This window comes from Pristiophorus japonicus, chromosome 10 (assembly GCF_044704955.1).
Source record: "Pristiophorus japonicus isolate sPriJap1 chromosome 10, sPriJap1.hap1, whole genome shotgun sequence".
NCBI classification, from domain to species: domain Eukaryota; kingdom Metazoa; phylum Chordata; class Chondrichthyes; family Pristiophoridae; genus Pristiophorus; species Pristiophorus japonicus.
This window is the reverse complement of record NC_091986.1, coordinates 59,070,613-59,358,970: the sequence shown is the minus strand read 5'-3', so window position 1 is coordinate 59,358,970 and position 288,358 is coordinate 59,070,613.

Here is a 288,358-nt window from a genome sequence, read left to right as displayed (position 1 = left end):
GCTGGAGAAAATCATGACAGCGGTGGGGGAAGAGGAAAAGGTCTACATACATAAGGTGAAGGCCCATTCAAAAACCGAACCCCGTGCAGAGGGAAACCAACAGGCTGACAAACTGGCCAAAGAAGGTGCCCGCACGGGAAAGTTCTGGGACCCCTATGACACCGGCCACATAGCAGAGGTCAAGAATAAGAACAGGGCAGCAGAGAGTGCAGGGATAGCTTTGGCCCCGGACTTAAAAACAGTTCAGGCACAGGACCCGGTCCTGAAAGCTGTCCTGAATGCACTAGCTAGAGGAGAGAGAGTAGAAGGTCCGTACGGCACAGCAGCCATTACCGTTAAGGAAGGCATGCTGTTTAAAGAGGGACAATGGTTCGTGCCACAGCAGCACCAGAGGGAATTCCTAAAACTGGCCCATGAGGGTCCAGGAGCGGGACACCCCGGGCCTGAGACCACCTGGCAACGGGTGGAACAGGCAGGATGGTGGCCGGGACTCAGGGAGGACGTCCACGAGTTCTGTGTGAACTGCCTGGTGTGTGCTGCGAACAACCCTGACCCCCAGAAAAGGAAGGAGGACACGTCAGGAGTGCAGAGGGACCATGGCAGTCAATCCAAATTGACTACATCGGGCCCCTACCCACCCAGGGAGGCTACAAATATTGCCTAGTCCTGGTGGATGTGTTCTCAAAATGGGTTGAAACCTTCCCCTGCCGATCAGCCATCGCACTAGGGACAGCTAAGATTCTAGTGAGGGAAGTGTTCTCCCGGTGGGGACTCCCACAGTATGTGGAGTCGGACCAGGGGAGCCATTTCACCAGGCAGGTAATGCCGGCAACCCATAAGGTGCTTGGTATTGAAGGGAAATGGCACGTTTCCCACAACCCAAGTCATCAGGTATTGTGGAGCGTTTAAACCGCACCATTAAAGAAAGGCTGCGGAAGGAAACAGGAGACTAACCCCAAAGTGGGTGGAGGTCTTACCGTTGGTCCTAATGGGGATCCGAGCCAGCCAGTCAAAGAGCACGGGGTATTCCCCATATGAGTTCATGATTAGCCGGATCATGCAGACCCCTACCCATGTCCTAGCCCCGGTGCTCACAGAAGGTCAGCTCAGAGAGGTGAACCGGGACCGGTTTGTCAGGTACCTGTTTGAACACCTCAGACAGATTCACTGGCAGGCTGCTAGTAACATGGGCAGACAGCATCAGAGTAACCGATTGCTGCTAGAACCCAGCAAACACCACGAATGGGAGATAGGGGACCAGGTCATGGTGAGGAACTATGCTCGGGTAGGGGTTTTTGAAGCATTATATATGGGGCCATACAACATTGTCGACAAGGCAAGCCCGATAGTCTATGCCATAAAGCTGCCCCACCGTACTAAGTGGTTCCACATCAACCAGTGCAAGCTGTACAACCCAGGGTCAGCCAAGCACAGAGGGCAGCCGGGAGGGGTGAACTGTCCTCAGGACGGGGACCTTCCATTGGCCACCCCGGACGGTGGAGGACCCACAGGGAATGTGGCAGGCTCATAAACCGTGCCTATAGGGGCAGTGAATTGCAATACTGGAGGGGCTATCCCACCCATCGTTTGGGATTTGGACACATCCCCAGTAACCCAAGCCCTGAGAAGGACCCTCCGTACACCACGGCCAAAGATACCGTGGTCACCGGCATCTGAGCCTCAGCGACTCTACCCTAGGAGAAGGGCAGCCCGACAGGGAAGGCCAAAGGTCAGAAGTACAGAGGCCGCTCAGAGTAGGGACCACCAGCAAGCCTCCTTCTGCCTCCACTCCTTCCTGAGGTGGACCGGCAGCCACATCTGGCAATTGTTGTCCTCTCCTTATAGTTAAATTATGTAACATGCAACACACCACAATAACCTCAGCGACATGGTCAGGGTGGTACTGTAGGCTGCCTCCAGAGTAGTCCAGGCATCTGGAGCGCTGCTTGAAACATAGAAACATGGGAAATAGATGCAGGAGTAGGCCATTCGGCCCTTCAAGCCTACACCGCCATTCAATGAGTTCATGGCTGAACATGCAACTTTCGTACCCCATTCCTGCTTTCTCGCCATACCCCTTGATCTACCTAGTAGTAAGGACTACATCTCACTCCTTTTTGAATATATTTAGTGTCATGTATTCAACCAGCATTGTAACCCATGTACAAACTGACCTAAGTTGTACACCGTGAGAACACTGACCACTAGGTGGGAGACACTCCTAACCTGGACATTCAGGTATAAAAGGGGAAGCTCCATCCACCTTCATCACTTGAGTGCTAAGGAATAAAGGACAGGTCACAGACTGACCTTCTCTCAAGCATGGGCCTCATGTGCATTTATACTGTGTAGTAAGGACGTATCAATGGCGACAAGAAACTGGGATTTAAACCACGCGAGCATGGCCACTAGCAGAACAGACGAGAGGTACTGTGTTAAGGAATGGTTGGGACAGAGATTCAACATTGTTAAAGCAGCACACAGTTCTCCAGGCAGACAAGGGCAGTCAGGCATGCCCCAACATGTAGTCGAACCCAGAGGGGGAGTTCGACAGAGACAATGGCAAGCTGAACAGCGATTCACGCCATTGCAAGGGACAATGCGGCCAGTAATGGGGCCATCAACACCTGTTAATGGTGCACTCAAGGACAATAACAGGGACAGTCAGGGACGATCGACTGGCAAGGGACCTTTTGTTTCAAACCGCAACTCATGCTGGAGGCATGGAGGCATACATTCAGCTGGAGTTTGCAGAGATGAGCAAAATACCTGCAGAAATGGACACTGGGGGAAATCGCTGGAAGCTGAAGTTCAGCGAGTTCATGTGGAGCACGTATACAGTTCATACACCAGGACGCCACCGATAATGATGAAAGTGCTCCTCAATGGTATCCCAGTATCAATGGAGTTAGACACGGGTGCCAGCCAGTCCCTGATGGGTATCAAGCAGTTCGAAAAGTTGTGGGCATCCAAGGCCAGGAGGCCAAAATTATCACTGATTGACGCACAGCTACGGACTTACACAAAGCAGATCATTCCGGTGCTAGGCAGCGCCACGGTAGTCGTGACCCACAAAGATTCAGAGAACAGGTTGCCACTCTGGATTGTCCCAGGGGACGGTCCCGCACTACTGGGGAGGAGTTGGCTTGCTGTCATGAACTGGAAATGGGGCGATGTCAATGCAATTTCCTCTGAGGAGCGAGTATCATGCTCACAGATCCTGGACAAATTTGACTCATTATTTCAACCCGGCATTGGCACTTTCACGGGGGCCAAGGTAGTGATTCACATAAACCCGGATGCCAGACCAGTACACCACAAGGCCAGAGCGGTGCCGTACGTGATGCGGGAAAAGATAGAAGGCGAATTGGACCGCCTGTTGAGGGAAGGCATCATCTCGCCAGTCGGGCGAGCCCGATTGTGCTGATGCTCAAGGCGGATGGGTCGGTCAGGATATGTGGCGATTACAAGGCCACCATCAATCGGGTGTCACTCCAAGACCAGTACCCGCTACCGAGAGCGGAGGACCTCTTTGCGACGCTATCCGGTGGCAAACTTTTTTCAAAATAGGACCTGACCTCAGCTTACATGACCCAGGAGCTGGCGAGTGAGTCGAAGAAGCTGACCACCATCATGACACACAAGGGGTTGTTTGAGTACAACAGATGTCCGTTCGGGATTCACTCGGCCGCCGCGATCTTCCAATGAAATATGGAAAGCCTCCTCAAGTCGATTCCAGGGACGGTGGTTTTTCAGGACGACATCCTCATTACAGGTTACGATACTGAAGAACACCTCCACAATCTGGAGGAGGTGCTACGCAGACTGGACCGGGTAGGACTGCGACTGAAAAAGGCGAAGTGCGTCTTCCTAGCTCCAGAGGTAGAATTCCTGGGGATGAGGGTAGCAGCAGATGGGATCAGCCCTACTGCATCCAAGACGGAAGCGATTCAGAGAGCACCCAGACCCCGTAACACGACGGAGCTGCGTTCGTTCCTGGGGCTCCTGAACTATTTTGGTAACTTTCTTCCCAAATTGAGCACGCTGCTAGAGCCGCTACACGTGCTCCTACGCAAAGGTCGTGAATGGGTCTGGGGGGACAGCCAGGAAAGGGCTTTTAATAGAGCACGCAATTTGTTATGTTCCAACAATCTGTTAACGCTATATGACCCATGTAAGAAACTTGTGTTAACGTGCGATGCGTCGTCCTATGGTGTCGGGTGTGTGTTGCAGCATGTCAATGCCAAGGGTCAGTTACAGCCGGTAGCTTATGCCTCCAGGAGTCTGTCCCAGGCAGAAAGGGGCTACGGGATGGTAGAAAAGGAGGCGCTCGAATGTGTATATGCGGTAAAGAAAATGCACCAGTACCTGTTTGGCAGGAAATTTGAGCTGGAGACAGATCACAAACCCCTAACGTCCCTTTTGGCCGACAACAAGGCCATAAATGCAAACGCATCGGCCCGCATACAGAGGTGGGCACTCACGTTAGCTGCCTATGACTACACAATTCGGCACAGACCGGGCACCGAAAACTGCGCCGATGCACTCAGCAGGCTCCCACTAGCCACCACTGAGGGGGTTACCGAGCATGGTGCTGAGATGGTCATGGCTGTTGAAGCTTTCGGAAGCGAAGGCTCACCCGTGACAGCCCGTCAGATTAAAGTCTGGACAAATAGAGACCCGCTATTGTCTTTAGTCAAGAAATGTGTCCTGAATGGGGACTGGGCAGCCATGTACAGGGCATGCCCTGAGAAATTTAAACCATTTCACAGGCGCAAGGATGAACTCTTGATGCAGGCCGATTGCCTACTGTGGGGAAACCGCGTAGTCATGCCCCAGATGGGCAGAGAGGTGTTCATCAGAGAACTCCACAATGGGCACCCGGGCATTGTCACGATGAAGGCAATTGCCAGGTCACACGTTTGGTGGCCAGGGATAGACGCAGATCTGGAACTTTGTGTTCGCAGGTGCAACACGTGTGCCCCGCTGGGCCATGCGCCCAAGGAAGCCCCCCTTAGCCCCTGGCCATGGCCCGCCAAGCCTTGGTCACGCATCCATGTGGACTACGCAGGTCCTTTTATGGGGAAAATGTTTTTGGTTGTAGTAGACGCCTACTCCAAATAGATCGAGTGTGACATTTTAAATTCAAGCACATCCTCTGCCACGGTAGAAAGTCTATGGGCAATATTCGCCACCCATGGTCTACCGGACATCTTGGTCAGCGACAATGGCCCGTGCTTCACAAGCACTGAATTACAGGACTTCATGGCAGGCAATGGAATGAACCAGGTTAGAACGGCACCATTCAAGCCGGCCTCAAACGGCCAGGCAGAACGAGCAGTGCAGATAATCAAACAGGCGATGCTCAGATTCCAAGGGGGTTCCCTACAAACCCGCTTATCACGCCTCCTGTTGGCCTATAGATCCCGACCACACTCGCTCGCAGTGGTTCCACCCGCAGAACTACTAATGAAAAGGATGCTCAAAACCCGATTATCCCTTATACACCCCACCATGAAAGAAATTGTCGAGAGCAGGCGCCAATCACAATATCACTACCATGACAGGAATGCGAGGGCGCGATGTATTGATGTAAATGATCCTGTTTTTGTCCTCAACTACGCTGCAGGGCCCAAATGGCTCGCAGGCACTGTGGTTGCCAAAGAGGGAAATAGGATTCTGGTAGTTAAACTTACCATTGAACAAATCTGCCGCAAACATGTGGATCAAACAAAAAGGAGGTTCAGCAACCCCATAGAAGAAGCAGAGGAAGAAGACGATATAGAGTTCACTCCACCACAGGTGACCGAACACCGGAACCAAAGGGAGGAGAGTCCAGTCACTGTGGGCAGTCCGGACAGGCCTGAGGCACTGCAAACAGCAGACACTCAGGTCAGCGCCCAACAACCGGAGCCCCAACTCAGGCGCTCTACAAGGGAGCGTAAACCACCAGAGAGACTCAACTTGTGATCCCAATAAGACTTTGGCGGGGGAGGTGATGTCATGTATTCAACCAGCATTGTAACCCATGTATAAATTGACCTAAGTTGTACACCGTGAGAACACTGACCACTAGGTGGGAGACACTCCTAACCTGGACATTCAGGTATAAAAGGGGAAGCTCCACCCACCTTCATCACTTGAGTGCTGAGGAATAAAGGACAGGTCACAGACTGACCTTTTCTCAAGCATGGGTCTCGTGTGCATTTATACTGTGTAGTAAGGACGTATCATTTAGGAATTGGCTTCAACAACTTTCTGTGGTAGAGAATTCCACAGGTTCACCACTCTCTGGGTGAAGAAGTTTCTCCTCATCTCGGTCCTAAATGGCTTACCCCTTATCCTTAGACTGTGACCCCTGGTTCTGGACTTCGCCAACATTGGGAACATTCTTCCTGCATCTAACCTGTCTAAACCCGTCAGAATTTTAAACGTTTCTATGAGACCCCCTATCATTCTTCTGAACTCCAGTCAATACAAGCCCAGTTGATCCAGTCTTTCTTGATATGTCAGTCCTGCCATCCCGGGAATCAGTCTGGTGAACCTTCGCTGCATTCCCTCAATAGCAAGAATGTCATTCCTCAAGTTAGGAGACCAAAACTGTACACAATACTCCAGGTGTGGCCTCACCAAGGCCCTGTACAACTGTAGTAACACCTCCCTGCCCCTGTACTCAAATCCCCTCGCTATGAAGGCCAACATGCCATTTGCTTTCTTAACCGCCTGCTGTACCTCAATGACTGATGTACCATGACACCAAGGTCTCGTTGCACCTCCCCTTTTCCTAATCTGTCACCATTCAGATAATAGTCTGTCTCTCTGTTTTTACCACCAAAGTGGATAACCTCACATTTATCCACATTGTACTTCATCTGCTATGCATTTGCCCACTCACCTAGCCTATCCAAGTCACTCTGCAGCCTCATAGCATTCTCCTCGCAGCTCACACTGCCACCCAACTTTGTGTCATCTGCAAATTTGGAGATACTACATTTAATCCCCTCGTCTAAATCATTAATGTACAATGTAAACAGCTGGGGCCCCAGCACAGAACCTTGCGGTACCCCACTAGTCACCGCCTGCCATTCTGAAAAGTACCCATTTACTCCGACTCTTTGCTTCATGTCTGCCAACCAGTTCTCAATCCACGTCAGCACACTACCCCCAAACCCATGTGCTTTAACTTTGCACATTAATCTCTTGTGTGGGACCTTGTCGAAAGCCTTCTGAAAGTCCAAATACACCACATCAACTGGTTCTCCCTTGTCCACTCTACTGCAAACATCCTCAAAAAATTCCAGAAGATTTGTCAAGCATGATTCCCCTTCCACAAATCTATGCTGACTTGGACCTATCATGTCACCTCTTTCCAAATGCGCTACTATGACATCCTTAATAATTGATTCCATCATTTTACGCACTACCGATGTCAGGCTGACCGGTCTATAATTCCCTGTTTTCTCTCTCCCTCCTTTTTAAAAAAGTGGGGTTACATTGGCTACCCTCCACTCCATAGGAACTGATCCAGAGTCTATGGAATGTTGGAAAATGACTGTCAATGCATCCGCTATTTCCAAGGCTACCTCCTTAAGTACTCTGGGATGTAGACCATCAGGCCCTGGAGATTTATCGGCCTTCAATCCCATCAATTTCCCCAACACAATTTCCCGACTAATAAGGATTTCCCTCAGTTCCTCCTTCTTACTAGACCCTCTGACCCATAAGAACATAAGAACATAAGAATTAGGAACAGGAGTAGGCCATCTAGCCCCTCAAGCCTGCTCCGCCATTCAATAAGATCATGGCTGATCTGGCCGTGGACTCATCTCCACTTACCTGCCCGCTCCCCATAACCCTCAATTCCCTTATTGGTTAAAAATCTATCTATCTGTGACTTGAATACATTCAATGAGCTAGCCTCAACTGCTTCCTTGGGCTGAGAATTCCACAGATTCACAACCCTCTGGGAGCAGAAATTCCTTCTCAACTCGGTTTTAAATTGGCTCCCCCGTATTTTGAGGCTGTGCCCTCTACTTCTAGTCTCCCCTACCAGTGGAAACAACCTCTCTGCCTCTATCTTGTCTATCCCTTTCATGATTTTAAATGTTTCTATAAGGTCACCCCTCATCCTTCTGAACTCCAACGAGTAAAGACCCAGTCTGCTCAATCTATCATCATAAGGTAACCCCCTCATCTCCAGAATCAGCCTAGTGAATCGTCTCTGTACCCCCTCCAAAGCCAGTATATCCTTCCTTAAGTAAGGAAGGTTGTTTGTGTCCTCCTTAGTGAATACCAAACCAAGTACTTGTTCAATTGGTCTGACATTTCTTTGTTCCCCGTTATGATTTCTCCTGATTCTGACTGCAGGGGACCTACGTTTGTCTTTACTAACCTTTTTCTCTTTACATATCTATAGAAGCTTTTGCAGTCCGACTTAATGTTCCCTGCAAGCTTCCTCTCGTACTCTATTTTCCCTGCCCTAATCAAACCCTTTGTCCTCCTCTGCTGAGTTCTAAATTTCTCCCAGTCCCCGGGTTTGCTGCTATTTCTGGCCAATTTGTATGCCACTTCCTTGGCTTTAATACTACCCCTGATTTCCCTTGATAGCCACCTTCCCTTTTTTATTTTTACACCAGACAGGGATGTACAACTGTTGTAGTTCATCCATGCGGTCTCTAATTGTCTGCCATTGCCCATCCACTGTCAACTCCTTACATATCATTCGCCAATCTATCCTAGACAATTCACACCTCATACCTTCAAAGTTACCTTTCTTTAAGTTCTGGACCATGGTCTCTGAATTAACTGTTTCATTCTCCATCCTAATGTAGAATTCCACCATATTATGGTCACTCTTCCCCAAGGAGCCTCGCACAACGAGATTGCTAATTAATCCTCTCTCATTACACAACACCCAGTCTAAGATGGCCTTTCCCACTAGTTGGTTCCTTGACATATTGGTCTAGAAAACCATCCCTTATGCACTCCAGGAAATCATCCTCCACCGTATTGCTTCCAGTTTGGTTAGCCCAATCTATATGCATATTAAAGTCACCCATGATAACTGCTGCACCGTTATTGCATGCACCCCTAATTTCCTGCTTGATGCCCTCCCCAACATCACTACTACTGTTTGGAGGTCTGTACACATCTCCAATTATCTTTTCGACGATGTTGCGTGTAGCTATGTGGCTCTCGTTGTAACGCTTCTCAGCTTCAGTAAGAGCATTACGCAGGGGAGTCATGAGCCAGTTGGCAAGGCTATATCCTTTATCCCCCCGCATCCAACCATGACCTTGTGGCTGACTGTCAAACATGTCAAGAGATAGCACTCTCACGCATGGATGCTGCCTGGAAAATTAGCATTAAATGCCATGATTATTTGGTTGTAGTCGACAACGAGCTGCACATTCAGGGAATGGAATCCCTTTCAGTTACGAAACTCCTCCGGTTTCTGTAGAGGTGCTTTCAGGGCAATGTGCATACAGTCTGTTGCTCCCTGCACCATGGGGAAGTTTGCTATTCTCGAGAAACCCAAAGCCCTCCCGGTCTGTGCCTCTCTGGTCATAGAGAAGCTTATAAAGTCCATCCTGCGAGCGTAAAGGGCTTGAGTCTCCTGTCGAATGGAGCAGTGTGTGGCGTGCTGAGAGATACCACAGATGTCACCAGCTGAAGCCTGAAAGGAGCCCGATGCGTAGAAGGATAGTACCATAGTAACCTTGACCTCAACGGGCCGTGCGGCCCTGATGTTGCTGGTAGGTTGCAGATCCCCCTTGATGAGCTGGCATATCTCATCGATGACCTCTTTTCGGAAGCGCAGCCTCTGAAGGCATGCGTTTTCAGACAAGTTGAGGTAAGATTGCTTTTCCCTGTAAGCTCGTCAGCTGTACGGTCTCCCCCTACGTCCACGCATTAGTCTGCAACCTCTTCGATTGGCGCCTTCACTAAACCCTTCACTTAACTCAAGCTCAGATGTCAGCAGTTGTGCACTTACAAGTAATGACAGAGAAGCTGCAGCCCCCATCGCTATAATTACTATTACTATTACTTTCACTGTTGATATAAATGCCCTTTCTACTATTAAAATGTCCTTTCTACTAAAATAAATGCAAATATAATTATGTTTAAATTTGAGTGGATCTATGTGTTACAAGGCTGCGCTTTGAGAAGGAGGTCATCGATGAGATTTTCCAGCTGATCAGGGGGATCTTCAACCTTCCAGCACCCAGAACCGCACTTCCCGTTGAGGTAAAGGTTACTGCGGCACTATTCTTCTACGTATTTGGATCCTTTCAGGCTTCAGCTGGCGACATCTGTGGTATCTCCCAGCACGCCACACACTGCCGCATTTGGCAGTTGACCGAAGTCCTTTACGCTCGCAGGATGGACTTTACAAACTTCCCTATGACCAGGGAGACAGAAATCGCAAGAGCTTTGGGTTTCTCGAGAATAGCAAACTTCCCCAAGATGCAGGGAGCAATAGACTGCACGCACATCGCCCTGAAAGCCCCTTTACAGAACGCAGAGGTGTTTCGTAACAGAAAGGGATTCTACTCCCTGAATGTGCAACTTGTTGTCGACCGCAACCAAATAAGTATGACAGTAAATGCTACATTTCCTGGCAGCAACCGCGTGAGAGTGCTATCCCTAACCTGTTTGTCAATTAGCCAGAAGGTCACGGTTGGATGCTGGGGCATAAAGGATATAACCTTGCCAGCTGGCTGATGACCCCACTGTGTAATCCCGTCACTGAAGCCGAGAAACATTACAAGGAAAGCCAATTGGAGTCCTAAAGCAGTGCTTCAGATGCCTGGACCACTCTGGTGGCAGCCTACAGGACCACCCTGACCAGGTCGCAGAGTTTATTGTGGTGTGTTGCATGTTGCATAACCTGGCTATAAGGCGGGGACAACAAATGCCAGATGGGGCTGCAGGTCTACCTCCAGAAGGAGGGGAGACGGAAGAGCCAGACGGTGAGGAGCAAGAGGAGGAGAGGCTGGTGAGGATGTCGGGGAGGACAATCAGCCTGGTGATGTAGCCATAGTCCCACCACCCACCCACCCCCAGAAGACAGTACCCCGTGGGAGTTACGCGGCTGCAAAACTGTTGCGTCAGCAGCTCATAAATGAATGCTTTGCATGAACTTACATTGGGGACAGTCACATTTACAGTTACAGTTACGGTTAAACAAAAGTTGCATTTGCGTTGAGTTACATTGAGTTACGTTTTAGTCTTGCCTGCACTGGCCTGGCCTGTCCATTGTTGTACAACATTTGCATTATTGCTTAACTTAACTAAACTTATGTTATTATAAGAGAATGCACAACAATTGTTAAATTCAGTAAAACATTTTATTGCAAACAAATCAATTTTTTAAAATTGACAACACCACCCCCTCCTCCCCCCCAACATCTATGAACGCACATTAGCAGTAACAATTTAACAATTTAACAATTTAACATTAACATTAAAAAATTTAACACGAACATAAACAGAATAAGGTAACATTGCAAAAACATTCCCCCTCCCTACCTACAGCCACGTTTCCCTCCAGGTCCTGTACCCGCCGTATCTTAGCACCACCCGTCTGTTTTGATCCCTGCAGACCGAGATGACACTGGTGTGCAGCGGGCAATGGAAAGACTTCCTGCTGTGGTGGGGGTGTTGGAGTGGAAGATGAAGCTGGTGGTTCGTCTTCCGAGTCAAGAGGAAGTGTATCTTCCGTACTCACTTGAGTGTTCGGGGTTATGCTCGGACCCAACACCACACTTTGGGGTGCAGTGCCATGTTCAGCCAGCAGCACATGCCGAAGGGCATTTGTTGCGGCGGTCTGTTGACGCCCCCCTTCCAGGTCTGCCGTGCTAACTCTGGTTGTGAAAAGCCGCGCGCAAACTGAGTGAACCCCTGGAGATGCTCGCGACCTATCGCGACCATCTCCGAACACAGGGAGATCAAGCCCTCCAACTGACCGTCCGACGGAGGCGATTGCTGACTTCGCTGACCCAGCCTCTGTGGTGTCGGCGTGCGCAATATAATGCACCTTGGCATTGCCGGCTGCACCCCGCTTGGTCCCGGTGCCTCTTCAGTCTCAAATGAGCTGACTGCAGGTTCATTCCCCTCAACATTTGTCTGCTGCTGCTGCTGCTCCTCGGGTTCAGTGGTGGTGATGATGGCGTCAGTGGTGTCATGCTCCTTCTCCCCCTCCTCCTCCTCCTGTTCACCAGATGCAGGTGCAGGTGCTGGTTGCACCTCGACCAGCGTCTCAGGATGACCTTAAAAGCACATTTGAGCTCATTACAAAGCTTATTAGAACATAACGGTGCACATTAATGAGAGACGTTACATATCAATACATTTCACTCCCCCAGAAAGCTGTAGCGGCTGCATCCCCTGCTTCTTATGCACCAGGGCTGCATGCATGACATGACATCATTCATATATTGCATATTGCATTACAATTACAGACATTACATTACTTTTTAATACTGTTTGACACGTACTCACGAGACGCATAGCTGGGCTCCGCCAGACCGTGGGTGTGGCCGAACGGCTTTCATGGCCCACCAGCATGGCTGCACGCTCCTCGAGGTCCGTCAAAGCTGAGCAGAGACCCCCCCACCGTGCGCCTCTGCTCAGCATGGTTGTTAGATATTTTCTTCTGCACGAGAAAAAAGCATAGCATAAGCTAATTGACTAGGTAGTATCATGGAGTCACAACAATTTAAAACGTTACATGCTACAGCTTGACACATATACATCTTTCTATACTGCAGCAGCCAGAGAGACTTCCATCCCATCAAACACTCCCAGGGCAGTACAACACAGATTCAAGACAGATTACCGCTCCCTCGACACTGTCCCATCAAACACTCTGAGGAAAACGACAGCATGAGGTTATTTATAAAGTAAAGTTCCTCTACATAGTCGCAGGTTCAGAGCTCTGTCCAGATCTTAACATGGAGTTTATGTAATACATGTATGAATAACAAACTTGAATTCAATCCAGGAGATTCATTATTATAATTAAAATTTGCATCAGTACAATATAAAATGTAACTTACGCTTGCTGCAGCTATCAAACTATTCCGGCATTTCCGGCACTGGTCCGACCCCCTCGCCTCCTGGGATGCCGAGGCCACCACGTCAGTGATCTCCGCCCAGATTTTCCGATACACACGGGGTGGGGGTTTCCCATGCACACCCCGAATCAGTTCGTCCCACCAGGAATGCACTTCGTCAACGAGGGCGTCATTCCTCTCCCCCTCAGCATCCTGATGCATATGCATTACAGACATAAGTTTAAACTGTATATTATAACATTTTATAAAGTGTAAAATATCTTTTAAGCCCAATGTGTTCTTTTCTCTCCTCCACTGCCTTCTCAGTCTCTCCTCTCTCTCTCTGTCCTTCCCTGCGCATATGTGGATGACCCCTGACCTCCCGAAATGCGGGAAAGCCAGTCACCAAGAATAAAAAATCGCATGCGCAGAAGGCGGTTGCAAGGGAAGCTTTTGACTTCCAGCTTTTGCTGGGCGCACGTCACATCACTGACCTTTCGCATCACCCATTTCCCATCGCTGGCCTTTCACTGAGTGGAAAATCGTGATGCAAAAAATGGGCGATGTTCGAGCGACCGGTAAGGCTGAGACATCGTACATCGCTGGAATATCGCCCATTTTTTGGGCGATAGCCAGCAATGTGGAATGTCTAGCCCATAGATTCATAGGGCTAGACTTTCCACTTTGTTCGCTAGGGCCCAAAAAATGGGCAATGTTCCAGCCTTAGCAATGTTGCAGCCTTCATGATCGCTGAACCATCGCCCATTTTTTGGATCGCAACTTTCGGCTCGGCGATAGCCCAGTGATGTGAAATGGGCGAAGCGAGAGCCCAGTGATGTGACATTGCCCAGCGATAGCCCAGCGATGATGAAGGCAAAAGCTTCCCTAGCAATGGCCTTATGAACATGCACAAATTTTTTTTTTTTTGGTGGCCATGTTTTCCCGTGTTTCGGGAGGTCAGGAGTCATCCACACATGCGCAGAAGGGGGAGTGAGATCAAGAGAGGAGAGAGAGAGAGATCTAGAGAGAAAGGAGGAAGGCAGAGACAGAGAAGTGAGAGAAAAGAGAGAGAAAGAAAGAGTGAGAAATATGTCTGACAGTGATGAAAGTGGGAGTGATGTGGAGAGAGGAAGGAAGAGGGCCAGTCCCTTCTCTGAGGAGATCAACGAGGCCCTCATGCCAGAGCTGCACTCCCATTGGGCCCAATTGACCGGGGGGGTGGGGGGGGATGGAGGGGGGGGAGCGTGGTGGGAAACCAGCACCACGGGCATACGGCAGGTTATCGGGAAGATAGCTGATGTCGTCTCGTCTGTGTCCCACAAGCCCGGGGGCTCCGACCAGTGCCGCAAATGCTGGAACATCCTTGTTGCTTCAGCAAGAGTAAGTATGACTTTATATTTTAATGATGCACATTCTAAGTATAATAATCATTATAATGGGAATTCTCCTGGATTGAATTTAAGCTTGTTATTCTAACTTAGATAACGTATATCATCCCCGCTAAGAACTGGACAGTGCCATGAACCTGTGCCCATTTTAAGTCTCTCTGGTTGCTGTCACTTACACAGGACCCAGCATGGACTGTGAGGGAGCTGCCTTTGCTCACTGTCTGGCCTGGGACACTTTTGGACATTAGCAACTGTCATTGCTGACTTCAATGTAGATTGTATTCAAAAGAGATGTATGTGTCAAGCGTTAGCCTCTAAACACACCGATCTTTGTTATAATCGTGCATCAATGGTGGACACAACCCCTATTAGTCTATAACGTTTGAAACTGTTGTGCATAAATGATATAACCTAGTCAAGTAGCTTATGCCATGCTCTATTCACGTTTGCAGAGGAAGATATCTCAGAATCGGGCACAGCAGAGGTGCACCGGGGGAGGCCCTGCTGTAATACAGCCACTGACCGACCTGGAGGAACATGCTGCAGCACTAGTGGGGGCCCACAGTCGAGCAGTCACCACCTGTGGTGTTGCCGGACCATTCCAAGAGTCATGTGAGTAATGTGTCAAGCAGTGTAAGAGCTATGTGACTTCATTTCATTATCATATCATAGACGAATGATGTCATGTTATGATGCAGCCTCTGTGTGACTCTCTGCCACGCTCAGGTTGACAACATAAGAACATAAGAACATAAGAACATAAGAGCAGCCCATCTGGCCATCTGTCCCCTTCTCTATCCGCACCCCATAAACCCTCGCTCCCTTATCATTCGGTCTATCTGTAACTGATCCAGCCTCCACAGCTCTCTGGCGCAGTGAATTCCACATAGATGTACTGCCATAGATACCACCATATGATGCATTAATATGTAATGTTTCTCGGTCACATTTATGGGATTAGTGCTGTTCCTCCGACATATGCCAGCGCGGCACAACAATGCTTTCCGCTTGAATAATCTCAATTGTGTTTTGCAACTTTACCAGCTCCAGAGCCATGGACCTGACCCACTGCATGTGTCCTTCACCACGGGTGGTGAAGAGGAGGATACCACCGAGCCCAAGGAGGTGGAGGAATACCTGGAGACAGAGGAGGATGCCCCTTGCATCCATCTGTCTGGGGAACCTGCGGCCACCATGGGGATCCCAACTGAGGAGGTACCGGAACCAAGTGGCATGTAGTTGGCGACGCCAAGGTGCACATTGGAGCTATCGCAGACCCCACAGAGGCCGGGTCAGCGGCTTGAGCAAAGGCCTATCCTGGACCACCGCGTGGAGAGGCTGGCACAACTGTGCGAGGAGTCTGTTGCGATCCAGCGTGAGCAGCTCCAGGTGTTTGTGGGGTTGACACAGGAATTCTCCCGGGTGTCTGCTTGCCAAGCAGAGGCAACAGATGATCCTGGAGTTGCGTGAAATTTCTGCCTCCAACCATGCCATGTGGCATGCGTTCTTGGCGGTACACGGCGCTGCACCCCGAGCTCCCGTGACCACAAGCACCGGCACACAGGCGGGTCAAGAGGATGCACCACCTCCTGACTCGGAAGGCGATCCCCCTGTTTTGTCTTCCCTTCCAACAGCTGACCAACAGGTGATCATCCCAGCATGTCCCCCACCACGGCAGGAAGTCTTGCCATCGCCCACTGTACGCCGGCTTCACAGCAGTACCCGGGGACCAAAACGGGTGTGTGAGGTAACGACATGGGGGGGTGCAGGATCTGGAGGGAAACATGGCCACAGGTAGGGAGGGGGGGGTGCACTCTTTTTAATATTGTTCCTATTGTTCACATTTATTGTTGGTGTTGTCGTTTCACTGGGGTGGGGGGTGGGTGGGGGAATGGGAGGTTGGTTGGGGCGGGGAGTAGGGGGTGGGAGGGTATTTTGGTGTTTGTAATTAAAAAATAACTGTCATGTATGCAACACCTATTAACCAGCATTCTACTGCCACCAGAGGTCGCATCTGTTGGTGTCCCAAGGGATCCCAGCATCCCTTGGGAGCACTGCATATAAGCAGACCTCCCATGCTGTGCCAGCACTCTGGAGTCAGAATAGAGAGACTAAGGTCACACTTACTCAAGTCTACAGTATCCAGTCATGTTGCTTTATTTGAGACATAACAACTGGCGAAGAGTAATAGATAATGAACCATCACGTGAAAATGCAGAGAACTGTTGGTATCCTGGAGAAATTCTCAGAAGGTGACGATTTGGAAGCCTTCTTGGAGTGACTCGACCAATACTTCGTGGTCAACGAACTGGAAGGGAATGAGAATGCTACTAAACAAAGGGTGATCCTCCTCACTGTCTGAGGGGGCAACAACCTATGGCCTCATGAAGAGTCTTCTTCCTCGGGTGAAACCAACAACCAAATAATATGAAGAACTATATATGCTGGTCTGGGAGCACCTAAATCCGAAGGAGAGCGTTCTGATGGCAAGGTATCGATTTTATACATGTCAACGGAAGGCCAGGAAGTGGCGAGCTACGTCGCCGAACTAAGGCGCTTTGCAGGACATTGCAAATTTGGTGGATTCCTGGAGCAAATGCTAAGAGACTGTTTGCTTGGCATTGGCCATGAGGTTATCTTTCGCAAACTATTAACTGTTGAAACACCGAACCTGAGCAAAGCCATAACGATAGCCCAGGCATTTATGTCCACCAGCGATAACACCAAACAAATTGCACAGCTTAAAGATGCATCGGCAAGTACTGTACACAAAGTAACATCGTTTTCAGGCAGGAATACATAAGGCAGAACGTATAAAGCTGCAGCTGCACGAGCTCAGATGACTCAGAGTCCGCCATCAAGTGTGCATGCGAGGCAATTAACATTTTGTTGGCGGCTGCGGAGGTGATCATCGAGCCTATCAATGCTACTTCAAACACTATGCGTGCAAAGACTGTGCAACAATGGGACACCTCCAGACAAGCTGCAAACCCTGCAAACCATCACGCTGCAGAGGAAGACCGATCCATGGCGGATCAAACTGAACTAGAGTCTCGAACCGAGGAGGCAGAAGTGTACGGGGTACACACCTTGACCACGAAATGTCCACCAATCATGTTAAAAGTTGAACTGAACAGAATTCCAGTATCCATGGAATTGAACACGGGTGCAAGTCAGTCTATCATGAGCAAAAAGGCCTTCGAGAGGCTGTGGTGCAACAAGGCACAAAGGCCCAAGCTGAGCCCTATTCATACCAAGCTGAGAACTTACACTAAAGAGCTGATCCCTGTAATTGGCAGTGCAGCAGTAAAAGTCTCCTATGATGGAGCGGTGCATGAACTACCACTATGGATTGAACGAGGAGGTGGCCCCATTGGCAGAAGCTGGCTGGAAAAATCCATTGGAACTGGGACGACATCCGAGCACTTTCGTCCACCGACGGTGCCTCATGTGCCCAGGTTTTGAACAAGTTCCCGTCGTTGTTTGAGCCAGGCATCGTAAATTTCTCTGTGGCGAAGGTGCAGATCCACTTGGTTCCCGGTACACAACCCATCCACCACAAGGCACGTGCGGTGCCATACATGATGCAAGAGAAAGTGGAGATCGAGCCGGACAGACTGCAACGAGAGGGCATCATCATGCCAGTTAAGTTCAACGAGTGGGCCAGTCCGATTGTTCCGGTTCTCAAGGGCGATGGCACAGTCAGATTTTGTGGAGACGATAAAGTAACAATTAACCATTTTTCGCTGCAAAACCAGTACCCGCTACCCAAGGCAGATGACCTATTTTAACACTGGCAGGAGGGAAGACGTTCATCAAGTTGGACCTGACCTCGGCCTACATGACGGAGGAGCTGGCGGAATCTTCGAAAGGCCTCACCTGCATCAACACAAGACAAAGGTCTGTTCATCTACAATAGATGCCCATTTGGGATTCGATCGGCCTTGGCTATTTTTCAAAGGAACATGGAGCATCTGCTACTGTCGGTTCCGCGCACCGCGGTTTTCCAGGACGACATATTGATCACAGGTCGGGATACCATCGAACACTTGCAGAACCTGGAAGAAGTTCTAAGTTGGTTAGATCGTGTGGGACTCAGGTTGAAATGCTCGAAGTGTGTTTTCCTGGCAGCAGAGGTCAAATTCTTAGGGAGAAGAATCGCGGCAGACCCACCGGCGCTAAGACGGAGGCCATCAAGAATGCACTGAGAACACAGAACGTGATGGAGCTGCGGTTGTTCCTGGGACTCCTAAACTATTTTGGTAATTTCCTACCCATCTTGCTAGAACCCCTATATGTGTTGCTATGCAAGGGAGATGACTGGGTATGGGGGAAATTACAAGAGACTGCTTTTGAGAAAGCCAGAAATCTGTTATGTTCCAACAAACTGCTTGTTCTGTATGACCCATGTAAACGTTTAGTGCTAGCTTGCGATGTGTCTTCGTACGGGGTCGGGTGTGTGTTACAACAAGCAAACGAATTGGGAGCATTGCAACCGGTCGCTTATGCGTTCAGGAGTTTGTCCAAGACCGAAAGCGCCTATAGCATGATTGAAAAAGAAGCTCTGGCATGCATTTACGGGGTGAATAAAATGCACCAGTATCTGTTTGGGCTTAAGTTCGAGTTAGAAACTGACCCCTAAGCTGCTCATATAACTATTCTCAGAGAGCAAAGATATTAATACCAATGCCTCTGCTCACATCCAAAGATGGGTGCTCACTCTGTCTGCATATAACTATGTAATTCGCCACAGGCCAGGCACGGAGAACAGGGTGGACATGGCACAGCCTGCAGACTTGCTCTTGGTGATGGATGCATTTGAAAACGAGCCAGGATCCTTTACTGTCCCTTGTAAAAAACTGTCCTCCATGGGAGCTGGTCCGGTGTCCCAGCGGAGATGCATGAAGAGATCAAGCCGTTCCAGCGGCGCAAAGACGAAATGTCCATACAGGCTGGGTAATCGCGTGGTTTTGCCTAAGAAAGGCAGGGAAACGTTCATACGCAATCTACACAGTACCCACCCAAGCATAGTAATGATGAAAGCTATAGCCAGATCCCATGTGTGGTGGCCCGGCATCAACTCAGATTTGGAGTCTTGCGTGCGCCAATGCAACACTTGCTCTCAACTGAGCAATGTACCAGGGAGGCACCTCTAAGTTTGTGGTCATGGCCCTCCAAACCGAGGTCTAGGATCCACGTTGACTTCGCTGGCCCATTTCTAGGCAAAATGTTTTTGGTTGTTGTGGATGCTTATTCAAAATGGATTGAATGTGTAATAATGTCTGTAAGCACGTCCACTGCCACCATCGAAAACCTACGAGCCATGTTTGTCATGCACGGCCTGCCTAATGTCCTTGTCAGCGACAATGGGCCGTGCTTCACCAGCGCTGAATTCAAGGAATTCATGTCCCGCAATGGGTCAAGTTTGTCACATCTGCCCCGTTCAAGCCCGCATCTAACGGCCAGGCAGAACGGGCAGTCCAAACCATCAAGCAAAGCTTGAAACGTGTGTCGGAAGGCTCATTGCAGACCCGCCTGTCCCGAGTCCTGCTCAGCTACCGCACAAGACCCCACTTGCTCACCAGGGTTCCCACCTGCTGAATTGCTCATGAAAAGGGCACTCAAAACAAGGCTCTGTCTAGTCCACCCTGATCTCCATGATCATGTCAAGGGCAGGCAGCATCAACAAAGCATGTACCATAATCGCGCAAATTTGTCATGCGATATTGAAGTCAATGATCCTTTATTTGTACTCAACTATGGACATGGTCCCAAATGGCTTGCTGGCACTGTCGTAGCCAAAGAAGGGAGTAGGGTGTTTGAGGTCAAACTTGCAAATGAACTAACTTGCAGAAAGCATTTGGACATAGACATAGACATAGACATAGAAAATAGGTGCAGGAGTAGGCCATTCGGCCCTTCGAGCCTGCACTGCCATTGGCTGAACATGCAACTTCAGTACCCCATTCCTGCTTTCTCACCATACCCCTTGATCCCCCTAGTAGTAAGGACTACATCTAACTCCTTTTTGAATATATTTAGTGAATTGGCCTCAACAACTTTCTGTGGTAGAGAAAACCAAACTGCGATTCACAGACAGCCACGAGCAACCTGAAGAGGACACCACCAACTTTGACCCTCCGATACTCACACAAGTGGCAACCGACATCACGGTTGACCACGAAGCAGAACTCATCATCTTCAGCAGCCCAGCAAGCCAAGCTGCGCAGCAGCCCAGCGAAGGCCCAACCAACTCACCTGCACCTGTGTTTGTATCAAGACGAGCGACTAGGGAGCGGAAAGCCCCAGATCGTCTCACCCTGTAAATTAGTGTACTGTTGACTTTGAGGGGGGAGTGATGTTATGTATGCAACACCTTGTAACCAGCATTTTACCGCCACCAGAGGGCACTTCTGTTGGAGTCCCAAGGGATCCCAGCATCCCTTGGAAGCACTGCATATATGCAGGCCTCCCATGCTGTGCCAGCACTCTGGAGTCAGAATAAAGAGACGAAGGTCACACTTACTCAAGTCGACAGTACTCAGTCACATTACTTAATTTCAGACATAACAATAACGTTCAAAAATTGTCATTTTATTAAAACCACTTTATTTCACTTTACAATTGTTGTGCAATGTCTTCTAATAACGTAAGTTAAAATAAAACATTAGTGCAACTGTTGTTAAACAATGTCCAGGCCAGACCAAGTAAGTATGAAACGTCACTTATATATATATATAAATATAATAAAACATCTAATTGTGAGTGTATCTGTCTTTAAAAGGCCCTTACATAATTCACAAACTATCTAAGCCTCTGTTTAAGAGGCCTCCTCTCTTCCTCCGATGTTCAAAATGGCCTCCGTAGTGCCGAGGTCTGTGAGGAAGGCCAGGCAGTAGCAACTATTCTCCAGCGATGTTCTCGGTGAGCGATCAGCCCAGCAATGTGTCGGCGATATGCCGAAAGTTGGGCTGGGCGATGTGTCGGCGATCACCTCAGCGATCACCTCGGTGATGTGAACGGAAAGTTGGGCCGAGTGATAAGCTCAGCAATAAGCTCAGCAATGTGTCCAACTTTCCATCTTTGGGTGATATCAGCCCTTTTTGGGCGATATATGGGCACTAGACCAGCGATGTGAAGTAGAAATTCTAGCCTACAGCTCGGTAGGAGGCCATTTCGGCCAACCGTGTTCACACCGGCCGACCAAGAGCTATCCAGCCTAATCCCACTTTCCAGCACTTGGTCCGTAGCCCTGTAGGTTACGGCACTTAAAGTACACATCCAAGAATATTTTAAATGTGGTGAAGCTTTCTGTCTCCACCAACCTTTCAGGCAGTGAGTTCCAGACACCCACCATCCTCTGGGTGAAGAAGTTTCCCCTCATATCTCCTCTAAACCTCCCCACATTTACTTTAAATTTATGCCCCCTAGTTGTTGATCCCTCTGCCAAGGGAAACGGGTCCTTCCTATCCACTCTATCCAGGCCCCTCATAATGTTATACACCTCAAATCAGGTCTCCCCTCAGCCTCCTCTGTTCCAAAGAAAACAGACCCAGCCTCTTCAATTTTTCCTCATAGCCAAAATTCTCCAGTCCAGGCAACATTCTTATAAATCCCATCTGCACCCTTTCCTGTGCAATCACATCTTTCCTGTAATGTGGTGACCAGAACTGCACACACTACTCCAGCTGTGGCCTAAGCAGTGTTTTATCAAGATCAAGCATAACGTCCTTGCTCTTGTATTCCATGCCTCGACTAATAAAGGCAAGTATTCCGTATGCCTTCTTAAGCACGTTATCTACCTGGCCTGTTACCTTCAGGGATCTGTGGACCTGCAATCCAAGGTCCCTTTGTTCCTCTACACATTTCAGTGTCATACCATTTAATGTCTATTCCCTTGCCTTGTTAGAGCTCCCCAAATGCATTATCTCACACTTATCCGGATTGAATTCCATTTGGCACTGTTCTGTCCACCTGACCAGTACATTGATATCTTCCTGCAGTCCGCAGCTTTCTTTTTCATTATCAACCAAACAGCCTATTTTAGGATTATCTGCAAACTTCTTAATCATACCCACAACATTTAAGTCCAAGTCATTGATATATACCACAAAAAGGAAGGGACCCAGCACTGAGCCCTGTGGAACCTTATAGGATACAGCCTTCCAGTCACAAAAACACCCATCAACCATTATCCTTTGCTTCCTGCCTCTGAGCCAATTTTGGATACAACTTGCCACTTTGCCTTGGATCCCATGGGTTTTTACTTTCATGACCAGTTTACAATAGGGAGGCCTCATCAAAAGCTCTGTTAAAATCCATATACACTAAATCATATGCACTCCTGGTTATCTCCTCGAAAAATTCAATCAAGTTGGTCAGACACAACCTTCCCTTGACAAATCCATGCTGAATATCCTTGATTAATCCATATCTTTCCAAATTAAGATTTATCTTGTCCCTAAGGATTTTTTCCAGTAATTTTCCCACAATTGTGGGTAGGCTGACTGGCCTGTAATTACTCGGTCTATTTGTTTCTATCTTTTTAAACAAAGGTACAACATTAGCATTCCTCCAGTCCTCTCGCACCACACCTGTAGCCAGAGAGGACTAGAAAATAATGGTCAAAGCCTCCGCTACTTCCTCCTTTGTTTCTCTTAACAGCCTGGGATACATTTCATCCGGGCCTGGGGCTTTAACCACTTTCAAAGCTGCTAAGACCCTTAACACTTCCTCTCTCACTATGTTTATCTCGTCTAATTTTTCACACACCTCCTCCCTCATTGCAAAGTCTGCATCATTCCTTTCTTTTGTGAAAACAGATGAAAAGTTTTTCTAAAGAATCATACCCACATCTTCTGCCTTCAAACACAGATTTCCTTTACGGTCTCTAATAGGCCCCACTCTTTCTCTAGTTATCCTCTTGCTCTTAATGTATTTATAGTGTATGAAATGATACAATGAACTCCGTACTGTGAGCCAGTGACTAGGTGTAACCTGGTCAGTCTTTAATGGCTTCCAGAAGTGAAGATACAAAGATGAAGTTCAGGTTAGATACCGGGCCCAGCACGAGTGTACCTATGACACTAGGACCTCTGACGGTAGTGCGCCCTGGTGGTGGCCAGACCTTATGTACATCATTACATCATCCCCCCGCCCCCCCCAGTTCTTAACACGTCCATATTACAAGTTCAGACGGTCTGGAGCCCTTCACTCTCTGGTTGACCGTCTCAGTACAATCCCAGTGCTTTCTGAGTCTCTCACAGCTTGGGGCTGGGCGTTGACCACAGTGGGTTCTTCTGTGGTTGATGTGAGTTGATTGGTCATCTAAGCTCATGTGTCTTCTTCCAACTGTTCCGATTCGTCAGTGTGTCTTAGCTTGATTTGCTCAATGTGTTTCCTGCACATCTGCCCATTCTTGAGCTTAACCATAAACAACTGGTTATCCTCCTTATCCGTAACATTGCCCGGGAGCCACTTGGGCCCTGGACCATGGTTAAATACATACACTGTGTCATTTACAGATATGTCGCGTGTCACTGCAGCATGGTCGTGATACCACTGCTTGCATTGACGTCGGGTTTCGACATGATCGTTAAGGTCAGGATGGACTAGAGAGAGCCTGGTTTTGAGGTCTCTCTTCATCAATGGTTCCGCAGGCGGGACCCTGGTGAGCATGTGTGGCCTTGTCCTGTAACTGAGCAGTATGTGTGACAGGCGTGTCTGCAAGGAACCGTGAGTTACGCGTTTCAGGCTCTGCTTGATGGTTTGAACAGCCCGCTCCGCTTGACCATTGGATGTGGGTTTGAACGGGGCTGACCTCACGTGTTTTATGCCATTGCATTTCATGAACTCTTGAAACTCCAGGCTCGTGAAACATGATCCGTTGTAAATGACAACGATGTCTGGCAGACCATGTGTGGCAGTGGAAGTGCTGGATGACATGATCACACATTCTATCCACTTGGAGTATGCACCCACCACCACAAAAAACATTTTACTGAGGAAGGAGCCCGCAAGGTCGATGTGGATTCGAGACCACAGTTTGGCTGGCCATGACCACAGACTGAGCGGAGCTTACTTTGGGGCATTGCTTAACTGCATGCAAGTGCTGCACTGATGCATGCATGACTCTAAGTCCAAGTCAATGCCAGGCCACCAAACATGGGATCTGGCGATGGCCTTCATCGTGGCAATACAGGGATGCGTACTATGTAACACCCGTACAAATCTTGCCCTGCCTGTCTTGGGCATTACAACACGATTACCTCACAATAAACAATCGGACTGGATGGAAAGCTCAGCTTTGCGGTTGGTTTCACCACCCATTTCCTTGGGGATGGTCGACCAGTCCCCATTAAGAACATAATGTTTTACAACCGATATAGTCGTATCCTGGCTGGTCCAGGTCTTAATTTGTTGAGCAGTGACAGGTGACCCTTCACTCTCAAAGGCATCCATGACCATGAGTAGCTCTGCGGGCATTGGTATTTCCACCTCCGGTGTGGGCAATGGTAACCGGCTCAATGCATCAGTGCAGTTGTCGGTGCCCGGTCTATGGCTAATGACATAATCATAATGTCAGTGCCCAGCTCTGGATGCAGGACGACACATTGATATTGTTACCTTTATGTTCCGAGAACAACAATATAAGCGGTTTGTGATCGGTTTCCAGCTCGAAGTGAAGCTCAACAGGTACTGGTGCATTTTTTTAACCCCATAAATACATACTAAAGCCTCTTTCTCTACCATACCATAGGCTCTTTCCACCTTGGACAGGCTTCGAGACGCGTATGCAACTGGTTGTAGTTTGCCTGACTCATTGGCTTGCTGGAGTACGCAGCCGACCCCATAGGACGACGCATCACAGGTCAAAACTAGATGCTTGTGTGAGTCATACAGTACCAGTAGTTTGTGGGAACACAACAGATTTCTAGCCTTCTCAAAGGCTCTATCTTGAAGTTCACCCCACAACCAGTTGTCTCCTTTCCTGAGCAGCTTGTGCAAAGGCTCTAATACTATGCTCAATTTAGGTAAGAAGTTAACGAAATAGTTGAGAAGACCCAGGAACGAACGCAGCTCCGTCACATTCTGGGGCCTGGGCGCACTTTTGATGGTCTCTGTTTTCGCGTCTGTAGGCCTGATTCTGTCTGCAGAAATCTTTTGTCCAAGGAATTTGACCTCTGGTGCCATGAAAATGCACTTCGAACATTTCAACCTGAGTGCCACTTTGTCCAGACAACGCAGAGCCTCTTCCAGATTGTGCAGGTACTCGGCGGTGTCATGACCTGTGAATAGGATGTCGTCTTGGAATACCATGGTCCTGGGGATGGATTTCAATAGGCTCTCCATGTTTCTCTGAAATATGGCTGCAGCCGAACGATTTGCAAATGGGCATCTGTTGTAAATAAACAGTCTTTTGTGCATGTTGATGCACGTAAGTTTCTTTGATGATTCAACGAGTTCCTGTGTCACGTCGGCCGATGTGAGATCCAATTTGGTGAACGATTTTCCCCCGGCTAGCATTGCAAACAGGTCATCAGCTTTCGGTAGCGAGTACTGAACTTGTTTCGAAACTCGGTTGATCATGACCTTGTTGTCTCCACAAATCCTGACCGTGCCATTGGGCTGGCCCATTCATTAAATTCGACTGGTGAGATAACTCCCTCATGTTATAGTCTGTCCAATTTGAGCTCGAACTTTTCTCACATCATGTGCGGGACTGCCCTGGCGTTGTGATGGATGGGCCTTGCGTCTGGGCCTAGGTGAATCTGCACCTTGGCTCTCCTGAAGCTGCCAATTCCCAGTTCAAACAGTGATTGAAATTTGCCCAGCACTTGAGCTCACAAATCATCTTCCGCTGATGACAAAGCTTTGATATCGTACCATTTCCATTTTATTTTCTCAAGCCAACTCCTGCTGAATAACGCTGGGCCATTGCCCAGGATAATCTACAATAGTAGATCATGAACCGTTCCCTCGTACGACACTCTTACTGCTGCACTACCGATCACTGGTATGAGCTCTTTGGTGTAGATACGCAACTTTGCATTTATCGGACTCAGCTTGGGTCTTTCTGCCTTGGTCTCCCACAGCTTTTCAAAAATCCTCGGGCTCATTATCGATTGACTCACACCCATGTCGAATGCCATGGATACCGACACGCCGTTTAATTTTACCTCCAGCAATATTGGTTGGCTCTTTATTAGGAACGCATGTACAGTATACACTTCTTCCTCGGAGCTCTCAAATGCCTCGGGCTGCATCGCCAGATCCACGCTGAATTGATCATCATCCACGTGGTGTATCGCAGCTCGCTTGCTCCACTGCGGACACGTCCACTGAAGATACCCCGTCTTCGCGCACCCTCTGCATACATACTGCCTGAAGCGGCACTGATGGGGTCGGTGATTGCCCCCGCAATGCCAACAAGTTGAGCTCGGATTTGCGTCCGATGGCCGGCTTTGAGCGGCTCTCGTTCTCACAATCGCAGTGGAGTAGGCCCTCGATGGTGAACTTTGAGCGGCTCCCGTTCTAACATACGCAGCGGAGTAGGCCCTCGATGGCGAACTTTGAGCGGCTCCCGTTCTAACATACGCGGCGGAGTAGGCCCTCGATGGCGAACTTTGAGCGGCTCCCGTTCTAACATACGCGGCGGAGTAGGCCCTCGATGGCGAACTTTGAGCGGCTCCCGTTCTAACATACGCGGCGGAGTAGGCCCTCGATGGCGAACTTTGAGCGGCTCCCGTTCTAACAATCGCAGTGGAGTAGGCCCTCGATGGTGAACTTTGAGCGGCTCCCGTTCTAACATACGCAGCGGAGTAGGCCCTCGATGGTGAACTTTGAGCGGCTCCCGTTCTAACATACGCGGCGGAGTAGGCCCTCGATGGGGAACTTTGAGTGGCTCCCGGTCTTGCAGACGTAGTCGAGTAGGCCCTGGCATGTGCAGCTCTGCCGGCCATCGATACAATTTTGTACACAGTACTTGCTGTGGAGTTCCTGTTTTGTCGTGATATCTGCTTCACGCATTTAGAATATTATCTGAATTGCGGCAGATTAGGAAAAAGGGAGGTGAAAGGGGAGGAGACCTGGGTGTCATTGTACATCAGTCATTGAAAGTTGGCATGCAGGTACAGCAGGCGGCGAAGAAGGCAAATGGTATGTTGGCCTTCATAGCTAGGGGTTTTGAATATAGGAGCAGGGAGGTCTTACTGCAATTGTACAGGGCCTTGGTGAGGCCTCACCTGGAATATTGTGTTCAATTTTGGTCTCCTAATCTGAGGAAGGACATTCTTGCTATTGAGGGAGTGCAGCGAAGGTTCACCAGACTGATTCCTGGGATGGCAGGACTGACATATGAGGAGTGACTGGATCAACTGGACCTTTATTCGCTGGAGTTTAGAAGGATGAGAGGGGATTTCATAGAAACATATTAAATTCTGATGGGACTGGGCAGGTTAGATGCAGGAAGAATGTTCCCGATGTTGGGGAAGTCCAGAACCAGGGGACACAGTCTAAGGATAAGGGGTAAGCCATTTAGGACTGAGATGAGGAGAAACTTCTTCACTCAGAGAGTTGTTAACCTGTGAAATTCCCTAACGCAGAGAGTTGTTGAGGCCAGTTCATTGGATATATTCAAAAGGGAGTTAAGATGGCCCTTATGGCTAAAGGGATCAAGGGGTATGGAGAGATAGCAGGAAAGGGGTACTGAGGTGAATGATCAGCCATGATCATATTGAATGGTGGTGCAGGCTCGAAGGGCCGAATGGCCTACTCCTGCACCTATTTTCTATGTTTCTATGTTTCTATGTTTCTGCATGGACATGCAAACCTGGGCGATGGTGATGACCTTGCTGAGGTCTGGCATCTCTGCAGCTTACTGACCCCGATCACGAAAAAGTCATGCAGCATGTCTTCCAATGCAGGCCCAAATTTGCAAGGCCCTGCAAGACGTCTCAGGTTGGCAACAAATGCCGCTACATCCTGGCCTTCTGGACGAACGTGCGTATAGAAGCGATATCTGGATATGAGGATTCCTTCTGTGGTTTAAGGTGTTCCCGAGCTAGAGCACAAGGTTCTTTGTAATCCTTTTCTGTAGGAAGAGTGGGTGAGAGCACATTCTTGATGAGTGCATAGATTGTGGGGCCACAGACGCTGAGAAGAACTGCCTGCGCTTCTCTGCATCCTCATCTTTGTTTATCTTACCCTGTATGTCCCTTGACACTTATCAGGAGCTAGAAAGTGATAAAGCCTTCTGGTGTGGGTAGGAAGTGGTATGAGAGAAGGATAAGGGATTGGAAAGTGGTAAAGCCTTCTCTTATGGGGGTGAAGTGGTATGAGGAAAGGGGATAAAGATACCATTGTTACTCCAAGCGGGGTCGTCCTCTCCGCTGGCCATGGCACCCACCACTTGCGGGCCAATGAGCTCCAGCACTCACTCCTCCAGGTCAGACAGCAGCCGCAGTTCAGGTTCACCTCCTCCAGTCCTCTGCTGCTCCCGTCTGTAATGTGCCATCTTGGCCTGCAAAGGAAAGGAACTCGTGTGAGAAAGCTTGCAGCTATGTTTGTGGAAGATATGTCTGCGGTGGTTAAATAGCTGCGAATGTAGGCAATATGTGAGATGTTGATGTGAGTGTGAGTATCTGCAGATGCTTGGTGGTTGAGTGATGTGGAAGTGCTGGTTTGCACAGTGTGCACAGACAGAGCTTGAGAGGCTGGTACGGAAGAGGTGTGGAAGCTTGTACTTACCTTCACCACCCAACAGAGGTCGTTGAATTTTTTCCTGCATTGGGTGAGGATTCTCTGCACCATTGTGCTGGCCGACACCTCCTGGACACCTCGTCACATGGCCTGGAAAACCTGCGGAGATGGCCTCCTTCCCAATGCAGGGAATAGCGACTCCCTCCTTGGCCCTAATGCCCCCACCAATGCTTCCAGAGCCACAGTGTTAAATTGTGTTGGCCTCTCCCTTGAAGGGGGATTACCAGCAGCCATTTCACTAGCTTCCTCAGCTCCAGAGATTAGTGACTGAAGTTCAACAATGCTGAAAATGAGCAGCAGCATGTTCAAATGACCGCCCTTTTAAGAGCCAGATGGAGCTGGAGTCAAGCATTGAAGGCTGATTGCTGAATGGTACTCAGCTGAAATTGAGCAAATGGCTGAGAATAGCATCCCTGCAGTGCCCAGCTGAGGCCGGTAGTGTCTCATTAACCGCCCCCCCTTCACTCCTGGCGCGAAAATGCCGAATTTCACACAAATAGGGAAGGCTTCTCAGCGGGAGCAGCAGGGAAGATGAAAATCAGCGCCCGAGACCAGTGCCAGGAGCAGTAACAGCGGGAGATTAAAAACAACCAACTCAGAGCAGTGCGAACCGACCTATGAGGTGAGAGAAAAAGAAATCAATGTGCGACATCACAGGAAAACAGATAAATGTGTATTTCTCTATTTCTCTCATTTTTCTAAACTTGGGCATTGGTTTAAATTAAGAGCTGTGATTACAAATTTAAAACTAAACATAGAAAATTTGATATTTCAAAATTTGAAAACCTAATTAGTTAAATAGAATACAATAGAGATGGCAGCGCAGGCAATGTGTTGCAATTGTAGCATGTGGGAGCTGGTGAACACCAGTGTGATCCATGGTGACCACAGCCACGGCTTGAGGAACTTCAGCTCAGAGTTGATGAGCTGGAGTCTGAGCTTCAGACACTGCGATACATCAGGGAGGAGGAGATTTACTTGGATGCTGTGTTCCGGGAGACAGTCATACCCTTCGGTTAAATACCTCAAATTTGTTCTGTGGTCAGGCATTGGAGGGTGTGACTATGAGTGTGGCAGGTATGGGAATCCAGAAGGTAGCATTGGAGGAGCCTGAGCCTTTAAATTGTCCAACAGGTACAAGGTTTTTGCCTGTTCTTCCCTGTGTGGCTAAGAGCAGGGACTGCAGGGAGGATGAGCAAACTGATCACAGCACCGTGGTACAGGAAGCCATTCAAGTTGGGGGAGATAAAATTAATGTAGTAGTGGGAGGGGACAGTATAGATACTGTTCTCTGCAGCTGAGAGCATGAGTCCCGAAGGCCATGTTGCCTGCCCGGTGCCAGGATGAAGCACATCTCCTTTGGGCTGGAGAGGAACTTGGAGTAGGAGGCAAAAGATCCAGTTGTCATGGTCCATGTAGATACCAACAACATAAGTAGGACAAAGAAAGAGGCTCGGCTGAGGGAGTATGAGCAGCTTCGAATTAAATTAAAAAGCAGAACCACAAAAGGTAATAATCTTTGGATTACTACCTGAGCCACGAGCAAATTGGCATCGGATAAATAAGATCAGAGGCGTGGTTCAAAGATTGCTGTGGGAGAAATGGGTTTCGATTCATAGGGCACTGGCATCAGTACTGGGAAAAGAGGGAACTGTTCTTTTGGGACAGGCTTCACTTGAACCATGCAGGGAAGAGTGTCCTGGCTAAACGTTAGGGCTTTAAACTAAATAGTGGGGGTTGGGGGGGGGAGTGCGGGGGGCGGAGGGGTGAGGGGAAATTTAAAAAGAGAAAGAGAAAGGAGAAGGCAAGAGGGCAGGGTAGCAATAGGGGTAATGATAACCGGAGCGTGACAGGAAGGGACAGAGCATATAAACATAAGAGTGCATCAGAAAGTAGAGTCAGAGTAGGGAAAAATTATAAAAATACAAAATTAAAGGCTCTTTATCTGAATGCACGCAGCATTCACAACAAGATAGCTGAGTTGACGGCACAAATAGGAATAAATGGGTATGATCTGATAACCATTATAGAGACATGGTTGCAAGGTGACCAAGGCTGGGAATTGAATATGCATGGGTATTCGCCATTTCGGAAGGATAGGCATAAAGGAAAAGGAGGTGGGGTAGCTCTGTTAATAAAGGATGAGATCAGTGCAGTAATGAGAAATTATATTGACTCAGATGATCCAGATGTAGCACCAGTTTGGGTGGAGATAAGAAATAATAAAGGGAAGAAGTCGCTGATGGGAGTAGTCTATAGGCCCCCTAAAAGTAGCTACAATGTAGGACAGAGAATCAAGAAGTAATGGAGGTTTGTACGAAAGGTACAGCAATAATCATGGGTGATTTTAATCTTTAATTTAGATTGGACAAATGAAATTGGCAAAGGTAGACTTGAGGATGAGTTCATAGAGTGTATTTGGGATGGTTTCTTAGAACAATACGTTGTGGAGCCAACCAGGGAGTAGGCTATTTTAGATCTGGTAATGTGTAATGAGTCTGGATTAATTAATGATCTCATGGTATAGAATCTTTTAGGGATCATAGAATGTTAGAATTTCAAATTCAGTTTGAGGGTGAGAAACTTGGGTCTCAAACTAGTGTCTTGAATAAAGGCAAAGGTATGAAGACAGAGTTGGCTAAAGTAGACTGGGAAAATCGATTAAAGGGTAAGATGATAGAAAAGTAGTGGCAGACTCTAAGATGAAGGACTCTAAGAAGGATGAAACATCCATGGCTAACGAAGGAAGTTAAGGATGGTATCAAATTGAAAACAAAGACATGCAATGTTGCGAAGATCAGTGGTAGGCCAGAGAATTGGGAATTGTTTGGAAACCAGCAAAGGAGGTCTAAAAAATTTATAAAGAGAGAGAAGATAGATTATGAGAGTAATCTAGCAAGAAATATAAAAACAGACAATAAGAGCTTCTACAGGAATATAAAAAGGAAGCGAGTAGCTAAAGTAAACATCAGACCCTTAGAGAATGAGACTGAGGAATTAATAATGGGAAACAGGGAAACGGCAGAGACATTGAACAAATATATTATATCGGTCTTCACAGTAGAAGACACTAAAAGCATCCCAATAATAACAGATAATCAAGGGGCTATAGGGAGGGGGGACATTAAACAATCACAATCACTAGAGAAAAAGTACTAGGCAACTATTGGGACTAAAGGTGGACAAGTCCCCATGTCCTGATGGCCTGTACCCTAGGGTCTTTAAAGAAGTGGCTGCAGAGAGAGTGGATGCATTGGTTGTAATCTACCAAAATTCCTGCCCTCTCCCTATAACCCTTGACTCCCCATTTAATCTATCGATCTCGAACGTAATTGTATTCAATGACCCAGCTTCAACAGCTCTCTGGGCTAGAGAATTCCAAAGGTTCAGGAACTTCTGAGAGCAGAAATTCTTCCTCATCTCAGTTTTAAATATTCTGAAACTATGCCCTCTAGTTCTATACTTTGGTTCTGTCTTCACGAAGGAAGACACAAATAACCTCCCGGAAGTACTAGGGGACCGAGAGTCTAGTGAGAAGGAGGAACTGAAGGATATCCTTATAAGGCAGGAAACTGTGTTTGGAAAATTGATGGGATTGAAGGCCGATTCACAAATCATTAGGAGTAAAAGGTTAACAAAGCCATAATTATACAAAGTACTAAGGTTAATTTCTAAAGGAATAGAATTGAGAAGATATGTTAATTTTATATAGAGCCTTCGTTAGAAACATAGAAACATAGAAACATAGAAAATAGGTGCAGGAGTAGGCCATTCGGCCCTTCAAGCCTGCACCGCCATTCAATAAGATCATGGCTGATCATTCCCTCAGTACCTCTTTCCTGCTTTTTCTCCATACTCCTTGATCCCCTTAGCCGTAAGGGCCATATCTAACTCCCTCTTGAATATATCCAATGAACTGGCATCAACAACTCTCTGCGGCAGGGATTTCCACAAGTTAACAACTCTCTGAGTGAAGAAGTTTCTCCTCATCTCAGTCCTAAATAGTCTACCCCTTATCCTAAGACTATGTCCCCTGGTTCTGGACTTCTCCAACATCGGGAACATTCTTCTTGCATCTAACCTGTTCAGTCCCATCAGAATCTTAATCGTTTCTATGGGATCCCCTCTCATCCTTCTAAACTCCAGTGAATAAAGGCCCAGTTGATCCAGTCTCTCTTCATATGTAAGTCCTGCCATCCTAGGGATCAGTCTGGTGAACCTTCGCTGCACTCCCTCAATAGCAAGAACGTTCTTCCTCAGATTAGTAGACCAAAACTGAACACAATATTCCAGGTGAGACCTCACTAAGGCACTGTACAACTGCAGTAAGACCTCCCTGCTCCTATACTCAAATCCCCTAGCTATGAAGGCCAACATACCATTTGCCTTATTCACCGCCTGCTGTACCTGCATGCCAACTTTCAATGACTGATGTACCATGACACCTAGGTCTCGTTACACCTCCCCTTTTCCTAATCTGCCGCCATTCAGACAATATTCTGCCTTCGTGTTTTTGCCCCCAAAGTGAATAACCTCACATTTAACCACATTCTACTGCATCTGCCATGCATTTGCCCACTCACCTAACCTGTCCAAGTTACCCTGCAGCCTCTTAGCGTCCTCCTCACAGCTCACACCGCCACCCAGTTTAGTGTCATCTGCAAACTTGGAGATATTACACTCAATTCCTTCATCTAAATCGTTAATGTATATTGTAAAGAGCTAGGGTGTCAGCACTGAGCCCTGCGGCACTCCACTAGTCACTGCCTGCCATTCTGAAAAGGACACGTTTATCCAGACTCTCTGCTTCCTGTCTGCCAACCAGTTCTCTATCCACATCAGTACATTACCCCCAATACAATGCGCTTTGATTTTGCACACCAATCTCTTGTGTGGGACCTCACTTGCAGTGTTGATCCCCTGCACAAAACTGGAGTGCTTCGAGCGAGACCCTGGGTGCCCCTTCCCTAGCTTGCTGAGCCATTTTTGTTAGTGCTGAAGCACTTTTACTATTTTTTTAGGTGTGAAAATCAATTCAGCTTTAAGAGCTGAAGACTGGCATTTAGGAATTATTTTTAATGTGTATGTTTTTCTTGAAAGGCAGTAAGGGCTGAAAGTTGAATTTTTTCACTTGATTTTAATTTTTATTAGTTTTGAATGCATTGCCCCTTTAATTCATAGCCCTTTAATTGCCCAGAATACCATGTGAACTCCAGCAATGCCGATTGTGGACAGAAACTTTGGGCCAGCTGCCTCCATTAACGCCACAAGGGGGGCGTTGCATGGTAAGTTAGCGCTGCGCTCCACATCGCCAACCTCCAGAGTCAATTTTTCAATGGTAGCACTGTGCCCATTTTCGGCTAACTCGAGCTGCCAGCGATACCGGGAATTCTGTTGGCGTGCACACATCTTTTTCAATTAACTTCAATTTATAAATTAACTTTAATTTAGAAATACACCCCAAGGTACTTCATAGCATCTGACAGAAATTGACACTGAGCCAAAGAAGGAAATATTAGGAGGGGCTGAAGGAATTGCTACCACTGATGGTACAAATGGAGCGGTGGATATGTAATAGGCTGGAGTTGGGGGAACGTAGAGGTAGAAATTGATTAGTGCCTGACTACAGGCACGACTGCATCACATGCCCAAAGAAGTCAACTTAAGTTTTTTTCCTGAATTTGGGACTCAGTCCTCAACTTAATCAAGCCTGTTTAGCTTTTGGGGTCTGTTATGGTTCCAGAGGCACTTCACTACTCCCGCTGTAAGCAATTTGGGCCACCTGTCTCACTAGCAGCATGAGGTAAGTCCTGGGAGAGAAGGGAGGAGAACGAGAAGGGGGCAATCACAGAAGAGCAGTGGCCTTTTAAGGATTGCTGTAGGACTGGAAAAACTAATTGGAGCTAGTTTCCAGAAGGCCATCAAGGAGCCCAACAAACAGCATGGACCAATATAGCAGAGGTGAAGTCGGCAACTCAGATTGAATGCAGGACTTCACGTCCGAAAATTTATATACCTTTCATCCATTTTACACCAGAAAACAGAGTACAATGCATAAAAATGTCTCCCTGCAAAGTTCTCAGATGGATGTCGGGCAGAAGGATATTACAGAGATAGGGAAGAATGAGGCAATGGAGAGATTTGAAGATGGGGATAAGAATTTTAAATATGAGGCACTGGTGGATCGGTAGCCAATGTAAGTCAGCAAGCAAGGGTGATCTGTGCATGAAATTTGTTACAGGTTAGTATACTCTTCTATATCGTCACCTGGTGTACTTAAGAAAAGAGGAAATATTGTTTCATATATAAATCAAACTTTAAAAAAATTCATTCTGGGATGTGGGCATCGCTGGAAAGGCAGCATTTATTGCCCATCCCTAATTGCCCTTGAGAAGGTGGTGGTGAGCCGCCTTCTTGAGCCACTGCAGTCCTTATGGTGAAGCTACTCCCACAGTGTTGCTAAGGGGGGAGTTCCAGGATTTTGACCCAGTAACGATGAAGGAATGGCGATATATTTCCAAGGCAGGATGGAGCATTACTTGGAGGGGAACTTGGAGGTGGTGCTGTTCCCATGCACCTGCTGCCCTTGTCTTTCTAGGTGATAGAGGCCGCAGGTTTGGGAGGTGCTGCCTGAGAAGTCATGGCGAGTTGCTGCAGTGACTAACTGCAAGATACTTGAAGAGGACTAATTTGTAAGGTTAAGGGGAAAAAGCTGTGGTGGGAATAAATTGACAGTTCTTTCAAAGAAACATAGGCATGACAAGCCAAATGGCCTCCTTATATGCTGTAAGATTCTAGGGGCTCGACTTTTCACTACAGAGTGCTGGGCTAGTGCTCATATATCGCCCAAAAAGGCAGGATATTGCCCATTTTGCTTCAAAAATGGAAAGTTGGGCCGGAACATCGCCGGAAAATTGCCGGCCCAACTTGCGTGTCACATCGCCGAGGTGATTGCCAAGGTGGTCGCCAACACATCGCCCAGCGCAACTTTCAACACATTGCCCATACATCGCCAGGCTGATCACTCGCCGAGAAAATTGCTGGACATCGCTGGAGAAAAGCTGCTTTTACCTGGCCTTCCTCACAGAACTCGGCACTACGGATGCCATTTTGAACGTCGGAGGAAGTGAGGAGGCTGCTTAAACAAGGGGCTTATAATTTGTGAGTTATTTAAGGGCCTTTTACTGGTAGATCCACTCACATTTATACTCATATTTATATTTATATTAATTTTAGTTCAAAGGGCATTTATAACAACAGTGATAGTGATAATAGTGATAGTGATGGGGTCTATAGCTTCTCTACCATTACTTGTAAATGCTCACATGCTGGAGTCCAAAGTTGAGTTAAGTGAAGGGTTTAGTGAAGGAGCCAATTGAAGAGGTGGCAGACTAATGCGGAGGCAGAGGAGAAGAACATACAGCCGACGAACTTACAGGGAAAAGCAATCTTACCTCAACTTGTCTGATAAGGACTAAGGAGGTGGCGCTTCCGAAAGGAGGTCATCGATGATACATGCCAGCTCATCAAGAAGGATCTGTAGCCTACCAGCACCATCAGGACCACACTACCCATTGAGGTCAAGGTTACTGCAGCACTAGCCTTCTACATATCTGGCTCCTTTCAGGCATCAGCTGACAACATTTGTGGTATCTCTCAGCACGCCACGCACTGCTCCATTCGACAGGTGACTGAAGCCCTTTATGCTCGCAGGATGGACTTCATAAACTTCCCAATGACCAGGAAAGGCACAAACCAGGAAGGCTTTGTGTTTCTCGAGAATAGCAAACTTCCCAAGGTGCAGGGAACAACAGACTGCATGAGCATCGCCCTGAAAGCACCTGTACAGAACGCGAAGATGTTTCGTAACTGAAAGGGATTCCAGTCCCTGAATGTGCAGCTCGTTGTCGACCACAACCAAATAATCATGGCAGTTAATGCTAAATTTCCAGGCAGCATCCATGATGCGCACATCCTGCGTGAGAGCGCTGTCTCTGACCTGTTTAACAGTCAGCCACTAGGTCATGGTTGGATGCTGGGGGGATAAAGGATATGGCCTTACCAGCTGGCTCATGACCCCCACTGCGTAATCTCCTGATGGAATCCGAGAAGCGTTACAAAGAAAGCCATATAGTTACATGCAATATCGTCGAAAAGACAATTGGAGTGCTCAAGCAGCACTTCAGATGCCTGGACCACCCTGGAGGCAACCTATAGCCTATCACCCTGACCAGGTCACTGAGTTTATTGTGGTGTGCTGCATGTTGCATAACCTAGCTATAAGGAGCGGACAACAATTGCCAGATGGGGATGACGGTCCACCTCAGGAAGGAGTGGAGGCAGAAGAGGCAGATGAGGAGGAGGAGAAGGCTGGTGAGGACCTCAGGGAGGACAATCAGCCTGGCGATGAATCCATAGTCCCACCCGTCCCCCCACAAGATTGCAAAAACCTTGTGGGAGTTACGTGGCTGCAAAGCCATTGCGCCAGCAGCTCATAAATGAACACTTCACATGAACTTACATTGGGGACAGTCACAGTTACGGTTACGGAAAGACAACAGTTGCATTTGCATTGAGTTACGTTTCATCCTTGCCTGGTTTGGCCTGGCCAATAGTTTACAACAGCTGATAGTTTTACCTTAACTTACATTATTAGAAGACACTGCACAAAAATTGTAAAGTGAAATAAAAATGTTTTATTCAATTAACACATTCTTTTTACTGCAACACCCACCCCACAACACACCCCAACAGTGAAACAATAAAAACAACAACAATAAACAACGAACAATATCAACAATATAAAAAACATTGCACCCCCTTCCCTACCTGCGGCCATGTTTCCTCCGGATCCTGGACACCCACCCCCCCGCCCCCCGCCGTGTCCTAGCCCCACCGACTGGTTTTTGTCCCCGGGTACTGAGACAAAACTGCCGTGAAGTGGGCAACGGCAAGACTTCCTGCCATGGTGGGGGTGATGGTGGCGTGATCGACTTTTGGGGGGGTGTTGGAGGGGAAGATGAAGCTGGGGAATCGCCTTCCGAGTCAGAAGGAAGTCCTTCCTCCTGACTCCCTTGTGTGCTGGTGCTGGTGGTATGTCGGATGATGGCACCTTGGAGTGCAGTGCGGTGTCCCGCCACTATCGCATGCCGCAAGGCATCGATGGAGACGGTCATTGCACGCATCTCCCGGATCATCTGCTGTATTGCCTCCGAATTGCGAGCACATGCCGGGGAGATGTCCCTCGTGAATACCATGAACACCTGGAGATGCTCGTGACTAATTGCGACACTCTCCGCACATAGTCTGGTCAAGGCCCTCGATCCGATCGGCCAGAGGAGGCATGTGCTGACCTCACTGACCCGACCTCTGTGGGGTCGGCGTGAGCACTGTTAAATGCCTTGGTTTCGCTGGCTGCACGCCGCTTGGTCCTGCTACCTCTTCAGTCGAAAACGCCGTTATGGCCGCAGGTCCCACAGGTGAAAGATGAGTCAGAGGGATGCTAGGGGCATCCTCCTCCATTTCAACATTATCCTCCTCCTCAGGCTCGGTTGTCTGTTCATCATCGGCTTCCTCCTCCCCACCCGTGGTGAGGACCACCTGCAACAGTGTAGGTTCAGGTCTTGCCTCGCTGCACATTGGTGTTGTTGGACCTGCAAAACGCAATTGAGCACATTAGAACGGAAGGGTACACATTCTTGCGCTGCACTGGCACACGAAGAGGAGCAGCACAACTACAATAAATGAGACCACGAGACGTTACATAATAATGCATCACACAGTAGTACATATGGTAGTACATCTATGTGGAATTCAGTGACCCAGAGAGCTGTGGACGTGGATCAGTCAGAGATAGACAGAATGATAAGGGAGCGAGGGTTTATGGGGAGCAGACAGAGAAGGGGACAGATAGCCAGATGGCCTGCTCCTGCTCTTATTTTTTATGTTCTTATATTGTCAACCTGAGAGTAGCTGCATGCATAACATGACATCATTCGTATATTATAATTAAATGCTGTTATATTACTTTAACACTGCTTGACACATTACTCACGTGACGCATGAAAGGGTCCTGTAACACCACAGGTGGAGACTGAGCGACTGTGGCTCCCGACAAGTGCAGCTGCTTGCTCCTCGAAGTCAGTCAGTGGTTGGAACTGAGCAGGGCCCCCTCTGGTGCGCCTCTGCTCGGACCGGTTGTTAGATATCTTCCGCTGCAAACGTGAAAAGGGCATGGCATAAGCTCATTAACTAGGTACTATCATGGAAAGACAGTGTTAGCGTGAATGTTTTCTCAGAAGAATCACTCAACACTCAGAGTCAGTTCCAACGCCAATGCGGCCTTTATTAACGTTCAGCGGGGAGGAAGTCTCAGGACTGGATCCAGGCTTCTCTCCACAGAACAAAGGGTTTCATGGATTTTTATATGTTTCACAACAGTTTACTACAGTTATTCAGCCCATTATGGCTGGACACAATCCAATCATAACGATTATAGATTACATATAGGTTCTTTTAACCCAATAGAATTCCCCTGATACCTCAGGAACTGCATGTTCGGTTTTTGTCAGCTCGGGCTGATTAATGACCTTGTTATGTGAGATAGGTTCTCTCCTTATCTCTCTCTTCCTGGGGAAATCACTGGTTCATTATGCTTATCTGGTATCCCAGGCATTCCTGGTAGTGGGCCTCACAGGGTCATTGCTCGGTCATTGCTCGGTCAGTCCCAGTTGATTACTTGACTAACGGAGTTCCCATCATGTTTGGGCAGCCATTATATATGTGGCCACTTTAAACTTATATGAGTTTAGATATATTCAACAGGTGCCTAATGCCTAGTGTTTTATATATTCAGCAGGTGCCTAATTCCTACAACAATTCCCTGCTTTCGGTAAAGGGACTAGTCCTAGTCCCCTTTTAACCGACTGCCCTACCTTTATTAGATTTTGTGCACGGCCCGGTACTCCCTGCCTCAACGTGCTGGCCAGTCACGTGGTTTCAGGAGTCCCGGTTGCTTAAATCAAATTGACAAAGGCCAAATCCTCCTGCCCCCTTATTAGACAGGCTTGTTTAGTATCCGGGGAACGGTCATTGGTCCCTCTTCGTTGTGCGTGGTGCCTGCATGCCTGGCAGGCCATTATGTCCCATGTTATTGCTAAGATCAATTGTATCCCGACCAATATGTGTGAAATAATTCGAATCCAAGGATGGATGTTCACAGTTATTCCCCAGTCCCAGACCTTTCTCCACCAACTCTGACTTTGTAAGTCTACATCGATATCTTCTTCCAGTACTTTGATTTTAGTTTGCAGTTGGTGATAGACCCACTCTGAGCCTCAATTCTCATAATACTTCGGTTAGATGTGGGATAGGGACCTGCTCTGGCTCGTCATAATCCTGTAAATGATCATGGAGCTGATCGGTTACCTCAATAACTTCGGACTTCCGGCGCCTAACCTGGGTGATATGCGCTTGCCCGATCGTGACAGGTCGTAGTGGCGTAAAGCAAAAGTTTGGCCGTGGTATAGGGCACTGCAGGTCATTATACTGGTCTGAACACTCTGTGGTAGAGACGCAGTATCTTCCCTTCCCTCCGTAGCCTGCCCTCGCGAAGTGCCTGTGTGCGGGCACTATTTCTAGTACACACCCGTCGGTTCGGTTAAACCCGCACTCGTCTAGCTCACCTCGGCCTACCGGGTGAGGGCATACTGTGATTTCCCCCCTTTGCTTGCAATCTGTTAGGGAAATCCCGGTAAGTATGTTGTTTCGACGAACGGCGGAGGTGGTGGTCAGGTAGTAACGTATGGAGACATTTTCCAGTATTACTCCGATATTCTCTAGTTGGTATAGGGGGAACGGCCCTGAGTCTGGCGTGGCTATGGGGATCATCAGGACTATCCCTATCCCAGTAGTCCTACCCATCTGGCAATCTGGAATTGCTGGGTATACTCGGGTCAGTCCCTTCAGGGTACAATTATCCAGTGTCCCCCTCTGGTTAGCTAACTGAGCCAAATGTGAACTGTCTATCCAATCGGGTACTTCCCCGCGTTGGATCTGGTCGAGATTGTAGCGGATCTGTCCCACCATCCACAGACCATAAGCGTGACAGAGTTGCCCCTGTCTTTGCTTTCCCATATCTTCTTTTTCTCTATCAATGAGGTGGTTGATAGTTTTGGCGTGAGCCTCCAAGACTGAGATGCCATCCAACTGGATTTCGGCACCCTCCTTTCCTAGGTTGGCTTGGTCTTCCTGATTTTGCTCCACCCTCTCTAATAACCCCTTCATCACCCCTCTAAGCTGTTCCACCCTCTCATTTAATCCTTGTATGTCTATTTCCCTCTCTATCCTGGGGGCTGACCCCTGTCCTCGGAATCTACTGGCACCCATTGCATCGGCAGCCTGCTGCATTACAACTTTACTTAATACATTGTACATTTTCCTTGACTGTTCTGTACAGTATTCCGGCATCTGGATGCCTGAAATATTGATCAGGACAGGCACAATTTCATGTTTAACATTATCATACAATAATTCCCCTTCGTTGTATATTATAATCCCATTTTCTGGTCCCTTAGTAGTTATGGGACTAGGCAGTTCCTCGGGCAATGTAGTGGTTCTTATGGGGCGCGGTGTCGGAGGGGGTGAGAGGCATACATACAATGATATTGCAGCTGCCCCCACCTCCTCGTAGTACCCACACAGCCCCACTCCCTTTTTGCGGATGACTGATTGCTGGGATTATCCCGGAGGCGTGAAAATTATGCCGAAAGTACATTCATCAGGCCCTTTGACATCCCTCCGTTTAATGCAGCTGCTCCTTATACTCGTGGAGCACTGTACACATACTCTTATTCTTATTAGGATTCTTATTAGGATTCACTTGTAACCATGCATTAAAATAAGTCCTGTCCTTGCTCCAGTCCTTGGCTGCTGGGATGCACATTCCATCCGTTAAATTAAACAAGACTCCATAGTTCATGTAGTTGTTTATTTCCTGAGTGCGCTGCAATCCGTCGGTGTCATCCAGGGTACGTGCCTGTCGCAGGGCTATCCATATTACGAGGAGTGCCTTTCGTATTCCCATTCTGGTAGGTATTATCTGTAATTTTAAACAGACGGCCTGGTCGTCACCAGGGGTTAGGTTTTGCTCTACGAGTATACCTGTCACCCTGCGAAATCAGAAGCACAAGGTTATAATCGAACCATTTCGAGTTGAATCTGTGGGGCGTGCGCCCGTGCCTTTACCCACTTAAATATTACCCAAACTCCTATTATGACCAAGGCCAAAGCTATTCCTCCGAATCATCGTTGTCTGCTTTACCGTTAGGTTGGGTTTGTGGACTACACCTACCCACCGTGGGGTACATTGGCTCTATTGCCATAGGTGATAGTGCTATGGCTGCGCACTGCACTATCCGTCTAGTCCCGTTATCTCTTCCAGCCTGTTTATCTTAGCTTTTAACTCTTCAATTTGTTTTGTTTGAGTATCTATTTCTTTATTGTATCAGGCAAGTATTATTACATAAGCTCGTTCGGTTTTTATTTTTGTTTCCTCTGTTAGGTGAGTCTTTTTTTTCTATTAAGAAATCCAAATTAATAATGTTCAGTATAAAATGGCTGTCAATAGAAAGGGTTAACTCCTTTCCAGGTTTGTAAGAAGACCTGACGTCATTACGTGACTTCACATAATCATCTGAAAAAAAAAGTCTTTGTGCCTTCAAAACTGGCTTAGAAATTAGGAATCCGTTAAACAGCATAAATCATTAGAGTAAACTCCAATGTTTTCTTAACTTCTAATTCAAGTACATGCCAAAGAATTTTTTTTTTAATTGATTTAAAACAAGACCACACATACAATAGCAATTTTGTTTACTGAAATAAATTTTTTTTTAAAATTTCTCTCTTTCTCCTCGTTATCTTAAAAACCCTCCTGCTTGTTTAGACTGTTCGGGACTTTTCTTGATAAACACTGTCCATTTTGGAAATCTTTTCAAACTGCATTGAAACTTTCTCATAATTTAAAATCATTATCAATGTTGTGTTTTTTTACCTCTTCCAAATTTTTTTCTCTTTTTCTAATTAAACCAATATCTTTTTTTTTCACAGCAAACATCAACTAGTATTTAGTAAGTTATGTCTTTTTTCCATCACAAACATTTTTTTTTTCAGCACTTATTTAGTCCGTTACATCTTTTTTTTTTCTTTCTTCAAATTAGGTTTTGTATTTTACACGGAGGGCCCGTAACTCCATAAAGTTGCTAATTTAAAATCATTTGTTTACTTTCAAAGTGGCGTCTTTATCTTTTTCTTTTCGCCATAACTGGAATGGAGTCCAACATTGAGGGTTTAAGGGCTGCTTTTCATTATTTTTAAAAAGTCCCTTTTACACCTTCGCAGATAGCTCGCCACTCGCCCAGGAGTTTGACCTGATCAGATTTAATCTAATAATTATTTTTTTTTTGGAATCCACCTCAGTATTTTCTGTGCCTTCTCTGAATATCTCAAAATCCCAATTCAAACTTTGTAATTTCAATCTTTATTTAAAACCTTTCTTTGTTTTGAGCTAGAAGCTTTCTTAAAAGGCATTCTTTATCTCATTCCGAGACTAAATTTATGTCTTTCAATCCAATGTAATCAATCATTGCACGTTTTCTTTCGACAAGTACATTTTTTTTTTTAACCACCGGGACCATGTATTTATTATGTTTTACTCAACAAACCTATCCTTTGTACATTTCCTAGCTCCGTAACTTATCATCCGAATAAATCCATACCTGCTTTTCTAACTTAAAATGTCTTAAAACTTCCCACATACAGGACAACACTACAAAGGGTTAGCTAAAATAAACAGACACTTGCATTCCTCTTCCAACCAGGCTTTCAGAAAAATTCATTCCGCAGTCACAAAATCACACAGGGACTCTCACTCAACGACCAGACATTTACAACAGTCTCTCTTCTTTCCTATTAATTTTTGGATCCATTGAAACTTTCAGGGAATTCATAGTTTTATCTAAATAATTCCTCACATAACTTTTGTAGTGGACTACCGGTATTGGTTTTTCCGTTCCTTCACCCACCATTCCCATTGGGCTGCTGGCAGGTCCTGAGGATCCCACCCTGCTCTAATCATTTTCTTGATTAGTTTATTTTGCTTTTCCGCCAGATGGCGGGTAAGGGACCCTTCTGATTCCCACTCGAGTTTACTACTTTCATGGCCATTCCTGGGTAGGACTAGAACCGTTAGGAATCTACTCTCAGAGGTTTGCCTTTTACCTCGCACAACTTGTAGTAGACCATCTCTGGGCTGCTGTCAGGTCACAAGTCTGCTGTTACACAAACTTATACAATTCTTAAAACGCGTTTAAACAATTCCCGCAGCACTCTACGTATCCTTAACGACTACCTACCACCGCCCTGCCCGTTGGTCCGACCCTATTCACAGGTTTGGATTCCGTTAGCCACTGTACACCGCTTGGTTCTCCCCGGGGTATATTTCAAATCACACTACTGGGTCCGGAAGATGTCTCTAGGTATCACGATCCCACGGTCTAAGTGTGTTCTCCTATGCCTACTTGGTTCCTGGCCATCACGTGGGACAAAAGTCCTCTTAATTCAGGCTCAGGCTAGGCATTTGAGATATTAGACCGTCTCCTCGTGTCGATCAACCGGCTTCCACCTTCCGCACCCTTTATAATTAAAAATCGTTTTGTATACTCACCCGGGTTTTTCCAAGGGCGCCCAGCGACCCTGAAATCCTGTTCGTGATGCCACTGTTAGCGTGAATGTTTTCTCAGAAGAATCACTCAACACTCAGAGTTGGTTCCAATGCCAATGCGGCCTTTATTAACGCTCAGTGGGGTTTTTTCTCTCTATTCCACTTGTTTTATCTCTACTCCACTTGTTTTCTCTTTACTGCACACTCTCCTTCCTCTCCTTCCTCTCTCTCTCTCTCTCCCTCCACCTCCCTTTGCCTTCTGCGCATGTGCGGATGACCCCTGACCTCCCAAAATGCAGGAAAACACGTTTACCAAAAAAAAAAACGCAGGCGCAGAAGGCCGTTGCTAGGGAAGCTTTGCCTTCCACATTGTTGAGGCCCGTTTTACATCGCTGGGCTATCGCTGAGCCGAAAGTCGCGATCCTAAAAATGGGCAATGTTCCAGCGATCATCAAGACTGACACATCGCCAAGACTGCAACATCGGCCTTTTTGGGTCCTAGCGATCTGAGTGGAAAGTCTAGCCTAGGCTTCTAGGATTCTATATTCTTCCAGTCGCATATTGGGACCATTTTCCTATTGGCAATATTATACAAAGGATTTTTGCTCAGTGCAGACCCATATTTACTGGGATTCATACAGTCATAGAATTTGAAGCACAGAAGCAGGCCATTCAGCCCATTTCCCTGTATTAGTAGTGGCTCTGCAATTAGAGCTATCTATCCTAATGTCATTTTCTTGCTTTTTCCCATATCCATCCTTTTCAAATAATTAGTAAATTATCTTTTAAATGATGCTACATGCTGGAACTTCCTTAGTGCTTCTCCTGCTCTACTGCCGAACCTGTGTGAAAAATGTTTTCTAATTTCTCCCTTTGATTATCCAATGATAATCCAAAACTTTTTGTCATTGATCTGCCAACCAGTGGAAACAACCTTTTCATTATTTACCCTCTCAAAACAATTCATAATTTAATAAATAGGAACAAATGTGGATTTATAAGGGGAAGGCCCGGCCTGACCAAGCTCCTTGGGCCAGATTTTCCATAAAGGCACTCAACGCCCGATTGCCCGCTGAGAAGGATCGCTAACGCTCGGCGAAAAAAGCGGGCGAGAATTTCCATTTTGAGGGTAAAGGTAGGTAGAACTGATCACCCGGCGAAAAAATAGGCATTGCACACTCATTCTCGCCGGTTTTCTCGGCGGGTAAGTGCAAAGTTAACCAAATGGGCGGTCGTTACCGGAATGAATGGTAAGTAAAAAAATTTAGGCCAAGGCTGCGGTTTGGCTTACGAAGGGGGGAAAACTCAAAGAGAAAATGATCATTTAAAAAAATCACATGCAAAGCGTTCCGAAGATAGTTTTAACCCTAATCGCCATGGTAAAATTTTTTAAAAAATAATTAAATAAACTTTAACTTACCTTTCTTTGTAGGGTCCCTACCCTTACCGCCCTGTAAAAGCAGCTTTTACAGGGCGGGTCCCTCAGCAATCTGGACGTCAACGGTTGAGCCCAAACTTATGCCTTGGCGGTTGTTCTCAGTGTTGCACGTGGGCGGTCTGCTCCCGGCGAGCGACTTCAGATGTGGGCGATAACGTTCAAAACCTTACCCGGAAACTCTCGCCGGGCGAAAATCCAGCTGTAATGCCGAGAAAATCGCCGACAATGAAGCTGAAAGTCTGGGCCCTTGACTTTTAGGAAGTGATGAAAGATAAGTAGACTGTGGGAAGCCCACCAACCTGGTGTACCAAGATTTCCAGAAGGCATGGAACATAAAAACATAAGAAATAGGGGCAGAAGCAGGCCATTTGGCCCTTTGAGCCTGCTCCGCCGTTCAATAAGATCATGGCTAATCTTCTATCTTCCACCTTCCACCTTCCCACACTATCCCCATATCTCTTGATTCCCTTAGTATCTAATACGTTCCTCATCAAATTCTACTAGCTAAGCTCAAAGTAATCGGGATTGAGATGAAAACTTGGGTATGAATAGGAAATTGTTTGGAGGTTGTGAAGTAATGGGACCCTGTTGGAGGAGTTATGTCAGGGTGTGATGAGAACCTAAATGGGTGCCTCAGGGATTATCATTGGAATCTTTTCCTAATTAACATCAACAACTTGGATTCAGAAGCTCAGCGCAAATTGGTCAAATTTGCATATGATACCAAACTAGAAGGGGCAGTTGATTCTGAGGACACAGTTCAGGGAATACCAAAGGCACTGGTCAAAATATGTAAGTGGGCAGAACAATAACAAATGAAAATTAAAATACAAGTGTAAAGTACCATACATAGAAAGAAAAAAGGAGTGAAACATGCTCTCCATGATTGGTTTAGAAACAGCTATGGGTGAAGTTGAAAGAGATTCAGGATTCTCAGTAGATTTGACTCTCAACAGGTGCAACAATGAACAAAGTCAATGGAAAGCTGAAAAACATCTGAAACCACAAGAATACAGGTGGGAGAAGCCAAACTGTATAGAGCTGTGGTCAGACCAAATTTTAACTACCATGCCCAGATCTAAACACTGAGACACAAGAGAAACTATTGAGATCTGGATGTAATTCTGGGAAAAACCACAAAGCTGATTCCCTGCCATCAGTGGACTGAATTATCGGGAAGCCCGAGAAACTTGTGGGGGCCGAAATTGCCCCTTTTAGTGACGGCTGTTAGCCCCTCCGGGAGCTGCTAACAGGCTACGAAATAGATTATGCCCGGGAGGGGTGAGAAAATTGTCCACTGCGGAATTGGCCAATGGTTTTGCGGAGATGCTGCAAGGTAGCTCCCCGCTCCTGATGCAAAGTGATGATGATGTCATCGCCGTACGCATTGCTCTCTTACTGCCCCAGAAGTGAAATTGCCCCGCGCAACGATCTTAGCACCTGCCGAAGACTAAGACAGCTTGAGCTGTCGAGTTGCAGTCAGGAACCAGATGCGCCAGCATTATTTAAAGGCCCTATCCTGCAACGTTTTTTTGTCAGCCATTACTTATTTCTGGTTTGCAACAGATAGTCAGTGTGGCTGCATGACCAACCTCAGCAATTTTTTGCTCAACCATTGCTCTGCCTCCTACCTTTACCCCTGTATCACTCACGGCACTTTTGACATTGTATCATTTCTGTTGCATCATGAGGTCTGTGCTGACAATTGACCACCTGCTCTGACTTCACCGTCAGAGGATGCTTTGCCAAAGGCAACAGCGGCACCAATTGCAGAGGGAAAGGCATCAGGAGAGGGAGGGAGAAACGCTACCACTAAGCATCACAGGGAGAGGCCCATGGAGAGGCCCATAAAGCAAGCCACAGGGAGCGGCACGGGGAAAGGGAAAGGGAGAGGGAAAGGAAGAGGGAAGGGAGAGGCACAGAGAAGTTCATCCAGTACCATAGGGAGAAGCAAATCCAGATGCTGCCAGAGGAAGAAGACGTCACAGGTGTGGCAACAGGAGGCCTTACATTAATACCAGGGTATTGTAGCAGTTCTCCTACATCAATTTCAGTGAGGAGCAGTGTCTGCGAAGGTTGCATTTCAGCAAGGACGTAGTCACAGATCTCTGCCATCTGCTGCAACCAGACCTCGAGCCTCAGACGAGGAGGAGGACGGCTTTCTCAATGGCAGTCAAGGTCACCATCACTCTCAATTTCTATTCCAATGGATCTTTCCAGGGAGCAACAGGAGACATCTCCAACATCTCCCAGTTTGGCATCCATTGCTCCTTCCGCAAGGTCACTGATGCTCTGTACAAATGGAGGAGGGACTTCCCCATGAGCAGAGAGAAGCAGCACTAGCGTGCATGTGGCTTTTCCAGGATAGCGGGCTTCCCCATGGTGCAGGGTACCATTGACTGCACCCATGTCGCTTTGAGGGTACCACAGCACAATCCAGAGATTTTCTGTAATCACAAAGCCTACCACTCACTGAATGTGCAGTTGGTGAGTGACCACACATGTAGAATAATGACCGTCAATGCCCGTTATCCTGGCAACCGATGCCTTCATCCTGCGCCAGACTGGCATGCCAGCTCTGTTCGAGCCCCCAAATGAAGCTTGCGGCTGGCTGCTCAGAGACAAAGGCTATCCGCTATGAACCTGGCTCATGACTCCCCCTCTGCAACCCAAACATTCCTGGCCAGCACTCGTACAATGTGAACCATGTCGCCACTAGCAACATCATTGAGCAGATCATCGGAGTGCCGAAGCAATGGTTCCACTGCCTTGACAGATCGGGAGGAGTCCTGCAGTACTCGCCTGAGTGGGTGTCCCTGTTCGTCATCGTCTGCTGCATGCTGCACAACCAGACCATCATGAAGGCAAGGGAATTGCCACCAGGCATAACCGTATCACCTCAGGAGGAGGACCAGGAGAAGCAGGAGGAGGAGCAACAGCAGGAGGACCAGGATGAGCAGGAGCAGCAGCAGCTGTGACGTAGGAGTCAGCAACTCCATCGTGATGCTGCAAGGGAGTTCCGCGACTGTCCCATCAGAGCTCATTTCCACTGATATCCATCCCACTTCCCGGTTCCTGTGGACGCCCTCGTCACCACATCAATTTGCCCTTCCATACCAAATCCCCAACACTGAAATGAGAGACAACAGAAAATGGACAATATTTCCAGCCTTAGTGTTTTTTTTATTTTTCAGGATCGCTGGAATATCACCCATTTTAAAAACCGCTAGTTTTGCCTTTTTAATTTGGCTGATAGCCTTAGCGATGTGCAATGGGCTTTAGTGATGTAGTCAGTTATGCAATGCTGGCATCCATAGCAATGGCCGTTCTGAGCATTTTTTTTTCAGGCAAAGAACTTTTCCCGCGATTCGGGAGGTCAGGGTTCATCTGCGCATGCTCAGAAGGCAAAGGGAGGGAGAGAGAGAAGCAAGGTTTTGTTGAAGTGATTTCTGGAAGTGCTTGAGAGGAATTACAATGGTTATGGATCATGATGAGTTTGGAGAGAGTGTGGACGAGATATCAGGGAGAAGGAGCGCGAAAGCCTTTTTAGATGAGGCTAATGAGGCCTTAGTCACCGAGGTGGAGACACGGTGGGGCCAACTAACCCGGGGTGGGCGTGGGAAACCTCCACCCTGGATTTAACAAAAAATATGGGCAGATATTGCCTCCCTCGTTTCATTAGTGGCCCACGATAGGCGTCTGGCAGACCAGTGCCGCAAGCGCAGGAACAGTCTTGTCGCATCGTAATGATGCAGTGACTCATTAATTAGAATGTAAATCTGCCGGATTGTAATTAAGCTGGGTAATCTTGGGTAACTTCCCTGTTAAGATTTAGACTTATAAAACTCAAAGTTTCTCAAAATTCAAAGATTCCCGCTCTGTGTGAAGAAACCCTAAGGAAGGATCATTTTGGACTCGCTTAAAACGAACTTTGGGATTTTAAAAGATGCATGGGTCTGCAAGGGAAAAGGGCTGCAAAAACCAGGGGAATACTAACCTCTGAAAAAGCCAGTCTTTGGGTATTAGAGCTGTCTGGGATATTGGAGCTAAACAAATTGTCTGAGGAATTGTGTAAACTCCAAAACTCTGCTCCCTTGGAACCATTAACATAGCAACAATTGACCCAGAGATAGCCAGTTATAGCTCTAAGCATGAAACCTATCCAACACATGCATAATGTTAATCACCTTTCCGGCCTGCATGGAAAACACAGGCCTAGGTAGACAATGTAAACACCAAAAATGATTTTACAATCGCAACTCGATTGACACATCCTAAACAAGTTACCGTTAACGAGCCCGTCAAAATCCAACCAAGAATTACCAAGCCCGCCAAAACTAAGACAAAGAATCGGGTTTGATTTGGCGCGCAGATTAGAAAGGCTCTCAAAGTATAACTGAGGTCCTGTTTTTCAGCCAAAAAATGCACTTTTGCTTCTACACCAGCTTCGTATGCTTCAGACCTGGCAGACTTCGAGATCAGCACACCAGCTTGCGTTAACCTGGTTCTTCAGAACATCAACCAAGACAACATCACAAACGACCAGGACACCAAGCACGCCGTGGCAGCAAGAGGCTCATGAAACAGCCACCAAGATATTACTAGCAACCAAACTGGTAAAATTGAACCACCGCGACCAACGATTTCCAAACCGAAGTCAATTCGAAAACCCAAAGATTCGCAAGCTATTTCCACTCTACAAGCTATCCCTGAGCTACCAACGGGTAAAACATTACCTAAAAGAATTTTTAAACCTACTGCTGAAGGAAGAAAGTGGGTACTCACCCCATAAATCCAATACGTGCCTTACCGCATCAGTGGACACCACCCCCAACTGAAGACTACGCAGTAAGAAGTCTTCCACGACGTTCGGGATAAGGCAAGCCGAACCTACAGAGTCCAGCCGAAACCGCGAATCACCGCTAACTGTCAATAAGAGGATTGGTGAGCATTATCCCTGTTGCCCTAGAGTTTAACCTAGTCAGATTTAGACATTGAGAGGTGGGTGGTGTATTATTTTCTGTAATCACTTCTGTATGTGTAATAAAGTGTTCCTTATTTTAGTGATTGTAAGTTTTGACATTGTACTTACTTTCCTGAATAAAATCAAAGTTTCTTGCACCAAAACCAGTTGTCTGCTGCACTTTGTCACATCCCCAAATAAATCCAAAGTCGAGAACCCAGGGAGTGGGAGCGATTCGAACTGCTCAGAAGGTCAGAAGTGAACCTGACCCCCACACCATCCCCTGCAGATTGGGGTCAGAAGCTGCACCCTTCAACTCTAATTTTGCTAAGATGCCTTAAATTTAATCGACAGTATTAATTATTATTTAAAGGCTTTGATGGAAAATTGTGGCTAAAGGAATGACTGGAAACAAACAGACTGCAAACATTCGGCATTTCTACCACTTTAGTTTAGAAGGAGAATTATTAAATTATATCGCTGCTTGTGTGCTGTGAGCAACTCTTTAACTTGGGCACCGTCTCCTTTGTGGTTATGTTAGTGGATGGAACACGACTGAGCACTGAGCGGTCCGGTTACCTTTACCCAGACAGTGTGAGTCTCTCCGGCTGCTGTCAATCACACAGTGCCCCAGCCTGGACTGGGGGAGAGCTGCCCTGGCTCACTGTCTGTCCTGGGACACTTTGAGACATTAGCTCAGGCCACACGGAGGTCTCCGAGCACAGCCTAGGGATATGGTGCCCCTTCCCATTATAGTCCTGTCATTGCCCAGTTCACCAGCGGTCCTGATTCCCCCGCCCCCCTCGAGGACCTCCATCGATTCCAATAAACTGCCACCCTCTCATCAGGCGCCGAATGGCATGGCCCATGGATGGGGCCTTTCCTGGAGATTGTACGCGAGAGGCTTGGTGTCAAGCATTAGGTCCGAAACACGATTTTATTAAATATTTTCTCTGAATGTAGATGTTATAACCATGCATCCATTGGATACAAACCGTTTTAGCATATAAAGTTAACATTAACGATGAATAGCATGTGGGATGACTAATTGTGGATTCTAATATCTGTTTAGTTTCCGTAATAGTACCTGGTCAATTAGAACATAAGATCATAAGAAATAGGAGCAGGAGTAGGCCATACGGCCCCTCGAGCCTGCTCTGCCATTTAATACGATCATGGCTGATCCGATCATGGACTCAGGTCCACTTTCCTGCCCGTTCCCCATAACCCCTTAATCCCTTAGCTTATGACATGCTCATGTCACGTTTGCAGAGGAAGATATCTAAGAATCAGGCGGAGCGGAAGTGGACTGGAGGAGGGCCTGCTGACCTGCACCTTCTAACTGACTTGGGGGAGCTTGCCGCAGCTTTAGTGGGCATGCATAATCGTTCTGCGACCTGTGGTGGTGCAGATCCCGTTGTTGCGCCACACGAATAATGTGTGAACCAATGGTAAACTAGTGGTAATTTAAAGTAATTTAATGCTATTTGATTCTAACATATGAATGATGTAATGTTCAGGCGCCAGGCCGGAACGCCGCACCTGTTGCCCGGGAGCTTAGACTCTTTGACATCGACATCGCTGCCCTAAGCAAGACCTGGAGGGACAAATACAAGGCATCGTGGCAATACCCTCGCTCCAAACACTGGCACCTGCTGGACGATGTCATCATTTGAGCCAAGGATCACAAGGATGTGTACATCACCCGCGCCATGACGGGAGCTGACGACTGCTGGATGGACCACTGCCTAATCCGATCCATCATCAACATTAACATAGCCCCAAAGCAGAGGGGACAGCAGAAACAGTGCTGCAAAAACATTAATGCCGGGGCACTTAAAGACCCAGCTAAGAGAGCCCTATATAGCCAGTGCCTCACAGCCAATCTGGCGTGCCTTGATGACCCTGAGATGCTCAATGGCCACAAAGCTTGGTCTGCCCTCCAGGCCTCTATAACCAGTACCTGTGAAGAGGCACTTGGTTACTCAACCAGAAAACACCAGGACTAGTTTGATGAAAACTAATAGATCGTAAGCGCAGAGCATTTTTGAGCCTCAAGCAACAACCAAACTCGAGAGCTACAAAGCAACATTACAGTCGGCTCAAGGCTGAGGTCCATCAAAAAACCCGGGACCTAAAGAACAGGCGGTGAATGGAGAAAGCGCAGGTGATACAACAACTAGCCGACAGCCACGACATACAAGCATTCTTCACTGCAGTCAAGGCCACCTACGGTCCAAACTCCCAAGGCCCCACCCCACTCCTGGCAAAGAACAGGGAAACACTCATCAAGGACACCGAGGCTGTCAGGGCCCACTGGAAGGAGCACTTTGAAGATCTCCTCAATCGAGACTCTGCCTTTGACTCGAGTGTTCTCAACTCCATCCCGCAGAATGCAACCCCCCACCACTTCAGTGAAACTCCAATGCTGCAAGAGGTAGACAAAGCCATAAAACAGCTCAAGAGTAACAAGGCTACGGGTGTGGATGGAAGTCCTGCTGTGGCGCTAAAATATGGCGGAGAGGCATTGTTGGCGTGGATACATGACCTCATCTCTCTCATTTGGAGGGAGGAGAGCATGCCGGGAGATCTCAGAGATGCAGTGATTGTGTCCATTTTTATAAAGGGGAACAAATCCGATTGTGGCAACTACAGGGGAATCTCCCTGCTATCAACCACTGGGAAGGTTGTCACTAGAGTCCTCCTCAAGCATCTTCTCCCTGTGGGTGGCCGAGGAGCTCCTCCCGGAGTCAGAGTGCGGATTTCGTCCCCCACGGGGAACAATGGAGATGATCTTTGCAGCACGACAACTGCAGGAAAAATGCAGGGAGCAGCGCCAGCCCTTATACATGGCCTTTTTTGATCTTACAAAGGCCTTTGACACTGTCAACCGTGAGGGTCTATGGAGCGTCCTCCTCCGTTTTGGGTGCCCCAAAAAGTTTGTCAACATGCTTTGCCTGCTCCACGACGACATGCAGGCCGTGATCCTTACCAGCAGATCTGTTACAGACCCATTCCATGTCCGAACCAGGGTCAAACAGGGCTGCGTCATCGCTCCAACCCTCTTCTCAATCTTCCTCGTTGACAGTGAGCTGCCATGCTCCACCTCACTGTCAACAAGCTCCCCGCCGGAGTGGAGCTAAACTACAGAACCAATGGGAAGCTGTTTCATCTACGCCGCATCCAGACCAGTCCAAGATCACCCAAACCTCTGTCGTTGAACTGCAGTACGTGGATGACGCCTGCGTTTGCGCACATTCGGAGACTGAACTCCAGGATATAGTCGATGTAGTCACCGAGGCATACGAAAGCATGAGCCTTACGCTTAGCATCCGTAAGACAAAGGTCCTACACCAGCCTGTCACCGCCGCACAGCACTGCCCCCCAGTCATCAAGATTCACGGCATGGCTCTCAACAACGTGGACCACTTCCCATACCTCGGGAGCCTCTTGTCAACAAAGGCAGACATTGATGTAGAGATTCAACATCGCCTCCAGTGCTCCAGTGCAGCCTTTGGCCGCCTGAGAAAAAGAGTGTTCGAAGACCAAGCCCTCAAACCTACTACCAAGCTCATGGTCTACCCGCCCTCCTATATGGATCAGAGGCATGGACGACTTACAGAAGACACATCAAATCGCTGGAAATAGATCACCAACGATATCTCCGCAAGATCCTGCAAATCTCCTGGGAGGACAGACGCACAAACATCAGTGTCCTCGGCCAGGCTAACATCCCCAGCATTGAATCACTAACCACACTAGATCAGCTTCGCTGGGCAGGCCACTTAGTTCGCATGCCAGACACGAGACTCCCTAAGCAACTGCTATATGCGGAGCTCCTTCATGGAAAACGAGCCAAAGGTGGGCAGCGGAAACGTTACAAGGACACCCTCAAAGCCTCCCTGGTAAGTGCGACATCACTACTGACACGTGGGAGACCCTGGCTGAAGACTGCCCTAGGTGGAGAAAGTGCATCCGGGAGAGTGTTGAGCTCTTCGAATCTCAACGCCGCGAGCGTGAAGAAGTCAGGCGCAGGCAGTGGAAGGAGCGCGTGGTAAATGAGTCCCAACCCCACCTTCCCCCGACGAATATCTGTCGCACCTGTGACAGGGTCTGTGGCTCTCGTGTTGGACTGTTCAGCCACCAAAGAACTCACTTTAGGAGTGGAAGCAAGTCTTCCTCGATTTCGAGGGATTGCCTATGATGATGCTGATGATGATGTAATGTTATGCATGCAGCTTCTGTACTCTTCTGTACTCTCATGTTAATCATGTCTCTCGTTCACATTTATTGCAGTAGTGTTGCTCCTCGTACATATGCCTGCGCAACACAAGCATTCTCATGTCTCCCCTTCTCATCTACTAACCTCAATTATGTTTCCAACTCCCCGGGCTCCCCAGGCGCAATGGGCGGCCCCTGCAGCATTACCAATACCATTGCAGGTCATGCTGACTACTGAAGAAAGTACCACCAAGGGGGAGGAGGGTGATAAGCCAGATATATCATCTGTGGTACCTGCGGCCACAACAGATGAAGTAGCAGGGCCAAGCAGCTGGCAGCAGAGCACTCTGAGTCATCCAGTGCCCATGCCAACCCCCGGAGGTTGAGTCGGTGAGGTAGGCACGTGCTGCGATGGGCAGATGTCAACGAGGACATGGTGTCGCTGTCGAGGGTGAGCATCAACATAGGTTGAGAGCTCCTCCAGGTGATTGGTGGGTTGATCGGCAACATTGCCACACTATCTGCCAGAATAACGGAGGACATGGGGCAGAAAGTTGGGGCAATGGGACAAACGACCAACGCTGTTGATGCCTTGCGGCATGCAATAGTTTCGGAATACGGCACTGCACCCCAAGGTGCCATATCACCAATCAGCATGACAGATGCTAGACTCAGAAGACGTTTCTTCGCACACGTCTTCTCCTCAAAACACTGAGGTCACTCTGCCGACGTCACATTCCCACAGCAGCAGCCCTTGAGGTGCTCTGCTGCGATATGTCTTGGTCCCGTTACTGGGGGATTGAGTGGTAAAGTGGGGGTTAGGACCAGTGGGGTCAAGCTAGAGGAGGGAAACGTGGCCTCAGGTAGGGAGGGGGTACATCATTATTATACTTGTATTATTATTTTTTTAAATGTGTTCATTATTGACTGTTGGGGATGGTGGGAGGGTGTTCTCGTTATATTGTTGTTTCCAACATTTTGTTCACTGTTGGGATGGGGGGTGGGGGGGGGGGAGGGTTTATAGTTTGTTAAAAAATATTTTAAATAATTTTGTTAAATTCTTAAGAATTTTTGTTGAACTTTACAATTGTAAAGTGGGTCTTCTAATAACGTAAGGTACAATATCAACACAAGGGCTGGAAGCAGTGGCCATGGCCAGGCCAGGCCAGGCCAGGTAAGGATGAAACGTAATGCAACCGTAACTGTCACCAACATAACTTCATGCAAAGCTGCTGACGCAACAGTTTTCCAGCTGCATAACTACCATGGGGCTTTTCCAGTGTGTGTGGGGGGGGAGGGGGGGAGGCGTGCGGGCGTGGGTTCATCGCCAGGCTGATTGTCCTCCCCAAGGTCCTCATCCTCCTCCGTGTCCTCCTCTTCCACCTCCCCTCTCTCCTGAGGTGGACCGGCAGTCCTATCTTTCAATTGTTGTCCTCTCCTCCTAGCTAGGTTATGCAACATGCAGCACACCACAATGAACTCAGCGACCTGGTCAGGGTGGTATTGTAGGTTGCCTCCTCAGTGGTCCAGGCATCTGAAACGCTGCTTCAGAACTCCAATTGTCTTTTCAACGATATTGCATGTAGCCATATGGCTTTCATTGTAGCGCTTCTCGGTTTCTGTCTGGGGCTTACCCAGGGGGGTAATGAGCCAGCTGGCAAGGCCATATCCTTTATCCCTCAGCATCCAGCCGTGACCTTGTGGCTGACTCTTAAACAGGTCAGAGACAGTGCTCTCATGCTAGATGTGCACATCATGGATGCTCCCTGGAAAATTTGCATTTACTGCCATAATTATTTGCTTGTGGTCGACAACGAGCTGCACATTCAGGGAGTGGAATCCCTTTCAGTTCCGTAACACCTCTGCATCCTGTAAAGGTGCTCACAGGGTAATGTGCATACAGTCTATTGCTCCCTGCATCTTGGGGAAGTTTGCTATTCTCGAGAATCCCAAAGCCCTCTCAGTCTGTGCCTCTATGGTCATAGGGAAGTTTATAAATCTATCCTGCTTGCGTAAAGGGCATCAGTCACCTATCAAATGCAACAATGTGTGGCATGCTGAGAGATACCACAAATGTCACCAGCTGATGCCTTAAAGGAGCCGATGCGTAGAAGGAAAGTGCCCCAGTAACCTTAACCTCAATGGGCAGTGCGATCCTGATGGTGCTGGTAGGATGCAGATCTCCCTTAATTAGCTGGCATTTCTCTCTGATGACCTCCTTTTGGAATCGGAGCCTTCTAATGCACATGTTATCGGACAAGTCCAGATATGATCGTTTATCCCTGTAAATGCGTTGACTGTAACGTCTCCTCCTCCTCAGCAGTCTGCCACCTCTTTGATTGGGCACATAATGCTCTTCAATGAACCTTCTCACATCTCTATTCTGCAGCATGTGAGTAGTCATCAATATTGGTTGAGAAATTACAGGCCCCATCACTATAAATACCCTAATTGGTCTTCTTAAATTGTCCTCAACAAATACAATATAAATTGCAAATTAACCACAATATGATTAGATGATTGGCAAGGTTCAAAAACAGCCTTAAAGTCACTCACAAATTGCTTCCCCTCCCAACCACTTCAAGCCAACCTTTTATTGAAGATCCTCTGAGTTACAAAATGGTGTCCATAGTGCCGTTAAGATCACGTGAGTGCAGCTTTTCTTGAACGTCTTTTTGGGCCAGCGATCATTTGGGTGAATTATGGGTAAAATGCTGACAGTAACGCTCAGCGATAATCTGGGCAATAATGCTCACCATTTATGAAACAACAATAAAATCTATAACTGTGTATTTAATGATCACACTTGTGCATTTCCTTATAATCCATTTTTCGCTGACCTATGCTACAACATCTCCGCAGTGTCTCCCCTGTGGCTGCAGCACAGCTGCTGTGTGTCAGGGCCAGAGACTATAGATGGCCTTGCAGGATGCCATCGACCAGCTCTGGGCCTGGAAGGCCTGGCTGCAGACTGCACCACCTCAGGCTGGGTGGCAGCAGTCTGAGCTGGCTGGGTGACAGGCATGGACAAGTGCAATGGCGGAGTGGCTGTCGTGGGATCAGGAATGCTGTCATCCTAAGAGAGGACAACAGGTTCCTGCTCCACTGACCCAGTGCCACTCCCCCGGGGGCAGCACCTACCAATCTGAATGAGTGCAGATTGCTGGGCTGCTGCGACACCATGAGATTCCCAGTCGACTATTGTGGACTTAGTGGCGATGGCAACAGTCAGGGCTTGCATGGCATGCAACTGAGAATGCATGACATCACCAGGATATTGCATGGCATCATGCTGAGACTGCATGAGGGCAGTCTGAGCATCCATGCGAACAACCATTGACTCTATTGCAGCACCAAGAGGTTGCGTTGCTTCCGCCTGTGCTGCAATGGAAGCTGCCACATCATCCATGACCTGCGTCATGAGGTTTGGATCCGCACGGTCTATCTGGGAGTCCACTGTCGTCTGCACACTGGCAATGATGGGCTCCATGGTGTGCACAGAGCTGCGGGATGTGGACTCCGCCATGCTCCTTACCACTTACGACAGGCTCTCGGCCACCCTTGCCATTGCACCTATCATGGCCATCACCCTTTGTTTGAACGTCTTCCTGTTGAGGTCCTCATCTGAGTCCTGTGCAGCAGAACTCACATGCGAACCCACCCTCTGGGGAGAAGGCTCCTGAGCTTCCCTTTCCCCTTGACCGTGCTGCAGCCTGTTAGTCCCGGTGCATCAGCCAGTGCAGAACCGTGTCCCAAACTATCCTCTAATTACTGTGTAGTGCCAATATCTGAGCTGGTGCCTGCACGTGAGAGAAGCAATCACGCAGTTCTTGGCTCCTCCTCCTTCTCCCCTCCTCATCCTCCCCCTCTTCTTCTCCCTCATGACTGGGTTGGGAGGGCCCAGGCACAGGCTGCTCACCTGCTGGCTCATTATCTGAAAGCATAAATGGCACAAGAGTTGCGTTAAGGTGACGGCAGGGGGGCAAGTATGGAGCAAGGAAGGCAGACAGAATGAGGAGGTAGAAAGTGAGAAGGACTTCTGGTTTAAGAGAGAAGTGGGATGAGAAAAGGGGATTAAGATACCATTGTTTCCCCGAGCAGGGCCAAAATGCTCTCCTCATCTGTATCGATCTTGTGAAAAAATCAGCTCTACCTACCATGGTTTGGTAGTATCTGCTGCAAGTGTTCTGTGTGTTAATGTAATGTGGTGTCTCAGAACAGGCACTGCCACATAATGCTTCTTTTTAAAACCCCACTCCCTCAAGCCCGACCTCAATCCGTCCACTTCCGGGTTTAACAGAGGTGGGGCAGGGGTCAGCCAGCCAACCTGCTCCCAGTAGGCAGATTGTCCATTTACATATAATGATGAGGCTGGAAGCCTCTGATTTAACGGTTGGGTTTCGCAGGCCTCCGAGAACCCGGGAGCTGAAGGGAGAGGTAGGTAGCTTTGAGGAGAAGGGAAGTGCCTTTACAGCACAATTTGTGGGCCGGGAGGAGTAGGAGTGCTTCCCTCTGACTCCCCAAGATTTCCCCCATCAGAGCACCCCCTTATTCAAAGACTCCCGGGGTCCGGGATGGGAGTCTCAATCCCCAGGGTCAGGGATCAGTGTTTGCTCCCCGGGATCGGACTCCTCCTCAGAGATTGGTGATTGGACCAAGTTGCTTCTGTGGCCTGTTCCGGAGTCCTCCCCGCCCAACTCGAAGCCAAGCCTGTCAATCAGGCTGACTCCCAGCGGGGAACCTGTCAAGGAGAAAAGATGGAGCTGTGGAGTAACAACCCTACACCTTGTGGGGAAATCTGCAAAATTGGTTTGAAGAAGTTCAAGATCATAGGCTTGAGTTCAATTTTACTGCAGGAACTGGAGAACATTTGTCTGGAAAGACTAAACAGTTTGTGGACAGGAATCAGCCCTGAAAAGAGGCAGAAGAGGAGTCCTTTCTGATATGTATGCATGCCTGTTTACTGTGTGATGTCTGTAACACTGTTATGCCACCCTGAATGTACCCTTATACTGTACACACCTTACCTGTACACCTGCTGGAGACCTAAGGGTTACCTGCACACTGCAGGTAACCCAGTATAAAAGGGATCTCACAGCTTGTTGTCCTCACTCAGGAGCAGCAAATAAAGGACTATAGGTCTACACAAATTAAGTATCATACCCTGCCTCGTGGAGTCATTACTAAAGATGCCTACATACACTACAGCTGGCGACGGGAATACGAGGTCATGAACCACATGCTCAGCATGTCAAATCTCAGCATCTTTCAGCAATTTACCGATGGGGAAGATTGGGATGCTTTTGTAGAAAGATTGGAACACTCAAGGAGACTGGCTGCACCGTGCGACTTTGGCGACCACCTAAATGAAGCACTAAGGGACTCTAAATCGACAAGAGCAGTGCACCACATTGATACTTCTAAGGGCAGAAATGCTGCCCCGAGTCTCGCAACCCTGAGTCCGTCACATGGGGCAAACCGGCTAGCCCCGTGCTGGCGCTGAGGAGGAAACCACAGGGCCCACCAGTGCCACTACAAAGACTATGCATGCAAAGAGAAAAGGCACCTTCAAAGGATGTGCCGAAAAAGCTTTACTCACCGTATCTCTGATGAGTTGGCTGATCACCGGGGCTCCGACACAGATGAAAGTAAAGTTGCTCAACCCCTGGAAGAAGAGTACGGAACTCATACCTGCTCTCCGAACGTTCTCCGTGGACGATGAAAGTAGACATCGACGGGGTCCCAGTTTCCATGGAGAACAACACAGGGGCAAGCCAGTCTGCGATGAGCCGAACGACCTTTGAAAAAATTTGGATGAATCCCGCCAATCGGCCAAAACTGTCTCCTGTCCAGGTGCAGCTCCTCACCAATACCAAAGGTAAAATCCAAATCGTTGGCAGCGTGGATGTCCAGGTCTCCCAGGGCGGCGTGTTGAACAACTTCCCCCTATGGATTGTAGCCGGCGACAGTCCCACGCTGCTGGGCAGGAATTGGATGAAGCAGGTCCACATCAGGCGAAGTGGCCCTGTGGAAGAAAAGCCCACCTGCAGGAAAGCCAGGAAATGACTGCAGCACCAGCACCACGAGGAGAAAAACTTGTAATCAAAATGGCCGCGGCCATACCAAGAGTGAGCATGGAGGAGCATCGCGTGACACCGAGCGGCCAATCGGATTTGAAGGCTCCCTTAAAGAAGACCGGTAACCAAAAAAATTTAAAGGGGAAGTTTCAACTATTTGAGTACACGGACTTTAAAGCTAAAGATGCAATAAAAAGGTGCAAGTATGAAAATGTATGCAATGAAACCATGAATTGTGATGCTGGTTTAACTAATGTGACTAATGATATGAATGCAGGTGTCAGTAAGGTTAAGGACAAGTTTATTATGCTTAACAATAATAATAGAGATTGTGAAATGTCTATTGTAACCATGTCTGTTGAAACCAGGACACCCAAAAGTGATGCAAATGCTCGAATGCATAATGCAGGCTCGACTATGTGTGATCAGAGCCAAGGTGTCATGTATACTGGAAGGACATTGGGTCCTACAGGGTCCCACTGATGCCAATGGAATCCTCCTGAGGGAGACCACCCGGTCCAGCAGGCTACCTGACCATGTAACCTTTACCTTTTGAACGAATGTGATGCCCCTTGCAGGACATACACACCGCCAGTGGGAGCAGACCCATTATAGTGACAGTGGTCAATGGGCAGCCCAGCCACCACCAATTGCAACCTGCACCAGACCAGCCCTACAACCCCTGGCCACCAGGGACAACACCAGGAGCATGAGGCCAATACCCTCCAGCTTCCCTGGCAAACCCTGGGATGACCTGACCCTCATCCCAATTGGTGGACAAGGAGCCCACCCAGTCTTGTGGCCCTGCCCACCACACCAGAACTACCCACATCACAGTGTATACACACCACCACTGCTGCCGTGGCTACCCCCCCTTCCCACCCGAGGGATCCCACAACAGTGACACCCAATTGGTTTGTGTATGAGGGAGGGGAAATGTATGAGGCCAGCCTCAAACACAGGGGTCACACCTGGCAACCACACAACCCTCACCACAACCTCCGATAGCCCACCACTGATCACCTCCCCTGGTCATGACAATAAGTATATGAAAAATGCTTAGGGGCGAGTATTGTTGTGTATGCATGCCTGTTTACTGTGTGATGTCTGTAACACTGTTATGCCACACTGAATGTACCCTTATTCTGTACACACCTTATCTGTACACCAGAGGGTGCTGCTGCTGGAGACCAGTATAAAAAGGAACTCACAGCTTGTTGTCCTCACTCAGGAGCTGCAAATAAAGGACTACAGGTCTACACAGTTTAAGTATCATACCCTGCCTCATGGAGTCATTACTAAAGGTGCCTAGATACACGACACTTTCCATATCCCAGTATCTGCAATTGAACTAGGTATTATATAAGAACATAAGAACATAAGAAATTAGGAACAGGAGTAGGCCATCTAGCCCCTCGAGCCTGCTCCGCCATTCAAAAAGATCATGGCTGATCTGGCCGTGGACTCAGCTCCACTGACCAGCCCGCTCCCCATACCCCTTAATTCCCTTATTGGTTAAAAATCTATCTATCTGTGATTTGAATACAGTTGAGCTAGCCTCAACTGCTTCCTTGGGCAGAGAATTCCACAGATTCACAACCCTCTGGGAGAAGAAATTCCTTCTCAACTCGGTTTTAAATTGGCTCCACCGTTTTTTGAGGCTGTGCCCACTAGTTCTAGTCTCCCCGACCAGTGGAAACAACCTCTCTGCCTCTATCCTGTCTATCCCCTTCATTATTTTAAATGTTTCTATAAGATCACCCCTCATCCTTCTGAACTCCAACAAGTAAAGACCCAGTCTACTCAATCTATCATCATAAGGTAACCCCCTCATCTACGGAATCAACCTAGTGAATCGTCTCTGTACCCCCTCCAAAGCTAGTATATTCTTCCTTAAGTAAGGTGACCAAAACTGCACGCAGTACTCCAGGTGCGGCCTCACCAATACCCTGTATAGTTGCAGCAGGACCTCCCTGCTTTTGTACTCCATCCCTCTCGCAATGAAGGCCAACATTCCATTTGCCTTCCTGATTACCTGCTGCACCTGCAAACTAACTTTTTGGGATTCATGCACAAGGACCCCCAGGTCCCTCTGCACCGCAGCATGTTGTAATTTCTCCCCATTCAAATAATATTTCCTTTTACTGTTTTTTTTTCCAAGGTGGATGACCTCACATTTTCCGACATTGTATTCCATCTGCCAAACCTTAGCCCATTCGCTTAACCTATCTAAATCTCTTTGCAGCCTCTCTGTGTCCTCTACACAACCCGCTTTCCCACTAATCTTTGTGTCAGCTTCAAATTTTGTTACACTACACTGTGTCCCCTCCTCCAGGTCATCTATGTATATTGTAAACAGTTGTGGTCCCAGCACCGATCCCTGTGGCACACCACTAACCACTGATTTCCAATCCGAAAAGGACCCATTTATCCCGACTCTCTGCTTTCTGTTAGCTAGCCAATTCTCGATCCATGCTAATACATTTCCGCTGACTCCGCATACCTTTATCTTCTGCAGTAACCTTTTGTGTGGCACCTTATCGAATGCCTTTTGGAAATCTAAATACACCTCTATCCACCATGCTCGTTATATCTTCAAAGAATTACAGTAAATTAGTTAAACATGATTTCCCCTTCATGAATCCATGTTGCGTCTGCTTGATTGCACTATTCCTATCTAGATGTCCCACTATTTCTTCCTTAATGATAGCTTCAAGCATTTTCCCCACTACAGATGTTAAACTAACCGGCCTATAGCTACCTGCCTTTTGTCTGCCCCCTTTTTTAAACAGAGGTGTTACATTAGCTGCTTTCCAATCCACTGGTACCTCCTCAGAGTCCAGAGAATTTTGGTAGATTATAACCAATGCATCTGCTATAACTTCCGCCATCTCTTTTAATACCCTGGGATGCATTTCATCAGGACCAGGGGACTTGTCTACCTTGAGTCCCATTAGCCTGTCCAGCACTACCTCCCTAGTGATAGTGATTGTCTCAAGGTCCTCCCTTCCCACATTCCCGTGACCAGCAATTTTTGGCATGGTTTTTGTGTCTTCCACTGTGAAGACCGAAGCAAAATAATTGTTTAAGGTCTCAGCCATTTCCACATTTCCCATTACTAAATCCCCCTTCTCATCTTCTAAAGGACCAACATTTACTTTAGTCCCTCTTTTCCTTTTTATGTATCGGTAAAAGCTTTTACTATCTGTTTTTATGTTTTGTGCAAGTTTACTTTCGTAATCTATCTTTCCTTTCTTTATTGCTTTCTTAGTCATAGTTTGCTGTCGTTTAAAATTTTCCCAATCTTCTAGTTTCCCACTAACCTTGGCCACCTTATACGCATTGGTTTTTAATTTGATACTCTCCTTTATTTCCTTGGGTACCTACAGCTGGTTATCCCTTCTCTTACCGCCCTTCTTTTTCACTGGAATATATTTTTGTTGCGCACTATGAAAGAGCTCCTTAAAAGTCCTCCACTGTTCCTCAATTGTGCCACCGTTTAGTCTATGTTCCCAGTCTACTTTAGCTAACTCTGCCCTCATCCCACTGCAGTCCCCTTTGTTTAAGCATAGTATGCTCGTTTGAGACAATACTTCCTCACCTTCAATCTGTATTACAAATTCAACCATGCTGTGATCACTCATTCCGAGAATATCTTTTACTCAGAGATCGTTTATTATTCCTGCACAGGACCAGATCTAAGATAGCTTGCTCCCTTGTAGGTTCTGTAACATGCTGTTCTAAGAAACTATCCTGTATGCATTCTATGAATTCCTCCTCCAGGCTACCCCGTGCGATTTGATTTGAGCAATTGATATGTAGGTTAAAATCCCCCATGATTACTGCCATTACATTTTCACATGCCTCTATTATTCCCTTGATTATTGTCCGCCCCACCGTGAAGTTATTATTTGGGGGCCTATAAACTACGCCCACCAGTGACTTTTTCCCCTTTCTATCTCTAATCTCCACCCACAATGATTCAACATTTTGTTCATTAGAGCCAATATCGTCTCTCACAACTGCCCTGATATCATCCTTTATTAACACAGCTATCCCACCTCCTTTCCCTTCTTGTCTATCCTTCCGAATTGTCAGATACCCCTGTATGTTTAATTCCCAGTCTTGGCCACCCTGCAACCACGCTTCTGTAACGGCCACCAAATCATACCCATTTGTAATGATTTGTGCCGTCAACTCATTTACTTTATTTCGAATGCTGCATGCGTTTAGGTAGAGTGTTTTATGACTAGCTTTTAAACCATGATTTTTAGTTTTGACCCCTCCTGCAGCCCCTTTATCTTCATACATATTGTCACTTGTGGTTTACACTTACCCCAGTGCTACTCTGCTCTGTTGCCTCCTGCCTTTTGCATTCTTTCTTAGTGCCCTGTTCATCTGCACTCTCACCCACTCTAACTAGCTCAGAGCCCTCTCCTGGGTTCCGAATACTCCTTGCATTGAGACACCGAGCTTTCAGGCTTGCCTTTTTATTACACTTTGACCCTTTAGAATTTTGCTGTACATTGGCCCTTTTTGTTTTTTGCCATGGGTTTCTCTGCCCTCCACTTTTACTCATCTCCTTTCTGTCCTTTGCTTCTGTCTCCATTTTGTTTCCTTCTGTCTCCCTGCATTGGTTCCCATCCCCCTGCCATATTGGTTCCGGTCCTGCCCAGGTGCAGACCGTCCGGTTTGTACTGGTCCCACCTCCCCCAGAACCGGTTCCAATGCCCCAGGAATTTGAATCCCTCCCTGCTGCACCACTGCTCAAGCCACGTAGTCATCTGCGCCACCTTTCAGTGCAATATATATTCATTTAATGGGTCCATTATTCTAAAAAGTTATGGATCTTAATGCTAACATATTTCTAGTGAATAGGAAGCATTTTATGTAAAACCAATATTGACAAATTTTATCAATACACTATTATTTTTAAATAGAAGGTAGGTATTATATACGGAGAAAGACTCAGACTGAACACTGTGAGCTCAAAGTAACGCGTGACCTTAGTCTTTTATTGCAGGTCTCCAGAATGCCTTTCTAACCTGTGAGGCCTCCTTAAATACCTGTGCTCCCAAGGGATTATGGGATCCCTTGGGACTCCAGAGGATGAGCCCTCCGGGGGCTGTACAGAGTAAATACAAATAAATAAAACACATATATAACAATACTCCCCCCCCCACCCCCGCCAAAGTCAATAGTGTAACTATTTACAATGTGAGTTGATCTGAGGCCCTTCTTGCCCTGGTTGATCATCTCAGTATGAAAGCTGATATTGATGGATGATTTGTTGGGCCCTCGCTGGGCGCAGCCGGCCCTGCAGGGCTACTGTGGATGATGGGTTCTGCTTTGTGGTCAACCGTGGTGCCGGTTGCCACTGGTGTGTAAGTTGGGGGCTCAAAAAAGGTAGGGTCCAAGGTGGGTTGCTCAGGATAGTCCGTGAACCTGAGTTTGATTTGGTCCAAGTGTTTCTGGTGAATGAGTCCATTTGAAAGTTTGACCCAAAACACCCTGCTCCCCTCTTTGGCCACGACAGTGCCGGGAAGCCTCTTGGAACCTTGTCCATAATTCAATACAAATACAGGATCATTGATTTCAATCTCGCGTGACACATTTGCGCTGTCATAGTATGTACTTTGTTGATGCTGCCTGCTGTCTACCTGTTCATTTTGATTAGGGTGAACGAACGAGAGTCTTGTCTTCAGTACTATTTTCATGAGCAGTTCAGCAGGTGGGATCCTGGTGAGTGAGTGGGGTCTCATGCGGTTGCTAAGCAGAACTCAGGATAGGCGAGTCTGCAGTGAGCCTTCAGTCTTCCTCTTCAAGCCTTGCTTGATGGTTTGCACTGCTCTCTCTGCCTGACCATTCGACGCTGGTTAAAAAGGGCAGATGTGACATGTTTGATCCCTTTACGGGTCATGAATTCTTTGAACTCGGCACTGGTAAAACATGGCCCGTTGTCGCTCACCAGGACATCAGGTAGGCCGTGTGTGGCAAACTTGACCCGCAGGCTTTCAGTAGTGGCAGCGGTCGTGCTAGCTGACATTATCTCACATTCAATCCACTTGGAGTACGTGTCTACAATCACAAGGAACATTTTACCCAAGAACGGGCCTGTATAGTCGACCTGTACCCTCGACCAAGACCATAAACTTAGCGGCGCCTCCCTGAGTACATTGCTTAACTGCGAGCATGTATTACATCTGTGAACGCAGGACTCTAAGTCCACAGCGATACCGGGCCACCACACGTGGGACCTGGCTATCGCTTTCATCATTACGATGCCTGGGTGGGTACTATGGAGATCATTGATGAAGGTGTCTCTGCCCTTCTTGGGAACCACTACACAATTGCCCCACAAAAGCCACTCTGTCTGTATAGACATTTCATCTTTGCGGTGCTGGAACGGCTTTATCTCTTCCTGCATTTCCACTGGAACACTGGACCAGCTACCATGAAGTACACAGCTTTTGACGAGAGATAATAAGGGTTCCTGCTTGTCCAGGTTTTGATCTGCCGGGCAGTGACAGATGATTGCTCACTCTCAAATGCTTCCATAACCATGGCTAGATCTGCGAGCTGTGCCATTTCCACCTACGGAGGTGAGATGAGGGGGTTACCTTATGATGATAGATTGAGTAGACTGGGTCTTTACTTGTTGGAGTTCAGAAGAATGAGGGGTGATCTTATAGAAACATTTAAAATAATGAAGGGGATAGACAGGATAGAGGCAGAGAGGTTGTTTCCACTGGTCGGGGAGACTAGAACCAGGGGGCACAGCCTCAAAAACGGGGGAGCCAATTTAAAACCGAGTTGAGAAGGAATTTCTTCTCCCAGAGGGTTGTGAATCTGTGGAATTATCTGCCCAAGGAAGCAGTTGAGGCTAGCTCAACTGTATTCAAATCACAGATAGATAGATTTTTAACCAATAAGGGAATTAAGGGTTATGGGGAACGGGCGGGTAAGTGGAGCTGAGTCCACGGCCAGATCAGCAGTGATCTTGTTGGGTGGCGGAGCAGGCTCGAGGGGCTAGATGGCCTACTCCTGTTCCTAATTCTTATGTTCTTATGTCATTATTAATGTTGGGGAAGTCCAGTACCAGGGGTCACAGTCTCAGGATAAGGGGTAAGCTATTTAGGACCGAGATGAGGAGAAACCTCTTCACCCAGAGAGTGGTGAACCTGTGGAATTCTCTACCACAGAAAGTTGTTGAGGCCAATTCACTAAATGTATTCAAAAAGGAGTTAGATGTAGTCCTTACTACTAAGGGGATCAAGGGGTATGGCGAGAAAGCAGGAATGGGGTACTGAAGTTGCATGTTCAGCCATGAACTCATTGAATGGCGGTGCAGGCTCGAAGGGCCGAATGGCCTACTCCTGCACCTATGTTCTATGTTTCTATGTTTCTATGTTTCTTACTGAGAGCATCGGCACAGTTTTCTGTGCCTGGCCTGTGGCGGATAGCTTTGTTTTATGCGGACAACGTGAACGCCCATCTCTGGATGCGGGCCAATGCTTTGGTATTTATCCCTTTACTGTCGGAGAACAGGGATATAAGTGGCCTATGGTCAGTTTCCAATTCGAATTTTAGCCTAAACAGGTATTGATGCATTTTCTTTACCCCGTAGATGCACGCTAACGCTTCTTTCTCAATCATGCTGTAGGCTCTCTCAGCCTTAGACAGACTTCTGGATGCTTAAGCAACTGGTTGCAGTTTCCCAAAATCATTAGCTTGAAGCAATACACACCAGAAGCTATATGACGATGCATCGCATGCTAGTACCAAACGCTTACATGGATCATACAACACAAGCAATTTGTTTGTGCTTAACAATTTTCTCGCTTTTACAAAGGCATTTTCTTGGGTTTTGCCCCAAGCCTATTCATCCCCTTTTCGCAGTAAGACATGCAGTGGTTCTAACAGTGTGCTGAGACCCGGTAAGAAGTTACCAAAGTAGTTCAGGAGTCCCAGAAATGACCGCAGATCCATCATGTTCTGTGGCCTCGGTGCGTTCTCGATTGCCTCCGTCTTCGCATTGGTGGGCCTGATGCCGGCCGCCGCAATCCTCTTTCCCAAGAACTCCACTTCAGGTGCCAGGAAAATGCACTGCGAGCATTTTAACCTGAGCCCCATGCGGTTGAATCGACTATGAACCTCCTCCAGGTTCTGCAGATGCTCGACTGTGTTCCGACCTGTGACCAAGATGTCGTCCTGGAAGACCACGGTGTGCGGTACCGACTTCAGTAAGCTTTCCATGTTTCTCTGGAATATCGCCACCGCTGATCGAATTACAAATGGGCATCTGTTATAAATGAAGAGACCTTGGTACGTGTTGAGGCCTTTTGATGATTCCTCCAGTTCCTGTGTCATGTAGGCTGAAGTCAGATCTAGCTTCATGAATGTCTTTCCTCCTGCTAGCATTGCAAAGAGGTCATCGGCTTTTGGTAGTGGGTATTGGTCCTGCAGGGAGAAACGATTGATAGTCACTTTGTAATCACCACAGATTCTGACGGTGCCATCTCCCTTGAGGACAGGAAGGATCGGGCTGGCCCACTCGTTGAACTCGATCGGTGAAATGATGCCCTCTCTTTGTAGCCGGTCTAGCTCGATCTCTACCCTTTCTCTCATCATGTACGGTACTGCTCTTGCCTTGTGATGGATGAGTCGCCCCCCCCCAGAATTCGGTGGATCTTCACTTTTGCTGCTTGGAATTTCCTGATGCCTGGTTCGAACAGCGAAGGGAACTTGTTTAAGACCTGGACACACGAACTGTCGTCAGCGGGCGATAGCGCTTGGACGTTGTCCCAGTTCCAGCATATCTTTCCCAGCCAGCTCCTGCCGAGCAGCGTGGGACCATTGCCCAGTACCACCCAGAGTGGTAGCTTGTGCACCGCTCCCTCGTAGGAGACCCTTACGGTAGCACTGCCGATTACGGGAATCATTTATTTCGTGTAAGTTCTTAGTTTCGTACGAATTGGAGTTAAGACAGGCCTTGAGCCTTGTTGCACCACAATCTTTCGAAAGTGTTTTTGCCCATGATGGACTGGCTCACGTCAGTTCCATTGACACCGTGAGTCCATTTAGTTCAACATTCAGCATTATCGGGGGACAATTCGTGGTGAATGTGTGCACCCAATGTACCTCTGCCTCCTTGGTCTGATGCTTTGGTTCATTGTGATCCTCCGTGGATCTGTCCTCCTCTGCAACATGGTGGTTTGCAGGTTCAGCAAGGTTTGCAGCTCACCTGCACATTTGTTGGAGGTGTCCCATTATTCCACAGCCTTTGCAAACATAACCTTTGAATCGGCATGAATGGAAACGATGATCACCACCACAGCGCAAACAAGGTGTTAATGGCCTTGCATTCATCACCCTTGATGGTGGACTCTGAGACATCTACGAACGTGCAGCTGCAGGCATGTGTGACCTTTTTCACAGTACTCGTGGCAGCATTTGTGTGCTGAGAGATTTGCTTCGTATTATCACTGGTGGCATTGAACGCCTGGGCTATCGCTATGGCCTTACTCAAGGTTGGGGTCTCTACAGTCAAAAGTTTGCAAAGTATGGTTTCGTGGCCAATGCCAAGTACGATAAAGTCTCTGAGCATGTGCTCCAAATGTCCTTCAAATTCGCAATGTCCTGCAAGGCGTCTTAGCTCAGCGTCATAACTTCCTGGCCTTCAGACCTTTTGTAGGTGTAGAACCGGTACCTCGCCATCAGGATGCTTTCCTTCGGGTTCAAATGCTCTTGGACCAGTGTGCACAAATCGTCCTACGATTTCTCCGTGGGTTTCGCTGGAGTGAACAGATTCTTCATGAGGCCATATGTTGGTGCCCCACAGACGGTGAGGAGGATCGCCCTTCATTTGGCAGCGCTCTCTTCCCCATCTAGCTCGTTGGCCACGAAGTATTGGTCGAGTCGCTCCACAAAAGTTTCCCAATCATCTCCCTCTAAGAATTTCTCCAGGATGCCCACTGTTCTCTGCATCTTTGGGTTTGCTATCTGTATCTCATCACCAGTTGTTATGTGTGGAGAAAGAGTCAGACTGAACACTGTGAGCTCAATGTAACATGTGACCTTAGTCTTTTATTGCAGATCTCCAGACTGCCTCTCCAACCTGTGAGGCCTCCTTAAAGACCTGTGCCCTCAAGGGATTATGGGATCCCTTGGGACTCCAGGGGAAGAGCCCTTTGGTAGCTGTACAGAGTAAATACAAGTTTACATATATAACAGTAGGGATGTGAGTAAAATAAAAAGAGATGGTTTTATTTAATCACCGATTTGAGTTTTCTTTCTATTTATGTTGAATTTTGGGAGCATTCATTTTAAACAGGCAGCCCAATCAGATCAGTAGGGACAATAGCTTCAGGGATGTACTGATTCTTCCAGTGAGGCTGTTCAGATTTCAGTGGTGGCATTAAAGCAGCTGCTTATGGGTATTCATGTGCATGTGTGTCGAACACAGCTTCGCAACGTGTGATGTTTCTGCTGCACAGAACTGCCTCTGGGAGCAGTGCTATAATCTGAATGCAACACAAGAGAATTAAATTCACATCATTATCATTGAGACCTTCCACTGCGTCTATATTAATTTAACTCCCTTATCCTGTGCCAGTCAGTGGCTCCTCCCTCTAGCCATTCAGTCAATGCAATTACCGATCACTAAACAATTAAAAGAAAATTAGAAATGTCACAGGAAAAAAAAATCAAAGACCAAAGTTGATCTTAGTTCATGATGCAGCTGATAGAATTCTGTGTAGAGCACTAATTAAAATCAGGATCCAACTTGTGCAGTCTTATCTCAGTGAGGTTGGGATGAACGCATCTACAGACATTGATATACTTTTCAAGTGGTAATTTATTTGAGATCAAGTATTTATAGAATTACAATTCAGATCATTCTCATAACAATCAATCACAATGTTGTATTTAGTTAAGTAAAGCAATCACCAACTCTATTTAACATTCATGGTAAATACTGAAAATATATTAAAATGTTTTGATAGAACTGCCATTTCTTTATATATGATGTAAAAAAAGTTCATTTTACTTCACCAGCTGTGTAACTAACTACATTGTGTGCTGAAATTTAGATACAAAAACTGAAATGTTCATTACCTCTCCCACAACTATGATGAAGATGCTCTATTAGTTACCGTCAGCTTGGCTCAGTGGTAGCTCTCTTACCCCACCAATGAGTCAGATGGGCGTGGGTGCAAGCACCACTACAGACTTGAGCAGACAACCTCGGCTGATTAAGGGAATGCTGCATTGTCAGAGGAAACATTTGTGCCCTATCTACTCGATCAGATGGAGATAAAGATCCCATTGCACTATTTAGGGCCAACATTCATCCCTTAGATAACACCACTACAACAACAACTTGTATTTATATAGCACCATTAACATAGTAAAACCTCCCAAGGTACTTCAAACAGGAGCATTATCAGACAAAAAATTGACACCCAGCCACATAAGGAGAAATTAGGACAGATGAGCAAAAGCTTGATTAAAGAGGTAGATTTTAAGGAGAGTCTTAAAGGAGGAAAGAGAGGTAGAGAGTCAGTGAGGTTTAAGCAGGGAATTCCAGAGCTTAGGACCTTGGCAGCTGAAAGTATGGCCGCCAACGGTTGAACGAGTAAAATCGGGGATGCTCAAGAGAGCAGAATTAGAGGAATGCAGATATCTCGGGGGTTTGTGGGGCTGGAGGAGATTACAGAGATAGGGAGGGGCTGAAAGTCAGAGGCTATGGAAATATTTGAAAACAAGGATGAGAATTTTGAAATCGAGGCATTGCTTAACAGGGAGCCTATGTAGGTCAGCGAGCACATGAGTGATGGGTGAACGGGACTTGGTGTGAGTTAGGACATGAGCAGCCGACTTTTGGATGACCTCAAATTTACATGGGATGGAACAGGGGATGCCAGCCAGGAGTGCATTGGAAAAGCCAAGTCTAGAGGTAACAACGGCATAGATGAGGGTTTCAGCAACAGAATCATAGAAATTTACAGCATTGAAGGAGGCCATTTCAGCCCATCATGTCCAACAAAGAGCTTTCCAGCCTAATCCTACTTTCCAGCTCTTGGTCCGTAGCCTTGTAGGTTACATTCAAGTGCACATAGAATCATAGAATCAGAGAAATTTAGAGCACAGAAGGAGGCCATATTTGGCCAATCGTATCCGCGCCAGCCAACCAAGAGCTATCCAGCCTAATCCCACCTTCCAGCTCTTGGTCCGTAGCCCTGTAGGTTATGACACTTCAAGTGCACATCCAAGTATTTCTGCCTCGACCACCCTTTTCAGGCAGTGAGTTCCAGACCTCCATCACCCTCTGGGTGAAGACATTTCCACTCATATCTCCTCTAAACCTTCCCCCAATTACTTTAAATCTATGTCCCCTGGTTGTTGATCCCTCTGCCAAGGGAAACAGGTCCTTCCTATCCACTCTATCCAGGCCCTTCATAATTTTATACACCTCAATGAGGTCTCCCCTCAGTCTCCTCTGTTCCAAAGTAAACAGACCCAGCATCTCCAATCTTTCCTCAGAGCCAAAATTCTCCAGTCCAGGCCATATTCTTGTAAATCTCCTCTGCACCCTTTCCAGTGCAATCACATCTTTCCTGTAATGTGTAACAAGAACTGCACACAGTACTCCAGTTGCGGCCTAACCAGTGTTTTATACAGTTCAAGCATAACGTCCTTGTTCTTGTATTCCATGTCTTGACTAATAAAGGCAAGTATTCCATATGCCTTTTTAACCACCTTATCTACCTGGCCTGCTCCTTCAGGGATCTGTGGATCTGCACTCCAAGGTCCCTTTGTTCCTCTACACTTTTCAGTGTCGTACCATTTAATGTGTATTCCCTTGCCTTGTTAGACCTCCCCACATGCATTACCTCACACTTATCCAGATTGAATTCCATTTGCCACTGTTCTGCCCACCTGACCAGTACAGTACGCAGCTTTCTTCATTATCAACCACACAGCATATTTTAGTGTCATCTTCAAACTTCTTAATCAGACCCCCAACATTCAAGTCTAAGTCATTGATATATACCACAAAAAGCAAGGGACCCAGCACTGAGCCCAGCAGAACGCCACTGGATACAACCTTCCAGTCACAAAAACATTCATCAACAATTACCCTTTGCTTCCTGCCTCTGAGCCAATTTTGGATCCAACTTGCCACTTTGCCTTGGATCCCATGATCTTTTACTTTCGTGACCAGTCTGCCATGTGGAACCTTATCAAAAGCTTTTCTAAAATCCATATACACTACATCATATGCACTGCCCTCATCGACCCTCCTGGTTACCGCCTCGAAAAGTTCAATCAAGTTAGTCAGACATGACCTTCCCTTAACAAATCCATGCTGACTGTCCTTAATTAATCCATGCCTTTCCAAATACTTTTTAAATGTGATGAGGTTGGCGAAGATGGGCAACGTTTTGGAGGTGGAAATAGGTGGTCTTAGTTATGCTGCGGATATATGGTCAGAAGCTCATTTGAGTGTCAAGTATAACAACAAGGTTGTGAACAGTATGGTTCAGCCTCAGATAGAAGGAGCGGGAAGGAGTCGGTGGCTTGGGAACGGAGTTTGTGGCAGGGACTGAAGACAATGGCTTCAGTCTTCCCAATATTTAATTGTAAAAAATTTCTGCTCATCCAGTACTGGATGTCAGACAAACAGTCTGACAATTGGGAGACCATGGAGGGGTTGAGAGAAATGATAAAGTAAGGTAGAGCTGGGTGTCATCAATTGGGTGGAAACTGACACAGTGTTTTTGAATGATGTCGTCACTGGGCAGCATATAGATGAGAAATAGGAGGAGGCCAAGGATAGATCCTTGGGGGACACCAGATGTAACAATATGGGACTGGGAAGAGAAGCTGTTGCAGGTGATTCTCTGGCTACGATTAGATAGATAAGAATGGAACCAGGCGAGTGTAGTCCCGCCCAGCTGGACGATGGCGGTGAGGCATTGGAGGGGGATGGTGGGGTCAGCTGTGTCAAAGGCTGCAGAAAGATCAAGAAGGATAAGGAGGGATAGTTTACCTTTATCACAGTTACAAAGGATATCATTTGTGACTTTAATGAGAGCCATTTCGGAACTTTGGCAGTGGTACAAACATAGAGTTCAAGAAAAGATGGGCACAGATTTGGGAGGCGGCAACATGTTCAAGAACTTGAGAGAGGAAAGGGAGGTTGGCGATGGGGCTGAGATTGCAAAGATGGAAGAGTCAAATGTCAGTTTTTTGAGGAGAGGGGTGATGACAGCAGATTTAAGGAGAGGGAGCCAGTACCTAAGGAGCGAGAACCATCAACAATGCCAGCTAACGTGGGAGCCAGAAAATGAAGTTGGGTGAGCAGCAGCTTACAACAACAACAACAACAACAACAACAACTTGTATTTATATAGCTTGTATGTATAACAAATTGTATATTTAATGGGAATAGAATTGAGTGAGCAGGAACATAACAACATAAGAAGATAAGAATTTGGAGCAGGAGTAGGCCATATGGCCCCTCGAGCCTGCTCTGCCATTCAATAAGATCATAGCTGAATCTTTGACTTCAACTCCACTTTCCCATCTGATCGCGATATCCCTCGATTCCCCTAGAGTGCAAAAATCTATCCATCTCTAATGTGTAGTTGTTGTGTATACAGAAAGAGTCAGACTGAACACTGTGAGCTCAAAGCAAAGTGTGATCTTAATCTTTTATTGCAGGTCTCCAGAGTGCCTCTCTAACCTGTGAAGCCTCCTTAAATACCTGTGCTCCCAAGAGATTATGTGATCCCTTGGGACTCCAGGGGATGAGCCCTCTGGTGGCTGTATAGAGTAAATAAAAGTAAATACAACACAAAAGTAACAACACTCCTCGCCCCCCAAAGTCAATAGTGTAACTATTTACAATGTGAGTCAATCTTGGGCCCTTCTTGCCCTGGTTGATCGTCTCGGTGTGAAAGCTGGTATTGTTGAATCATTTGTTGGGCCCTTGCTGGGCTGCAGTGCAGCTGGCCTTGCTGGGCTGCCTGGTGTGTTAGGCCCTGCAGGGCTGCTGTGGATGATGGATTCTGCTTCGTGGTCAACCGTGGTGCTGGTTGCCACTGGTGTGTATGTTGGGGGATCAAAAAAGGTAGGGTCCAAGGTGGGTTGCTCAGGATAGTCCGTGAATCTGAGTTTGATTTGGTCCAAGTGTTTCCGGTGAATGAGCCCATTTGAAAGTTTGACCCGAAACACCCTGCTCCCTTCTTTGGCCACGACAGTGCTGGGAAGCCACTTGGGACCTTGTCCATAATTTAATACAAATACAGGATCATTGATTTCAATCTCGCGTGACACATTTGCGCTATCATGGTATGCACCTTTGAAGCCGCCTGCTCTCTACCTGTTCATGTAGATCAAGGTGAACTAACAAGAGCCTTGTCTTAAGTGCTCTTTTCATGAGCAGTTCAGCAGGTGGGATCCCAGTGAGTGAGTGGGGTCTCGTGTGGTAGCTAAGCAGGACTCGAGATAGGCGAATCTGCAGTGAGCCTTCAGTTACCCTCTTCAAGCCCTGCTTGATGGTTTGCACGGCTCTCTCTGCCTGACCATTGGACGCTGGTTTAAACGGGACAGATGTGAAATGTTTGATTCCATTACGGGTCATGAAATCTTTGAACTCAGCACTGGTAAAACATGGCCCGTTGATGCTCACCAGGACATCGGGTAAGACGTGTGTGACAAACATGGCCCGCAGGCTTTCAGTAGTGGCAGCGGACTTGCTAGCCGACATTATCTCACATTCAATCCACTCGGAGTACACGTCTACAATCACAAGGAACATTTTACCCAAGAACGGGACTGCATAGTCGACATGTACCCTAGACCACGGTTTGGAGGGCCAAGACCATAAACTTAGCGCCGCCTCCCTGGCTACATTGCTTAACTGCGAGCATGTATTACATCTGTGAACCCAGAAATCTAAGTCTGCATCGATACCGGGCCACCACAAGTGGGATCTGGTTATCGCTTTCATCATTATGATGCCTGGATGGGTACTGTGGAGGTCATTGATGAAGGTGACTCTGCCCTTCTTGGGGACCACTTTGCCCCACAGAAGGCAGTCTGCCTGTATAGACATTTCATCTTTGCACTGCTGGAACGGTTTTATCTCTTCCTGCATTTCCACTGGGACACTGGACCAGCTCCGGTGAAGCACACAGCTTTTGACTAGAGATAATAAGGGATCCTGGCTTGTCCAGATTTTGATGTGCCAGGCAGTGACGGGCGATTGCTCACTCTCAAATGCTTCCATAACCATGGCTAGATCTGCGAGCTGTGCCATTTCCATTCCCGTGGTGGGCAATGACAGCCTACTGAGAGCATCGGTGCAGTTTTCTGTGCCTGGCCTGTGGCGGATGGCGTAGTTTTATGCAGACAACGTGAGCGCCCATCTCTGGATGCGGGCCAATGCTTTGGTATTTATCCCTTTACTCTCGGAAAACAGGGATATGAGTGGCTTATGGGCAGTTTCCAATTCGAATTTTAGCCCAAACAGGTATTGATGCATTTTCTTTACCCCATAGACACACGCTAACGCTTCTTTTTCAATCATGCTGTAGGCTCTCTCGGCCTTAGACAGAATCCTGGATGCATAAGCAACCGGTTGCAGTTTCCCGAAATCATTAGCTTGTTGCAATACACACCTGACGCCATATGACGACGCATCACATGCTAGTACCAAACACTTACATGGATCATACAACACAAGCAATTTGTTTGAGCATAACAATTTTCTCACTTTTACAAAGGCATTTTCTTGGCATTTGCCCCAGACCCATTCACCCCCTTTTCGTAGTAAGACATGTAGTGGTTCTAGCAGTGCACTGAGACCCGGTAAGAAGTTACCAAAGTAGTTCAAGAGTCCCAGAAACGACCGCAGCTCCATCAAGTTCTGTGGCCTTGGTGCATTCTCAATTGCCTCCCTCTTCATGTTGGTGGGCCTGATGCCATCCACCGCAACCCTTCTTCCCAAGAACGCCACTTCAGGCGCCAGGAAAACGCACTTCGAGCATTTTAAGCTGAGCCCCACGCGGTTGAGTCGACTAAGAACCTCCTCCAGGCTCTGCAGGTGCTCGACTGTGTTCCGACCTATGACCAAGATGTCATCCTGGAAGACCACGGTGTGCAGGACCAACTTCAGTAAACTTTCCATGTCTCTCTGGAATATCGCCACCGCTGATCGGATTCCAAACGGGCATCTGTTATAAACAAAAATAAATTTGTGCGTGTTGATGCAGGTGAGGGCCTTCGATGGTTCCTCCAGTTCCTACATCATGGAAGCTGAAGTCAGATATAGCTTCGTGAGCATCTTTCTGCCTTAGGTAGTGGGTATTGGTCCTGCAGGGAGAAACAATTGATAGTTACTTTGTAATCACCACAGATTCTGACGGTGCTGTCTCCCTTGAGAACTGGGACAATAGGACTGGCCTACTCGCTGAACTCGATCGGTGAAATGATGCCCTCTCTTTGCAGCCGGTCTAGCTCGATCTCTACCCTTTCTCTCATCATGTACAGTACTGCTCTCGCCTTGTGATGGTTGGGTCGCGCCCCCGGAATTAGGTGGTTCTGCACTTTTGCTCCTTGGAATTTCACGATGCTTGGTTCGAACAGCGAAGGAAATTTGTTTAAGACCTGGGCACACGAAGTGTCGTCAGTGGGCGATAGCACTCTGACGTCGTCCCAGTTCCAGCGTATCTTTCCCAGCCAGCTCCTGCCGAGCAGTGTGGGACCATCGCGCGGTACCACCCACAGTGGTAGCTTGTGCACCGCTCCATCGTAGGAGACCCTTACGGTGGCACTACCGATTACAGGAATCAGTTCTTTAGTGTAAGTTCTTAGTTTCGTGCGAACTGGAGTTAAGACTGACCTTGAGACCTTGTTGCACCACAACCTTGCAAAAGTCTTTTTGCCCATGATGGGCTGGCCCACACCCGTGTCCAGCTACATTGACACTGGGAGTCCATTTAGTTCAACATTCAGCATTATCAGGGGACAGTTCATGGCGAATCTGTGCATGCCATGTACCTCTGCCTCCACTATCTGAGGCTCTGATTCATCATGATCCTCCGTGGATCGGTCCTTCTTTACAATATGGTGGTTTGCATGTTTAGCAGGCTTTGCAGCTCGCCTGCACACTCGTTGGAGGTGTCCCATTGTTCCACAGCCCTTGCAAACGTACTCTTTGAATCAGCATGAATGGAACCGATGATCACCACCGCAGCGCCAACAAGGTGTTCATGGCCTTGCATTCATTACCCTTGATGGTGGACTCTGAGACATCTTTGAACGTGCATTTGCAGGCATGTGTGACCTGCCCTGTACATTACGATTCGAAAACAACATCACTTTTTTCACAGTACTCGTGGCAGCATTTGTGTGCTGAGAGATTTGCTTCATATTGTCACTGGTGGCAATGAATGCCTGGGCCATCGCTATGGCCTTACTCAAGGTTGGGGTCTCTACAGTCAAAAGTTTGCAAAGTATGGTTTCGTGGCCAATGCCAAGTACGAAAAAGTCTCTGAGCATGTGCTGCAAATGTCCTTCAAATCGCAATGTCCTGCAAGGCGTCTTAGCTCAGCGACATAACTCACCACTTCCTGGCCTTCAGAGCTATTGTAGTTGTAGAACCAGTACCTCGCCATCAGAACGCTTTCCTTCAGGTTCAAATGCTCTCGGACCAGTGTGCACAAATCATCCTTCGATTTCTCTGTGGGTTTCGCTGGAGTGAGCAGATTCTTCATGAGGTCATACGTTGGTGCCCCACAGACAGTGAGGAGGATCGCCCTTCGTTTGGCAGCGCTCTCTTCCCCATCTAGCTCGTTGGCCATGAAGTATTGGTTGAGTTGCTCCACAAGTGTTTCCCAATCAGCTCCCTCTGAAAATTTCTCCAGGATGCCCACTGTTCTCTGCATCTTTGGGTTTGCTATCTGTATCTCATCGCCAGTTGTAGTGTATGGAGAAAGAGTCAGACTGAACATTGTGAGCTCAAAGCAAAGTGTGACCTTAGTCTTTTATTGCAGGCCTCCAGAGTGCCTCTCCAACCTGTGAAGCCTCCTTAAATTCCTGTGCTCCCAAGAGATTATGGGATCCCTTGGGACTCTAGGGGATGAGCCCTCTGGTGGCTGTACAGAGTAAATCAAAGTAAATACAATACATATATAACAATCTCTGCCTTGAATATCTTCAATGACTTAAGCATCCACAGCCCTTAGTGGGTAGAGAATTCCAAAGATTCTCAACCTTCTGAGTAAAGAAATTCCTCCTCATCTCAGTCATTAATGGCTGACCCCTGAGACTATGCCCCCTAGTTCTAGATTCTCAAGCCAGGGGAAACAACCTCTCAGAATAGGCCCAATGTATTCAATCTCTCCTCATCCCAGGGATTAATCTAGTAAACCTGCATTGCACTGCCTCTAAGGCATTTACGTCCTTTCTCAGATAAGGAGACCAAAACTGTGCACAGTACTCCAGGTGTGGTCTCATCAAAGCCCTGTACAGTTGTAGTAAGATTGCCTTAATCTTGTACTCCAACCCTCTTGCAATAAAGGCCAACATGGCATTTGCATTCCTAATTGCTTGCTGTATCTGCATGCTATTTGTTCCTTATACAAGGACACCCTAATCTCTCTGAACACCAAGGGTTGGATTTTCGGTCTTCTGCCACCCCTGTTAGCGATCCTGACCAACGGATCCACCACAGACCCAATCCATGACCAGACCGGGGTCAAGCAGGACTGCGTCATCATGCCAATCCTCTTCTCGATCTTCCTCGCTGCAATGCTCCATCTCACGCTCAACAAACTGGAATGGAACTAAACTATAGAACCAGTGGGAATCTGTTCAACCTTCATCACCTCCAGGCTAGATCCACGACCTTCCCATCCTCTGTCATCGAACTACAGTACGCAGAAGACGCTTGCTTCTGCGTTCATTCAAAGGCTGAACTCCAAGCCATCGTCAACATCTTCACTGAGGCATACGAAAGCATGGGCCTGACACTAAACATCCATAAGACAAAGTTCCTCCACCAACCTGACCTCGCCACACAGCACTAGCCCCTCCCGTCATCAACATCCACTGCGCGGCTTTGGAAAACATGGCCCATTTTCCAAACCTCGGGGGCCTACTATCAGCAAGGGCGGACATCAACGATGATTTCCAACACTGCCTCAAGTGCCCCAGCGCAGCCTTCGGTCACCTAAGGAAGAAGCGTTCGAAGACCAGGACCTCAAATCTGGTACCAAGCTCATGGTCTACAGGACTGTAGTGATACCTGCCCTCCTGTATGGCTCAGTGGCGTGGACCATATACAGTAGACATCTCAAATCGCTGGAGAAATATCACCAACGATGTCTCCGCAAGATCCTGCAAATCTCCTGGGAGGATAGATGCAGCAATGTCAGTCTGCTCGATCAGACCAGCATCCCCAGCATCGAAGCACTGACCACACTCGACCAGCTCCGTTGGGTGGGCCACATTGTCTGCATGTCCGACAAGACTCCCAAAGCAAGCACTCTATTGAAATTTCTACACTGCAAATGATCCCCAGGTGGGCAGAGGAAATGTTTCAAGGACACAATCAAAGCCTCCTTGATAAAGTGCAACATCCCCATTTTTAGAGTGGAAGCAAGTCATCCTATGATAATGGAGGGGCGGCACTGGTGGCAGTCAGCAATTCCGGGCAAGCGGCGCCCCACCCGGACATTTGGATGACGGATTCGAAGGGGCACGGAGCATTTCCGCCCCGAAGAGGCGAGCCGGTGTGCAATGCCCCCGGTTGCGACACTGACTAGATATTTGGTTGTCGTCCGATCTGTAGCACCCCGTGGCGTACACTAGTGGAAATGTCTGTGGAAGCTGGTGTTCCAAGCTGTAGCGGTGTAGTGAGGTAAGTAATGTTGATTTATATTGTTGTGTCGTGAGTATTGGGGGGAAAATTGCGGTCGGAGGCTTCCTTCGGATGAATGTCTCCGACTCGAAAAATGTTTATGAAAATACCGAGTGGTCACGGAGGCACCTTTGATTGCGGTCAGAGGCCTTCTCTCGCTGTGCAGCGTACGGGGAAATGACTTCCCTGTAAGTACGGAAATGCTGCAGTCATGTGGGTCTGGATCACCAATCACTCAGTAGTATTCTCATTGATAAAAATAGGATCTTCGATTATGTGAGATCCCATAACTATCAATGAGAAAACCCTCCTAAACCAGGAAACGCAGCATAATAAATAAAAAAGACACCTCACATATTTAAAATTAATTGAAATTAAATGTAATTAAATGTTTTAGAAGAAAAAAAATTGGATGGGGAATTTAGTTTAATGTGTTTTAATAGGGTTAAAAATAAACTTACCTTAATGGACAGGGTTTTTAACTTAAAAATGAATGATTAAATTAAATTTTCATATTTAAAAAAAATCTTATGCTGACAAAAGTACGCTATATGCCTAACAGGTGTAACAATTTGAAGGACATTTTCTAGGTATGAGTTGGATAAATAGCCCAATCTCTCCCAGGCGAATGTCCTTCTCCCGGGTATGCAGAGGGTCTGTCAGAAGGAATAAGAACTTAAAAAATGGAACAGGAGTAGGCCATACGGCCCCTCAAGCCTGCTCCGCCATTCAATAAGATCATGGCTGATCTGATCATAGACTCAGCTCCACCTCCCTGCCCACTCCCCATAACCCTTATCCCCTTATTGTTTAAGAAACTATCTATTTTTATCTTAAATTTATTCAATGTCCCAGCTTCCACAGCTCTCTGAGGCAGCAAATTCCACAGATTTACAACGCTCTGAGAGAAGAAATTTCTCCTCATCTCAGGTTTAAATGGGCAGCCACTTATTCTAAGATCATGCCCCCTAGTTTTAGTCTAACCCATCTGTGGAAACATCCTCTCTGCATCCACCTTGTCAAGCCCCCTCATAATCTTGTACATTTCAATAAGATCACCTCTCATTCTTCTGAATTCCAATAAGTAGAGGCCCAACCTACTCAACGTTTCCTCATAAGCCAACCACCTCATCTCCGGAATCAACCTTGTGAACATTCTCTGAACTGCCTCCAAAGCAAGTATATCCTTTCGTAAATATGGAAATGAAAACTGCATGTATTATTCCAGGTGTGGCCTCACCAATACTCTGTATAGCTGTAGCAAGACTTCCCTGCTGTTATACTCCATCTCATTTGCAATAAAGGCCAAGATTCCATTGGCCTTCCTGATCATTTGCTGTTTCATTCACAAGTACCCCCAGGTCCCGCTGTACTTTCTTTCTCCATTTGAATAATTCTTTGATTTTTTTTCTGCCAAAGTGCATGATCTCGCACTTTCCAACATTATACTCCATCTGCCAAATTTTTGCCCACTCACTTAACCTGTCTATGTCCTTTTGCAGATTTTTTGTGTCCTCCTCACACATTGCATTTCCTCCCATCTTTGTATCGTCAGCAAACCTGGCTATGTTACACTCAGTCCCTTCTTCCATGTCGGTAATATAGATTGTAAATAGTTGGGGTCCCAGCACTGATCCCTGCGGCACCCCACTAGTTACTTGTTGCCACCACAGAATGAACTATTTATCCCAACTCTTTATTTTCTGTTCGTTAGCCAATCCTCTCTCCATGCTAATATATTACCCCAACTCCATGAACTCTAATCTTGTGCAGTAACCTTTTATGTGGCATCTTGTCAAATGCCTTCTGGAAGTCCAAATACGCCGCATCCACTAGTTCCCCTGTATCCACCCTGTTCATTACATCCTCAAAGAATTCCAGCAAATTTGTCATAAATCCATGCTGACTCTGCCTGACCGAATTTTGCTTTTCCAAATGTCCTGCTACTGCTTCTTTAATAATGGACTCCAACATTTTCCCAACCACAGATGTTAGGCTAACTGGTTTTTAGTTTCATGCTTTTTGTCTGCCTCCTTTTTTAAATAGGGGCGTCACATTTGCAGTTTTCCAATCTGATGGGACCTCTCCAGAATCCAGAGAATTTTGGTAAATTACAACCAATGCATCCACAATCTTGACAAATCAGGAAAGCCGGTTTTTGGCTCATACGCATTGCGCCCTGAAAACCGGCTTTTGCGAGGCCTCGCGGGCCCATGCGCATTTCGTACACACCCAGCGAGGCCAAAATTTTCATCCCATTGTATTGGGAATGTTTTTGGTGATTTATTTCAGGTTTTTTTTTTCACCGAAGCCTCTCTATGTGCTCCGAGACCGGCTGTTTAGTTCGGGATTTTCATTTTCTCAGCCGGCCTAGTGCCCTAAAAGAGGTGTGGAACACCTTCCTTAGCGGTGTACTCCACACTCAGGGCCCAGCTGGTGAATTTTGCGACTGGAGCCGCAAACCTTTTCACAGCGCAAAATTTACTGCTCTGCCCGGGTTAAAGCCGCAACAGAGGCCCGACCAAATTTCTCCCCCCAAGTCTCTGCGCCATTATCCCCTCCGGCTACTGCTTTACAGATATCTGTAAAACTTCTGTTTATATTCTCTTCTCAACGCCGGTTAGCTGCAGCTCTCTCTTTCCCAAAATGTACCGTAGAAACTTTTATATTTGAAATTATACGACCAGAGTCTTTCTTCTTTTAAGAATAAAGGTTCTTCCCGAGCATCTTTATTATAATTAAAATCCCTTCTTTATAAGCAATTCAGGTATTGCTTGTTTAATATCCACACCCCTGAACCGCTCTTAACTCTGCTGATCCTAATTCTAAGAACCAAAACCGAGTAAAAAATACTAAAAAATATTTTTTTGAAATAAATCTCCTTCAGCTCAGAACTTAACCTTTCCTGCATTAAACCACATCTAATCAGCTGTTTTAAAACATTACCCACACAAACTCTTCTGGAGAACTCCCGTTTTATTCTTTTCCGATCCCTCCATATGTCTCTCAAATTTAAATTAGCCATAATTTTTATAATCATCCCCCTGGAGTTATCATCCTTAAAGGTTATCTGAGCTGGAATGTCCATGAGAGATAAAATTCCCCACTATACAAGGGTTTTCTGCCTCTGCCACTGTGAATAACCACCGTAAAAACTCGTAATGCTTGCAATGGTCGTTAGATATCAAAGAGATTGCAATTAAAAACCCCCATTTTCACCTTTAGCTGTAAAAATCTCACCTCAGAGTCCTTGTCCACCAAGATAACGTTCTCTTTTATGGACGGACTCACCAAAGCTGCCACCCCTCTACGGTTATTGATTGGTCAACTTGAAAACACCTCTTCCTTCCGAACTCTTTCAAGGTATCCTCAACCCAAAAGGTTTCTTGCAGACATAACAGGTCAGTGCCTTTAGAACACTGCAACAACTGCTGCAAGTTCTTTTCACCCATTAATCCATTCACATTAATCGAGACCAATGTAATCATGGTTCCTGTTATGTATGTAACTATGTAATACTTGCCACCAGAGGGCACGACTGTCAAAGTCCTAGTGGTCACCTGCACACACGTGCAGGGCCAGTATAAAACGTTGGCTGCCATGTTGTTGAGCCACTCTGGACTTGTAATAAACAAGACTAAGGTCACACTGAGATTAGCTCAAAGTATGCAGCCTCATGGAGTTCTTCTATACATAATAATTGGCGACGAGTAACAGAATATAAACCTTCATGCAACCATGGCTGCTGTTGGAATATTAGAGAGATCTGCAGAGGGTGATGATTGGGGAGCCTTTGTCGAGCGTCTTGACCAGTACTTCATGGCCAACGAGCTGGAAGGAGTCACTAACGCGATCAAGCGCAGGGCGGTTCTCCTCACCGTTTGTGGGCCTAAAATATACAGCCTCATTAAGAACCTGCTTGCACCGACAAAGCCAACAGAGAAGGAATATACAGAGTTGTGCATGCTGGTTCGGGACCACCTCAAGCCGAAGGAGAGTATCCTCATGGCCAAGTGCGGTTTTTACACACATCATCGCTCCGGGGGCCAGGACATGGCAGATTATGTCGCCAACCTGAGACGCCTCGCGGGACCTTGAGATTTTGGAGCTGCGTTGGGGGAAATGCTGCAGGAATTTTTCATGCTTAGCATCAGCCACGAGGTCATTCTTCGAAAGCTGCTGGCTGTCAAGACCCGAGCCCAAACTGAGCCCGATTAAGGCAAAGCTGCATACCTACACCAAAGATCTCATTGATGGGATTGAAGGCCAATAAATCCCCAGGGCCTAATAGTCTGCATCCCAGATTACTTCAGAAAGTGGCCCTAGAAATAGTAGATGCATTGGTGGTCATTTTCCAACATTCCATGGAATCTGGATTGGTTCCTCTGGATTTGAGGGTAGCTAATGTAACCGCACTTTTTAAAAAAGGAGGGAGAGAAAACAGGGAATTATAGACTGGTTAGCCTGACATCGGTAGTGGGAAAATGCTGGAATCAATTATTAAAGATGTAATAGCAGCGCATTTGGAAAGCAGTGACACGATCGGTCCAAGTTAGCATGGAATTATGAAAGGGAAATCATGCTTGACAAATATTCTAGAATTTTTTGAGGATGTAACTAGTTGAGTGGATAACAGAGAACCAGTGCATGTGGTGCATTTGAACTTTCAAAAGGCTTCAGACAAGGTCCCACACAAGAGATTAGTGTGCAAATTAAGGCACATGGGATTGAGGGTAATGTATTGACGTGGATAGAGAACTGGTTGACAGACAGGAAGCAAAGAGTGGGAATAAACTGGTCCTTTTCAGAATGGCAGGCAGTGATTAGTGGAGTATCACAAGATTCAGTGCTGGGATCCCAGCTATTTACAATATACATGAATGATTTAGACAAAGGAATTGAATGTAATATCTCCAAGTTTGCAGATGACATTAAGCTGTGTGGCAGTGTGAGCTGTGAGGAGGGTGCTAAGAGGCTGCAGGGTGATTTGGACAGGTTAGGTGAGTGGGCAAATGCATGGCAGGTGCAGTATAATGTGGATAAATGTGAGGTTATCCACTTTGGTGGAAAAATCAGGAAGGCAGATTATTATCTGAATGGTGACAGATTAGAAAAAAGGGAGGTGCAACAAGACCTGGGTGTCATGGTACATCAGTCATTGAAAGTAGGCATGCAGGTACAGCAGGCAGTTAAGAAAGCAAATGGCATGTTGGCCTTCATTGCGAGAGGATTTGAGTATAGGAGCAGGGAGGTCTTGCTGCAGTTGCACAGGGCCTTGGTGAGACCACACCTGGAGTATTGTGTGCAGTTTTGCTTTCCTCATCTGAGGAAGGACATTCTTGCTATTGAGGGAGTACAGCGAAGGTTCACCAGACTGATTCCCGGGATGGTAGGACTGACATATGAAGAAAGACTGGATCGACTAGGATTATATTCACTGGAATTTAGAAGAATGAGAGGGGATCTCATAGAAGCATATAAAATTCTGATGAGATTGGACAGGTTAGATGCAGGAACAATGTTCCCAATGTTGGGGAAGTCCAGAATCAGGGGTCACAGTCTAAGGATAAGGAGTAAGCCAAATAGGACTGCGATGAGTAGAAACTTTTTCACCCAGAGAATTGTGAACCTGTGGAATCCTGTACCAGAGAAAGTTGTTGAGTCCAGTTCATTGCATATATTCAAAAGGGAGTTAGATGTGGTCCTAACAGCTAAAGGGATCAGGGGGTGCTAGTCAGAGTAGGAATTGCAGGATAGCAAAGATGAATACGTGGCTTGAGGAGTGGTGCAAGAAGGAGGGATTCAAATTCCTGGGATATTGGAACAGGTTCTGGGGGAGGTGGGACCAGTACAAATAGAACAGCATCTGGGCAGGACTGGAAGCAATGTCCTAGGGGGAGTGTTTGCCAGTGCTGTTGGAGAGGGGTTAAACTAATATGGCAGGGGGATGGGAACCAATGCAGGGAGACAGAGGGAAATAAAATGGGGGCAGAAGCAAAAGATAGAAAGGAGAATAGTAAAAGTGGAGGGCAGAGAAACCCAAGGCAAAAATCAAAAAAGGCCACATTACAGCAAAATTGTAAAATGAAAAAGAGTGCTAAAAAGACAAGTCTGAAGGCTCTGTGCCTCAATGCGAGGAGTATTCGTAATAAGGTGGAAGAATTAACTGCGCTGTGCAGCTATTAATGATTTTGATATAATTGGATTATGGAGACATGGTTCCAGGGTAACCAAGGCTGGGAACTCAACATCCAGGGGTATTCAACATTCAGGAAGGATAGACAGAAAGGAAAAGGAGATGGGATAGCGTTGCTGGTTAAAGAGGAAATTAACGCAATAGTAAGAAAGGACATTAGCTTGGATGATGTGGAATCTGTATGGGTGGAGCTGCGGAATACTAAAGGGCAGAAAACGCTAATGGGAGTTATGTACAGACCACCAAACAGTAGTAGTGAGGTTGGGGATGGAATCAAACAGAAAATTAGGGATGTGTGCAATAAAGGTACAGCAGTTATCATGGGCGACTTTAATCTACATATAGATTGAGCTAACCAAGCTGGTAGCAATGCGGTGGAGGAGGATTTCCTGGAGTGTATTAGTGTTGGCTTTCTAGACCAATATGTCGAGGGATCAACTAGAGAGGTGGCCATCCACTGGATGATGTGTAATGAGAGAGGACTAATTAGCAATCTTGTTGTGCGAGGCTCCCTGGGGAAGAGTGACCATAATACGGTAGAATTCTTTATTAAGATGGAAAGTGACAGTGTTAATTCCGAGACTAGGGTCCTGAACTTAAGGAAAGGTTACTTCGATGGCATGAGACATGAATTGGCTAGGATAGACTGGCAAATGATAGTTAAAGGGTTGACATTGAAAGGCAATGGCAGACATTTATAGATTATATGGATGAACTTCAACAATTGCACATCCCTGTCTGGAGTAAAAATAAAACGGGGAAGGTAGCTAACAAGGGAAATTAGGGATAGTGTTAAATCCAAGGAAGAGGCATATAAATTGGCCAGAAAAAGCAGCAAACCTGAAGACTGGGAGAAATTTAGAATTCAGCAGAGGAGGAAAAAGGGTTTAATTAGGAAGGGGAAAATAGAGTATGAGAGGAAGCTTGCAGGGAACATAAAAACTGACTGCAAAGGCTTCTATAGATATGTGAAGAGAAAAAGATTAGTGAAGACCAACGTAGGTCCTTTGCAGTCAGAATCAGGTGAATTTATAATGGGGAACAAAGAAATGGCAGACCAATTGAACAAATACTTTGGATCTGTCTTTACGAAGGAAGACACAAATAACCTTCCGGAAATACTAGGGGTTCGAGGGTCTTGCGAAAAGGAGGAACTGAAGGAAATCCTTATTAGTCAGGAAATTGTGTTAGGGAAATTGATGGGATTGAAGGCCAATAAATCGCCAGGGCCTGGTAGGCTGCATCCCAGTGTACTTAAGGAAGTGGCTCTAGAAATAGTGGATGCATTAGTGATCATTTTCCAACATTCTATTGACTCTGGACTGGAGGGTAACTAATGTAATACCACTTTTTGAAAAAGGAGGGAGAAAGAAAACAGGGAATTATAGATCGGTTAGCCTGACATCGGTAGCGGGGAAAATGTTGGAATCAATTATTAAAGATGAAATAGCAGTGCATTTGGAACCCAGTGACAGGATCAGTTCAAGTCAGCATGGATTTATGAAAGGGAAATCGTGCTTGACAAATCTCCTAGAATTTTTTGAGCATGTAACTAGTAGAGTGGACAAGGGAGAGCCAGTGGATGTGGTGTATTTGGACTTTCAAAAGGCTTTTGACAAGGTCCCTCACAAGAGATTAATGTGCAAAATCAAAGCACATGGTATTGGGGGTAATGTACTGACGTGGATAGAGAACTGGTTGGCAGACAGGAAGCAGAGAGTCGGAATAAACGGATCCTTTTCAGAATGGCAGGCAGTGACCAGTGGGGTGCCGCAGGGTTCAGCGCTGGGACCCCAGCTATTGACAATATATATTAATGATTTAGATGAAGGAATTGAATGTAATATCTCCAAGTTTGCAGATGACACTAAGCTGGGTGGCGGTGTGAGCTGTGAGGAGGATGCTAAAAGGCTGCAGGGTGACTTGGACAGGTTAGGCGAGTGGGCAAATGCATGGCAGATGCAGTATAATGTGGATAAATGTGATGTTATCCACTTTGGTGGCAAAAGCAGGAAGACAGAATATTACCTGAATGGTGACAGATTAGCAAAAGGAGAGGTGCAACGAGACCTGGGTGTCATGGTACATCAGTCATTGAAGTTTGGCATGCGGAGAAGAAGGCAAATGGCATGTTGGCCTTTATAGCTAGAGGATTTGAGTATAGGAGCAGGGAGGCCCTACTGCAGTTGTACAGAGCCTTGGTGAGGCCATACCTGGAATATTGTGTTCAGTTTTGGTCTCCTAATCTGAGGAAGGACGTTCTTGCTATTGAGGGAGTACAGCGAAGGTCACCAGATTGATTCCTGGGATAGGTAGGACTGACATGTGAGGAGAGACTTGATCAACTGGGAATTTATCCACTGGAGTTTAGAAGAATGAGAGAAGATCTCATAGAAACATATAAAATTCTGACGGGATTGGATAGGTTCGAGGCAGGAAGAATGTTCCCGTTGCTGGGGAGTTCCAGAACCAGGGTTCCAGAAACAGTCTAAGAATAAGCGATAAGCCATTTAGGACCGAGATGAGGAGCAATTTCTTCACTCAGAGAGTGGTTAACCAGTGGAAGTCTCTACCGCAGAAAGTTGTTGAGGCCAGTTCGTTAGATATATTCAAAAGGGAGTTAGATATGGCCCTTACGATCAAAGGGATCAAGGGATATGGAGAGAAAGCAGGAAAGGGGTACTGAGGTTGAATGATCAGCCATGATCTTATTGAATGGCGGTGCAGGCTCGAAGGGCCGAATGGCCTGCTCTTGCACTTAATTTCTATGTTTCTATGTTTCTATGAGAGAAGGTCGGGGTGGGGTATTGAAGTTGCATGATCAGCCATTATCATATTGCATGGTGGTGCAGGCTCGAAGGGCCGAATGGCCTGCTCCTGCACCTATTTTCTATGTTTCTACGTTTCTATACCAGTCATTGGAAGTGTGGTAGTGAAGGTATCATATGATGGAGCTGTGCATGACCTAACATTGTGGATTGTTCCTGGCAATAGCCCAACGCTGTTCGCAGAAGCTGGCGAGAAAAGATTAGATGGAATTGGAACGACATCAAAGCACTATCTTCAGTAGATGACGCCTTGTGTGCTCAAGTGCGGAGCAAGTTTTCCTCGCTATTCGAACCAGGCATCGGCAAATTCACAGGTGCCAAGGTACAGATCCATCTGGGGCGCAATGCACAGCCCATCCTTCACAAGGCTCGGGCAGTTCCGTACATGACGAGGGAGAAAGTCGAGATCGAACTGGACAGACTGCAATGCGAAGGAATCATATCGCCAGTCGAATTCAACGAGTGGGCCAGTCCAATCTTTCCGGTGCTGAAAAGCGATGGCGTGGTCAGAATCTGCGGAAACTACAAGGTCTCACTACAGAACCCGTTGCCCAATGTGGATGACCTGTTTGCAAAGTTAGCGGGGGAAGTCATTCACCAAGTTGGACCTAACCTCCGCCTACATGACACAGGAGCTGGCTGAATCTTCGAAAAGACTGACATGCATCAACACACACAAAGGGCTGTTTATATACCACAGCTGCCCTTTCGGGATTCACTCAGCTGCAGCCATTTTCCAGAGAAACAAGGAGAGTTTGCTGAAATCTGTTCCGCGCACCGTTGTGTTTCAAGACGACATCCTGATCACTGGTCATAAGAACATAAGAACATAAGAACATAAGAATTAGGAACAGGTGTAGGCCATCTAGGCACATGTTGCTACGTAAGGGTGATGACTGGGTTTGGGGCACTGGGTTTGGGGCACCATCGAACATATGCACAACCTGGAAGAGGTTCTAAGTCGCCTAGACAGAGTGGGATTCAGGCTGAAATGCTCCAAGTGTATTTTCCTGGCACCAGAAGTCGAATTTTTGGGGAGAAAGATTGCAGCAGACAGCATCAGGCCCACAGACATCAAGAATGTACCTAGACCACAGAATATGACGGAGCTGCGTTCGTTCATGAGACTCCTCAAATATTTCAGTAACTTTCTACCCAGGTTGAGCACTTTGTTAGAGCCTTTGCACATGTTGCTACGCAAGGGTGATGACTGGGTGTGGGGCAAATCTCAAGACACAGCCTTTGAGAAAGAAGGCCAGGAACCTGCTATGTTCAAATAAGTTACTTGTACACTATGACCCATGTAAACATTTAGTGCTAGCTTGTGACACCTCATCGTACGGGGTCGGCTATATGTTACACCAAGCCAATGTATCGGGCAACCTCCAACTGGTTGCATACGTGTTTAGATGTCTGTCTAAGGCTAAGAGAGCCTATAGTATGGTCCAGAAAGAGGTGTTAGCATGTTTATATGGGGTTAAGAAAATGCATCAATACCTATTGGACTTCAGTTTGAGCTTGAAACTGACCACAAGCCGCTCATTTTGCTGTTTTCAGAGAGCAAAGGTATAAACACCAATGCATTGTCCCGCGTCCAAAGATGGGCACTAACATTATCCACTTATCCGCCACAGACCAGGCACTTAAAAATGTGCCGATGCTCTCAGCCGGCTACCATTACCCACCACTGGTGTTGAAATGGCACAGCCCGCAGACTTGCTACTGGTCATGGATGCTTTTGAGAGCGAGGGGTCACCCGTCACGGCTCGCCAGCTCAGGACCTGGACCAGCCAGGATCCTGTGCTATCATTAGTAAAGAGTTGCATCCTAAATGAGAACTGGTCGGCCGTTTCCATGAAAATGCAAGATGAAATTAAGCTGTTTCACCGACGCAAAGATGAAATGTCTATTCAGTCGGATTGGCTCTTATGGGGTAATTGCATGGTTTTGCCAAAAAAAGGCAGGACAACTTTTATACATGACCTACACAGTACCCACCCAGGCATTGTCATGATGAAGGCAATTGCCAGGTTGCATGTTTGGTGGCCCGGCATTGACTCGGACTTGGAGTCATGCGTGCATCAGTGCAACACTTGCTCGCAACTGAGCAATGCACCAAGGAAGGCTCCACTGAGTCTGTGGTCATGGCCCTCCAAACCATGGTCCAGGATCCATGTAGATTTTGCTGGCCCCTTTCTAGGAAAGATGTTTTTAATAATAGTGGACGCTTACTCTAAATGGATTGGGAATGCGTAATCATGTCATCTAGCACGTCCACAGCCACCATTGAAAGCCTCCGGGCCATGCTCGCCACCCATGTCTTGCCCGATGTCCTTGTCAGCGACAATGGACCGTGTTTCACCAGCTAGGAATTCAACAAGTTTTTGACCCGCAATGGCATCAAGCATGTCAGGTATTCTCCATTTAAGCCCGCGTCTAACGGTCAAGCAGAGCGCGCAGTCCAAACAATCAAGCAGTACATGAAACGCATGATGGACGGCTCCCTGCAGACCTGCTTGTCTCACGTTCTGCTCAGTTACCGGACGCAACCCCACTTGCTCACTGGGGTTTCCCCGGCAGAGTTTTTAAATGAAGAGAGCCCTCAAAACTAGGCTCTCCCTAGTCCATCCGGATCTTAATGGTCACGTGGAAATCCGGCAACATTGGCAGGACATGTACCACGATCGCGCGGCTGTTTTACGTGACATTGATGTTAACGACTCTATGTTTGTCCTGAATTACGGTCATGGTCCCAAGTGGGTTGCTGGCACTGTTTTGGCCAAGGAAGGGAATAGGGTGTTTACAATCAAACTGTTAAATGACCAAACGTGCAGAAAGCATTTAGATCAGACCAAATTGCAATTTACTGACGACCAGGAACGACTTGAAGAGGACATCACCATCGAAGATCCACCAACACACACCCAACCAGCAATCGACCTCGCTGTCAATTACGAGGATGAACAGTTCCTGACAGTCCGGTCAGACCAGCTGCGGTGCAGTGCAGCAATGGTCCAACCAATTCCCACACACCAGGGTTTGAACTTAGACGGGCAACCAGGGAGCGAAGAGCTCCGATCGCCTCAACTTGTAAATAACGTACTGAAGACTTTGGGGCGGGGGAGGGAGGAGTGATCTTATGTCTGTAACTATGTAATACTTGCCACCAGAGGGCGCGACTTTGAAGTCCTAATGGTCACCTGCACACACGTGCAGGGCCAGTATAAAAGGTTAGCTGCCATGTTATTTAGGCAATCTGGAGTTGTAATAAAGAAGATTAAGGTCACACTAAGTTTAACTCACAGTACTCAGCCTCATGGAGTTCTTCTATACATAACAGTTTCTAATAAAATAATTGTGCCCAAAATTAATCTTCAGCCCTTCCCTTCTCTCATGCTTCTTTCCAGCTTTTCAGGCAGCTGTTGATTTCTCCTGCAGCCTCCAGCTCTTGTTTCATCTCCTGTTTGAACCTTCCCTGCAGTTTTAGCCCCTTCCTTACATTAGGTTTGGGCAGAGGCTGTCCCTTCTCCCTCCTTCTGCCCCTCACTAACCTCTCCCTTTGCACATGATGCCACCCCACCCCCACTTCCATGTCTCTCTGCCTCTGACGCCTCACTCTCGAGTTCTTCTGTAACTTCCCGTCTGATGCATCATCTCCCTTAGGGAGTCTTCCAACTACCATGGCTTCTCCAACAGTGCACCCTTCAGCCTCAACTCTAATGCTGACCCTTGCTCCCTCTTTCTTCTCCCTCTGGGACAATGATGAATCTTCACCTATCTTGTTCCCTTCTGGCGTCTTTGTATCCCCGCTCTCATCCTGCTGCCACTTTAAGGCTCCTGCTTGTTGCACCCTCTTCTTGTATTGCCCTCTCCTGCTCCCAGAGATGTCAGACTCACCGTCTTTCATTGGAGTAATTACACTTACCCCGCATCCCACTCCTGCTTCTATTCCCCCCGTGGACACCAGATTCTTTAGGGAGAGCTGAGCCGTATTGTGGCTCCATCCTGCCCTCGTTCTGCACTGTCCTCCGCTGACTTTGTCCTTTTCCACCTTACTTTGTGTGTTTTCCACCATCTCCATCCTGTTCTCCGCTCCTCAATTTCCTGCTCTTTTCTCCTTCCATTCACCAGCTGTGTTCTCCGCCTGCTGCACTCAACTGGCTTCTCCTTCTTCCATCTTCCATCTCCTCATCACTCAAGGAGCTTCCCTCTGCCTCACACTCATAGCGGGTGGGGTCCTTGTGACACACTCCACCGTTCTCAGCCTTATAGCTCCGAGCGATGTGTCCATTGTCTCGAATTTCATGCTATGCGGCAATGACCTCACTCCCTCTGAATTGCAGCTTTACTTAATGGGTTCCATCTGCTATTCGTATTTCTGGATAGTATCTCCTCTTATTACTGAGCAAAATGTAACGTCCCACGACTCCAATTTTTTTATTAGCACTTCATTCTTAATATAAACCAGCAGGTTTAAGAATGAAACCACCACCTCTTCAGAATATAGTAGAGATACCTCCAAGAACTTATCTCCAACCTTCAAATTCAGCAAAAGTCTTTTCACCTCCTCTCAGTCACTGACCTTCACCTCGACAGACAATGCAGCTCTCCTTGCTGCAGTCCTCATGAACTGCCTGGATAATATCCCAAGCTCATATCTCCTTATCCTCACAATAAATCAGCACTGTATTTTCCTTTCCAAACCTCCTGGAGTCCCAATCCAAATCTTTGGACATTTTATTCTCCCTTCCTCCAACAATTTCTCCCCTGATTAAATTCATCCTGGGACCATTGAAGTTCCTGGCACTCCGTGTCCCTCAGCAAGCATTCGACTACTTTTATGGAAAAGAAAACCCATCACCAACTTTTCGCAAACTCACTCAAACTCCCAGCAGTAATGAAGCACCAGCAGCACCTGCTCACTCCTAGCCCCTCCCATTTAGAAAATGCTACCTACTGATACTGTAACAATAAGTTAAACTGTCTGTACAGCAATGCACACAATGTCTGTAATAAAACAGGAGAACTGGAGAACTGAAGGCAATAATACATTGCAAGGAACCAGATAAGAGCAGGTTGTTATTTAAATGGAGAGAGATTGCAAAGTGCTGCAGTACAGTGGGACCTGGGGATACTTGTGCAAGAAACACAAAAGGATAGTATGCAGGTACAGCAAATGATCAGGAAGGTCAATGGAATCTTGGCTTTTATCGCAAAGGGGATGGAGTATAAAAGCAGGGAAGTCTTGCTACAGTTATACAGGGTATTGGTGAGGCCACACCTGGAATACTGTGTGCAGTTTTGGTTTCCATATTTACGAAAGGATATACGTGCTTTGGAGGCAGTTCAGAGAAGGTTCACAAGGATGATTCCGGAGATGAGGGGGTTGTCTTATGAGGAAAGGTTGAGTAGGTTGGGCCTCTACTCATTGAAATTCAGAAGAATGAGAGGTGATCTTATCGAAACGTATAAGATCATGAGGGGTCTTGACAAGGTGGATGCAGAGAGGATGTTTCCACTGATGAGGGAGACTAGAACTGGAGGGCATGATCTTAGAATAAGGGGCCGCCCATTTAAAACTGAAATGAGGAGAAATTTCTTCTCTCAGAGGATTGTGGATCTGTGGAACTCACTGCCTCAGAGAGTTATGAAAGCTGGGACATTGAATAAATTTAAGACAGAAAGAGACAGTTTCTTAAACAATAAGGGAATAAGGAGTTATGGGGAGTGGGCAGGGAGGTGGACCTGAGTCTTTGATCGATCAGCCATGATCGTATTGAATGGCGGAACAGGCTCGAGGGGCCGTATGGCCTACTCCTGCTCCTATTTCTTATGTTCTTATGTTCTTTTATAACAGGGATTACTGAGACATGGCTGCAGAAAAATCAGAACTGGGAATAAAACATTGCAGCGTATAACAAATTTAGAAAAAGATGACGTGGAGCACAGCTATTAGAGGTAACATAAGGGTCGTAGGAAAAAGTAATGTAGCCATCAGTAGGACAGAAATAGAATCCAAGTGGATAGAGATGGAATCTAATAAAAGATCAATCACACGAATAGGGGTAGCCTACAAACCACCTAATAGTGGAAGGCAAGTAGAGGAAGAAATGTGCAAATTAGGGAAATGATTAAAAACCATAGAATAATAATCATACGGGATTTCAGCGATCCCAAAATGAATTGGCCAGAAGAGGTAGGGAAAGGGGATAAGTGAATGGAATTCCTACAATGTGCATAGGACCTCTTTCTATTCCACACTATAAGAAGTCCAACAAGTGAGAATTCGCTCTGAACCTTCTTGACCCACTCTGCCTTTTTTTTACCCAAATCGCTACTCTGCTCTATAGCCTTGACATTTCTTTTACTGCTTTTGAATTTAGCCTTTCCTGAATCCTCCCATGCCTCCCGCCCTTCATTAATTTATAGCCCTATCTATCACCCTAGCTATTCGATTCACCAGGACACTGGTCCCAGCCTAATTTAAGTGGAGCTGTCCTAACCAAACAGCTCCCTCTTTACCCAGTATTGGATCCAGTGCCTCATGAATCGAGGCTCCTGCCTCCTACACCAATCTTTCAACCACATATTTAATCTTCTAATCCCTATGCCAAGTAACCTATTAATCTGTTCCAATGCCAATTTGCACCTGGCTCAGGTAAGAATCTAGAGTTTAGAACCTTTTTGGTTCTGCCTTTTATTTTGGTAGTGCAGGAGTCCCCTCCAAAACAGAGATACCATTTTGGATACTGTTGGGGGAGATGACTTACCAGGGGAAGGCACCAGCAGCCAGGTTCATGGCACCATGGGTGGCTCTGCTGCACAGAAGGGTGGGAAAAAGAGTGGGAGAGCTATAGTGATAGGGGGCTCTATAGTAAGGGGAACAGATAGGAGTTTCTGCGGCCGCAACCGAGACTCCAGGATGGTATGTTGCCTCCCTGGTGCAAGGGTCAAGGATGTCTCGGAGCGGCTGCAGAGCATTCTGGAGAGGGAGGGTGAATAGCGAGTTGCCGTGGTACATGTAGGTACCAATGATATAGGTAAGAAGCGGGAAGAAGTCCTACAAGCTGAATTTAGGGAGCTAGGAGTTAAATTAAAAAGTAGGACCTCAAAGGTAGTAATCTCTGGAATGCTACCAGTGCCACGTACTAATCAGAATAGAGGGAGCAGGATAGTTAGAATAAATATGTGGTTTGAGCAGTGGTGCAAGAGGGAGGGATTCAAATTCCTGGACATTGGAACCAGTTCTGGGGGAAGTGGGACCTGTACAAAAGGGACGGTCTGCAGTTGGGCAGGACTGGAACTGATGTCCTGGGGGTAATGTGTGCTAATGCAGTTCGGGACTGTTTAAACTAATACGGCAGGGGGATGGGAACCTATGCAGTGAGACAGGGCAAAGTAATATGGAGTCAGAAACAGATGGTAAAAAGGTAAAAAGCAATAGTGGAAGGCCGAGTAAACAAAGGCAAGAAACAAAAAGGGCCACACTACATCATAATTCTAAAAGGACAAAGGGTGTTAATAAAATGAGCCTGAAGGCTTTGTGTCTTAATGCAAGGAGTATCCGTAATAAGGTGGATGAATTAACTGTGCAAATAGATGTTAACAGATATGATGTGATTGGGATTACAGAGACGTGGCTCCAGGATGATCAGGACTGGGAACTCAACATCCAAGGGTATTCAACATTCAGGAAGGATAGAATAAAAGGAAAAGGCGGTGGGGTAGCATTGCTGGTTAAAGAGGAGATTAATGCAACATTAGCTTGGATGATGTGGAATTTGTATGAGTAGAGCTGCAGAACACCAAAGGGCAAAAAACGTTAGTGGGAGTTGTGTACAGACCTCCAAACAGTAGTAGTGATGTTGGGGAGGGCATCAAACAGGAAATTAGGGGTGCATGCAATAAAGGTGCAGCAGTTATCATGGGTGGCTATAATATGCATATAGATTGGAAGCAATGCGGTGGAGGAGGATTTCCTGGAGTGCATAAGGGATGGTTTTCTAGACCAATATGTGGAGGAACCAACTAGGGGGGAGGCCATCTTAGACTGGGTGTTGTTGTGTAATGAGAGAGGATTAATTAGCAATCTCGTTGAGCGAGGCCTCTTGGGGAAGAGTGACCATAATATGGTGGAATTCTACATTAGGATGGAGAATTAAACAGTTAATTCAGAGACCATGGTCCAGAACTTAAAGAAGGGTAACTTTAAAGGTATGAGGCATGAATTAGCTAGGATAGATTGGCGAATGATACTTAAGGGGTTGACAGTGGATGGGCAATGGCAGACATTTAGAGACCGCATGGATGAACTACAACAATTGTATATCCCTGTCTGGCATAAAAATAAAAAAGGGAAGGTGGCTCAACCGTGGCTATCAAGGGAAATCAGGAATAATATTAAAGCCAAGGAAGTGGCATACAAATTGGCCAGAAATAGCAGCGTACCCGGGGACTGGGAGAAATTTAGAACTCAGCAGAGGAGGACAAAGGGTTTGATTAGGGCAGGGGAAATAGAGTACGAGAGGAAGCTTGCAGGGAACATTAAGACGGACTGTAAAAGCTTCTATAGATATGTAAAGAGAAAAAGGTTAGTGAAGACAAATATAGGTGCCCTGCAGTCAGAATCAGGGGAAGTCATAACTGGGAACAAAGAAATGGCAGGCCAATTGAACAAGTACTTTTGTTCGGTATTCACTAAGGAGGATACAAACAACCTTCCGGATATAAAAGGGGTCAGTGGGTCTAGTAAGGAGGAGGAACTGAAGGAAATCCTTATTAGTCGGGAAATTGTGTTGGGGAAATTGATGGGATTGAAGGCCGATAAATCCCCAGGCCCTGATGGACTGCATCCCAGAGTACTTAAGGAGGTGGCCTTGAAAATAGCGGATGCATTGACAGTAATTTTCCAACATTCCATAGACTCTAGATTAATTCCTATGGAGTGAAGGGTAGCCAATGTAACCCCACTTTTAAAAAAAGGAGGGAGAGAGAAAACAGTGAATTATAGACCAGTCAGCCTGACATCGGTAGTGGGTAAAATGATGTAATCAATTATTAAGGATGTCATAGCAGCGCATTTGGAAAGAGGTAACATGATAGGTCCAAGTCAGCATGGATTTGTGAAACAGAAATCATGCTTGACAAATCTTCTGGAATTTTTTGAGGATGTTTCAAATAGAGTGGACAAGGGAGAACCAGTTGATGTGGTGTATTTGGACTTTCAGAAGGCTTTCGACAAGGTCCCACACAAGAGATTAATGGGCAAAGTTAAAGCACATGGGATTGGGGGTAGTGTGCTGATGTGGATTGAGAACTGGTTGTCAGACAGGAAGCAAAGAGTCGGAGTAAATGGGTACTTTTCAGAATGGCAGGCAAGGACTAGTGGGGTACCGCAAGGTTCTGTGCTGGGGCCCCAGCTGTTTACATTGTACATTAATGATTTAGACGAGGGGATTAAATGTAGTATCTCCAAATTTGCGGATGACACTAAGTTGGGTGGCAGTATGAACTGAGAGGAGGATGTTCTGAGGCTGCAGAGTGACTTGAATAGGTTAGATGAGTGGGCAAATGCATAGCAGATGAAGTATAATGTGGATAAATGTGCGGTTATCCACTTTGGTGGTAAAAACAGAGAGACAGACTATTATCTGAATGGTGACAGATTAGGAAAAGGGGAGGTGCAACGAGACCTGGGTGTCATGGTACATCAGTCATTGAAGGTTGGCATGCAGGTACAGCAGGCGGTTAAGAAAGCAAATGGCATGTTGGCCTTCATAGCGAGGGGATTTGAGTACAGGGACATGGAGGTGTTACTGCAGTTGTACAGGGCCTTGGTGAGGCCACACCTGGAGTATTGTGTACAGTTTTGGTCTCCTAACTTGAGGAAGGACATTCTTGCTATTGAGGGAGTGCAGCGAAGGTTCACCAGACTGATTCCCAGGATGGCGGGACTGACATATCAAGAAAGACTGGATCTACTGGGCTTGTATTCACTGGAGTTCAGAAGAATGAGAAGGGGATCTCATAGAAACGTTTAAAATTCTGGCGGGTTTCGACAGGCTAGATGCAGGAAGAATGTTCCCAATGTTGGGGAAGTCCAGAACTAGGGGTCACAGTCTAAGGATAAGGGGTAAGCCATTTAGGACCGAGATGAGGAAAAACTTCTTCACCCAGAGAGTGGTGAACCTGTGGAATTCTCTACAACAGAAAGTTGTTGAGGCCAATTCACTAAATATATTCAAAAAGTAGTTCGATGTAGTCCTTACTACTAGGGGGATCAAGGGGTATGGCGAGAAAGCAGGAATGGGGTACTGAAGTTACATGTTCAGCCATGAACTCATTGAATGCTGGTGCAGGTTCGAAGGGCCAAATGGTCTACTCCTGCACCTATTTTTCTATGTTTCTTTGTTTCAACACTAGCTCCTCAAAGTCTCTGAGCAGAACCTCATTCCTACTTCTACCTATGTTGTTGGTTTCTACATGGACCCGGAGAATGGGGTCCTCCCCTTCCCACCCCAAGTTCTTCTGCAGCCGCAAGGAGATATCCTTAACCCTGGCACCAGACAGACAACACAGCCTTCGGATCTCTTGGTCGTGGCTGCAGAGAACAATATCTATAACCCTGAGTATACTGTTCCCTACCCCTACAACTTTCCTTTTCACTACCTCCACTTGAATGGCCTCCTCCTCACAGGCATCAGGAACCTTGTGCTTGTTAGAGAAGGGCAAAAGCTGAGGTTCCTCCAGCACTGCTCCTGGGGTCCCCTTCCCTGCCTTACTTGCAGTCACACACTCCTGTCACTAACCACTAACCAGACCTGTACCACTACCTAACCTAAGGAGCATGACAATATCATGGATCTAAGTATCCAGGTAACTCTTCCCCCTCCCTGATGTGCATAAATGTTTACACCTTGGGTCTAGCTCAACAACTCTGAGCTGAAGTTCATTAAGATGCGAACACATGCTGCAAATGTGATGTCCACGATCATGGTGCTCTCCGTTAACTCTTACATGCTGCAAATACGTGCACACCACCTGCACTGCCATCATTATCTAACCCTACTTTATTGATTTAATTAATTACATTTTAGGTATTTAATCTACCTAGCTTATAGTGTTTAGCTATTTTAACTGATTACTAGATCGAGTTTAAGTTATATGTAGATTAAATTAAATATTTAACTGTAACATGAACCATTACAAGTAATGGAGGCAAAAAGCAGCATATCCTTCCCCTTGTGCACCGAATTACCACTCTCCACAAATTCCCAACTTTTACACTGTTATAAGAACATGCTTTCTGCAAGGTAGCCCAGTGGAAAGTTTGACATGAAACACCCTACTCCCTTCTTTAGCTATGACAGTGCCAGCAAGCCATTTGGGACCATGTCCATAGTTGAGTAAAATACAGGGTCATTGACTTCAATATCGCGTGACAAGTTTGCGCGATCATGGTACATGCTTTGATGATGCCGCCTGTCCTCGACGTGATCATGGAGATCAGGGTGGACAAGAGAAAGCCTTGTTTTGAATGCCTTTTTCCATGAGCAGCTCGGCTGGGGGAATCCCAGTGAGCAAGTGGGGTCTGGTGCGGTAGCTGAGTAGGACTCAGGACAGGTGGGTCTGCAGGGAGCCTTCCGATACACGTTTCAAGCTTTGCTTAATAGTTTGGACTGGCCGTTCTGCATGGCTGTTGGATACAGGCTTTAACGGGGCAGATATGATGTGCTTGATCCCATTGCGGGTCATGAATTCCTTGAATTTAGCACTGGTGAATCACGGCCCATTGTCACTGACAAGGACATCAGGCAGGCCGTGCATGGCAAACATGGCTCATAAGCTTTTGATCGTGGCAGTGGACGTGCTTGCAGACATTATTACACATTCAATCCATTTTGAATAAGCATCCACAACTACCAAACACATTTTGCCTAGAAACGGGCCCGCAAAGTCAACGTGGATCCTAGACCACGGTTTGGAGGACCATGACCACAAACTTAGCGGTGCCTCCCTGGGTGCATTGCTCACCATACATGGGATCTGGTTATAGCTTTCATCATTACTATGCCTGGGTGGGTTCTGTGTAGGTCGCGTATGAATGTTTCCCTGCCTTTTGTAGGCAAAACCACGCGATTACCCCACAAAAGACAGTCCGCCTTTATGGACATTCCGTCTTTGCGCCGCTGGAACGGCTTGATTTCTTCAGGCATCTCCGCTGGGACGCTGGACCAGCTCCCATGGAGGACACAGTTTTTTACAAGGGACAGTAAAGGATCCTGGCTGATCCAGGTCCTGATCTGGTGGGCCGTAATGGGTGACTTTTCGTTTTCGAATGCATCCATTACCAAGAACAAGTCTGCAGTCTGTGCCATTTCCACCCCGGTGCTGGGCAATGGTAGCCGACTGAGAGCATCAGCACAGTTCTCTGTGCCTGGTCTGTGGCGGATTACGTAGTTGTATGCAGACAGTGTGAGCGCCCATCTTTGGATGCGGACAGAGGCATTGATGATAATCCCTTTGCTCTCTGAGAATAGCAATATGAGCGGCTTATGGTCAGTTTCTAGCTCAAACTTGAGACTAAACAGATATTGGTGCATTTGTTTCACCCCGTAAATGCATGCCAGAGCTTCTTTTTCAATCATGTTGTAAGCTCTTTTGGCCTTGGACAAACTGCTGGACGCAGTTGCAATGTTCCCGATTCATTAGCTTGTCGTAACACACACCCGACCCCGTATGAAGACGCATCGCAAGTTAGCATTAAGCGTTTACATGGATTATACAGAACAAGCAGTTTATTGGAACATAACAGATTTCTGGCTTTCTCAAAGGCAGCCTCTTGTGATTTCCCCCATACCCAGTCATCTCCCTTGCATAGTAGCACATGTAGGGGTTCTAGCAAGATGCTTAAACCGGGTAGGAAATTACCAAAATAGTTGAGGAGTGCCACGAGCGACCGCAGCTCTGTCACGTTCTGTGGTCTCAGCGCGTTCTTGATGGCCTCTGTCTTGGCTTCAGCAGGTCTGATGCCATCTACCGCGATTCTTCTCCCTAACAACTCGACTTCTGGCACCAGGAAAACATACTTCGAGCATTTCAACCTGAGTCCCACGTGATCTAGCCAACTTAGAACCTCTTCCAGGTTCTTCAAGTGCTCGATGGTGTCCCGACCTGTGACCAGTATGCCATCTTGGAAAACCACCATACCCGGAACCGACTTTAGCAGGCTCTCCATGTTCCTTTGGAAAATTGCCGCGGCCAATTGAATCCCAAACGGGCATTTGTTGTGGATGAACAGACCTTTGTGTGTGTTGATACAGGTGAGGCCTTTCGAAGATTCCGCCAGCTCCTGCATCATGTAGGCCGAGGTCAGGTCCAACTTGGTGAATATCTTTCCTCCAGCCAGGGTCGCAAATAGGTCATCTACCTTGGGTAGCAGGTACTGGTCCTGTAGTGAAAAACGGTTAATCATTATTTTATAGTCCCCAGAAATTCTGACCGTGCCGTCGCCTTTGAGAACTGGAACAATCGGACTGGCCCACTCGTTGAACTCCAGCGGCGCGATGATGCCTTCTCGCTGCAGCCTGTCGAGCTCAATTTCCACTTTCTCCTGCATCATTTATGGCACCACCCGTGCCTTGTGGTGGATGGGTCATGTAGCGGGAACCAAGTGGATCTGCATCTTCGCCCCCGAGAAACTTCCAATGCCTGGCTCAAACAACAATGGGAACTTGCTCAGAACCTGGGCTCATGAGGTGTCGTCGATGGATGAGAGCGCTCAGATGTCGTCCCAGTTCCAGTGGATTTTTCCCAGCCAGCTTCTGCCGAACAGTGTGGGGCTAGCTCCTGGTACAATCCATAGTGGGAGTTCATGCACTGCTCCATCATAGGAGACGTTTACTTATGCGCTGCCAATAACAGGGATCAGCTCTTTAGTGTAAGTTCTTAGCTTGATGTGAATGGGGCTAAGCTTGGGCCTGTGTGCCTTGTTGCATCACAGCCTGTTAAAAGCCTTTTTGGTCATGATAGACTGTCTCACACCCATGTCCAGTTCCATGGATACTGGAATTCTGTTCAATTCAACTTTTAACATGATCGGTGGACATTTCATGGTGAAGATGTGTAACCCGTACACTTCTGCCTCCTCGGTTCAAGTCTCTAGTTTGGCCTGATACACCATGGATCGGTCTTCCTCTGCAATGTGGTGGTTTGCAGGGTTTGCAGCTCGTCTGCACATTCGCTGGAGGTGTCCCATTGTTCCACAGCCTTTGCACACATAGTATTTGAAGCGGCATTGATGGGTTCGATGATCACCTCCGCAGCACCAACAAGGTGTTAACTGTCTCGCATTAACGTTTGATGGCGGACTCTGGGTCATCTGAAGTCGTGCAATTGCTGCCGTGTACATTCTGCCATATGCATTCCTGCCTGAAAATGACGTTACTTTGTGTACAGTACTAACCAAAACCTCTTTATGCTGTGAAATTTGTTTGGTGTTATTTCTGGTGGACATAAATGCCTGGGCTATCGTTATGGCTTTGCTCAGATTCGGTGTTTCAACAGTCAATAGTTTGCAAAGGATAACCTCATGGCCAATGCCAAGCACAAAAAAGTATTTTAGCATTTGGTCAAGGAATCTATCGAATTCGCAATGTCCTGCAAGGCGCCTCAGTTCGGCGAAGTAGCTCACCACTTCCTGGCCTACAGACCGTTGACACATGTAGAATCGATACCTTGCCATCAAAAAGCTTTCCTTCGGATTTAGGTGCTCCCGGACCAGCGTACACAGTTCTTCATAGGATTTGGTTGTTGGTTTTACTGGAGCTAGAAGATTCTTCGTGAGGCCATAGGATGTTGCCCCACAGATGGTGAGGAGGATCGCCCTTCATTTGGCAGCATTCTCGACCCCTTCCAGCTCGTTGACCACGAAGTATTGGTTGAGTCGCTCCACGAAGGCCTCCCAATCGTCCCCTTCTGAGAATTTCTCCAGGATACCAACAGTTCTTTGCATTTTCGTGTGGTTGTTCATTATCTCGTCGCCAGTTGTTATACTCATAATAAAGTAATGCAACTGAGTACTGCAGACAATGAGTAAGTGTAACCTTAGCTCCTTTATTCAAACTTCAGAGTGCTGGCACATGATGGGAGGCCTGCTTATATACAGTGCTTCCAAGGGATTCTAGGATCCCTTGAGACACCAACAGATAGGCCCTCTGGTGGCGGTGTGATACAGGTTGCCCAGGGTTACATACATAACAGATACTGTCCTTTATTTCTTTAGTTAGCCACGGATTGCTATCTTTTCACTTACACCCTTTCCTCCTCACTGGGATATATTTTTCTTGAGAGTTGTGAAATATCTCCTTAAATATACACCACTGGTCATCAACCGTCCTACACTTTAATCTATTTTCCCAGTTCACTTTAGCCAACTCTGCCCTCATACCTTCATAGTCTCCTTTATTTAAGCTTAGTACGCTGATTAGAGATCCAACTTTCTCACCCTCCATCTGAGTTTGAAATTCAATCATGCTATGATCACTCATTCCATTGGGATCCTTTATTAGGAGATTGTTTATTAATCCTGTTTCATTACACAGGACCAGATCTAAGATAGCCTGCCCCCCGGTTGGTTCCATTACATACTGCTCAAGGAACTCGTCCCTTATGCACTGTATGAACTCCTCCTCAAGGCTACCCTGACCAATTTGATTTGTCCAATCAATATGGAGGTTAAAATCACCCATGATTATTGCTGTTCCCTTTTTACAAGCCCCCACTATTTCCTGGTTTATGCTCCGACCAACAGAGTTGCTACTGTTAGGGGGCCTATAGCCTACACCCACCAGTGACTTTTTCCCCTTATTGTTCCTTATCTCCACCCAAACTGTTTCAAAATCTTGATCACTTGAGCCAATATCATTTCTCGCTATTGCAGTGATTCCATCCTTTATCAATAGAGCTACCCCATCTCCTTTTCCTTTCTGTCTGTCCTTCTGGATTGTCAAATACCCCTGAATATTTAATTCACAGTCTTGGTCACCTTGCAACCACGTCTCTGTGATGGCTATCAGATCATACCCATTTATCTCAATTTGTGCCATCAAATCATCTATTTGTTACAAATGCTACAAAGTGCCTTTAAATTAGTTTTTTTACCCTTTTATCCTGCTTGTTTCCTCTCTCCTTCAAACTCACTTTCTTTATTTTTGCGTTCTAATTCCAGCTTTACTCCCCTCCCTACTGAATTTATTTTCAGGGTCACATCCCACTGCCAAGTGAGTTGAAACTCTCCCTAACAGCACGAGCAAACCCCCCCCCCACCGCGAGGATATTGGTCCCAGCTCTGTTGAGGTGCAACCTGTCTGGCTTGTGCAAGTCCCACCTCCCCAGAAGCGGTCGGTCCCAATGCCTCAGGAAACTAAAGCCTTCCCGCCTGCACCATCTCTCCAGCCACGTATTCATCTGCTCTATCCTCCTATTTCTGTACTCACTAGCTCGTGGCACTGGGAGTAATCCGGAGATTACTATCTTTGAGGTCCTGCTTTTTACTCTCTCTCCTAGCTCCCTAAACTCTGCCTGCAGGACCTCACCCCTCTTCCTACCTATGTCATTGGTACCAATGTGGACCACGACCTCTGGCTTTTCACCCTCTCCCCACAGAATGCCTTGCAGCCGCTCAGTGACATCCTTGACACTGGCACCAGGGAGGCAATATACCATCCTAGAGTCATGTCTGCGGCCACAGACTATGGAGTCCCCTACCACTATAGCTCTTCCATTCTTTTTCCTCTCCCCTGCACTCCATTTCTGACAACTCCGTGCAACCACTATTTACTTACCCTCAATTTTTACTTTATGTCTTTTTTCTTCCACGGTGTCTCATTAATGTTTAGTTGTTCTGTTTTTTGGCAGAATATATTTTTTCTGGTTTCTGTTGATTACCATTTTAAATGTTTCCTACTGTTGTTCTACATCATTGTTTGCAATATTGTTGTCCATTTTATTTTCCCAAGTTCTATTCTCAGCCCCTCAAAATCAGTTTTTCTTCAATCTATTTACCTCTTCTTTGTCATGCTTATGTTCTTCTCAATTATTATCTTGGAATTATAGAATAGAGTAGAACCATAGAATGGTTACAGCAGAGAAGGAGGCCATTCGGCCCGTCGAGCCCATGCCGGCTCTCTGCAATCACACGTCAGCTAGTCGCACACCCTGACCCTTTCCCTGTAGCCCTGCAATTGATTTTCCTTCAGGTACTTATCCAATTATCTTTTGAAAGCCATGGTTGAGTCTGCCTCCACCACCCTTTCAGGTAGTGCATTCCAAATCATAATCACTCACTACTTTAAAAAAAACTTTTCCTCATGTCGCTTTTGGTTCTTTTGGCAATTACCTTAAATCTGTGTCCTTTGGTTCTCGACCCTTCTGCAAATGGGAACTGTTTCTCTCTGTCTAGATCCCTCATGATTTTGAACACTTCTATCAAATCTCCTCTTAAACTTTTCTGCTCTAATGACAACAACCCCAGATTCTTCAGTCTATCCACGTAACTGAAGTCCCTCATCCCTGGAACCATTCTTGTAAATCTTTTCGGCACCCTCTCTAAGGCCTTCACATCCTGTCTAAAGTGAAGTGTCCAGAATTGGACACAATACTCCAGTTGAGGCTGAATCTGTTTTATACAAGTTCATCATAATTCCTTGCTTTTATACTCCATGCCTCTATTTATGAAGCCCAGGATCCCAAAAGCCTTTTTAATTGCTTTAACCTGCCCTGCAATTATTAATGATTTGTTTATCTGCTCTATCCTTCTTATTTGTATACTCATTAGATCGTGGCACCGAGAGTAATCCGGTGATTATGACCTTTGAGGTCCTGCTTATTAATCTCTTGCCTAAATCCCTAAAATCTGCTTGCAGGACCTCATCCCTCTTTCTACCTATGTCATTGACACCGATATAGACTACGATCTCTATGTTATGTCTGTAATACAGTTATGAATGACTCCACGAGGCAATGTGTTGTACTCAAACTGTAGTGACCTTGGTCCTTTATTTGTAACTCCAGAGTGAGGCACAAGCATGGTGGGCAGCCATTTATACTGGGCCCTGCACACTTATGCAGGTAACCCTCAGGTCTCCAACCACAGTGCCCTCTGGTGGACAGCCTCTGCCATAGGGGCAGGAAACCCCAGTCTCCACCAGTTGCACCCGTTAGTGGTGCCAGCATAGTATATACATAGTGTCAACCTTATTGATAGTACATCAGGTAACGTCTCCATCTTATGCAACTATACAGTAACTACACAGAGAGTATATCTATAGTCTACATATATAACATCACTCTCCCCCAAGTCCTTTGTGCCAATTACCTTTGCACTATGTGCTCTGGCTTAGCTCTCCCCAAGCTTAAGTGCCAATAGCCCTTGCACCTTGGCTGTGCTTTGGTTTGGCTCTCTCCCTGTTAACCCCCAAGTCCTTTTGCCACAACGTTGGGTAATGGTTACCAGTTTGGATGGTTCAATGATGCAATGGAGGTTCCAGTGGGTTTTGGGTGTGATTCATGTGTATGTCCATGGCTACATACATCGATTACCCACACCCCCCATCCCGCCCACAGCAAGATCATGCAGCAGGCCCGTTACAGTAACATACAGGATCAGACACAGTACAAGTACAAAGAAAGGAAGTTACAGTTTGTATCATGACACCTTGGTTCAGTGACTTACATTTGTTACATTTTGCGGTCGTGCGCCAGGATTGGGTAGATTGCATTCATGGTTCAGTCATGGTAAATTCTAAGGTAGCAGTACAGGCATGCGAGGACGCAGGTTCCAGAGCAATAGGACGGGGTCCTATTCGTCTGATGGCAGCTCTGCGCCCCGTGCTAGCAGGGTGGGCTTGGTTCGCTCACCTAGCCAGGACTCAGGGCTTTTGCTATTGCCTAGTGGTGGGCAGAGCCACAGATGTGTGTGGCCTCCCTGTCCTCCTTTGAGCACGGCAGAATCTTCTGCCTGCTCTCTAACGGTGTTGGGAACCTGGCTGTTCTAGGTCCCGTTTGAGGAACGCGTTGGTTCTGACCTTCCGCTCCCGGTAGCAACTGGGTCTGGGGGCTGCGCCATCGCCACCCAGGTGGTGGGCAACGGCGGCCGACTGTGTGTATTGGCGGCGTTTTTGTTTCCATGTCCATGGTGAGGAGTGCCATCGGGTGCCTGTAGCGTGGGATAGACCTGGGGCACGGTATCAGGATCAGTGCCTTCACCCTCCTGAGGTCGTTGGCCTATAACTTGTGGGGACACCTGGGGCAGGGCATCAGGATCAGCGCCTTTAACGTGCTGAATTCGCTCGCTTGCTACTTTTGGGGACACTCTATTCCCGAAATCTCGCAACTACATTTTGTTCTTTACATTAGGACTGGTACTGACATCTCGCAACAACATTTTGTTCACAAACTTAATCGGTTGTTACATTGATTGCTGTGCATACAATGTCTATTTAAGCTCAATTGGTTGCAGGTCTCCTTTAAGAGAACCGTGCTGGCTTTACCCCAATCAAATCCTTTGTTAGACACCACGTGTTGGTCCCTCTGCATTGCGTCTCGTGTTATGGCCATGGCCATCTTTTTTTTCAGCCACACTGCACCTCCCTGCAGCAGCAATGCCATCTTGCCTCTGTCCTCGAGGTTGACTGCCTTGATCCTTCTCTCCCGCGATTCGACCACAAAAGCTGGAAGAGAGTGCCTGTGAATTCAATCTTCCTCCCCAGGAGTCCTGCCACTAGAGCCGAGAAGGTACTTTTAGGTCATTCCAGTCGGATCATTGCCACGCAGTTGTGATGGACGCTCTGTGTCTCAGGTGCTGCGCTGGTCTGTTCTCTGGTGCCTGGCCCAAGCGAAGGTGAGGTTCTGCTCTGCCTCTGAACACAGGGGACATAGATTGCTGGAGTGAAGAGGTCTTCCCATTTCCACTGGATCTTCCCCATCTACCTTCTTCTGAGCAGCGTTGGACCATCACCTGCAACAATCCACAGAGGTAACTTGTGCACCATGCCATTATGGATTACACTGACATCCTCAGTACCAAGGACTGAGATCAGCTCCTTGGTGTAGGTGCACAACTTTTCCTGTACTGGAATCAGCTCGGGTCGTTTTTCATTCCATAGTCTCTCAAAGGCATCCTGGCTCATCACTGACTGGCTCGCTCCCGTATCCACTTCCATGAAGACTGGAACGCCGTTTATCTCGGCTTCCATCTTCACTGGTGGACAATCGGTGGTGCAGGTATACACTCCATACACTTCGTCTTGGGGCTGAGCTGCCTCTCTGGCCAAATCATCATACTCCCCGCTGGATTCAAAATCATCTACCGACTCCTCTGCTAGGCGGTGAGTCGTATTTATTTTACACATTCGCTGGAGGTGGCCCTTCATGTTACAGGCTTTGCTTACATACTCAGCAAACTGACACTGGTGAGCCCTATGGTTTCCTCTGCAACGCCAGCATGGTGCTACTCGATTAGCACCCCTCAGCGGACTCTGAGTTCTGGAACCCTGAGGTCTGTCCTCTCTGCCCTGGGCAGAACCATGTTCTGTAGTCTTGCCTGTGAAAGGCACTTTTCTGAGTACCGTACTTGCTGGGTTTGAGTCCACAGGATGAATAATTTGCTTGGTGCTGCAGGTCAAGGTCATGAACTGATGCTGATAGCCTTCTGCAGGTTGACTGTGGAGTCGGCAGATAATAATTTGTGAAGGAGGCCCTCGTGGTCAATTTCCATAATGAAGATGTCTCGCAATGCTTCGTTGAGGTGCGTGCTGAAATCACACAGTGCCACAAGTCTCCTGAGGTCGGCAGCATATTTTACAATCTCCTGGCCCTCAGGTCTGCGCTGAGTGTAGAATCTGTGCCTGGCCGTGAGGATGTTCTGTCTGTTTTGGTTTTAGTTCGTCACAAATTAGTTCAGTCAGCTCATCGTATGTCTTATCCTTGGCCGTCGTGGGTGCCAGCAAGTCCCTGACGAGGCAGTAGACCTCGGGCCCACGACTGGTCAGCAGTATAGCCTTGCGCTTCTCCGCCAATGTATCCGTCTCCACTGCCAGGTCGTTTTCCACAAAATATTGCTCAAGCCTTTCTGTGAAGGCATCGTAATCATCACCCTCTGCGAAGTCTTTTAGTGTGCCAAAGGTAGCCATAATCGCGATAAAGTCCGTATTCTCATCGCCAGTTGTTATGTTTGTAATGCACTTATGAATGACTCCATGAGGCAATGTGTTGTACTCAAACTGTAGTGACCTTGGTCCTTTATTTGTAACCCCAGAGTGAGGCACAAGCATGGTGGGCAGTCTTTTATACTGGGCCCTGCACACCTATGCAGGTGACCCTCAGGTCTCCCACCGCAGTGACCTCTGGTGGACAGCCTCTGCCACAGGGGCAGGAAACCGCGGTTGCCACCAGTTGCACCCTCTAGTGGTGCCAGCATAGACAGTACATCAGGTAACAAGTCTCCATCTTATGCAGTGACTACACAGAGAGTATATCTATAGTCTGCATATATAACACTCTGGCTTTTCACTTTCCCCCTCAGAGTGTTCTGCAGCTGCTCAGTGACATCCTTGATCTTGGCATCAGGAAGGCAACATATCATCTTTGAATCACACCTGCAGCTGCAGAAACTTCTGTCTGTTCCCCGAACAATTGAATCCCCTGTCACTATTGCTTTCCCCAAACTTCCTCCACCCCTCCCCTGTACAACTAAGCCACCCATGGTGCTGCGGACTTGGCTCTGGCTGTACTCCCCAGAGGAACCATCGCCCTCACCAGTATTTTGAACTGATCACTGATTAGAGAGTGAGATGCACTCAGGAGATTTCTGCACAACCTGCCTGTTCCTCCTTGTATGTTTCGCAGTCACCCATTAACTCTCTGCCTGTAAACTCTTAAGCTGCAGGGTGACTGTGGTGTCCTTAGACCTTACTATAGAATCACACGAGGCATGTACTGCAGACAAAGTCACTACGTTACCTGAACCTTTATTCCCAGGACCAAGAAGAGCTGACCCTGCATGGGACCTCCCTTTATATACCTGGATGACCAGGTGAGGAGTGTCTCCCACAAGTTCACCCCCTGTGGTCAAGGTGTGCATTACTCAGGTGTATACAGTGTACAGTGTTGTTACATAAGGGTTACAGTTATGTGAAGGTTATAAACATGACATCACCTCCCCCCAATGTGTTTGGGTCAAAGATTGAGTCTTTCAGGCGGTCGACGCGCTCTCGTGGAGTGCCGCAGTTGGGGCTCTGGTGGTTGGGCCTTGGCATGCGTCTCTGTAGCCTGAGGTGATTCCGGCCTGTCCGGGCTGGCCGCAGGGACTGTGCATGCTGGTGAATGTCCTTGTTGCTTGTTCTCTGGCAGTGGTGTGGGTGACATCTCATGATCTTCCTCAGGTTCCTCAGTGTCCATGCTGAACCTTCTCTTTACTTGGTCCAGATGTTTGCGGCATATCTGCCCATTGTTAAGTCTGACCACTATGACCCTATTCCTCCTTTGCCAATTACAGTACCCTCAAGCCACTTGGGTCCCAAAGCATGATTGAGAACGAATACAGGGTCATCGATTTCTATGCATCTCCCCACTGAGTTGTGATCATGGCACTCGATTTGGGACTGGCGCTTGCCCTCAACAATGTCTGACAGGGCTGGATGAATGAGGGACAGCCGTGTTTTAAGCGTGAGTAGTTCTGCGGGCAGGACTCCCGCGAGCGAATGCGGCCGGGACCTATAGGCCAGCAGGAGGCGCGATAGGCGGTACTGAAGGGAGGGGTCCTTGAATCCGGAGCATGCCCTGTTTTATGATTTGAACCGCACGTTCCACCTGGCCATTGGAAGCCGGCTTGAACGGTGCTGTCCTGACGTGTTTGATACCATTACCTGACATAAACTCCTGGAATTCATAGCTAGTGAAACACGGGCCGTTGTCGCTAACCAGGATGTCCGGCAAGCTGTGGGTCGCAAAGACCGCACGCAGACTCTCCACGGTGGTGGATGTTGTGCACAAATTCAAAATGATGCATTCGATTCATTTCGAGTATGCATCGACAACAATCAGGAACATTTTTCCCATGATCGGGCCCGTGTAGTCGACGTGAATACGTGACCATGGTCTGGTGGTGCGGGGCCACGGGCTGAGTGGGGCCTCCCTGGGGGCATTTCCCAGCTGAGCACACGTCGTGCACCTGCGAACCCAGTGTTCCAGGTCTGAGACCATTTCCGGCCACCATACATGTCACCGGGCAATGGCCCACATTAGCATGATGCCTGGGTGCTCGCTGTGGAGTTCCCTGATGAATGCTTCCCTTCCTTTCTGGGGCATGACGACCATAGTGGGCAGTTGGCTTGGATGGAGAGCTCGTCGATCCATCTGTGAAACGGCCTGACCTCCTCGGGGCATGCTTCGTGTGCGGGCGCCCTATCCCCGGTCAGAACACATCTCTTTATCAGTGATAGGAGGGGATCTCTGTTGGTCCAGATTTTGATCTGGTGGGCTGTGATGGGGGAGCCTGCAGTGTCGAAAGCCTCAACAGCCATGACCACCTCCGCACTTTGCTCCGACACTCCCTCGGTGGTCGCCAGTGGGAGCCTGCTGAGCGTGTTAGCGCAATTTTCGATGCCTGGCCGGTGCCGTAAGGTGCAGCCAGTGTGAGGGCCCACCGCTGTATGCGAGCTGACGCATTGGCATTGACAGCCTTGCTGTCGGACAACAGGGATGTTAACGGTTTGTGGTCCGTTTCTAACTCGAACCTTCTGCCAAAAAGGTACTGGTGCATCTTTTTCACCCCATAGACACATGCGAGTGCTTCCTTTTCAACCATCCCATATCCCTGTTCTGCCTGGGAGAGCGACCTGGAGGCATAAGCCACAGGTTGGAGTTGGCCCTCATCATTACTCTGCTGCAACAAGCACCCAACCCCATAGGATGATGCATCACACGTTAAAACCAGTTTCTTACAGGGGTTGTATAAGGTCAACAGCTTGTTCGGACAAAGCAGATTCTGCGCCCGATTAAAAGCCCGTTCCTGACAGTCCCCCCAAAACCATTCACAACCCTTACGCAGGAGCATGTGCAGCGGCTCCAACAATGTGCTTAAGTTCAGCAGAAAGTTCCCGAAGTAGTTCAATAGTCCCAGAAATGAACGCAACTCCGATGTGTTGCCGGGCCTGGGCTCACGACGGATCGCCTCTGTTTTGGATTCGGTCGGCCGGATCCCATCTGCGGCAACCCCCCTGCCCAAAAACTCGACCTCTGGGGCCAAAAACACACACTTGGACTTCTTTAGTCGCAAGCCTACCCGGTCCAGTTGGCGTAGCACCTCCTCCAGGTTTTGGATGTGTTCCTCGGTGTCTCGACCCATGATTGGGATGTCATCTTGGAATACGATTGTTCCAGGGATGGATTTAAGCAAGCTTTCCATGTTCCTCTGGAAGATAGCGGCTGCTGAACGAATGCCAAACAGACACCTGTTGTAAACGTATAGCCCCTTGTGCGTAGTGATGGTGGTCAGAAGCTTGGATTCTTCAGCCAGTTCCTGAGTCATGTAGGCTGAAGTGAGGTCCAACTTGGTGAAACAGCTTGCCACCTGCCAGCGTGGCAAAAAGATCCTCCGCTCTCGGAAGTGGGTATTGGTCCTGTAGTGACACTCGGTTGATGGTGGCCTTGTAGTCGCCACAAATCCTGACCGAGCCATCCACTTTAAGGACAGGAACGATGGGGCTTGCCCAGTCACTGAATTCAACAGGCGAAATTATGCCCTCTCTTAGCAGCCTGTCCAACTCCCTCTCAATTCTCTCACGCATCACATACGGCACGGCTCTGGCTTTGTGGTGCACTGGTCTGGCGTCCGGGGTGATGGGTATCACTACTTTGGTGCCCTTAAATGTCCTGACACTTGGTTGAAAAAGTGGCTCGAATTTCTGTGAGCATGAACTTAGCTCCACAGATGAAATGGCGTGCACATTCCCCCCATTTCCAGTTCATCTCGGCTAACCAGCTCCTCCCAAAGAGCGCGGGACCATTCCCCTGGACAATCCAGAGTGGCAGCTGGTTCTCCGATCCATTGTGTGTGACCTCGAAGTTTGCACTGCCTAGTACTGGGATGATCTCTCTGGTGTACGTCCGTAACTGCATGTCAATGCATTCCAGTTTGGGCCTGTTAGCTTTGAGTGGCCATAGTTTCTCAAATTGTTGGGCACTCATAAGTGACTGGCTGGCTCCTGTGTCCAGCTCCATGTGTACCGGGATGCCATTTAATAGAACTTTCATCATCATAGGTGGCGTTTTGGTATACGAGCTGTGGACGTCTGCCACATGAACCCGCTGGACTGCAGCATCCATAGCTTTGCCCCAAGCATCACCCTGCCTTGCAGACCCCTCGTCTGGTTCCTCTGCCTCGTAAACTAGCCTCACTACGGGCTTTCTCCACATTCTGGCCAGATGTCCACTGAAGTTACCGTTTCTACAGATAAATTGCTGAAACCTACAGGTTCTCGCAGCATGTCTGCCACCGCACCTCCAGCATGAGCTGGGATTGTTGTGAACAAAGGAACTGTTAACAGTCATTGCTCTCTGATTGTCTCTTTGATTACTCCTGAGCACTCTGTTGCTGAGTGTCAATGGTCCCATCCCGGGGCGCATTGTCCCTTGTGATGGCGTGAATTGCCAATCCCCCTGCCATTGTCTCTGTTGCTGGCCCACCCTGGAGTCTGTTGCTACCTGACCGGTGTCGAATTGCCCTTGCCTGCCTGCGAGGTTCTGAATCTCGTTTACAATGTTAACTCCCTGGTCCATCGCTACGTTGGAACCAGGGCTGCGTGCGTAAATTATCTTGGTCTCCTCTTCCCCTGCCATGAAGGTCTGAGCTGTCAACGTTGCCCTTTCCAAAGTCAAGTCCTTGGTCTCAATAAGCTTCCTGAAAATCCCGGCATGACCAATGCCCTCAATCAAGAAATCCCTTAACATCTCCCCCCTGCAGGCGTCTGTGAACTTACAGAGGCTGGCCAAATGCCGAAAGTCCGCAACAATGTCCGATATGCTTTGTCCCCCCCGACGCCGGTGTGTGTAGAACCAGTGCCAGGCTATGTGGATACTGCTCGCTGGTTTGAAGTGCTCACCGATCAGAGTGCTGAGCTCTTCAAAAGACTTGTCCACCGGCTTCTCGGATGCGAGCAGGTCTTTCATCAGCTCGTACGTCTTGGATCCACAGCTAGTCAGTAGATGCACCCTCCGCTTGCCAGCCGCTTCCTCTCCCAGCCAGTCCTTCGTGACAAAGCTCTGATGGAGCCTCTCAACAAAATCGTCCCAGTCCTCACCAACACAGTACCATTCCTCTGTGCTACCGGTGGCCATCCTCGTTGGTCGTTGATTTCTGTTTCTCGTCGCCAAATGTGGTATCCTTACACCTTACTATAGAATCACACGAGGCATGTACTGCAGACAAGGTCACTACGTGACTTGAACCTTTATTCCAAGGACCAAGAAGTGCTGACCCTGCGTGGGACCTCCCTTTATATACCTGGATGACCAGGTGAGGCGTGTCTCCCACAACTTCACCCCCGTGGTCAAGGTGTGCATTACTCAGGTGTATACAGTGTACAGTGTTGTTGCATAAGCGTTACAGTTATATGAAGGTTACAACCATGAGAGTGACCACCTACTGAAATGTGCTATCCACGTAGCTCTCAGCCTCACGGATGCACCGCAGTGACACCAGCTGCAACTCAAGCTCCGAAATCTGGAGATCAAGCTCCTCCAGCTGACAACACCTCCTGCACATGTGGTTGTCCAGAACACAGGAAGCACCCTGGAGTTCCCACAAGGCACAAGATGTGCATTGCATGGGACCGAGGTGCACTGCCATGCGTCTACTTAATAGACTATTAACTAACTTCACCAAAATAAACTAAAGACTTAAAAAAACAATCACCAGCTACTCACCAATCAGCTCCTTCACTTGTGCTGACATCACTTTAACTTTATTTGCCTCGCTCCCTGACGCTCGCGCTCCCTCTGGGCTCTCGTACTTTCAGGTCTACCTTTAGCTTTGGCCACTCCTCTCGCTCTCCCGCAAGTCCGCTCTCGGGCCTACCATTATCTCCAGTCACTCCTCTCGCTCTCCCGCAGGTCCGCTCTCAGACCTACCATTATCTCCAGTCACTCCTCTCACTCTCCCGCAGGTCCACTCTCAGGCCTATCACTATCTCCAGTCACTCCTCTCACTCTCCCGCAGGTCCACTCTCGGGCCTATCACTATCTCCAGTCACTCCTCTCACTCTCCCGCAGGTCCACTCTCAGGCCTATCACTATCTCCAGTCACTCCTCTCACTCTCCCGCAGGTCCGCTCTCGGGCCTACCATTATCTCCAGTCACTCCTCTCACTCTCCCGCAGGTCCGCTCTCGGGCCTATCACTATCTCCAGTCACTCCTCTCACTCTCCCGCAGGTCTGCTCTCGGGCCTATCACTATCTCCAGTCACTCCTCTCACTCTCCCGCAGGTCCGCTCTCGGGCCTATCACTATCTCCAGTCACTCCTCTCACTCTCCCGCAGGTCCGCTCTCGGGCCTACCATTATCTCCAGTCACTCCTCTCACTCTCCCGCAGGCCCACTCTCGGGCCTACCATTATCTCCAGTGACTCCTTTCGCTCTCCCGCAGGTCCTATCTCGGGCCTACAATTATCTCCAGTCACTCCTCTCACTCTCAGCATATATTTTGGTCATTATGGCCTAGATATTACCCTACTTTTACTTCTCTCATCTGCTTTGGTCCATTCCCCATTAACAAAGATAATAGGGCATTAGTGACTAAGATAACATCAGGAGAAAATAGAAAAAAGTCAAAGCTAATGGCACTATATCGGAATGTGCAAAGCATTCACAACAAAATAGATTAATTAAAAACACAGTTAGAAATAAACTAGTTTGAACGAATAGCCATTATGGAGGCATGGTTGTAGAGTGCCCAAGACAGGGAACTAAATAGTCCAAAATACTTGACTTTTAGAAGAGATATGTAAAATGAAAAAGGAGGGGATAGCCCTGATAATAAACAATGGGATAAAGAAAGTAGAGAGAATGGATCTTGGCTCAGAAAATAAAAATGTAGAATCACTTTGGGTGGAGCTAAGAAACAACAAGGGTCAGAAAACTATGGTGGGAGTAAGTCATAGGCCCCCTAACAATATCGTACAGTTGGGCACAGTATACATCAGGAAATTAGAGTTGCATATAAAGAAAGACTTGCACTTATATAGCGCCTTTCATGACCACCGGATGTCTCAAAGCACTCTACAGCCAATTAAGTACTTTTTGGAGTGTAGTCACTGTTGTAATGTGGGACATACAGGGTAATACAAAAATCATGGGGGACTTTAATATTCATATAGACTGGGAAATGTAAATTTGCAGTAATAGTGCAGATACAAGTTCAAGGAATGCATTCAAGATAGATTTCAGGATCAGTTTGTCGAGGAACCAACTCGGGAACTGGCTACTTTAGAGCTTCTATTGCGCAAAGAGACTGGGATAATTATTAACTTTGTAGTCAAGGAGAGTCTGGGGAAGAATGATCATTATATGATAACATTTTATATTGAATCTGAGAGTGATTTAGTTAAATACAAAACTAGGATCTTAAATCTGAACAAACTTAGGTAGATTTGGAAACTAGATTAAAAGATATTACAGTAGATAAGCAAAGGTAAACACTTAAAGAAATAATTCATAATTTGTAACAAATATACCTTCCCTTAAGGAATAAAGGGCCCGAAATTGGCCTCTTGTGCGCCTCCCGTTAGGGCCTCTGGGTGGCGCTAACGGGGCGCAAATCTGTTTTCACCCGGTCGATTGCCCCCAGCGGTTTTTGCAGAGGCGCTATCGGGTAGCGCCCCGCTCGGGTGCACCCGGTGATGGTGACATCATCGCTGTGTGCACTGCCTCGTTACCGCCCCCCAACATAAATTTGGCCTCTCCTCCTCAGTTATCATTTGCCGCTGACAATGATAGCTTCAGCTGTTGAGTTGCAGGTGGGTGTCGGCTGGAGAAGTGCTATTTAAAGGTGCCATCTTGTCAAACAGTTTTCTGTCACTCGTTATTTTTTCCAGCTTGCTGACAGATAGGCAGAGTGCCTGTTGCAAGGATTTGACCTAAGGACTGTACTGGCTCTTTAGCATTGCTTTGCTGAATTCAGGGTAGATTTGACTTGCCAACATTTTTCTCATTTTATGGGGGCTAATTTGACACTTGACCTCTTGCTCCGCCGTCAATGTTGGAAGTTACTTAGGCAGAGACAAAGGCAGAGAGAAAGGCAGAAAGAAAGAAAGACAGTAAGAGAAGGAGAAAGGCAAAGAGAGAGAAAGGGAGAAAGACAGGTACAAGGACAGCGAGATTTGGCCAGAGGGAGAAGGCGCAAATGTCCTGGCAACAGATCTTACCCTCCCCGGGTATTCTGGCACCAGTTATCATACATCAATTTCACTGAGGAGCAGTGTGTTTGAAGACTGCGCTTCAGCAAGAAAGTGGTCACAGAGTTCTGCCATCTCCTTCCACCAGACCTTGAGCCTCATACCAGGGTGAGAAAGGCTCTCTCAGTGACAGTTAAGGTCACGATTGCCTCAATTTCTATGCCAATGGATCCTTCTAGGGTGCAACAGGAGACATCTCCCAGTTTGCCGTCCACTGCTCCATCCATGAGGTTACACGATGCTCTATACAGAAGGAGAAGGGAATACAGTTCCTTCCCCATGAGCAGAGAGAAGCAGCACGAGCGTGTATGTGACTTTGCCAGGATAGCGGGCTTCCCCATGGTGCAGGGCACCATTGACTGCACCCACGTCGCTTTGCGGGCATCGCATCATAATCTTGAGATTTTCCGTAACCACAAAGGCTACCACTCACTGAATGTGCAATTGATAATGCGACCAGACACGCAGAATCCTCACCATCAATGCCCGCTATCCTGGCAACAGCCATGATGCCTTCATCCAGCGCCAGACACCGCGGTGTGCCAGCTCTCTTCCAGCCACTACATGAAGCTTGCGGATTGTTGCTCGGAGACAAGGGCTATCCACTCTTCACCTGGCTCATGACTCCCCTCCGCAACCCCTCATACAATGAGAGCCATGCCACCATCAGGAACATCATTTAGCAGACCATCAGAGTGCTGAAGCAATGGTTCCGCCACCTTGACCGCTCAGAGTACCTCCAGTACTTACCAGAGCGGGTGTCTTTATTCGTCATCATCTGCTGCATGCTGTACAACTTGGCCACCATGAGGGCACAGTCATTACCACCAAGCATAGCTGCACTACCTCAGGAGGAGGAGCAGGACCAGCAGGAGGATCAGGAGGAGCAGGAACAGCAATACCCACGATGGAGGAGGCAGCGATTCCAGCGTGATTTCTGCAAGGGAGCTCCGTGTCTGTCTCATCAGAGCTCGTTTCCACTCATTTACTTCCCACCTCCCAGTTCCTCTGAATATCCCCATCACCACATCAATTTACCCGTCCATAATAAAGTCCCAAAACTGAAATGAGAGACAACAGCAAACATTAAACATTCAATCAAAATTTATATAACAACGATAAAATGTATAATTGCGTATTTATGAATCACCCTTGTGCATTTCCTTATATCCCTTTTTTCCTTTATCTATTCTACCACTCATTTGCAGTGTGTGGCTGCAACACAGCTAGTGGAAGGCTGCTGTGTGTCATGGCGAGAGACTACAGATGACCTTGCAGGACAACCTCGATTGGCTCTGGTTCAGGAAAGTTCAGCTGTAGACTGCACCACCTCTGGGCTGACTGGGTAACAGGCAGCAAGAAATGCATTGGCGCAGTGTCAGTGGTGGGATAGCGAATGCTCTCATCGTATGAGAGAACAGCAGGTTCCTGCTCCACAAACCCAGTGTCACTCACCTGGGGCAGCACCTCAGCATCCCCACATATTTGCTGCCGGACATGTGGTTGAATAGCTGTGAACGCAGAGAAAGTGTGAAATGACAATGTGACTGTGAGTAGGTACAGATGCTTGGTGGTTGCCTGTTGGGTTAAGTGGTGGTTTGCAGAATGTGCACATACAGAGGCTCAGAGACTGGTATGTAAGAGTTGTGGAGACATGTACTCACCTTGAACACCCGACTGAGGTTGTTGAATTTTTTCCGGCACTGTGTTCTTTTGACCACTGAGTTGGGTGACACCACTGCAGTCACCTCTCTCCACATGACCCTAAAACCCTGCGGCATTGGCCTTCTCCCAGATGGAGGGAACAGTGCATCCCTCCTTCTCTCCACTGCCCCAACCAATGTGTCCAATGCCACCTCATTGAAGCAAGCAGCCATGTCAGAAGTTGCTTCCAGCTCACAGTGAAGTCCAGCAATGATGAAAATGAACAGGTGCTGCCTGAAAAGACATCCCCTTTAAGAACTGGAATGAGCAGGAGGGTGCTGATTGCTGAATGAAAGTCACCTGAAATTGGGTAGGGCTCTGCTTGTAGCACTGCAGCAGCACTCCACTGAGGCCATTAGCTCCTTAGATACTGCCCCTCTTCCTTCCTGAGGCGAAAACGCCCAATTTTCCAAAATTTGGCAGCCCATGTCGCCAGGTGCTAACTTTTCAAAAAGTTAAAAAGTTAACATCCCAAATGGGGCAGTACTGAATTTAACCCCCAAAATGCCACGGGGAATGTGGTCCAACAGCGGCTAACAAAAAAAGTTAAAGATAGTATTAGAATAAAGGAAGCGGCTTATAAAGTTGCCAAAACAAGTGGTAAGCTTGAGGATTGGGAGGATTTTAGAATTGAGCAAAGGAGGAACAGGAAATTTATAAAGAGAATGAAAATAGAATATGAGAGTAAACTAGCAGGAGCCACAAAACAGATGGTATAAACTTCTATAACTATGTAAAAAGAAAGAGCTGAGCAAACATAAATGTGGTTCATATGCAGGGACAAGAGAAATTATAATGGGGAATAGGAAATGGCATGACATTAAACAAATACATTGAGAGAAATTTTAACCCAAAAAAGGGTGGGTTGTGGATGTGGGGGTAGGTAAAGTGTTAAAAGACTGAATCCGGACCTGAACCGAGCTCCAACCCGCTCACATCTGGTTTTAACAGAGGCGGGCAGCCAATCCGCTGTCAAGAGGTGGTACTTCTATTTACAAATTATGATGAGGCTTTCCAAGTCTGTGCTTTAACCTCCATTTTTTATTTAACTTTAGTTAGTCGGGTTTTGCACACCTCATGAAACTCACCAGCTAAAGCAAGGCGAAGATGCTGGATCTAGGAGAGAAGTGCCTTTACACTTACCTCCCGAATCCAGGGCCCTATGTAACACACACCCCCACAATCAAAGACCCCCATGAGTCCTCCAATCAACCCTCAAGATTCCAATTCCCTCATGGTTCCCCACCCGGGGCCCATGGTTCCCCACCGGGGGCCTCTGGTTCCCCCGCGAGGGCTCCGCCCCTCTCCCTTCAGGCCCGTAATCTTTGCCCCCCGCTTCACCAGGCTGCCTCTGACCTTATTGCGATCCCCCTGCTTTTCTGGCCACCCCCGATCTTTTCAGACTGCGCCCCCACTCCTCCCCCATCCCACTCCTTAGGCTGCCTCCGAGTAGGGCAATTACAGAAAGTGCATTAATTGTGGCTCAGTTTGATTGTGGTAATACAGTCTGATGACAGTGTTCAAATAGTCAGGGCTGCAAAAGCTACACATATTACAAAATATTGCAAACAGAATAATATTGCATTGTAATCCTAAACATGGAGGCGGACGATGTGGATTTGGTTCTTAATGAATACTTTGTGTCTGTTTTCACAAAAGAGAGGGATGATGCAGCCATTGCAATCAGGGAGGAGGAGTGTGAAATATTAGATGAAATACATATAGTGAAAGAGGAAGTATAAATGGGTTTAGCATCTTTGAAAGTGGATAAATTCCCAGGCTTAGACCTACTTTTACAGGCATAATCGTTTTAAAACATACAAAAACATTGTAAAATAAAATTAAAACAACACATTTCATTGTTAAAACCCTGCACACTAAGGTAAGTTTATTTTAAACCATAATTAAAAAACTCTTAAAAAATCGAAACAATATTTTTTTATATAAGGCATAAATATCTTTAATTAAATTAATCTTCAATATATGGTGTATTTTTTCTATTTTTTATTTTTGTTTTGGTGTTTGGGGGGATGTTTCTCAATCATAATAATGGGAATTCCAACTTACGGAGTTCCTATTATTAATGCCACAAAAGAGATTATTACACAAAATAAGGGCTTATGGCATTGGGAGTAATATACCAGCATGGATTGAGGATTAGGTTAACAGACAGGAAACAGTAGGAATAAATGGGTCACTTTCAGGTTGGCAGACTGTTACGAGTGGGGTACCACAAGGATCAGTGCTTGAGCCTCAGCTATTAACCATATAGATCAATGACTAGGATGTGAGGCCCAAATAATGGGCCCAAGTTTCGGGCCGCGCCTAGAACGGCGCAGCCCCGACCTGGATGCCCGTTTTTCGCGCCACAAAGTGCGCCGAAAAAAAACTTACCTATTCTCCGGCTCCCTGTAGGCCCTCTGGAGCTGGGCGCAGCGCAGCACGAGCTGTGGGGGGCGGAGCCAGGTCCCTGCGCTGAAAACAGTGCCGGGACCTCTGCATATGCGCGCTACAGTGGGCACGCATGTGCAGTAGCTCCAGGCGCCCAAAACTGTGTGGGAGGGGCCCGAAGCGTGCAGCCCCTAGCCCTGGCCGAATGGCCTCACTGGGGCTGCGTCGATAAGGCTGCCTCCCATGCCCAGCTCCTGCTTCCTCCGGACCGGACCCAACCCCCGACTTGACTCCCGCTCCCACCCCCCGACCCGACCTCCATTTCCCCCGCTCGCGGCCTTCACCCCCCCTCCGCTCCCGACTGCCCTCCCTCCCGACCTTCCCCCCGACCGACCTCCGTTCCCGACCACCACCCCGCTCCCCGACCGACCTCCGCACCACCACCGACCGATCATCCGCCCACCCCCCCGACCGATCTCCGCCCCCCCCCGGACCGATCTCCGCCCCACCCTGACCGATCTCCGCCCCACCCTGACCGATCTCCGCCCCCCCCCGACCAATCTCCGCCACCCCCCCCGACCGATCTCCGCCCCCCCCCGACCAATCTCCGCCACCCCCCCCGACCGATCTCTGCCCCCCCCCGACCGATCATCCGCCCCCCCCCGACCGATCTCCGCCCCCCCCCGACCAATCTCCGCCACCCCCCCCGACCAATCTCCGCCACCCCCCCGACCGATCTCCGCCCCCCCCCCCGACCGATCTCCGCCACCACCACCGACCGATCTCTGCCCCCCCTCCCGACCGATCATCCGCCCCCCCCCCCGACCGATCTCCGCCCCCCCCGGACCGATCTCCGCCCCACCCTGACCGATCTCCGCCCCCCCCCGACCGATCTCCGCCCCCCCCCCCCCGACCGATCATCCGCCCCCCCCCCCGACCGATCTCCGCCCCCCCCGGACCGACCTCCGCACCACCACCGACCGATCTCCGCCCCCCCCCCCCGACCGATCATCCGCCCCCCCCCCCGACCGATCTCCGCCCCCCCCCGGACCGATCTCCGCCCCACCCTGACCGATCTCCGACCAACCGACCCCCCTCCCCTCCGCCCCGACCCGCGCTCTCCCCAACCCGCGCTCCCGACCCCGACGCCGCCTACCTGTCAATCCGGTTAGTCTAAGCTCGAAGTCTTGGGACCGGCCGGGCCGGGCCCGTTCAGCCTCCCTCTCCTTTCTTTCTCTCTCTCTCTCTCTCTTCTCCCCCTTCTCTCCCCCCTCCCCTCCCTCCCTCCTTTCTCTCCCCCCCTCCCTTCTCTCCCCCCCTTTTCTCTCCCCGCCCTCCCCTCCCTCCCTTCTCTCCCCTCCCCTCCCCTCCCTCCCTTCTCTCCCCTCCCCTCTCCTCCCTCCCTTCTCTCCCCCCTCTTCCCCCCCTCCTCTCCTCCCTTCTCTCCCCCCTCCCTTCTCTCCTCCCCCTCCCTTCCCCTCCCTCCCCTCTCCCTCTCCCTCCCTGCCCCTCCCTCCCTTCTCTCCCCCCTCCCTCCTCCTCCCCCTCCTCCCTCCCCGCATGCTGTTGGAGGACTCCCGGTGCTGCAGTCAGTAAGTAGAAAATGTTTTATTTATTTTTTTTTTTTAACATTTATTTTTTATTAATTTTTTTTGATTGATTTATTGGTTGATTTATTGATGTATTTATAATTTATTATTGATGATGACTCTTTTTGTAAAACTGAAGTGTTTAATGTTTGTAAACTTCCCTTTAAGCCCCCCCGCCCCCCATTCCCTATGCCTGATTTGTAACCTACGTCTGATTTTCTAAGTGTAGACAAGGTTTTTCTGAGCGTACAAAAATCTTCACTTACTCTATTCTAAGTTAGTTTGGTGTAAGTTTTCACTGCCGAAACTTTCAAAACAGGCGTAAATGGCCGGACACGCCCCCTTTTAAAAAAAAATCTGTTCCAAACTGAAACTGTTCTAACTGACTAGAACTGGAGCAAACCAAATGCCGAGAATTGCAATTTCTAAGATACTCCATTCTAAACCAGTTGCTCCAAAAAAACAGGTGCAACTCAGGCCGAAACTTGGCCCCTTAATGTCTTCAAGTTTCCTCATGATACATAGCTATGTGGGAAAGTAATTTGTGAAGCGGATACAAAAAGGCTGAAAAGAGATTTAGACAGGTTAAGTGATTGGGCAAGCTGGAATATATTGTGGAGAAATTTAGAGTTATCCACTTTGGTAGGAAAAATAGAAAAGCCAAAGAGATTGGGAAATGTTCATATTCAGAGAGACGTGAGTATCCTTGTATGCAAATTACTGAAGGTTAACATGCAGATACATCAAGCAATTAGGAAAACAAATGGTATGTTAGCCTTTATTAGAAAAGGATTGGAGTATAAGAGTAAAGAAGTAAAGGGGGGAGGCAGTGTCCTATGAGGAGAGATTGAATAGACTCGGCCTATATTCCCTCGCGTTTAGAAGAATGTGAGGTGATCTCATTGAAACATATTAAATTCTTCAGGGATTTGATAGGGTAAATGCTGAGCAGATGTTTTCCCTGGTTGGGGAGTCTAGAACTAGGTGTCACAGTCTCAGAATAAGACTGAGATGAAGAGAAATTTCTTCACTCAAAGGGTTGTGAATCTTTGGAATTCTCTGCTGCAGAGGGGACGCTCAGTTGTTGTGTACATTCATGACAGAGATCAATAGATTTTTGGATAGTAAATGAACCAACAGATGTGAGGATAGTGTGGAAAGGTGAAGTTAAGGTAGAATATCAGCCATGGTCTTACTGAATGGCGGAGCAGGCTCGAAGGGTCGAATTGCCTATTCCTGCTCCTATTTCTAATGTTCTTATGTTCTAAGTACATAGATAGCAGGGAGAATAGGGTGATGAGGAGACAACTCATCAAAACAAATAGGAAGACAAAGAGGAACTATGAAATTAAATTATCAAGGAAAATAAAACAAAAAAGTAAAATATTCTACAGGCACATCAGTAACTAAAACAAAATCGGGTTCAGAATAGGACTACTAAGGGCTGGCAGGATAAAATCACAGGCAGCAATAGAGAAATGGCAGAAATTATTTTTAACTAATTACTTTGTTTCAGTATTTACCAAGGAGACTGTTGAGCTGGACGTGATATTGGAAGATGACATTAGAAATTATATAACCATATTTAAAATAAAAAGATAAGAAATATTAAATTAACTAATCAAAATCAAAGAGGATAAAACTCCTGGTTTGGGCGAATTGGATCCGTGCATTTTAAAAGAATCTAGAGAAGAGATAGCAAAGGCACTATTACACATGTTTAACAATTTGTTAGAAAATGGTATCGTGCCAGAGGACTGATGGATAGCTAACATTATATCTATATTTAAGAAGGGAGATAAAACATGTCCAGAGAACTATCGATCAGCCAGCTTGACATCGGCGGTAGGAAAAATAATCCTACTAAAGGAGAAAATAGAAAAACATTTAGCAACCAAAAATATAACAATGAATAGTCAGCATGGACTTCAAATGGGAAAGTTTTGCTTGAATTCTTTGAAGAGGTAACAGAGGGAGTAGACAAGTGTAATGTGGTAGATGTAATGTCCAAAAGGCCAGTGATAAGGTGCCACATAATAGACCAATGAATAAGGTCAGAGCATGCGGAGTCAGGGGACAAGTAGCAGAATGGATAGCTGTGTGCAAGACAGAAAGCTGAGAGTACGGGAAAAGGATAGCTATTCACAGTGGCAATAGGTGGAAAGTAGAGTTCCAGAAGGATCGGTGCTGGGACTACTCTTGTTCACATATTCATGATTTAGACTTTGGAATCAAGAAAACAGGGGGGTGAAATTGCCCCTTTTTGAGAGGCCCTTTAGCCGAGGGATGTTATCGAGGCACAAGACACTTGACATCCGGGGTGGAGGAAATTGCCCTGTGGCCCGCGAGGCTGGCGCGAGCAAGTGCCAGCGTCAACTACGTGGGTCGTGAAGCTGACCGACATCTGCTCATGGGGCAGAAGTTAAAGGGAAAGTTGGCAGTGCCCCACGCCCCATCTTAGTTTTTTTACCGACTCTTGGCATGGCTTTCTACCCGCCTTTTTTCTGTGGTCCGAGCTGCCATTGTGCAGCCCGGCACTCCATTTTGCCGGGTCGGGCCGCACGCTGCTCCTTTGAAGGCCCCGACCTGCTGATGGTCTTTGCAGGTTGGGGCCGCCATGCAAAATGCTGGGTAGGGCACCACGCTGCTCCTTTTGAGGCCCTGTAAGGACCATCAGCAGGTAGGGGACTTCAAAGGAGCAGCATGGAGCATACCACTTCAAGGTGCAGCGTGAGAAGGCGACGGCTGTGAAGAGGGTGACTGGATTGGAGGTCACCAAGGTCCAGATCGCTGATTGGAGCGTGGGCAGGTACAGCAGGAGCGGCGAGGTCGGGGCGAAGGAGCGGCAAGTGATCGTGGAGTGAAGTGATCGGGGCCCAGGAGAGCCGTGAGTTACGGGGCCCATCAGAGATGAGGCCCAGGGGCAGCATGGGCCAGCCCACACTGTGCTATGTGTGCACACTAGATCCATGCAGCAGAGCTGGTCTCCAGTCGTCTTGGTTAATCCTTGCCACTGGACCAAGACCTAGCTCTGTCAAGCCCGTGAGGTGCCACGGTAATCACATGTTAAAAAAATCCATGCACAGGCATCTTTCACCCTTCAATGTGTAGTTCGGGACCTGGAATATCAGGTCCTTCATTAAAACACCTGCGAACTCGTCCCTTTTTGGCGTGCAAGCAAGTCACCCTCGATACGAGGGACAGCCTATGATGATGACTCCATTTTGGGTGCCGGGCTGTAGGCCCTGTACCACGCTGTCCTGGTAGTCCAGCAGAGACCATCAAATGCCTTGCAGAGTGCGCAACGGCCATCCCCTTTAAGCAAAGGGGAGGGGCATTGAAGCGGATCAACGCTACGGGGGGCATCCGTATAGTGCAGCACAATTTGGCCCATTGGTGCCGCTGGAATCGCGCCTAAAGGAAGTGGATCGCACGAGATTGCACTCCATTTCCTTTGAGGGGTAGTAAGCCCAATTTTACAGCCAGGGGCGACTTCTGCGTTGGGTACGAGAAGTACCACCCCCAAACGGGTTACCGCCCCAATCGGGGCGCAGGACAATTTTGCCACCACAATTTCTAAATTTGTGGATGATACAAAATTGGGCAGAATAGTCAATATTAAGAAGGACTGCAACAAATTTCAAGAATACATTAAAAACTGAGTATTGTATGCAATGACTAAGTGTGATCTTAGGTCCTTAATTCGACTCCAGAGTGCAGGTACAGCGTGGGAGGCCTGCTTTTATACAGTGCTCTCAAGGGATGCTGGAATCCCTGAGGACTCCAACAATTAGGTCTTCTGATGGTGGTGTGATACAGGTTGCCAAGGGTTGCATACATATCATCACTCCCTTGTAAAGTCAATAGTACACTTAATTACAGGGTGAGACGACCTGGGGCTTTCCGTTCCCTTGTCGATCGTCTCGGCACAAATGCAGGTGTAGGTGAGTTGGTTGGTTCTTCACTGGGCTGCTGGGCAGCTGACTTTGCCAGGCTGCTGGGGATGGTGAGTTCTGCTTCGTGGTCAACCATGATGTCGGTTGCCACTTGTGTGTGTGTTGGAGGGTCGAAGTTGGTCGTGTCCTCTTCGGCTTGTTCGTAGCTGTAAGTGAACCGTAATTTGGTTTGGTCCAAATGCTTTCTGCACGTTAGTCCATTGCCCAATTTGACCTGAAACACCGTACTCCCTTCTTTGGCTATGACCGTGCCAGCAAGCCATTTGGGACCATGTCCATAATTGAGTATAAGCACAGGGTCATTGACCTCAATATCGCGTGACAAGTTTGCGCGATCATGGTACATGCTTTGTATATGCCACCTGCCCTCGACGTGATCATGGAGATCAGGGTGGACAAGAGAGAGCCTTGTTTTGAGCGCCCTTTTCATGAGCAGCTCGGCTGGGGGAACCCTGGTGAGCGAGTGGGATCTGGTGCAATAGCTGAGCAAGACTCAGGACAGTCGGATCTACAGGGAGCCTTCCGACACGCATTTCAAGCTTTGCTTGATGGTTTGAACTGCCCGTTCTGCCTGGCCGTTGGATGTGGGCGTGAACGGGGCAGATGTGATGTGCTTGATCCCATTGCAGGTCATGAAGTCATTGAATTCAGCACTGGTGAAGCACGGCCCATTTCGCTGACAAGGACATCAGGCAGGCCGTGTTGGCAAACCTGGCTCGTAGGCTTTCGATGGTGGCGGTGGATGTGTTTACAGACATTATTACACATTCAATCCATTTTGAATAAGCATCCACAACAACCAAAAACATTTTGCCTAGAAATGGGCCCGCAAAGTCAACGTGGATCCTCGACCACGGTTTGGATGACCATGGCCACAAACTTAGTGGTGCCTTTCTGGGTGCATTGCTCAGTTGAGAGCAAGTGTTGCACTGACGCACGCATGACTGTAAATTTGAGTCAATGCCGGGCCACCACACATGGGATCTGGCTATGGCTTTCATCATTACTATGCCTGGGTGGGTGCTGTGCAGGTCATGTATGAACGTATCTCTGCCTTTCTTGGGCAAGACCACACGATTACCCCACAAAAGACACTCCGCCTGTATGGACATTTCGTCTTTGCGCCTGTGGAACGGCTTAATCTTTTCCTGCCTCTCAGCTGGGACGCTGGACCAGTTCCCATGTAAGACACAGTTTTTTACCAGGGCCAGTAAAGGATCCTGGCTCGTTCAGGTCCTGATGGTAGCCGACTGAGAGCATCAGCGCAGTTCTCTGTTCTCTGTGGCGGATTGCATAGTTGTATGCCGACAGCGTGAGCGCCCATCTTTGGATGCGGGCAGAGGCATTGGTGTTAATCCCTTTGCTCTCTGAGAATTGCAATATGAGCGGTTTATGTCAGTTTCTAGATCAAACTTGAGACCAAACAAATACTGGTGCATTTTTTTCACCCTATAAACACACACCAGAGCTTCTTTTTCAATCATGCTGTAGGTCCTTTCGGCCTTGGATAGACTCCTGGACGCATAGACTACCGGTTGCAAAATCCCCGATTCATTAGCCTGTTGTAACACACACCCGACCCCGTATGATGATGCATCGCAAGCTAGCACTAATCGTTTACATGGGTTATACAGAACAAGCAGTTTGTTTGAACATAACAGATTTCTGGCTTTCTCAAAGGCAGCCTCTTGTGAATTCCCCCATACCCAGTTGTCTCCCTTGTGCAGCAGCACATGTAGGGGTTCTAGCAAGATGCTTAACCTGGGTAGGAAATTACCAAAATAGTTGAGGAATCCCAGGAACGACCGCAGCTCCGTCACGTTCTGTGGTCTCAGCACATTCTTGATGGCCTCCGTCTTGGCGTCGGTGGGTCTGATGCTGTCTGCTGCGATTCTTCGTCCTAAGAACCCGACCTCTGGTGCCAGGAAAACAAACTTCGAGCTTTTCAACCTGAGTCCCATGTAATCTAGCCGACTTAGAACCTCTTCCAGATTCTTTAAGTGTTCGATGGTTTCCCGACCTGTGATCAGTATGTCGTCCTGGAAAACCACGGTGCGTGGAACTGACTTTAGCAGGCTCTCCATGTTCCGTTGGAAAATTGCCGCGGCCAAACGAATTCCAAACAAGCATCTGTTATAGATGAACAGACCTTTGTGCGTGTTGATGCAGGTGAGGCCTTTCAAAGATTCCTCCAGCTCCTGCGTCATGTAGGCCGAGATCAGGTCCAACTTGGTGAGCGTCTTTCCTACAGCCAGGGTCGCAAATAGGTCATCTGCCTTGGGTAGCGGGTACTGGTCCTGTAGCGAAAAATGGTTAATCTTTACTTTATAGTCCCCAGAAATTCTGACCGTGCCATCACCTTTGAGAACTGGGACAATCGGACTAGCCCACTCGTTGAATTCCACCGGCACGATGATGCCTTCTTGCTGCAGCCTGTCCAACTCAATTTCCACTTTCTCTCGCATCATATATGGTACCGCCCATGCCTTGTGGTGGATGGGTCGTGTACCGGGAACCAAGTGGATCTGCAACTTCACCCCGAGAAGCTTCCAATGCCTGGCTCGAACAACGATGGGAATCGGCTCAGAGCCTGGGCACATGAGGCGTCATCGACAGACGGATAGTTCCAGCGGATTTTTCCCAGCCAGCTCCTGCCGAACAGTGTGGGGCCATCCCCTGGCACAATTCATAGTGGAGTTCATGCACTGCTCCATCATAGGAGACTTTTACTTCTGCGCTGCCAATGACAGGGATAAGCTCTTTGGTGTAAGTTCTTAGCTTGGTGTGAATGGGGCTAAATTTGGGTCTGTGTGCCTTGTTGCACCACAGCCTATCGAAGGCCTTTTTGCTAATTATAGATTGACTCGCACCCATGTCCAGTTCCATGGATACTGGAATTCCGTTCAGTTCAAATTTTAACATAATCGGTGGACATTTCGTGGTGAAGGTGTGTACCCCGTACACTTCTGCTTCCTCGGTTCAAATCTCTAGTTCAGCCTGATCCGCTATGGATCGATCTTCCTCTGCAACGTGGTGGTTTGCAGGGTTTGCAGCTCGTCTGCACATTCGCTGGAGGTGTCCCATTGTTCTGCAGCCATTGCACGGATAATGTTTGAAGCTGCATTGATGGGCCCGATGATCACCTCCACAACACCAACAAGGTGTTAACTGCCTCACATTAACAATTGATGGCGGACTCTGGGTCATCTGAGGTCAAGCAGCAGCCAGCGTGAACATTCTGCCATGTATATTCCTGCTTTAAAAAGACGTTACTTTGTGCACAGTACTAGCCAAAATCTCTTTATGCTTCGAAATTTGTTTGGTGTTATCACTGGTGGACATATGCCTGGGCTATCATTATGGCTTTGCTCAGATTCGGAGTTTCAATAGTCAATAGTTTGCAAAGGATAACCTCATAGCCAATGCCAAGCACAAAAAAGTCTCTTAGCATTTGCTCAAAGAATCCATTGAATTCACAATGTACTACAAGGCGCCTTAGTTCGGCGACATTGCTCGCCACTTCCTGGCCCTCCAACCGTTGACATGTGTAGAACCGATATCTCACCATCAAAACGCTTTCCTTTGGATTTAGCTGCTCCTGGACCAGAGCACACAATTCTTCATAGGATTTAATTGTTGGTTTCACCGGAGCTAGAAGATTCTTCATGCTGCCAGAGGTGTTGCCTCACAGTCGGTAAGGAGTATCACCCTTTGTTTGGCAGCGTTCTATTCTCCTTCCAGCTCGTTGCCCATGAAGTATTGGTCGAGTCTCGCCACGAAGGCCTCCCAATCATCCCCTTCTGAGAATTTCTCCAGGATACCAACAGTTCTTTGCATTTTCGCGCCTCGTTGCCAATTATTATGCTCATAATAAAGGATGAAACTGAGTACTGTATGCAATGAGTAAGCGTGACCTTAGCTCCTTTAATTCAACTCAGAATGCAGGTACCATGTGGGAGGCCTGCTTATATACAGTGCTCCCAAGGGATACTGGGTTCCCTTGGGACTCCAACAGGTAGGACCTCTGGTGGTAGTGTGATACAGGTTGCCAAGGGTTTCATACATAACAGGGGCACCGTGCCGAATGCTAGGTTGGGCACCACGCTGCTCCATTCAAGGCCCTGTAAGGACCATCAGCAGGTCGGGGCCTTCAAAGGAGCAGTGTGGAGCATACCACTTCAAGGTGCCGTGCGAGCCGGTTCAGGAATGGCTGTGAAGAGGGTGACTGGAATGGAGGTCACCAAGGTCCAGATCGTTGATTGGAGCGTGGGCAGGTACAGCAGGAGCGGCAAGGTCGGGGTGAAGGAGCGGCGAGTGATCGTGGAGTGAAGTGATCGGGGCCCAGGAGAGGCGTGAGTTATGGGGTCCAGCAGAGATGAGGCCCAGGGCAGCATGGGCCAGCCCACACTGTGCTATGTGTGCACACTAGGTCTGTGCAGCAGAGCTGGTCTCCAGTCGTCTTGGTTAATCCTTGCCACTGGACCAAGACCTAGCTCTGTCAAGCCCGTGTGGTGCAACGGTCATCACATGTTAAAAAAATCCATGCACAGGCATCTTTCACCCTTCAACGTGTAGCTCGGGACCTGGAATATTAGGTCCTTCATTAAAACACCTGCGAACTCATCCCTTTTTGGCGTGCAAGTAAGTCATCCTCAATACGAGGGACCGCCTATGATGATGACTCCATTTTGGGTGCTGGTCTGTAGGCCCTGTACCATGCTGCCCTGGTAGTCCAGTGGAGTCCATCAGATGCCTTGCAGAGTGCGCAACGGCCATCCCCTTTAAGCGAAGGGGAGGGGCATTGAAGCGCATTAGCACTACGTGGGGCATCAGAATTTGGCCCATTGGCGCCGTTGGAATCGCCCCTAAAGGAAGTGTATCGCGCGAGACAGCGCTCCATTTCCTTTGAGGGGCAGTAAGCTCAATTTTGCAGCTGAGGGGGCGACTTCTGCGCTGGATACGAGAAGTATCACCCCTGAACGGGTTACCGCCCCTATCGGAGCGCAGGGCAATTTTGCCAACACAATTTCTAAATTTGCGGATGACGCCAAGTTAATCAATACTAAGAAGGACTGCAACAAATTACAAGAAGACATTAATAAACTTGCAGAATGGGCAAATGAAGGCATTACATTTTGGTAAAAAAAAATCAAGAGGTCACATAATACTTGGAAAATAAGAATCTAAATGGAGTGGAACAGCAAAGGGACCTGGGAGTACAAATATTCAAATTACTAAAAGTAGTGACACATGTTAATAAGGCTATTAAAAAAGGCAAACTAAATACTAGGCTTTATTTCAAGAGGGATAGAATTGAAAAGTACAGAAGTTTTGCTGAAGTTATAACCCTGGTTAGACCACATTTGGATTACTGCGTACAGTTCTGATAGCCATATTATAAAAAGGATATAGAGGCACTGGAGAGGGTTCAAAAAAGATTTACAAGGATGATACAAGTAATGCGAGGTTGTACCTAATAAAGTTCTTTAAAATTATGAAAGGTTTTGATAGAATAGACACACAGAGAGTGTTTCCACTTGTGGGGAAGAACAAAATTTGTGTCCGTCAGTATAACGTAGTCACCAAGAAAACAAATGGGAAAACTTCTTGACCCAGAGAATATAAGAACATAAGAAATAGGAACAGAAATAGAATATTTGACTCATCGAGCCTTCTCTGCCATTCAATAAAATCATGGCCGATCTGATCATGGACTCAGCTCCACTTCCCTGTCTGCTCCCCATAACCCTTTACTCCCTTATCGCTCAAAAATCTGTCTATCTCCGCCTTAAATATATTCAATGACCCAGCCTCCACAGCTCTCTGGGGCAGAGAATTCCATAGATTTACAACCCCCTGAGAGAAGACATTTCTTCTCATCTCAGTTTTAAATGGGTGGACCCTTATTCTAAAACTATGTCCCCTAGTTTTACTTTCCCCTATGAGTGGAAATATCCTCTCTGCAACCACCTTGTCGAGACCCCTCATTATCTTTTAAGTTTCAATAAGATCACCTCTCATTCTTCTGAACTCCAATGAGTATAGGCTCAAACTACTACAGGCTCAAACTTCATAAGTCAACCCCCTCATCTCCGGAATCAACCTAGTGAACCTTCGCTGAACAGCCTCCAATGCAAGTATATCCTTCCTTAAATACGGAGACCAAAACTGTATGCAGTACTCCAGGTGTGGCCTCACCAATACCCTGTACAGTTGTGGCAGTACTTCTCTGCTTTTATACTCTATCCCCTTGCAATAAAGACCAACATTCCATTTGCCTTCCTGATTACTTGCTGTACCTGCATGTGAGAATGTGGACATCTTCACTGCAGGTGAATATTATAGGTGCATTTAAGGGGAAGATAGATAAGCATTTGAGGGAGAAGGGAATAGAGGGTAATGCTAATAGAATTAGAGGAGGAAGGATGGGAGGGGGCTTGTGTGAAGTATAAACGTCAGCATGGACTGGTTGGGCCGAATGGCCGATTTCTGTGCTATATACTCTATGTAACATGTAAGGTTATAACAATAAATTTTCTCAAGTATATACAGTACATTAAGTAATTAAATATGTTAATTTATACATGTAGATCAATCATCCATCCACCTGCAGACAACTAGAGCAAGGTAAAGAGATGTAATATTGGAAAAAAGACTGGAAAAGATACTGCTCTCATGGCACTGCTGGTGGAGTCAGGCTGTGCTGTTGCTTGTTGTGGTTTTTTGTGGCAGTCCGGATGCATGATGGTTTGAATTTTCAGATAGATCGAAGCCAGTTAAAGTGCACCTCAAAAAGATGGCCCATTGAAAAATTTCTCCCATACAGAAGTAAATGAGAAAATAAAGGCAAATATAAAAATGTCCATTGGTTTCGATGTATGGGCAAAGAAAGCAATGGTAGCTTTGATTCTTGGCCTTGCTGCCTCGCAGTGTTGTACTTTATCTAATCCGTCACTTCACACATTGCTAGTTCTTTCTACTTCTGATTGATTGCGCACAGTTTAGTATATTAGGGATACTTTAGGTAACCTGAGTTTCAAAGTTCTGATTACCAAAGCAGGTCATGGTAGAACTATGATACAAGGAATGGGAGAAACAGTCGTGTAGTAGTTATGTCACAGGATTAGTAATCCAGACATCATTGGGGGGAATTTTAATGTTCTGATCCGTGGGGAACTGAAGGGTGGGAGGGGGGGCTGTGGCAGTAGCTCACGCAAACCCAGAAGTTTGGGTACCCCGCAAGCAAAGTATTCATTAAGAATCATACTTCTGCCTTCTGTCTTCTGCCTCCACACACACATTTCCTTTATGGTCTCTAATAGGCCCCACTCTTTCTCTAGTTATCCTCTTGCACTTAATGTATTTATAAAACATCTTTGGGTTTTCCCTGATTTTACTTGCCAACATTCTTTCATGCTCTCTCTTTGCTTTCTTGTTATCTTTTTTAATTGCACCCCTGCATTTTTTATACTCTAGAATTTCTGAAGTATTGAGTTCTCGGAATCTATTATAAGCTTCCCTTTTTTTCTTTATCTTACCCTGTATGTCCCTTGACATCCAGTGAGCTCTAGATTTGTTAGCCCCACCCACCCTTTTTCTTTAAGGGAACATACTTGCTTTTTACCCTCAGGATCTCCTCCTTGAATGCCTCCTACTGCTCTGACACTGATTCACCATCAAGTAGCTATATCCAGACCACTTTGGCCAAATCCCCTCTCAGCTCAGCAAAATTGGCTTTACCCCAATTGAGAACTTTTATTCCTAGTCCACCTTTGTCCTTTTCCATAACTACCCTAAATCTTACTGAATTATGATCACTAGCACCAAAATGCTCTCCCACTGATACTCCTTTCACCTGCCCCTCTTCATTCCCCAATGAAGCCATGAAGAGCAGCACCAGAGAGAGGGAGAGGAAGGGCAGGAAAATGAGGCGGGATCTCAGCAGGAGGCGCTATTCACCCAGGGTCTTCATAGAGCACTATTCCTACATTCACATGACCCAAGACCATCAAGATCAGAGTAGCACTTAATTGTTTTACGACTGGAACCTTCCAGGCTGCCACAGATGATATAAGTCACATCACAATTCTTTGTGCACTTCTGCACAAAAAAGGTCTCTGCGGCTGTATATACTCTGAGGAATGTCTATATATCATTCTTTATTGCCAGAGAAGACCAGAGGCAGACAGCTCTAGGATTCAGAGGATTGCAGGAATACCCATTGTTCAGGGAGCCATTGACTGCATACTTGTGGCCAAGTGAGCTCCTCATTTAAACTCAGAGATTTTCAGGAACAGGAAGGGATTCCATTCCTCAATGTGACCACCGGCAGCACATCATGCAGGTGAATGCCTGCTATCCATGTGACAGTATTTATAATATGATTGTCATTCACCCCACAGATCTTTAAGCCCCAATGCAATGTGCATGGCTTGCTCCTCGGTGACAGGGAATGATGCCATGGGTCATGACACTGCTGAGAAACCACCAGACACCAGCTGAGCACTCATACAATGAGAGCCACTAAGCCACCAGGAATATCATTGAGTAGGGGTCCTGAAGCAAAGGTTTAGATGCCTTGACTAGTCAGTAGGTGTCTTGCAGTATTTGGCTGAGAAGGTGTCCAGATACATGGTGATTTGCTGCATGCTCTGCAATCTGGCGATCATAAGAGACCGGCCATTACTACCACCAATTGTGCCATGGGGTTAAGATGAGGAGAAGAAAGAGGAAGTGAGGAAGAAGAGGAGGGAACTGGGGGAGCACCAGAGGATTCCAGGTAGACGGCCCACCCCAGGAGGGACACTTTCCCCCATCTAAATTAAAGAGCGCTTTTGAGAGAAGTGTTCCACTATCAGACTCCAGGGCACTGTTGCTGTAAGCTGTACCTTCATGACTTAGGATCCATCAGGAGATCCATCCTCTGCACTCAATCCTTTCAACTCCTTCCCCATGACGATCACAATAAAAAAGTCCACCGATTCCACCATTACCCAATTACCATTATCACTCTTTATCTACATCAAAAACAAACAATGAAACATGACACAACCAACAACACTTATAAATATTAAACTCTTCACCTAGATGCTTACCCTTAGTGGCTATCAATAAGTGTGTAATCCGGTGCTTCTATGAAATGCAACTCCAATGGCAGCTACAGGCGAGGTGGATGGCTGCTGAGAATCTGAAAAGGGCAGTTCAGATGTCCTCCAGTGAAGCCCTCGAGAGACTGTGGGCCGTGATGGCCCCGCCTCAGACTGCACTATCTCAGCTTGGGCTTCAGCAGTCTGGGCTGCCTGGCTGATAGCAAACTGCAATGACAATGGTGCAGTGGCAGGGACAGGGGAGGGAGCAGCAATGCTGGCATCTGGAGAGAGGCCAGTAAGTTCCTACGCCATGATTCCCATGGCACTGCCTCGGTGCCTCTGTTCAGCCAGCCCAGTGATCTGATGGAAGACAGATCTCAGGGCAGCTGAGACACTCCGCAAGCCCCTTTCAACCAAGGAGCACAGAATCACCATGGCAGCTGCCTGAGTTTCCATTGCAGCACTTTGCCGCTCCATGCAGGCTGCTATGCCTGCAATGGAAGCTGCAACCTCAGTCATCAGATGCTGCATAATGTTGGGCTCCACAGATCGCTGGATCAATTGGCCAGCCTCTCCACGCTGAAGAGGATGGGTTCCAGGCTCTGCCATGCAAGCTGGAGGCAGACCCCTCCATCCCCCGCACCATGACCCATAAGCTTGCAGGCAGGCTGTCCATTGCACCAAACATTTGGTTTGTCAAACTCATCAGCCTTCTTCTGAATGGCCCTGTGAGCTTCTCATCTGACTCCTTTACAGCAGAACTAGTCTGCGACCTTGCCCCACTTGAAAGGTGGCACCTGTGGTGTCCCTTCCACTCTGCATAGATGCTGCCCAATAGTGCCCGGTGTTTCCCACTGTGAGGATCCCTCTTCTAACCTAGCCTCTAAGTTATGCATGCTGCTGATCTCTGAGATGATGCCTGTGACAGTGTAAGTCATTGACACAATGCATTCTCCCTCACTCTCCTCCTCCTCTTCTTCCTCTTCTTTCTCCGGGGTGGCTGAGGAGAGTAGGGGTGGTGTGACTGTTGCTCATTTTGCACTTGCACCTGGGAGTGGAGGCCAGTGGATTTTGCTTCTGGGAATCTGCATTGGTAAAACTAGAAAGCTTAGGTCCAGCGCATGTGGCCTCTATACAAGAATGTGTGTGATGAGACCATATGCAGTTTGGAAGTGAGGATAGCTTTGAGGGATTAGGGATCAGGAAAAGTTGTGCATCTGTCAACATGCTAAAGTGGCCACATACCTCTGGGCAATATGTCCTCTGCTCTGCCTCTGGCCACGCTGTCTCCCACACCCCTCCCGATCATGGCCAGCACTACCTCTTCAAAAGGAGTGACCATGGTTGACCTTTCTGATCAGGACCTGCTGCCACCTGTTATGTGCTATCTTGTCCTGGAAGAGAAAGTGGTGATTGTGAATGTGTGTGTTGACAGGTGTGTTTGCCTGCGTGTGATGCCTCACATGGTTGAAGAGCTGTGAGATGTGCCTGAGGTGTGAGTAGTGCCTGTGAAGGATGCAACAGTGTGGGGTGTATGAATGTTAGTGTATAGTCAGATGGTGGATGAAGTGTGTTGAGGTTGTGATGCTGGTGGTGGTGGTGCAGTTATTGAGTAGTGTGTTTGTGAAAAGGGATCTTACCTTGACCATCCACATCAAGTCATTACATTTCTCGTGGCACTGGGGCCATGTCCTGGGACCAGGGATCCTGGCTGTCACCTCCGATTCAAAAATTATAACAACAACAAAAGAATCAAAGAGTGACGTCACAGGAGAGCAGGTAAGTCATTGGTTGGTGAGTATTACAGCTTTTCTTTGCTATCTAAGTTAGGGAAGAAGGTTAAATTAAGAGTTGAGAAATGATAACTTGATAGTACTTATTAAATTAATAACTTAAAACATAAAGCTTCAACTACTCGAGCTCCGCATTTCAGAGCTGGAGCAATGGTGGAGTTAATACGGTGCATCCACGAGGCTGAGAGCTATGAGGATAGCACGTTAAACTGTGGTCACCCCGCAGTTTAAAAGCATGCAGGTAGAGGGAAAGTGGGTGACCACCAGATATAATAAGTGTGCTGGGCAGGTAGCACAGGAGTCCCCCCATGAGTTCATATCACTTTCAAACCAATATTCACTTCTGATGCCTCTGGGAGTGCAGCCAGAGCCAATTCCAAGGCACCACGGGTAGCTCAGCTGCACAGGGGGGAGGGACGAAGAATAAAAGAGCCCTAGTGATAGGGGATTCTATAGTTAGGGGAACAGACAGACGTTTCTGCGGCCGTTGACGTGACTCCCAAATGGTTTTGTGCCTCCCTGGTGCCAGGGTCAACGATGTCACAGAGCGGATGCAGGGCATTCTGGGGGGGAGGGTAAACAGCTAGAGGTCGTGGTCCATATCGGAACCAACGACATAAGTAAAAAGGCGGATGAGATCCTACAGGCAGAATTCAGGGAGCTAGTAAGAAAATTAAAGGGTAGGTGTTTAAAGGTAGTAATCTCCGGGTTACTACCGGTGCCACGTGCTAATGAGTACAAGAATAGAAGGATAGAGAGGATGAACACGTGGCTGGAAAATTGGTGCAGGAGGGAGGGCTTTAAATTCTTGAGGCATTGGGACCAGTTCTGCGGAAGATGGGACCTGTACAAATCGGACAGGTTGCACCTCAACGGCGCCGGGACTAATATCCTCGTGGGGAGTTTTGCTAGTGCTGTTGTGGAGAGTTCAAACTAGCTTGGCAGGGGGATGGGAACCTGAGAACAAATTCAAGAGGGAAGGAAGTGAAGCAGAAATTGGATAGCAAGAATTTAGAAAGCAAATCTGTTAGACAGAGGAAACAAGGCTTAGTAAGCAAGGAGGACTTCCTGTGCTAAATGTTATATACTTTAATGCAAGGAGTATAGCGAATAAGGCGGATGAGCTAAGAGCACAGGTAGACACTTGGGAGTATGACATTATAGCCATTACACAAACATGGCTGAAAGAGGGGTAGGTTTGACAGATCAATATTCCTGGTCATAGGACTTTTAGATACGATAGAGAAGGGGGTAAAGAGGACGGGGGAGGGGGGGGTGGGGTGGTGCCACAGTACTGATTAAAGAAACTATTACAGCAGTGAGAAGGGATGATATGTTAGAGAGATCATGAAATGAGGCCATATGGGATGATTTGAAAAATAAGAAAGGGGCGATCATAATGCTGGGCATGTGTTATAGACCCCCAAGCAGTGGGAGGGAGATAGAGGAGTAAATACGCAAATTGCTGTGAAATCCAAAAACCACAGGGTAGTAATAGTAGGGGATGTTAACTATCCAAATATTGATTGGGACAAATATAGTGTGAAGGGTATAGAGGGTGCGGAATTCTTGAAATGCATTCAAGAGAACTTTTTAGTCAATATGTAGCTAGCCCAACACGAGAGCAGACAGTCTTGGATTTAGTTTTGGGGAATGAAGCTGGGCAGGTTGAAGGGGTATTAGTGGGAGAGCACTTGGGTGCCAGTGACCATAATTCAGTCAGATTCAAGTTGGTTATGGATAAGGACAAAGATAGGCCTGGAATAAAAGTTCCGAATTGGGGAAAAGCTGATTTTGCTAAGTTAAGGAGTGATTTGGCCATAGTGGACTGGGAACAGCTACTTGTGGGTAAATCAGTATCGGAACAGTGGGAGGCATTCAAGGAGGAGATCCGGAAGGCGCAGGCCAAACATGCACCCTTAAAGAGAAAGGTTGGGAATAATAATGCCATAGACCCCTGGATGTCTAAGGACTTACAGGGAGGATAAAGAAAAAAAAGGAAGCTTATGTCATATACCAATGGCTAAATACTATAGAATCTTTAGAGGAATCTAGAAAGTTAAGAGGCAAAATTAAAAAGGATATTAAGAATGCTAAGAGAGAGCACGAGAAATTCTTGGCTAGTAAAATTAAGAAAAACCCAAGCTGTTCTATAAATATATTAAGAGTAAGAGGGTAACTAAAGAAAGTATAGGGCCTATTAGAGACCATGAGGGTAATTTTTGTGTGGAGGCGGAAGGTGTTCTTAACGAATACTTTGCATCTGTTTTCACAAAGGAAACGGGCAATGCAGATACTGCTATCGAGGAGGAGTGCGGTATCCTGGATGAAATAAATATAGTGAGAGAGGAAGTATTAAGGTGTTTAGCAGCTTTGAAAGTTCACGGGGTTGGGGTAATATATTAGCATGGATAGATGATTGGCTAACTAACAGAAAACAAAGAGTCGGGATAAATGGTTCATTTTCTGGTTGGCAACCAGTAACTAGTGGGGTGCCGCAGGGATCAGCCTGGGACCCGAACTATTTACAATCTATATTAACGACTTGGAAGAAGGGACTGAGTGTAACGTAGCCAAGTTTGCTGATGATACAAAGATGGGAGGAAAAGCAATGTGTGAGGAGGACATGATAACATCTGCAAAAGGACATAAATAGGCTAAGTAAGAGGGCAAAAATTTGGCAGATGGAGTATAATGTTGGAAAGTGTGAGGCCACGCACTGTGGCAAAAAAAAAATCAAAGAGCAAGTTATTATTTAAATGGAAAAAGATTGCAAACAGCGGGACCTGCGGGTACTTGTGCATGAAATGCAAAAGGATAGTATGCAGGTACAGCAAATGATCAGGCAGGCCAATGGTATCTTGGCCTTTATTGCAAAGGAGATGGAGCATAAAATCAGGGCAGTCTTGCTACAGCTATATAAGATATTGGTGAGGCCACACCTGGAATACTACGTGCAGTTTTGGTTTCCATATTTACGAAAGGATATACCTGCTTTGGAGGCAGTTTAGAGAATGTTCACTAGGTTGATTCTGGGGATGAGGGGTTTAACTTATGAGGAAAGGTTGAGTAGGTTGGGCCTCTACTCATTGGAATTCAGAAGAATGAGAGGTGATCTTATTGAAACGTATAAGATTATGAGGAGGCTTGACAAGGTGGATGCAGAGAGGATGTTTCCACTGATAGGGGAGTCTAAACCTAGAGGACATGATGAGGAGAAATTTCTTCTCTCAGAGGGTTGTAAATCTGTGGAATTGACTGCCTCAAACAGTTGTGGAAGCTGGGACATTGAATAAATTTAAGACAGAAATAGACAGTCTCTTAAACGATAAGGGGATAAGGGGTTATGGGGAACAGGCGGGCAAGTGGAGTTGAGTCCATGATCAGATCAGCCATGATCTTATTGAATGGCGGAGCAGGCTCGAGGGGCCAATCCTGTTCCTATTTCTTATGTTCTTATGTTCTTATAAGTTCCCAGGCTCGGATGAAATGCATCCCAGGCTGTTGAACAAAGTAAGAGACGAAATAGCAGAGGCCTTGACCATCATTTTCCAGTCCTCTTTGGATCTGGGCATGGCGCCGGAGGATTGGAGGACTGCTAATGCAGTACCCTTGTTTAAGAAGGGAGAAAGGGATAGGCCAAGTAATTACAGGCCTGTCAGCCTAATATCAGTGGTGGGAAAATTATTGGAAAAAATCCTGAAAGACAGGATAAATCTATATTTGGAAAGGCAAGGATTAATTAGGGACGGTCAGCACGGATTTGTTAATCTGATTGAATTTTTTGAGAAGGTAACCAAGAGGGTCGATGAGGGTAGTGCGTACGATGTAGTATATGTGGACTTTAGCAAAGTATTTGATAAGGTCCCACATGGTAGACTGGTCATGAAGGTTAAAGCCCATGGGATACAGGGCAAAATGGCAAGTTGAATCCAACATTGGCTTGGAGTTAGGAAGCAAAGGGTAATGTTTGATGGATGCTTTTGTGACTGGAAGGATGTTTTCAGTGGGGTTCCACAGGGCTCAGTACTGGGTTCCTTCCTTCTTGTGGTATATATCAACGATTTAGATTTGAATATAGGGAGTATGATTAAGAAGTTTGCAGACGACACTAAAATTGGCTGTGTGGTTGATAATGAAGAGGAAAGTCATGGGCTGCAGGAGGATATCAATCTACTGGTCAGTTGGGCAGAGCAGTGGCAAATGGAATTTAATTCAGAAAAGTGTGAGGTGATGCACTTTGGGAGGGCTACTTAAGAAAGGGTATACACATTAAGCAGTAGGCCACTTAATAGTGTAGATGAACAAAGGGACCGTGGAGTGCTTGTCCACAGATCCCTGAAAGTAGCAGGCCTTTTGGATTAGGTGGTTAAGAAGGCATACAGAATGCTTGCCTTTATTGGCCGAGGCATAGAATATAAGAGCAGGGAGGTTATGGTTAAATTGTATAATACTTTGGTTAGACTACAGCTGGTAAGTACTGCGGGCAGTTCTGTTCGCCGTATTATAGGAAGGATGTGATTGCACTAGCGAGGGTGCAGAGGAGATTTACTAGGGTGCCGCCTGGAATGGAGAATCTTAGTTATGAGGACAAATTGGATAGGCTGGATTTGTACTCATTGGAACAGAGGAGGTTGAGAGGAGACCTCATCGAGGTGTACAAAATATTGAGGGGCCTGGACATAGTGGATAGTAAGGGTCTATTTCCATTGGTGGAGGGGTCTATTATGAGGGGGCATAGTTTTAAGATGGTTGGTGGAAGGTTTAGAGGGGATTTGAGGGGGCGGGGGCTTCTTTACGCAGAGGGTTGTGGGGATTTGGAACTCGCTGCCTGGAAGAGTGGTGGATGCAGAAATCCTCACCACTTTTAAGAGATGGTTGGATGGGCACTTAAAGTGTCGTAACCTGCAGCGTTACGGACCTGTAGCTGGTAATTGGGATTAGATTGAATGACCTTTTGTTGGACGGTGCAGATATAATGGTAAGTATTGTAGGGAATCAAATATGGCCAGGGTGATCTCCTGGACTAGTTTCGATCGCCTGGATGGGTCGGAGAGGAATTTTCCCAGATTTTTTTCTCCCTAAATTGGCCTGGGTTTTTATCTGGTTTTTGTCTCTCCCAGGAGATCACATGGCAGCGGTTGGAGTGTTGTGTAGAATGTTTCAGTATAAGGTGCGTCGCAACTGTGTGAGGCGGACTGGTTGGGCTGGGTGCTCTTTGCCTTTCCGTCGTTGTTCATAGGTTTACATGTAACCTTTAGGGCTGCTGACCAAGGGCTGTGCGGCTCTTTGTCGGCCAGCGTGGACACGATGGGCCGAAATGGCTCCTATGCACTGTAAATTTCTATGTTTCTATGTTTCTATAAAATAATTAAACAATAAAACTAAAATATCAGATTCAACTAATTAATTAATAAATAAAACATGGTTGGAGATGGCAGGGCAGGTGGTGTGTCATAACTGTGGCATGTGGGAGTTGGTGGAGAGCATTGTGACCCCGAGCAACAACATCTGCAGTAATTGTTTTCAGCTCGAGGAACTGCGGCTCAGATTTGTTGAGCTGCAGTACGAGCTGCTGACATTGCGATGCATCAGAGACGGAGTGAGTTACCTGGACACTTTGCTCCAGGAGGCAGTCACAACCCTGAGGTTCAAAAGTACATTGGAGTTAATCAATGGTCAGGGACAGGAGGGTATGACTCTGAGCCAGGACAGTATGGGAACCCAAGATGCAGTGATGGAGGAGCCTCAACCTTTGACCCTATCCAACAGGTATGAGGTACTTGCTCCCTGTATGGATGAGGACATAGACGGCAGGGAGGATGGGCAAACTGACCACAGCACCGTGGTACAGGGGGGAGAAGGAAGGAATAGAAACATAGAAAATAGGTGCAGGAGTAGGCCATTGAGCCTGCACCGCCATTCAATAAGATCATGGCTGATCATTCCCTCAGTACCCCTTTCCTGCTTTCTCTCCATACCCCTGGATCCCTTTAGCCGTAATGGCCATATCTAACTCCCTCTTGGATATATCCAATGAACTGGCATCAACAACAATGTGGTAGTGGTAGGGGATAGTATAGTCAGGGGGATAGATACTGTTCTCTGCAGCCACAACAGGGAGTTCCGGAGGTTGCGGTGCCTGCCCGGCACCAGGACATCTCCTCACAGCTAGAGAAGTACTTGGAGTGCGAGGGGGAGGATCCAGTTGTCGTGGTCCATGTAGGAACAAATGAAATAGGTAGAACTAAAAATGAGGTTCTGCTGAGGGAGTTTGAGTAACTAGAGTCTAAATTAATAAGCAGAACCTCAAGGGTAATAATCGCAAAGAGTGGTGTGGGAAGACCAGGTTTCAATTCATGGGGCACTGGCACCAATACTGGGGAAAGAGGGAGCTGTTCCGTCGGGACGTGTTCCGGAATGGGACCCTCATCGTGGTGAATCGAATAACTAGGGCTGTAGATAGGGCTTTAAACTTAAAGATGGGAGGGGAGGGGTCAGGTGAGGGGAAATTTAGATATCTAAAGAGAAAGGTCGATGCAATAGTGCAGTGTAGTGATTTGGCAAAAATAAGCAGAGTGTGACAGGAAGGTACAGAGAGTTTAATGTTAACAGTGCAGCAGAGAGTAAGGTCAAAGCAGGGAATACTGGTAAAAAAATGAAATTAAAGACTCTTTATCTGAATGCAGGAAGCATTCATAACAAGATAGATGAACTACTGGCAGAAATTGAGATAAATGGGTTTGATCTAATAGCCATTACAGAGACATTGTTGCAAGGTGACCAAACTTAGGAACTAAATGTTCTAATGTTTCGACGTTTCGAAAAGACAGACAGAATGGTAAAGGGTGGGGGGGCGGGGGATAGCCCTGATAATAAACAAGGACATCAGGACAGTAGACATAAAGCATCTTGGCTCGGAAGGTCAGGAAGTAGAATCAGTATGAGTGAAGATAAGGAATAACAAGGGGCAGTAAAGCACTGGTGGGAGTAGTAAACAGGCCCCTAACAGTAGCTATACTGTTGGACAGAATATTAATCAAGAAATAGTAGGAGCTTTTAACAAAGGTTATGCAATAACTGTGGGGAACTTTAATCTTCATATAGACGGGACAAATCAAATTGGCAAAGGTAGCCTAGAGTATGAGTTCATGGAATGCATTCGTGTCAGTTTCCTGGAACAATACATCACGAAACCAACGAGGGAACAGACTACTTTAGATCTTGCTTTTTTATTCGTTCATGGGATGTGGGCACCGCTGGAAAGGCCAGTTGCCCATCCCTAATTGCCCTTGAGAAGGTGATGGTGAACTGCCTTCTTGAACTGCTGCAGTCCGTATGGTGAAGGTACTCCCACATTGCTGTAAGGGAGGGAGTTCCAGGATTTTGACCCAGCAACGATGAAGGAATGGTGATATATTTCCAAGTCAGGACGGTGTGTGACGTGGAGGTGGTGGTGTTCCCTTGAGCCTGCTGCCCTTGTCCTTCTAGGTGGTAGAGCTCGTGGGTTTGGGAAGTGCTGCTGAAGAAGCTTTGGTGAATTGCTGCAGTGCATCTTGTGGATGGTACACACTGCAGCCATGGTGGAGGGAGTGAATGTTTAAGATGGTGGACGGGTTGCTTTGTCCTGGATGGTGTTGAGTTTCTTGAGTGTTGTTGGAGCTGCACTCATCCAAGCAAGTGGAGAGTATTCCATCAGACTCCTGACTTGTGCCTTGTAGATGGTGGAAAGCTTCGGGGAGTCAGAAGGTGAGAATACCCAGCCTCTAACCTGCTCTTGTTGCCACAGTATTTATGTGGCTGGTCCAGTTAAGTTTCTGGTCAATGGTGACCCCCAGGAAGATGATGGTGGGGAATTCGATGATAGTAATGCCATTGAATGTCAAGGGACGATGGTTAGTCTCTCGCTTGTTGGAGATTGTCATTACCTGGCACCTGTGTGGCGCGAATGTGACTTGCCACTTATCAGCCCAAGCCTGAATGTCATCCAGGTCTTGCTGCATGCAGGCATGGACTGCTCCATTATCTGAAGAGTTGTGAATGGCACTGAATGCTGTGCTGTCATCAGCGAACATCCCCACTTCTGAACTTAGGATGGAGGGAAGGTCATTGATGAAGCAGTTGAAGATGGTTGGGCCTAGACACTGCCCTGAGAAACTCCTGCAGTGATGTCCAGGGGCTGTGCTGGTTGACCTCCAACCACCACAACTATCTTCCTTTGTGCTAGGTATGGCTCCAGTCAGTGGAGAGTTTTCCCTCTGATTCCCATTGACTTCAATTTTACTAGGGCTCCTTGATGCCAGACTCGGTCAAATGCTGCCTTGATGTCAAGGGCATTCGCTCTCACCTCACCTCTGGAATTGAGCTCTTTTGTCCATGTTTGGACAAAGGCTGTAATGAGGTCTGGAGCCAAGTGGTCCTGGCGGAAGCCTAACTGGACATTGGTGAGCATGTTATCGGTGAGTAAGTGCCACGTGATAGCACTGTCGATGACACCTTCTATCACTTTGCTGATGATTAAGAGTAGACGGATGGGGTGGTAATTGGCCAGATTGGATTTGTCCTGCTTTTTGTGGATAGGACATATCTGGGCAGTTTTCCACATTGTCAGATAGATACCATTTTTGTAGCTGTAGTGGAATAGCTTAGCTAGAGGTGCAGCTAGTTAAGGAGGTAAAGTCTTCAGCACAGCAGCCGGGTTGTTGTTGGGGCCCATTGTCTTTGCTGTATCCAGTACGCTAAGCCATTTCTTGAGATCACGTAAAGTGAATCGAATTGGCTGAAGATAACTTCTGTGATGGTGGGGACGTCAGGAGACAGCCGATATGGATTATCCACTCGGCACTTCTGTATTGTGTAATGAGACAGGGTTAAATAGCAATCTCATAGTAAATGATCCTCTGGGGTAGAGTGATCATAATACGATAACATTTCATATTACATTTGAGAGTGACTTGCTTAAGTCCGAAAATAGAGCCTTAAACTTAAATGAAACTAATTACATAGGTATGAAGGGCAGGTTGGCTAAGGTAGATTGGAAAAATAGATTACAAGGTATGGCAGTAGATAAGCAGTGGCTAGCATTTAAAGAAATATTTCATAATTCTCAACACAAATACATTCCATTGAGAAACCAAATCTACACAGGAAAAGTAATCCATCCGTGGCTAACTAAAGAAGTTAAAGTTAGCATTAGATTTAATGAAGAAGCTTATAATGTTGCGAGGAATATTAGTAAACCTGAGGATTAGAAGAGTTTCAGAAACCAGCACAGGATGGCCAAAGAATTGATAAAAAGGGAAAAAAATAGACTATAAGAAAAAACTAGCAAGAAATATAAAAACAGATTTAAGAGCTTCTACAAATATGTAAAAAGGAAGAGAGTAGAAAAAGTAAACATTGGTCCCTTAGAGGCTGAGGCAGGCGAAATTATTGTGGGGAATAAGGAAATGGCATAAACGTTAAGCAAATATTTTGTATCTGTCTTCATAGTAGAAGATGCAAATTGCATACCAAAAATGGTGGGGAACCAAGGGTCTAATGAGGGTGAGGAACTTAATGTAATTAATAAAAGTAGAGAAAAAGTACTAGAGAAACTAATGGGACTAAAAGCTGAAAAATCCCTGCACCTGATGGCCTACATCCTTGGATTCTAAAAGAGGTGGCTGCAGAGATAGTGGATGCATTGGTTTTGATCTTTCAAAATTTCCTGGATTCTAGAATCGTCCCAGCAGATTGGAAGGTAGAAAATGTAACACCACTATTCAAGAAAGGAAGGAAAGAGAAAACAGAGAACTACAGGCCAGGAAGCCTGACATCAATCGGCGGGAAAATGCTGGAATCCATTGTCCCTAAGATGACACTAAACTGGGTGGCAGTGTGAGCTGTGAGGAGGATGCTAAGAGGCTGCAGGGTGATTTGGACAGGTTAGGTGAGTGGGCAAATGCATGGCAGATAATGTAGATAATGTAGATAAATGTGAGGTTATTCACTTTGGTGGTAAAAACAGGAAGGCAGAATATTATCTGAATGGTGACAGGTTAGGAAAAGGGGAGGTGCAACGAGACCTGGGTGTCTTGGTACATCAGTCATTGAAAGTAGGCATGCAGGTGCAGCAGGCGGTGAAGAAGGCAAATGGCATGTTGGCCTTCATAGCAAGAGGATTTGAGTATAGGAGCAGGGAGGTCTTACTGCAGTTGTACAGGGCCTTGGTGAGGCCACACCTTGAATATTGTGTACAGTTTTTGTCTCCTAATCTGAGGAAGGACATTCTTGCTATTGAGGGAGTTCAGCAAAAGTCCACCAGACTGATTCCTGGGATGGCAGGACTGACATATGAAGAAAGACTGGATCAGCTCGGCTTATATTCACTGGAATTTAGAAGAATGAGAGGAGATCTCATAGAAACATATACAATTCTGATGGGACTGGACAGATTAGATGCAGGAAGAATGTTCCCAATTTTGGGGAGGTCCAGAACCAGGGGTAACAGTCTAAGGGTAAGGGGTAAGCCATTTAGGACCGAGATGAGGAGAAACTTCTTCACTCAGAGAATTGTGAACCTGTGGAATTCTCTACAACAGAAAGTTTTTGAGGCCAGTTCGTTAGATATATTCAAAAGGGAGTTAGATGTGGCTCTTACAGCTAAAGGGATCCAGGGGTATGGAGAGAAAGCAGAAATAGGGTACTAAAGTTGCAAAAATGATCAGCCATGATTATATTGAATGGTGGTGCAGGCTTGAAGGGCCGAATGGCCTACTCCTACACCTATTTTCGATGTTTTTATGTCCCGCTGCATCTTCAGTCGAAGATGCCGATGTTATGGCCACAGGTCCAACAGGTGACATGCTAGGGGCATCCTCCTCCTCCGTATCAGTTTCCAGCTCTGATGTGGATCTGATCTGGGCCCGGTCATCCTCTTCCTCCTCTTCCTCTCCACTCGTAAGGAACACCTGCGTCCATGAGGGTGCAGGTTCAGCTCTTGTCTCTTTGTACATTGGTGTTGTAGGACCTGCAAAACATAATTGAGCTCATTGAGCTTATTAGAACGGAAGGTTGCACATTTTCGTGCTGCACTGGCATAGGAAGCAGGAGCATCACTACTACAATAAATGAGACTGAGACATTACATAATAATGCATCATATGTTAGTACATATGGTAGTACATCTATATGGAATTGAGTGACACAGAGAGCTGTGGAGGCTGGATCAGTCAGAGATAGTCAGAATGATTATGGGGAGCTTACATTCGTATATTGTAATGAAATGACATTACATTACATTAATTCTGCTTGACACATTACTCACGTGACACAGCCGAGGGCTCTGCAGCACCACGGGTGGCGGCCAAGCGACTATGGCTTCCGGCAAGAGCTGCCGCACACTCCTCAAGGTCGGTAAGTGACTGAATAAGAGTAGGACCACCTCCGGTGCGCCTCTGCTGCGCCCTATTGTTCGATATTTTCCTCTGAAAATGTGCAAAGCCAACAGTTTCCAACTTTATATGCTAATAGGGTTTTTATCCACAATTTATACATGGTTATAACAAAGGTTGGGTTTAGAAGCTAATGATTGACACAAACATCTCTCTCGACTACAATCTCCTTTGGTGAAGATTGTGATGGAGTTGGGGGAGAGGATTGGAGTAAGGGGAGAGGGGGTGGAGTCAGAGGTGGGTTGGATTTGGGGGAGGGGATTTATGGGAGTGGTTGTGTCAGTGGTGGAGGACTGTTGATTTGAAAAATATACCTCTTGTTGGCAACCTCAGGGTTCGCTGCAGGATTTTGAGTGAGGCAGCCTGACTCCTGTTCCTCTCTTCAAAAACTAATTTCAGCAAGTTGTCCTTCAACAGACATCAAGCCCCCCTCATAAGCAAGAGCCCTAATAACTGTTATAGGCAGCTGCCCAAAATAAACCAGGCTGAAATGATATAAATCTCTATGCCAGAATATCCTACTCATTTTCAGTTCAATGTTTGCATCACTCATGAAAATACTGATACAGTAAGGGACCCTCGGTATATCCCAGAAACAAAATTTCTCAGGCATCATCATCATCGGCAGTCCCTCCAAATCGAGGAAGATTTGCTTCCATTCCAAAAGTGAGTTCTCAGGTGGCTGTATAGTCCAATGTGAGAAATACTTGATGCCCAATCTGCCATTTTCAAATTCGCTGCTCAATTTAAGTGCAAAGCAGAAAGAAAGCTCCAGCAGCATCAGTGATAGAGTATTCAAACAGGCTCATTTAGACAGGCTTTGAAAATTCACAGACCCCCAAGTCAAAGCTACTACGTGCTGCTCAGCATGTTGCATTAACTCATCAATCAACTTGACATTTTCGGATCTTGGGTAGCGAGCCAATAAAACGTTAAAAGACTTTCAATTGAGCCAATAAGGTCAAAGAAGACGAGTTCTTTTCTGTAAATTGATCCAGGTATAAAGTACAGCCATTTTGACCATGTGTCTCAGTAAGACAAAGAAACTGGCAATCAGCCAGCAGTTTGTTGCTCTCTGCCAGTATTAAAAAGTTAAAACTACCATCGGAGTTCATATTTCATTGGAACTTAAGAGATCTAACAATCAGTTAAAGGGATCAGCAGCACCTGACATGTTTCTGCAGTTTGACTGACTCTGTGGAACTCTTTGCAACTCTAGCAGCTTCCTAAACTTCTTTCAAGGTTCTGAAGTAGCAAGTGAACAACGCCTGTAAGAATCAGTGTAAACATTTTGGACTTTAAGTTTTGGCCATTTAAGGGATGTATTCGGGGTGTTTAAAAGTAAAGGGTTGGTTGAAGGCCACGATGATTTTTCAACAGCGGATGTTTGATATTCCAGAGGGATTCTTGAAATATCAAGAGGGGACTGTAAGAATCGGCATAAACATCGACAGCATCAGCATAAACATTTTGGACTTTAAGTTTTTGACATTGCTTTTTCATATTTCAAAAGAGCTGGCAGCATGACTTAGGACAGGCCCAAACATGTTCCACAGGAATACACATCAGGTGGGCGGGGATAGTCTGGGATGGCTGAAGTGAGATTGAGGACCCTTTGTCATGTAATGGGAACCCATCAGTGAGAGATCAGGTAAACTGATCAGTGTTCAAGCCATCGAAATGACTGAGAGCCCTGGAGCGTGGGAACCTCAGGAAAAAGGAAGCTATTTGGCCACCCAGACTCGTTGGAGCCTTTATCCCCAGGAACAGCACAATAACAAAGGCACAGGCCGGAGATGTGATTCATTGCTCTTTAGTTGGAAATGCCTCAGGCAAAGGACTGTTTTTTGGTGCGAGAATTGAGAAGCATTTTTCAGGTAAAAGAGACGGCAGTTGGCTGCCATCTCCCTCTCTCTCTCTCCTCTTCTACGGTTGCTTACCTCATTCAACACACGCAAGGACCGAGTACGTCGTCTGGGGTGGAGAGAAGAAATCACCATCCACGAGCAAAGACAGCCTCGCTATCAGAAGAAGCAGCGAGTAAGCCAAAGAGGTAACTTGTGAGCATTATCCCAGCCCACATATCCTTAAGACCACTTCATAGTGTGAAGGGGTGTTGTGTGTCCCAACCAAGCCTTAGGGATTTAGTGGGGTAGGTTTCTGCGTGGATCATAGGTAAATGCACAATCTGTTGGACAGATTCGGTGGTGCCCTATTGAGCCAAGCAGGGGTGTTTTAGTCATGAGTACTTCACGATAGGGGCCTGTTCAGACGGGCCAGTGTTGTGTGTTGTACTGTTTGTTTGTTTTACACCACCAGGGTGTGTTTTACTGGGTGTAGGTGTGTGCTTTAACTTGAATAAAAGCATTGTGATAGTTGAGTCCGAAAGATCTGTCTATAACTGTGTATTCTGTTCACTACTATAATTCCCAGGGTCTAGAACTGTTGTAAGGGGTTGATTTGAAACCACCAAGAGCAAAACCACTTACACGTCTTCATTCTTATTTAAAGGCTTCTGCTCCCAAAACTTGCTCACAGTCATGGGTCTCTACTGGCAGTCCCTCTCGCACTCCAGTATCTTTGGGAGAGGGCTGCCTCAATCCTGAGATCTTCCACAACCGCAAAGACTATCACTCATGAATGTGCAGTTGTGCGATCACATACAGTGCTTCCTGAGGGTCAAGACCTGCGATCTTGGCAGCAGTCATGATGTCTTCATCCTGTGCCAATCTGGTGTGCCAGCAACCACCACATCAAACTCGATGGTGGCTGTTCGGAGCCGAGGGCTATCCGCTCTGGTGAGAGCCCTCCACAACCACACCACTTGTGCCCAGCACTCATATAATAAGAGCCATGCCTCCACCAGGAATATCATCGAGCAGAGCATCGGGCTGCTGAAGCAATGGTTCCACTACCTTGACCGCTTGGGAGGAGTCCTCCAATACTCAGTCTCATTTTGTGGTGGCCTGCTGCAAGCTTCACAACTTGGCCATCATGAGGGTGCAACCCTTGCCACCAGAGATTACGGGACCACCTCAGGAGCACAAGGGAGAGGAGGAGGAGAAGGAAGATAAAGTTGGGCAAGAGGATGAGGAAGAGGATGAAGGGATGTGGCTGGCAGTCAAACCCACTTCGAGACAGACTGTCTGTGAATGCCTCATCAGACTCCAATTGCAATGAATGAAACCTCAGGTCCCCATTGCTCACCACATCCCCAATATATCATTGCTCTGTCACAGCCTGTTTCTGTAGTGTTGCAGGATATTATGACTGCTTAATAACACTGGGCCATGACACCGCCCATTTTCTGGCCATATTACAGTGTCCTCCTGGGCACAAAGCTGAAATGAGAGCCATCACAAAACAAAGACTCCAAACAAAATTATTAAATTTATCAACAATCAATTTACACATATGATATTAACTAATTACCCTTCTGCAATCCCTTAATGCCTGTCATTCAGGTGGAGTTCCAACTGGATTGACAATGAGGTGCTGTTGCATTAATGCACCTCCTCTTTAAGTACTGAATAAAGCCTGTGTCACACATGACTGGGAATTAGACTGATATTGGCCCACCTGTTGAGCAGTAAGCCAACGAGCAATGGTTTTAGCGCTGAGATCAGCACTATGATCATGTTAATGAGGACTGAATGAGAATTTAGTATGCTACCTAGATCATTTTTACCCGGTGCAGATTAATAGCGCTGGGCCATGACACTGACCGTTTCCTGGCCATATCCAATTTTTAACCCATTGAATCATAAGGCCAAACATTCGGGGGCTTAAATCCACCCGTTACCGGCAAAAAATGACGAAATCGCCAACTGGTGATGGGCCCCACAGTGTCCTTCATTTTGGTCCTCTCCATAATGCTGCCAATAAGTATGTGCGCGCTGCAACATAAAAATGGTGGATTGCTAATGTCAGTCTAATATATGCAATGGTCAACTTCGACCCCAGTGCTGAAACTGCTGGATTATAACTATGCCAAGGCAACCCAGCACGTAAAGAGACAGACAGAAGTACTGTCAGCACGTCTTAAAGAGACACACACATCTTTCAGGTAAGTTTGCATTTAAGCTTTTGACATTTTTTTTTTATTTTATTGAAGTAGTGGCTTGCTGTAATAGATGTTAAAAGCTTTTTTCAAGTGTATACGGTGTGCTGCTGGACACTTTCAACAGTAAATGCTACAAATACTCAACAGGTCAGGCAACATCCGTGGAGAGAGAAACAAAGTTCACGCCTCAGGTCTAGATGCTGCCTGACCAGCTGAATATTTCTAGCATTTTAGGCTGGCATTTCAGATTTGCAGCATCCATTCACAGAGGGAAGAAGAAGATACAGAAGAGGAAGAAGCAGAAGTGGAGAAACCAACGAGAAGGATGCATCACAGGCAGTCCCTTTCTGGCCAGGATATCCGGGATAGAATCATCCACCTGCGGTACCAGTGAACACAACCCCAATTCCGCTTTCAACATACGTCCTACACCTTACTTTCCCTGTTACTGACCATCACAGCTTCCTGTTGGACATGATGCTGAAATAAAAGCCACAACAAAGCAAACTTTCCAATCCAATTTTATACATCTATCCATCCAATATGGCATCAAGAAATCAACTCATTGCCTTATGCATTCCCTTAGTGACTGTCTAGTGTGTGTCTGCCTATCCTACTGATGTCACGCAGTGCTACCCGAGTAGCTGCAGCATAGCTGGTGGAAGGCTGCTGACTTCCAGTGCGGGACACTGCAAATGGCCTCGGTGGTCGACCTTGAGGAGCTGGTGCCTGGGAGTGTCAAATCAAGTGATGATGTTGATTCTTCTTCTTCTTCCTCCTCTTCTTCGTCCTCGTCCTCATCCTCCGCCTCTTCATCTTTCTCTTCCTCTTCTGCTTCCTCCTCCTCTTCCTCTTCCTCTTCCTCTTCCTCTTCCTCCTCCTCTTCCTCTTCTTCTAGCTCCTCCTCCTCCTCGCCCACTGGTGAGGCAGGCTGCATTTGTGAAATGAGGAAGGCACAAGGGTGCAGCTGCGGTGAGGGGAGAGCGGCAAAGCAAGAGGTGTATGCCAGAAGGAGGATAATGTATGAGGATGCCAGCATCTTGTATCCTTTCAGCCCTGTCATTGGCCAAGGTCTCAGCCATACCCCTGCCAGGAATGGCAACTTCTCCTCCAAGAGGGTGAGGTGAGGCTAGGAATAGGATATGTACTTCGTGATTAGTACAGATTGTTGGTAGATAAGGGGGGTGGGGGTGCGGTGGGTGGTGGGGGAAGTCATGCATTGAGCAGTGTGTGAGGCTAGTGTTGCAGTTGATAGGTGCTGGCTTTTGAACATGCATTCACTGACCTTGATCCACTGACGTCATGAAGCTACTTTGGGCACTGGAGCCAGGTGGTGAGGGCGACACTGCTGGCAGTGACAGCTTCGGTGATGTGGTCCTACATCATTCTTTCTGGAGGGCCTTCTGGCTGCTGTGGGAGGAGGACCAATCTTGCAGTGTTGATCCACTGGGGTGCTGTGTGCAAGACCCTGGGTGGCCTTTCCCTAGATTTTTAGGTGTGGAAGACAATTATAATGTAAAAAATAGGAGCAGGAGTAGGTCATATGGCCCATCGAGCCTGCTGATCCGATCATGGTCTCAGCTCCACTTCCCTACCTGCTCCCCATAACCCCTTATTCCCTTATTGGTTAAGAAACTGTCTATCTCTGTCTTAAATTTATTCAATGTCCCAGCTTCCACAGCTCTCTGAGGCAGCAAATTCCACAGATTTACAACCCTCTGAGAGAAGAAATTCCTCCTCATAGTTTTAAATGGGTGGCCCCTTATTCTAAGATTATGTCCTCTAATTCCAGTCTCCCCTATCAGTGGAAACATCGTCTCTGCATCCACCTTGTCAAGACCCCTCATAATCTTATACGTGTTGATGAGATCACCTCTCATTCTTCTGAATTCCAATGAGTAGAGGCCCAAACTTCTCAACCTTTCCTCATATGTCAACTCCCTCATCTCCGGAATCAACCTAGTGAACCTTCTCTGAACTGCCTCCAAAGCAAGTATATCCTTTCTTAAATATGGAAAATGTAGTGTATGGAGAAAGAGTCAGACTGAACACTGTGAGTTTAAAGTAAAGTGTGACCTTAGTCTTTTATTGCAGGTCTCCAAAGTGCCTCTCCAGCCGTGAAGCCTCCTTAAATACCTGTGCTCCCAAGGGATTATGGGATCCCTTGAGACTTCAGGGGATGAGCACTCTGGTGGCTTTACAGACTAATTACAAGCTTACATATATAACAACACTCCCCCGCCCCCCCCCCCCCAATAGTGTAACTATTTACAATGTGAGTCAATCTGGGGCCTTTTTTGCCCTGGTTGATTGTCTCGGTGTGAAAGCTGGTGTTGTTGAATCATTTGTTGGGCCATTGCTGGGCTGCTACCGGTGCCACGTGCTGATGAGTATAAGAATAGAAGGATAGGTAGGATGAACATGTGGCTGGAAAGTTGGTATAGGAGGCATTGGGACCGCTTCTTGGGGAGATGGGACCTGGACAAACCAGACGGGTTGCACCTCAACAGCGCCGGGATCAACATCCTCGCAGGGAGTTTTGCTAGTGCTGTTGGAGAGAGTTTAAACTAGCTTGGCAGTGAGATGGGAACCTGAAAACTAATTCAAAAGGGAAGGAAGTAAAGCAGAAATTGGATAGCAAGTATCTAGAAAGCGAATCTGTATGACAGAGGAAACAGGGCTTCGTATGTAGTAAGCAAGGAGGTCTTCCTGTGCTGAATGGTATATACTTTAATGCAAGGAGTATAGCGAATAAGGTGGATGAGCTAAGATCACAGGTAGACACTTGGGAGTATGACATTATAGCCATTACAGAAACATGGCGGAAAGAGGGGCAGGTTTGGCAGATCAATATTCCTGGCTACAGGATTTTTAGACAAGATAGAGAGGGGGGTAAAAAGGTGTGGGGGGGGGGCAGTGGAGGTGGCGGGGGGTGGGTGTTGCGGTACTGATTAAAGAAACTATTACAGCGGTGACAAAGGAAGATATGTTAGAGGGATCATCAAATGAGGCCATATGGATCAAATTGAAAAATAAAAAAGGAGCAATCATGCTGCTGGGCATGTTTTATAGACCCCCAAACAGTGGGAGGGAGATAGAGGAGCAAATATGTAGGCAAATTGCTGTGAAGTCCAAAAACCATAGGATCGTAATAGTAAGGGATTTTAACTATCCAAATATTGATTGGGACAAATTTAGTGTGAAGGGTATAGAGGGTGCGGAATTCTTGAAAGGCATTCAAGAGAACTTTTTTAGTCAATATGTAGCAGGCCCAACACGAGAGGGGGTGGTCTTGGATTTAGTTTTGGGGAATGAAGCTGGGCAGGTTGAAGAGGTATTAGTGGAAGAACACTTGGGTGCCAGTGACCATAATTCAGTCAGATTCAAGTTGGTTATGGATAAGGACAAGAATAGGCTTGGAATAAAAGTTCCGAATTGGGGAAAAGCTAATTTTGCTAAGTTAAGGAGTGATTTGGCCATAGTGGACTGGAACAGCTACTTATGGATAAATCAGTGTCGGAACAGTGGGAGGCATTCAAGGAGGAGATCCGGAAGGCTCAGGCCAAACATGTGCCCTTAAAGAAAAAGGTTGGGACAAATAATTCTAGAGCCCCCTGGATGCCTAGGGACTTACAGGGGAGGATTAAGAAAAAAAGGGACACTTGTGTCATATACCAACGGCTAAATACTTTAGAATTTTTAGAGGAATATAGAAAGTTAAGAGGCAAAATTAAAAAGGATATTAGGAATGCTAAGAGAGGGCATGAGAAATTCTTGGCCAGTAAAATTAAGGAAAACCCGAAGATGTTCTATAAAATTTATTAATCATAAGAGGGTAACTAAAGAAAGGATAGGGCCTATTAGAGAACTTGAGGGTAATCTTTGTGTGGAGGCGGAAGATATTGGTAGGCTTCTTAATGAATACACGAAGGAAAGGGGCAATGCAGAGACTGCTATCGAGGAGGAGTGCAATATTCTGGATGAAATAAATATAGTGAGAGAGGAAGTATTAAGGGGTTTAGCAGCTTTGAAAGTAGATATGTTCCCAGGCTCAGATGAAATGCATCCCAGCCTGTTGAGCGAAGTAAAAGAGGAAATAGCAGAGGGCTTGACCATCATTTTCCAGTCCTCTTTGGATCTGGGAATGGTGCAGGTGGATTGGAGGACTGCTAATGTAATACCCATGTCTAAGAAGGGAAAAGGGAATAGGCCAACTAATTACAAGCCTGTCAGCCTAACCTCAGTGGTGGGAAAATTATTGGAAAAAATCCTGAAAGACAGAATAAATCTGCATTTGGACAGGCAAGGATTAATTAGGGACAGTCAGCACGGATTTGTTAAGGGAAGATCGTGTTTGACTAACCTGATTAAATTTTTTGTGGAGTTAACCAAGATGGTCGATGAGGGTAGTGCTTACGATGTAGTATATATGAACTTCAGCAAGGCTTTTGATCAGGTCCCACATGGTAGACTGGTCATGAAGATTAAAGCCCATGGGATACAGGGCAAAGTGGCAAGTTGGATCCAAAATTGGCTTGTAGGTACGAAGCAAAAGTAATGATTGATGGATGTTTTTGTGACTGCAAGGATGTTTCCAGTGGTGTTCCACAGGGCTCAGTACTGGGTCCCGTGCTTTTTGTGGTATAAATCAACGATTTAGATTTGAATATAGGGAGTATGATCACAAAGTTTGCAGACGACACTAAAATTGGCTGTGTGGTTGATAATGAAGAGGAAAGTCATGGGCCGCAGGGTCAATCTACTGGTCAGGTGGTCAGAGCAGTGGCAAATGGAATTTAATGCAGAGAAGTGTGAGCTGATGCACTTTGGGAGGGCTAATAAGGAAAGGGTATACACATTAAGCGGCAGGCCACTTAATAGTGTAGATGAACAAAGGGACCTTGGAGTGCTTGTCCACAGATCCCTGAAAGTCGCAAGCCGGGTGGATAAGGTGGTTAAGAAGGCATACGGAATGCTTGCCTTTATTGGCCGAAGCATAGAATATAAAAGCAGGAAGGTTATGCTTAAATTGTATAATGCGTTGGTTAGGCCACAGCTGGAATACTGCGTGCAGTTCTGGTTGCCGTATTATAGGAAGGACGTGATTGCTCTAGAGAAGCTGCAGAGGAGATTTACTAGGATGCTGCCTGGAATGGAGAATCCTAGTTATGAGGACAGATTGGATAGGCTGGGTTTGTTCTCATTGGAACAGAGGAGGCTGAGAGGAAACCTCATTGAGGTGTATTGAGGGGCCTGGACATAGTGGATAGTAAGAATCTAGTTCCATTGGTGGAGGGGTCTATTATGAGGTGGCATAGTTTTCAGCTGGTTGGTGGGAGGTTTAGAGGGGATTTGAGGGTGGGCTTCTTTACGCAGAGGATTATGAGGATCTGGAACTCGCTGCCTGGAAGAGTGGTGGATACAGAAACCCTCACCACTTTTAAGAGATGGTTGGATGGGCACTTAAAGTGCAGTAACCTGCAGGAGTACAGATCTAGAGCTGGTATTTGGGATTAGACTGGATGACCTTTCGTTGTACGGCACAGATATAATGGTAAGTACTGCAGGGAACAGAATACGGCCAGGGTGATCTCCTGGACTAGTTTTGATCACCTGGATGGGTCAGAGAGGAATTTTCCCAGATTTTTTCTCCCTAAATTGGCCTGGGTTTTTAACTGTTTTTTTCCTCTCCCAGGAGATCACATGGCTCCGGTTGGGGTGGAGTGTAGAATGTTTCAGTATAAAGGTGTCGCAGTTGTGTGAGGCGGACTGGTTGGGCTGGATGCTCTTTGCCTTTCCGTCATTGTTCATGGGTTTATATGTAACATTTAGGGCTGCTGACCAAGGGCTGTGCAGTTCTTTGTCAGCCGGCGCGGACACGATGGGCCAAAATGGCCTCCTTCTGCGCTATAAATTTCGATGTTTCTATGTTTCTATCACAGAGGGTACTATGCAACGTTATTGGTGTTGCATTGTGCTGCATTAAGCCAAACTTTTATCCTCTTTTTTCCCTTCACATCGGAACAAAGTGAAGGTACAAGCAATATCAGCAAGCACATATTTCACAGTACCCTCCAGCGCTGTCACCTCTGCTGTGCACCAGCACAATTACACATTCTCCAGAGGATGCAGTGAGACATCCGCTAATCTTCCGATGGTCTCCACCACTTCAACATTTTTTAGTTTCCTGGTCCAAACCATCTTCTTTTCATCATGGACGTCCAATCCCTGTACACCTCCATCCCCCACCAGGATGGCCTTAGAGCACTCCGCTTCTTCCTTGAACGGAGGCCCAACCAGTCTCCATCCACCACCATCCTCCTCCGCCTGGCTGAACTTGTTCTCACATTGAACAACGTTTCCTTTGACGCCATTCACTTCGTCCAAATAAAAGGTGTATCCATGGGAACCCATATGGGTCCTAGCTATACCTGCATTTTTGTGGGATATGTGGGACATTCTTTATTCAGTCCGACAGAGGTTTCGTCCTTCACATCTTTTGCCAGTACATTGATGACAGTATTGGTATTGTTTTGTCCTCTGGAAAATGTCATCAACTTTGCTTCCAATTATCACCCTTGCTTGGCCTTCACATCTCAGACTCTTTCTTTCCCTTCCCCATCTTCTCTTTCTCCATTTCTGGGAATAGGCTTTTGACCATTTCCTTTTGACTCCTACAGCTACCTTGATTACACTTCCACCCACCTCGCTTCCTGAAAGGACTCTATCCCAATTTTCCCAGTTTATCCATCTCCACTGTATCTATTCTGACGATGCCATCTTCCATACCAGTGCTTTCATTATGATTTCCTTTATCCTCATCCAAATATTCCCCTCCAACATGTTTGACAGGACCTTCGACTGTGTCCATCCCATTTTCCTCACTTCTGCTCTTTCCCCCTTCCCCTCCATTCCAGAACCATGATAGGATTCCACTTGTCCTCAGCCTCCACCCCATAAGTCTTCACATTCAATGGATCATCCTTCGCCATTTCTGCCACTTGCCACCACCAAATGCATGTTCCCCTTGCTTCCCTTTCAGCAGCCCAAAGGGATCATTCCCTCCATTTCTCTATCAGCTTCAACATCCACTTCCCTTCCTACAGTACTTTCCCATGCAACCACAGGAGATGCAATACCTACTCTTTTACCTCCTCACACCAACATCCAGGTGATACAGTGATTTACTTATACTTCTTTCAATTTAGCAAGACTGTATTCGCTGCTCACGATGTGATCTCGTCTACAGTACGAACGCAGATTGGGTGATTGCTTTGTGGAACACCTCCATTCAGTCTGCAAGTGTGACCCCGAGCTTCAGGTTGCCTGTCACTTTAATTCTCCGCCCCATTCCCACTCTGACCTCTCTGTCCTCGGCCTCTGACATAAGAACATAAGAATTAGGAACAGGAGTAGGCCATCTAACCCCTCGAACCTGCTCCGCTGTTCAAAAAGATCATGGCTGATCTGGCCATGGACTCAGCTCCACTTACCTGCCCGCTCCCCATAACCCTTAATTCCCTTATTGGTTAAAAATCTATCTATCTGCGATTTGAATACATTCAATAAGCTAGCCTCAACTGCTTCCTTGGGCAGAGAATTCCACAGATTCACAACCCTCTGGGAGAAGAAATTCCCTCTCAACTCGGTTTTAAATTGGCTCCCCCATATTTTGAGGCTGTGCCCCCTAGTTCTAGTCTCCCCGACCAGTGGAAACAACCTCTCTACCTCTATCTTGTCGATCCCTTTCATTATTTTAAATGTTTCTATTAGATCACCCCTCATCCTTCTGAACTCCAACGAGTAAAGACCCAGTCTACTCAATCTATCATCATAAGGTAACCCCCTCATCTCCGGAATCAGCCTAGTGAATCGTCTCTGTACCCCCTCCAAGGCTAGTATATTCTTCCTTAAGTAAGGTGACTAAAACTACATGCAGTACTCCAGGTGCGGCCTCATCAATACCATGTACAGTTGCAGCAGGAACCCCCTGCTTTTGTACTCTATCCTTCTCGCAATGAAGGCCAACATTCCATTCGCCTTCCTGATTACCTGCTGCACCTGCAAACTAACTTTTTGAGAATCATGCACAAGGACCCCCAGGTCCCTCTGCACCGCAGCATGTTGTAATTTCTCCCCATTCAAATAATATTCCCTTTGACTGTTTTTTTTTCCAAGGTGGATGACCTCACATTTTCTGACATTGTATTCCATCTGCCAAACCTTAGCCCATTCGCTTAACCTATCTAAATCTCTTTGCACCCTCTCTCTACACAACCCGCTTTCCCACTAATCTTTGTGTCATCTGCAAATTTTGTTACACTACACTCTGTCCCCTCTTCCAGGTCATCTATGTATATTGTAAACAGTTGTGGTCTCAGCACCGATCCCTGTGACACACCACTAACCACCAATTTCCAACCGGAAAAGGACCCATTTATCCCGACTCTGCTTTCTGTTAGCCAGCCAATTCTCGATCCATGCTAATACATTTCCTCTGACTCCGCGTACCTTTATCTTCTGCAGTAACCTTTTGTGTGGCACCTTATCGAATGCCTTTTGGAAATCTAAATACACCACATCCATCGGTACACCTCTCTCCACCATGCTCGTTATATCCTCAAAGAATTCCAGTAAATTAGTTAAACATGATTTCCCCTTCATGAATCCATATTGCGTCTGCTTGATTGCACTATTCCGATCTAGATATCCCGCTATTTCTTCCTTAATGATAGCTTCAAGCATTTTCCCCACTACAGATGTTAAACTAACCGGCCTATAGTTATCTGCCTTTTGTCTGCACCCTTTTTTAAACAGAGGCGTTACATTAGCTGCTTTCCAATCCGCTGGTACCTCACCAGAGTCCAGAGAATTTTGGTAGATTATAACGAATGCATCTGCTATAACTTCCGCCATCTCTTTTAATACCCTGGGATGCATTTCATCAGGACCAGGGGACTTGTCTACCTTGAGTCCCATTAGCCTGTCCAGCACTACCTTCCCAGTGATAGTGATTGTCTCAAGGTCCTCCCTTCCCACATTCCCGTCACCAGCAATTTTTGGCATGATTTTTGTGTCTTCCACTGTGAAGACCGAAGCAAAATAATTGTTTAAGGTCTCAGCCATTTCCACATTTCCCATTATTAAATCCCCCTTCTCATCTTCTAAGGGACCAACATTTACTTTAGTCACTCTTTTCCGTTTTATATATTGGTAAAAGCTTTTACTATCTGTTTTTATGTTTTGCGCAAGTTTACTTTCATAATCTACCTTTCCTTTCTTTATTACTTTCTTCGTCATTCTTTGCTCTCGTTTAAAATTTTCCCAATCTTCTAGTTTCCCACTAACCTTGGCCACCTTATACGCATTGGTTTTTAATTTGATACTCTCCTTTATTTCCTTGGTTATCCACAGCTGGTTATCCCTTCTCTTACCACCCTTCTTTTTCACTGGAATATATTTTTGTTGAGCACTATGAAAGAGCTGCTTAAAAGTCCTCCACTGTTCCTCAATTATGTCACCGTTTAGTCTGTGTTTCCAGTCTACTTTAGCTAACTCTGCCCTCATCTCACTGTAGTCCCCTTTGTTTAAGCATAGTACGCTCGTTTGAGACACTACTTCCTCACCCTAAATCTGTATTACAAATTCAACCATACTGTGATCACTCATTCCGAGAGGATCTTTTACGAGGAGATCGTTTATTATTCCTGTCTCATTACATAGGACCAGATCTAAGATAGCTTGCTCCCTTGTAGGTATGTAACATACTGTTCTAAGAAACAATCCCGCATGTATTCTATGAATTCTTCCTCCAGGTTACCCCGTGCGATTTGATTTGTCCAATCGATATGTAGGTTAAAATCCCCCATGATTACTGCTGTTGCTTTTTCACATGCCTCCATTATTCCCTTGATTATTGTCCGCCCACCGTGAAGTTATTATTTGGGGGCCTATAAACTACGCCCACCAGTGACTTTTTCCTCTTACTATCTCTAATCTCCACCCACAATGATTCAACATTTTGTTCATTAGAGCCAATATCATCTCTCACAACTGCCCTGATATCATCCTTTATTAACAGAGCTACCCCAACTCCTTTCCCTTCTTGTCTATCCTTCCGCATTGTCAGATACCCCTGTATGTTTAATTCCAAGTCTTGGCCACTCTGCAACCACGTTTCTGTAATGGCCACCAAATCATACCCATTTGTAATGATTTGTGCCATCAACTCATTTACTTTATTACAAATGCTGCATGCGTTTAGGTAAAGTGTTTTAATACTGGTTTTTGAACCATGATTTTTAGTTTTGACCACTCCTGCAGCCCCTTTATATTCATACATATTGTCCCTTCCTATCACCTTGTGGTTTACACTTACCCCAGTGCTCCTCTGCTCTGTTGCCTCCTGCCTTTTGCATTCTTTCTTGGGGTCCTGTTCATCTGCGCTCTCACCCACTCTAACTAGCTCAGAGCCCTCTCCTGGGTTCCGAATACTCCTCGCATTGAGGCACCGAGCTTTCAGGCTTGCCTTTTTATTACACTTTGACCCTTTAGAATTTTGCTGTACATTGGCCTTTTTTGTTTTTTGCCTTGGGTTTCTCGGCCCTCCACTTTTACTCATCTCCTTTCTGTCTTTTGCTTCTGTCTCCATTTTGTTTCCCTCTGTCTCCCTGCATTGGTTCCTATCCCCCTGCCATATTAGTTTAACTCCTCCCCAACAGCACTAGCAAACACTCCCCCTAGGACATTGGTTCCGGTCCTGCCCAGGTGCAGACCGTCCAGTTTGTACTGGTCCCACCTCCCCCAGAACCGGTTCCAATGCCCCAGGAATTTGAATCCCTCCCTGCTGCACCACTGCTCAAGCCACGTATTCATCTGAGCTATCCTGCGATTCCTACTCTGACTAGCACGTGACACTGGTAGCAATCCCGAGATTACTACATTTGAGGTCCTACTTTTTAATTTAGCTCCTAGCTCCTTAAATTCGTCTCGTAGGACCTCATCCCTTTTTTTACCTATGTCGTTGGTACCAATGTGCACCACGACAACTGGCTGTACTCCCTCCCTTTTCAGAATGTCCTGCACCCGCTTCGAGACATTCTTGACCCTTGCATCAGGGAGGCAACATACCATCCTGGAGTCTCGGTTGCGGCCGCAGAAATGCCTATCTATTCCCCTTACAATTGAATCCCCTATCACTATCGTTCTCCCACTCTTTTTCCTGCCCTCCTGTGCAACAGAGCCAGCCATAGTGCCATGAACTTGGCTGCTGCTGCCCTCCCCTAATGAGTCATCCCCCTCAACAGTACTCAAAGCAGTGTATCTGTTTTGCAAGGGGATGACCGCAGGGGACCCCTGCACTACCTTCCTTGCACTGCTCTTCCTGTTGGTCTTCCATTCCCTATTTGGCTGTGGACCCTTCACCTGCGGTATGTCCAACTCGCTACACGTGCTACTCACGTCATTCTGAGCATCATGGATGCTCCAGAGTGAATTCACCCTCAGCTCCAAATCTGCAATTGTTCCAATGAAGCTCAATATAAGCTAGAGGAACAGCAGCTCATCTTTCTATTAGATACTTTACGGCCTTCTGGAATCAACATCGAGTTCAACAATTTCAGATCATAACTTTTGCCCCCATTTTTTCAGATGGCAGCTGGTGCTGATGATTCTGCTATTCCCATTTACACCTCTTCCAAACCCATCTTTTGTTTCTTTATTTGTCGCATTACCATCTCCTTTTGCCTTGCGCCATCATCCCTTTTGACATTTAATCTCTCCTGCCTTCTACCATATCACCTTCCCTTTTATTCTTTCCTCCCCTCCCCCTTTCCCTGCTTCTATACTTGCTTAAAACCTATTATGTCTCTAACTTTTTCCAGTTCTGTCGAAAGGTCATCGACCTGAAACGTTAATTCTGTTTCTCACTCCACAGGTGCTGCCTGACCTGACGAGTATTTCCAGCATGTTCTGCTTTTATTTCAGATTTCCAGCATCCGCAGTATATAGCTTTTGGATAATTGGACCAGGGCTTGCAGGCAGAATTAAGTCATCATCTTAAAGTCATACATTCAGTCCTCAATTTTACATAGTATTTTGATTTAATATTATTTTAGTTAAATAGTAAAACTTATTGCAATTTGGAAAACAGAGAAGTAGCATTGATTGGAGCATAGGAATTTCTCTGCAACATAGGACCTGGAAAACACAAAACTGAGATGCGACAGCCCAACCACCAGTGAGAGCATGTGATCACAGTGTGACACATTTACATCAGCTGTTTGAATTACAACTGTGAACATAAGAATTTATCATGAGAAAAAGTTAACACAAAGGTGTAACAAAAACAGCAAGTAAGATTTTGCAGATAGGCAATGTGCACAGAATATATGTTATACATCATGATTAACCTATGGAAACTGAATATATTTGAATAACCCACTCTCCATGCTTAATGATGTCCTACACTATGATTATAGGACATTCAGAAAGAGCTATAGCACCGTTAATCTTAATTAATGACAAACAAATAGGTAACCATTCTTTCTATAGACTTATTTTTATCCTTTGCTTCTTTTGTTTAACTGTAAGTACTTTCGGCAAATTTTCGACTTCAAACAAAAGCAATTTGCTCAATTGTAAAGACAAAAATAGGAATGGATGAGACTGCCACAAAGCACCTCTGTTTCAGCCAGATTAGTTCTATTTATGATCACAATCAAAGCAACATCAAAGTACTTGAGCTCAAAAGGAACAAGTCAGATAGAGTACCTGCTGCTCCTTAATTAGAATCATTTAAGATGGGATCACAATCCCACCAGGTTTCCAACTTTGGGCTTGTTTACAACATTTTTAATGACTGTGCTGAACAAAACCTATTTTTGTACAATTCTAACTATTGCATGATATCAAGAACAAAACTAACCTAAAGCATTTATGTAAAGAAGACACATTTCTGAACTTTCACTGAACATTTTGCTTTGGGGCTTTTGTTAAGACAGTGATTCTTTTAGCGAATGATTATTTGCATTTAGGTTTACAGTAAACTACAAAAATATATTACTCACTGATCTCTATAAAAAACTCATTGTTAATTTTCTGCAGGAATTATTTAAACATTTATGATGGACACTTTTGAGAAATTATTGTGTGTTTTCAAACATACTCTTTGCAAAGGATGCCCTCACTTCTGAGGCTCCTGTAGCAGTTGCTTGGCTCTCGGGAAGAGAGATGGCTGTACACTGGAGACATCTACAGTATGCGATCATCTTCCACCTTCTGTTCTTGGTCATCGTGTCCTTAGAATCTACACTGATAATCACTAGCTCTATCCTGCAAATGTAAAATAAAGGGTGTTACCTTGGAAAAAAGGTAAAATATTGCCTTATTTGTTTCTTTGGTAGTTCAGCTGTAAAACATTCACTTCACACATACACACCGGGTAACAGGTGCAAAGCTAAATAAAAGTTTGCCTTCCTTCTGATGTTAAATGGGTGATCAGGTCTCACCTATGGCTCAGTTGGTAGCACTCCACCTCTGAGTCAGAAGGTTGTGGGTTCAAGTCCCACTCCAGAGACTTGAGCACAAAAATAGTCTATGCTGATTCTCTAGTATAGTACTGAGGGAGTGCTGCACTGTTGGAGAATACTGTCTTTCAGATAAACTGTCTGCTCTTTCAGGTAAATGTAGAAGATCCTATGACACTATTTTGAAGAAGAGCAGGGACGTTCTAGACAAAATGTTCCCTCAATCAACATCACTAAATCAGATTATCTAGTCATTATCGCATTTCTGATTGTGGAACATTGCTGCGCACAAATTGGCTGCTGCTTTTCCTACATTACAACAGTAACTACACTTCAAAAAGTACTTTATTGGCTGTAAAATCTTTTGGGATATCCTGAGGTTGTGAAAGGTACTATACAAATGCAAGTCATTCTTTTTATCACTTTTTGATAACACAGTTACAGTGTGATTTGTACTTTTGGCCACTTTCAGCAGACCTGATTAACATCTAGCAAAAGTCAATGGTAAATTTCCTTTATGAAATGGTCACCACTATATTGAATTTTGCAACCACACAAAACAAGCTGGGATCCACAACAGAATTCTTTGGCAGTGTGAGAAATTTAAATCTCTTACTTGTCAAAGGCTGAGTTTATACTGCCAACTTTGTGACAATGCAAAGCTGTTTTTGGACACATATCGAAGCAAAATAGACATCAGTTCAGCAAACCACCAAGCTCACTGAAACTCTGAGGTATGAGCTCCTCTTCAAGAAGCTGTGTCACACTCGTTTCAGTTCCCAAAGAGGGCAGTATTGCATAGCGTTACATATAAACAGGCCATTCGGGCCAACTGGTTTACGAAGGTGTTATTCTGCACACAAGCTTCCTCCCACCCTACTTCATCCAACTGTTATCAGCATATCCTTCTATTTCCAATGTGTCCTGGCCAATATCTATCCCTCAACCTACCCCACCAGAACAGATTATCTGGCCATTTTTCTCCTTGCTGTTTGTTGCTGTGTGCAAAGTGGCTGCCACATTTGCCTACATTACAAAACTGACTACATTTCAGAAGTACATCATCAGCTATGATAAATCCAGCTGTAATGCTGCACTTTGCCGCTGTGAGAGCACCAAAAAATCACATCTTCCCTAAACTTCTGGGATTCTGAGAAAACAGTTTAACACTACGGCTCCGACATTACTACAGCAATTCCCTTCTGACTGAGCAGTTTCTGACTATTTTATCAGGATCTTGCGTGTAACAGTTTGTCTATTATCAGATTAGGCCTGTGGATTTTTATAAAATTAATTCCTGGAATGTGGACGTCGCTGGTAAGGCCAGCATTTATTATCCATTCCGTAGTAAACCTTGAGGTGATGTGGTGGCCCTTCCACTTGAAGTTTTGCAGTATGTGTGGTGAAGTTAGGTAGGCAGTTTCAGGATTTTGATCGAGCAACGATGAAGGAACAGCGATATATTTCCAAGTCAGGTGATGTGTGACTTGAAGGGGAACTTGGAGGTGATGGTGTTCCCATGCACCTGCTGTTCCTGTCCTTCTAGGTAGTGAAGATCATGTGTTTGGGAGATGGTGTTGGAGAAGACTTGGTGAGTTGATGTAGTGCATCCTGTATGTAGTACACGCTGCAGCCACAGATGGAAGGAGTGGATATTTAAGCTAGTGTATATAGGACCAATCAAGGGCACTGCTTTGTTCTGGATGGTGTCAAGGTTCTTGAGTGTTGCTGGAGCTTCACTCATCCAGGCAAATGGAGAGTATTCCATCACACTCCTGACTTGCGGGTGATGGAGAGGCTTTGGGAAATCAGGAGGTGAGACACTCACTGCAGAATACCCAGCCTCTGACCTGCTCTAGCACCTTAAATGTTTGGTGGCTGATCTAGTTGTTTCTGGCCAATGGTGATCCCCAGGATGTTGATGGGGAAGGAATTGGCAATGGTAATGCCATTGAATGTCAAGGGGAGGTGGTTTGGTGGCTGTAACAGACAGGCTGCACCAAATGATTCCTGTTCCTCTTTATGAGCCATAGAAGAATTTTACCTTTTATAGTCAGTCAACTTGTCAGACCAAAGTATATGGCACTGAACAAGCTATAATAAAACTCAAAGCTCGTATACAAACATAACATTATCTTTAAAGAGTCATCAATTTTAAAAACAGTCTGTCTGTACAAAATACCACACACTGCTGAGTGAGTTATGATTTTCATCTAGTGTATGTTGATATTTTCATAACTCATGAATGACAGTGGCACTCAAGTTATCAAATCACCCCAACATTAGATAAAAGTCACATCTCATCCATCTGTGAGTAGAATTCAGTTTATGCACTGAGTACTTAAAGCTTTTGCTAAAACTGTAATTTTAATAAGACAGTTGGGCATTGAATCAGAAAGCTAAAGAACTATCATTTAAACAGTTCAGTTTAGATCAGAATCAGCCACCTTCGAGCACAAAAATGAACTTGTATGCTCAAGCTCACAAGTTAATTACGATAGGCACACTTTAAAAAAATCTAAAAATACATCACTTAAATCTCATTCATTCATAGTTCCTTAAACATATTTGCCTGGAGTTTTCATTAAGTTGCATTGGTTTTTTTCTGTGCAGTGCTCCTGAAGTAGCCAAACCTGCGCAAATCGATGAATTTCAAGTGCAAGTTACGTTCAGCGCAAATTGAGTTTCTGCGATCTTTTGCGCAGTTTAAAAAACATCATGCTGGAAGCTGGCCCCACCCACAAAAATGGCCACACACCAGATCAAATTAATCACCATGGCGAATTTCCACTAATTGTACCCATTTATGGCACTTTGAGGCAGCTCTTAAAATTAAACTGTATTTTTTTTGATGCAAGGACACTAATAGGTATCTTTTAAAAGCTTTTAAATATTAAAATATATTTAATGTACTAAGAGACTGACTACTGTACACAAGTTATTTAAAATCAGGATACTCACAGGTGGCGGACTAGACACTCTGACTAAAAATACTTATTTTTTGCGATAAAATCATTTTCAGCCATATTAATAAAACTGCACAAATACCACTCTTAAATACAGCAATTAATATTTTTTAATGCAAGAATAAACAATTACGTTCTAAAAAGTTGGTTTCTGGAAGATTTTATGTTTAGTGAAATGCAAATGAGTTTCAATGGAAACATGTGCAAAAAATTCAATTCAGGAAATTAGTGCAATTTTGGGTGCAGTTTGCCCCTGGATCGCCGATTGCGCCCAAAGCAGAAACTCTACCCCTTTCGATCAAATCTTTAGTAATTATAGTCTGCCGTTTTAGTAGTCTATGCCTTCTACCATGCTTGAATTCTATTCTTCTGCCAAGGTTTTTTAACCCTTACATCCTCTCCTCCATCTTGCTCTATATAGACTTGCACCCTCCTACTTAAACTTGCAAATTGCTCCATTCATTTTTTTCAACCCCAATATCTGCTGCTACCCCACTTTTTGACTGGAGCGATTTAGCTAAGACTTGGCTGTAATGTTACCAATCAGGACCAACATGAATGCAATGGTTACAGTGCAAATGATACAAAATCAATTTGTTCCAGCAAATGATGTGGCATTTTGTAGCAGTGAAACAGATTGCAACTTGTTGATAAAGTTCTAATTAGCAGAAAATCCTGCAGTAGTTTCCCACAGTTACTTTCTCTTTTGACAACAGTCACTTCTCTGTTATAATGACTTCACCCATTTTCGGTCTCTGATGTCATTAATAGAGAGAAAGAAAAGAAAAGGAAAGGAAAGAAAGCAGAGAAAGCAGAGGGAGGAAGCAAGGTAGGAGAAGAAGGAAAGAAGGGAAGAAGAAAAAAGGAAGAAAAAACATCTCATCCTGTCCAGCGACATAGTGGCCCAGAATTTGTAATCAAACTAACAGGCTAATGGTGGCTCACTGTTATTTATGTGTAAATGGTACAGCAACTTCAGCAAGAAGCAGAAGCATGGTTAAATGCCAATAGCCAAAAGTTGCTGCTCAAGTTGCACCTCTCTGCTATTAACTTCGCAAAACAGCATTTTGCTGTCTGCCTCACCATTGAAATGCATTGAATAATATGAAGTTGCCTTATTAGTGTGGTAGCTACGAACTGAGCACGCCACAGAAAGTTATATTTTATAATTATAATGGCATGATAACTGTTAATTACTGCCAATCAACCTCCCTGACACTGAAAATGAACTATTATAAGTGTGCAGTCTCATTCCTTCAGATATTAATTGCTGTTGGAGATTTAGCATCACTGTTATTTTGATCATCATCATCATCATAGGCAGTCCCTCGAAATCGAGGAAGACTTGCTTCCACTCTAAAAGTGAGTTCTCAGATGGCTGTACAGTCCAATATTGGAATTACAATCTCTGTGACAGGTTGGGCAGACAGTGGTTGAAGGAAAGGGTGGGTGGGGAGTCTGGTTTTCCGCAAACTCCTTCCGCTGTCTGCGCTTGTTTTCTGCATGCTCTCGGCGACGAAACTCGAGGTGCTCAGCGCCCTCCCAGATGCTCTTCCTCCAATTTGAGCGGTCTTGGGCCAGGGATTCCCAGGTGGGGATGTTACACTTTATCAAGGAGGCTTTGAGGATGTCCTTGAAGCGTTTTCTCTGCCCACGTAGGGCTCGCTTGCCGTGTAGGAGTTCCGAGGAGAGCACTTGCTTAGGGAGTCTTGTGTCGGGCATGCGGACGATGTGGCCTGCCAAATGGAGCTGGTCGAGTGTAGTCAGTGCTTCGATGCTGGGGATGTTGGCCTGAGCGAGAACACTGATGTTGGTGCGTCTGTCCTTCCAGGTGGATAACAAATTGTGGCCCACTATGTTGCCGGACAGGATGAGGTGTTTTTTCTTCCTTCCTTCCTCCCTGTCTTTTTTTCTCTCTTAATACAATTTTTTTTCATCTCTTTATTTCTCTTTCTGTACCTGATTTGGCATTGAATTCACCCAATCTAATTGACACTTCCTTCTCAGTCCTTGCTCTGTTAATTTCACAATCCTTCAATCTGATTGGTTAAGGAGATACTCAGTTGCTTTCCCTTTCACTCGGATCCCAGATTCCCTGCTTCCCTTGCTGTGCCATTATCAGCTTGCACTTTTGTCAAGTTGTCACAATAAAAATCTAAAAACCTAAATGCGCAAGTACAAGTCTAACGAATGACAGACACTGTTAGATGCTCTGTTACAGCAAAATCGGGGTCTTTATCTTCACTATCTCATCTGAAAGATGGCACCTCCAACAGTGCAGCACTTCCTCAGTACTACCTGAAGGTCAGCCTGGATTTTGTGCTCAAGTCTCTGGAGTGGGACTGGTACCTACAACTATCTGAGCATTATGTTGGATGAAAATAAAAGTACTTGTCAATCCTGATCTGCTAAACAAACTGACAAGTTAACCCTGCTGTATTTCATTCATCGCGATGCACATTCACATACAAGGCCTAACCTAGGAAGATAGGAACAGGAGGCAATTCAGCACCTCAACCCTGCTCTGCCATTGAATTAGATTAAGGATGATCTGTACCTCAACTCTATTTGAGCTGCTTTTTCTCCATATTCCCTTCCCGAACAAAAATCTATCGAACTCAGTCTAAAAGCGTTAATTGTCACAGCATCCACAGCCTTTTGGGGGAGAGAATTCAAGATTTCTACTATCCTTTGTGTGAAAAAGTGCTTCCTGATTTCCCTCCTAAATGGCCTAGCTCTAATTTTATGATTATGCCCCCTCATTCTTGATTCTCCCATCAGATGAACTAGCTTGTCTGTATTTACCCTATTGAATCTTTTTAATGGGCCCAAGTTTCGGCCTCAGTTGCTCCTGATTTTTTGGAGCAACTGGTGTAGAACGGAGTATCTTAGAAATTCAAATTCTCGGCATTTAGTTTGCTCCAGTTCTAGTCAGTTAGAACAGTTTCACTTTGGAACAGAATTTTTTTTCAAAAAGGGGCATGTCCGGCCACTTACGCCTGTTTTCAAAGTTTCGGCAGTGAAAACTTACTCCAAACTAACTTAGAATGGAGTAAGTGTAGATTTTTGTACGCTCGAAAAAACCTTGTCTACACTTTAGAAAATCAAGCGTAGGTTACAAATCAGGCGTAGGGAATGGGGTGGTGGGGGGGGTTTAAAGGGAAGTTTACAAACATTAAACACTTCAGTTTTACAAATAAAGAGCCATCATCAATAATAAATGATTAAAAACATCAATAAATCAACCAATAAATCAATCAAAAAAAATTAAGAAGAAATAATTTTTTTTTAAATCAATAAATAAAACATTTTCTATTTACCGACTGCAGCACCGGGAGCCCTCCAACAGCGTGCTGGGATGCTCCCCCCCCCCCCCCCCCCAGTGTGTCTCTGTCAGTGTCTCTATCTCTCTGTCTGTCTGTGTGTGTCTCTCACTCTCTGTCTGTCAGTGTCTGTGTTTCTGACAGCGAGGGGAGGGGGAGGAGGGGGGTAGAGGGAGAGGGGGGGGCAGGGGGAGGGAGGCAGAGGGGGAAGGGGGGGAAAGGAGAAGGGGGGAAAGGAGAAGGAGGGGAAAGGAGAAGGGGCGGGAAGGAGAAGGCGGGGGGAAGGAGAAGGCAGGGGGGAAGGAGAAGGGGGAGGGAGGCTGAACGGGCCGGGCCCGGCCGGGCCCAAGATTTCGGGCAGGTCCCGTCCCCAGCACCAGATTTACAGGTAGGTGGCATTGGGTCGGGTCGGGTCCGGGGTCCGGGGTCGGGAGCGCGGGTCGGGTCGGGGGGAGCGCGGGTTGGGGTCGGGGAGGCGGAGGGAGGTCGGGTCCGGTCCGGTCCGGTCCGGGGTGGCGGGGGGGGGGTGGTTGGGAGCAGGGGTCGGGTCGGGGGGGGAGTGGGAGGAGGGGGGTTGGGTTGGTTCGGGTGGGGTTGGGGGACAGAGGGAGGTCGGGTCAGGTTGGTTCGTGTCGGAGGCAGGGAGAGGGATGTCAGGTTGGGTCGGGTCAGGTCGGGTCCGGTCCGGGTGGGGCGGGGGGGTCGGGAGCGCGGGTCGGGTCGGGGGGCTGGTGGGAGGGAGGGAGGGAGAGGGAGGTCAGGTTGGGTGGGGGTGGGGGGGGAGCGCGGGTCGGGTCCGGTCCGAGGGCAGGAGGGAGGGGAGGGGGGAAGCGGGAGTTGAGTCGGGGTCGGGTCCGGTCCGGGGGCAGGGGAGGGGGGGAAGCGGGAGTCGAGTTGGGTCGGAAGGAAGCAGGAGCTGGGCATGGGAGGCAGCCTTATGCACGCAGCCCTAGTGAGGCCATTCGGCCAGGGCTAGGGGTTGCGTGCTTCGGGCCCCTCCCACATAGTTTTAGGCGCCTGGAGCTACTGCACATGCGCGCCCACTGTAGCGCGCATGTGCAGAGGTCCCGGCACTGTTTTCAGCGCAAGGACCTGGCTCCGCCACCTACAGCTTGTGCTGCACCGTGCCCGACTCAAGAGGACCAGCAGGGAGCCGGAGAATCTGTAAGTTTTTTTTAGGCGCACTTTGTGGCGCGAAAAACGGGCTTCCAGGTCGGGGCTGCTGCGTTTCTAAGCGCGGCCCGAAACTTGGGCCCAATATTTTGAACACCTCGATCAGGTCACTTCAATCTTCTATACTCTAGAGAATACACTTTTCTGCAACCTGACCTCATAATTAAACTCTCTAAGCCCCAGGATCATTCTGGTGAAGCAGATCTGCACCACTTCCAAAGCCAATATCAGAGAATTATACAGCACAGAAGAAGGCTATTTACCCCATTATGCCTGTGCCAGCTTTCAAAGAGCTATCCAATTAGTCCCAATAAATGTTCCCTCCAAAGTGTTGTTGTTGTGCATGGCCAGTGTTTTCAATGCGCCGTAGTTGAGAGCTTGTGAATAGCCTGTGTGGTGCCTTGAAGATTGCTGCGCGTCTGCACCCACGCCTGCATACGGCTTAGAAGGAACATTGGTCCCCCTGCCCTGCACGTTCGACATAGCCCTGCAAACTTATCCTTTTCAAGTATATATCAAATTGCCTTTTAAAAGTTCTGCTGAGTTTACCTCCGCTAGCTTTTTAGGTCAGATCATACCAACTCTCTGTGTAAAAAAATGTCTTCTCATTTTCCCTCTGGTTCTTTTGCCAATTAGCTTAAATCTGTGACCTCCAGTCACTGACCCACCTGCCAGTGGAAACAATTTCACCATATTTACTCTGTCAAAACCATTCAGAATTTTGAATACCTCTACTAAATCTCCCCTTCTCTGCTCCAAGGAGAACTATCCTTTTTCTAGTCTCTCCACATAACTAAAGTCCCTCATTTCTGGTAACATTCAAGTAAATCTCCTCTGTACCCTCACCAAAGCATTGTCAATCTTCCTAAAGTGTGGTACCCAGAATTGGACACAATGTTCTAGCTGAGCCCTAACCAGTGATTTAGAAAGGTTTAGCACAACCTCCTTCCTGTATATTGTGCCTCTATTTATAAAGTCCAGGATCCTGTATGCATTTTTAACAGCTTTATCAACTTGTCCTGCCTCCTTCAAAGATTTATAGATGTGAATCTCCAGGTCTATCAGTTCCTGAACTCCATTTAACATTGTAAAATTTAGGGGATGAAATTGCCCCTTTTATAGCCCTGTTAGCACCTCCGGGGGAGCACTAACGGGGTGCAAGACTGTTTTTGCCCAGGGGAGGGGGGCGCTACAGCCTCCCGGGAAGTTGCGGAGGCGCTGGGATGGCAGTGCCGCACCCCACAGTTAGTGCAACCGGCGATGACGAATTTCTTCACGTGGGAGCGTCCAGTACAACGGGACATAATCTTAAAATTACAGTTGAAGGGTGATATCAGGAAACATATCTTCATACAAAGGGTAGTGTAAATCTAAAACTCACTTCCCCAAAAAGCTGTTGAAGCTAGGGCAATTGAAAATTTCAAAAGTGAAATTGATAGATTTTTGTTATGCAAGAGTATTAAGGGTTACGGAACCAAGTTGGTAAAATGGAGTTAGGATACATATCTGCCATGGTCTATTGGAATAGCAGAACAGGCTTGAGGGGCTGAACAGCCTGCTCCTGTTCCTATGTTAATGAAAAATAAACTAAATTGTATTGGACATGACAGTGTAAAAAAACACTCCTGGTGCTTCTGAGTCTACACGACAAGCCAAGCAAATAAAAAATCATTTGACAATGTATTAAACATGACTTTCAGTCACAATGGAGGAGCTTACCATCGATTGGGAGTCTTTTCTTTTAACTTCATAGAGTTGACTTTGAAGGAAGGCCCATTCTTCCTTCTGAGTAAAAAGATGAAAAATAAAATATAAAACTAAAGGACCCTTCACAGATAGTCACTGCAATGCAATTCATTTGTTCATCCCTACTGAAATAGCAGGATGACTCCAAGTATTCTCAATCCTTTGGACATTCATATTGTGGTGCCTTTTCCACTTTTAGAAATCATTACATTTTATTGGCAACATTAAAATGCTTCTAACTTGAGTTTAATGGTGGAGTGTGTTTGCTCAATCAGATTCCATCATTCTCAGTGCCAAAAACCTGTCCAATCAGGTTTCGTCTGCAGTAATTCTCACTTTGTGGGTCTCAGGTGGATAAACATATCATAACATAACTGGTCAAATAATACTCAAGGCCATCAATCATGCTATGCCTAACAGGAAACTGGACAACATTGAGCAAAACAGCAAAGTTTTAAAGTATGGTCATAAACAGTGCCAGGGAAATGTGTTCTTCAGCCAGAAAAGCATGAGCCACAAGAGTGACATCTATTGTTACTGGTCAGCAAACAACACGGCAAAATCCCTTCTCCTGGATAACTTGAACCCCCAAGGTTCCAGACCTGGAGGGAGTTGTGGGGAAAATGCCGCAACCCCAAGAAGAGCAGTAAATTGAGCCAATAATATTAGTTATGTTCACTCAAAGACAGATATGGAGGAGGGCATAATATGGAGAGAAACACAATATGGGCCTAATATGGAGATAACAGCACAAAACCGCGTTATCACTTTCCCAATAACTTTACTGCATGCCTCCATGCTCATTTCATTTTTCTCCCAGGAATATATAAGATTGACAGGATGTCGGTATTGTATGCAGAAAGTAATGATTCAGCTTTAACAGAAATAAACATGTTATTAATTATATTATTTCTGTCACGTTGAATATATTAGAAGCTTTGGCTTCAAAGTAAGGCTTTCGCCAAGTATCTATCTTAAGTTCTGAGGGAACCGAACGTGGCTTACTGTCTCAAAAGTGTTCTTTCAACATTCCTATGAATTGCTCTTACAGATTTGTTTATGGGTTAGCATAAAATTCTGACATAGACATGGGATGATTTCAGAAGCCTCCTCCATAAATATTCCCAAATGACCGCTCTTGACTGTTAACTCTTTGGCCAGAATAATTGCCTGAGAGGCGAGTCAGGTGTGGGGTAGGGGGGGTGGTGTGGGGGCGGGGGCAGTGATGGTCCATGTAGCGGGTCAGCCTCACAAACCTCTTGCAGCATGCTGTCCACTTTGTCTTTCATTGAATTAGATCAATTGAGTTCGGCCTATGAGATCCCTGGCCAATTAAATGGAGCAGGTCTGATGATGTCATCGATGACTCACCTTGAGCTCAGATATTTAAAGGGGCCTTCCACACATCACATTTGAAGATTTTTGGAGGAACATCATAGATCTTTGGGAGAGGTGTTGGTGGTGAGACATTGACGATTTTTGCTGTGAGGCGTGAGGGAAGCATGGAGTCCCAGTGGCAGAACAGCACCCAGATTCTCCGACTCCTCCCTGAAAGTCCTGCTCCAGGAAGTTCGAGCACGCAGGCGCAAGAGACCATCCACTGAGACCAAGAGGGCATGGTTGGAGATCACCCATGAGGTCAGCAGCAGGGATGTTGTCTTGCGCTCCTGGATTCAATGCCACAAAAACTTTAAGGATCTATTGAGGTCAGGAAAGGTGAGTGCAATGCCACATTCAACTACATCCTGATGTGCATGTCATCGCAACACCATCATTCTGTCTTCCCAAGCCTACTCCTACATGTCAATCCTCACACCAACCTATCTTGCAAGGTGCACCCAACCCTCACTCTCTATGCAACTACTCACAACCCCATCTGACTAACCACCACTGACACTCACCCTCATCTTAATGCAATCATAGGAAGTAACGCCACAGAAGGAGGCCATTTGGCAATGTCTCATAGTCACCCACCACATATTTTGCCCATCCATCCCTTACATTCATTCCCTCACTCGCACTCAAAGTTCTCTTCTTTTCCTCCTTGTAGGAGAAGAGCGCGCAGAACATCCAGGAGAGGCAAAGAACTGGAGGTGGCCCTCCAATTTGCTGCACATTGACTCCAACAGAGGAGGAGGCACTACAAATAAGTAGCAGAATTTCTGATGGTGGGAGATGGAGAGAGGGGACCTCCCAACAACCTGGTGACAGAATTAAATCTCATACAGCCACATGGAATAAAACAGTCACTCAGTGATGTCAGCCAGTGAATTGTCATCATGTACATAATGGCAATGTTACACATTCTTATTTTAAGACTTCTCATTCATCTCTTTACTACAGATCCATCAAGGGCTGACCAATGCTCAGCCAGAAAAGGAAGACAACTCCTCGGAGGAAGCCGCAGTCTGAAAGTGCACCGTCACGAGACATATGCGCTGTCCAGCACCAGCGCAGATACACGCACATCGGTGGGTCCATCCAGATAGTGTTGTCACCTGGTGTCTCACACATCACAAGAGCAGATGGTGGAGTCAGGGACAGCAGTCTTCGCCGGAGGGAAGATGCTCCAAGCTCTGCTCAGTTGGATGCAGATGCTGAACCTCAGGCACGTTGCCAAAGAGTTTGATCTTGGAGCAACAGCAACAAATCCGCGACGTGCACAATTGTACAGAGAATGGAGGAGTCCATCTTCCACATTTTCTAGGCAATGGCGATGATGTGTGCTGTTCCATGGAAAGAATGGTCACCTGCATTGAGCAGCTAATGCACCAGTTGAACAAGAACACGCTTCCTGTGAACAACAGACTGCAGATGCTCATTTACCTCATCTCTAGGTGGGATACCAACACAGACTTGCTCTGATGTGCAACAAGGTGTCTCCCCATCAGTCAGAGCCCGACATGCTTCAGATCCTGATGGCCAAGTCTGCCCCTGCACAGTTGCATGAGGAGCAGACTTTGACAGGGCCCTCACAGGCTCCAAAACCCAGAGGATGTCCAACAAAGGTTTCAAAGCAATCACAGCAGGGAAATGAGAAGCCTGCCTCTACCTCTGCTGAAGCCACAAGGATTGCACATCGTAGAAGGACTCGAGTAAGAAAAATGACACAAGGGTATGTATATGGACATTGGCCAAAATGTTAGTGTTAAGTTTCAGTTCTATTTATGATGCACATAAATTTATTTCTTTGCACAGCTTTTCCATCTTGACCATTTTTGCCTGCTATGGGAAGTGACTTTGTCACGGAGTGTTGTGAAATATTACTTAACCTCTACCAATGGGTGTTTAGTTGACAGGAATTATTTGGTCATTTTAGGACTGCTTTGTGTCATTGGAGGTGGGTGGGGGGTATGTGGTGAAAGTATCTGAGAACCATATAGATGCACGGGTGCAACATAAGTAAATCAGCCATTATGAGGACATCCTGGGCCTACTGGGCAGCAATATGTGCCGCTGCTATTGTCATCTCCACCTCAGGTTCCTCCTCCTCCTCCGAAGAGGCTGTGTGCTCTGCGCCTTGTTTCTCCTGCAGCTCCAATTCTCGCTGCTGCGCTTTGTTTTGCAATGCGCAGCAAACAATGATGATTCTCAGGACTCTGGCTGGTGCAGACTGAAGGGTTCATCCAGATCTGATAAGGCATCTGAAGTGCATCTTCAGCATGCCGATTGCTTGCTCTCTGACACATCTAGTCATCATGTGGCTTTCATTATATCGCTCCTCTGCCTCTTTGCTTGGCCTCCTCAAGGGTGTCATGAGCCACGTCTTCAGTGGATAGCCCTTGTCTCCAAGCAGCCAGCTGAAAAGTCTGTTTAGAGGTGCAAAGAGCTAAAAGATAGTAGACTGGCACAGGATGAAAGTGTCATGACAGCTCCCAGGAAATCAGGTACATACATGCACGATGATCTTTTCATAGTTATAGACAAGCTGCACATTGAGTGAGTGGAAGTCACAAACATTTCTGGGTGATGTGCGATGCCTTGAATGCCACATGTGTGCAGTTGACAATACTCTGCAACTGTAGGAAGCTACCCACAGCCGAAAAGCCTAGCGCCCGCTCAGTAATACTGGCTATATCAATGGCAAAGTGTATATAAGTGGCTAATTTGTGAAACATGGCATCGGTCACCTGGGTGATGCATCTGTGGGTGGCCGAGCTGCAGATCCCTGGAAGGAGCCTGATAGTTAGGGGAGCAGACAGGCATTTCTGCAGCCACAGAAGTGACTCCAGGATCGTACGTTGCCTCCCTGGTGCCAGGGTCAATGGGAAGAGCGGGCATCCATTCCACAAGATTATCGCCCAGGTAGCGAAGTTAAAAATTACCCCCTGTACTTCCAGAAAGCCTTTGAATATGAATGCTTTTCATACGAAAGATAAAGCATTGGGCAACCTAGGTAGAATTTGAAGGTGGATAGAGAATTAGTTGAAACAGAGGAAGGAGCATTACTAATTAAGGAAATGATATTAGGCTGGCAAGATTAATGATTGCCGTGTTCTTGGGACAAGTGTTGTGGCCCCTGCTGTTGCTGAATAACATAAATTATTGGATTCAGAAACAAATTTTAATCTACTCACGCAGCGAGAATTGTGTATGGGAGGAATTAAGATTAGGCCCAATGCATTCATTCAAATGAGGAACAGCCTCCCCTTCCCCAGACTCACCAGATTTCCCGTCCACTTCGGGACTCAGACCCACTTTTAAAATAAGTAAATTGGTCAAGCATGCAGATCAAAATAAATTAGCGGAAGACAGGACTATGGAAGATGATATTCAATCCAGTTAACAGCAAGGTTTAACACATTTAAAAAAAAAGGATATATGATGGATTGCAGAGCAATAATTTACGAAGCAAACAGAATACTAAGTTATTTTGTCAATAAGCAGAGTATAATAGTGAGCATATCAGGCTGAAGTGTGGGCAGCACTATACAGTTTGCTAAGAGGCAAATAAGAAGAGACATAATAGAGCAAAATAAGATACGAGGGCCTCGATATTAACTCAAACGCTTTGGGAGTGGGTTGGGGGGAGGATCCGATAATGGGTGACAAACTCAAAAGTAAGTTCAGCATGTCTGTCTGTGGCTTTTTAACGTAGCCACAGCGTAATGTTATGCATTTTGTAGGACCAACACAGAATACACTCTCATTTAAACAATTATTTAATTTATTGCCCATTCCTAGTTGCCCTTGAGAGGGTAGTAGTGAACTGCCTTCTTGAACCACTACGGTCTTGGGGGGAGGAGGCAGCAGTGAGGGGGATTGGGGGTAGTGGGGGGGGGGGGGAGGGGGGAAGCAGTGGGGGGGTAGGGGGGAAGCGGTGGGAGGGAAGGGGGAATGGTGTGGGGGATTTGGGGAGGTGCAGGGGTGTGTTGGGGGCAGTGGGAGGGTAGGGGGGAGTAGTGGGGGGGAGGGGGGAATGGTGTGGGGGATTGGAGGTGGCGGGGGTGCGGTGGGAGCGGTGTGGGGGATTGGGGGTAGTGGCGGGGGAGGAGGGAAGCAGTGGGGGGGTAGGGGGGAAGCGGTGGGGGGAGGGGGGAATGGTGTGGGGGATTGGGGGTGGTGGGGAGGTGGCAGGGGTGTGGTGGGAGCGGTGTGGGGGATTGGGAGTAGTGGGGGGGGAGGGGGGAAGCAGTGGGGGGGTAGGGGGGAAGCGTGAGGGGGGAGCGGTGTGGGGGATTGGGGGTGGTGTGGGGAGAGCGGTGGAGGAGATGGAGAACAAGATGCAGGTGTAAAGGGTGGGGTGGGGGTGGAGGTAGAAGAACATGATCCAGCCTATCAGAGGATGGGAGAATATGAACTTCCCATCTGGATAATGTCTTTGCTCTCATACCCTGCATCCTTTAGACCAGGATCACGTTCTTCCTCCTCTCCCCACTGTTCTCACCATTCTGCCCCCACAACAGATTCCTGACCTCCCCTGCCAACCTCCCCCCTCCACCCCCAAAAGCTCCTGCATTGTCCCCCCCAGTGCTTCACCAGTTCGCCTCTTTCCGAGTTCCTTCCTCTCCGAGCACCTCTCCCCCACTTCGATCCCCTCTCCCACATCAAATTCCTCTTCTCTCTCCCCTTTGGTCCTCTCTCCATCCCATCAATCCACACCCCCTTTTCATTCTCTCTCCGGCTTCGATCATCTCTCTCCCCTCACTTAGTTTCGCTCTCATCTCTCCGCTACTTTAATGCAAGAAGTATAGCAAATAAGACGGATGAGCTAAGAGCACAGGTAGACACTTGGGAGTATGATATTATAGCCATTACAGAAACATGGCTGAAAGAGGGGCAGGTTTGGCAGATCAATATTTCTGGTTGCAGGATTTTTAGACAAGATAGAGCGGGAGGGTAAAAAGCGGGGGGGGGGGGGTGGGGGGTGTCACGGTGCTGATTAAAGAAACTACTACAGCGGTGAGGAGGGATGATATGTTGGAGGGATCATCAAATGAGGCCATATGCGTCGAATTGAAAAATAAAATTGCGGAGATCACACTGCTGGCCGTGTATTATAGACCCCCAAACAATGGGAGGGAGATGGAAGAGCAAATATGCAGGCAAATTGCCGTGAAGTCCAAAAACCATAGGGTAGTAATAGGGGATTTTAACTATCCAAATATTAATTGGGACAAATATAGTGTGAAGGTTATAGAGGGTGCGGAATTCTTGAAATGCATTCAAGAGAACTTTTTTAGTGAATATGCAGCAAGCTCAAAACAAGAGGGGGCGGTCTTGGATTTAGTTTTGGGGGATGAAGCTGGGCAGGTTGAAGGGGTATTAGTGGGAAAGCACTTGGGTGCCAGTGACCATAATTCAGTCAGATTCAAGTTGGTTATAGCTAAGGACAAGGATAGGCTTGGAATAAAAATTCCAAACTGGGGAAAAGCTAATTTTGCTAAGTTAAGGCGTGATTTGGCTATAGTGGACTGGAAACAGCTACTTGTGGGTAAATCAGTGTCCGAATACTGGGAGGCATTCAAGATCCGGAAGGCTCAGGCCAAACATGTGCCCTTAAAGAAAAATGTTGGGAATAATAATTCTAGAGCCCCCTGGATGTCTAGGGACTTACAGGGGAGGATTATGTCATATACCAATGGCTAAATACTATAGAATTTTTAGAGGAATCTAGAAAGTTAAGAGGCAAAATTAAAAAGGATATTAGGAATGCTAAGAGAGAGCACGAGAAATTCTTGGCCAGTAAAATTAAGGAAAACCATAAGATGTTCGATAAATATATTAAGAGTAAGAGGGTAACTAAAGAAAGTGAAGGGCCTATTAGAGACCACGAGAGTAATCTTTGTGTGGAGGTGGAAGATGTTGGTAAGGATCTTAATGAATACTTTGCATCTGTTTTCACAAAGGAAAGGGGCAAAGCAGATATTGCTATCGAGGAGGAGTTGTGATATTCTGGATGAAATAAATATAGTGAGAGAGGAAGTATTAAGGGGTTTAGCAGCTTTGAAAGTAGATACGTCCCCAGGCCCGGATGAAATCCATCCCAGGCTGTTGAGCGAAGTAAAAAAAGAAATAGCAGAGGCCTTGACCATCATTTTCCAGTCTTCTTTAGATCTGTTCATGGTGCCAGAGGACTGCTAATGCAGTACCCTTGTTTAAGAGGGAGAAAGGGTTCGGCCGAGTAATTACAGGCCTGTCAGCTGAATCTCAGTGGTGAGAAAATTATTGGAAAAAATCCTGAAAGACAGGCTAAATCTACATTTGGAGAGCCAAGGATTAATTAGGGATAGTCGGCACTGATTTGTTAAGGGAAGATCGTGTTTGACAAAGCTGATTGAATTTTTTGAGGCGGTAACCTAGAGGGTCGATAAGGGTAATGCGTATGATGTAGTGTATATGGACTTTAGCAAAGCATTTGTTTTGGTTCCACATGGTAGACTGGGATCCAGGGCAAAGTGGCAAATTGGATCCAAAATTGGCTTGGAAGTAGGAAGCAAATCGTAATGGTTGATGGATGTTTTTGTGACTGGAAGGATGTTTCCAGTGAGGTTCTGCAGGGCTCAGTACTGGGTCCCTTCCTTCTTGTGGTATATATCAATGATTTAGATTTGGCTATAGGGAGTATGATTAAGAAGTTTGCAGGCGACACTAAACTTGGCTGTGTGGTTGATAATGAAGAGGAAAGTCATGGGCTGCAGGAGGATATCAATCTACTGGTTAAGTGGGCAGAGCAGTGGCAAATGGAATTTAATTCAGAGAAGTGTGAGATGAAGCACTTTGGGAGGGCTAATAAGGAAAGGGTATACACATTAAGCAGAAGGAAACTTAATAGTGTAGATGAACAAAGGGACCTTGGAGTTCTTGTCCATAGATCTCTAAAAGTAGCAGGCCAGGTGGATAAGCTGGTTAAGAAGGCATATGGAATGCTTGCCTTTATTGGCCGAGGCATAGAATATAAGAGCAGGGAGGTGAAACTTCAATTGTATAATGCATTGGTTAGGCCACAGCTGGAGTACTGCGTGCCGTTCTGGTCACCATGTTATAGGAAGGATGTGATTGCACTAGAGAGGGTGCAGAGGAGATTTACTAGGATGCTGCCTGGAATGGAAAATCTTAGTTATGAGGACAGATTGGATAGGCTGGGCTTGTTCTCATTAGAACAAAGGAGGTTGAGAAGAGACCTCATTGAGGTGTACAAAATATTGAGCGGCCTGGACATAGTGGATAGTACGGCCTATTTACATTGGTGGAGGGGTCTATTCTGAAGGGGCATAGTTTTAAGGTGGTTGGTTGAAGGTTTAGAGGGGATTTGAGGGGGGGGCTTCTTTACGCATATGGTTGTGGGGAACTGGAATTCACTGCCTGGAAGAGTGCTGGATGCAGAAACCCTCACCACTTTTAAGAGATGGTTGGATGGGCACTTAAAGTGCAGTAACCTGCAGGGTTATGGACCTAGAGCTGGTAATTGGGATTAGCCTGGATGACCTTTTGTTGAACGGTGCAGATATATTGGTAAGTACTGCAGGGAATAGAATATGGCCAGGGTGATCTCCTGGACTAGTTTCCATCGCCTGGATGGGTCGGAGAGGAATTTTCCCAGATTTTTTCTCCCTAAATAGGCCTGGGCTTTTCTCTGGTTTTTGCCTCTCCCAGGAGATTACATGGCTCCGGTTGTGGTGGAGTGTAGACTGTTTCAGTATAAGGGTGTCGCAGTTGAGTGAGGCGGGCTGGTTGGGCTGGGTACTCTTTGCCTTTCCATCATTGTTCATAGGTTTATATGTAACCTTTAGGGCTGCTGACCAAGGGCCGTGTGGCTTTTTGTCAGCCGGCGCGGACACGATGGCCCGAAATGGCCTCCGTCTGCGCTGTAAATTTCTATGTTTCTATGTTTCTATCCCGCCTTCCCTCCACTTGATCCCCTCCCCTCTCCTCCACACCCTTCGATCCGTTCTCCGCGCGCTGCCCCATCCGATCTCCTGACCTTCTCTGCACAGAGTCAAGAAAAGCAGCTGCAGCCACTGCACCGCTTGGTACTGCCGGATCGAGTGGAAATGCGTAACCGGATCGAGTGCAAATGCATGACCGGATCGAATGCACATGTTTGACCGGATCAAGTGCGCATGCGTGACCAGATCGAGTGCATGTGTGACCAGATCGAGTGCACGTGTGACTAAATCGAGTGCATGTGCATGACTGGATCGGGTGCAGTATCAAATGGGCATGCATGCACAGAGGAAATGAAAATGACATGCTAATAATCACTCCGGCAGATGTCTGCTACCACCTTACGCGACAACTTGAACGTCCTGAAGCACTGCTATCAAGGAAACTCAGCCTCTGCCTGTACACTCTGTGTCACGTGTAGTGCGTTCTGTGAGCTGCACCCTTCTGAACATAAGAGCATAAGAAATACGAGCAGGCGTAGGCTATATAGCCCCTCTAGCCTGCTCCACTTTTCAGCAAGATCATGGCTCAACATCTACATTAACACTACTTTCCCGCTCTTTCCATGTATCCCTTGATTCCTTTAGTGTGTAAGAATCATTTGATCTCAGTCTTGATTGAGCATCCACAGCTCTGATGGATAAGGAATTCCAAAGATTCACAACCCTCTTTGTGAAGAAATGTTTCCTCACCCCTGTCCTAAATGGCCGACCCCTTATCATGAAACTATGAACACGAGTTCTAGACTCTCCAGCCTGGGGAAACAGCCTCGCAGCTTCTACCTTGTCAAATCCTTTAAGAATTGTACAGGTTTCAATGAGATCGATTCTCATTCTACTAAACTTCAGAGAATATAGCCCCATTTTACTCAATCTCTTCTCTTAGAACAACCCTCTCATCCCACGAATCAATTGAGTGAACTTTTGTTGCACCCCTCTAAGGCAAGTATATCCTTCCTAAATTAAGGAGACCAAAACTGGACACAGTACTCTAGGTGTGGTCTCACCAAAGCCCTATATAATTGCTGCGAGATTTCTTTATTCTTATACTCCAACCTCTTTGTAATACAGATTGAAATACCATTTTCCATCCTAATTGTTAGTTTTACCTGCATTTTAATTTTCTGTGATTCATGTACAAGGACCCTGAAATCCCTCTGCATACCACATTTAATAGTTTCTCGCCTTTAAAAATATTCTGCTTTTCTATTCTTTCTCGCAAAGTAGATAATTTTACACTTCCCACCATTATACTCCATCTGCCACATTCTTGCCCAATTATTTAACTGGTCTATATTCCTATGACGCCTCTTTGCATCCTCCTCACAGCTTACTTTCCCACCTAGCTATATAAATGACTTGGAAGAAGGGACTGAGTGTACCGTAGCCAAGTTTGCTGACGATACAAAGATGGGAGGAAAAGCAATGTGTGAGGAATCTGCAAACAATCTGCAAACAAACAATCTGCAAAAGGACATAGACAGGCTAAGTGAGTGGGTAAAATTTTGGCGGATGGAGTATTATGTTGGAAAGTGTGAGGTCATGCACTCTGGCAGAAAAAAATCAAATTAAATGGAGAAAGATTGCAAATTGTAGCAGTACAGCGTGACCTGGGGGTACTTGTGCACGAAACACAAAAGGATGGTATGCAGGTACAGCAAGTGATCAGGAAGGCCAATGGTATCTTGGCCTTTATTGCAAAGGGGATGGACTATAAAAGCAGGGAAGTCTTGCTACAGCTATATAAGGTTTTAGTGTGGCCACACCTGGAATACTGCGTGCAGTTTTGGTTTCCATATTTACGAAGGGATATACTTGCTTTGGAGGCAGTTCAGAGAAGGTTCACGAGGTTAATTCCGGCGATGAGGGGGTTGACTTATGAGGAAAGGTTGAGTAGGTTGGGTCTCTACTCATTGGAATTCAGAAGAATGAGAGGTGATCTTATCGAAATGTATAAGATTATGAGGGGGCTTGACAAGGTGGATGCAGAGAAGATGTTTCCACTGATGGGGGAGACTGGAACTAGAGGGCATGATCTCAGAATAAGGGGCCGCCCATTTAAAACAGAGTTGAGGAGAAATTTCTTCTCTCAGAGGGTTGTTAATCTGTGGAATTCACTACCTCAGAGAGCTGTGGAAGCTGGGACATTGAATAAGTTTAAGACAGAAATAGACAGTTTCTTAAACGATAAAGGGTTATGGGGAGTGGGCAGGGAAGTGAAGCTGAGTCCATGATTAGATCAGCCATGATCTTATTAAATGGCGGAGCAGGCTCGAGGGGCCCTATGGCATACTCCTGCTCCTATTTCTTATGTTCTTATGTTACATTCTTATGTTATGTTCTGTTATGTTCTTATGCATCTGTAATGAATGTAATGACTCAAAAGACTTGTTACTGTAAACTGCCTCAGGTGTAAACCTGATCCAACTTTATTCGCGCCCAAATTAACTCGCATGACACGTTATCCACGCTTACATACCAGTAACCGCGCACACGCGCGTACAGCCAAATGACCTCCGACAATGGCACCTCCTGGTGTCTGGTGACCCCAAGGATAAATACATAACAACATCCTTTTTCAAGACATTAATATCAGTTTTTTTTACAAATTAAGACGGTCTGGGACTTTCCGCTCACGAGTTGATCGTCTCAGTTCAACGTCAGTTCTGGCCGAGCGTTCTGAGTCAAGGCTGAAGGCTGAGTAATCGATCTGATGGGAGTACTAATGACCACATCAGGGACTGGTGGTCCAGTTTCAATAATGACAGCAAAGTCATCTGATGAATGAACATTGGTTGGTTGGTCACTGACTGCATCTTCCTCAAGCGGTTCCAGTTAATTCGTGTACCGCAGTTTTATATGATCAACATGTTTCCTGCATGTTTGCTCATTCTTGAGCACAACAATAAACCCTCCTTGGCTGTAACAGTACCGGCGATCCACTTTGGACCTTGACCATAGTTCAGTACATAAACATGTCCGTTGACAGAGATGTCACGTGACACAGCAGCATGATCATGATACCCATGCTGGTTTTGATGTCTGTTTTCAACATGATCATTCAAATCGCGATGAACAGGAGAGAGCTTGGTCTTGAGATTTCTCTTCATCAGTAGTTCAGCAGGGGAGACCCCAGTAAGCGTATGAGGTCTTATCCTGTAACTGAGCAGTATTCAGGAAAAGCGAGTCTGCAGTGAACCCTGAGTTACATGTTTCATACTCTGCTTGATTGTTTGAACAGCACACTCTGCTTGACCATTAGAAGCAGGTTTGAATGGAGCTGACCTCACATGTTTTTCTTTTTCTTAGCAGTAAGAAACCTTGTCACTGTTGCCAAATTAAGTAATTTAAGGGTTAAATCATGGCAGGAGAGCCCAGACCCATATCATGCTCCTCCTATGCTATGTAAGAAGTCAGGGATGCTCCCAGTGTCCCTGACTACTATGTGTGCGGGAAGTGTATCCAGCTGCAGCTCCTGACAGACCGCATTGTGGCACTGGAGCTGCGCATGGATTCATTCTGGAGCATCACGATGCTGAGGAGATCATGAATAGCACGTTTAGTGAGTTGGTCACAACGCAGGTAAAGGTTACACAGGCAGCTAGGGAATGGGTGACCATCAGGAAGAGCAGTGGAAGGAAGATAGTGCACGGGTCCTCTGTGGTCATCTCCCTCCAAAACAGATATATCACCTTGGGTACTGTTGGGGGAGATGGCCAATCAGGGGAAGGCAGCAGCAGCCAAGTTCATGGCACCATGGGTGGCTCTGCAGTGCAGGAGCGCAGAAAAAAGACTGGGAGAGCTATAGTGGTAGGGGATTCTATTGTAAAGGGAATAGATAGGCATTTCTGCGGCCATAAACGAGACTCCACGATGGTATGTTGCCTCCCTGGTGCAAAGGTCAAGGATGTCTCGGAGCGGCTGCAGGGCATTCTGGAGGGGGAGAATGAACAGCCAGTTGTTGTTGTGTATATAGGTACCAACGATATAGGAAAAAAGTGGGATGAGGTAATACAAGCTGAATTTAGGGAGCTGGGAGTTAAATTAAAAAGTAGGACCTCAAAGGTAGTAATCTCAGAATTGCTACCAGTGCCACGTGTTACTCAGAGTAGAAATAGCAGGATAGTTAAGATGAATATGTGGCTTGAGGAATGGTGCAAGAGGGAGGGATTCAAGTTCCTGGGACATTGGAACCGGTTCTAGGGGAGCTGGGACCAGTACAAACCGAAATGTCTGCACCTGGGCAGCACTGGAAACAATGTACTAGAGGAGTGTTAGCTAGTGCTTTTGGGGAGGATTTAAACTCATAGGGCAGAGGGATGGGAACCTATGCAGGGAGACAGAGGGAAGAAAAATGGGTTCAGAAGCAAAAGGTATAAAGGAGAAAAGTAAAAGTAGAGGGCAGAAAAATCAAAGGCGAAAATCAAAAAGGGCCACATTACAACATAATTCTAAAAGGACAAAGAGTGTTAAAAAAACAAGCCTGATGGCTCTGTGACTCAATGCAAGGAGCATTCATAATAAGGTGGATGAATTAACTGCGCAGATAGCTGTTAATGGATATGATGTAGTTGGGATTACGGAGACATGGCTCCAGGGTGACCAAGGCTGGGAACTTAACATCCAGGGATATTCAATATTCAGGAAAGATAGACTGAAAGGAAAAGAAGGTGGTGTAGCGTTGCTGGTTAAAGAAGAAATTAACGCAAGAGTAAGGAAGGACATTAGCGTGGATAAGGTGGAATCTGTATGGGTAGAGCTGCGGAACACTAAAGGGCAGAAAACGCTAGTGGGAGTTGTTATGTATGGAGAAAGAGTCAGACTGAACACTGTGAGCTCAAAGTAAAGTGTGACCTTAGTCTTTTATTGCAGATCTCCATAGTGCCTCTCCAACCTGTGAGGCCTCCTTAAATACCTGTGCTCCCAAGGGATTATGGGATCACGGTGGGCGGGGCGTTCCTGCCGGTGGACCCTCTCGAGGCCACCGCGCAGAGGGTCATTCTATCAAACGTCCCGTCCTTTGTTCCCGCTGAGCTCCTCCTCCCTCACCTACACCAACTGGGGGAGGTAAGGTCGGGGATCAACCCCATACCGCTTGGCCTCAGGGAGAACAGCCTGCGCCACGTGTTCTCCTTCCGCCGCCAGCTCTTTGTCCGGCTGGCGCGGGAAGAGACGACAGAGGGCAATTTTAATGTGGTGCACGAGGGGACTGCCTACCGCGTCTTTTGGACGTCGGCCGGCGTGCGGTGCCATGCCTGCAGGGAGGTGGGGCACGTTCGCAAGAACTGCCCCATCTCCAAAACCGCCAAACCACCGAGGGCGGCCAAGGCTAGCGCCGCCGCCACCCATCCCCCTAGTAGCGTCCGCGTGCCGGGAACTGTGGGTCCGCGGGCATCGTCGGGGGCCTTTGTTTTCACGGCCTCCGGCGGGGGGAGGGAGAGCGTCCGGCCAGAAAGAAGGCGCGGAAGAAGGCGAAACACCGAGAGGCGGGTCCCCTTAGTGCGCCAGACAAGCTGTTCACCGCGCTCGGCCCAACCCCGTCACCGGCGAGCGCGGGGTGCCCTGAGCCCGTGCCCTTGACTAATACCGCAGAGGGGTTCGGGCGTGGGCAAGATAAGAAAAAGGGGGGAGTGGAGCGGGAGGCCTCCCTGTCTCCGTGCCCCCCCAGGAAAAAAAGGAGGCGCCGCTCCAATGAGGCGGAGGGGGAACAACATCCCTCCGCGGAGGAGTCGGTGCCCGCCGCGTGTCCCGCATCCCCCACCGGCGCCCCCAAACTGCGCCGTAGGCACGAGGAATCTGTCCCCGGGGAGGGTGAGGCAGTCGAGGCTGCCCAGCCTCTGCCTCCCGGGGATGGCGTGAAAGATCTGCCTGTCGTGGGGGGCGTGGGGCCAGCGGAAGAATGCGTAGCCGCCGGGTCGAGCGTCCCGGGGACTGAGGCGGGCGGGGCCGAAAAGGCCGAACCTGAGCCCGCCCAGCCAATATCCAACTTCCCCCGGCATTTGCTCGACTCGGCAGAAACACAAAGTATTAGCACTTTTAACGATTCTGTACACGCTGGGCCAGGGGGTGGCGGCGGGGAGGGGGAGGAACACCCACCCTCGCCCCCTACTTTGGAGCTGGAGTGCTTGGAGGGCCTGGGGATTTTCTATGGCCGGGTCTCTCCTTGTTCCCCGGTTCCTGGGGCGGAGGAGGAACCCCTTCCGCTGTCGCTTCCAGACCCAGCACCAATTCTAAAAGAGCCCAGTGGGGACTCCTCTGCCGACGATCCTGGGGGTGGGATCAGGGCAGAGCCAGGGCCGGATGGAGTGGCCGGGCCGTTTGCCGTACCTCGTGCGGTCGACGGGCCGGCTGCTAGCGGCGACCTCCCGGAGGAGGATGGGGACTCGGTGGAGGACGCGGGTGAAGATCTCGAGTCCATCGCCAGTGAGGCGGTGGATCTCCTCGTGCCCGCCGCTGAGTCCCCCCTCATTCTCGTAGAGGATCTCCGGGACTTTTTGGTCGAGAGCCAGGGTCGCCGCAACCGAGCCCATCTGGCCCGGGAAAGATGGTCCGAGCCGGGGCTGCTCATCGCTTCCGTCCACGTCGCCACTAAAACCATGGCCGCGGGCGGGCCCTTATGAAGGGCGCAAGGCCTTGAGCTGCGCCGGCTCAAAAAGTTCCTCGCTGGGCTGCTGAAGGAGTGGAGGTCAACAAAAGACTCCGCTCCCTCCCCCACAATAGGTTAAGGTAGAGGTTGCACTTTTCTTTTGTCATGAAGATAACCATAGCCAGCCTCAACATCACCGGCGGCAGAGGGGCACGTCGTAGATTTGACAATTTTTCGCTCCTGCGGGAGGGGAAATATGCGGTGTGCTTCCTGCAAGAAACCCACATTGTTCCGGGAGATGAAGCCACGTGGCTCCTGGAATGGCAAGGAGATGTCCGCATGAGCCACCTCACCGCCACTTCTAGTGGGGTGGCCATCTTGCTGGGCCCGCATTTTCAGCCGGAGATCTTGGGGGTCGAGGAGCCCATGCCAGGCCGCTTGCTGCACGTAACGGTTCGCCTGGGGGACGTGCCGCTCCATCTCGTGAACATGTACGCCCCTCAGCCCGGCCCGCAGCAGGCGCGCTTCTTCGAAGAAGTGTCCTCTCTTCTTGGCTCCGTCGACGTCGGCGACTGCATTGTCCTCGGGGGGGATTTTAACTGCACCCTCGAGGCGAGGGACCGCTCCGGTGCCCCGCAGAGCATGACGGCGATGGAGAAGTTGAGGGACCTGGTCGGGTCCTTCGACTTGGTGGACATCTGGCGAAATCTCCACCCCGACTCCAGCGCCTTTACTTGGGTGAGGCCTGGAGTAGGATGGTCCAGAGTCGACCGCCTTTACGTGTCTCGGGCGTACGTTTCCTGCGTCCCGGCGGCCTCCATGTGGCCGGTGCCGTGTTCGGACCACCACCTGGTGTGGGCGGAGCTCGCTTCGCTCCGCGCGAGGACGGGGTCCGGGTACTGGCACTTTAACAACCGGCTGCTGGAGGACGAGCGGTTCCAGGACTTGTTCCGTCGATTCTGGTCCGACTGGAGAAGGAAGCAGGGGGGCTCCCCCTCCTTGAGGCTATGGTGGGACATGGGCAAGGCTCACATCCGCGTCTTCTGTCAAGAGTACGCGAGGGGGTCGACCAAGAGGCGGGCGGCCGGAGTCGGGCGTCTAGAAAAAGAGGTGCTCGACCTGGAATCCCGTCTCGGTCAAGTCGTCCAGGACCCGGCCCTGCGGACGGTGTACGAAGCTAAGAAGGCCGCGCTGAAGGACCTGCAGCTCGTCGGGTCCCGAGGCGCGTTCGTGATGTCGCGGATCCGGTTCCTGCGGGATCTGGACCGCGGCTCCCCCTTCTTCTACTCGCTGGAAAAAAGGCAGAGTGTCCGTAAGCAGCTCTGACGCTGCTGGCCGACGACGGCTCTCTCGTCTCGGATCCGGAGGGCATCAACAACAGGGCCCGTGAATATTACGGGACTCTGTTCTCTCCGGATCCGTCCAGCGAGGAAGCGCGTAGAGTTTTATGGGAGGACCTGCCGAAAGTCAGCCCGGAGGGCGGTGAAAATTTGGAAGCTCCGCTAAGCCTGGCGGAGCTGACCGGTGCCCTCGACCGGCTCTCGAGGGGAAAATCCCCGGGGCTGGACGGGCTGACCGTGGAGTTCCACAGGGCGTTCTGGGACGTCCTGGGGAGCGACTACGCGCGGGTCCTGGGGGAAAGTCTGGCGACCGGGGAGATGCCCCTCTCTTGGCGCAGGGCAGTCATCGTCCTGCTGCCGAAGAAGGACGATCTCCGCCTCCTTAAAAACTGGCGCCCGGTCTCCCTCCTCAGCACGGACTACAAAATCTTCGCCAGGGCGATGTCTGCTCGCCTTGGCACTGTGCTGGACCACATGATCCACCCCGACCAGTCCTACACGGTCCCGGGCCGGACAATCCACGATAACATTCATCTGGTCCGGGACCTCATCCATTGTTCCCAGGAGGCTGGTCTGTCGGTCGCCTTCCTATCTCTCGACCAAGAGAAGGCGTTCGACAGGGTGGATCACGACTATCTGCTCGGAACTCTGCGCGCTTTCGGGTTCGGGACGCATTTCGTCGCCCGGATCCGACTTTTGTACGCCGCCGCGGAGTGTCTGATTAAGGTTAACGGGTCCTTGACGGCACCCCTTCGCTTTGGGAGAGGGGTGCGCCAGGAATGCCCCATGTCCGGCCAGTTATACGCCATCTGCGTGGAGCCTTTCCTGCACCTCCTGTGGACGAGGTTGACGGGACTGGCTCTGCAAGGGCCGGGCGTGGAGGTCGTCCTCTCGGCTTACGCCGATGACATGCTCCTCGCGGTAGAGGATCCCGCTGACCTGCGGAGGATGCGTGAGTGCCAGGAGATTTACTCGGCCGCATCCTCCGCCAGAATCAACTGGAAAAAATGTTCCGGACTCCTGGTGGGTCAGTGGCGGGTGGACTCCCTGCCGGAGGAGCTCAGGCCTTTTGCCTGGAGCACGACCCATCTCCTCTATCTGGGAGTCTACCTTAGCCCCGACGAGGAAGCCTGGCCGGCGAACTGGTAGGAGCTGGAGGGCAAGGTCGCTGCTCGCCTAGGGCGCTGGTCAGGACTGCTCCGAGTGTTGTCCTACAGGGGTCGAGCGCTAGTCATAAACCAGCTGGTGGCCGCAATGTTGTGGTACCGGCTGGTCACTTTGACCCCTCCCCCTTCGTTTGTCGCCAAGATACAGAAGAAGCTGGTGGACTTCTTCTGGAACAACAGGAAGCACTGGGTCTCTGCCGCGATCTTGAGTCTCCCGCTTGAGGAAGGCGGTCAGTCGTTGGTGTGCGTCAGCGCCCAGCTCGCGACTTTCCGTCTTCAGACCATGCAGAGATACCTTTACGTCGAGCCCCTTCCTAGGTGGTGTGCTCTGGCGACGTATTTCTTCCGCCAGCAGCGCGACCTCAATTACGACACGCAGCTCCTGTTTGTGAACTTAGGGGGTGTCAGGACCGCCCTCCAGGAGCTGCCTGTCTTTTACAAGGAACTCATCAGGGTCTGGAACAAAGTTTCCACCAAGCGCAGCTCTCCGCCGGCTGGAGTGGCGGCTGTCCTGCAGGAGCCGCTGCTCGGGAATCCGTACCTCCACGACCGAGGTTTTAGGTAGCGGTCGAACGAGAGGGCTGTGGCTGGTGAGGTGACCAGGGTCAGGGACCTGCTCGATGGTGGAGGAGCAGGCTGGATGGCGCCAGGCACGCTGGCGCGGTGCCTAAATTCAGCCGACGTCCGCCACACGGCCGAAGCCATCGAGTCGCTAAAAACAGCTTTGGGCCCTGACTCTGTTAGGTGCATCGAGGAGGCTCAAACACGTGGGGAGATCCCGTCCGAACTGACCCCCGTCCGGACGGAATTCCTCATCGGTGCCAAACCCCGGTGCCTTTCAGTTCCGCGCGGAGGGGTTTCCTGTACGGGCTGCTCCTGCACACTCTCAACTTTGCCATCCTCGCCGGCCGTCCGGACACGCCATGGCGTACCATCTTGCCGTCCGGAGGAGGCGGGGGTCCCCGATGGAGGGCACTCTATGCGGGAGTCCTCCCACTATTCATCGGATACTTGGCCTGGAGGGTGGTGCACGGAGCAGTGCCGTGCAACAAATTTTTAAGCCGGTTCACGGACTCCCAGGCCGCCTGCAATTTCTGCGGTCTGGAAGAATCCGTGTTCCATGTTTTTATGGAATGCACGATGTTGAAGCCCATGTTTTATTATTTAAAGGGGCTGCTCCTGAAATTCTGGCTGCACTTCAGTCCCACTCTCCTGATCTTTGGGCTGTGCGGAGGGGAGCGGGTAGGTCCGAGGGCCTCCTCGTAGGACTGCTCCTGGGCACGGCCAAGGATGCCATCAGCCGGTCCAGGCAGCGGGCGGTCGAGGGGGTCGTTCAACCTGACTGCCTGCCTCTCTTCCGCGCGTACATCCGCGTCAGGGTGTCCTTGGAGATGGAGCACGCGGTGTCCACCGGTACGCTCGCGGCCTTCCGCGAGAGGTGGGCACCGGAGGGACTGGAGTGCATTGTCACGCCCGGCAACCAAATTTTAATTTGATTTTATGTTTTAAAGTTTAATTTGTTTTAATTGCCGGTGCTTTTAGTGTTCCCCTCCCCTTTTATAGGGGGCACTGGAAAAAATTTGATTTTAGTGCCCAAAAAAAAAACACCAAAAAAAAGAAAAACAAAAAGAAACACAAAAAAGAAAAAAAGTGCCTTGTAAATGTCTGGTGTGTCATCCAGGTCGGGTGGCACGGTTTAATGTTTTATGTTTTTCAGATAAACTCCAAAAAGAGTTTCATGCACAAGGACCCCCAGGTCCCTCTGCACCGCAGCATGTTGTAATTTCTCCCCATTCAAATAATATTCCCTTTTACTGTTTTTTTCCCCCAAGGTGGATGACCACACATTTTCTGACATTGTATTCCATCTGCCAAACCTTAGCCCATTCGCTTAACCTATCTAAATCTCTTTGCAGCCTCTCTGTGTCCTCTACACAACCCGTTTTCCCACGAATCTTTGTGTTATCTGCAAATGTTGTTACACTACACTCTGTCCCCTCTTCCAGGTCATCTATGTATATTGTAAACAGTTCTGGTCCCAGCACCGATCCCTGTGGCACACTACTAACCACCGATTTCCAACCCGAAAAGGACCCATTTATCCTGACTCTCTGCTTTCTGTTAGCCAGCCAATTCTCGATCCATGCTGATACATTTCCTCTGATACCGCGTATCTTTATCTTCTGCAGTAACCTTATGTGTGGCACCTTATCGAATGCCTCTTGGAAATCTAAATACACCACATCTATCAGTACACCTCTATCCACCATGCTCGTTATATTCTCAAAGAATTCCAGTAAATTAGTTAAACATGATTTCCGCTTCATGAATCCATGTTGCGTCTGTTTGATTGCACTATTCCTATCTAGATGTCCCGCTATTTCTTCCTTAATGATAGCTTCAAGCATTTTCCCCACTACAGATGTTAAACTAACCGGTCTATAGTTACTTTCCTTTTGTCTGCCCCATTTTTTAAACAGAGGCGTTACATTAGCTGCTTTCCAATCCGCTGATACCTCCCCAGAGTCCAGAGAATCTTGGTAGATTATAACAAATGGATCGCTATAACTTCCGCCATCTCTTTTAATACCTTGGGATGCATTTCATCAGGACCAGGGGACTTGTCTACCTTGAGTCCCATTAGCCTGTCCAGCACTACCTCTCTAGTGACAGTGATTGTCTCTAGGTTCTCCCTTCCCACATTCCTGTGACCAGCAATTTTTGGCATGGTTTTTGTGTCTTCCACTGTGAAGACCGAAGCAAAATAATTGTTTAAGGTCTCAGCCATTTCCGCATTTCCCATTATTAAATCCTCCTTCTCATCTTCTAAGGGACCAACATTTACTTTAGTCACTCTCTTCCATTTTATATATTGGTAAAAGCTTTTACTATCTGTTTTTATATTTTGCGCAAGTTTATTTCGTAATCTATCTTTCCTTTCTTTATTGCTTTCTTAGTCATTCTTTGCTGTCGTTTAAAATTTTCCCAATCTCCTAGTTTCCCACTAACCTTGGCCACCTTATATGCATTGGTTTTTAATGTGACATTCTCCTTTATTTCCTTGGTTATCCACGGCTGGTTATCCCTTCTCTTACCGCCCTTCTTTTTCACAAGAATATATTTTTGTTGAGCACTATGAAAGAGCTCCTTAAAAGTCCTCCACTGTTCCTCAATTGTGCCACCGTTTAGTCTGTGTTCCCAGTCTACTTTAGCTAACTCTGCCCTCATCCCACTGTAGTCCCCTTTGTTTAAGCATAGTACGCTCATTTGAGACACTACTTCCTCACCCTCAATCTGTATTACAAATTCAACCATACTATGATCACTCATTCTGAGAGGATCTTTTACTAGGAGATCGTTTATTATTCCTGTCTCATTACACAGGACCAGATCTAAGATAACTTGCTCCCTTGTAGGTTCTGTGACATAAAGTTCGAAGAAACAATCCCGTATGCATTCTATGAATCTCTCCTCCAGGCTAACCCGTGCAATTTGATTTGACCAATCGATATGTAGGTTAAAATCCTCCATGATTACTCCCGTTCCTTTTTCACATGCCTCTATTATTTCCTTGATTATTGTCTGCCCCAACGTGAAGTTATTATTTGGGGGCCGATAAACTACGCCCACCAGTGACTTTTTCCCCTTTCTATCTCTAATCTCCACCCACAATGATTCAACATTTTGTTCATTAGAGCCAATATCGTCTCTCACAACTGCCCTGATATCATCCTTTATGAACAGAGCTACCCCACCTCCTTTCCCTTCTTGTCTATCCTTCCGAATTGTCAGATACCCCTGTATGTTTAATTCCCAGTCTTGGCCACCCTGCAACCACGTTTCTGTAATTGCCACCAAATCACACCCATTTGTAATGATTTGTGCCGTCAACTCATTTACTTTATTTCGAATGCTGCGTGCATTTAGGTAAAGTGTTTTAATACTAGTTTTTAAACCATGATTTTTAGTTTTGACCACTCCTGCAGCTCCTTTATATTCATACATATTGTCCCTTTCTTTCACCTTGTGGTTTACACTTACCCCAGTGCTACTCTGCTCTGTTGCTTCCTGCCTTTTGCATTCTTTCTTGGGGTCCTGTTCATCTGCACTCTCACCCACTCTAACTAGCTCAGAGCCCTCTCCTGGGTTCCGAATACTCCTCGCATTGAGGCATTGAGCTTTCAGGCTTGCCTTTTTATTGCACTTTGACCCTTTAGAATTTTGCTGTATATTAGCCTTTTTTGTTTTTTCCTTCGGTTTCTCTGCCCTCCACTTTTACTCATCTCCTTTCTGTCTTTTGCTTTTGTCTCCATTTTGTTTCCCTCTGTCTCCCTGCATTGGTTCCCATCCCCTGCCATTTTAGTTTAACTCCTCCCAACAGCCGTAGCAATCACTCTCCCTAGAACATTGGTTCTGGTCCTGCCCAGGTGCAGACCGTCCAGTTTATACTGGTCCCACCTCCCCCAGAACCGGTTCCAATACCCCAGGAATTTGAATCCCTCCCTGTTGCACCACTGCTCAAGCCACGTATTCATCTGAGCTATCCTGCGATTCCTACTCTGACTAGCACGTGGCACTGGTAGCAATCCCGAGATTACTACTTTTGAGGTCCTACTTTTTAATTTAGCTCCTAGCTCCTTAAATTCGTCTCGTAGGACCTCATCCCTTTTTTTACCTATGTCGTTGGTACAAATGTGCACCAAGACAACTAGCTCTTCTCCCTCCCTTTTCAGAATGTCCTGCACCCGCTCTGAGACATACTTGACCCTTGCTCCAGGGAAGCAACATACCATCCTGGAGTCTCGGTTGCGGCCCAGAAACGCCTATCTATTCCCCTTACAATTGAATCCCCTATCACTATCGCTCTCCCACTCTTTTTCCTGCCCTCCTGTGCAACAGAGCTAGCCACGGTGCCATGAACTTGGCTGCTGCTGCCCTCCCCTGATGAGTCATCCCCCTCAACAGTACTCAAAGCAGTGTATCTGTTTTGCAGGGGGATGACCGCCTGTGGTAAGACTAGCTTGCTACATGTGCTACTCACGTCATTCTCAGCATCGTGGATGCTCCAGAGTGAATCCACCCTCAGCTCCAAATCCGCAACGCGGTCCGTCAGGAGCTGGAGGCAGATACACTTCCCGCACACGTAGTCGTCAGGGACACCGGAAGTGTCCCTGAGTTCCCACATGGTATCGGAGGAGCATATCACATGACCAAGCTTTCCAACCATGACTTAACCTTTAGATACACTTAATTTGGTGACAACAATGTTAACAGGTTACTTACTGATATAAAAAAGAAAAAGAAAAGCTACTCACCAATCACCCTTTGGCTGTGACGTCACCTTTTGATTCCTTTCTACTTCTTTTTTGCTTTTTCTCCCGGCTGGGGCTGTACAAGCTGGGCCTTTATAGGCCTCTCCACGCTCCCCGGACTCTCACTGCTCGGACTGCTGCTCCTCTTCCGACGATGGGCCTTTATAGGCCTCTCTACGCACCCCGGACTCTCACTGCTCAAACTGCCACTCCTTCTCCGACATTGGGCCTTTATAGGCCTCTCCACGCACCCCAGACTCACGCTGCTCGAACTGCCGCTCCTTCTCCGACATTGGGCCTTTATAGGTCTCTCCACGCACCCCGGACTCTCACTGCTCGAACTGCCACTCCTTCTCCGACATTGGGCCTTTATAGGCCTCTCCACGCACCCCGCACTCACGCTGCTCGAACTGCTGCTCCTTCTCCGACGATGGGCCTTTATAGGCCTCTCCACGCACCCCGGACTCACGCTGCTCGAAGTGCCATACCTCCTCCGACGATGGGCCTTTATAGGCCTCTCCACACACCTCGGACTCGCGCTGCTCAAACTGCCGCTCCTCCTCCGACGTTGGGCCTTCTCTCATTCTTCTAAACTCCAGTGAATAAAGGCCCAGTTGATCCAGTCTCTCCTCATATGACAGCCCAGCCATCCCTGGAATTAGTCTGCCGAACCTTTGCTGTACTCCCTCAATAGCAAGAATGTCCTTCCTCAGACTAGGAGACCAAAACTGAACACAATATTCCAGATGAAGCCTCACTAAGGCCCTGTACAACTGCAGTAAGACCTCCCTGCTCCGATACTCAAATCCCCTAGCTATGAAGGCCAACATACCATTTTCCTTCTTCACCACCTGCTGTATCTGCGTGCCCACTTTCAGTGACTGATGAACCATGACACCCAGGTCTCGTTGCACCTCCCCTTTTCCTAGTCTGCTGCCATTCAGATAATATTCTGCCTTTGTGTTTTTGCCCCCAAAATGGATAACCTTACATTTATCCACATTATACTGCATTTGCCCACTCACCTAACCTGTCCAAGTCACCCTGCAGCCTCTTAGCGTCCTCCTCACAGCTCACACCGCCACCCAGTTTAGTGTCATCTGCAAACTTGGAGATATTACACTCAATTCCTTCATCCAAATCGTTAATGTATATTGTAAAGAGCTGGGGTCCCAGCACTGAGCCCTGCGGCACTCCACTAGTCACTGCCTGCCATTCTGAAAAGGACCCGTTTATCCCGACTCTCTGCTTCCTGACTGCCAACCAGTTCCCTATCCTCGTCAGTATATTACCCCCAATACCATGTGCTTTGACTTTGCACAACACTCTCTTGTGCGGTACCTTGTCAAAAGCCTTCTGAAAGTCCAAATACACCACATCCACTGGTTCTCCCTTGTCCACTCGACTAGTTACATCCTCAAAAAATTCCAGAAGATTCGTCAAGCATGATTTCCCTTTCATAAATCCATGCTGACTTGATCCGATTCTGTCACCGCGTTCCAAATGCGCTGCTATTTCGTCCTTCATGATTGATTCCAACATTTTCCGCACTACTGATGTCAAGCTAACTGGTCGAAAATTACTCCTTTCTCTCTCCTTCCTTTTTTAAAAAGTGCTGTTACATTAGCTACCCTCCAGTACATGGGAATTGATCCAGAGTCGATAGACTGTTGGAAAATGATCACCAATGCATCCATTATTTCTAGGGCCACTTCCTTGAGCACTCTGGGATGCAGGCAATCAGGCCCTGGGGATTTATCGGCCTTCAATCCCATCAATTTCCCTAACACAGTTTCCCGTCTAACAAGGATATCCTTCAGTTCCTCCTTCTTACTAGACCCACTGTCCCTTAGTACCTTCGGAAGGTTATTTGTATCTTCATTCGTGAAGACAGAACTGAAGTATTGGTTCAATTGGTCTGCCATTTCTTTGTTCCCCATTATAATTTCACCTGAATCCGACTGCAAGGGACCTATGTTTGTCTTTACTAATCTTTTTCTCTTCACATATTTATAGAAGCTTTTGCAGTCAGTTTTTATATTCCCTGCAAGCTTCCTCTCGTACTCTATTTTCCCCCTCTTAATTAAACCCTTCGTCCTCCTCTGTTGAATTCTAAATTTCTCCCAGTCCTCAGGTTTGTTGCTTTTTCTAGCCAATTTATATGCTTCTTCCTTGGCTTTAACACTATCCTTAATTTCCTTTGTTAGCCATGGTTGAGCCACCTTTCCAGTTTTATTTTTACTCCAGACAGGGATGTACATTTGCTGAAGTTCATTCATGTGATCTTTAAATGTTTGCCATTGCTTATCCACCGTCAACCCTTTTAGTATCATTTGCCAGTCTATTCTAGCCAATTCACGCCTCATACCATTGAAGTTACTTTTCCTGAAGTTCAGGACCTTAGTTTCTGAATTAACTTTGTCACCCTCCATCTTAATAAGGAATTCTACCATATTATGGTCACTTTTCCCCAAGAGGCCTCGCACAACAAGATTGCTAATTAGTCCCGTCTCATTACACAATACCCAGTCTAGGATGGCCAGCTCCCTGGTTGGTTCCTCGACATATTGGTCTAGAAAACCATCCCTAATGCACTCCAGGAAATCCTCCTCCACCGCATTGCTACCAGTTAGGTTAACCTAATCAATGTGTAGATTAAAGTCGCCCATGATTACTGCTGTACCTTTATTGCACACATCCCTTATTTCTTGTTTGATGCTGTCCCCAACCTCACTACTACTGTTTGGTGGTCTGTACACAACTCCCACTAGCGTTTTCAGCCCTTTGGTATTCCGCAGCTCCACCCATACCGATTCCACATCATCCAGGCTAATGTCCCTCCTTACTATTGCATTGATTTCATCTTTAACCAATAACACCATCCCGCCTCCTTTTCCTTTCTGTCTATCCTTCCTAAATGCTGAATACCCTTGGATGTTGAGTTCCCAGCCTTGGTCACCCTGGAGCCATGTCTCCGTGATGCCAATCACATCATATCCGTTAACTGCTATCTGCGCAGTTAATTCATTCACCTTATTCCGAATATTCCTCGCACTGAGGCACAGAGCCTTCAGGCTTGTTTTTTTAACACACTTTCCCCCTTTAGAATTTTGCTGTAATGTGGCCCTTTTTGTTTTTTGCCTTGGGTTTCTCTGCCCTCCACTTTTACTATTCTCCTTTCTATATTTCGCTTCTGCATCCTTTTTATTTCCCTCTGTCTCCCTGCATAGGTTCCCATCCCCCTGCCATATTAGTTTAACTCCTCCCCAACAGCACTAGCAAACACTCCCCCTAGGATATTGGTTCCGGTCCTGCCCAGGTGTAGACCGTCCAGTTTTTACTGGTCCCACCTCCCCCAGAATCGGTTTCAATGTCCCAGGAATTTGAATCGCTCCCTGCTGCACCACTCCTCAAGCCACATATTCATCTGAGCTATCCTGCGATTCCTACTCTGACTAGCACGTGGCACTGGTCGCAATCCTGAGATTACTACTTTTGAGGTCCTACTTTTTAATTTAGCTCCTAGCTCCCTAAATTGGCCTCGTAGGACCTCGTCCCATTTTTTTCCTATGTCATTGGTACCTATATGCACCTCGACAACTGGCTGTTCGCCCTCCCTTTTCAGAATGTCCTGCTCTGAGACATCCTTGACCCTTGCACCAGGGAGGCAACATACCATCCTGGAGTCTTGGTTGCGGCCGCAAAAACACCTATCTATTCCCCTCACACTAGAATCCCCTATCACTATCGCTCTCCCACTCTTTTTCCTGCCTCCTGTGCAGCACAGCCAGCCACGGTGCCATGAACTTGGCTGCTGCTGCCCTCCCCTGATGAGCCATCCCCCCCAACAGTACTCAAAGCGGTGTATCTGTTTTGCAGGGGGATGATGCAGGGGATCCCTGCACTACCTTCCTTGCACTGCTCTTCCTGTTGGTCTTCCATTTCCTATCTTGCTGTGGACCCTTTACCTGCGGTAAGACCAACTCACTAAACGTGCTATTCACGTCATTCTCAGCATCGTGGATGCTCCAGAGTGATTCCACCCTCAGCTCCAGTGCCGCAACGTGGTCTGTCAGGAACTGGAGGCGGATACACTTCCCGCACACGTAGTCGTCAGGGACACCGGAGGCGTCCCTGATTTCCCACATAGTACAGGAGGAGCATAACACGTGACCGAGCTCTCCTGCCATGACCTAACCATTAGATACACTTAAATTGGCAACAACAGTGCTAAAAGTTACTCACTGATACAGAAGAGAAAAAAGAAAAACTACTTACCAATCACCAGCCAATCACTTACCCCCTTGGCTGTGATGTCACCTTTCAATTTCTTTCTACTTCTTTTTTGCCTTCTCCCTGTAGCTGCACAAGCACGCTTTTATCGGCCTCTCGCCGAATTCACGCCTCAGCGACCGCGAACTCCCGCTGCCTCTCGTGGCCTTTATAGGCCTCTGCCGATCCCGGACTCACGCCTCAGCGACCACGAACTCCCGCTGCCTCTCGTGACCTTTATAGGCCTTTTGCCGACCCCGGACTCACGCCTCAGTGACCACGAACTCCCGCTGTGTCTCGTGGTCTTTATAGGCCTCTGCCGATCCCGGACTCACGCCTCAGTGACCACGAACTCCCGCTGCCTCTCACGGCCTTTATAGGCCTCTCGCCGACCCCGGACTCACGCCTAAGCAACCACAAACTCCCGCTGCCTCTCACGGCCTTTATAGGCTTCTCGCCGACCCCAGACTCGCGCCTCAGCGACCACGAACTCCCGCTGCCTCTCACGGCCTTTATAGGCCTCTCGTCGATCCCCGGACTCACGCCTCAGCGACCACGAAATCCCGCTGCCTCTCGCGGCCTTTATAGGCCTCTGCCGATCCCCGACTCATGCCTCAGTGACCATGCGTCATGTAGGCTGACGTGAAATCCAACTTCGTGAACGTCTTTCCTCCCGCCAGCGTTGCAAATAGGTTGTCGGCCTTTGGTAGTGGGTATTGGTCCTGCAGGGAGAAGCAATTGATAGTTACTTTGTAATCGCCACAGATTCTGATGGTGCCATCTCCCTTGAGGACAGGAACGATCGGGCTGGCCCACTCGTTGAACTCGATCGGTGAAATGATGCCCTCTCATTGTAGCCGGTCTAGCTTGACCTCTATCCTTTCTCTCATCAAGTCCGATAATGCTCTCGCCTTGTGATGCATGGGTCACGCCCCCCAGAATTTGGTGAATCTTCACTTTTGCTCCTTGGAATTTCCAGATGCCTGATTCAAACAGTGACGGGAACTTGTTTAAGACCTGGGCACATGAAGTGTCGTCAGCGGGCGATAGCACTCGGATGTCGTCCCAGTTCCAGCGTATCTTTCCCAGTCAGCTCCTGCCGAGCAGCATGGAACCATCGCCCGGTACCACCCAGAGTGGTAGCTTGTGCACTGCTCCATCGTAGGAGACCTTTACAGTTGCACTGCCGATTACGGGAATCAGTTCTTTTGTGGAAGTTCTTAGTTTCGTACGAATTGGAGTTAAGACTGGACTTGAGGTCTTGTTGCACCACAATCTTTCGAAAGTCTTTTTGCACATGATGGACTGGCTCACGCCTGTGTCTAGCTCCATTGACATCGGGAGTCCATTTAGTTCAACATTCAGCATTATCGGAGGACAATTCGTGGTGAATGTGTGCACCCCATGTACCTCTGCCTCCTCGGTCTGAGGCTCTGGTTCATTGTGATCCTCCGTGGATCTGTCCTCCTCTGCAACATGGTGGTTTGCAGGTTTAACAGGATTAGCAGCTCGCCTGCACGCTCGTTGGAGGTGTCCCATTGTTCCACAGCCTTTGCAAACGTATCCTTTCAATCAGCATGAATGGAAACGATGATCACCCCAGCAGCGCCAACAAGGTGTTAATGGCCTTGCATTCATCACCCTTGATGGTGGACTCTGAGTCATCTGCAGTCGTGCAGCTGCAGGCATGTGTGACCTGCCCTGTATGTTGTGATTCAAAAACAACATCACTTTGTTCACAGTGCTTGTAGCAGCACATGTGTGCTGAGAGATTTGCTTTGTATTGTCACTGGTGGCAATGAATGCCTGGGATATCGCTATGGTCTTACTCAAGGTTGTGGTCTCTACAGTCAAAGGTTTGCGAAGTATGGTTTTATGGCCAATGCCAAGTACAAAAATGTCTCTGAGCATGTACTCCAAATGTCTTTCAAATTCGCAATGTCCTACAAGGCGTCTTAGCTCGGTGACATAACTCACCATTTCCTGGCCTTCAGACCTTTTGTAGGTGTACCTCGCTATCAGAACGTTTTCCTTCGGGTTCAAATGCTCTCGGACCAGTGTGCACAAAGCATCGTACGATTTTGCCGGAGTGCGCGGATTCTTCATGAGTCCATACGTTGGTGCCCCACAGACGGCGAGCAGGATCACCCTTCATTTGCAACGTTCTCTTTTCCATCTAGCTCGTTGGCCATTAAGTATTGGTCGAGTCGCTCCACAAAAGTTTCCCAATCTTCTCCCTCTGATAATTTCTCCAGGATTCCCACTGTTCTCTGCATCTTTGGTTTCGCTATCTGTATCTTGTCGCCAGTTGTTATGTATGGAGAAAGAGTCAGACTGAACATTGTGAGCTCAAAGTAAAGTGTGACCTTAGTCTTTTATTGCACGTCTCCAGAGTGTCTCTCCAACCTGTGAGGCCTCCTTAAATACCTGTGCTCCCAAGAGATTATGGGATCCCTTGGGACTCCAGGGGAAGAGCCCTTTGGAAGCTGTACAGAGTAAATACAAGTTTACATATATAACAGGAGTTGTGTACAGACCACCAAACAGTCATAGTGAGGTTGGGGATGGCATCAAACAGGAAATTAGGGATGCGTGCAATAAAGGTACAGCAGTCATCATAGATGATGTAGTCTACATATAGATTGGGCTAACCAAAATGGTAGCAATACAGTGGAGGAGGATTTCCTGGAGTGTATAAGGGATGGTTTTCTCAACCAATATGTCGAAGAACCAACTAGAGAGCTGGCTATCCGAGACTAGGTGTTGTGTAATGAGAGAGGATTAATTAGCAATCTTGTTGTGCGAGGCCCCTTGGGGAAAAGTGGCTATAATATGGTAGAATTCCTTATTAAGATGGAGAGTGACACAGTTAATTCAGAGACTAGAGTCCTGAATTTAAAGAAAGATAACTTCGATGGTATGAGACGTGATATGGCTTGGATAGACTGGCGAATGATACTTAAAGGGTTGACGGTGGATAAGCAATGGCAGACATTTAAAGATCACACGGATGAACTTCAACAATTGTACATCCCTGTCTGGCATAAAAATAAAACGGGAAGGTGGCTCAACCTTGGCTTAAAAGGGAAGTTAGGGATAGTGTTAAATCCAAGGAAGAGGCATATAAATTGGCCAGAAAAAGCATCAAACCTGAAGACTGGGAGAAATTTAGAATTCAGCAAAGGAGCACAAATGATTTAATTAGGAGCGGGAAAATAGAATATGAGGATAAACTTGCAGAGAACATAATAACTGACTGCAAAAGCTTCTACAGATACGTAAAGAGAAAAAAATTAGTGAAGACAAATGTAAGTCCCTTACAGTCAGGGTCAGGTGAATTTATGATTGGGAACAAAGAAATGGCAGACCAATTGAACAAATACTTTGACTCTGTCTTCACTAAGGAAGACAAAAATAACCTTATGGAAATACTAGGGGACCAAGGGTCTAGCGAGAAGGAGGAACGAAAGGAAATCTTTATTAGTCAGCAAATTGTGTTCGGAAAATTGATGGGATTGAAGGGCAATAAATCCCCAGGTCTTGGTAGTTTGCATCCCAGAGTACTTAAGGAAGAGGCCCTAGAAATAGTGGATTCATTGGTGGTCATTTTCCAACATTCTATAGACTCTGGATCAGTTCCTATGGATTGGGGGTAGCTAATGTAACCCCACTTTTTAAAAAAGAAGGGAGAGAGAAAACAAGGAATTATAGACTGGTCAGCCTGACATCGGTGGTGGGGAAAATGTTGGAATGAATTATTAACGATGTAATACAGAGCATTAGGAAAGCAGAGACAGGATCGGTCCAAGTCAGCATGGATTTATGAAAAGGAAATTGTTAAGTCCTGACTCTAATGTACTGACTTACACGAGACACATGCTGAAGTCAAGGTCACTCAGGACCTGCACCTTTAATTCCAGCTCTCTAGTGCTGCACTTGCCTGAGACCGCCCTTTATATACCACAGTGGGACAGGTATGGAGTGTCTCCTGCAAGTGCACCCCTGGTGGTAAGGTATGCTCATTGTTACAGGTCATATCCAGTTACAGTCATGTATAGCATGGTAAGATACAGTTATATACAGTAATGTGAGATACATGACATCACCCTCCCCCAAGATCTTATTACCTTTATAGATTCAGTCTCTCAGGTGGTCTGCGCTCTCACGTGGAGCGTCTTAGTTGTGGTTCAGTTGTTTGCCTTGGTGCCTGTTTTTCGTTCGGTGTGATTGCTGGTATCTCGCCTGGGCTGTCTGTTGAGACTGCCCTTTCCTCAGGTTGTTCCACCTGTCTATCCACTAGGTATGGTGTGAGTTCCACGTTGTATTCTGCCTCTGGTTCTTCAGTGTTATCAGTGAATCTACTTTTTACTTGGTCTACATGCCTCCAGCAGGTTTGGCCATTGTCCATTTGTACAACCAGTACCCTGTTGCCCTCTTTGTCTGTTACTGTCCCTGCAAGCCATTTGGGACCCCGGCCATAGTTTAGCACAAACACTTTGTCCCCTATCTCATTCTACCTCCCCCTCGAATTTCGGTCATGGTACTCAGTTAGCTTTTGACGCTTAGCCACAACAATTTCATGCATGTCTGGGAAGATTAACAAGAGCCTGGTCTTTAAGGTTCGTTTCATCAATAGTTGCATGGGGGGAACCCCAGTCAACGAATGCGGACGAGATCTGTATGCCAGCAGCAGTTGCGACAGGCGGCTCTGCAGCGTGGGACCTTGGATTCCGAGCATGCCTTGTTTAATGATCTGCACTGCTCGCTCCGCCTGGCCATTGGAGGCCGGCTTGAAAGGTGCAGTCTTAATGTGATTTATACCGTGGTCAACTATAAAATCGTGAAATTCTGCGCTGGTGAAGCACGGACATTTTTCACTGACCAATATGTCAGGAAATATGGTTCTAAGGCTCTCCACAGTGGTGGAGGTGGTGCTCGAGTTTAAAATGGTGCACTCGATCCATTTTGAAAATGCATCAACGACTACGAGGAACATTTTGTCCATGATTCGGCCCGCATAGTCTACATGCACCCACGACCATGGTTTGGTGGGCCAGGGCCAGGGCCTTAGGGGGGCCTCCCTGGGGGCATTACTGAGTTGGGCACAAATGGTGCACCGACGGATGCAGAGCTCCAAGTCCGCGTCAATGCCAGGCCACCAGACATGAGATCTGGCTATGGCCTTCATAAGGACGATCCCCGTGTGCTCGCGATGGAGCTCCTGGACAAATGCCTCCCTGCCTCGTAAGGGCATAACTACTTGGCTGCCCCACATCAGGCAGTCTGCCTGTAGTGAGAGTTCATGCATGCGCCTATGGAAGGGTTTGATCTCCTCGGGGTAGGCATCGCGAGCCTCTGCCCAGTCACCGGTTAAAATGTATCTTTTAACTAGAGATAACGTGGGGTCGCTGGTCGTCCAGGCTCTGATTTGGCGAGCTTTCATGGGCGAACCTGTGGATTCAAAGGCATTGATTGCCATGGCCATCTCACAGTCCTGTTCATTGGACCCTCTGTGGTCACCAGGGGTAGCCTGCTAAGTGCGTCGGCACAGTTGTCTGTGCCTGGTCTGTGCCTTATCGTGTAGTTGTAAGCCGCCAGCATGAGTACCCACCGCTGAATGCGTGCCGAGGCATTGACGTTGATTGCCTTGCACTCGGATAGTCGGGACGTGAGGGGTTTGTGGTCGGTTTCTAATGCAAACTTGGCCCCGAAAAGGTATTGGGGCATCTTTTTGACACCGTACACGCACACGAGCACCTCCTTCTCAACCAGACCGTACCCACGCTCCGCCCGCGAAAGTGACCTGGAGCATAAGCAATGGGCTGCAATTTACCTGCATCATTGACGTGCTGTAAAACACACCCGACCCCTGATGCATCACACGTAAGGACTAACTTTTTACCTGGGTCAAAAAAGGATAAAACACTCTTGGAACATAGAAGGTTGCGTGCCTTATTGAAGGCGCGTTCTTGGGCATCCCCCAAAACCAATCGCACACCTTTGAGTAGCACGTGGAGAGGCTCCAGCAGTGTGCTCAAGTTCTGCATAAAGTTCCCAAAGTAATTGAGTAGCCCGAGAAAGGCGCGCAGTTCCGAGACATTCCAGGGCCTGGGTGCCAGGCGAATCACTTCGATTTTGGATTCGGTTGGGCAGATTCCATCAGCGGCAATCCTTCTGCCCAAAAATTCAACCTCAGGCGCGAGAAAGAGACACTTGGATTTCTTAACTCTTAGGCCTAACCGACCCAATCGATTTAGTACTTCCTCAAGATTGCGGAGATAAGAGTCGGTGTCCCTGCCCGTGATGAGTATGTCATCTTGAAACACAACGGTCCCCGGGATAGACTTGAGCAGACTTTCCATGTTGCGCTGGAATATAGCAGCTGCCGATCTGATGCCGAATGGGCATCGATTGTACTCAAAAAAGGCCTTGATGTGTGTTGATGGTGGTGAGTAGCTTAGACTATTCAGTCAGTTCTTGCGTCATATACGCAGATGTGAGATCTAGTTTCGAGAAAAGTTTTCCTCCAGCCAATGTGGCAAATAGGTCCTCCGCTCTGGGCAGCGGGTATTGGTCCTGTAGGGAGACTCTGTTTATGGTAGACTTGTAATCCCCACAGATTCGCACGGATCCATCAGGCTTCATGACGGGGACGATGGGGCTTGCCCAGTCGCTGAATTCCACGGGAGAAATTATGCCTTCCCGCAGAAGCCGGGACAGTTCATTTTCAATCTTTTCCCTCAGCACATAAGGCCCAGCTCTAGCCTTGTGATGGACCGGTCTGGCATTCTGTGTGATGTAGATTCTAACTTTAGCCCCTTTGAAGGTGCCCACACCTGGCTGAAAGAGATGTTCAAAACGGCTTAGAACTGTTGAGCAGGAGGTCCGTTCCTCTGACGACATGGCGTGAACATCATCCCATTTCCAATTAAGTTCTGCTAGTCAACTTCTCCCCAACAGGGCTGGGAGATCCCCGGGGACAATCCACAGGGAAAGTCAGTGCACCATCCCTTTGTGTGTGACGGAGAGCATGGTACTGCCAAGGACTGGGATGATTTCTTTAGTATAGGTCTTTAGTTTGGTGTCGATCTTTGTGAGTTTTGGTCTGTTGCTTTTGTGCGGCCACAGCTGTTCAAATTGTTGAACACTCATGAGGGATTGACTGGCCCCCATATCCAGTTCCATGTTGATGGATATCCCTTTGAGTAGAACCCTCATCATAATTGGAAGCGTCTTGATGTAAGAACAGTGGACATTGATCGTGTTAACCCGCTGTACCTTGGCGTCCCGTGCACTGTTCCAACTGTCTTCTGGTCCGCTTTCCGACCCTTCCGATTCGTATACCAGCCGAGCTGCTGTTTTTCTGCACATGCGAGCCAGATGCCCTGTGTAATTGCAGTTTCTGCAAACGGCATGCTGAAATCGACACACCCTGGTTGAGTGCCTTCCCCCACATCTCCAACACAGACCGTTTCAATTGTTTCCAAAGGATGAGCTGCGTCTGGCTGATCTCCCTTGAGCTTCTCTCAATCTGTTGTTGTTTGCTCGTATTGTGGGATGATGAGGTGTGATCGGCCGTTCATGTGGCCCTTAATTTTGATGGCTTCTAGCGCCACTGTCTGCTTTTGAAGGCCTGCTCTCCTGCCTTTGTCTGTGTGTGGGGGTAGCAGTTTGTTTCACAATGTGAACCCCTTGTTCCGATGCCTCGTTGGTTGTCGTACCCGAAGTATAGATCAGCCTCGTTTCTTCTTCGCCTGCCAAGAACGTCTGTGCAACCAGTGCTGCTGCCTCTAGAGTCAAGTTCTTAGTCTCTATAAGCTTTCGCAATAAGCCTGCGTGGCCTATTCCTTCAATAAAAAAGTCTCTCAGTACTTCTCTCCTTAGTTCATCGGGGAACTCACATGAACTAGCCAGCCTCCGAAGTTCCGTTACGAAGTCGGGTATGCTTTGGCCCACACAGCGTCTGTAGTTGTAGAACCTGTGTCTGGCCATGTGTAGGCTGCTCGCTGGCTTCAAGTGGTCTCTCACCAGTGTGCTCAACTCCTGAAACAACTTGCTTGCTGGTTTCTCGGGTGCCAGCAGGTCTTTCATTAAAGCATATGTTTTCGAGCTACAGCTGGACAAGAGATGGGCTCTTCTCTTGTCTGCCTTATCATCGCCCAGCCGGTCTTTGGTCACAAAGCTTTGCTGGAGCCTTTCTATAAAGTCATCCCAATTGTCTCCAGCATTGTATTTCTCATCTGAGCTGTTGGTAGCCATTCTGTGGATTCTGTGATCCCGTCACTTGTCACCACTGTTGAGTCCTGACTCTAATGTCCTGACTTACACGAGACACATGCTGAAGTCAAGGTCACTCAGGACCTGCACCTTTAATTCCAGCTCTCTAGTGCTGCACTTGCCTGAGACCTCCCTTTATATACCTCAGTGGGACATGTATGGAGTGTCTCCTGCAAGTGCACCCCTGGTGGTAAGGTATGCTTATTGTTACAGGTCATATCCAGTTACAGTCATGGTAAGATACAGTTATATACAGTAATGTGAGATACATGACAAGCGCCATTATCCCGATCCTGCTAGCGCCATCAAACTCCAGCTTACTGAGGCACCGATAGGTTTTTTGCGATCTTGAATTTCTAGGCCAAGAGAGGTAGAGGAGAAATAGAGCTGGGTGTCATCAGTATATATATGGAAGCTGACCTCATTTGTGAGGATGACGTTGCCCAGGTGCAGCATGTAGATGTGGGGGCAGCATGCCTATCCTCCATGTTTTGAGGAGAAAATGACAGGTTTTTCAAAGCTGGATAATCCATGAGTGCGTATACATGAGTTAAGCAACTACTAAACATCAACAACTTGCATTTAACGTAGTAAAACATCTCAAAGTGCTTCAAAGTGTTGGTCTCTACACCAGATCCGGAGGGCATCTGGCCAGCCGAGGGGACTCCGGGACGACCTGCCAAAGGGACTCGAGGACGTGGGGCTGACCGAAGAGACTCCACGGCCGGCGTTCAATCCGCCGAAGTGACTGAGGCCAGCGCCGAACCGGTTGAAGGGACCGAGGCCTGGCGCAGTCTCATACTCCCAACCAACTTTTAATTAATTTTTCAACTTTTAGACAACTTTTAAACTTATTAAACAATCTCGGAGAACTTTTAAAACTTAAATTTTAGACTCTCAACCGAAATACTTTTAACCATCTATTATTAACTTACATCTTTGACTTTTAACGACTTTTAGAAACGTTTTAAATTGGGGAAACTTTTATCATTTATTATTGATTTACATCTTAGATTTTTTTAACAATTCTTAGAAACTTCTTAAAACGTTTTAACAACTCTTCGAAACTTTTGAAATAAATTGGGAACTTTTGTCAACTTTTAATCTTTTAAAATAACTTTGGAAGTCACCTTCCTAATGCCTGCCCCCTCAACCTAGCCTCGGGCCATCCACCATCAATGGCGCTACCAGGCGCTGAGCTTGCGGCCAATACTTTGCCGTAGGCAATTCGACTTATAGAGCTGTGTCTGGTCTCCAGTTGTTTTGGACCCCCTTACCACTGGACCAAGACCTTGTTCAGCTAAGCCCGTGTGGTTGCCGGTGTGCAGCGGCCACCCCAAGTTAAAAGAACTCACGCACAGGCATCTTCCACTCCGTCAGTATGAAGTTCGGGGCCTGGAATGTCAGGACCCTCAAGGACAATCCCAACAGCAACAGGCCGGAAAGCCGCACCGGACCAGGGTCAAACAGGGCTGCGCTATCGCTCCAACCCTCTTCTCAATCTTCCTCGCCGTCATGTACCACCTCACAATCAACAAGCTCCCCGCTGGAGTGGAACTAAACTACAGAACCAGTGGGAAGCTGGTTAACCTACGCCATCTCCAGGCCAGGTCGAAGATCACCCCAACCTCTGTCATTGAGCTGCAGTATGCGGACGATGCCTGCATCTGTGCACATTCAGAGGCTGAACTCCAGGATATAGTCAATGTATTCACTGAGACATGTGAAAGCATGGGCCTTACGCTTAACATCCGTAAGACAGAGGTCCTTCACCAGCCTGTCATCGCCGCACAGTACTGCCCTCCAATCATCAAGGTCCACGGCACGACCCTAGACAACGTGGACCATTTCCCATATCCCGGGAGCCTCTTATCAACAAAGGCAGACATTGATGCGGAGATTCAGCATCGCCTCTAGTGCGCCAGCGCAGCCACCGGCCGCCTGAGGAAACGCGTGTTTGAAGACCAGGCACTCAAGTCTACCACCAAGCTCATGGTCCACAGAGCTGTAGTGATACCCGCCCTCCTGTATGGATCTGAGGCATGAACGATGTACAGAAGGCACCTCAAGTCGCTGGAGCTATATCACCAACGATGTCTCCTCAAGATCTCAAGATCCTGCAAATCTCCTGGGAGGACAGGCGCAAATACATCAGTGTCCTCGACCAGGCTAACATCCCCAGTATTGAAGCACTGGTCACACTTGATCAGCTTTGCTAGGCAGGCCACATAGTACGCATGCCAGATACGAGACTCCCTAAACAAATGCTTTATGTGGAACTCCTTCATGGTAAACGAGCCAAAGGAGGACAGCGGAAACGTTATAAGGACACCCTCAAAGCCTCTGGTAAAGTGCGACATCACCGCTGACACCTGGGAGACTCTGGCCGCAGACTGCCCGAGTGGAGAAAGTACATCCGGGAGGGCGTCGAGCTCTTTGAGTCTCGACGCAAGGGGCATGAAGAGGCCAGGCGCAGGCAGCGGAAGGAGCATGCGGCAAACCAGCCCCATCGACCCTTTCCCCTGACGAATGTCTGTCCCACCTGTAATAGGGTCTGTGGCTCTCGCATCGGACTGTTCAGCCATCAAAGAACTCACTTTGGGAGTGGAAGCAAGTCTTCCTCGATTCCGAGGGACTGCCTATGATGAAGATGATTGGGAATAGGGTCAAGGGAACAGGAAGTGGGTCTGAAGATGAGCGTGGAGAAGTTAAGAGGAGAGATTAGAGAGAAACTATAGAAAGATGCGACTTCAGGACTAGGGCAGGAGGGAGCCTCAGAGGAAGTTTGGCGTGGTGGGCGAGGGGAAGGAAGGGAACTCGCAGAGGCAGCTGATCGGATGGTCCCAATCTTTAAGACAAAGAAGTCCATGAGCTCCTCACACTTGTAGTTGGAGGTGAGTGTGGTGGAGACAGAGGAGGGGGATTAAATAATATGGTTAGCAGTAGACAATAGTGGCCGGGTATTATCTTTGCATTCCAGAATGATCCTGGAATAGTGAACAGTTTTTGCACACAATAATAGGACCCAATAATGCTTTATGTGGTGCAACCAGATCTGGCGGTGAATGGCTAAACCAATTGTCCACCACATCCATTTAGGTCTGCGCCCCTTGAACTTGTGGCAGCGAAGATGAGGGCGGTACCAGGGGGCACAGCCAGGGTGAGAGAGAGTACTGGTTTTAATAGGGACTAGGGCATCAAAGGTGGTGGTGAGGGTGTGGTTGAACAGATCGGTGGCTGCAGTAATGCCATGGTGAAAGGAGGGCCAAAGGCTGGACTATTTGGAGTTGCTAAGTGAAAGAGAGTTTGGAGAGAGTTTTTTCCAGGAGCGGAAACAGAAGGAAGTAGGGTTGGATACGGGAAGGGGGATGTGGGTGGAGAGCGATACAAGGAAATGGTCTGTAATTGACATGGTAGGAATAGTGAGGCCACGAGAAATGGCAAGGTCAAGGGGACGGCTGTGACTTGAGCAATTCACATGGAGTGAGAGATTAAGGGAGGACAGGAGGGTAGCGAGCTGATGAATTGAGATGGAGGTTGAAATCATCGAGGATGAGAAGTCGCTCGGTGCAGATACTGAGGGAGGAAAGCAGTAAAGATATATCTGTGATAACATTTTTATCATACTTGGGTGGATGGTAGAGAACGAGAATTTTAAGTAAGAGGTGAGAGGGGTGGAATAAGGTGAGATGTTCAAAGGAGGAGAAGGTGCTGGAGGAGTAGGGGGACAGACAAAGTTATGATTTGGTGATGAGAGCCACACCGCCACCACGGTGGTGGAAGGTATGGCCAGGTGGGGAGGCTTTGTTGAAAGGTAAGGGGGCTGAAAATGCCCACCGCTGGAAACGAGACGCTCCTACCGGTTTTGTCGTGTTCTTTTGAGTGGCGCAGAAGAGGCTTCATCATGGGGGTGGAAGTGGACGCGAGGCGGAGTAACTAAGGCTGTCAGTCATCTGCGCTGTGCTAATGACGTCATCACGCTGGCATGTCACAACATCTCTCCCCTTCAGTTAAAGGGGAGAGCCACTGCAAACTCTGTAGTCACTTTAGTGGCAAACACTGAGCCACCCAAATTTTGACCGGGCCAGTGGCCTGGCACCCAAGAGGGGTTGCCCGGCCGCATGTTGGCAGCCCGGCCGAACCCATGGCCATACTTGTTGGCCCGACCTGGCAGTTGGCTGCCAAAAAAATTAACATGACGGCCGTGGCAGTACGCCCGCCCCTTTAAGGGTGGCTGCGCTGCCATGGCACAGAGTGCACCCACAGCAAAAGCTGTTGGGGGCACTGACCTGTGGCAGGGCCATTCCTGCGGGGCAATACCGTGAAAGGGGCAATTTCTCGAGGGGAAATTCTGATAAGGGGCAATTTCCCTGGGGCAATTTTGCGATGGGGTCCCCTCCTTTCGGAAAGGAGTTGGCACGTGCATGCCGCGACGGGAAAACGAGAGGAGCGGCCCCGGACACCGCTCCAAATCTGAGGTAGGGCAATTTCCAAAATGGCAGATCCTCCACGGAAAGTCGGTGGCCATTCCACACCGACCCCTGGCCACCGCTTTCATGCATCCAGTGGCCGTATCGAGAGGGGAAATTTCACCCCAAGGTGTTATCATCCCTCAGCCAAGTTTCTGTCAGGGCCGTGATGTTGATGCAATCATCCATGATAAGCGCATGGATGGCAAGGGCTTTGTTCGCAAGTGAATGGACATTCTGAAAGGAGACCTGGAGAGGATCGGTGATGGCTGATCCACTGTCAGCATACACAGGGTCAGCGCTTGGAGTTGGAATTGGATGGGGAGTAGATTTTCAAGGTTAGTCCCCCTTGGGCAAGCTGGGCGGCAAGATCGGTGAGAGAGGAGGATGGGACAGTTGGGGTTGCTGCTCATGAGGAGACTGTGACGAGTGCCATGGTGAGCCCTTCAGAAGATGCCAAGAGAGGCACAGAGGGAAGCTGCAGGCTTGTCTAAAAGGGAGTCGAGCCGGGCACAGCAGCAGGAGAGTCGGAAGATCAAAGAGTAATGAAGGGTTGTGGTAGGGATTTAGGAGGTCAGACTATCCAAGAGAGGAGAGATGAAAAGCGGCATGACGGTAGGAGAGACTAGTCAGGGAGAAAAGAAAAAGTGGGAGAAGGAAGTGGAAATAGAAGTGAATGGCTCGGGTCCGAAGCGGCGAACCAAATGCTCCACAAATAGACACAGGAGAAAAAAACTCAAATTACATAATGAATAGGGAATAGGTTGATGACAATAGCCTCAGTGTAATAAAGATCAATTATATTAAAATAAAATTGATTAATATATGGATTAATTATAAGTAAATTTAAAATCAGAACTTGAGTAATTGTAAAGTTAAATCACTCTCTAGCTGTCTCATTAATTCATTAAATCACTCTCCAGTAGATCAAAAGGCACAACAAGAAGTAATCATTCCAAACACCGTTGATATAACAGCTATCCTGCGATTGTTTGAACTGCAGCTCTCCACTCTCTTCACAGAGAAGTAATCAAAAAATTGACACTGAGCCAAAGATGGAGTGGCCAAAAGATTTGGGTATTAAGGAGATTCTTAAAGTAGGAGAATGAGATGGGAATTCTATGGTGTGATGTCTGGGTGGTACAGCTGGCAATCTTTTATAAGGTAAAGTCTAGGAATAGAATTCAATTCAGTTCAAAAACACCAAAAACTTGTATTTATATAGCACCGTTAACATAGCAAAATGTCCGAAGGTGCTTCACTGGAGTGTTATTAAACGAAACATGATGCCAAGCCACATAAGGAGATATTAGGGCAGACGACCAAAAGCTTGGTCAAAGAAGTATGTTTTAAGGAGCATCTTAAAGGAGGAAAGAGAGGTAGAGAGGTGGAGAGATTTCGGGAGGAAATTTCAGAGCTTTAGGGTCTTGATAGCTGAAGGCATGGCCGCCAATGGTGGAGCGATTAAAATCAGGGATGCACAAGAGGCCAGAATGAGAGGTATTATGTCTGTAACTATGTAATACTTGCCACCAGAGGGCGCGACTGTTGGGGTCCTAATGGTCACCTGCAAACATGTGCAGGCCAGTATAAAAGGTTGGCTGCCATATTGTTTAAGCACTCTGGAGTTGTAATAAAGAAGACTAAGGTCACACTAAGTTTAGCTCACAGTACTCAGCCTCGTGGAGTTCTTCTATACATGACAATTAGCGACGAGTAACAGAATACGAACCTTCACACAACCATGGCTGCAGTTGAAATATTAGAGAGATTCGTAGAGGGTGATGATTGGGAAGCCTTCGTCGAGCATCTCGACCAGTATTTCGTGGCCAATGAGCTGGAAGGGGACATTAACGCAGCCAAGCGCAGGGTGGTTCTCCTCACTCTCTGTGGGCCTAAAATATACGGCCTCATCAAGAATCTGCTCGCACCGACAAAACCAACGGAGAAGGAATATACAGAGTTGTGTACGCTGGTTCGGGACCACCTCAAGCCGAAGGAGAATATCCTCATGGCCAGGTAGTGATTTTACACGCACCATTGCTCCGGGGGCCAGGACGTAGCGGATTATGTCGCCACCCTGCGACACCTTGCAGGACCTTTCGATTTTGGAGCTGCATTGGGGTAAATGCGTGGGACATTTTCGTGCTTGGCATCAGCCACGAGGTCATTCTTCGAAAGCTACTAGCTGCCGAAACCCTGAGCAGGACCATCGCGATCGCCCAGGCATGCATCTTCTCAACATCGAAGCTCATCGCCAAGTACTGTGCATAAAATGACATCGCTAGCAGGCTGCACTGCATACGGCAGGGCCTATACATCTGCGGCTGCAAAACCTGTGATGATTCAGAGTCCGCCATCGGGGGTGAATGTGAATTCATTAGCACCGTGTTGGCGCTGCGGGGGTAATCATCGGGCCCATCAATGTCGATTTAAGCACTATGTGTGCAAAGGCTGTGCAACGATGGGGCACCTCCAACAAATGTGCAAATGTGCTGCGACACACCATGTGGCAGAGGATGATCGATCCGGCGTGGATCACGCAGCACAGGCAACTCAACCTGAGGAAGAAGTGTATGGGGTACATACCTTCACCACCAAGAGCCCTCCTATAATGCTGAAAGTCAAATTAAATGGAGTTCCAGTATCCATGGAGTTGGACACGGGTGTGAGTCAGTCAATAATGAGCCAGAAAGCTTTGGAGAAACTGTGGGGCAATAAAGCACAAAGGTTCAAACTGAGCCCGATTAATGCAAAGCTGCGTATCTACACCAAAGAGCTCATACCAGTGATTGGAAGTGCGACAGTGAAGGTATCGTATGATGGAGCTGTGCATGACCTATAATTGTGGATTGTTCCAGGCAATGGCCCAACGCTGTTCGGCAGAAGCTGACTAGAAAAGATTATATGGAATTGGAACGACATCAAAGCACTATCTTCAGTGGATGACGCCTCATGTGCTCAAATGCTGAGCAAGTGTAAGGGGTTTTCAGGGAGTGTTGTTGTGCCTTGGGTGTCTCTCTCTGGGCTTCTGCCCTCACAGCTTATGCCTGGCCTGTGAGGTACCCTGAGTGCTGCAAGAGCACCCCTGGAGAGACTGTGTCCACATCTTATGAAGGGGGGTTTTGAGATTCGTGCGTCCCCACAGCTTATGCCTAGCCTGTGAGGCACCTGTGAGTGTCAAACACTCCTAACCCCTTCTTCCCTAGCCTGTGACACACAGTTGAGCATTTTCAAGGCGCTCCTAGCTTCCCTTACACTGTTCTGACATAAGACTCATGATCAGGAGATGTAATACAATAGAACTGAGACAAGGTGATTCCAAGAGGAACTTCAGCTTCCAATTTATTTGACAAGGTGTATCTCAACAAACAGCAATACACCAACAAAACAATCCCCCTAAATCCCACTAAACGGACACAATGAAAATCTTTACACAAGTTTAGCAGTACAATGCCCAACCTCCCACCTTTCCTGGCCTAACTGAGTTGGGAGTTCCGGGGATCAGAGATTATACTCACTACTGTGCCTTTCTGCAGTCTGGTGGTTTGTTTCTTCTATCTTCGGTGTCTTCAGACACTGGTTTTCCTTCAGTGTCGAGAGGCTTGCTGGTTGTTGGATCACGAGAGCAGGGAACTACATGCACTACGTCAGAAACCCCTTTTTATAGCCAGATTATCCAGTCCGCCTCTCCTGTTGAAATCGATTCTTCCCATTGGTGGGCTTTGTGATTTTGAAAAATGCAGCAGTTTTAGATTATTGCGGGTTTTTTCCACTGATGTTAACCTACTCAAGGTTTGAGTGGGTGTTGATTGGGTTGGCCTCCTGTAGCCATTGTGTAGGCCCTTGGGTTGTTTTGGGTTCCCTGGTTTCTGAAGGTCTGCGTAATTTTCCTTCAATTCAGGTTTTCTAACCTACTCAAGGTTTGAGTAGGTGTTAATTGGATTGGCCTCCTGTAGCCATTGTGTAGGCCCTTGGTTTGTTTTGGGTTCCCTAGTTTTCAAAAGGTCTGCATAATTTCCTTCCATAGTGTAAACATGGGGAAGACAATAGCCCGATAATGGCTATGGGTCAGTTCCACAGTTTTCGAGCAAGTGCTCTCCCATTGGCTTGAAAGCCACATGCTTCGGGCTGACTCTGTCCCACCATTGGCCCTCCGGTGTCCTCCCCCGTCCAATCACTGCTCTGCCAAGATCAAACCATATCGGTTTCAATTCACAGCACAGACTGATCCCACAGCCCTTTTCATTCTGGGTAAAATGAGGGCATTTTCGTCCTCCCCTACAGCAAGTTTCCCTCGCTATTCGAACCAGGCATCAGCAACTTCACAGGCATCAAGTACAGATCCATCTGGGCCCCAATGCATGGCCCATCCATCACAAGGCTCGGGCAGTTCCGTACATGACGAGGGAGAAAGTCGAGATCGAACTGGACAGACTGCAACGCTAAGGAATCATATCGCCAGTCGAGTTCAATGAGTGGGCCAGTCCAATTGTTCCGGTGTTGAAAAGCGATGGCACGGTCAGAATCTGCGGAGACTACAAGATAACGATTAACGATAACAGGACCAGTACCCACTGCCCAAGGCGGATGACCTGTTCGCAATGTTAGCGGGGGGGATGTCGTTCACCAAGTTGGACCTAACCTCCGCCTACATGACACAGGAGCTGGCTGAATCTTCAAAAAAACTGACGTGCATCAACACACACAAAGGACTGTTTATATACCACAGGTGCCCTTTCGGGATTCGCTCGGCTGCAGCCATTTTCCAGAGAAACATGAAGAGTTTGCTGAAATCTGTTCCGCGCACCGTTGTGTTTCAAGACAACATCCTGATCACTGGTCGTGACACCATTGAACACCTACACAACCTGGAAGAGGTTCTAAGTCACCTAGACAGAGTGGGACTCAGGCTGAAACGCTCCAAGTTTGTTTTCCTGGTGCCAGAAGTTGAATTTTTGGGGAGAAAGATTGCAGCAGACGGCATCAGGCCCACAGACTGAAACACTGTGCCGATGCTCTCAGCCGGCTACCATTACCCACCATTGGGGTTGAAATGGTGCAGCCCACAAACTTGTTGCTGGTCATGGATGCTTTTGAGAGCGAGGGGGTCACCCGTCACGGCTCGCCAGAGCAGGACCTGGACCAGCCAGGTTCCTGTGCTATTATTAATAATGAGTTGCGTCCAAAATGGGAACTGGTCGGCTGTTCCCAGGGAAATGCAAGATGAAATTAAGCCATTTCACTGACGCAAAGATGAAATGTCTAGCCAGTCGGATTATGTCTTATGGGCTAATTGCATGGCTTTGCCAAAAAAAGGCAGGGAAACGTTTATATGCGACCTACACAGTACCCACCCAGGCATTGTCATGATGAAGGCAATTGCCAGGTCGCATGTTTGGTGGCCCGGCATTGACTCGGACTTGGAATCATGCGTGCATCAGTGCAACATTTGCTCGTAACTGAGCAATGCACCAAGGGAGGCTCCACTGAGTCTGTGGTCATGGCCCTCCAAACCGTGGTCCAGGATCCATGTAGATTTTTCCAGCCCCTTTCTAGGAAAAATGTTTTTAGTAGTTGTGGACGCTTACTCCAAATGGATTGAATGCGTAATCATGTCATCCAGCACGTCCACAGCCACCATTGAAAACCTCCGGGCCATGATCGCCACCCATGGCTTGTCCGACGTCCTTGTCAGCAACAACGGACCGTGTTTCACCAGCTCGGAATTCAACAAGTTTATGACCCGCAATGACATCAAGCATGTCAGGTCTGCTCCATTTAAGCCCGCGTCTAACGGCCAAACGGAGCGCGCAGTCCAAACAATCAAGCAGAGCATGAAACGCATGACAGACAGCTCCCTGCAGACCCGCTTGGCTTGCATTCTGCTCAGTTACCGGACGCGACCCCACTCGCTCACCAGGGTCCACCCTGCAGAATTGTTAATGAAGAGAGCCCTCAACACCAGGCTCTCCCTAGTCCACCCAGATCTTAATGATCATATGGAAACCCGGCGACACCGGCAGAACATGTACCACAATCGCGCGGCTGTTTCACGTGACATTGATGTTAACGATCCTGTGTTTGTCCTGAATTACGGTCATGGTCCCAAGTGGGTTGCTGGCACTGTTTTGGCCAAGGAAGGGAATAGGGTGTCGAGAATCAAACTGTTAAATGGACAAACGTGCAGAAAGCATTTAGATCAGACCAAATTGTGATTTACTGACAACCAGGGATGAGTTGAAGAGGACATCACCATCGACACACAACCAGCAATCAACCTCCCTGTCTATCATGAGGATGAACCCACCATTCCTGACAATCTGGTCAGACCACCCACGATGCAGTGCAGCAATAGTCCGGCCAACTCACACACGCCAGGGTTTGAACTTAGACGATCAGCCAGGGAGCGAAGGGCTCCGGATCGCCTCAACTTGTAAATAACTTGTACCGAAGACTTTGGGGGGGGGGGGGGGGGGAGGAGTGATGTTATGTAACTATATAATACTTGCCACCAGAAGGCGCACTGTTGGAATCCTAATGGTCACCTGCACACAAGTGCAGGACAGTATAAAAGATTGGCTGCCATATTGTTTAGACATGCTGGAGTTGTAATAAAGAAGACTAAGGTCACACTAAGTTTAGCTCACAGTACTCAGCCTCGTGGAGTTCTTCTATACATAACAAAGGGCGTGCAGGGATCTCGGATGGTTGTAGGGCTGGAGGAGATTACAGTGTAGGGTATGGCAAAGCCAAAGAGGACTTTGAAAATAAGGATAAGAATTTTAAAATCGAGACATTGTTGGACCGGAAGCCAATGTATGTCAGCAAGCATCGTCATAGGCAGTCCCTCGGAATCGAGGAAGTCTTGCTTTCACTCCTGAAGTGAGTTCTTTGGTGGCTGAACAGTCCAATACGAGAGCCACAGATTCTGTCACAGGTGGGACAGATAGTCGTTGAGGGAAGCGGTGGGGGGATTGGATTGCTGCACGCTCATCCCACTGCCCGTGCTTGATTTCTGCGCGCTCTCGCCATTGAGACTCGAAGTGCTCAGAGCGCTTCTAGATGCACTTTCTCCACGTAACGCGGTCTTTGGCCAGGGACTCCCAGGTGTCAGTGAGGATGTCGCACTTTATCAGGGAGGCTGAGAGGGTGTCCTTCTAACGTTTCCACTGCCCACCTTTGGCTTGTTTGACGTGAAGTAGCTCCGCATAGAGTACTTGCTTTGGGAATTTTGTATCTGGTATGCAAACTATGTGGCCTGCCCAGCGGAGCTGCTAGAGTGTGGCCAGCGCTTCAATGCTGAGGATGTTAGCCTGGATGAGGACGCTGATATTGGTGCGCCTGTCCTCCCAGGGGATTTGTAGGATCTTGCAGAGACATCGTTGGTGATATATCTCCAGCGACTTGAGATGTCTACTGTACATGGTCCATGCCTCTGAACCACACAGGAGGGCGGGTATTACTACAGCCCTGTAGACCATGAGCATGGTGGCAGATTTGAGGGCCTGGTCTTTAAACACTCTTTTCCTCAGGCAGCCAAAGGCTGCACTGGCACACTGGAAGCGGTGTTGAATCTCCTTATCAATGTCGGCTTTTGTTGATAAGAGGCTCCCGAGGTATGGGAAATGGTCCACGTTGTTCAGGGCCGTGCCGTGGATCTTAATGACTGGGGGGCATTTCTCTGTGGCGAGGACAGGCTGGTGGAGGACCTTTCCTTACGGATGTTTAGCGTAAGGCTCATGCTTTCGTGCGCCTCAGTAAATACGCCGACTTTATCCGGAAGTTCAGCCTCAGAATGTGCGCAAACGCAGGCATCGTCCGCGTACTGCAGCTCAACGACAGAGGTTGGGGTGATCTTGGACCTGGCCTGGAGGCGGCGAAGTTTGAACAGGTTCCCACTGGTTCTGTAGTTTAGTTCCACTCCAGCAGGGAGCTTGTTGACTGTGAGGTGGAGCATGGCAGCGAGGAAGATTGAGAAGAGGGTTGGAGTGATGACACAGCTCTGTTTGACCCCAGTCCAGACGTAGTTTGTGTGTATAATGGATCCGTTGGTAAGGATCACGGCCTGCATGTCATCGTGAAGCAGGCGAAGGATGTTGACAAACTTTTGGGGCATCCGAAATGGAGGAGGACGCGGTTGACAGAGTCAAAGGCCTTTGTAAGGTCGAAAAAGGCCATGTATAAGGGCTGGTGCTGCTCCCTGCATTTTTCCTGCAGCTGTCGCGCTGCAAAGATCATGTCCGTGGTGCCCCGCAGGGGACGAAATCCACACTGTGACTCCAGGAGGAGCTTCTCGGCCACAGGGAGAAGACGGTTGAGGAGGACTCTAGCCACAACTTTCCCAGTGGCTGATAGCAGGGCGATTCCCCTGTAACTGCTGCAGTCGGACTTGTCCCCTTTTTTAAAGGTGGTCATGATCACTGAATCTCTGAGATCTCCCAGCATGCTGTCCTCCCTCCAGATGATCGAGATGAGGTCATGTATCTGTGCCAACAGCGCCTCTCCACCATACTTTAGCACCTCAGCAAGGATTCCATCCACTCCCGTAGCCTTGTTGTTCTTAAGCTGTCTTATGGCTTTTCCTACCTCGTGCAACATTGGGGTTTCACTGAGGTGGTGGCGGGTCGCATGCTGCGGGATGGAGTCAAGAACACTCAAGTCAAAGGTAGAGGCTCGATTGAGGAGATCTTCGAAGTGTTCCTTCCAGTGGGCCCTGACTGCCTCGGTGTCCTTGATGAGTGTTTCCCCATTCTTGGCCAGCAGTGGGGTAGGGCCTTGGGAGTTTGGACCGTAGGTGGCCTTGACTGAGACGAAGAATCCTCACACATCATGGCTATCAGCCAGTTGTTGTATCTCCTATGCTTTCTCCATCCACCACCTGTCCTTTACGTCCCTGGTTTTGTGTTGGACCTCAGCCTTGAGCCGTCTGTAATGTTGCTTTGCTGCTCCCGAGTTGGGTTGATGCTTGAGGCTCAGAAATACTCGGTGCTTGCGATCTATTAGTTCTTGGATCTCCTGATCATTCTCAGCAAACCAGTCCTGGTGTTTTCTGGTTGAGTGACCAAGTGTCTCTTTGCAGGCACTGTTTATGGAGACCAGGAGGGCAGACCAAGCGCTGTGGGCATTCAGCATCTCAGGGTCATCAAGGCATGCCAGATTAGCTGTGAGGCGCTGGCTGTATAGGGCTCTCTTAGCTGGGTCTTTAAGTGCCCCGGCATTGACTTTTATGCGGCACTGCTTCTGCTGTCCACTCCGCTTTGGGGCTGCGTTAATATTGATGATGGGTCGGATTAGGCGATGATCCATCCAGCAGTCATCAGCTCCTGTCATGGTATGGGTGATGTGCACATCCTTGCGATCCCTGGCTCGGACGATGACATAGTCGAGCAGGTGCCAGTGTTTGGAGCGAGGGTGTTGCCACAATGCCTTGTATTTGTCCCTCTGGCGGAACAGGGCATTGGTGATGAAATGTTCATGTTCTGGACATTTTGTCAGCAGTAGGGTGCCACTGGACTTGGTTTTCCCTACCCCCCTCTCTGCCAATCACGTCTCCCCAGAAGGCTGTGTCTTTGCCGATCCTGGAGGATCGGTTTATCACCCGTGGGATGCGGGACAGGGATGTTTCGAGGTTGGAATAAAAACCCTCTTTGGTCTCATCCGTTGCATCGAGTGTTGGGGCGTGCGCACTGATGACTGTGACGCATTGGTTCTGGGATAGGGTGAGTCGAAGAATCATGAGGCATTCGTTAACCCTTGAGGGGGAGTCCTTGAGGCGGTCGACCAGCTTGTTTTTAGTCGAAGCCGACTCCATGAAGGTGGAGTTCTTCCTCTGTTTTACCTTTCCAGAAAAAGGTGTAACCTCCACCATGTTCCTTGAGCTGGCCTTCCCCTGCCCGCCGGGTCTCACTTAGGGCGACGATGTCGATGTCAAAGCGTCTAAGTTCCCGGGCAACTATGGCAGTGTGTCGTTCCAGCCTGTCGCTGTTGGAGTTGTCCATGAGGATCCTGACTTTCTAGGTTCTGAACCATATTAACGGAGTGGAAGATGCCTGTGCGTGAGTTCTTTTAACACCGTTCTTTTAACGTTGCACACCGGCCACCACATGGGCTTAGCTGAGCAAGGTCTTGGTCCAGTGGCAAGGGGGTCCAAGACGACTGGGTCCATGGCTAGGGTGAGAGAGAGTAATGGTCTTAATAGAGACTAGGGCATCAAAGGTGGATGTGAGGGTATGGTTGAGCAGATCGGTAGCTGCAGAAATATTGTGGTGAATGGAAAGCCAAAGGCTAGACATTTGGGATTTTGAAAGTGCAGTTAGAATCATAGAATCATAGAACGGTTACAGCAAAGCAGGAAGCCATTCGGTCCGTCGATTCTGCAAGAGCACTTCAGCTAGTTCCTCTCCCCGCCCTTTCCCCGTAGCCCTGCAAATTTTTTTCCTTCAGGTACTAATCCAATTCTCCTTTGAAAGGCATGATTGAATCTACCTCCACCATCCTCTCAGCCAGTGCATTCCAGCTCCTGACCACTTGCTACGTAAAACAATTTTCACTCATGTTGCCTTTGGTTCTTCACCTTAAATTAAGTGACCTCTGGTTATCGACCCTTCTGCCAATGGGAACAGTTTCTCTCTATCTAATCTGTCTAGCCCCATCATGATTTTGAATACCTCCATCAAATCTCCTCTCAACCTTCTCTGCTCTGAGGAAAACAACACCAGCTTCTCTAGTCTATCCACGTAACTGAAGTCCCTCATCCCTGGAACCATTCTTGTAAATCTTTTCTGCACCCTCTATAAGGCCTTCACATCCTTGCTCAAGTGTAATGCCCAGAATTGGACACAATACTCCAGTTGAGGTCACACTAGTGTTTTACAAAGGTTTATCGTAACTTTCTTGCTTTTGTACTCTATGCCTCTATTTATGTTTTTAACCGCTTTCTCAACCTGCCCTGCCACCTTGAATGATTTGTGCACATATACCACCAGGTCTCTCTATTCATGCACCCTCTTTAGAATTGTACCCTTTAGTTTATAGTGTCTCTCCTCGGTCTTCCTACCAAAATGTATAATTTCACACTTTTTCTGCGTTAAATTTCATCTGCCACGTGTGCGCCCATTCGAGGAACCTGGCTATGTCTTCTTGAAGTCTATCACTATTTTCCTCACTGTTCACTATACTTCCAAGTTTTGTGTCCTCTGAAAATATTGAAATTGTGCCCTGTACACCCAAGTCCAAGTAGTTAATGACCCTGAAATTCCAGCCTCCCCGGGTCCGTACGGAGTTCCTACGGACCTGGGAAGGCATCGGAAATGGCGGTTTCCAGCACGCAATGCGCACAGATCAGGAGCGAGGACACTTGTAAGTGTAAATTTCCGATATTTACTCTTACAAATGTCCTCAAAAATCTTGCGTCTGAAAAAGCAGGCACATAGCCTACTTTTACAGGTGCAAATGTTTTAAAAAAACATCTAAAAATAAAGTTATTAAAACATATATTATCATTAAAAATCCTCCCCACAACGGTAAGTTTATTTTTTTTAGATCGGGACATTATTTTTTTTAAGCCATTAAATAACTTTAATTTAAATGAATGTAGCGTAATTATTTTCTATTTTTTATTGCTGTTTTGGGTGTTTGGGGCTGTGTTTAGGGTGTTTTGGATCTATACCAATCATAGTAATAGAAGTTTAGGACCCTATTACTATGATACCGTACCTGATTGGCTGCCCAGAGCCTTGTGACGCCAGCTTTAACACTGCGCATGTCCCCACGTGCACACGCTGCGAATTGCAGTCAGGGCAGGCCACAGGCTCGGAAGTGCGGACGTGGGCAGCAGCTTAAGGTAAGTGCGGATTTTTCCTCTAAAATGCCCGCGGGAAGGTCAAATTGGAATTTCAGGGCCAATAAATATCAAGAAAAACAGTGGTCTGAGAACCGACCCCGGGAAACACCATTGTGTACTTAGTCGATGCTGTACTGTCCCTTTTATTCCATGGGCTTTAATTTTGCTGGCAAGACTATTATGTGGCACTTTATCAAACGCTTTTTGGAAGTCCATGTACACCACATCAACCGCATTGCCATCATCAACCCTCTCTATTACTTCATCAAAAAACTCAATCAAATTAGTTAAACACGATTTGCCTTTAACAAATCTATGCTGGCTTTTCTTAAATAATCCACGCTTCTCCAAGTGAGTGTTAATTTTGTCCTGGATTGTTTTTTCTAAAGGCTTCCCCACTACTGAGGTTAATCTGACTGGCCTGTAATTGCTGGGTTTATCTTTTTTTGAACAAGTGTGTAACATTTGCAATTCTCCAATCCTCTGGCACCAACCCCGTATCTAAGAAGGATTGGAAGATAATGGCTGACGTCTCCGCATTTCCACCTTTACTTCCCTCAGCATCCTAGGATGCATCCCATCCCGTCCTGGTGATGTATCTAATTTAAGTGCAGCCAGCCTTTCTAGTGCCTCTTCATTAACATTTTTTATTCCATCCAGTATCTCAACTACCTTCTTTTTCACTATGACTTTGGCAGCATCTTCTTCCTTGGTGAAGACAGATGTAAAGTATTCATTTAGTACCTCAGCCATGCCCTCTGCCTCCATGCGTAGGTCCACTTTTTGGACCCAAATCGGCCTCACACCTCTTCTTATTATCGTTTATTATTTATATGCCTATAGAAGACTTTTGGATTCCCTTTTATATTAGCTGCCAATCTATTGTCATATTCTCTTTGTCCCTCTTATATCCTTTCTCTCTTCCCCTCTGAATTTTCTATACTTAGTCTGGTTCGCACTTGTATTCTCAACCTGACATCTGTCTCTTCCATCATTCAGAGAGCTCTGACTTTGGTTGCCCTACCTTTCCTTCCCCCTTATGGAAATGTACCTCGAGTGTACCTGAACCAGCTCCTCTTTAAAAGCACCCATTGTTCGATTACAGTTTTGCCTGTCAATGTTTGATTCCAATTTACCCGGGCCAGATCCATTCTCAACCCACGGAAATTGGCCTTCAGCCAAATAAGTATTTTTACTCTTGATTGTTTCCTGTCCTTTTCCATAGCTGATCTAACCCTCATGATACTATGATCGCTGTTCTCTAAATGCTCACCAACTGACACTTGCTCCACTTGACCCACCTCATTACCCAGTACCAGATCCAGCAATGCTTTCTTCCTCGTAGGGCCAGAAACATACTGATCAAGAATGTTCTCTTAAACACATGTCAAAAAATCTCCTTTCTGCCCTTTACATTATTACTATCCCAGTCTATGGGCTCAATTTTTCCCAATGCCGGTTTTTGGATATTGCCAAAGTTACACCCGTTTTTTGGCCCCGACTACTCCAAAAATATAAATAGCAAGTTTCCCCATTCTATTTTTTGAAATTGGCATCACACAGCCTGTCCTTTAGCTTCAGGGGGGTAGAGCCTAATGTCTGCGCCAAAAAACGATGCCACCCCTTCTGTGCATGCGTAAAGAAAAACATTATATTTTTGACATGATTGCTGTGCATGCCCAGTACAGCTCCCGGTCTGTATTCGGCCATTTTTAAAGAGCCAGTTGTGTGTGAGAACTTTAATTCTCAGTGGAAAAATTGGAGCTGCAATACAATATGCTACGCGGTTCAAGGACCAAGAATTTCTTACAGGCTGAAGTAGAAGCACTGGTTACTGTAATTGAGGCCAGATGGCATGAGCTGGACACCAGCAGAGGTCACATAAAAGTTTCATCAAAAGAAATGAAGAAAACGTTGCAACCAACTTGCTGAAGATTACTGTGCCATGGTGAACACCCTGAGGTCTGGAGGCCAGTACAAAAGAAGTGGCAGGACCTTGGTCAAGTAGTTAGTGAAAGTATTATTTTCAATTATTCAGTGGAATAGCAATTGTAAATGTGACCAGCTGTATATGTCCCACCCAGCAGAAAGACAACCTCTCTAAAAAGTTATATTTTTATCTTTGCAGAGAAAGGTAGCACACAACAAAAGCGAAAGAACTCAAACAGGAGGAGGCCTGGCAAATCTGCACCCACTGACACACTTGGAAGACAGGGTCACTGCTTTAATGGGTCCTGCTGTGTGAGCCTACTCATGCCACCCTGCCTCCTGCTCTGCTGCTAACCATTTGTCTGTTCTGTTATATTTTGCAGAACTTGAGGCCAACCCTGATGAGGCTGAAGCTGATGCAGAAGAAGATTCAGACCCGGACGAGCCTGAAGAGGAGAACATCTTCCAATCCTGCCTTCCAGACCAAGAGCATGTGGGTGAGGGCAAGGGGAGAGGCAGGGGGAGGGGATGGATGAAGCCCCCACTGTTGTACTTACTCTGGAGGAGGTACAGGTGCCACCCATTGAGGTGCTAGGCCCTTTCCTGAGTGGTACGATTGTTGGGGAACTTCATGGTTTCTCACAATCCGAGGCTGGGGATTCCAGTGGGATGCAGCGAGGCACACCCAGGGCCCCACTGTCCGAGGCTGCGGGTCCCAGTGGGATGCAGCGAAGCACACTTAGGGCCCCACCGTCCGAGGCTGTGGGTCCCAATGTGATACAGCAAGCCACACCCGGGGGGTGGGGGAGGGGTAGGAGAGCTTGACAGCGCTCTCCACAGGTGCAAGATCTAACAGATGTGGTTCAGATGATGGCAAAGAGTGTGGAAAGCATTGACCTGACACGATCACTCCTGGACACCATCAGTGGGGTGAGTGATGAGGTATCGGGACTGTTGGGAGAAGAAAGAACACTCTCACGAGAAATGGGAATAGTGACTGGGCACATGAGGGAGGGAATTTCGTAGGTAGCTGATACCCTGTCGGTGAACATGAGGGAGGGAATGTTGCAGATAGTTGAGACACTGTCAGGACACATAAGGGAGGGAATGTAGGAGTTAGCTGCTACAATAAGGGAACATGCCCAGACCCCATGGCTATTGACAGAATCAACTGCCAAACCCACTCCAATCCCCAAACCAGCCTCTGAAGAGGCCCAAGCCGGGCCTTCCACATTACCGCCTGCGCACGCTGTAAGGGGAGCTTGGGGTGTGGGTTCGAATCCACACTCCCCTTGGATTCTGTACGTGCGATTTATGAGGATGGGTGAGTAATGAGACACCAGACACAGTGGGTAAGAGTACAAAATGGCTAATGTTGTTTATTTAGAATAGCAAACACAAAGATAGAGGGCATAGGAAGAGGTCATAAATAGCAGTAATGGCAAAATCTCATTCAACAACCCGAAAAATCTCACAACAGGGAAGGGGAAAACAAGAGGTTAAAACATCCCACTCATACACAACCACACCTCCCACTCCCACCCTTCCTACCAATTCCTATTCTAAATTGAGTCTGTGAGGGGGTTTGAGCTATACTCACAATCCTATCAACTCCGGGGTTCTGGGGGCACTTATTGCAGCTCGGGGTCCCTCTGGGGTGGGTTTTACGTTGTCGTTCAGTTTTCCTCCTCGATGTTGCGTCGGTTTCTTCTATCTGCCTCTCGGTTATCGTCCAACTGCAGCTGTGAATCCAGGTCATTGAACCAGGTGTCCAGGTCTGCACAGTTCTGCATGCCCCAGCCTGATGCTTCGGCTATTCTCACCCTGTCCAGTGTGTTCAGGGCTAACAGCAGTACCTGCTGCCACTTACTAACCAGGAGGTTGGCTCGTGGCTTTTTAGTCTCAACCAAAATCAAAGTTTGCAAAACTCTCTCAGCTCCTTTCCCCCCAGCAGCCAGCAGCCCTTTCAAGAACTGACCCCAAACTGTTTTTCCTACTGCTCCAGCTGCATTCCCCTCCAGCAGCCAGCAGCCTTTTCTCCACACACTTTTTCCAACCTCTGTTCTCCCAGTTCTTCTCCACCCACTTCTGCAAGTCTTTTCACACAACTGTTTTTCTCCACCTTTCTGCAAGTTTTTCTCTCCACACCTTTCCTCCCCTGTGAACTCTGCCCACAACTGTTTTTGGTGGTTCTGTGTCCTATATTTGTATTTAATTCCGTTCTGGCCTTTTCGCGCTCAAACCCAGTGGGTGGTCCATTGTGTAAGTTTGGGCGGGGAGATAGCTTTGAATATTTAATCAGAAGATGTCACAGGTACACGCAGATGTCAGGACAAGGGTATTGTTACGGGGCACATTGGTGCCTGAAAGTCTGTAGGTCCTTTGTTATAGTCCTGGGAGTCAGTGGGCCATTCTTGCAATGATCCCAGGGCCATTGTCCATTGTCCATATTAATTAGGTAGATGATGGCCCATATTCATAGTTTGATTTGGGGGGGGAAGTCATTTTCAAACTGGGCTGGGGAGTCCTTATTGGTTGAAGATTTCCCCGCTTGAGGCCCGACTCGACCCTTGATTGGCCTGCCAGAATGCACTTTTCCCCCATTGGCCAGTGCCTCTGTCTCGCTTGTGAGCCAGACTCCACAATGTCTGTATCCACCACACGTTTTCCCAGCCTGCTTTTACTTGGCCAAAAATGTTCATTTAGTGTATGGAACGATCCCATGTTAGTTTTCTTGTCATAGGGTGTTTCAAATAAAAAATGCGGCCGTGGATTTTCGACCCTTACAATGCCCCCAACAAGAAGTGCGCATTACCCGAGATGTTCAAAAAAATAAGCTTGGTACCAACCCGAGAAACGCTGCGGGCAGAGGTGGAGTCAACAAGACCAAGTGCAGCGGGCGGTCTTAGAAACTGTCATAACTGTTCTCAAATTAAAAGTTTTTTGTAAGTTATGTAAACTTACAAGTTTAAAAGTTTTTAAGTGATCTTAAATTTTTTAAGTGATCTTAGAGTTTGTAAGTGATCTTAAAGTTTGTACTTCATCTTAAAGTTTGTACGTGATCTTAAGCGAAAACTTTAAAGTTTAATACAAGAATATTTGTATTAAAGTTAAGTTAAAAACAAACAAGTGTTAAACTTTTGAATTAAATATATTTTAAATTATAACTGAATCATTTCCATTATTTGTTTGATTATTAACACAACTTTTTGAACTAAAGGAGAATCGTTTCCATTATTTGTACCATTAACATAGAAACATAGAAACATAGAAACATAGAAAATAGGTGCAGGCGTAGGCCATTCAGCCCGTTGAGCCTGCACCACTATTCAATATGATCATGGCTGATCATGCAACTTCAGTACCCCATTCCTGATTTCTCTCCATACCCCTTGATCCCTTTAGCTGTAAGGGCCACATCTAACTCCTTTTTGAATATATCTAATGAACTGGCCTCAACAACTTTCTGTGGTAGAGAATTCCACAGGTTCACAATTCTCTGAGTGAAGAAGTTTCTTCTCATGTCGGTCGTAAATGGCTTACCTTATCCTTAGACTGTGACCCCTGGTTCTGGACTCCCCCAACATCGGGAACGTTCTTCCTGCATCTAACCTGTCCAATCCAGTCAGAATTTTATATGTTTCTATGAGATCCCTTCTCATTCTTCTAAATTCCAGTGAATATAAGCCGAGTCGAACCAGTCTTTCTTCATATGTCAGTCCTGCCATCCCAGGAATCAGTCTGGTGAACCTTCGCTGCACTCCCTCAATAGCAAGAATGTCCTTCCTCATATTAGGAAACTGAAACTGTACACAATATTCAAGGTATGGCCACACCAAGGCCCTGTACAACTGCAGTAAGACCTCCCTACTCCTATACTTAAATCCTCTCGCTATGTAGGCCATTTGCCGCTTTCACCGCCTGCTGTACCTGCATGCCAACTTTCAATGACTGATGTACCATGACACCCAGGTCTCGTTGCTCCTCCCCTTTTCCTAATCTGTTACCATTCAGATAAGATTCTGCCTTCCTGTTTTTGCCACCAAAGTAGATAACATCACATTTATCTACATTATTCTGTATCTGCCATGCATTTGCCCACTCGCCTAACCTGCAAGTCACCCTGCAGCCTCTTAGTATCCTCCTCACAGCTCACACTACCACCCAGCTTAGTGTCATCTGCAAACTTGGAGATATTACATTCAATTCCTTTGTCTAAATCATTAATGTATATTGTAAATAGCTGAGGTCCCAGCAGTTAACCTTGCGGTACCCCACTAGTCACTGCCTGCCATTCTCAAAAGGACTCGTTTATTCCTACACTTTGCTTCCTGTCTGCCAAGCAGTTCTCTATCCACATCAATACATTACCCCCAATACCATCTGCTTTAATTTTGCACACTAATCTCTTGTGTGGGACTTTGCCAAAAACCTTTTGAAAGTCCAAATACATCACATCCACTGGCTCTCCAATGTCCACTCTACTAGTTACATCCTCAAAAAATTATAGAAGATTTGTCAAGCATGATTTGCTTTTCATAAATCTATGCTGACTTGGACTGATCCTGTCACTGCTTTACAAATGCGCTGCAATTACATCTTTAATAACTGATTCCAACATTTCCCCCAATACCAATGTTAGACTAACTGGTCTATAATTCATTGTTTTCTCTCTTCCTCCTTTTTTAAAAAGTGCGGCTACATTAGCTACCGTCTAATCCATATGAGCTGATCCAGGGTCTATAGAATGTTGGAAAATGACCACCAATGCATCCACTATCTTAAGTACTCTGGGATGCAGACTATCAGACTCTGGCGATTTATCAATCCCATCAATTTCCCTAACACAATTTCCTGACTAATAAGGATTTCCTTCAGTTTCTCCATCTCACTAGACCCTCGGTCCCCTAATATTTCTGGAAGGTTATTTGTGTCTTCCGTCGTGAAGACAGAACCAAAGTATATGCTCAATTGGTCTGCCATTTCTTTGTTCCCCATTATAAATTCACCTGATTCTGACTGCAAGGGACCTACATTGGTCTTCACTAATCTTTTTCTTTTCACATATCTATAGAAGCTTTTGCAATCAGTTTTTATGTTCCCTGCAAGCTTACTTTCATACTCTATTTTCCCCCTCCTAATTAAAACCTTTGTCCTCCTCTGCTGAATTCTAAATTTCTCCCAGTCCTCAGGTTTGCTGCTTTTTCTGGCCAATTTATATACCTCTTCCTTGGATTTAACACAATCCCTAATTTCCCTTGTTAGCTACTGTTGAGCCACCTTCCCTGTTTTATTTTTACGCCAGACAGGGATGTACAATTGTTAAAGTACATCCATGTGATCTTTAAATGTCTGCCATTGCCTATCCACCATCAACCCTTTGAGTATCATTCGTCAGTCTATTCTAGTCAATTCACGTATCATACCATCGAAGTTACCTTTCTTTAATTTCAGGGCCCTAGTCTCTGAATTAACTGTGTCACTCTCCATCTTAATGAAGATTTCTACCATATTATGGTCACTCTTCCCCAAGGGGCCTCGCACAACAAGATTGCTGATTAATCCTCTCATTACACAGCACCCAGTCTAGGATGGCCAGCTCTCCAGTTGGTTCCTCGATATATTGGTCGAGAAAACCATCCCTTATACACTCCAGGAAATCCTCCTCCACTGTATTGCTACCAGTTTGGTTAGCCCAATCTATATGTAGATTAAAATCAACACCATGATAACTGCAGTTGCATGCATCCCTAATTTCTTGTTTGATAGCATCCCCAACCTCACTACTACTGTTTGGTGGTCTGTGCACAACTCCCACTAGTGTTTTCAGCCCTTTGGTGTTCCGCAGCTCTACCCATACAGATTCCACATCATCCAAGCTAATGTCCTTCCTTACTATTGCGTTAATCTCCTCTTTAACCAGCAAGGCTTCTCCACCTCCTTTTCCTTTCTGTCTATCCTTCCTGAATATTGAATACCCCTGGATAGAAACATAGAAACATAGAAAATAGATGCATATGTAGGCCATTCGTCCTTCAAGCCTGCACCAAAATTCAATAAGTTCATGGCTGATCATTCACCTAAGTACCCCTTTCCTGCTTTGCCTCCATATCCCTTGACCCTTTAGAGCAAGGGCTATATCTAACTCCCTCTTGAATATATCCAATCAACTGCAATCAACAACTCTCTGCAGTAGAGAATTCCACAGGTTAACAACTCTCTGTGTGAAGAAGTTTCTCCTCATCTCAGTCCTAAGTGGCTTACCCCTTATCCTTAGACTGTGTCCCCTGATTCTAGACTTCCCCAACATCGGGAACATTCTTCCTGTATCTAATCTGTCCAGTCCTGTCAGAATTTTATATGTTTCTATGAGATCCCCTCTCATCCTTCTAAACTCCAGTGAAAACAGGCCCAGTCGATCACGTCTCTCCTCATATGTCAGTCCCGCCATCCCGGGAATCAGTCTGGTGAACCTTCGCTGCACTCCCTCAATAGCAAGAATGTCCTTCCTCAGATTAGGAGACCAAAACTGAACACAATATTCCAGGTGAGGCCTCACCAAGGTCCTGTACAATTGCAGCAAGACCTCCCTGCTCCTATACTCAAATCCTCTAGCTATGAAGGCCAACATACCATTTGCCTTCTTCACCGCCTACTGTAGCTACATGCCAACTTTCAAAGATTGATGTACCATGACACCCAGGTCTCGTTGCACCTCGCCTTTTCCTAATCTGCCGTCATTCAGAAAATATTTTTCCTTCGTGTTTTTGCCACCAAGTGGATAACCTCACATTTATCCACATTATACTGCATCTGCCATGCATTTGACCACTCGCCTAACCTGTCCAAGTCACCCTGTAGCCTCTTACCGTCCTCCTCACAGTTCACACTGCCACCCAGCTTAGTGTCATCTGCAAACTTGGAGATATTACACTCAATTCCTTCATCTAAATCATTAATGTATATTGTAAATAGCTGGGTTCCCAGCACTGAGCCCTGCGGCATCCCACTATTCACTGCCTGCCATTGTGAAAAGGACCCGTTTATCCCGACTCTCTGCTTCCTGTCTGCCAACTGCTTCTCTATCCACGTCAGTACATTACCCCCAATACCATGTGCTTTAATTTTGCACACCAATCTCTTGTGTGGGACCTTGTCAAAAGCCTTTTGAAAGTCCAAATACACCATATCCATTGGTTCTCCCTTGTTCACTCTACCAGTTACATCCTCAAAAATTTCTAGAAGATTTATCAAGCATAATTTCCCTTTCATAAATCCATGCTGACTTGGATCGATCCTGTCACTGCTTTCCAAATGCGCTGCTATTTCATCTTTCATAATTGATTCCAACATTTTTCCCATTACTGATGTCAGGCTAACCAGTGTATAATTACCCGTTTTCTCTCTCCCTCCTTTTTTAAAAAGTGGTGTTACATAGCTACCCTCCAGTCCATAGGAACTGATTCAGAGTCGATTGACTGTTGGAAAATGCATCCACTATTTCTAGGGCCACTTCCTTAAGTAATCTGGGATGCAGACTATCAGGCCCTGGGAATTTATCGGCTTTCAATCCCATCAACTTCCCTCACACAATTTTCCACCTAATAACGATTTCCTTCAGTTCCTCCTTCTCACTTGACACTCGGTCCCCGAGTATTTCCGGGAGGTTATTTGTGTCTTCCTTCGTGAAAACAGAACCAAAGTATTTGTTCAACAGATCTGCCATTTCTTTATTCCCCATTATAAATTCAACTGAATCTGACTGCAAAGGACCTACATTTGTCTTCACTAATCTTTTTCTCTTCACATATCTATGGAAGCTTTTGCAGTCAATTTTTATGTTCCCAGCCAGCTTCCTCTCATACTCTATTTTCCCCCTCCTAATTAAACCCTTTGTCCTCCTCTGCTGAATTCTAAATTTCTCCCAGTCCTCAGGTTTGCTGCTTTTTCTGGCCAATTTATTTACCTCTTCCTTGGATTTAACACTATCCTTAATTTCCCTTCTTAGCCACTGTTGAGCCATCTTCCCCGTTTTATTTTTACTCCAGACAGGGATGTACAATTTTTGACGTTCATCCATGTGATCTTTAAATGTTTGCCATTGCCTTTCCACCGTCAACCCTTTAAGTATCATTCGCCAGTCTATTCTAGCCAATTCACGTCTCATACCATCGAAGTTACCTTTCCTTAAGTTCAGGACCCTAGTCTCTGAATTAACTGTATCACTCTCCATCTTAATAAAGAATTCTATCACATTATGGTCACTCTTCCCCAAGGAGCCTCACACAACAAAATTGCTAATTAGTCCTTTTTCATTGCACATCACCCAGTCTAGGATGGCCAGCCCTCTAATTGGTTCCTCGACATATTGGTCTAGAAAACCATCCCTAATACTCTCCAGGAATCCTCCTCCACCGTATTGCTACCAGTTTGGTTAGCCCACTCTATATGTAGATTAAAGTCACCCATGATAACTGCTCTACCTTTATTGCACACATCCCTAATTTCTTGTTTGATGCTGTCCCCATCCTCACTGCTACTAATTGGTGGTCTGTACACAACTCCCATTAGCATTTTCCACCCTTTGGTTTTCCGCAGCTCCACCCATACAGATTCCACATCATCTAAGCTTCCTTCCCATTGCGTTAATTTCCTCTTTAATCAGTAATGCTACCGCACCTCCTTTTCCTTTCTGTCTATCCCTCCTGAATGTTGAATGTTGAATACCTCTGGATGTTGAGTTCCCAGCCTTGATCACCCAGGAGCCATGTCTCTGTGATGCCAATTATATCATATTTGTTAATTGCTGCCTGTGCAGCTAATTCGTCCACCTTATTACGAATGCTCCTCATATCGAGACACAGAGCCTTTAGTCTTGTTTTTTTTAACACCGTTTGTCCTTTTAGAATTATGTAATGTGGCCCTTTTTGATTTTTGCATTTGATTTCTCTGCCCTCCACTTTTACTTTTCTCCTTTATACCTTTTGCTTCTGACCCCATTTTACTTCCCTCTGTCTCCCTGCATAGATTCCCATCCCCCTGCCCTATCAGTTTAAACCCTTCCTAACAGCACTAGCAAACACTCCCCCTGGGACATCGGTTCTGGTCCTGCCTAGTGCAGACCGTCCAGTTTGTACTGGTCCCACCTCCCCCAGAACTGGTTCCAATGTCCCAAGAATTTGAATCCCTCCCTCTTGCACCATTTCTCAAGCCACGTATTCATCTTAACTATCCTGCTATTTCTACTCTGACTAGCACATGGCACTGAGATTACTATCTTTGAGGTCCTACTTTTTAATTTAACTCCTAGCTCCCTAAATTCAGCTTGTAGGACCTCATCCCATTTTTTTACCTATATCGTTGATACCTATATGCACGATGACAACTGGCTGTTCAACCTCCCCTCCAAAATGCCCTGCAGCTTCTCTGAGACATCCTTGGCCCTTGCACCAGGGAGGCAACATATCATCCTGGAGTCTCGATTGCGGCCACAGAAATGCCTATCTATTCCCCTTACAATGGAATCCCCTACCACTATAGCTCTCCCACACTTTTTCCTGCCCTCCTGTGCAGCAGAGCCACCCATGGTGCCATGAACATGGCTGCTGCTGCCTTCCCCTGATGAGCCATCTGCCCCATCAGTATCAAAAGCGATATATCTGTTTTGGAGGGAGATGACCGCAGGGGACTCCTGCACTACATTCCTATTCTTGCTCTGCTTGATGGTCACCCATCCCCTATTTGTCTTTGTAACCTTTACCTGCAGTGTGACCAACTCACTACACATGCTATCCATGACATCCTCAGCATCATGGATGCGCCAGAGTGAATCCATGTGCAGCTCTAGTGCCGCAATGCGGTCTGACAGGAGTTGCAGCTGAATACACTTCCTGCACACATAGTAGTCAGGGACACTGGAAGTGTTCCTGATTCCCCACATAGCACAGGAGGAGCATGAGCCAGGTCTGGGCTCTCCTGCCATAACTTAGCCCTTAAATTAACTTCATTTGGAAACGATGCCAAAGGTTTCTTACTGATAAGAACAAGAAAAAAAGATAAAGAGAAAAGAAAAACTACTCACCAATCAACCAGCCAATCACTTACCCTCTTGGCTGTGATGTCACACTTCAGTTTGTTTTTACTTCTTCCTTTTACTTTTGACTCCGCTGCCGCCGCTTCCCTCACAGATCCGCCCGCTCCCGCTGCTGCTCCCGACTAGCTCAGTCTGGGCCTCGAGCCTCGTGATTTATTGAACATTATGGAACAGATCCAAACAGTAAACATGGTCCTTCAGGCAGCAAAGTGTTCATGGATAAGCTGCTGGCGCAAGGCTTGAGCAAACGGTAAAGTGGCACGACGGCCCACCCTCCTCCATCGTCGTGCTCCGAGTTCAGGTAGTTGCATGGCTTCCTCGTCCTCCTCCTCCTCGTCATTTGTATCTTCCTCCTCATCATCAGCCACTCTCACCTCAGGTGGATCTTCTACTACCAGCTGCTGTTGCCTCATGATGGTTAAGTTATGCAGCATGCAGCACACAACAGTGAAGTGACCGACAATCTCAGGGGAATATTGCATGTAAGCTCCAGAATGATCCAGGTATTGGAAACGCTGTTTCAAGATGCCAATGTTCCTCTCTATTATGCTGCGCGTTGCATTGTGCGACATGTTGCATTCCGTATCGGCTTCCATCCAGGTTATGCGTAGGGGCGTCATGAGCCAAGTGACGAGGCTGTACCCTTTGTCTCCCAGTAGCCAGCTCTGCCCTTCTGGCTGCTGCTGAAACATGGCAGATATAGCGCTCTCGCATAGGATGAATGCATCATGGGTGCTCCCAGGGTATCTCGCATCAACTGGCATGTCGTCGCACACGAGCTGTTCATTAACAGAGTGGAAGTATTTTCTGTTCCTGTACATCTCGGAAACTTCCAAAGGTGCTTGCAAGGCGATGCAGCCCTGTACCTTTGGGAAGCCAACAATCCTGGAGAAGCCCACAGCCCTTTCAAACATTGCCTGGGCAGTCATTGTGAACGTTACGTAGTCATTCCTCCGGGCATATAGTGCAGCAGTCACCTGCCGAATGCAGATATGTGTTGCAAGTTGAGAAATGGCGCACACATCCTCAAGGGTTGCTTTGTTTTTCCTAACTTTTTCTGCAGAGCGGTGGTGCACCCGAGCGGGAGCAGACTGAAGCCCAAGAGTGGGGATAAAAGCCACAGCAGACCACAGCATATGGCCAGTGTGATCTCCTGGACTAGTTTCGATCGCCTGGTTGGGTCGGAGAGGAATTTTCCCAGATTTTTTCCCCAATTGGCCTGGGTTTTTACCTGGTTTTTTGCTGCTCCCAGGAGATCGCACGGCTGCGGGTGAGGAGAACTCTGCTGTGTGACATCACAGGTAAGGCTGGTAAGTGACTACTAGTGATTATGGGCTAAGTTTTTCTTTTTTTTTTTAAATTAACATATTGCTCACTGGTATCCCGAGCTATGATGGCAGCGGTCACAGCAATGGCCCTTCCTATAATGACCAGCACAGTCTCCTCCATGGGTGTTAGAACTTGCAGATATCCCTCTCTCCCTCTGGTTAGTTCCTGCTGCCTCATGTTATGTGCCACCTTGTCCTGCAAGAGAGAAGGTAGGCTGTCAGTAAGAGTCGTGCAATATTGATATTGACAGTGTTATATATGTGAACTTGTATTTACTCTGTACAGCCACCAGAGGGCGCATCCCCTGGAGTCCCAAGGGATCCCACAAACCCTTGAGAGCACAGGTATTTAAGGAGGCCTCACAGGTTGGAGAGGCACTCTGGAGACCTGCAATAAAAGACTAAGGTCACACTTTACTTTGAGCTCACAATGTTCAGTCTGACTCTTTCTCCATACATAATAAGTGTCGACGAGATACAGATAGCGAACCCAACGATGCAGAGAACAGTGGGCATCCTGAAGAAATTCTCGGACGGAGATGATTGGGAAACTTTTGTGGAGCGATTCGACCAATATTTTGTCACCAACGAGCTGGATGGGGAAGAGAACGCTGCCAAACGAAGGGCGATCCTCTTCACCGTCTGCGGGGCACCAACGTATGGCCTCATGAAGAATCTGCTCACTCCAGCGAAATCCACAGAGAAATCGTACGATGATTTGTGCACACTGGTCCGAGAGCATTTGAACCCAAAGTAAAGAGTTCTGATGGCGAGGTACAGGTTTTACACCTACAAAACGTCTGAAGGTCAGGAAGTGGCGAGTTATGTCGCCGAGTTAAGACACCTTGCAGGACATTGCGAATTTGAAGGACATGTGGAGCACATGTTCAGAGACTTTTTCGTACTTGGCATTGGCCACGAAACCATACTTTGCAAACATTTGACTGTAGAGACCACAACATTGAGTAAGGTCATAGCAAGAGCCCAGGCATTCATTGCCACCAATAACAATACGAAGCAAATCTCTCAGCACACAAATGCTGCTACAAGTACTGTGAACAAAGTGATGTTGTTTTCAAATCATAACGTACAGAGCAGGTCACACATATCTGCAGCTGCACGTCCGCTGATGTGTCAGAGTCCACCATCAAGGGTGATGAATGCAAGGCCATTAACATCTTGTTGGCGCTGTGAGAGTGATCATCATTTCAATTTATGCCGATTCAAAGGGTACGTTTGCAAGGGCTGTGGAACAATGGGACACCTCCAATGAGCGTGCAGGCGAGCTGCTAATCCTGTTAAACCTGCAAACCACCATGTTGCAGAGAAGGACAGATCCACGGAGGATCATGATGATCCAGAGCCTCAGACCGAGGAGGCAGAGGTACATGGGGTGCACACATACACCACGAAGTGTCCCCTGATAATGCTGAATGTTGAACTAAATGGACTCCCAGTGTCAATGGAGCTGGACACGGGCACGAGACAGTCCATCATGGGAAAAATACTTTTGAAAGGTTGTGGTGCAACAGGGCATCAAGGTCAGTCTTAACTCCAGTTCGCACGAAATAAAAACGTACACAAAAGAACTGATTCCTGTAATCGGCAGTGCTACTGTAAAGGTCTTCTACGATGGAGCGGTGCACAAGCTACCACTCTAGGTGGTACCGGGCGATAGTCCCACACTGTTCAGCAGGAGCTGGGCGGGAAAGATACGCTGGAACTGGGACACTTCGTGTGCCCAGGTCTTAAACAAATTTCCTTCGCTGTTCGAACCAGGCATCGGGAAATTCCAAGGTGCAAAAGTACAGATCCATCTAATTCCGGGGGCGGACCCATCCATCACAAGGTGAGAGCAGTATCATACATGATGATAGAAAAGGTAGAGATCGAGCTAGACCAACTACAAAGAGAGGGCATCATTTCATCGATCGAGTTCAATGAGTGGGCCAGTCCAATCGTTCCTGTCCTCAAGGGAGATGTCACCGTCAGAATCTGTGGTGATTACAAAGTAACTATCAATCGTTTCTCCCTGTAGGATCAATACCCACTACCAAAGGCCGATGACCTCTTTGCAAAGCTGGCGGAAGGAAAGTCGTCCATGAAGCTGGATCTGACTTCAGCCTACATGACGCAGAAACTGGAGGAATCATCGAAGGCCCTCACCTACATCAACATGCACAAAGGTCTTTTTGTTTATAACAGATGCCCGTTTGGAATCCGATCAGCGGCGGCGATATTCCAGAGACACATGGAAAACTTATTGAAGTCAGTCTCGCACACCGTGGTCTTCCAGGACAACATCTTGCTCACAGGTCGGAACAGAGTCGAGCATCTGCAGCAGCAGGAGGAGGTTCTTAGTCGACTCAACCGCGTGGGGCTCAGGTTAAAACGCTTGAAGAGCATTTTTCTGGTGCCAGAAGTGGAGTTCTTGGCAAGGAGAATTGCGGCGGACAGCATCAGGCCCACCAATGCGAAGACGGAGGCAATCGAGAAAGCACCGAGGCCACAGAACGTGACAGAGCTGCGGTCGTTTCTGAGACTCATGAACTAGTTTCGTAACTTCTTACCGAGTCTTAGCACACTGTTAGAACCACTGCGTGTTTTACTGCAGAAAGGGGATGAATGGGTTTTGGACAAAAGCCAAGAAAATGTCTTTGTAAAAGCGAGAAAATTGTTATGCTCAAACGAATTTCTTGTCTTGTATGATCCATGTAAGCATTTGGTACTAGCATGTGATGCGTCGTCAAATGGCGCCGGGTGTGTATTGCAACAAGTGAATGATTCTGGGAAACTGCAACTGGGTGCTTATGCATCCAGGAGTCTGTCTAAGGCTGAGAGAGCCTACAGCATGATGGAGAAAACAGCGTTAGCGTGTGTCTATCGGGTAAAGAAAATGCATCAATCCCTGTTTGGGCTAAAATTCGGATTGGAAACTGACCATAAGCCACTTATATCCCTGTTTTCCAAGAGTAAAGGGATAATACCAATGCATCGGCCCACATCCAGAGGTGGGCGCTCACGGTGTCCGCATACAACTATGCCATCCGCCACAAGCCAGGCACAGAAAATCAAGCCAATGCTCTCAGTAAGCTGCCATTGCCCACCACGGGGTTGGAAATGGCGTAGCCTGCAGATCTAGCCATGGTTATGGAAGCATTTAAGAGTGAGCAATCACCCGTCACTGCCTGGCAGATCAAAACCTGGACAAGCCAGGACCCCTTATTATCTCTCGTCAAAAAATGTGTGCTTCAATGGGAGCTGGTCCAGTACCCCAGTGGAAATACAGGAAGAGATGAAGCCATTCCAGCGGCGCAAAGCTGAAATGTCAATACAAGCAGACTGCCTTCTGTGGGACAATCGAGTAGTGGTCCCCAAGAAGGGCAGAGACACCTTCATCAATGATCTCCACAGTACCCACCCAGGCATCGTAATAATGAAAGCGATAGGCAGATCCCACGTGTGGTGGTCCGATATCGATGCGGACTTAGATTCCTGCGTTCACAGATGTAATATATGCTCGCAGTTAAGCAATGTACCCAGGGAGGCACCACTAAGTTTGTGGTCTTGGCCCTCCAAACCGTGGTAAACGTCGATTATGCAGGCCCGTTCTTGGGTAAAATGTTCCTTGTGGTTGTAGACACGAATTCTAAGTGGATTGAATGTGAGATAATGTCGGCTAGCACGTCCGCTGCCACTACAGAAAGCCTGCGGGCCATATTTGCCACTCACGGCTTACCTGATGTCCTGGTGAGCGACAACGGGCCATGTTTTACTAGTGCTGAGTTCAAAGAATTCATGACCCGTAACGGGATTAAAGATGTCACATCTGCCCCATTTAAATCAGCGTCCAATGGTCAGGCAGAAAGAGCAGTGTAAACCATCAAGCAAGGCTTGAAGAAGGTAACTGAAGGCTCGCTGCAAATTCGCCTATCCCGAGTCCTGCTTAGCTACCACACGAGACCCCACTCGCTCACTGGGATCCCACCTGCTGAACCGTTCATGAAAACAGCGCTTAAGACAAGACTCTCGTTAGTTCACCCTGATCTACATGAACAGGTAGAGAGCAGGCGGCTTCAACAAAGTACATACCATGATAACGCAAATGTGTCACGCGAGATTGAAATCAATGATCCTGTATTTGTATTGAATCATGGACAAAGTCCCAAGAGGCTTCCCGGCACTGTCGTGGCCAAAGAGGGGTGCAGGGTGTTTCGAGTCAAACTTTTAAATGGACTCATTCACTGGAAACACCTGGACCAAATCAAACTCAGATTTATGGACTATCCTGAGCAACCCACCTTGGACGCTACCTTTTTTGATACCCCAACATACACACCAGTGGCAACCGGCACCACGGTTGACCATGAAGCAGAACCCATCATCCACAGCAGCCCAGCAGGACCCAACACACCAGGCAGCCCAGCAAGGCCAGCTGCACAGCAGCCCAGTGAGGACCCAATAAATGATTCAACAATACCAGCTTTCATAGAAACATAGAAAATAGAAACATAGAATCTAGGTGCAGGAATAGGCCATTTGGCCCTTCAAGCCTGCACCACCATTCAATGAGTTCATGGCTGAACATGCAACTTCAGTACCCCATTCCTGCTTTCTTGCCATGCCCCTTGATCCCCCGAGTAGTAAGGACTACATCTAACTCCTTTTTGAATATATTTAGTGAATGCCACAGGTTCACCACTCTCTGGGCGAAGAAGTTTCTCCTCATCTCGGTCCTAAATGGCTTACCCCTTATCCTTAGACTGTGACCCCTGGTTCTGGACTTCCCCAACATTAATAAGAACAGAAGAGACGATCAATGAGGGCAAGAAGGGCCCCAGATCGACTCACGTTGTGAATAGTTACACTGTCGACTTTGCAGGGGGAGTGTTGTTATATATGTGAACTTGTATTTACAATCACGATCTCACAATCCCTTGGGAGCACCTGTATATAAGGAGGCCTTACAGGCTGGAGAGGCACTCTGAAATCTGCAATAAAGGACTACTTTCAGCTTGCAGCATCTAGTCTGACTCTTTATCCAAGACCTAACAGTGGCCTGTGCATGTGCAATAGGCTTGCTTAGAACGGGAAGCTAGGCATTCAAATGTGGACATTTGGGGCAATGAAGTCTAATGCAATTCTTTAATTTTAGAATTTTTTCAAAGTGCCACCCCACTATCGACCGAAATTCTCCTCACTGGGCTCAAGGGTCGTCCAGCAGCATCGCTCTCTCGCCCGGACACAGTGGCTCGGCAAACACCTCCCCCCCCACACATTCCCCACACCGAGCTTCTTTTGAAGCTGCTGCATACTGTAAGGCTTCTCATACCTTCAGTTCGACTTCCACCTTCCACCCCCAGGCATCTTTTGAAGTTGAGCCCCGAGCCCCTGAGTACTGGCACGTGAGCGATTCTGCCAGCCGTCGCCTGACCCTCGAGCCCGGTGAGGAGACGTTCGCTGGTGACGTGGCACTTTGAAAAAAATCTACAATTAGAGAATTGCTTTAGACTTCCATTTTCTCCATTTTAAGTTAGAACAAATTAAGCTTCATGATGCATATTTAATGTCTTCTTGACTCCCTCCAAAACTTTGCATAAAAAACAATGGGGTCTTTCTGCGCCACCTTTTTAATGTGTGCTGGTTTTTCTTAAGTGACCAGAAGGTTTTTTTGGGAGTGGTCACATACCTCGTCCTTGGAGAAATGTAAGTTGTCCAAATATGCATAAATCTGAAAAACAGGCGCAGACATCAGGTTACGCCCCCATGACGCAAAAAAAATGAACCTAAAAAAATCATAACTGGCGCAGAAACTTTGGGGAATCTTGGATATTTTAATTTCGGCCAAAAAAAGCGCGCGCACCAAAAAAACGCGCAGATAACTGGGGAAAATTGAGCCCAAAATTTGGATAGTTGAATTCCCCCATTATAGGGCTAGACTTTCCACTGTGATCGTGAGTGATATTTCTGGCCTTAGTGCTTTTTTTATTTTTCAGGATCGCTGAATATCGGCCAACTTAAAAACTGCTAGTTTCGCCTTTTTCATTTAAGCGCTAGCCTTAGCGATGTGAAATGGGCCTTAGCGATGTATTCAGTCATGCAAGGCTGGTGTCCGTAGCAATGGCCGTTCTGCGCATGTGTTTTTTTTTAGCAAAGAATTTTTCCTGCGATTTGGGAGTTCAGGGGTCACCTGCGCCTGCTCAGAAGAATGAAAGAGAGGGAGGGAGAGAAAAAGAGAGAAGGGAAGTTGTCTGTTCAGTTGAAGCATGTCCAGTGATAGCCCTATGCAGCAGGAAAAGCTGCCAGGGAGAAGGAGAGCGAAAGCCTTCTCCGATGAGGCCCTCATTAATGAGGTAGAGAATAGGCGGGGCCAATTAACCTGGGGTGAACATGGGAAACCTCCTCCCCAGACATATCAAAAAATATGGGGCGATATCACTGCCGTTTTATCATCTGTGGCCCATGATAGATGTGCGGCAGACCAGTGCCGCAAGAGGTGGAACAACCTGGTTGCTTCGGCAGGAATAAGTATTAAATTATTATATTTTAAATAGTAATGATTTTAAACTGAATTAATTAGAATGTAAATCTGCTGGATTGTAATTAAGCTGGGTATTCTTATGTAGTAAAGGAGAGATAATGATGAATTCAGATGGAGATTGAAATCACCGAGAATGAGAAGTTGTTCAATGAGGAGGCTGAGGGAGGAAAGCAGTGAAGATATCTCAGTAAGAAAACTTTTATAGTACTTCGGTGGGTAGTAGAGAGTGAGGATTTGAAATGAGAGGCAAGAGGGGTGGGACAACATGAGATGCTCAAAGGAAGAGAACCTGCCAAAGGAGTAGTGGGAGAGACCAAGGTGTGATTTGGTAATAAGAGCCACACCGCCACAGTGACGGTCGGGGCAGGGCAAGTGATTGAAAGTATTGGCAGGTGGGGAGGCGTCATTTAGGGGTAAGGTGTCATCACCTCTCAGCCATGTTTCTGTCAAGGCCATGATGACTGTGCAATCATCCATAATAAGCTCATGGATGGCACAAGTTCAGTTTTTGAAGATTTTTAGAAGTTGGTAACCATAAGACAGTGGAATAAATAGATGTCACTTGATCTTTCAGCTAATGTAGAAATTTTAGTTGGATAATCTAAACATCTTAAGAAAAAGCAGTGATGTACTTTGATGAAATGATCCTCCTGAGCCAGGTATCCAAGTGGGATATTTAAACCTCTCAAATTATTTTACAGGTGGTCCAGAAATGCACACAGAAGCAGTAGCAGTAGCAGGTACTGTTATTGGAGTTGTGCTTGCACTGTTTCTTATAGCAATGTTCCTCATTGTCCCTCTGACTCCAAGGAAGAGAGGCCATCATACTTGTTTAAAATGTAAGTAAAATGAGCATTTTATTCTATTGACATGTCAGAGTTGATTACATAGATCGAGATGGATAAATAGTTGAGTCGATATTTGCCCGGAATTAAATCTTCAGTTTATAAGCCGAATGCTGAAAATTGTGGGGATTGTGTTGAGTGGATTTACCTCTCAGGCTGTTCCGAAATCCTCAACTGATCATTATGAAAATAAAATTGTTTCATGCCTATCATAAACCAGTTACGTTAGGTATCAAATAAAAATGCTTGTCAATCTACAAGAGTAATGTTACACAGGAAAGTGGGCAACAATGAACAATTTTATTTCTTTACTGGAGGATTGATCTTTTGCCAACACATAAACCAACTCTTGCTCATGGGGAAAGAAGTGCAGCTGTGTTCCTGAATTCTAACACACGGTAAATCCTTAATAAAGATACTGAAACACAACAGTAGCTTTCTGTGAGGCTTGTGGCTTGGTATTAGTGGACATTTCAGTGTCTTACTGTCTATTGAATGATTCTAGAGTTTTTACACTATGTGGAAGGCCTTAGCAAGTACGAATCAATCTTTGTATAAGAAATGCTCAGTGTTATGTATGCAATAAAGGTTCAAACTGAGTACTGTTTAACTAAGCAAGGTACAACCTTGCTTCTGCTTTATTTAGGCCCAAAGTGCCTGATTCTCAAAATGGCGGCCTTTTATACCATGTGCATGCTGCTCAGTGGCCTCCAACAATGACACCATCTGGTGGCTACAAACAGAATGTACATACATGACAATACCCCGCCCCACCCCCCCCCCGCCCACCCCGAAATCTTATCACAGTTTTTCACAGGTTGAGATGGTCCGGGGCTTTGCACTCCCGGGTTGACCATCTCAGTTCGATTCCAGCCTTAGGTGAGTGTGCAGGGGTCTGTTGTGACTGACTTGTTGGGGGTGACAGTGGCCATGTCAGGAATTGCAAGTCCATTTTTATTGAACAGGTCCGTGATGGAAATTCCGGGTTCACTGATGACCCTTGAGTCCTCTGAAGACTGCTGGTAGGTTGGTTGGTCGTCGATGGTTTTTTCGTCCGACTGTTCTGGCTCGGTCTGTGTGTCTCAGCTTTGTCTGATCCATGTGTTTCCTGCAAGTTTGCCCATTCTTGAGCTTAATAACGAAGACTCTGTTGCCCCCCTTGGCCATAACCGTGCCAGCAATCCATTTCGGACCCTGACCATAGTTCATCACATATACAGGATCATTAACAGAAATCTCGTGTGGCACAGTCATGGTACCCTTGTTGACTTTGTCTTCTGTATTCAACATGATTATTTAAATCCGGGTGTACCAGAGATAGCTTGGCCTTAAGACCTCTTTTCATCATGAGTTCAGCAGGCGAGACCCTTGTGAGTTTTTGAGATCTTGTCCTGTAACTCAGCAGTATGCAAGACAAGCAGGTCTGCAGTGACCCTTGGATTACTCTCCTCATGCTTTGCTTGATAATTTGTACTGCACGTTCAGCTTGCCCATTGAACGCAGGCTTGAACGGTGCTGACCTTACATGTTTTATGCTGTTAAGTTTCACAAATTCCTGAAACTCCTGATTGGTGAAGCACGACCCATTGTCGCTCACCACTATGTCATGCAGATCATGTGTCACGAACATGACATTGAGATTCTCTATGGTTGCCGTGGATGTGCTGGATGACATGATTATGCATTCTATCCACTTCGAATAAGCGTCCATCACCACTAAAAACATCTTGCCCAGGAAGTGACCTGCAAAATCTACATGGATCCTGGACCAAGGTTTGGATGGCCATGACCATAGACTCAGCTGGTGCTTTACTGGGCTGCATGCAAGTGTTGTACTGATGCATGCATGCTTCCAGCTCAGAATCAATTCCTGGCCACCATACATGGGACCACTATACCAGGATGTGTGCTGTGTAACTCACGCACGAACTTCTCTCTCCCTTTCTTGGGCATTACAACGCGATTGCCCCACAATATGCAATCTGCTTGAATAGACAGTTCGTCCTTGCGACGAATGTACAGTTTGGTCTCCTCGCACATTTGCTTAGATATGGCAAACTAATCCCCTTTGAGGATGCAACCCTTTACCACCAAAAAAATCGGGTCCTGGCTGGTCCAGGTCTTAACTTGTTGACCCGTGACAGGGGTTCCTTCACTCTCAAAAGCATCCATGATTAACATTAGATTCGCCGGTTGTAGCGTTTCCACCTCCGGTGTGGGCAACGGCAACCGGCTCAAAGCATCGGCACAATTCTCTGTGCCAGGTCTGTGGCGAGTGACATAATCATAGGCAGATAATGTCAGCACCCACCTTTGGATACGGGATGAAGCATTGGTATTGATACCTTTGCTCTCAGAAAACAATGAAATAAGTGGCTTGTGATCAGTCTTTAATTCGAACCTCAGACCGAACAGGTATTAATGCATCTTTGTAACACTGTACACACATGCTAAAGCTTCTTTTTCTACTCTGCTGTAGGCTCTTTCCGCTTTAGACAAACGTTTGGATGCATACGTGACAGGTTGAAGTTTCCCCGACTCATTAGTTTGTTGGAGTACTCAACCAATTCCATATGACAATGCGTCACAGGCCAAAACTAAACTTTTACATGGGTCATAATGTACCAGCAGCTTGTTCGAGCAAAGCAGATTGGTGGCTTTCTCGAAAGTTCTGTCTTGCAATGCGCCCCACACCCAGTTGTCGCCTTTTCTCAATAACATGTGCAGTGGTTCTAGTAAAGTGCTCAATTTGGTTAGGAAGTTACCAAAGTAGTTGAGTAGACCCAGGAATGAACGCAGCTCCATCACATTCTGTGACTTGGGTGCATTCTTGATGGCTTTGGTTTTCACGTCAGTAGGTCTGATGCCATCAGCGGTGATTTTCCTCCCAAGTAATTCGACCTCCGGTGCCATGAAGACGCACTTCGAGCGTTTCAGTCTGAATCCCGCTCTATTTAAAGGCAGGAGAGCTCTTCCAGGTTGTTCAGATGTTTCTTGGAGTCACGACCGGTGATCAGGATGTCATCTTGGAACATGATGGTTCTGGAAACAGACTTCAGTAGTCTTTCCATATTCCTCTGGAATATTGCTGTAGCCGAGTGAATTCCGAAAGGGCACCTGTGGTAAATAAACAGTCCTTTGTGCGTGTTAATGCACGTAAGTCTCTTCGATGTCTCGACCAACTCCTGTGTCATATAGGCCAACGTCAAGTCCAGTTTTGTGAACGACTTTCCTCCGGCTAGCGTCACAAACAAGTCATCAGCCTTCGGTAACGGGTACTGATCTTGTTTTGAAACCCTGTTGATCGTAACCTTGTAGTCTCTATAGATTCTGACTGTGCCATCACTTTTCAGCACAGGAACAATGGGGCTGGCCCAGTCATTAAATTCGACCGGTGATATGATCCCCTTATGCTGGAGTCTGTCCAGTTCAATTTTGACCTTCTCCCTCGTCATATACGGCACTGCCTGAGCTTTATGATGGACGGGTCTTGCATCTGAGTCCATGTGGATCTGCACCTTGGCTCCCATGAAGTTGCCGATAGTCGGTTCGAACAGTGAGGGGAACTTGCTCAATAATTGGGCACATGTATCTTTCTCCGATGACAACGCCTTTATGTCATTCCAGTCGCATCTGATTTTCTCCAACCGAGCATCATTGGGCCATTGCCTGAAACAATCCACAGCGGTAACTCATGAACCGCACCGTTATACGACACATTAATTTGTGCACTGCCAATCACTTTTATCAGTTCTTTGGTGTTAACAGGATTCAGCCTGGGCCTCACAGTTTTAGTATCCCACAGCTTATAAAATGCCCTCTCATTCATGATCGATTGACTCGCCCCTGTGTCCAGTTCCATCGATACCAGTATCCCGTTAAACTTCACGTTAATCAAAATTGGTTTACTCTTGGTTATGAAGGAGTACAGTCCATACACTTCCTCCTCTGGCATCTCGGATTGCGTATCCGGATCCGTGCTAGTCTGACTCTCATCCTCCATGTGGTGTGTCGCAGCTCGCTTGCTCATCTGCGGACACTTGTGCTAGAGATGCCCCACTCTCAGACAGCCTTTGCAACTATATTGCTTAAATCGGCACTGCTAGTGCCGATGATTTCCCCCACAGTGCCAACACGGAGAAGTCGGATACATTCCCGCTGGCGGACTTTGGACAGCTACAGGTTTTGTGAACGCAGCCAGATAGGCCCTGCCATGTGCCGCTCTGCCGAACACCGAATCAATCGCATTTACAGTACTTGCCGAGGTCCGTTTCTTCACCGCTATTTGCTTTAGACTCCTGTCCGTCATCATACATGATTGAGCGATCTGGATGGCCCTTTTTAAATCCAACTCCTCCACCACCAGAAGTTTGTGAAGGATCACCTCGTGGTCGATACCGATAACAAAGAAGTCCCGCAGCATGCCTACCAACACCGTTCCGAACTTGCACGGTCCCGCTAGACATCTCAGGTCGGCAACGAATTCCGCCGTGCTCTGGCCCTCCGATCGAATGTGTGTATAAAACCTGTATCTTGAGATGATGATGCCGCTGTCTGGCTTGAGGTGCTCCTGTACCAATGTGCACAACTCCTCATACGTTTTCTCTGTTGGATCACTAGGCATGAGCAGATTCTTTATCAGACCGTAGATCTTTGAACAGCACACCGTGAGGAACACGGCCCGGCGTCGATCTGCATCATCGACCCCCTTCATTTTGTTGGCCACGGAGTACTGGTTCAAATGGCTCACAAAGTCTGCCCAATCTTCCCCTTCCACGAATCTCTCCAAAAATCCAATCGTGCTCATTTTGCAAACAAACGTTCTTGTATTCTCGTCGCCAAATGTTATGTATGCAATAAAGGTTCAAACTGAGTACTGTTTAACTAAGCAAGGTACAACCCTGCTTCTGCTTTATTTAGGCGCAAAGTGCCTGATTCTCAAAATTGCTGGCCTTTTATACCTGAGCATCACCATGTGCATGCTGCTCAGTGGCCTCCAACAATGACACCATCTGGTGGCTACAAACAGAATGTACATACATAACACTTACCCTTTGCCAGTTTGTATGCTGCAATTGTGATTTAATTAGAACTAGTGATTTAAGATTAACCTTTTCCATTCCAGTATTCTAGGGGGCAGTTTAACCTTGAAGAGTGCAAAGGTTTGGTTACATGTGTGGTGAAAACCAGGAATACTGCGAGCACATCCAGAAATCATGGCAGACTTTCCCGAAAGTAAAAGCACATGGGATCCAGGGCAAAGTGGCAAGTTGGATCCAAAATTGGCTCAGAGGCAGGAAGCAAACGATAATGGTTGATGGGTGTTTTTGTGACTGGAAGGATGTTTCCAGTGGGGTTCCACAAGGCTCAGTACTATGTCCCTTCCTTTTTGTGGTATATATCAATGAACTAGACTTGAATATAGCGGGTACGATTAAGAAGTTTGCAGATGAAACTAAAATCGGCTGTGTGGTTGGTAATGAAGAACATAAGACCATAAGAAATAAGAGCAGGAGTAGACCATTTGGCCTCTCGAGCCATTCAATAACATCATGGCTGATCTGATCATGGCTCAGCTCCACTTCCCTGCCTGCTGCCTATAATCCTTTACTCCCTTATCGCTCAAAAGTCTGTCTATCTCCACCTTAAATATATTCAATGACCCAGCCTCCACAGCTCTCTGGGGCAGAGAATTCCATAGATTTACAACCCTCTGAGAGAAGAAATTTCTCCTCATCTCAGTTTTAAATGAGTGGCCCCTTAATTAAAGATTAAGGGCTAGATTTGACACTTTTTGCAGATCGCCCAAAAATGGGCATTATTTCCGGCATGGGCGGTAAAAATGGGTTTTCAGAGCGCCGGCTTGTCGCACATTCTCAAAGCCCCTAGTCTCCATTTTTTAAATTGGGCATTACTGTGAGTGATATGAAATGGGCGTTAGCTTTAAATCTCTCTGACCTTCTGCCGTAAAGTGTCACCATCCTTAGCAACGGCATGGTAACGCTCAATTCCCGCAATTCAGGAGGACAAGGATGCGCATAAGAGGAGACCGAGAGAGAGGGAGCTGAGAGGGTGAAGGTGTGTGTGGGTATGGCGTGAGTGCTTTGGGAGGAAGGAGGGAGAGTTTAGAGTTTTAGAGCAAATTGGGGGAAAAAAAATGAGCTGTTACCAGCCAGATATTTGCCCGAATTTGGTACCTATAATGGAGGGAGAGGAGGAGGCGACATAGCACTCTGTGGAGACTGATGCTGGCGAGAGCAGTGAGCTGAGAGAGGAGCACATTGCAGGGCGCAAAAGAGCGAGGAGGTTCTCTGATGAGGCAAATGCCTTCCTCCTGCAGGGGGTCGAGTTACGCTGGGGTGATTTGACCCAGGGAGGGCGTGGGAAGCCCACCCCAAAGGCCTACCAGAAGATATGGGCCGAGATAGTAGAGGTGGTCTCGTCGGCGACCAACGAGGTGCGTGAGGGCAACCAATGCCGCAAACAATGGAACGACCTTGTGGGATCCATAAATATTACATTTATTTACATGTACTTATATATTTATATAACTTGATTTGTAAGAATCATGAATGACTAGAATCAGATGTGAGGTCTTTCACTTTTACCGGGAATGTTGTACTCAAAGCCTGCGTTCATGGTGTACATCTTTAGGTAAAGAATGATAATTATCATAATAATCATGATTGCATCTGTTGGTTATGAGTTGTATCAGTCTCTGTGACAGTACCTAGAAATGATATCAAGCAATGATCTCATGCCATGTCGTCCTGTTACCATTTACAGAAGAAGCTTTCGACAATGAGGTCCATGCAGAGGCGAACGGTTGGGGGGACCAGTCATCAGCGACATCACTGATATGGAGGAGCGGGTAATGCTCACACTCATGGGGAAGCACACCCGGACAGCCACGCAAACAGCTGCAGACCCTGAAGTGATGCCACGTGAGTAAAGTATACACCATTGCGTGGTGTAAGGTCAATTGATGCCACACCCAGTCATATCTGAACAATAATACATGATACATGGCTTCTAAAATTGTCCTATAAATAATACTGGCTGAATGAAAATCATTGCAATGCACAATTTGTTGATGGTCATGAAAGATGATGTCTGTCATGATTTCTGATAACAGTGCTGCTTTTATCGTGCATATGCTGTGTCATGTATCTTACATTATTGTATATAACTGTATCCTAAAATGCTATACATGACTGTAATAAGATATGACCTGTAACCACCAGCATACCTTACCACCAGGGGTGCACTTGCAAGAGACAGATATATAAGGACAGGTCTCAGGCAAGTGCAGCATTCCAGAGCTGTAAAATAACGGTGCAGGTCCAGACTGACCTTGACTTGCATGACATGCCTCGTGTGAATCTGTACTGAGGGGACAGGACTTTACAGTGTCAACGAGTTACAGGATTACAGAATCCACAGAATGGCAAACAACGGATCAGATGAAAAGTACAATGCTGGAGACAATTGGGAGGACTTTATAGAAAGGCTGCAGCAAAGCTTTGTATGGGGACTACAAATCTATCATAAACAGAGTCTCCCGACAGGACCAGTACCCGCTGCCCAGAGCGGAGGACTTACTTGCCACATTGACTGGAGGTAAACTTTTCTCAAAACTAGACCTCACATCTGTGTATATGATGCAAGAATTGACCGAGGAATCCAAGCTACTCACCACCATCAACACACATCAAGGCCTTTTCATGTACAATCGATGCCCATTCGGCATCAGGTCGGCAGCTGCCATATTCCAGCGCAACATGGAGAGTCCGCTCAAGTCCATCCCAGGGACGGTTGTATTTCAAGACGACATACTTATCATGGGCAGGGAAACCGACTCCCATCTCCGTAATTTGGAGGAAGTACTAAAGCGGTTGGATCGGGTAGGCCTACGAGTTAAGAAATCCAAGTGCCTGTTTCTCGCACCCGAGGTTGAATTTTTGGGCAGAAGGATTGCCGCTGATGGAATCTGCCCAACAGAGTCCAAAACAGAAGCAATTCGCCTGGCACCCAGGCCCCGGAATGTCCCAGAACCGCGCGCCTTTCTCGGGTTACTCAATTACTTTGGGAACTTTATGCAGAACTTAAGCACGCTGCTGGAGCCTCTCCACGTGCTACTCAGGAAGGGGTGCAATTGGTATTGGGGGGAGGCCCAGGAACGCGCCTTCAATAAGGCACGCAACCTTCTGTGTTCCAACAGTGTTTTGACTTTCTTTGATCCAGGTAAAAAGCTAATTCTCACATGCGATGCGTCAGTGTATGGGGTCGGGTGCATTTTACAACATGTCAATAGTGCGGGCAAATTACAACCCATAGCTTATGCCTCCAGGTCACTTTCGCAGGCGGAGCGCGGGTACGGAATGGTAGAGAAGAAGGCGCTCGCGTGGGTGTACGGTGTCAAAATGATGCACCAATACCTTTTCGGAGCCAAGTTCGCGTTAGAAACCAATCACAAGCCTCTCACGTCCCTCCTATCCGAGAGCAAGGTAATAAATGCCAACACCTCGGCGCGAATTCAACGGTGGGCACTCATGCCGGCGTCCTACGACTATACCATAAGGCACAGACCAGGCACAGACAACTGTGCCGACGCGCTCAGCAGGCTACCCCTGGAGACCACGGAAGAGTCTGACGAACAGGACTGTGAGATAGTCATGGCAGTCAATGCCTTTGAGTCCACAGTTTCGCCCATGACGGCTCGCCAAATCAGAGCCTGGACGGCCAGCGACCCCACGTTATTGGTTAAAAATCTATCTATCTGTGATTTGAATACATTCAATGAGCTAGCCTCAACTGCTTCCTTGGGCAGAGAATTCCACAGATTCACAACCCTCTGGGAGAAGAAATTCCTTCTCAACTCGGTTTTAAATTGGCTCCCCCGTATTTTGAGACTGTGCCCCCTAGTTCTAGTGTCCCCGACCAGTGGAAACAACCTCTCTGCCTCTATCTTGTCTATCCCTTTCATTATTTTAAATGTTTCAATAAGATCACCCCTCATCCTTCTGAACTCCAACGAGTAAAGACCCAGTCTACTCAATCTATCATCATAAGGTAACCCCCTCATCTCCGGAATCAGCCTAGTGAATCGTCTCTGTACCCTCTCCAAAGCTAGTATATCCTTCCTTAAGTAAGGTGACCAAAACTGCACACAGTACTCCAGGTGCGGCCTCACCAATACCCTGTACAGTTGCAGCAGGACCTCCCTGCTTTTGTACTCCATCCCTCTCGCAATGATGCCAACATTCCATTCGCCTTCCTGATTACCTGCTGCACCTGCAAACTAACTTTTTGGGATTCATGCATAAGGACCCCCAGGTCCCTCTGCACGCAGCATGTTGTAATTTCTCCCCATTCAAATAATATTCCCTTTTACTGGTTTTTTTTCCAAGGTGGATGACCTCACATTTTCCGACATTGTATTCCATCTGCCAAACCTTAGCCCATTCGCTTAACCTATCTAAATCTCTTTGCACCCTCTCTGTGTCCTCTACACAACCCGCTTTCCCACTAATCTTTGTGTCATCTTCAAATTTTGTTACACTACACTCCGTTCCCTCTTCCAGGTCATCTATGAATATTGTAAACAGTTGTGGTCCCAGCACTGATCCCTGTGGCACACCACTAACCACCGATTTCCAACCTGAAAAGGGCCCATTTATCCCGACTCTCTGCTTTCTGTTAGCCAGCCAATTCTCGATTCATGCTAATCCATTTCCCCTGACTCCGCGTACCTTTATTTTCTGCAGTAACCTTTTGTGTGGCACCTTATCAAATGCCTTTTGGAAATCTAAATACACCACATGCATCGGTACACCTCTATCCACCATGCTCGTTATATCCTCAAAGAATTCCAGTAAATTAGTTAAACATGATTTCCCCTTCATGAATCCATGTTGCGTCTGCTTGATTGCACTATTCCTATGTAGATGGCCCGCTATTTCTTCCTTAATGATAGCTTCAAGCATTTTCCCCACGACAGATGTTAAACTAACCGGCCTATAGTTACCTGCCTTTTGTCTGCCCCCTTTTTTAAACAGAGGCGTTACATTAGCTGCTTTCCAATCCGCTGGTACCTCCCCAGAGTCCAGTGAATTTTGGTAGATTATAACGAATGCATCTGCTATAACTTCCGCCATCTCTTTTAATACCCTGGGATGCATTTCATCAGGACCAGGGGACTTGTCTACCTTGAGTCCCATTAGCCTGTCCAGCACTACCCCCCTAGTGATAGTGATTGTCTCAAGGTCCTCCCTTCCCACATTCCCGTGACCAGCAATTTTTGGCATGGTTTTTGTGTCTTCCACTGTGAAGACCGAAGTAAAATAATTGTTTAAGGTCTCAGCCATTTCCACATTTCCCATTATTAAATCCCCCTTCTCATCTTCTAAGGGACCAACATTTACTTTAGTCACTCTCTTCCGTTTTATATATCGGTTAACATAGAAATATAGAAAATAGGTGCAGGAGTAGGCCATTCAGCCCTTCGAGCCTGCACCGCCATTCAATGAATTCATGGCTGAACATGCAACTTCAGTACCCCATTCCTGCTTTCTCGCCATACCCCTTGATCCCCCGAGTAGTAAGGACTTCATCTAACTCCCTTTTGAATATATTTAGTGAATTGGCCTCAACTACTTTTGAGAATTCCACAGGTTTACCACTCTCTGGGTGAAGAAGTTTCTCCTCATCTCGGTCCTAAATGGCTTACCCCTTATCCTTGGACTGTGACCCCTGGTTCTGGACTTCCCCAACATTGGGAACATTCTTCCTGCATCTAACCTGAATAAACCCGTCAGAATTTTAAACTTTTCTATGAGGTCCCCTCTCATTCTTCTGAACTCCAGTGAATACAAGCCCAGTTGATCCAGTCTTTCTTGATAGGTCAGTCCCACCATCCTGGGAATCAGTCTGGTGAATCTTCCTCAATAGCAAGAATGTCCTTACTCAAGTTAGGAGACCAAAACTGTACATAATACTCCAGGTGTGGCCTCACCAAGGCCCTGTACAACTGTAGTAACACCTCCCTGCCCCTGTACTCAAATCCCCTCGCTATGAAGGCCAACATGCCATTTGCTTTCTTAACCGCCTGCTGTACCTGCATGCCAACCTTCAATGACTGATGTACCATAATACCCAGGTCTCGTTGCACCTTCCCTTTTCCTAATCTGCCACCGTTCAGATAATAGTCTGTCTCTCTGTTTTTACCACCAAAGTGGATAACCTCACATTTATCCACATTATACTTCATCTGCCATGCATTTGCCCACTCACCTAACCTATCCAAGTCACTCTGCAGCCTCATAGCATCCTCCTCGCAGCTCACACTGCCACCCAACTTAGTGTCATCTGCAAATTTGGAGATACTACATTTAATCCCCTCGTCGAAATCATTAATGTACAATGTAAACAGCTGGGGCCCCAGCACAGAACCTTGCGGTACCCCACTAGTCACTGCCTGCCATTCTGAAAAGTACCCATTTACTCCTACTCTTTGCTTCCTGTCTGACAACCAGTTCTCAATACACGTCAGCACACTACCCCCAATCCCATGTGCTTTAACTTTGCACATTAATCTCTTGTGTGGGACCTTGTCGAAAGCCTTCTGAAAGTCCAAATATACCACATCAACTGGTTCTCCTTTGTCCACTTTACTGGAAACATCCTCAAAAAATTCCAGAAGATTTGTCAAGCATGATTTCCCTTTCACAAATCCATGCTGACTTGGACCTATCGTGTCACCATTTTCCAAATGCGCTGCTATGACATCCTTAATAATTGATTCCATCATTTTACCCACTACTGAGGTCAGGCTGACCGGTCTATAATTCCCTGTTTTCTCTCTCCCTCCTTTTTTAAAAAATGGGGTTACATTGGCTACCCTCCACTCTATAGGAACTGATCCAGAGGCAATGGAATGTTGGAAAATGACTGTCAATGCATCCGCTATTTCCAAGGCCACCTCCTTAAGTACTCTGGGATGCAGTCCATCAGGCCCTGGGGATTTATCAGCCTTCAATCCCATCAATTTCCCCAACACAATTTCTCAACTAATAAAGATTTCCCTCAGTTCCTCCTCCTTACTAGACCCTCTGACCCCTTCGGTAAAAGCTTTTACTATCTGCTTTTATGTTTTGCGCAAGTTTACTTTCGTAATCTATCTCTCCTTTCTTTATTGCTTTCTTAGTCATTCTTTGCTGTCATTTAAAATTTTCCCAATCTTCTAGTTTCCCACTAACCTTGGCCACCTTATACGCATTGGTTTTTAATTTGATACACTCCTTTATTTCCTTGGTTATCCATGGCTGGTTATCCCTTCTCTTACCACCCTTCTTTTTCACTGGAATATATTTTTGTTGAGCACTATGAAAGAGCTCCTTAAAAGTCCTCCACTGTTCCTCAATTGTGCCACTGTTTAGCCTGTGTTCCCAGTCTACTTTAGCCAACTCTGCCCTCATCCCACTGTAGTCCCCTTTGTTTAAGCATTGTACGCTCATTTGAGACACTACTTCCTCACCCTCAATCTGTATTACAAATTCAACCATACTGTGATCACTCATTCCGAGAGGATCTTTTATGAGGAGATCGTTGATTATTCCTGTCTCATTACACAGGACCAGATCTAAGATAGCTTGCTCCCTTGTAGGTTCTGTAACATACTGTTCTAAGAAACAATCCCGTATGAGTTCCTCCTCAAGGCTATAGGGGACAGGGGATTCAATTGTAAGGAGAATAGATAGGTGTTTCTGCGGCCGCAACCGAGACTCCAGGATGGTATGTTGCCTCCCCTGTGCAAAGGTCAAGGATGTCTCGGAGCAGGTGCAGGACATTCTGAAAAGGGAGGGTGAACAGCCAGTTATCGTGGTGCATATAGGTAACAAAAATATCGGTAAAAAATGGGATGAGGTCCTACGAGAAGAATTTAGGGAGCTTGGAGCCAAATTAAAAAGTAGGACCTCAAAGGTAGTAATCTCAGGATTGCTACCAGTGCCACGTGCTAGTCAGAGTAGGAATCGCAGGATAGCTCAGATGAATGCGTGGCTTGTGGAGTGGTGCAGAAGGGAGGGATTCAAATTCTTGGGACATTGGAACCAGTTCTGTGGTAGGTGGGACCAGTACAAACCGGACGGTCTGCACCTGGGCAGGACCGGAACCAGTGTCCCAGGGGGAGTGTTTGCTAGTGCTGTTGGGGAGGAGTTAAACAAATATGGCAGGGGGATGGGAACCTCTGCAGGGAGACAGAGGGAAATAAAAGGGAGACAAAGGCAAAAGATCGAAAGGAGAATAGTAAAAGTGGAGGGCAGAGAAACCCAAGGCAAAAAATAAAAAGCGCCACATTATAGCAAAAGTCTAAACGGGCAAAGTGTGTTCAATGCGAGAAGTATTCGGAATAAGGTGGACAAATTAACTGCACAGATAGTAGGTAATGGATAAGATGTAATTGGCATTACAGAGACATGGCTCCAGGGTGACCAAGGCTGGGAATTCAACATCCAGGGGTATTCAACATTTAGGAAGGATAGACAGAAAGGAAAATGAGGCGGGGTGGCGTTACTTGTTAAAGAGGAAATTAATGCAATAGTAAGGAAGGACAATGGCTTGGATAATGTGGAATCAGTATGGGTGGAGCTACGGAATACCAAAGGCAGAAAACGCTGGTGGGAGTTGTGTACAAACCACCAAACAGTAATAGTGAGGTTGGGGACAGCATCAATCAAGAAATAAGGAATGTGTGCAATAAAGGTACAGCAGTTATCATGGGCGAATTTAATTTACATATGGATTGGGCTAACCAATCTGGTAGCAGTGTGGTGGAGGAGGATTTCCTGGAGTGTATTAGGGATGGTTTTCTTGACCAATATGTCGAGGAACCAACAAGAGTGCTGGCCATCTTAGACTGGGTGATGTGTAATGAGAAGGGACTAATTAGCAATCTTGTTGTGTGAGGCCCCTTGGGGAAGAGTGACCATAATATGGTAGAATTCTTTATTAAGATGGAGAGTGACACAGTTAATTCAGAAACTAGTGTCCTGAACTTAAGGAAAGCTAACTTCGGCGGCATGAGGCGTGAATTGGCTGGAATAGTCTGGCAAATGATACTTAAAGGGTTGACGGTGGATAGGCAAATGCAAACATTTATAGATCACATGGATGAACTTTAACAATTGTACATCCCTGACTGGAGTAAAAATAAAACAGGGAAGATGGCTCAACCGTGGCTAACAAAGGAAATTAAGGATAGTGTTAGATCCAAGGAAGAGGCAAATAAATTGGCCAAAAAAAGCAGCAAACCTGAGGACTGGGAGAAATTTAGAATTCAGCAGAGGAGAACAAAGGGTTTGATTCGGAGGGGGAAAATAGAGTACGAGAGGAAGCTTGCTAGGAACATAAAAACTGACTGCAAAAGCTTCTATAGATATGTGAAGAGAAAAAGATTAGTGAAGACACACATAGGTCCCTTGCAGGCAGACTCAGGTGAATTTATAATGGGGAACAAAGAAATGGCAGACCAATTGAACAAATATTTTGGTTCTGTCTTCACGAAGGAAGACACAAATAACCTTCCGGATGTACTAGGGGACCGAGGGTCTAGAAAGAAGGAGGAACTGAAGGATATCCTTATTAGGCTGGAAATTGTGTTGGGGAAATTGATGGGATTAAAGGCCAATAAATCCCCGGGGCCTGATTGTCTGCATCCCAGAGTACTTAAGGAAGTGGCCCTAGAAATAGTGGATGCATTGGTGATCATTTTCCAACAATCTATCAACTCGGGATCAGTTCCTATGGACTGGAGGATAGCTAATGTAACCCCACTTTTTAAAAAAGGAGGGGGAGAGAAAACGGGTAATTATAGACCAATTAGCCTGACATCAGTAGTGGGGAAAATGTTGGAATCAATTATTAAGGATGAAATAGCGCATTTAGAAAGCAGTGACAGGATCGGTCCAAGTCAGCATGGATTTATGAAGGGAAAATCATGCTTGACAAATCTTCTGGAATTTTTTGTGGATGTAACTAGTAGAGTGGACAAGGGAGAACCAGTGGATGTGGTGTTTTTGGACTTTCAAAAGGCCTTTCACAAGGTCCCACATAACAGATTGGTGTGCAAAATCAAAGGACATTGTATTGGGGTAATGTATTGGCGTGGATAGAGAATTGGTTGGCAGACAGGAAGCAGAGAGTTGGGATAAACGGGTCCTTTTCGGAATGGGAGGCAGTGACTAGTGGAGTGCCGCAGGGCTCAGTGCTGGGACCCCAGCTCTTTCCAATATATATTAATGATTTGGATGAAGGAATTGAATGTAATATCTCCAAGTTTGCAGATGACACTAAACTGAGTGGCGGTGTGAGCTGTGAGGAGGATGCTAAGAGGCTTCAGGGTGATTTGGACAGGTTAGGTGAGTGGGCAACTGCATGGCAGATGCAGTATAATGTGGATAAATGTGAAGTTATCCACTTTGGAGGTAATAACATGAAGGCAGAATATTATCTGAATGGCAGCAGATTAGGAAAAGGGGAGGTGCAACGAGACCTGGGTGTCATGGTTCATCAGTCATTGAAAGTTGACATGCAGGTACAGTAGGCGGTGAAGACGGCAAATGGCAATTTGGCCTTCATAGCTAGGGGATTTGAGTATCGGAGCAGGGAGGTCTTACTGCAATTGTACAGGGCCTTGGTGAGGCCCCACCTGGAATATTGTGTTCAGTTTTGATCTCCTAATCTGAGGAAGGACGTTCTTGCTATTGAGGGAGTGCAGCGAAGGTTCAGCAGACTGATTCCAGGGATGGCTGGACTGACGTATGAGGAGAGACTGGATCAACTGGGCCTTTATACACTGGAGTTTAGAAGTATGAGAGGGGATCTCATAGAAACGTATAAGATTCTGACGGGATGGGACAGGTTAGATGCGGGAAGAATGTTCCCGATGTTGGGGAAGTCCAGATCCAGGGGACACAACCTTAGGATAAGGGGTAGGCCATTTAGGACTGAGATGAGGAGAAACTTCTTCACTCAGAGAGTTGTTAACCTGTGGAATTCCCTGCTGCAGAGAGTTGTTGATGCCAGCTCATTAGATATATCCAAGAGGGAGTTAGATATGGCCCTTATGGCTAAAGGAATTGAGAGGTATGGAGAGAAAGCAGGAAAAGGTTACTGAGGTGAATGATCAGCCTTGATCTTATTGAATGGTGGTGCAGGCTCGAAGGGCCGAATGGCCTACTCCTGCACCTATTTTCTATGTTTTTATGTTTCTATGTTTTTTACCCCCCACTCTGACTTGTCTAAAAATCCTGTAACCAGGAATATTGATCTGGCAAACCTGCCTCTCTTTCAGCCACGTTTCTGTAATGGCTATAAATGTCATACTCCCAAGTATGTATGCTCTATGAACTCCTCCTTAAGGCTGCCCTGGCCAAATTGCTTTGTCCAGTCAATATGTAGGTTAAAATCACCCATGATTATTGCAGTTCCTTTATTACAGGTCTCCATTATTTCTTGATTTATACTCTGTCCAACAGTGTAGCTACTGTTAGGGTGCCTATAGACAAGGTCCACCAGTGACTTTTTCCTTTTATTATTCCTTTTCTCCATCCAAACTGATTCAACATCTTGATTCTCTGAGCCAATATTGTTTCTCACTAACGCACTGATCCCATTCTTTATTAACAGTGCTCCCCCACCTCCTTTTCCTTTGTGTCTGTCTTTCCGAAATATCAAATACCCCTGAATATTTAGTTCCCAGTCCTGGTCACCTTGCAACTATGTCTCTGTAGTGGCTATCAGATCATACCCATTTGTAACTATTTGTGCCGTCACTCATCTATTTTGTTACGAATGCAACATGAATTTAGACAAAGAGCTTTTAAATTTGTTTTTTTACCCTTTATTCCTGCTTGTTTGCTCTGTCCTTCAAACTGACTTTCTGAGAAAGCTGCAAATTGCAGGAAGATATCAATCAACTGGTAAGGTGGGCAGAACAGTGGCAAATGGAATTTAATCTGGGGAAGTGTGAGTTAATGCAATTGGGGAGGGCTAACAAGGAAACGGAATACACATTAAATGGTAGAACACTGAGAATTGTAGAGGAACAAAGGAACCTTTGAGTGCATGTCCACAGATCCCTGAAGGTAGCAGGACAGTTAGATAAGGTGGTTAAGAAGGCATAAGGAATGTTTGCCTTTATTAGCTGAGGCATAGAATAGAAGAGTAGGGAATTAATGCTTGAACTGTATAAAACACTGGTTAGGACACAGCTGGAGTACTGCGTGCAGTTCTGGTCACCACATTACAGGAAGGACATGATTTCACTGGAGAGGGTACAGAGGAGATTTACGAGGATATTGCCGGTAGTGGAGAATCTTAACTACGATGATAGATTGGATAGGCTGGGTTTGTTTTCTTTGGAACATGGGAGGCTGAGGGGAGACCTCATTGAGGTATATAAAATTATGAGGTGGCTAGATATCGTGGATAGAAAGGGCCTTATTTCCCTTATCAGAGGGGTCAACAACCAGGGGGCATAAATTTAAAGTAATTGGTAGAAGGTTTAGAGGGGATTTGAGGGGAAATTTCTTTACCCGAGAGGGTGGTGGGGGTCTGGAAATCACTGTCTGAAAGGGTGATAGAGGCAGAAACCCTCACCACATTTAAAAAATACTTGGATGCGCACTTGAAATGTCATAACCTGCAGGGTAACAGAGCTAGGGCTCAATTTTCCTCAATACCATTTTTTGTCGTATTGCCAGAGTTACCCGCTTTTTTTGGCCCCGACTACTCAAAAAAACTAGGTAGCAAGTTTCCCCTTTCTATTTTTTGAAATTGGCGCTGCGCAGAATGTCCTTTTGCTTCGGGAGGGTGGAGCTTATGTATTGTCCAGGTACATTAAATGTATAAGTAAAATGGTGCACCACAGAGGGTGCTGTGGTGGGAGACCTGAAAGTACCTGCAAGACAGAGTATAAAAGGTTGCCCACCACACCTGGGAGGCACTCTGGAGTTACACAATAAAGGACTAAGGTCACAGCAGTTACTACAATACCAGACCGTGTGGAGTCAGTGATTTGAGTGTTACATACACAACATTGGCGACAAGGACACGGACGAACTTCATGCAACCATGGCTACTCTGGGCTGGTGAAAGGATTTCACGGTGGGCAATGATTGGGAGGTCTTTACGGAAAGGCTCGAGTAATACTTCACAGCAAACGACCTGACGGGGTACACGGACGGACTGAGAGAGAAGCGTAAGGAGATATTGCTTTCCAGTTGTGGTGATGAGGTTTACTGTCTCGTCAGGGATTTACTGGCACCCGCGAGCACCAGGGATAAGTCGTATGAGAAGCTGATTGTATTCATTCGTGATCAACTGAAACCGAAGGAGAGCATCCTCACGGCCCGGCACAAATTCTACCACCACTGCAGACCTGAGGGCCAGGATGTCACCAAATATGCTGCGGACCTCAGGAGACTCGTGGCGCCATGTGATTTTGGCACACACCTTGACGACGCGTTGCGAGACGACTTTGTTATGGGGATTGGCCATGAGGGTTTCCTTCACAAGCTGCTATCCACTGAACCCACAGTCACCCTGAAGCAAGCCATCACTATCAGCAGGCCATTTATGACCTTGACTTGCAGCACCAAGCAGATGATCCACACAGTCCCGAACCCGGCAGGCACCATCCACAGGATAGCGCCCGCCATGGACAAAACTGCAGAACGTGGCTCTGCCCAGGGCAGGGACCACGGACCTCGGGGTCTTGGAACTCAAAGTCCGCCGAGGGGAGCTAATCGAGTAGCACCATGCTGGCGCTGCGGAGGAAGCCATAGGGCTCACCGGTGCAGGTTTGCAGAGTATACGTGCAATAGCTGCCACACGAAAGGCCACCTTCAGCGTATTTGCAAAAGAAACACAACTCACCGTCTGGCTGAGGAGATGGTAGAGGATCCAGGCAGAAGAAGATGAGGCGTTATTTGGACTGTATACGTGTACCGACGATTCGGCCCCAGTGATTATGGAAGTCAAGATCAATGAAGTCCCAGTGAGTATGGGAGTGGACACTGGATCGGGTCCATCATTGATGAGTCAGAGAACTTTTGAGAAACTGTGGATCAACCCAGCTGCACGACCCAAGCTGGTCCCGGTCACGGCGAAGCTGCGCCCTACACCAAGGAACTGATACCTGTTCTTCGCAGAGCGGATGTGCAGGTATCTCACGGGGGCGAGACGCACGGTTTACCTTTGTGGGTCGTTGCAGGCGATGGGCCGATGCTTCTCGGCAGGAGGTGGATGGGGAAGGTCCGTGGGAGCTGGGAAAACTTCATTCCTCCACAGACTGCTGTTCCCCAGGTTCCCAAAGAACAGCGCCGACCGAGCTGGAGGAGAAAGAAGCCGTTCAGCGGCAGTCTAAATCTCCACACAGGCGACAGCAGCCCAGAACTCCTGACCTCAAGCAATCCTGCAGCCTCAGCCTCCACAGACGAGCAGACCCTGGAAGAGCAGGCATTGATTGGGAAATCCATCGATGGACAACAAATCGGGGGGGCCCACGCGGAAAGAAAGTCGGGCGGAGGTCACAGCTACGGTGGAGGCCGGGACGGCGGCAGCGGTGGTGGTGGCTATGGCAGCAGCAGGAGAGGAGGCTACAGCGGCGGCGGAGGCTACAGCGGCGGCAGGTATGACCCGGGAGAACGCGACAGCTACTTGGGTGGGCACAAGAGCCAGAGCGGCGGATTAGGCAGCAGTTACGGCAGTTACGGAGGCCACAAGGACTATGACTGATCGAATCCACAGAACCATTTCTGCCAGTTTATACCCTAACTCTGCCTTGGGCTCCTTCATTAAGATCGCGTTATTTTTTGTCCTTGTGCTGCGCGTGTTCATCTTGTCTGAAACAATTACCGAGTGCATTTCCTGTAATCTCCCTCACACCAGGTTAGAAACAGTCACAGGCCTGACAGACTGCAGAGGAAGAGTGACTAACATTCAACAGAGGAAAATATAATGGCCAACATTTCTCACGGTTCAAGATCCAATCGTTCTTGGCCGTTTTTCTTCTTTCTTCCTTCTTTACCCCTTCTAGTTCTTCCTAAAATGCCATGCCAGCAAGCTCAAGAGCAGCAGAGTTCAGCAGAACAAAGGCAAGCAGTACAACTAAAATGGCGGCGCCCAGTGGAAGCCTCGTGGGAACCACAAGATGGCGTCTTAAAAGGGAAATGCCTTAAAAGGGCCTTACACCATTGGTGGTCCCAACAAAGAGACTTTAGTAAGGCAAGAGTGAGTATAATTGAGTAATGTGATTTATATCCGTGACTAACATGCCTAATGGAAAAAGGCGATTTTCGATTTTACATGATTCATGCAATGGTTCAGTGGCTGCAGGTGAGCCGCTAAGGTGACTACTGAGAACAGAGGCAACGCACTAGTTGCGATACCCTGTCTCAGCGCAGCCCATTACCTCGGGCAAAAAAGGGGCAGCATACCGCCACCATACCTCACCCATTGAGCTGGGATTAAATAACTGTTCAGTGTACCTGCAACCTTTTGACATAATGCATGTACCATACAAATGTACTGTCTATGTATACCTGCTTTTTGTTGGAGGTTATACTCATGACTTCATCACCCATGTAAGGACTGCTAATACCACATGCTTGCACCGGATCGCAAGCATAATCTCTACATGGGGGGGAGGAGGGAAGTGGATGGTCATGGACTCACACTCACAAATCAACCAGAACGAACAAGGCCGAGGTTACTGGCAATGGCTCTTGGAACTGGGGGGGGAGTGAGATGTTATGTATTGTCCAGGTACATTAAGTGTATAGTTACAATGGTGCGCTATAGAGGGCGCTGTGGTGGGAGACCTGAAAGTACCTGCAAGACAGAGTATAAAAGGCTGCCCACCACATCTGAGAGGCACACTAGAGCTACACAATAAAGGACTAAGGTCACAGCAGTTACTACAACACCAGACCATGTGGAGTCAGTGATTTGAGTGCTACATACACAATAGGGGTCTGGAAATCACTGTCTGTAAGGGTGGTAGAGGCAGAAACACTCACCACATTTAAAAAGTCCTTGGATGCGCACTTGAAGTATATTAACCTGCAGGGTAACGGATCGAGGGCTCAATTTTCCTCAATACCATTTTTTGGCGTATTGCCAGAGTTACCCCCTTTTTTTGGCCCCGACTTCTCAAAAAAACTAAGTAGCAAGTTTCCCCTTTCTATTTTTTGAAATTGGCGCTGCACAGAATGTCCTTTTGCATCGGGAGGGTGGAGCCTAATGTCTGCGCAGAAAAAACGATGCTCTCCCTTCTGCGCATGTGCAGAAAAAAAGGATGTTTTTGACGTCATTGCTATGGGCGCGCATGCCCAGTATAGCTGCCGGTCTGCATTCATCCATATTTAAAGAGCCAGAAGAAGGAATTTCTTCTCCCAGAGGGTTGTGAATCTGTGGAATTCTCTGCCCAAGGAAGCAGTTGAGGCTAGCTCATTGAATATATTCAAATCACAGATAGATAGATTTTTAACCAATAAGGGAATTAAGGGTTATGGGGAGCGGGTGGGTAAGTGGAGCTGAGTCCACAGCCAGATCAGCCATGATCTTATTGAATGGCAGAGCAGGCTCGAGGGGCTAGATGGCCTACTCCTGTTCCTAATTCTTATGTTCTTATGTTCAGTTGTATGTGAGAACTTTAATCCTCAGTGGAAAAATCGGAGCTGCAATGCAAGAAGCAACACGGCTCAAGGACCAAGAATTTCTTACAGGATGAAGTGGATGCACTAGTTACTGTAATTGAGGTCAGTTAGCCTGACATCTGTGGTTGGGAAAATGCTGCTGAAGCAGTAGCGGGACATTTGGAAAAGCAAAATTCGGTCAGGCAGAGTCAGCATGGATTTATAAAGGGGAAGTCATGTTTGACAAATTTGCTGGAATTCTTTGAGGATGTAACAAACAGGGTGGATAAAGGGGAACCAGTGGAGGTGGTGTATTTGGGCTTCCAGAAGGCATTTGACAAGGTGCCACATAAAAGGTTACTGCACAAGATAAAAGTTCATGGGGTTGGTTAGAGGATTGGGTAACTAACAGAAAACAGAGAGTCAGCGACTGAGTCGGGAGGTCGGCGAATAGGTAGGCCCTGAGGTTGGCGAGTCTGTAAGAACATAAGAACATAAGAAATAGGAGCAAGTGTAGGCCATATGGCCTCTCGAGCCTGCTCCACCATTAAATAAGATCATGGCTGATCTGATCATGGACTCAGCTCCACTTCCCCGCTGCTCCCCATAACCCCTTATCCCCTTATCGTTTAAGAAAGTGTCAACTCTGTCTTAAATTTATTCAATGTCCCAGCTTCCACAGATCTCTGAGGCAGTGAATCCCACAGATTTACAATCCTCTGAGAGAAGAAATTTCTCCTCATCTCTGTTTTAAATGGGCGGCCCCTTATTCTAAGATCATGCCCTCTAGTTCTAGTCTCCCCCATCAGTGGAAACATCCTCTCTGCATCCACCTTGTCAAGCCCCCTCATAATCTTATATGTTTCAATAAGATCACCTCTCATTCGTCTGAATTGCAACGAGTAGAGGCCCAACCTACTCAACCTTTCCTCGCAAGTCAACCTCCTCATCCCCGGAATCAACCTAGTGAACCTTCTCTGAACTGCCTCCAAAGCTAGTATATCCTTTCGTAAATATGGAAACAAAAACTGCACGCAGTATTCCAGGTGTGGCCTCACCAATACCTTATATAGCTGTAGCAAGACTTCCCTGCTCTTATATTCCATCCCCTTTACAATAAAGGCAAAGATACCATTGACCTTCCTGATCACTTGCTGTACCTGCATACTATCCTTTTGTGTTTCATGCACAAATACCCCCAGGTCCCGCTGTACTGCTGCACTTTGCAATCTTTCTCCATTTAAATAATAACTTGCTCTTTGATTTTTTTTCTGCCAAAGCGCATGATCTCACACTTTCCAACATTATACTCCATCTGCCAAATTTTTGCCCACTCACTTAGCCTGTTTATGTCCTTTTGCAGATTTTTTGTGTCCTCCTCACAAACTGCTCCTCCTCCCATCTTTGCTACATTACACCCTGAGGTCAGTGAGTCGGGAAGTTGGCGAGTCGGTAAGGCGTGAGGTCGGTGAGTCGGTAAGGCCCTGAAGTTGGCAAGTCGGTAAGTCGGGAGGTCGGCGAATAGGTAAGCCCTGTGAGGTCGGCGAGTCGGCAGTTTGGAGACCGGAAGTTCGGAGGCCTCGGAGGTCGGTGCGGTGAGTTGGTAAGTAGCTCTCTTTCCTCGATTACTTTTAGGTTGGGAGTTCAGAGGCCGAGAGGTTGGGAGGGCACAGAGATCGGTGACTTCGGGAGGCCACAGAGGTCGGTGTGAGTTGGTAAGTAGTTCTCTTTTCTCTATTTCTTTTTAAGTAGATTTTAATCTAGATAAGGCTAACTAGAGGGATGGCAGTGCAGCTCAGTCCCATGGAGTGCACATCCTGCAGCATGTGGGAACTCCTGGATGCTTCGCGCAGCCTAGACAACCATATGTGCAGGAGGTGTCTCCAGATACAACTGCTCGAGCTCTGTGTTTCGGAGCTGGAGCAGCGGGTGGAGTGAACAAGGCGCATCTGCGAGGCTGAGAATTACGTGGATAGCACGTTGCAGGAAGTGGTCACCCCGCAGTTTAAAGGCATACAGGTAGAGGGGAAGTGGATGACCACCAGACATAGTAAGTGTGCTAGGCAGGTAGCACAGGAGTCCCCCCATGAGTCCTTCTCGCTTTCAAACCAATATTCACTTCTGAATATCGGTAAGGACGATGGTGCCTCTGACGAAGAACAAAAGGGCTCTCGTGATAGGGGATTCTATAGTTAGGGGAACAGACAGGCGTTTCTGTAGCTGTAGACGTGACTCCCAAATGGTTTTGTGCCTTCCCAGTGCCATGGTCAAGGATGTCACAGAGCGGACGCAGTGTATCCTGCCGGGGGGTAGAGGGTAAACAGCTAATGGTCGTGGTCCATATCGGGACAAATGACATAGGTAAAATAAGGGATGAGGTCCTACAGGAAGAATTCAGGATGCGAGGAAGAAAATTAATGGCTAGGACCTCAAAGGTAGTAATATCAGGGTTACTACTGGTGCCAAGTGCTAATGAGTATAAGAATAGAAGGATAGAGAGGATGAACACATGGCTGGTGTGGGAGGGAGGGTTTTAAATTCTTGAGGCATTGGGACCACTTCTGGAGGAGATGGGACCTGCATAAACTGGACGGATTGCACCTCAACAGCGCCGGGACCAATATCCTCGCGGGAAGGTTTGCTAGTGCTGTTGGGGAGAGTTTAAATTAACTTGGCAGGGAGATGGGAACGTAGAAACATAGAAACATAGGAAATAGTTGCAGGAGTAGGCCATTCGGCCCTTCAAGCCTGTACCACCATTCAATATGATCATGGTTGATCATGCAACTTCAGTACCCCATTCCTGCTTTCACTCCATACACCTTGATCCCTTTAGCTGTAAGGACCACACCTAACTCCTTTTTGAATATATCTAACGAACTGGCCTCAACAACTTTCTGTGGTAGAGAATTTCACAGGTTCTCAATTCTCTGAGTGAAGAAGTTTCTCCTCATATTGGTCCTAAATGGTTTACCCCTTATCCTTAGACTGTGACCCCTGGTTCTGGACTTACCCAATATCGGGAACAGTCTTCCTGCATCTAACCTATCCAATTCTGTCAGAATGTTATATGTTTCTATGAGATCTCCTCTCATTCTTCTAAATTCCAGTGAATATAAGCCTAGTCGATCCAGTCTTTCTTCATATGTCAGTTCTGCCATCCCGGGAATCAGTCTGGTGAACCTGCACTGCACTCCGTCAATAGCAAGAATGTCTTTCCTCAGATTAGGAGACCAAAACTGTACACAATATTCAAGGTGTGGCCTCACCAAGGTCCTGTACAACTACAGTAAGACCTCCCTGCTCCTATACTCAAATCCTCTCGCTATGAAGGCCAACATGCCATTTGCCTTCTTCACCGCCTGCTGTACCTGCATGCCAACTTTAAAGGATTGATGTACCATGACACCCAGTACTCGTTGCACCTCCCTTTTTCCTAATCTGTCACCATTCAGATAATATTCTGCCTTCCTGTCTTTACCACCAAAGTGGATAACCTCACATTTATCTACATTATACTGTATCTGACATGCATTTGCCCACTCACCTAACCTGTCCAAGTCACCCTGCAGCCTTTTCGCATCCTCCTTACAGCTCACACTGCCACCCAGCTTAGTGTCATCTGCAAACTTGGAGATATTACATTCAATTCCTTCATCTAAATCATTAATGTATATTGTAAATAGCTGGGGTCCCAGCACTGAACCTTGCGGCACCTCACTGCCTGCCATGCTGAAAAGGATCCATTTATTCCTACTCTTTGCTTCCTGTCTGCTAACCAGTTCTCTATCCACGTCAGTACATTAACCCCAATACCATGTGCTTTAATATTGCACACTAATCTCTTATGTGGGACCTTGTAAAAACCCTTTTGAAAGTCCAAATACACCACATCCACTGGTTTTCCATTGTCCACTCTACTAGTTAGATCCTCAAAAAATCCTAGAAGGTTTGTCAAGCATGATTTCTCTTTCATAAATCCATGCTGACTTGGACCGATCCTGTCATTGCTTTCCAAATGCACTGCTATTACATCCTTAATAATTGATTTCAACATTTTCTCCACTACCGATGTCAGGCTAACCAGTCTATAATTCACTGTTATCTCTCTCCCTCCTTTTTTAAAAAGTGGTGTTACATTAGCTACCTTCTAATCCATAGGAACTAATCCAGAGTCTATTTGAATGTTGGAAAATGACTCCAATGCATCCACTATTTCTAGGGCCACTTCCTTAACTACTCTGGGATACAGACTATCAGGCCCTGGGGATTTAACGGCCTTCAATCCCATCAATTTCCCTAACACAATTTCCTGACTAAAAAGGATTTCCTTCAGTTCCTCCTTCTCGCTAGACCCTCGGTCCCCTTATTTTCAGGAGGTTATTCGTGTCTTTCTTAGTGAAAACAGAACCAAAGTATTTGTTCAATTGGTCTGCCATTTCCTTGTTCCCCATTATGAATTCATCTGATTCTGACTGCAAGCGACCTACATTAGTCTTCACTAATCTTTTTCTCTTCACATATCTATAGAAGCTTTTGCAGTCAGTTTTTATGTTTCCTGCAAGCTTACACTCATACTCTATTTTCCCCCTCCTAATTAAACCCTTAGTCCACCTCTGCTGGATTCTAAATTTCTCCCAGTCCTCATGTTTGCTGCTTTTTCTGGCCAATTTATATGGTGTCATATAACGGTGCGGTTCATGAGTTACCGCTGTGGATTGTTCCAGGCAATGGCCCAACGCTGCTCGACAGGAGCTGGTTGGAGAAAATCAGATGCGACTGGAATGACATAAAGGCGTTGTCATCGGAGAAAGATACATGTGCCCAAGTATTGAGCAAGTTCCCCTCGCTGTTCGAACCGAGTATCGGCAACTTCACGGGAGCCAAGGTGCTGATCCACATGGACTCAGATGCAAGACCCGTCCATCATAAAGCTCGGGCAGTGCCGTATTGATGAGGGAGAAGGTCAAAATTGAACTGGACAGAATCCAGCATAAAGGGATCATATCACTGGTTGAATTTAATGAATGGGTCAGCTCCATTGTTCTTGTGCTGAAAAGTGATGGCACAGTCAGAATCTGTAGAGACTACAAGGCTACGATCAACAGGGTTTCAAAACAAGAGCAGTACCCGTTACCGAAGGCTGATGACTTGTTTGTGACGCTAGCCGGAGGAAAGTCGTTCACAAAACTGGACTTGACGTTGGCCTATATGACACAGGAGTTGGTCGAGACATCGAAGAGACTTACGTGCATTAACACGCACAAAGGACTGTTTATTTACCACAGGTGTCCTTTCGGAATTCACTCGGCTGCAGCAATATTCCAGAGGAATATGGAAAGACTACTGAAGTTCGTTCCCAGAACCGCCGTGTTCCAAGATGACATCCTGATCACTGGTCGTGACTCCAAGAAACATCTGAACAACCTGGAAGAGGTTCTACTGCCTTTAAATAGAGTGGGATTCAGACTGAAACGCTCGAAGTGCGTCTTCATGGCACCGGAGGTCGAATTCCTCGGGAGGAAAATCACCGCTGATGGCATCAGACCTACTGACGTGAATACCAAAGCCATCAAGAATGCACCCAAGTCACAGAATGTGATGGAGCTGCGTTCATTCCTGGGTCTACTCGACTACTTTGGTAACTTCCTACCCAAATTGAGCACTTTACTAGAACCACTGCACATGTTATTGAGAAAAGGCAACAACTAGGTGTGGGGCGCATTGCAAGACAGAACTTTCGAGAAAGCCACCAATCTGCTTTGCTCGAACATTATGACCAATGTAAAAGTTTAGTTTTGGCCTGTGACGCATTGTCATATGGAATTGGTTGAGTACTCCAACAAGCTAATGAGTCGGGGAAACTTCAACTTGTCGCGTATGCATCCAAACGTTTGTCTAAAGCGGAAAGAGCCTACAGCAGAGTAGAAAAAGAAGCTTTAGCATCTGTGTACTGTGTTACAAAGATGCATTAATACCTGTTCGGTCTGAGGTTCGAATTAGAGACTGATCACAAGCCACTTATTTCATTGTTTTCTGAGAGCAAAGGTATCAATACCAATGCTTCATCCCACATCCAAAGGTGGGTGCTGACATTATCAGCCTATGATTATGTCATTCGCCACAGACCTGGCACAGAGAATTGTGCCGATGCTTTGAGCCGGTTGCCGTTGCCCACACCGGAGGTGGAAACGCTACAACCGGCGAATCTAATGTTAATCATGGATGCTTTTGAGAGTGAAGGAACCCCCGTCACGGCTCAACAAGTTAAGACCTGGACCAGCCAGGACCCGATTTTATCGGTGGTAAAGGGTTGCATCCTCAAAGGAGATTAGTCTGCCATACCTAAGCAAATGTGCGAGGAAGCCAAACCGTACATTCGTCGCCAGGACGAACTGTCTATTCAAGCAGATTGCATATTGTGGGGCAATCGCGTTGTAATGCCCAAGAAAGGGAGCGAGAAGTTTGTGCGTGAGTTACACAGCACACATTCTGGTATAGTTATCCCATGTATGGTGGCCAGGAATTGATTCTGAGCTGGAAGCATGCGTGCATCAGTGCAACACTTGCATGCAGCTCAATAAAGCACCAGCTGAGTCTGTGGTCATGGCCATCCAAACCTTGGTCAAGGATCCATGTAGATTTTGCAGGTCACTTCCTGGGCAAGATGTTTTTAGTGGTGGTACACAAGAACATAAGAACATAAAAATTAGGAACAGGAGTAGGCCATCTAGCCCCTCGAGCCTGCACCGCCATTCAAAAAGATCATGGCTGACCTGGCCGTGGACTCAGCTCCACTTACCTGCTCGCTCCCCATAACCCTTAATTACCTTATTGGTTGAAAATCTATCTATCTGTGATTTGAATACATTCAATGAGCTCGCCTCAACTGCTTCCACAGATTCACAACCCTCTGGGAGAAGAAATTCCTTCTCAATTCATTTTAAATTGGCTCCCCCGTATTTTGAGGCTGTGCCCCCTAGTTCTAGTCTCCCCGACCAGTGGAAACAACCTCTCTGCCCCTATCTTGACTATCCCTTTCATTATTTTAAATGTTACTATAAGATCACCCCTCATCCTTCTGAACTCCAACGAGTAAAGACCCAGTCTACTCAATCTATCATCATAAGGTAACCCCCTCATCTACGGAATCAGCCTAGTGAATCATCTCTGTACCCCCTCCAAGGCTAGTATATCCTTCCTTAAGTAAGGTGACCAAAACTGTACGCAGTACTCCAGGTGCGGCCTCACCAATACCCTGTACAGTTGCAGCAGGACCTCCCTGCGTTTGTACTCCATCCCGCTCACAATGAAGGCCAACATTCCATTCTCCTTCCTGATTACCTGCTGCACCTTAAGGAAGTGGCCCTAGAAATAGTAGATGCATAGGTGGTCATTTTCCAACATTCTATAGACTCTGGATTAGTTCCTATGGATTGGAGGATAACTAATGTAACCCCACTTTTTAAAAAAGAAGGGAGAGAGATAACAGTGAGTTATCGACCAGTTAGCCTGACATCGGTAGTGGGGAAAATGTTGGAATCAATATTAAAGATATAATAGCAGCGCATTTGGAAAGCAGTGACATGGTCGGTCTAAGTCAGCATGGATTTATGAAAGGGAAATCATGCTTGACAAATCTTCTAGAATTTTTTGAGGATGTACCAAGTGGAGTGGACAAGGGAGAATCAGTGGATGTGGTGCATTTGGACTTTCAAAAGGCTTTCGACAAGGTCCCACACAAGAGATTAGTGCGCAAAATTAAAGCACATGTTATTGGGGGTAATGTATTGACGTGGATAGAGAACTGGTTGGCAGACAGGAAGCAAAGAGTAGGAATGGCAGGCAATGAGTAGTGGGGTACCGCAAGGTTCAGTTCTGGGGACCCCGCTATTTACAATATACATTAATTGATTTAATATCTCCAAGTTTGCAGATGACACTAAGCTGGGTGGCAGTGTGAGCTGTGAGGAGGATGCTTGGTGACTTGGACAGGTTAGATGAGTGGGAAAATGCATGGCAGATGCAGTATAATGTGGATAAATGTGATGTTATCTACTTTGGTGGCAAAAACAGGAAGGCAGTATATTTTCTGAATCGTGACAGATTAGGAAAAGGGGAGGTGCAATGAGACCTGGGTGTATTGATACATCAGTCATTGAAAGTTGGCATGCAGGTACAGCAGGCAGTGAATAAGGCAAATGGCATGTTAGCCTTCATAGCGAGAGGATTTGAGTATAGGAGCAGGGAGGTCTTATTGCAGTTGTACAGGGCCTTAGTGAGGTCACACCTTGAATATTATGTACAGTTTTGGTCTCCTAATCTGAGGAGGGTATTCTTGCTATTGAGGAAGTGCAGCGCAGGTTCATCAGACTGATTCCCGGTAAGGGTGACATATGAAGAAAGACTGGATCGACTAGGCTTATATTCACTGGAATTTAGAAGAATGAGAGGGGATCTCATAGAAACATATAAAATTCTGACAGGATTGGACAGGTTAAATGCAGGAAGAATGTTCCCGGCGTTGGGGAAGTCCAGAATCAAGATTCACAGTCTAAGGATAAGGGGTAAGCCATTTAGGAATGAGATGAGTAGAAACTTCTTCACTCAAAGAATTGTGAACCTGTGGAATTCTCTACCACAGAAAATTGTTGAGGCCAGTTCGTTAGATATATTCAAAAGGGAGTTAGGTGTGACACTTGCAGCTAAAGTGATCAAGGGTTATGGAGAGAAAGCAGCAATGGGGTACTGAAGTTGCATGATCAGCCATGATCATATTGAATGGTGGTGCAGGCTCAAAAGGCCGAATGGCCTGCTCCTGCACCTATTTTCTATCTCTCTATGTTTCTTTCAGCTCAGGACCCTGGTCTCTGAATTAACTGTGTCACTCTCCATCTTAATGAAGAATTCTACCATATTATGGTCACTCTTCCCCAAGGGGCCTCGCACGACCAGATTGCTAATTAATCCTCTCTCATTACACAAGACCCAGTCAAGGATGGCCAGCTCTCTAGTTGGTTCCTTGACATATTGATCTCGAAAACCATTCCTTATACACTCCAGGAAAACCTCCTCCACAGAACTGCTACCAGTTTGGTTAACCCAATCTATATGTAGTTTAATGTCACCCACGATAACTGCTGTACCCTTATTGCACGCGTCCCTAATTTCCTGTTTGATGCCATTCCCAACCTCACTACTACTGCTTGGTGGTCTGTACAAAACTCCCAGTAACTTTTTCTGCCCTTTGGTGTTTCGCAGCTCTACCCATATAGATTCCACATCATCTAAGCTAATGACCTTCCTTACTTTTGCGTTAATCTCCTCTTTAACCAGTAATGCTAGCCCACCTGCTTTTCCTTCCTGTCTAGCCTTCCTAAATGTTGGATGCTGAGTTCCCAGCCTTTGTTACCCTGGAGCCATGTGTCTGTAATCCCAATTACATCATATCCGTTAATAGCTATCTGCGCAGTTAATTCATCCACCTTATTATGAATGCTCCTCGCATTGAGACTCAAAGCCTTCAGGCTTGTTTTTGTCACACTTTGTGTCCTTTTAGAATTATGATGTAATGTGGCCCTTTTTGATTTTTGCCCTTGATATCTCTACCCTCCACACTTTTTTTTCTCCTTCCTACCTTTAGCTTCTGCCGCCTTTTTATTTCCCTCTGCCTCCCTGCGTAGATTCCCATCCCCCTGCCATATTAGTTTAAACCTTCCCCAACAGCACTAGCAAACACTCCACCTAGGACATTGGTTCCGATCCTGCCAGGTGAAGATTGTCTGGTTTGTACTGGTCCCACCTCCCCCAGAACTGGTTCCAATGTTCCAGGAATTTGAATCCCTCCCTTCTGCACCACTCCTCAAGCCACGCATTCATCTGAGCTATCCTGCGATTCCTATTCTGTCTAGCACATGGCCCTGGTAGCAATCCTGAGAGTACTACCTTTTGAGGTCCTACATTTTAATTTACTTCCTAGCTCCCTAAATTCAGCTTGTAGGACCTCATCCCATTTTGCACCTATATCGTTGGTATATATATGCACCATGACAACTGGTTGTTCACCCTCCCCTTCCAAAATATCCTGCAGCCGCTCCGAGACATCCTTGACCCTTGCACCAGGAAGGCAACATACCATCCTGGAGTCTCGGTTGCATCCGCAGAAGCGCCTATCTAGTCTCCTTACAATAGAATCCCCGACCACTATAGCTCTCCCAATCTTTTTCCTGCCCTCCTTGTGCAGCAGAGCCATCCATGGTGCCATGAACTTGGCTGCTGCTGCCTTCTCCTGATGAGCCATCTCCCCTAACAGTACTCAAAATGGTATATTTGTTTTGGAGGGAGATGACCGCAGGGGATCCCCGCATTACCTTCCTTCCCCTGCTCTTTCTGCTGGTCAGCCATTCCCTATCTGCCTGTGTAACCTTTACCTGCGGTGTGACCAACTCACTAAACATGCTGTTCACGACATCCTCTGCATCGCGGATACTCCAAAGTGAATCCATGAGCAGCTCCAGTGCCACAATGCAGTCTGTCAGGAGCTGCAATTGGACACAATTACTGCATACATAGTCGTCAGCGACACTGGAAGCATCCCTGATTTCCCACATAGCACAGGAGGAGCATGCCACAGGTCTGTGCTCTCCTGCCATGACTTAACCCTTAGATTAACTTAATTTGGCAACCCTGCCGAAGGTTTCCTACTGAGAAGAAAAAAAAAAGAAACAGATAAAATACTCACCAATCACTTACCCGCTTGGCTGTGATGCCACACTTCAATTTCTTTTTACTTCTTTGTTTATCTTCTGCCCCTGCACCAGCTGGCTCCTCCGACTGCCCGAACTCGCAAACTCTTGGGCCTTTTATAAGCCTCTCGATTTCCCGCTCTTCCGACTGCCCGAACTCCCGAACTCTCGGACCTTTCATAGGCCTCTTGATCTCCCGCTCCTCCGACTGCCCGAACTCTCGAACTCTCGGGCCTTTCATAGGCCTCTCGATCTCCCGCTCCTCTGACCTGAGAATGAATTCAAAAGGGAAGGAAGTAAAGCAGAAATTGGATAGCAAGAATCTGGAAAGCGAATCTGTAAGAGAGAGGAAACAGGGCTTAGTATTTAGTAAGCAAGGAGGTCTTCCTGTGCTGAATGGTATATACTTTAATGCAAGGAGTATAGCGAATAAGGCAGATGAGCTAAGAGCACAGGTAGACACGTGGGAGTATGACATTATAGCCATTACAGAAACATGGCTGAAAGAGGGGCAGGTTTGGCAGATCAATGATCCTGGCTACAGGAGTTTTAGACAAAATAGAGAGGGGGGTAAAAAGGGGGAGGGCGGTTGTGATATTGATTAAAGAAACTATTACAGTGGTGAGGAGGGATGATATGTTCGAGGGTTCATCAAATGAGGCCATATGGGTCAAATTGAAAAATAAAAAAGGGGTGATCACAGTGCTGGGCGTGTATTATAGACCCCCAAATAGTGGGAGGGAGATAGAGGAGCAAATATCTAGGCAAATTGCTGTGAAGTCCAAAAACCATAAGGTAGTAATAGTAGGGGATTTAAATATCCAAATATTGATTGGGACAAATTTAGTGTGAAGGGTATTGAGGTTTTGGAATTCTTGAAATGTATTCAAGAGAATATTTTTAGTCAGTATGCAGCAAGTTCAACACGAGAGAGATTTAGTTTTGGGGAATGAAGCTGGGCAGGTTGAAGGGGTATTAGTGGGAAAGCACTTGGGTGCCAGTGACCATAATTCAGTCAGATTCAAGTTGGTTATGGATAAGGAAAAGAATAGGCCTGGAATAAAAGTTCTGAATTGGGGAAAAGCTAATTTTGCTAAGTTAAGGAGTGATTTGGCCATAGTGGACTGGAAACAGCTACTTGTGGGTAAATCAGTGTTGGAACAGTGGGAGCCATTTAAGGAGGAGATCCGGAAGGCTCAGGCTAAACATGTGTCCTTAAAGAAAAAGGCTGGGAAAAATAATTCTCGAGCTCCCTGAGTGTCTAGGCACTTACAGGGGAGGATTAAGAAAAAAAGGGATGTTTATGCCATATATCAACAGCTAAGTACTATACACTCTTTAGAGGAATATAAAAAGTTAAGAGGCAAAATTAAAAATGATATTAGTAATGCTAAGAGAGAGCATGAGAAATTCTTGCCCAGTAAAAATAAGGAAAACTCTAAGATGTTCTATAAATATATTAAGAGTAAGAGGGTAACTAAAGAAAGGGTAGGGCCTATTAGGGACCATGAGGGTAATCTTTGTGTGGAGGCGGAAGATGTTGGGAGGGTTCTTAACGAATACTTTGCATATGTTTTCACAAAGGAAAGGGGCAATGCAGATACTGCTATCAAGGAGGAGTGTGATTATCTGGATGAAATAAATATAGTGAGAGAGGAAGTATTAAGGGGTTTAGCAGCTTTGAATGTAGATAAGTCCCCAGGCCCGGATGAAATGCATCCGGGCTGTTGAGCGAAGTAAAAGAGGAAATAGCAAAGGCCTTGACCATCATTTTCCAGTCCTCTTTGGATCTGGGCATGGTGCCGGAGGATTGGAGGACTGCTAATGTAGTACCGTTGTTTAAGAAGGGAGAAAGGGATAGGCCGAGTAATTACAGGCCTGTCAGCCGAACCTCAGTGGTGGGAAAATTATTGGAAAAATTCCTGAAAGACAGGATAAATCTGCATCTGGAAAGGCAAGGAGTAATTAGGGATAGTCAGCATGGATTTGTTAAAAGATTGTGTCTGACTAACCTGATTGAATTTTTTGAGAAGGCAACCAAGAGGGTTGATGAGGGTAGTGCATATGATGTAGCTATATATAGACTTTAGCAAAGCTTTTAATAAGGTCCCACATGATAGGCTGGTCATGAATGTTAAAGCCCATGGGATACAAGGAAAAGTGTCAAATTGGATCCAAAATTGGCTTGGAGGTAGCAAACAAAGGGTAATGATTGATGGATCATTTTGTGACTGGAAGGATGTTTCCAGTGGGGTTCTGCAGGGCTCAGTACTGGGAGCTTTGCTTTTTGTGGTATATATCAACGATTTAGATTTGAATATGGGGAGTATGATTAAGAAGTTTGCAGACGACACTAAAATTGGCTGTGTGGTTGATAATGAAGAGGAAAGTCATGGACTGCAGGAGGATATCAATCTACTGGTCAGGTGGGCAGAGCAGTGGCAAATGGAATTTAATTCAGAGAAGTGTGATGCACTTTGGGAGGGCTAATAAAGAAAGGGTATATACTTAATAGTGTAGATGAACAAAGGGACCTTGGAATGGGGCCATCAACACTTGTTAATGGTGCGCTTAAGGACGGTCACAGAGACAGTCAGAGACGATCGACTGGTAATGGACATTTTGTTTCCAACAATGGGGCCTCTAGAGCTTGCAGGTATCAGCAATATACCTGCAGAAACT